Genomic DNA, 216,655 nt, shown 5'->3' on the forward strand with positions numbered 1-216,655 from the left:
TGAGGAGACTGAGGATTGGGTGCGTGGGGTGTAAGGGGGGATGAGGAGACTGAGGATGGAGTGCATAGGGTGATGAGGAGACTGAGGATGGAGTGCATGGGGTGATGAGGAGACTGAGGATGGAGTGCATGGGGTGATGAGGAGACTGAGGATGGAGTGCATGGGGTGATGAGGAGACTGAGGATAGAGTGCATGGGGTGTATGGGGTGATGAGGAGACTGAGGATGGGGTGCGTGGAGTGTATGGGGTGATGAGGAGACTGAGGATGGGGTGTGTGGGGTGTATGGGGGGATGAGGAGACTGAGGATGGAGTGCGTGGGGTGATGAGGAGACTGATGATGGAGTGCATGGGGTGATGAGGAGACTGAGGATGGAGTGCATGGGGTGATGAGGAGACTGAGAATGAGAACACTGAGAATGGGTGATGAGGAGACTGAGAATGGAGTGCATGGGGTGATGAGGAGACTGAGGATGGAGTGCATGGGGTGTATAGGGTGATGAGGAGACTGAGGATGGGGTGCGTGGGGTGTATGGGGTGATGAGGAGACTGAGGATTGGGTGCGTGGGGTGTATGGGGGGATGAGGAGACTGAGGATGGAGTGCGTGGGGTGATGAGGAGACTGAGGATGGAGTGCATGGGGTGATGAGGAGACTGAGGATGGAGTGCATGGGGTGATGAGGAGACTGAGGATGGAGTGCATGGGGTGATGAGGAGACTGAGGATGGAGTGTATGGGGTGATGAGGAGACTGAGGATAGGGTGCGTGGCGAGTATGGGGTGATGAGGAGACTGAGGATGGCGTGCGTGGGGTGTATGGGGTGATTCAGTGGTTGGTACAGTATTTGGCAGTATTATATTCATGGAGTACAGTGGTTGGCAGTATTATATTCAGGGGTACAGTATTTGGCAGTATTATATTCAGGGGTATAGTATTTGGCAGTATTATATTCATGAAATACAGTGGTTGGCAGTATTATATTCATGGAGTACAGTGGTTGGCAGTATTATATTCAGGGGTACAGTATTTGGCAGTATTATACTCAGGGGTAAAGTGGTTGGCAGTATTATATTCAGCGGTACAGTATTTGGCAGTATTATATTCAGGGGTACAGTGGTTGGCAGCATTATATTCATGGAGTACAGTGATTGTCAGTATTATATACAGGGGTACAGTGTGTGTCAGTATTATATTCATGGAGTACAGTGGTTGGCAGTATTATATTCAGGGGTACAGTATTTGGAAGTATTATATTCAGGGGTACATTGGTTGGCAGTATTATATTCATTGGTACAGTATTTGGCAGTATTATATTCATGGAGTTCAGTGGTTGGCAGTATTATATTCAGGGGTACAGTATTTGGCAGTATTATATTCAGGGGTACAGTGGTTGGCAGTATTATATTCATTGGTACAGTATTTGGCAGTATTATATTCATGGAGTTCAGTGGTTGGCAGTATTATATTCAGGGTACAGTGGTTGGCAGTATTATGTTCAGGGGTACAGTATTTGGCAATATTATATTCAGGGGTACAGTGGTTGGCAGTATTATATTCAGGGGTACAGTGGTTGGCAGTATTCAGGGGGTACAGTGATTGGCAGTATTATATTCAGGGGGTACAGTATTTGGCAAGGTTATAATGATTATTGTCATCATACAGAGGATGAGGATCTACTGACAAATTAAGGAACCAATGATGTCCAGGTGTCAGACTCTGCAGAGAAGATGGAAGAAATCCTGGTGTCTGGACCAGATGATGAAGAAAAGTAAAGACAACAGAGAAGACGTCACTCAGGTCAGTGATATCATTGTGTATTTTCCTAACTGTCCCATCAGAGCTGTAGTCACTGATATTGTGTAGTCTCCTGACTGTCCCATCAGCTGTAGTCACTTCAGACATGATGGGAGTTGCAGCTTTTCAACATCTGGGGAGCCACTTGAACCAAGGTGATTGGTGGGGGTCCCATGAGTCAGACCCCCACCATAAAAATGGGCTGTTTATTTTAAAATGCCTGGGCCTATTTTTGGTCCCAGTCTGGCCCTGCCTGTAAGTCTCTTCTATCACTAAGGAGCCAAGGAACCAGGGGGTGCCAAGGGGTGTTGTGCTAAGTCCAGGGGTGCGAGTGTAAAGGGGAGCACTGCCCTCTGCCTCCCAGCTAGATACGGGTCAGGCTGACCCGGGGGAGTACTCACCGGGCCTGGGCCATACACTGAGAGGGACAGGGGCCACCCGGAGCCCACCTCAGGAGCCATTCCATCCACCTGTGGTGGACAAGGCAAGTGGCGACACTACACGCGCAGGGTAAGAGGAGCAACTTCGGTGGGGTCTAGGTACATGAATGGCACAGTGCTGGAGGGGGGGGGGCCCAGGCACATTCTTTGCACAGGGGCCCTCTGCTGTCTGTGTCTGCCCTTGGATTGGAGTGTGTTAGCAGGTCCTGCAAGAGGAAGGCATTGATGCTATGGACTGGCCCGCCAGTTCCCCAGACCTGCATCTGATTGAGCACATCTGGGACATCATGTCTAGCTCCATCCACCAACGCCACGTTGCACCACAGACTGTCCAGGAGTTGGTGGATGCATTAGTCCAGGTCTGGGAGGACATCCCTCGGGAGACTATCCGCCACCTCATCAGGAGCATGCCCAGGCATTGTAGGGAGATCATACGGTCACGTGGAGGCCACACACACTACTGAGCCTCATTTTGACTTGTTTTAAGGACATTACATCAAAGTTGGATCGGCCTGTAGTGTGGTTTTCCACTTTGATTTTGAGTGTGACTCCATACTCAGACTTCCATGGGTTGATAAATTTGATTTCCATTGATAATTTTTGTGTGATTTTGTTGTCAGCACATTCAACTATGTAAAGACGAAAGTATTTCATACGATTAGTTCATTCATTCAGATCTAGGATGTGTTATCTTAGTGTTCCCTTTATTTTTTTGAGAAGTGTATGAGAGAGACTCATTACATGCAAAGCAAGATACATGCAAAGCACGATAGTTCAAGCTGTGATTCATCATAATTGTAATGATTATGGCTTACAGCTCATGAAAACTCCAAATCCCCAATATTTTATATGATTTGGGGAGCCATGTCATCTGCTGGTGTTTGTTCACTATGCTTCATTAGGTCCAGGGTCAACGCATCCATCTACCTGGGGATTTTGGAGGACTTCATGCTTCCTTTCCTTTTAAGTTGCATTACTTAACCCCTTCATGACCCAGCCCATTTTCACCTTCATGACCTGGGCATTTTTTGAAAATCTGACCACTGTCACTTTAAACATTAATAACTTTGGAATGCTTTTACTTATCATTCTGATTCCGAGATTGTTTTTTCGTGACATATTCTACTTTATTTTATCGGTAAAATTTCACTGATATTTGTATCCTTTCTTGGTAAAAAATCTAAAAATTTCATGAAAATTTTGAAAATTTAGCATTTTTCTAACTTTGAAAGTCTCTGCTTGAAAGGAAAATGGATATTCCAAATAAATTACATATTGATTCACATATACAATATGTCTACTTTGTGTTTGCATAAAAAAATTGACAAGTTTTTACTTTTGGAAGACATCAGAGGGCTTCAAAGTTCCGCAGCAATTTTCCAATTTTTCTCAAGATTTTCAAAATCTTAATTTTTCAGGGCCCAGTTCAGGTTGGAAGTGGATTTTAAGGATCTTCATATTAGAAATACCCCATAAATGACCCCATTATAAAAACTGCACCCCCCAAAGTATTCAAAATGACATTCAGTAAGTGTTTTAACCCTTTAGGTGTTTCACAGGAATAGCAGCAAAGTGAAGGAGAAAATTCTAAATCTTCATTTTTTACACTCGCATTTTCTTGTAGACCCAATTTTTTAATTTTTACAAGGGGTAAAAGGAGAGAAATCACCCTAAAATTTGTAACCCAATTTCTCTCGAGTAAGGAAATACCTCATATGTGTATGTAAAGTGTTCGGCGGGCGCAGTAGAGGGCTCAGAAGGGAAGGAGCGACAATGGGATTTTGGAGAGTGAGTTTTTCTGAAAGGGTTTTTGGGGGGCATGTCCCATTTAGGAAGCCCCTATGGTGCCAGAACAGTGGACCCCCCCACATGTGACCCCATTTTGGAAACTATACCCCTCATGGAATGTAATAAGGGGTGCAGTGAGCATTTACACCCCACTGGCGTTTGACAGATATTTGAAACGGTGGACTGTGCAAATCAAAAATTTTATTTTTCATTTTCACAGACCACTGTTCCAAAAATCTGTCATACACCAGTGGGGTGTAAATGCTCACTGCACCCCTTATTACATTCCGTGAGGGGTGTAGTTTCCAAAATGGGGTCACATATGGATATTTATTGTTTTGCGTTTGTCAGAACTGCTGTAACAATCAGCCACCCCTGTGCAAATCGCCTCAAATGTACATGGCGCACTCTCCCTTCTGGGCCTTGTTGTGCGCCCTCAGAGCACTTTGCACCCACATATGGGGTATCTCCGTACTCAGGAGAAATTGCGTTACAAATTTAGAGGGTCTTTTTTCCCTTTTACCTCTTGTGAAAATGAAAAGTATAGGGCAACACCAGCATGTCAGTGTAAAAAATTTATTTTTTTACACTAACATGCTGGTGTAGACCCCAACTTCACCTTTTCATAAGGGGTTAAAGAAGAAAAAGCCCCCCAAAATTTGTAAGGCAATTTCTCCCGAGTACGGCGATACCCCATATGTGTCCCAAAACTGTTGCCCTGAAATACGACAGGGCTCCAAAGTGAGAGAGCGCCATGCGCATTTGAGGCCTGAATTAGGGATTTGCATAGGGGTGGACATAGGGGTATTCTACACCAGTGATTCCCAAACAGGGTGCCTCCAGCTGTTGCAAAACTCCCAGCATGCCTGGACAGTCAATGGCTGTCCGGCAATACTGGGAGTTATTATTTTGCAACAGCTGGAGGCTCCGTTTTGGAAACAGTAGCGTACCAGACGTTTTTCATTTTTTGGGGGGAGGGGGGCTGTGTAGGGGTATGTGTATATGTAGTGTTTTTTACTTTTTATTTTAGGTTAGTGTCAGTGTAGTGTAGTGTTTTTAGGGTACAGTCACATGGGCAGAGGTTCACAGCAAGTTTGCCGCTGGAAGTTTGAGCTGCAGCGCAAAATTTGCGCCATCTCAAACTTGCAGCACTCACTGTAAACCTCCGCCCATGTGAGTGTACCCTGTACATTCACATTGGGGGGAGGGGGCAAACATCCAGCTGTTGCAAACTCCGAGCATGCCCTTTGGCTGTCCGTGCATGCTGGGAGTTGTAGTTTTGCAACAGCTGGAGGAACACTGGTTTGGAAACACTAAGTTAAGTAATAAACTTTCAAGTGTTTTGCAACCAAACTTAGTGTTTCCAAACCAGTGTGCCTCCAGCTGTTGCAAAACTACAACTCCCAGCATGCATGGTCTGTCAGTGCATGCTGGGAGTTATAGTTTTGCAACAATTGCAACAGCTGGAGGCACTGAGGTAGGAAACGGACAATGTTTCCCAACTAGTGTGCCTCCAGATGTTGCAAAACTACAACTCCCAGCATGCCCAGACTGCCAAGGCATGCTGGAAGTTGTAGTTCGGCAATATCTGAAGGATCAGATGTTGCTGAACTACAACTTCCAGCATGCCTGGGCAGTCTGGGCATGCTGGGAGTTGTAGTTTTGCAACATCTGGAGGTCCACAGTTTGGAGACCACTGTATAATGGTCTCCAATCTGTGCTCTTCCAGATGTTAGAGAACTACAACTCCCAGCATGCCTGGACAGACTGAGCATGCTGAGATTTGTAGTTTTGCAACATCTGGAAGAGCACAGATTGGAGACCATTATACAGTGGTCTCCAAACTGTGGACCTCCAGATGTTGCAAAACTACAACTCCCAGCATGCCCAGAAAGCCAAAGGCTGTCTGGGCATGCTGGGAGTTGCAGTTTTGAAACTCTCAGAGGCAGCAGTGAGATCGCTTTACGGCGATCTCACTGCTGCCAATGAAGATGCTGCACTGCTGCCGGAAACTCACCTCCGGGACGCAGCGCAGCCGGGACCGCACGGAGGACGCCGGGACCGCTCGGGACACCGCTCGGACGGGTAAGTGACGCCGGGGGACGGGACAGGGACACTTAGCAGAGCGGTGTGTGTCCCGATCCCCGTGATCCAGACTCACACACCGCGCTGCTAAGTATTTTCATAGCGAAACGCTGCTATCAGCTAGTCAGATTTGACCAGCTGATAGCAGCGATCGCTGGGGGGGGGTGGGGGACGAAACCCCCCGTGGTCACACGGTAAGATGGCTGGCTATCAGTGATAGCCACCATCTTTCCGGGCGCTGCGGGATGCCGCGAGTAGCGGCAGTAATATCCATGACGTACCTGTATGTCATGGGTCGGGAACACCTTGCCACCCATGACGTACAGGTATGTCATAGGTCGGGAAGGGGTTAAATACAATGGACTTTTGAACGATATTCTAATTTTTTGAGTTTCACCTGTATGTGGACAACAAAATGATTACCAACATAACTAAATAATGAAAAAAGGCAAAACGGTACAGTGATCCCTCAAATTACAATGGCCTCAACATACAACAGTTTCAACATACAATCATCTTTTCTGGACCATTGTAACTTGAAACCAGACTCAAAATACAATGCTACGGACAGTCCAGATCTGTGAAACGTCTCAATGGCTGGAAGAACTGACCAATCAGAATGGGCATTCACTGGTAAAACACCTGTATTACTGAAGCATAAACACTGAATTCCTGTCTAGTAGCGCCCCCTACAGTACAGGGAGGTACTACATGTTCTGTACTCTTTACCTGTGCCAGGGTTAGCTGCTCCTTTGGACACCAGGTAAGGGCGGCTCCATTTTACATTGTGTGTACTGTACAGGACCCTGAAGAAGCTCCTGTCCTCTACATTGACAGTGATTAACAGCTCCCGGCAGCTCTTTCTTACTTTTATATGTAAGGCTTTATCCATATTAGTTACCTACTTGTTTTTGTTTAATCCTCACTTTTTCCTATTTTTGGATGACATTTTGGAGCTTCAGAAACAATTACAGTAGAATCTCCCAATAGTGGACACTCACGGGGAATAAAAATGTGTCCGCTATTCAGAGATGTCACTTATTGGGAAAAAAATACTCAAAAATCTTTCTAAATGACAGAATACTGTATTGTACTCACTGTAGAGTATAATTACCTATAACACATGATAAAAAGCATTATTACAGTAGAATCTCCCAGTGCCGTTAAATCACCCCTTATTATCCCCCTGCATCATTTCATCCCCCCTTCATACCCTGTGCCACCTTATTCCCCCGTGCCTTGTGCCAAATTATCTCCCCCTTACTCCCTGTGCTACATCATTTCCCATGATCCCCCTGTGCCAGTTCATTCCCCCTTTATTACCCTCTGTGTAAATTCACCACCCCTCGGCTTTATGAAGTGGCACAGAGAGATAGAGGGGGGAATCAAATGGCACAGGAGGATAAAAAGGGAATGAAATGGCACGGGGGGAGGTGGGATGGGGGTGGTAAAGAGGGGGATCAAGAGGAAATGATGTGGCACGAGGGGGGGGGGTGGTTAAAAGGGGGTGGGTGAATGATGTGGCCGGCGGTCGTACAGAAGCAAGAGAATACTGTTTAAACATCAGTCTTCTGCTTCTGTGCTGGGGCTTCTGCAGGAGGGTGCATTAGGGGCCTGGGCCCCTTACTGGGATATTGGCTGTACCCCCTGATAGCAGCCCTGTGTACAAGGTAGGCCAGCGCATGAGCCTGGTTGTTCCCTATTGGGAATGTTTTGTCCCCTATTGGGAGTGCTTTGTCCCCTAATGGGAGTGTTTTGTCCCCTTATTGGGTGTATGCATATCTGCTATTGGGAGTGTCCCCTATTCGGAGGGTGCAAATACATTAAGTCTTATGGGACTCTGCCGGGGAATTAAAAACTGTCCGCTATTTCGAGGTATCCCCTATTGGGAGGTGTCCTCTAAGAGAGATTTTACTGTACCAGGTTTCCATAGAGTTATGGTCTCAACATACAATGGTTTCAACATACAATGATTATCCTGGAACCAATTAATATTGTAACTTGAGGGACCACTGTATATAGCACCCTGGTTGGGAAACACTGCTATATACTATACAACCCCCAGTAAAAATCCCCCAAATTTGTACTTTATGATATATTCAATAATCTGGCATCTTGTGGCTTCCCATAGCGTAGGGTCACACGTAGAGTATGTTGCTGCATATTTGCTGCTGCATATTTTTCTACCCATTGAAGTCAATGAGTAGCAAAATCAGCTGCGCATTTTGCTATCCATTGACTTCAATGGGTGGAAAATATGCAGCAGCAAATATGCAGCATAATATGACACGACTGACCCTACCCTAAATCTTGAATCATTGTTCTTTTATTGTAGTATTAGCAAACATTTTCTCTTCCATGAATGGAGCTTTATCTATATCTGTACTGAACCATCAGCCATAAAAACTCAATTTCCTGGCTGTACCAGACATGTGGATGAGATTTTTCTTTATATATCACCCACATGCTATGGAATTTTTATTCTTGGAAATGACCTGTAGTGTGGGCAGCGTGTCAAGTGTGTTGCAGATGTGCACTTTAGATTTTAACATCAATACAGGAGAAATGTTTGCTAAATCCACAGCAAAATCAGCTGTTTGCTTCAGTTTACACAACAGGGCGCTTGAACTTTCACACAAACAAAATACTTTAATTTCCAGTTTACTGACATGCTGAGCATTTTCAACAAAATTCAAGTCATACTGTAGGCCACAACTATGCTATGTGCACTAACTAAAGGTACCCAACGACCGCTAGGACGATATTTAGGGTAGGCAGTAATTGCTATGGGTGGGTGAAACTCACAACTCATATTGCATTCTTTGAACATATGTGGTTTCAGCCTGAGCTATAAGCCAGGCCCAAAGAATGTCAGTGCGGATGCCCTGTCCCACAGCATGCAAGCTTTATGTCCGATGTGCTGCAGCGGTCACGCCACTACAAGCTCTATTAACACCACTCACGACTGCAGTCAGTGTTCTGTGACCGCGGTCGCAATGGCAGACGCAGTGCAAGCGCCTGGCGGCCTATGCAGAAGGCCACCTATGCGGGCCTCTGGGCCTATTTAAACATAGGAGCCAGGAGCTGTAGCTCCATCCGGCCCTGTGCAGCGGGCCGCAAAATTTTGTTCCGCGGGCCCCCTGATCTAAAGGATGCCACCCCTGGTCTAAAACAACTGGTACTACCGCATAGATACTGTGGGATGGGGATGAGAGCCCTCCATGATCAACATGAGAATCTCAGAGTGGACAAGACCTACGGTCTATGACAAGACTGGACGCCGTATCTCCAGAAGGATATAAATATTTTGGAGACAGTTCAGAGAAAAGCTACTAAACTAGTACATGGATTGCAAGATAAAACTTATCAGGAAAGGTTAAAGGACCTTAACATGTATAGCTTGGAAGAAAGAAGAGACAGAGGGGATATGATAGAGACTTTTAAATACATAAAGGAAATCAACAATATAAAGGAGTAAAGGATATATTAAAGAAAAACTAGCACAAGAGGACATACTTTTAAACCTTTGCCCCTCTAATTTAAAACTAATATCAGGAAATATTACTTTACTGATAAAGTAGTGGATGCATGGAATAGCCTTCCTGCAGAAGCTGCCAATACAGTGAAGGAGTTTAAACATGCATGGGATAAGCATAAGGCTATCCTTCATATAAGATAGGACTAGGTATAAGGCTATCCTTCATATAAGATAGTGCAAAGGCAGAAAGAAAAAGAGGGGGGCTCTCTGGTGTAGTGATGCAGGAAAAAAGGGGGACAAGACCAACCACCTCACTTTGGGTATCACACTGATCTGTTGGGGGGTCTGGGATGTGTGCAGTGTGCGGTTCACTTTCCCTTATCCGAATCCCCAAGGGTACGGAAATGTAGATGCCGGGTAAGCAGAAAAAAGGGGAAATGGGTGGAGCGCTTCTGCTAGTAAGGACGAGACTCAGAATGCCATGGTTGCACAGGATAAAGCGATTTTAGTGACATAAGAAATTTCGGACAATGCGTTTCGGCGCAGGCACGCACCTTCCTCAGGTCCACAGACAATCACTGAAATGGTGGCACATGTAAATCAAGGGTAAAAGTAAATGTCATTTCTCATAACATAGTGAAAAACATGGTAAAAGTACAGTAAAAAAAAATGTTAAATGTTAAAAAAAAATATATAGTGCAAAGGTATCCATGCATAGGTTTTTTTTTTTTTTTCTTTTAAAGATCCTTAAAAAAGTGTTGTTAAGGAAAAATAAGAAAAATATATAAAAAATATATAAAGCACTTAAAAAGTACAAGGGGATGAGTCCACATAAAAAAGTCTGTATATATAAATAAATATGTCCCAACTGCATTCCACAGTAGTAATAACATTGAGTGGAAGGAGGAGGGGTTCACATGTGAACCCCTTCTCCTTCCACTCAATGTTATTACTACTGTGGACATATTTATTTATATATACAGACTTTTGATTGCTTCATATATGTTTTATATATTTTTCTTGTTTTTCCTCAAACAACACTTTTTTAAGGATCTTTAAAAAAAAATAAAAATACCTATGCATGGCTACCCATGCACATTTTTACCATTGACGCCCCCTTCCGTCTGTGACCCCTCCCCCACTTTTTTTTATTACTGTACTTTTACCATGTTTTCACTATGTTATGAGAAATGACATTTACTTTTCCCCTTGATTTACATTTGTCACCATTTCAGTGATTGTTTATGGACCCGAGGAAGGCGTGTGCCTGCGCCGAAACGCGTTGTCTCCGAAATTTCATATCTCAATAAAATCGTCCTGTGCAACCGTGGCGTCCCGTCTGTTACGCCTAGCGCTCCGGGTCCCCGCTCCTCCCCGGAGCGCTCACGGCGTCCTTCTCCCTGCAGCTCCCCGGTCAGCGCTGACCGGGAGCGCTGCTCTGCCATGGCCGTTGGGGATGCGATTCGCACAGCGGGACGCGCCCGCTCGCGAGTCGCATCCCAGGTCACTTACCCGTTCCCGTCTCCTGCGATCATGTGCTGGCGCGCGCGGCTCCGCTCTCTAGGGCGCGCGCGCGCCAGCTCCCTGAGACTTAAAGGGCCAGTGCACCAATGATTGGTGCCTGGCCCAATTAGCTTAATTGGTTCCCACCTGTTCCCTGGCTATATCTAGTCTTCTCCCTTTCACTTCCTTGCCGGATCTTGTTGCCTTAGTGCCAGTGAAAGCGTTCCTTGTGTGTTAAATAGCCTGTGTACCAGTACCTTTGCTATCTCCCCTGACTACGAACCTTGCCGCCTGCCCCCGACCATCTGCTACGTCCGACCTTGCTACTGCCTACTCCCTTGTACCTCGCCTATCTTCAGTATCTTCAGCAGCCAGAGAGGTGAGCCGTTGCTAGTGGATACGACCTGGTCACTACCGCCGCAGCAAGACCATCCCGCTTTGCGGCGGGCTCTGGTGAAAACCAGTAGTGGCTTAGAACCGGTCCACTAGCACGGTCCTCGCTATCCCTCTCTGGCACAGAGGATCCACTACCTGCCAGCCGGCATCGTGACAGTAGATCCGGCCATGGATCCCGCTGAAGTTCCTCTGCCAGCTGCCACCGACCTCCCTACATTGGTCGCCCGACAAGAGCACCAGCTGTCGTACTTGACCTCCATGACACAGCAACTCCAGTCGCAGCTACAGCAGCTCCAGTCACAGCAACAGCAGCAACAGTCGCAGCTACAGCAAGTTCAGTCTCAGCTACAGCAGCAACAACCATCTCCTCCGCCAGCTCCTGCACCCCTTCCGCAGCGAGTGGCCACTCCTAGCCTCCGCCTGTCTTTGCCGGACAAATTTAATGGGGACTCTAAGTTTTGCCGTGGCTTTCTTTCCCAATGTTCCCTGCATCTGGAGATGATGTCGGACCTGTTTCCCACTGAAAGGTCTAAGGTGGCTTTCGTAGTCAGCCTTCTGTCCGGAAAAGCCCTGTCATGGGCCACACCGCTCTGGGACCGCAATGACCCCGTCACTGCCTCTGTACACTCCTTCTTCTCGGAAATCCGAAGTGTCTTTGAGGAACCTGCCCGAGCCTCTTCTGCTGAGACTGCCCTGTTGAACCTGGTCCAGGGTAATTCTTCCGTTGGCGAGTATGCCGTACAATTCCGTACTCTTGCTTCAGAATTGTCCTGGAATAATGAGGCCCTCTGCGCGACCTTCAAAAAAGGCCTATCCAGCAACATTAAAGATGTTCTGGCCGCACGAGAGACTCCTGCTAATCTGCATGAACTCATTCATCTAGCCACTCGCATTGACATGCGTTTTTCTGAGAGGCATCAAGAGCTCCGCCAGGAAAAAGACTTAGATCTCTGGCCACCTCTCCCACAGTCTCCACTGCAATCTGCGCCTAGGCCTCCCGCCGAGGAGGCCATGCAAGTGGATCGGTCTCGCCTGACCCTGGAAGAGAGGAATCGCCGTAAGGAAGAGAATCTTTGCCTGTACTGTGCCAGTACTGAACATTTTTTGGTGGATTGCCCAATCCGTCCTCCACGTCTGGGAAACGCACGCTCGCACTCAGCTCTCGTGGGTGTGGCGTCTCTTGATGCCAAGTCGGCTTCTCCACGTCTCACGGTACCTGTTCGGATTTCCACTTCAGCCAGCTCTCCCCTCTCAGCCGTGGCCTGCCTGGACTCTGGAGCTTCTGGGAATTTTATTCGGGAGTCCTTTGTGAATAAATTCCGTATTCCGGTGACCCGTCTTGTCAAGCCACTCCACATTTCCGCGGTCAACGGAGCCAGGTTGGACTGTACCATACGTTTCCGCACGGAGCCCCTTCTTATGAGCATCGGATCTCATCACGAGAGGATTGAACTTTTGGTCCTCCCCAATTGCACCTCGGAAATTCTCCTTGGACTTCCCTGGCTTCAACTTCATTCCCCAATCCTGGATTGGTCCACTGGGGAGATCAAGAGTTGGGGGTCCTCTTGTGCCAAGAACTGTCTAAAACCGGTTCCCAGTAACCCTTGCCGTAACTCTGTGGTTCCTCCTGTATTCGGTCCCCCTAAGGTCTTTAAGGACTCTGCCTGCCACAGGAAATGCCCCTCCCCCCCTCCCAGTTCCATCAGGCAAGCTTCTGTGTCCCCTCATGGCCCTCGTCCTGGTGTCACACTGCCCCGTGCCAGGTCTCGCCCTCTGCCCTCTCTCCCCATTCCTACTCCTGCGGTTCTGCCTGCCGTTGAGGAATCCCTCCATCCTTTCCCGGTGTCCTCATCCCAGGGGAGGCAGTTACCCGATAAAGAGAAGGGGAGACCTAAGGGGGGGGGGTACTGTTACGCCTAGCGCTCCGGGTCCCCGCTCCTCCCCGGAGCGCTCACGGCGTCCTTCTCCCTGCAGCTCCCCGGTCAGCGCTGACCGGGAGCGCTGCTCTGCCATGGCCGTTGGGGATGCGATTCGCACAGCGGGACGCGCCCGCTCGCGAGTCGCATCCCAGGTCACTTACCCGTTCCCGTCTCCTGCGATCATGTGCTGGCGCGCGCGGCTCCGCTCTCTAGGGCGCGCGCGCGCCAGCTCCCTGAGACTTAAAGGGCCAGTGCACCAATGATTGGTGCCTGGCCCAATTAGCTTAATTGGTTCCCACCTGTTCCCTGGCTATATCTAGTCTTCTCCCTTTCACTTCCTTGCCGGATCTTGTTGCCTTAGTGCCAGTGAAAGCGTTCCTTGTGTGTTAAATAGCCTGTGTACCAGTACCTTTGCTATCTCCCCTGACTACGAACCTTGCCGCCTGCCCCCGACCATCTGCTACGTCCGACCTTGCTACTGCCTACTCCCTTGTACCTCGCCTATCTTCAGTATCTTCAGCAGCCAGAGAGGTGAGCCGTTGCTAGTGGATACGACCTGGTCACTACCGCCGCAGCAAGACCATCCCGCTTTGCGGCGGGCTCTGGTGAAAACCAGTAGTGGCTTAGAACCGGTCCACTAGCACGGTCCTCGCTATCCCTCTCTGGCACAGAGGATCCACTACCTGCCAGCCGGCATCGTGACACCGTCCTTACTAGCAGAAGCGCTCCACCCATTTCCCCCTTTTTTCTGTTTACCCTGCACTTTCATATAAGATAGAAATAGGTATAAGGCTATACTTCATATAAGATAGAAATAGGAATAAGGCTATCCTTTATATAAGATAGGAATAAGGCTATCCTTTATATAAGATAGAAATAGGTATAAGGCTATACTTCATATAAGATAGAAATAGGTATAAGGCTATACTTCATATAAGATAGAAATAGGTATAAGGCTATACTTCATATAAGATAGAAATAGGAATAAGGCTATCCTTCATATAAGATAGAAATAGGTATAAGGCTATACTTCATATAAGATAGAAATAGGTATAAGGCTATACTTCATATAAGATAGAAATAGGAATAAGGCTATACTTCATATAAGATAGAAATAGGTATAAGGCTATCCTTCATATAAGATAGAAATAGGAATAAGGCTATCCTTCATATAAGATAGAAATAGGAATAAGGCTATCCTTCATATAAGATAGAAATAGGTATAAGGCTATACTTCATATAAGATAGAAATAGGAATAAGGCTATACTTCATATAAGATAGAAATAGGTATAAGGCTATACTTCATATAAGATAGGAATAAGGCTATACTTCATATAAGATAGAAATAGGAATAAGGCTATACTTCATATAAGATAGAAATAGGTATAAGGCTATCCTTTATATAAGGTACGGGACAAAACCTATTCATAAGTATTCAGAATATTGGGCAGACTAGATGGGCCAAATAACTCTTATCTGCTGACACATTCTATGCCAGACAGGTTCTTTTGGCCTTGCATGAGGGAGCATGTCGAACAATATGTAAAGACCTGCAGGAGGTGTATTCAGAGAAGGACCCTGTCTATTAGAGATGACCCTATGCGCCATCTGAGAAGTTCGGGACCCCTGGATCTTGTGTGCATGGACTGTCTATGCATTGAAAACAATAGTAATGGACCATTTTACCAGATATGTTCAGGCCTTTCTCATTATATACCAGAAGGCTGTAACTGGTGCCAAGGTTCTTTGGCAGAAGTATTTGCTACATTACGGCCTATCCAATCGAATACATTTTGACATGCCAGGTTTCGGTACAGATTATAGCGGGGGGGGGGGGGGGGTCCCACCAGAGGGGATACTTTGTAATCAGCTTCAATCAAGAAGAGACTTATATGAGTTATAACATTAATATTTTTCTGTCAACACAGCTGTATGAGGGATTGTGTTTTTGCAGGGAGAATTGTGTTTATTATCAGCAAAATTTGAGGGTACATATAAAGTATTATATAGTTTTATTTTATTTTTGTATAGAATTTTTTTGTTTTTACAGCATTCATACAGTATAATGAACATGATAACATTATTCTGTGACTCATTATGATGATAGTGATATCAAATTTTAGTTTTTTTTATGTGTTTTACTACTTTTGTAGTACAATAGATTTTTACATAATGCAAAGCCTTCTGCACAAGTGTGTACTTTTCCCAGTTGCTGCGCAAATTTTGTTATGCTGTATGTGATTTACCCCTCCTCTCTCCATTCAGAACAATTCATATGATATGTATGGTTGCCTTCAGTGTCCATTTAACTGCACTGTAAGCAATCCCTCTTATGCCATTATGATAGGAATTGAGATTTCACAAAATGTTCACTTTTAGGTTGATATTTTTTGACCTGTTAGTGCATAAATGCTTTTTAATTCTGTTTGAAAAAAAAATTATGAAAAAAGGCAATGTTACACAGGTTAGTAGACTTTGATCTACTTAAACTAAGGATGGTTCCTATATAAAATAACTAGAGTATGCAACAGACAATCCCCTATAGACATTGCTCACTTTCACAAATATGGAAAAGGTAAATGTATTTAGACATTGATACAGTACATTTCCTAACAATATATACTTAGTTTAATTCAATTAGCAAATATATTTCCTTTCACTTATAAACTTGGGTAACTTCTGCTGAACCTTGATGTCAAGTTTTATATCAACCTCATATGTCCTTCCTTGTAATCATAGGGGTCACCAGAAAAGGGGTATAGAGGTGGGTGGTTGTAAGCTCCTCCCAGAAATATCCAAAGAGTCCCAATGATCATAACTGGTGTCACAATAAAAAGGCACAATCGGTCAACTGTCCGGGCAACACGATACCAGTTGTCTTTTTCCTGCAAGTAAAGGAGTGGGGATAAGTCAACCATTTCTATATACCAGAGATAACATGCATGGTGGTTGCATATAACAAAAATTAGAGCCACAGTAGATCAGCATAGAGAACTTTACTTGACTCATATGTCTTGATTCATATGTTATACCACATTTTTTTTATTGATACATGAAGTCACTTTGCTACTGCATTTACCTGTGACCTTTAAAGAATGCTAAAAAAAAATTATAAGAAAAAGAAAATATACTCTAAACTTTGGAGTGTGAGAAGTGATGTATAAAACCCACACATACCTCATTGTAATCATTCTTTTCTCGCATGTGCTTGACAATGAAGTTGGCCCCATCAATGGCTGGCTTTATTTCTCCATAAAGCTGATCATGTGAATTGTCTGTGTTCAATGGATTTATTCCTGCAGATGATGATCAGGAAGAAACAAAATGAATATACTTATGGTTTTATGAGGCAGTATAGGGTAATAGTCTTCTGGAGTGGCCAATTTTGAATTTTCATCTAATTCTAAGTCTACCAGACCCACACTATGGCCCAACATGTTTCTGATCCATTCTGGAATTTCATCAGGGGACAAAATAGACTAAAGGCCACTAAAAGGCTCATCAGATAGCATAATAAACAAACATAGGAAGTATGACCTGTATGCAGTCACACACATATGGTTTTCTGTTTTCCGTACACCAATTTTTAAATCACAGCTAAACCAAAATCAATTTCATAGTGAATAACCAAATCAGTGCATTTCTACTAAAGTGATGCTACTCCCTTATAAATAAAGTACCAATACAACTCCTGTCATGCCAAACAAATATATACCACCATCCACATGTTTAAGACGGAAGCAGGTACCTCCCTGGAAATACCAAATTGCACAGGTGCCATGGTGGCAGCTCACAGGCGCAGCCAGGCCTCAGGGACAGTGTAGAAAATGACCCTGTATTCCTCTTCTTCAAACCTTCTGTTGACATGTAGTGCAGACATCCCTGTTCAGCACAGGCAGAATAGATCTTAGAAATGTTCAGTAAGTTACTCAGACTTAGTCCAAAGGGGTACTCCCATGGAAAAAAAAATCAAATCAACTGATACCAGAAAGTTAAACAGATTTGTAAATTACTATTTAAAAATCTTTATCCTTCCAGTACAGTAATCCCCCGACTTATGATGGCCCCGACATATGATCATTTCAACATATGATGGCCTCTGAGAGCCCATCGTATGTTGAAGGCAGCCTCGACATATGATGCTGCTGTGTGTCGGGGCCATCGTACAAACAGCTATCTGACAGCACTGACAACTTCAGCAACTGACAGATAGTTGTTTAATGTGCCCCGTGTGCACCGTTCTGCCTCCTGTTACTCACATGCTATCCTGCTAAATCCAGCTAGCTGAGCTGCTCCCCTTCCTTTCCTATAGAGCTGTAGTCGGCAGGATCGTAATGGAGGACATTCTGTCCCCCCTGAAGGTATTTAAAGAACTGTACACATCACATACAATACATAGACACACTATACACCCCATACATCAATGTTTCCCTATCAGTGTGCCTCCAGCTGTTGCAAAACTATAACTCCCAGCATGCCCAGACAGTCAATGGCTGTACATGCATGCTGGGAGTTGTAGTTGTGCAACAGCTGGAGGCACCCTGGTTTGTTAAACACTCCCCATACACTCCACATACAATGGTCATCCCAGAACCAATTGGCAGTTTCCCATAGAGATATGTATTCAACATACAATGGTTCCGAGGCCCCAGAACCAATTACCATTTTTACATAGACATATGTACTCGACATATGATGGTTTCAACATATGATGGTTCTCCTGGAACCAATTAATATCCTATGTTGAGGGACCACTGTACTTATCAGCTACTGCAGGGGTCTGCAACCTTTAAGACAAAAAGAGCCACTTGGACCCGTTTCCGAAGAAAAAACAAAACTGGGAGCCGCAAAACCCCCCTCCCCTCTGATGCCCTGGTTGGGATACACTGGCATACACACACAAAAGGGACTACAACTCCCAGCATGTGTCATTCAGGAGTCTTCAGTCTGTGGTATAACACCAGCATGCTGCCTCTGTAGTCTACTGGGAGTTGTAGTTCACCAACACCTCTATTGTATCTTAGTAGTCTCCTGGGAGTTGTAGTTCACCAACACCTCTATTGTATCTTAGTATTCTCCTGGGAATTGTAGTTCACCAACACCTCTATTGTATCTTAGTAGTTTCCTGGGAGTTGTAGTTCACCAACACCTCTATTGTATCTCAGTAGTCTCCTGGGAGTTGTAGTTCACCAACACCTCTATTGTATCTTAGTAGTCTCCTGGGAGTTGTAGTTCACCAACACCTCTATTGTATCTTAGTAGTCTCCTGGGAGTTGTAGTTCACCAACACCTCTATTGTATCTGAGTAGTCTCCTTGGAGTTGTAGTTCACCAACACCTCTATTGTATCTGAGTAGTCTCCTGGGAGTTGTAGTTCACCAACACCTCTATTATATCAGTAATCTCCAGGGAGTTGCAGTTCATACACCAGTGTTTCCCAACCAGGGTGCCTCCAGATGTTGCGAAACTACTACTACCAGCATTCCCTGGTTGGGAAACACTGGAATACACACACAGAAGAGGGACTACAACTCCCAGCATGTGTCATTCAGCATTCCCCATTCCCCCATCATTCCCAGTATGATATTTATTCCCCTGCAGTCTTTACATCCCCAGCCTGTGTAATATGTCTCCTCACACATAGAAATCTTCCCCAGCCCCTGCAGTGCAGTATGTCTCCTCTCACCTCACCCGCTCTGTGTTTCCCCTGTGCAAACATGAAACCTCCCCGTGAAAAATTAGGTCCTGTGTGTACAGAGCTGGGGGAGGGGAGGAGCTTTTCCCCCGTGAAAACATGAAACCTCCCCATGAAAAATGAGGTCCTGTCTGTACAGAGAAGGGGGAGGGAGGAGCTGTGTCCGTCCCCACTCTCCCACTGTCTCCTTGTATTATGCAGAGCTGCGCTCTCGCGCTCTCCATCCTCCGTGAGGGGGCGTGGCTTAATTATCTGCAGACGTGCGGTGAAAAAATCAAACCCATGGCTCTGCCCTCGATCCTCCCCGCTGTAGCTTCGGAAAACTTGCCCCTCCCTTTTTCACCTCACACAGGAGCCGCTGCAAAGGTGTAAAAGAGCCACATGCGGCTCCAGAGCAGCGGGTTGCCGACCCCTGAGCTACTGTATGCTACAGATAAGTCTGACCACAGTTCTCTCTGCTGACACCTCTGTTCATGTCAGGAACTGTCCAGAGTACAAGCAAATCCCCATAGCAAACCTATCCTGTTCTGAACATTTCCTGATACGGACAGAGGTGTCAGCAGAGAGCACTGTAGTCAGATAAAATTCCTCAAAAATGCGTGGGATCTAGGGTAACCTAGGGAATTCAACCAGGGAGAGGGTTGTGGTTCCTTTCTCAGAGTAAGTGTTCCTCTTGGAGAAAGAGTATATTGGTTGATAATAAAGTACAATAATGTCACTCTGCTTCTTTACTGCAGCTCCCAAAAAAATACCAAGCGTCAAAGTGTGGGAAAGATTGAATGCATCCCTTTAATGTACCAGACCTATCTACCCCCTGAGACTTAGCTTCAAGATACATATGGTGTATATCGTATATATCTCTATGCAGCTAGTTAAAGGGAAACTGACATCAGCATCACCCGCACTAACCTGCTAGTTGACAATGATTACAAGGGTGTCCTCAGTGTATCTGAATGTTGCGCCATTGCTAAGATATAGTTAAAAAATAGTAATATGTAAATTAGGTCCTTTGGTGCACTGAGGCTGTTCCCAAGTCCCTTAGTGCACTTGTACTACTGCCTGGCTGGTCCCTAAACAACACTCCCTTTATAAATATTAATACCCCCCCCCCCCCCAGCCATCAGCTGCTCCAAGATCCTGCATGAGCAAAGTGAGATCTCAAGCTCAGCCGCCCTTCTTAGGAGAGAGGTTCATTTCTCAGGCGAGATCTCAGCTTAAAGCAGCTATATGCTGGTAGGAACGTTGTTTAGGGACCAGTCTGGCAGGAGTACAATTACAAGAAGGGGTTAGGGAATGTCCCCTGTACACTAAAGGACCTCATTTACATATTATTGTTTTTACCCATATCTCAGCATACTGCCACCCTTGTGCTCTGCTGCTTGTCAATTTTTCCTGCTTCAAATGCATCAACCAATAAAATACTGACCATTCCCTGATATAATATTTTGTATAAATCATACAAACAAAACGCCAGCACTTACTGGCTGGTGTGGCTCGACTGGTCAGACCATGCCGCTCAGATTGCTTCTCAAACATAAGTTCACTTCTAGACTTCACACTGAAATACTCTTCTGCCTTTGCAATGTAACCAACTGAACTGCTGCGCCTCTGAAGGACCCCATTCCATGGCTCAGGATCAGCTTCTGCTGGTTGGGACATATGTAACAAACGGGGCAGTTTGTGCAAAAAGATCTGAAATATACAAAAATACAGAATTGGGCAGTTGTATGTAATTTACATTTTGTATCATTCCAAACAGTTTACTGGATAAATATGTAAAAAATATAAATAATAATAATGTGAAATAGAGAGATTTAATATTTAATTTAATATTGTTTGAAGATGTTTTCTGAAGATGTAGAAGTAACCAGCCAATATGGAGAGTGGTTACTTTGGTATGAATGATTTCTTTACCTTTACTTGTGCCCTATCCCCTACACTCCCCCCCTTATTCCAAACACAGTTTTCTCATTTATAATAAGAGAAACTGTGAGATCATGCATGCTGTAATTCAACCAACAAAACATAATAAAACTGTGTATAATGGTGAATAAATCTGTAAATCCACATTATTATCTTATAGTATGAATAATACAGCGTGTCAAGGTTTATAGCTAGAGATGAGTGAATCTATTCTGAGGAATCCGAATTCACTACGAATTTCATGAAAAATTCGATTCATAACAAATGCGAATATCACCGCGATTCTATCACGCAAATCGCTTCATTAAACTCCATTTAGTGTGGTCCAGGCTCCAGGGCATCTAAAATGGCGGCTTCACATGTGAGGACATGGGGCAAGGAATCCTGGGAAGGCGGGAACAAGGGTAGGCAGGATGACCCTGAATCAGATGCAGGATGCAGCCTATCAGCAGCCAGTCTCCCCTGGGATGTCACAGCCCTATATAATTGTCAGCCATATTGCGGCCGGTCACTTCATCCTTAAACTGCAGAGAGATAGATAGGGACAGACAGCCCTGTGTGTTACACAGAAAAGCTTTTTCCTGCAGCGATTTACCTCCTAGTCAAGTCAGCGATCTGTTGGACAGAAAGCAGTTTGTTTGTCACAGAAAAGCATTCTTACTGCAGCGATCCAGCTCCCAGTCACTGTCTACAACGTTTTATTATAGAGAGGATCAGAGAGCAATGTGTTGCACAGAAGAACAGCAGCGATTTAGCTCAAGCACAAATCCTGCATAGAGGCACTGATAGGGAAGGGAGTGAGATTAAGAATCTTGCAATTTTGGCTGTAGTACACAGCGACTGTGTGTTGCAGCACAGGTGTCTACTGCTGGTGTTGTGCACAAAAACTTTTTAAGCATACTGTAGCGCATTTTTCTGCCCTCATAAGTGCAAACCACAGACGTACATCTAAGTGTTGTACCATTTTTTTCCTGATAAAGTCTCAAGGGCCTAGATACTGTGAAAGGCCAGCCAAAAGTACACACCTGCTGCTGTTCTAGACAAATACTGTTTTAAGCGGAGTGAAGCGTATTGTACTCCCCTCATATATGCACTAAGAATGTTACGCAGAGAAGTGCCAGGGCATGCACGGAGGAGTGGCAGAGGCCTAAATTCATCAGTCAGGCAGAGGTTGCAGCAGACTAGGGGCGAGTGGCAGCAGGAGTCGCAGCGAGAGGCCTGATCTCCCGGTATCAGTTGTCTCGACCAGCAACCCATCTGTCGTCATCGATTGGTTAACACAGTCATCCACTTCATCATAAGTGACATCTGATACCCCAGTCAACAGTCCGTGGGTTTCTCAGACACAACCCTCAGTTGGCAAGGCCTGGGAGCAGTCCCTGTCCTCCCATTGCCTCTATCCTATGCTGTTCCCTCCCCTACAGAAGTATCTTATGCTGTGGATTCAGCTCCATTATTCAGTGAAGACGATCTAATAGACGACAGTCAGCAGCTACTGCCCAGCCAAGAAGTGGCGGAGAAGTGGCCGCCACTTCCTCCGCTAGGGGGGCAAGTAGTAATGAGGAGAGTGCCATGTAAGGTGGTGTTGCCAGCGTTCAGGCTCCTGAAGCACACACTGTTAAGGAACCTGAGGAGGACATCAGTGACGTGCAGACACTTGTTGATGAAGACTATCGCAATTGGGAGCTGGGTGCAGAAGTGGCTTCATCATCATCAGGAGAAGAGGGTTGCAGGTTGCCCGTGAGGCAGCAGATGAGCCAGCAAGTTGGTAGCACAGTTGGCAGTCAGCATGGTAGCAGAAGTGGAAATTTTGGACCCAAACATGCCCAGGGAGACCACCTGCTTCGCGGCAGCTTACCTTTCCGGGAGGTAGTAGAGACGGCTGCAGTAGCAGTCAATTAGTGTGGACTGTTGGTGGGAAAATCAGCTACTCGGCGGTGTGGCATCAAGCATCCAGAGGAGGTTAACATAGCCACATGCAAGATGTGTCGGCAGAAGGTGAAGCGTGGCCAGGGTCCCAATGTTGGCACCAGGGACTGCGTCAACATATGCTGGACCACCATAAAGGGGCCGGGGAGAACCGTGGCTCTGATGAGGTGGACCAGCCTGCTGCATCACCCAGTGGCACACCTCTCCCTCTTTCAGCCAGCCAAGGCTCCACCACCTCAGTCGAAGGGAGCTGTGTGTCATACCCTCCTTCTCTCGCTCTAGATGCTCCTCCTACTTTTAGTCAGTCATTCCACCAGCAATCCATCTGTGAATCCATGTCCAAGAGACAACAGTATGCACCCACTCATCCAATGGCACAGAAGCTGAATGTGCTCCTGTCCAAGTTGCTGTTGCTGCAGCCCCTCCCTTTTCAAGTGGTGGACTCTGCACCTTTCAGAGAACTGATGGCTTGTGCCGAGCCGAGGTGGAGAGTCCCAAGCCATCATTTCTTTGCGAAGAAGGCAGTACCAGCTTTGCACAATTTTGTGGAAGAGAAGGTGGGCCAGTCCTTGAGCCTGTCAGTGTATACCAAAGTTAGCTGTAACTATGGTCAGGGACAATACATGTCCTTTATGGCCCAATGGGCGAAAGTGGTTCCTGCACAGTCACAACACCAACTTTGACAGGTCATGCTGCTTCCTCCTCCACGCTGTCAGGCTCTTGGTCCTGTGACAGTGTGTGACTCCACCTTCTCATCCAAGTCTCAGTGCCCCTTACAGCATACCATGTGTGCAGGGCACGGCGGTATCACACTGCCTTGGTGATCGGAGACACACAGGGAAGGAACTGCTAAAAGTCATTCATAAAGAAGTCGGAGCATGGCTTACTCCATGAAAACTGGAAATGGGAACCATGGTGACTGACAACGGGAAGAACGTCTTGTCTGCACCGCAGCAAGGAAATTTGAGCCATGCGCCCTGCATGGCATACATGTTCAATCTGGTTGTCAAGCGGTTTCTGAAGTGTTCACCCCTTTTGCAAGACATCCTAACAATGGGAAGGAAATTTTGCATGCACTTCAGCCACTCGTACACCGCAAAGCACACCCTTCTTGAGCTGCAGCATCAGAACGTAGTCAGTTGGCTGATGCCTATCAGCGCCATCGTCCATCCTTTCGCAAGTCTGACTCGGGGGGGGGGGGGGGGGGCTTCTGCGCTCACCTTTCACTGCCATGGCTGCTGGGGAGATGTGGGGTGGCAAGAGCAGTACCAGCTCCATCAGCAGCAGCCTGAGTCTACAGTCGCTGATGAGCACCTTTCTTCACCCGCATAGTGAAGCAACTCATCAGCAGCAGGTAGACCTGGAACAGGACCTTAACCAGCAGGTGGTAGCATACCTTGACATGGCCATGCCAACACACCTTGAAGATCTGCCACTGGACTTCTGGGCAGCCAAACTTGATTTGTGGCCGCAACTAGCAGAGTTTGCCCTGGAAAAACTGTCCTGCCTGGCCAGTAGTGTGCCATCAGAGCGGGTGTTTAGTGCGGCGGGGGCCATAGTCACCCCAAGGAGAACCCGTCTGTTCACTAAAAATGTGGAGAGACTGACCTTTGTGAAGATGAATCAGGCATGGATAAGCCAGGATTTCAACCCACCAATGCATGATGCATCAGAGTAGATTGACCATGGTGCCACACCAACACTGGCCATTTAGCCACTTTATGGTCTCCTCATGCTGCCGCCACCTCCATGCTGTGTCATTCAGCCACTATATGTTCTCCTCATGCCGCTGCCAACTCCAGGGTGTGCCATTCTGCCACTATATGGTCTCATGCTGCCGCCACCTTCACGCTATGTCATTCAGCCACTATATGTTCTCCTCATGCTTTTGCCACCTCCAGGCTGTGTCATTCAGCCACTATTTGGTCTCCTCTTGCTGCCACAAACTCCAGGCTGTATCATTCACCCACTATATGTTCTCCTCATGCTGCTGCTAACTCCAAGCTTTGCCATTCATCCACTATATGGTTTACTCCTACTGATGGGCCTGGGACTAGCTACCATAAATATTAAATTTAAATTTGAAAATTCATCTTTTAATCTTAGGGATTGTGAATGCCCTATTGTCTCCTTATGCTGCCACCAGCTCCAGGCTGTGTCATTCAGCCACTATATGGTTTACTCATGCTGCTGGGCCTTGGACATTACCTAAACATTTTTATGGTAGCACTAGCTACCAAAAATCTTCAATTTAAATTTGAAAATTCATCTTTTAATCTTAGGGTTATGAAGCCCTATTGTCACCATATGCTGCCGCCAGCTCCAGGCTGTGTCATTCAGACACTATATGGTTTACTCATGCTGCTGGGCCTTGGACATTACCTATACATTTTTATGGTAGCACTGGCTACCATAAATCTTCAATTTAATTTGAAAATTCATCTTTTAATCGTAGGGATTATGAGGCCCTATGGTCTCCTCATGCTGCCGCCAATTTTAGGCTGTGTCATTCAGCCACTATATGGTCTCCTCTTGCTGCTGGCAATTCCAGGCTGTGTCATTCTGCCAGATTATGATCTCCTTCATGCTCCTGCCACCTCTAGGCTCTGTCATTGTGCCACCATGTCACTCCTTGTTAGATTGTGTTTTGTGGTCATACAGTGTTAGTTTAAAGTAAACACTGGCACATTAAATTTAAGAATCTAATATAAATCTTAAATTTACATTTTAAAAAATCTTTATGATGTAATCTTTTCAAGACTGAGGCCCTATGGTCGTTGACGTCTTTTTACCTGTGGAATTATTACAAGAATCCAATGAAACAGCTTGGAGCGATAACAATGAACCATAACTGATCAAATGAAACATTCACACTTTCACAGTCATGGAGGTTCTGAGGGGCAGGGGCTGGAACAGGTGGTATCTCGGAAGACCGCCAACTCGATGCTCACCAGAATGCATAATCAAAAAATAAATATAAATTCAAATAAAATAAATTATAAAAGGACATAAAAAATCTGCCACATTCAGATGCTCTGCGCCAGTGATTCTAATAGCGATGCCTGTAATCTGTATGTCATAATGAATATTATTTCACTAACACAGCACACTCCCTATGCCTGTTAGGACAAGGCAAAGTGTTCTACACCCCTATTGAGCCTCTCTGTAGGCCAGAAGTACTCATTTTTTATAGCGATTCACTACGAATAAATTCGGATTGAACCAAATTTTTTCGGAAAATTCGTCGAATCAGCCAAATCGAATTTTTCAGAAATGCGCTCATCTCTAGTTATAACCAGTTTTATCTTCTTTGGCAAAAAACATCCTTTTCAGACTCCAGTGCACCAAAAAGAACAAATCCTGGGAAGTTGCTACAGATAATAGGCTAAAGATTGCATGTATGTATTGTCATAATTTGGAACATGTATGTTTTTCATGGAAATATCACAATGCAATTTGTCTATACATACCTTCTTCATGCGATCTGACATGATATGTGTGCTAGGAGTTCTGAAGTGCATGTTCAACACAACAACACAGCTCACAACCACAATAGTCACCAACACCATGATAAACATCAGGTACCTAAAGAATAGAGAGAAAAACTCTGCTCTACAATATTGACTTTTAAAGAAGAACTGGGATCAGTAATTGACTTAGTTTTTATGCGTAAATTAGCGTAAAAATTAGCATAACTGACATTAAAGGCAAAGTGCAAATAGCCGACACTATAGTAATATCCCTGTATATGTAGAATCATGGTACTTAAAGGGGTACTTTGCCCCTAGACATCTTATCCTCTATTCAAACGACCCCCACGATCTCCCTGCTGCACCTGGCGTTCGTTTAGAGTGTCGGGTGCAGCGCCAGAGGCTCATGATATCACGGCCAGGCCCCCTCAATGCAAGTCTATGGGAGGGTGTGTGACGGACTGATGGACGAGCCCCCGCATTTCCAGTAATCGCTCCGTGCATCGGATGTCTGGGGTTCCACAGCCGAGAGCGCGGGGGTTCCCAGCAGCGAGACCCCCGCGATCAGACCTCTTATCCCCTATCCTTTGGATAGGGGAGAAGATGTCTAGGGGTGGACTACCCCTTTAAGGAATTGGGGAGGAATTGGGTTATATTATATAAATATACAATGGATATTGTGTATATTGTACAATACAGTATATTTAATTTATTAGCAATATGTACCATGCAATATTAGCAATATTTATAACTCTAGTAATACTTCATTGTCACTCACTACAGTCAGTCACTCACTTGCTGATGAGAGGAATGGCCAAAGAAGTCTCTGGGAGGCGCTGTGAGATCAGAAGCAAGAAGACAGACTGAGCCAGCAGCACAGAAATGGCAAGGGTCATCTTTTCCCCACCTGCCGGAAATATGAGGTTACATACATTCTGCTCCAACGTTCTTAGCACATACTTAAGAGCATGAAGTCTTTATGATGGTTCATCCACTCTTAGCCTTTAGCGCAGTCACTTTCCTCACATGACCTCATCACTCTTTAACCCCTTTTTCTTGTTTTATTTACTATTTACATGTTGAAGGACACTTACTGTCAGCTGGAAGATAGAACACAAGGTTGGCCATCAAAGCAATCAGTATGCAAGGAGCCAAGATGTTTATAATGTAGAAGAGGGGTTTTCGTTGAATAATGAGGTAAAATGTGACGTCCTGGTACATGGTGCTATCCATAGAAACACTCCTGTCTATGTTCTTTTTGGCTGGAATGTGGATAATCTGCCATTCCCCATTTTCTGCAAACAGAAACCAAATCACATTACTTTTATTGCAGATTTACATTTATTCAGACAGCAATTCAAGGAATACTGGATTATATATTTATGAAATTTATATATAAAATATATTCGTACATCAATACCATAAACTTATATTTAAAGGGAATCTGTCAGCTCTATTTGCTCCTAAATCTTAAAGGTGTACTCCGCCCTTAGACATCTTATCCCCTATCCAAAGGATAGGGGATAAGATGTCTTAACCATGATCTCAGCTGCGGCACTCCAGACATCTGGTGCACGGAACAAACTTCGCTCCGTGCTAGATGACTAGCGATGAGGGGCGGAGGCTTGTGACGTCACGCTCCCACCTCACTCGTGACATCACAGCCATGCTCCCTCAATACAAGTCTATAGGAGGGGGCGTGACTGCAATCATGCCCCCTCCCATAGACTTGCATTGAGGGTGTGTGGCCGTGATGTCACAAGCGGGACTTGGCCGTGACGTTACGAGCCTCCGGCACTGAACCTGATGCTCTAAACTAATGCGGGGTGCAGCACGGAGATCGTGAGGGTCCTCAGCAGTGGGACCCCTGTGATCAGACATCCTCTGGATAGGGGATAAGATTTCTAGGGGCGGAGTACCCCTTTAAAATTGACTTTTTGTTTCTTAGCCAAGTGTCAATGAGGCAGAGCTGAGCTGTTTAAGTGCCACAGTCTGTCATAAAAAAAGCACATTTGCAATAGTGAATGCAACAATTCTTCTTTCTTTATATATGATTAATAAATGTTACAAAAATCCAACAATAAGTATTCACCCAAAGTATTTCAAATAGTCCGCAAGATGTTAGGAGATATATAAGGCTTCTTAGGCTTCCATGTGCAATTGCACCAGCACTCTCTTATTCGGCCGTCTCCATTCACTGCAGGTCTGATAGGAACATCTGCAAAGTTTCAGAGGCTACACCTCCTTTCTCGATCATGCTTGACAAATAGCACAAACTTTACCTCCAGGACCATGCAATTGGGAGTAGCTAAAGGCCTTTAGTACAGTTTTTAGAAATAAATGAGCACTGTCAGATTCAAAAACATTTATACAGTCATGGCCATAAATGTTGGCACCCCTGATATTTTTCTAGAAAATTAAGTATTTCTCATAGAAAAGGATTGCAGTAACACATTTTGCTATACACATGTTTACTCCCATTGTGTATAGTGGAACTAAACCCAAAAAGGCAGGAAAAAAGCTAATTGGACATAATGTTACACCAAACTCCAAAAATGGTCTGGACAAAATTATTGGCACCCTTAACTGAATATTTGGTTGCACACCCTTTGGAAAAAATAACTGAAATCAGTCACTTCCTATAACCATCAATAAGCTACTAACACCTCTCAGCCGGAACGTTGGACCACTCTTCCTGATCCAGGTCTCTCTTATTGGAAGGGCATCTTTTCCCATAAGCAATTTTAAGATCTCTCCACAGGTGTTCAATGGGATTTAGATCTGGACTCATTGCTGGCCACTTCAGAACTCTCCAGCGCTTTGTTGCCATCCATTTCTGGGTGCTTTTTGACGTATGTTTGGGGTCATTGTCCTGTTGGAAGATCCAAGATTTCGGACGCAAACCCAGCTTTCTGACACTGGGCTGTACAGTGCGACCCAAAATCCGTTGGTAATCCTCAGATTTCACCCAGTGCCAGAGGCAGCAAAACAACCCCAAAACATCATTGAACCTCCACCATATTTCACTGTAGGTACTGTGTTCTTTTCTTTGTAGGCCTCATTCCATTTTCGGTAAACAGTAGAACGATGTGCTTTACCAAAAATTTCTATCTTGGTCTCATCTGTCCACAAGACATTTTCCCAGAAGGATTTTGGCTTATTCAAATTCATTTTGGCAAAATGTAGTCTTGCTTTTTTATGTCTCTGTGTCAGCAGTGGGGTCCTCCTGGATCTCCTGCCATAGTGTTTCATTTCATTTAAATGTCAACAGATCGCTGTGACACTGATGCTCCCTGAGCCTGCAGGACAGCTTGAATGTTACGTTATGCGCTCCAGCCGCACATGCTGGCCATGAGCGCATGGTCCCCTTACTTGCTGTAGCCCCAGTCCGTCACTCTCTGGGTGTTTCTCCTGCCTCCGCTTCTGCTTCTCTACTCCAGCGCGCGTGTCCCTGTCCCCTAGGGCGTGCGTGCCGAAGCTTTAAGATTTAAAGGGCCAGTATGCTCATTAGTGTAATCCACCTGTGGCTCATTTATAAATTCCTCCACCCTCCTCAGTTTCTTGCCGGATCTTTGTTGCCTTGAGCCTGAGAGAAAGCATTCCTGTTATTGCCTTGCCATGTATCTGATCTCTTGCTTTGTGACTCGACCTTGCTCCTCTGCCGCCTGCCTACTGACCTCCTGCTACCTCTAGACTACACTACTCTGCTGCCTGCCCTGACCATCTGCCATCCAGACTACGAGCTGCCTTATCCCTCCTGTGCCTCGCATCTCCTCAGCCGCCTGTGTGGTCAAGCTGTGCCAGGGGTAGTGACCTGGGTGCCACCTGCAGCAGCAAGTCCATCCCGCTTTGTGGCGGGCTCTGGTGAAAACCCGTGGCACCTTAGACTCCGCTCCCTGGTACGGTCCGAGTCATTTGCCACACAGGTCCAACGGATCCACATCCACTGGGGTTCCTGCCTTCAGAAACGTGAGTGTTACATTGAATGTCTTTGGAACTTGTTTGGGGCTGCTTATCCACCATCCGGACTATCCTGCGTTGACACCATTCATAAATTTTTCTCTTCTGTCCATGCCCAGGGAGATTAGCTACAGTGCCATGGGTTGCAAACTTCTTGATAATGTTGCGCACTGTGTACAAAGGCAAATCAAGATCTCTGGAGATAGACTTGTAACCTTGAGATTGTTGATATTTTTCCACAATTTTGATTCTCAAGTCCTCAGACAGTTCTCTTCTCCTCTTTGCAAAGACTAAGTGAACTTCTTCAGCACCACTGAGGTGGACACAGATGGAGGGCTTGCATTTGATTTTCCAGGCTTTCATCTGCACTGGCAGCAGAATTTCCACTGGAGGAAATATGGCACAGACCCAATTGACTTCAATAGGGTCTGCTGCGGACAGCCCGCCCTAATTCAAACTTGCAGCGGGAAACAGGCTGCAGGTTTGTTGGCAAATCCGTCCGTGTGAAAGAGCCCTATGGGTCAGTTCACAAGTGCATATTTTCTGCTGCAGATTTGCTTAGATTCGATATTGCTACCCATCGAAGTCAATGACCAGCAAAATCCGCTGCTGCATATCTGCCGCAAAAACAGGGAACCCTAAGGGTCTGTTCACACAAGCAGATTTTGTTCATATTTCAGGCAGCAGATTTTCTGAAGAAAATCTGCAGGGGATTTTGCTACCATTGACTTCGATGGGTCCTCAAAAAATCTGCAAATCTGACAATCTGCAAATCTGCTGATCTATTAAAGTCAATGGTGGCCTAATTCGCTGTGGATTTTCTGCAGAAAAAATCTGTAGGTTGAAGCCCTGCTTACCACCCCTACTAGTAATTGTAAAGATACTTCGAATAGCACCCCCAGCAGACTGCAGTGCACAGGGGGACAAGCCAGTTACAGTCCCCACAAATATTCGGTCCCATGTAAATATAATTTCCTGCCGTAAACATAACACAGTCCCATGTAAATAACACTACTCCCCTCTCCTACATACAGTCCTATATAAATAACACAACCCCTCCACTATACAGTCACATGTAAAAAAAACACCACCCCCTTCTCTCCAATATACAGTCCCATGTAAATAACACTACTCCCTTCTCTCCAACATACAGTCAAATGCAAATAACACTACTCCCTTCTCTTCAACATACAGTCTTTATGTAAATGACACTACTTTCCTCTCTCCAATATGCATTCCCATGTAAATAACACTGCTCCTATCTATCCAACAAACAAACAGTACTATGCAAATAACACCATCCCCTCCAACATGCAGTCCCATGTAAATAACACCAAAAGATTCGCACACAGGGTCGGTCCTGCAGGTCAACTGCTAAAGGGAATGGCGTTTCTGCTGTGAAAAAAGTGCAGGGATGCCGTTCCTATGAGTTCCTGCAGGACTTGAGCCCTGGTTCCAGGTGAAGCACAGGCAGGGACAAGGTCCCAGTAAGTGAGGGCAGGACTAGCACTCATCTGTGCACACCCCTATCCTGTCTGACTGCAGCATGAAAACAGAGAAGAGTTGATTACAGAGCAGCCAGCAATTGAATGTAAAGACTCTGCCCAGCAGACATAGGGAAGACAGTGAGGGCGGGCTCAGTGCATGGTGAGTGAGAGTAGGCTCAGTGCTTGCCTCAGACACTCCTCTTCCTGAGCAGTAGATGTCAGAATGATTGAGCAGCAGAACAGATGGATTTGATAGCCAGATACAGATGCTATTGTGGCGTCCCGGTACTTTATTTCACACTGTACCTTGTGTGCTGGGTCCCCAAAGTCAGAGTTCCTAAGTACCGTTGGGGTCCGTTTGCTGAGACAATCCCTAGTCACATCTTCGTTCCTTAATTTTATGTGTTACATGTATATAATTAGTGTAAATGTATTTATCTATATAGTGTCTGCAGGACCTTAGGTCACATGACTAATGTTTCTACTGTGATGGTATGCTAAAGGCCCTTCCAGGTCACGTGGGTAGTCACATGTTCTACCATAATCCTTTGTGTAAAGGACTGACAGTTGGGATGAACCAATCAGCTCAAGGCCAGCCCCTGCCCATATAAGGGAGCTACCAGCCAATCCTCGGTCTCTTGTTCCTGATCATCTCTAGAGGAGGCATTACTCTGTACTATTCTGCAAGAGAACCTAGGCCTGAAGCCTAACAATCCCTCAACTTACTAACCACGAGTTACTAAATCAAATCCCCGCTAAAGCTAACGTGACTGCTGGACCTAAAACCAATCCCCTAAATCCAGCGGAACAGCGTAAATCAATTTCCAGAGCTTATACTCAAAAGGTCCCAACCAACTGTCAGGATCCTCATAGACTGTACAAATGTAAAGACTGTTCTTGTTTTACCTCTGCATAAAATCTGCAGTAAAGTTTCTTACAGTTTTCTGAATCTCTGGTTGTGGACAATCATTTATTTCTCCCTATCGTTCTTGGGATGGGTGGCGATAGGACAAGCATATATTGAGGAGCCCTCACCCTGGCGTCACAACAGTTAAGGGTTAAACCAGCACCCTTTCATCACTGCACAGCTATACCCCATATACCCTATACCCCCACAAGCTTACCACACTATACAAATAAAAAAAGACATGTAAAGCATCTGCATGACCTAGTGAGGAACATATATAATCTTTTTTTGTGATATGACAGGTATGCTATAAAGTATCTTAGTGAGTTTCATCAATTTGCATTTTAAAACCACTGACAAACTTGTTCTATTGCCAGATATGAGCTATGTGGCCAAAGTACCTGTGAAAGCTTCTCGATCAATGATAATCCATTCAATTGGGTAGCTTCTATTCGTTGCTTCATCTATTTCTTCTTTTAGCCGGAAGTTGACCTCCTTAGCATTATAAGTCAAGGAACTGCAACCATATGCATACAACAATATGTCATAGAGTACATTGTATATTGCTAGTATAGTGTATACAAGAAAGTAAAACAGTAAAGCAAGCCCAAAGCAGTTTCTACATAGCTAAGTTTTTTACCACCTCACCATTTTTAGGCTAGGATTACACTGTGTAAAATAAAAAAAAAAAACGTCAGTTACGTATGTATAAAAAGCTGCAGTTAATTAAATCTAATAATGTGCTCCATTAAAGTCTATGGAAAAGCATCTGACACACATTGGAGGAGATTTATTAAAACCTGTGCAAAGGAAAAGTTGACCAGTTGCCCATAGCCCAGAGCTTTTTAAAAAAAATGAATGCCGCTATCTACAGTGGCGTTGCCAGGAAGGGGCGGAGGGGCAGGCAGCACCAGGTGATACCCTCTGGCGGGGTGACACTCTGACCCAGGTGCGTCCGACCGTCCTTGTCACTGGCTGTTTTTGTGAGCTCAGTGCAGAGTGCATTGCACAGCGAGCGCATACAGAAACAGCCTGTAACAGGGACACACAGGCCTGTCAAGGATACAGTTCCCGCGGGGGACTTACTCAGCTCCTCTTCCTCCTCTGCTGATCGGCAGCTTTCCCAGCACTGCATGGGTCATGTGACATCATAACATCACATGACCCCCAAGCAGGAAGAGCTATTGATCGGTACGGAGGATACAGGACCTGAACAGTGCAGGAAGCCTTCTGAGGCAGGTAAACTGGGGGGCACTCTGTGTCCCCAACTCCCCCCCCCCAGACACACACACTCACCCCATCCCTACCGGCCCCCACTTTCCAGCACCATCCCTATCCCCCTTCCCAGCACCATCCCTGCTCCTACTACAGCTCCCAGCATGCTCACACAGCCAAAGGCATGCTGGGAGTTGTAGTTTTGCAACAGCTAAAGGGTTGGAAAACACTGAAAGATATATAAGTGTTTCCCAACCAGGGTGCCTCCAGCTCTAGCAAACTAAAACTCCCAGCATATGCTTGGACAGCCTTTGGCTGTCCATGCATGCTGGGAGTTGTAGTTGTGTAACAGCTGGATGCACCCTGGTTGGGAAACACTGACATAAATACATAGAACATAGATCAGTGTTTCCTGAACAGAGTGCCTACAGCGTTGCAAAACTTCAACTCCCAGCATGCTGGGAGTTGTAGTTTTGCAACAGCTGGAGTTACCCTGGTTAGGAAACATTGATCTATGTCCTATATCTATTCCCTATCAATTTATCTGTGTCAGTGTTTATGACAGCTCTCAGTATAATCTAAGCTGTGGTTAGTTTCGTAACAGCTGGAGGCACCCTGATTCGGAAACACTGAGAAAGGTAGATAGTAGGGGGGGGGGGGGGGGGGGGGGGGGTGACACCATTTTCGGTGGATATGGGGAACTGCTCCACTTTTTCCTGTGCACATTTTATGTTAAATCTTCCCAATCGCATTTCCAATGTTTTAATTACTGCAGGTTTTTTTTCTTACAATGGCTCAGATTGCCTGAAACCAAAACTGTCTGGTTTTCTAAGAGAAACCAATCACAGCTCAGCTTTCACTGTATCAGAGCTCATTGAGATATGAAAGCTGAGCTGTGCTCGGTTGCTGTCGGGTTTTTGATAAATCTGAGCCAATGTGTGCACTGATGGCTGTGACTCCATAGACTTTAACGTCTTAAGGCTACAGCAGGGTTTGGCCTTAAAGGGGTATTCCAGAGAAGTAAACTTATCCCCTATATATAGGATAGGGGATAAATGTTTGATCATTGGGGGTCCAACCACTGTGATCCCCCCCCCTTCAACCTCATGTATTGGGCCCGCCATGTCACTCTTGCTCGTATCAGAAGGAGGGGACTGGAGCGCTGTGGAGACTGGTAAGTATAGCTGCTAAAGCATTGCCCAGTGAAGGAGATCATGTGCACAGTGGATAAGTTTATTTCCCTGGAATACCCCAATGAGCACCCTGAATCCACCAGCAACTCTCATTTAAGCCTTTTTTTTGCTACCGATCACAGTATTTAAATGACACCACTGATGTCCGTCATTGTCTGTGAGTGTTAGCTGCTCACTCGTGCTCTATGAAGTGAGTATGACGTAAATGTACATCATTTTGGGCGAATTACCATGACATAGATTTACGTTTTGGGGAGGGATGAGGTTAATATAGCACATTAGTACATGAAAACACTGCAGTTTTTTTCTTTTTATTTCACAATGTGTGAAGCCAGCCTTACTCCTACAAGTCATTAAACATATAATACCGATTTGTGTATTGATAAGTAAGTATTAAGTGGTGAATATGGTTACAGTTTTCAGCCAATACAGAAGGGCCTAGTATTCAAGACCCACAGGAGAGGTGTCTCTATGATATGTATGTCACTGATTAGTAACTCTTAGTTTAGGTTAAGAAAGTAATTTAGTGGATGTTCTCAACATAACAGTAAGACATTTGGTAGCACCTTATATAGCTACGTAGCATAGTTACCGAAATTTGAGAGAACAGTTCTGCCAGTCAAATGGAAAGAAGTTGACGTTAATGGAGCATGGAGTTTGAAATATGGCAGGAGGAAGCCAGTATATGTATCCAGTATGAGATACAAGCACATTGCAGTAATATGCCACTTCAAAGTTTCCATTATTGCTATAAATAAGGAAATATAATCAGGTAATACATAACATAAAGTAATATTGCACAGAAATGAAAATAGAAATTATGCATTGAACTTATTTATTGACAAATGTTTAAAATGTATAATGATGAATATTCTATAAACTGTGAATTAACTTAAAGGGGTACTCTGGTGGAAAACATATTTTTTTTTTTTTAACTGGTGCCAAAAAGTTAAACAGATTTGTAAATTACTTTTATATATAAAAAAAAATCTTAATCCTTCCAGTACTTATTAGCTGCTACTAATAGTACAGAGGAAATTATTTTCTTTTTGGATTTATTTTCTGCCTGACCACAGTGCTCTCAGCTGACACCTCTGTACATTATAGGAGCTGTCCAGAGCAGCATATGTTTGCTGTAGGGATTTCCGCCTGCTCTGGACAGTTCCTGACATGGACAGAGGTGTCAGCAGAGAGCACTGTGGACAGACAGAAAAGAAATCCAAAAAGAAAAGAATTTCCTTTGTAGTATACAGCCGCTGTAGAGTAAGTACTGAAAGGATTAAGATTTTTTTTTTTTTTTTACAAATCTGTTTAACTTTCTGGCACCAGTTGATTTAAAAAAAAAAAAGTTTTCCACCGGAGTACCCATTTAAATGCTACTGTACAAGTTTGGTTCATACTCAGTACTCCAAAACTGTTTTGCTGTCCCCCAATTTACCACATGTTCCAGTCCCCCCGAAAGGTAAACATATCCTGCTTATCCTGCTGCCACGCCCCCTATTGACGGCACATTATGACCCTCCGTTCAGGTCTATGGGAGCGGGTGTGACAGCTGTCATGCCTCCTCCCATAGACATGAATGGAGGGGTGTGGTGTGATGTCACTAGGGGGCGTGGTCATGACATCACGTCCCCGTCTTGGAGGCAGCACCCGGCACAAAATGCCAGGGGCTGCACAGAGATCGCGGGGGTTCCCAGCAAGGTTTCCCCTTTGGATGGGGGATATGATGTATAAAGCTGGAATACCCCTTTAATAGGATTCAGGAAGCTGATCACACTACATTCTTACTTGTTCTCTAGGATTAGTTGTCTTGGAGGCAGCACCCGGCACAAAATGCCAGGGGCTGCACAGAGATCGCGGGGGTTCCCAGCAAGGTTTCCCCTTTGGATGGGGGATATGATGTATAAAGCTGGAATACCCCTTTAATAGGATTCAGGAAGCTGATCACACTACATTCTTACTTGTTCTCTAGGATTAGTTTAGGGTGCCACACCATGTCCGGAGTAACTCTGAGTATATCAATGCCATAGAACTCTGTATTATTCCATGAAAGTCGTTTGTCATACCATGCCTGTAAAAAAAATAATGACATCAGATGAATGTTGCCTTATATCCACAGAGGTGTTTATTTTGTACTACTCAAGCTCATAGGCCCACAGTTATCATTGTAGTGTAAGTGAAGCATTTTTTTACACCTTTTTTTTTGTGTGCTGATAATGTGTAAAAGCACCAAATTTATTAAATGGTCAAAGAGAATTTGATAAATTTTGTGCAGGTCACATTTTCTGAAATTTCTGTCTTCACATACACCAAAAAGCTACACCATGTCTGGGCTGGTGTTGTTTTAGAGACTTTTCAGTGGCTTTGCGCCTTTTTTGCTCCTTTTCACAAAAAGGCGCAATGATAAAACCCTTCTATATCATGTGTACCACTCAAAATCAGCAGCAATGTGTAAACCAAAAGGCATAAAAAAGGTCGCAAATAAACCCTGCGTTCTCCTTTTTTTTGCCCCTTTTTAGACACAAAAAACAGTCTAAAGACAATGAGAAATGTGGGCCATAGTGTTGTTAGGAGTTATCCAGAAGGCCCCAACGCTTGATGATTTCATTCTAGAAGACTACAAAACGTAAAGGAAGTGATTCCATTCAAAATCATAAAAACTGGACAGATGACCTGGTGTACATGCTCAGAGCCGTTGTCAGGGCAGTACAGGTGTAGTCAGGTTTAAAACTGGCCCAAATCCATATGTCCACTTGTAGAGATGGGGATCCCGTGGGGTCCCTAAAACAGGATGCAGTGGTGGTGCCTGAGGTGCTTAGATCATAGTTTGGGAACCTGTTCTCCCACTAGGAACAAAAAATATTTCCACAGGGATAGTAAAATAAAGGTTAATTTTATTGTATGATATAGTAGACAATGCATTTCACAAGGAGCACCCCTTACTTCATCAGGTCTTACCAAAGTCTCGGAATACAACGATATATTTACACAAACATACACGTTTACACACAAACATACATGTTTACACACAAAAAATTTTTGTCTTGTTTTTCATCCATTTTTCATCCGTTTATACCCTTTATTGTCCGTTTTTGTCTGTTTTTTTTTATCTAGCTACTTCCTGGTTGCTCTTACCTCTTCTGAGCATGCTCAGAAGTAATAACGGATCATAATTGGATTTAAAAAAATGGATGCAAACAGATGACATTAAATGGGCACTGTCAAATACAAAAACTATTTATATGTTGTACATCTTGGCAAAACATTAACCTTTCTAATATGCTTCATAAGAAAATGTTATTTCCTTTTTATAGAAATCATGGCTTATAAAATCATGGCTTTTTCCAAGCTGAAGCACAGGCATGGACAAAGTCCAGTAAGTGAGGGCGGGCTAACACTCCTCTGTGCTCTCTCCTGTCTGATAGGACTTCTCTGTGCTCTCTCCTGTCTGATAGTACTCCTCTGTGCTCTCTCCTGTCTGATAGGACTCCTCTGTGCTCTCTCCTGTCTGATAGTACTCCTCTGTGCTCTCTCCTGTCTGATAGGACTCCTCTGTGCTCTCTCCTGTCTGATAGGACTCCTCTGTGCTCTCTCCTGTCTGATAGGACTCCTCTGTGCTCTCTGCTGTCTGATAGGACTCCTCTGTGCTCTCTCCTGTCTGATAGGACTCCTCTGTGCTCTCTCCTGTCTGATAGGACTCCTCTGTGCTCTCTCCTGTCTGATAGGACTCCTCTGTGCTCTCTCCTGTCTGATAGCACCCCTCTGTGTTCTCTCCTGTCTGATAGGAGTGCTATCAGATAGGAGAGAGCACAGAGAAGACTATCAGACAGGAGAGAGCACAGAGGAGTCCTATCAGACAGGAGAGAGCACGGATGAGTTCTGTCAGACAGGAGAGAGCACAGCGGAGTGCTATCAGACAGGAGAGAGCACAGAGGAGTGCTATCAGACAGGAGAGAGCACAGAGGAGTGCTATCAGACAGGAGAGAGCACAGAGGAGTGCTATCAGACAGCAGAGTGCACATATGAGTACTATCAGACAGGAGAGAGCACATAGGAGTGCTATCAGACAGGAGAGGGCACAGAGGAGTACTATCAGACAGGAGACAGCACAGAGGAGTGCTATCAGACAGGAGAGAGCACAGAGGAGTAGTGTTGAGCGGCATAGGCCATATTCGAATTCGCGAATATTCGCGAATATATGGACGAATATTCGTCATATATTCGCGAATATTCGCATATTAGTTATATTCTCGTTTTATTTTCGCGTATGCGAAAATACGCGTATGCGAAAATTAACATATGTGAAAATTCGCACGCCAGTCTCACACAGTAGTATTACAGCCTTCTTTACACACAAGCTGGAAGCAGAGAGGGGTGATCACTGTGATGTGTACTGTGAAGGAAAAAATAAAATAAAAAACGAATATTTGTAATTATGAATATATAGCGCTATATTCGCGAAATTCGCGAATTCGCGAATATGCGATATTCGCGAATAATATTCGAATTGCGAATATTCGCGAGCAACACTACAGAGGAGTACTATCAGACAGGAGAGGACACAGAGGAGTGCTATCAGACAGGAGAGAGCACAGAGGAGTACTATCAGACAGGAGAGGACACAGAGGAGTGCTATCAGACAGGAGAGAGCACAGAGGAGTGCTATCAGACAGGATAGGGCACAGAGGAATACTATCAGACAGGAGAGGACACAGAGGAGTGCTATCAGACAGGAGAGAGCACAGAGGGGTGCTATCAGATAGGAGAGAGCACAGAGGGGTTCTAGCACACCCTCACTTACTGGACTATGTCCATCCCTGTGCTTCAGCTTGGGCAAAGCCATGCTTTTATAAGCCATGATTTCTATAAAAAGGAAATAAAACTTTCTTATGAAGTATATTAGAAAGGTTCATGCTTTGCCAAGATGTACAACATATAAAAAGTTTTTAAGTTTAAAGGCTTGTCTATTTCTGATAGACTTCAATGTTAAATTTAATATACACGTAAAAAAAAGTAGTGCATGTCTTTTTTTCCTGTCTAAAAAACTGGTTCAAAAGGATAACAAAGGATTGTAAAACATACTTTTGCAACCTTTTGCAAATGGCTTGAATTGATTTTACTAACAGACATGACTTATCGGAGCCAGATATCAATGTGAACAAGCTCTTAGTCCCACAGGGGCCCACACATTTTAGAATATCTTTATACTTAATAATGAGCATGTGATCTCCTCTTCAAAACATTCTGCATCAGTTTCCCATCAAATGGACATTACAAGTGAGTTACTAAATAGAGGATAGGAAATAAAGAAGATAGGGGCGCTGACCACTTGACTGTATGGGGCACAAATATTTTAAATAGTGGTGCTGAACATACTTTGAGCTTATGACCATCTAATGCGATGAAGCCTATGGTAAGACTTTACAAAAAAATGTTATGTTGATTTACAATGCTATCATAACATCAGCAAACATGATTGACTCAGGGCCAAATTTACAGCTCGTGCCGCCCAAGGTACTTGGACTGAATACACCCCATTAGAGTGAATTCACATGCCTCAGAATTTTTTCATGCAGATCTGTTACAAACACACAACAAAAACTGCATGAGTTACATGTGGGTAATGTGGCAGATTCCCCCGAGGATCTCCCCACTATACATAGAAAGTGATTAAATCAATCACAGATCCACAATATAAGGAACGGCTGCAAATCTGCAGGTACATTTCTGTAAAGTTCTGACCAGTGTGGATTCAACCATAGTGGGAAAATGTTTTGTTTTTGTCTCTAGGCCACATCATGGTAGAAGTAGCTGCAGTGAAAATATTTATCCTTTCATTAGTCACTGAAGTGCTGTCCCTCTAAACACTGCTGCCCAAGGCACTGGCCCACGGGTGCCTAATGGCAAATATAACCCTGGATAGACTTATTATTATTTTCAGTAACTTACCTGATCAAGCCAAACATTTGTAGTAAGTGTTTCATCAGCTTCTTTCTGTAATACATATAAATTTGGTTGCTATTATAATAATATAATCAGGAATGTATATAAAATGAAGATTAGTTAAAAGGGTACTCTGCCCCTAGACATCTTATCCCCTATCCAAAGTATATGGGATAAGATGTCTGATCGCGGGGGTCCCGCCGCTGGAGACCCCTCTGATCTTGGCTGTGGTACCTCAGACATCCAGTGCAGGGAGCGAACTTCGCTCCGTGCCGGATGACTGGTGATGCGGGGCAGAGGCTTGTGACGTCACAGTCACGCCCCCTCAATGAAAGTCTATGGGAGGGGGCGTGAGAGCCACCATGCCCCCTCCCATAGACTTGCATTAAGGGGGCGTGACCGTGATGTCATGAGCGGGGCGCGACTGTCACATCACGGGCCTCCGGCGCTGCACCCGACGCTCTAAACAAGCGCCCGGTGGAGCAGGGAGATCATGAGGGTCCCCAGCGGTGGGACCCCCGCGATCAGACATCTTATCCCCTATCCTTTGGATAGGGGATAAGATGTCTAGGGTCGGAGTACCCCTTTAGGGTACATTCACACATACAGGATTCTGCACAGATTTGATGCACAAGATTTGTAACTGCCGATTAGAAGCTGGGCTCAGTCATTTAATGTACATTGAAGTCTGCAGCAGAAAATCCTGGGCATCAAATCCTGTGCATCAAATCTACGTATGTGTGAACGTACCCTTAAAGGGATTGACCATTATCTAATAAATATCCAAATTTTAAGATATTAATGGGGCTGTTCTTATGACTGTAGCTAGAGTAATGTGTTACATTAGTTACAGGGCCTGCAATCTAGTGCAATTTATAATACTGGCAACTTTTAATGTGGCACAGAGACCATTGGGCTCCATTTCGAACAAAGTCTTGGATTGACTGCTGCTTTTTATCCTCTATAGCAGTGATGGTGAACCTATGGCACACGTGCCACTGGTGGCACACCGAGCCCCCTCTGTGGGCACGCGGCCATAGTTCGCCATGAGCCCATTCGGGACATCCCTGCATCCCGAAACATCTTTTCGGGACACAAGGATGCCCCGGTTACCTTTCTGCGGCCCCGCGTTAACACTGAAGTGGGGCACTGAAGTGGGGCAGTACACAGGCATACAGCCTCCAGCCATACATTGTATATGGCTAAAGGCTGTATGTCTGTGGGGGAACTATATTGCACCTAATGTGGGGGAACTATACTGCACCTAATGTGGGGGAACGATACTGCACCAAATGGGGGGAACTATACTGCACCTAATGTGGGGGGAACTATACTGCACCTAATGTGGGGGGAACCATACTGCACCTAATGTGGGGGGAACTATACTGCACCTAATGTGGGGGGAACTATACTGCACCTAATGTGGGGGGAACTATACTGCACCTAATGTGGGGGGAACTATACTGCACCTAATGTGGGGGGAACGATACTGCACCTAATGTGGGGGAACCATACTGCACCTGATGTGGGGGAACTATACTGCACCTAATGTGGGGGAACTATACTGCACCTAATGTGGGGGAGCTATACTGCACCTAATATGGGGGAACTATACTGCACCTAATGTGGGGGAACTATACTGCACCTAATGTGGGGGAGCTACATCCTAATGTGGAGGAACTATAAACTATCAATAAAAAAAATAAATTGGATCATTGAACTCTGTTGTTGTGTTGTTCTTTTAAAACAAAATATGTTAATTAGTTATGGCAACTGTATAAGTTGTTTTTTCTAAACTTAAACTTCAGTATTCTGATTTAATTGCTGTGCTGGCACTTTGAGGGAAAAAAAATTGGCTTGCATTACCATTTGGGCACTCAGGCTCAAAAAGGTTCGCCATCACTGCTCTATAGCCTTACCCCTGATTGTAAGTACAGATTTATATTCTGTTATATAAAGGGATAGACTTTTTAGTAGGTGAGTAGCGGAAACATCTAGTTGTTTAAGTTGCTCTTAAAGGGGTTGTGCGCTGCCCTAATTTTCGGAGCTCCGCTCACAGCGTCCGGAAGTTCATTACTCCGAACGCTGTGTGCGGGCTTCTGTGTTCGCAGCCGCTGGGTGTGACGTCACGCCCGGCCCCTCGCCCGCCCCCTCGTGACGCCACGCCCGGCAGCTGCGAACACGGAAGTAATGAAGGAGTAATGAACTTCCGGACGCTGTGAGCGGAGCTCCGAAAGTCAGGGCAGCGCACAACCCCTTTAATAGAACCTCTGACAAATAGATTACCGTTAGTATCGGCAGCTATGGTTTGCATGGCCTTACATGGGTTTTAGTTCCTCCTGGTTTCCAAGAAGTTTTCTTGCTGTCATTTAATAGGAATTTACATTGTTTGTTTTTAACTGGATAAACATTTACCCTGGTCACTTCATGAGATTTTAGAAAATTGTATATTTTTCATCATACAAAAACTAACATTTACTTTGTAACGTGTAAGTAAGTGACTGCAGAGTAATTTTCATGTTGGAGGTACTATGAATACCAATAATCAAATATGGTGCTGGCTCTGTTGGGACCGCATACGTATATACTTACTAGTGAGATAAGATTAGAAAGAGTCAGGGCAATGTATACATCCACAGTCTCATCCGGGTTTTCCACAGGTCGAAGTTCCTTCTTGTAGCCCCTCTCCTTAAACAGGTATCTGATTAAATGTCCCTCTTCACTTTCTTCTGATTCTTCTGATGTAGAACCTGGATGGAGCAAAGGAAGGTATTATAGGATACCGGGCAGCAGAGACTTTCCGGAGTGACGGGGACACCCCGGGGATGCGGCGACAGTGATGGAGGGCGAAATCCAGGGCAGCAGTGATGGGTCCGGAGCGGCGGGGACACGTGAGTATTACCTCCTACACCAGTGGTCTTCAACCTGTGGACCTCCAGATGTTGCAAAACTACAACTCCTGGCATGCCCGTGCTGGGAGTTGTAGTTTTGCAACATCTGGAGGTACGCTGGTTGAAGATCACTGTGACCTATACTTTACATTGTATTCTAGATTTTCCTCATTTAACCCCTTAAGGACCGAGGTTTTTTCCGTTTTTGCATTTTCGTTTTTTGCTCCTTGCCTTTAAAAAATCATAACTCTTTCAATTTTGCACCTAAAAATCCATATGAGGGCTTATTTTTTGCGCCACCAATTCTACTTTGTAAAGATGTCAAAAATCTACGGTGAAACGGAAAAAAAAAATCATTGTGAGACAAAAAATTTTAAAAATGCCGTTTTGTAAATTTTGGGGGCTTCCGTTTCTACGTAGTACAGTTTTCGGTAAAAAGGACACCTTATCTTTATTCTGTAGGTCCATATGATTAAAATGATACCCTATTTATATAGGTTTGATTTTGTCGTACTTCTGGAAAAAATCATAACTACATGCAGGAAAATGTATACTTTTAAAATTGTCATTTCTGACCCCTATAACTTTTTTATTTTTCCGCGTATGGGGCGGTATGAGGGCTCATTTTTTGCGCCGTGATCTGAAGTTTTTAACAATAAAATGTTTGCGTTGATGGGACTTATTTCACGATATAAAAAGTGACCAAAAATGCACTAATTTGGACTTTGGAATTTGTTTTTGCGCGTACGCCATTGACCGTGCGGTTTAATTAACAATATATTTTTATAATTCGGACATTTCCGCACGCGGTGATACCACATATGTTTATTTTTATTTTTATTTACACTGTATTTTTTTTTTTTATGGGAAAAGGGGGGTGATTCAAACTTTTAATAGGGGAGGGGTTAAATGATCTTTATTCACTTTTTTTTTCCACTTTTTTTTTGCAATGTTATAGCTCCCATAGGGACCTATAACACTGCACACACTGATCTTTTACACTGATCACTGGTTTCTCATAGGAAACCAGTGATCGATGATTCTGCCGCTTGACTGCTCATGCCTGGATCTCAGGCACTGAGCAGTCATTCGGCGATCGGACAGCGAGGAGGCAGGTAGGGGCCCTCCTGCTGTCCTGTAAGCTATTCGGGATGCCGCGATTTCGCCGCGGCTATCCCGAACAGCCCACTGAGCTAACTGGCATACTTTCACTTTCGACGTGTCGTTCAACTTTGAACGCCGCGTCTAAAGGGTTAATAGTGCGCGGCACCGCGATCAATGCCACGCGCTATTAGCCATGGGTCCCGAGGCTAATAGCACGTGGCATTGATCGCGGTGCCGCGCACTATTAACCCTTTAGACGCGGCGTTCAAAGTTGAACGACACGTCGAAAGTGAAAGTATGCCAGTTAGCCCAGTGGGCTGTGCGGGATAGATCGGGAGTGGACACATGACGTTCCAGTACGTCGTGTCCTTAAGGGGTTAAAATTGGGTGCGTCTTATATGCCGGAGCGTCCTATAGGGCGAAAAATACTGGTAAAGCAAACTTCATAATGCAAGTTCATATAGTTGCAATATAAAGCACCAAATATGTCTCATGTCTATCTATCTATCCTACCTATGGATTTGCCCCACTTTGATGAGCGATTTCCACTTAAATTACATATCTTTTAATTGTACAAGGTTGTAGAGTTAACTAAATGTAACTTCTTCATGTCCATGTCACTCAGCATTATTGTATGTCGAACATAATGCTTGACCCAAACAAAAGAAAACCTAAAACACAAATGTCTAGGCCTGCTAGCAGTAAATCTTCATTTTATTAGCAATACATAAATCACCAACAAATGGAAGGAGCTATTACAGTAGCATTGGTGGAAGAACACAAACAAGTATAAGTTCTTCAGTGGTTATTTAGATTATTAGAATGTGCATAAATATATTAAGATCTAACAGTATAACAAAAGTCCTTACCTGGACAATAGAGAGCTAAACCCAGAGTGACAATAACCCATAACCGTGCCATAGTTCACAATCCCACTGCTGTTCTGTGCGTAGTGTCTGTGTTCCCTTTAGTTGTCCTTCCTCCACATCCGCCTCACAGCAAGGAATGGACTATGAAAAGGAAATGTGACCCAGCAATGTGGAGAGACAGAGACAGGTGCAAGACACTAGAAAATAAACTGCATGCCAGGAATATACTGAAAAAAGGAATCAAAGAGCCAGCATGGCCTGCTGGATAGTATAGACTTAGCTTCTCTTGTAGACCATCAGAGATTTAAAGGGGTTATCCACGAAAAAACTTTTTTTTTTTATATATATATATATCAACTGGCTCCAGAAAGTTAAACAGATTTGTAAATTACTTCTATTAAACAAATCTTAATCCTTTCGGTACTTTTTAGCTGCTGAAGTTGAGTTGCTCTTTTCTGTCTAAGTGCTCTCTGATGACACGTGTCTCGGGAACTGTCCAGAGTAGAAGCAAATCCCCATAGCAAACCTCTTCTACTTTGTGCAGTTCCCGAGACAAGCAGAGATGTCAGCAGAGAGCACTATGGCCAAACAGAAAAGAACAACTCAACTTCAGCAGCTGATAATTATTGGAAAGATTAAGATTTTTTTATAGAAGTAATTTACAAATCTGTTTAACTTTCTGGAGCCAGTTGATATATATATATATATATATATATATATATATATATATATATATATATATATAAAAGTTTTTTTCCTGGAATACCCCTTTAAGTTAGTGCCTATAAAAAAGTGTAATACAATTATAGATCTTGTATATACATGATATACAATATGGGGGAGATTTATCAAAACCTGTGTAGAGGAAGAGCGGAGCAGTTGTCCATAGCAACCAATTTGATTGCTTCTTTCATTTTTAAAAAGGCCTGTGGAAAATGAAAGAAACAATCTGATTGGTTGCTATGGACAACTGCTCCACTTTTCTTCTGCAGAGGTTTTGCTATATCTCCTCATATGTATGTAGAACAGCACTGTGTAAGTATCAAAAGAATAAAATGGGGCAAAGCTTTCCCAGGAAATCCAAGAAGAACTTGGTAAAGCAGAACTCCAGTCTGGTGAATTAACTTGGATTTTTGTTTTACCCATCAGTCAGATATTTTGTGCAATGTTTTAGTCCCTCGTGGACATTATCAAGCCTTGCAGGCTTATATCAGTTTTACTAATATCCAACATATGCGTAAGGCTAAGTTTTCACTTGTTGGTTTTTTTTTTGGCAGTTTTTGGAATACTGCCACTGCAGTTTTTGAGCCAAAGCCAGAAATGTATTTAAAAGGAATAGGACATATATAGGAAGGACTTACACTTCTCCTCCCTTATGGATCCACTTCTGACTTTGGCTCAAAAACGCCACTGGCAGTTTTCCAAAAACTGCCAGAAAAAAAAACAGGTGGAAACTTAGCCTAACAATGATTTTATATGCTTCAAATCAGTTACAATACAACCAAATGGAATCGATATACACAGTACAGACTGTACAAAGCCAGACTCGGTTTCACCCGTCTAACGTGAAGCAAAGCAAGCATCACAACTGCTCCCTCCTACAACTTTGCAAGAATATGGTAGGTTGTTGCTGTCATTCACATTCTGACAGGTGTCTGTGAAGCTGCAAAACAAGTTAAATACACAAAACTTGGCTGGAAAGCAGTATAAAGAGAGATATTTTTACCATTATATAAATGGTTTTCCCCATGAATGGGTATAGTAGTGGTTATAGTTGTCGTAAATGTGTATTTTTCTGGAACAATATTAAACTAGACACTTCTTATACAGTTCATCACTTTTAGGGGTTTAACCACCATGGACACTTTACCACCATCCACAGGATAGGGGATAAGTGTCTGAACACATATGGTCCAACCTCTGGGACCCCCTGCAATCTCAAAACTGGAACAGTTGCAGACTCAACCACCATCCTATGCATTGTCTATGGGAGTGCACTGTACTCAGACACTGAATGATGCTTTTTTGTTAAGATTCCCCTTCCGGAGTGCTGTTCTTCAAATTATGGGGGTGTCCCAGAGGTTGGATCCACCCTGTGATCAAACTCTTATCCCCTATCCTGTGATAGGCATATAAGGGGATACATGTCTACAAGGTAAAACCACTTTAAAGGGGTACTTTGGTGGAAAACATTTTTTTAGAATCAATTAGTGCCAGAAAGTTAAACAGATTTGTAAATAACTTTGATTTAAAAATCTTAATCCTTCCAGTATTTATCAGCTGCTGTATACTACAGCGGAAGTTCTTTTCTTTTTAAATTTATTTTCTGCCTGACCATAGTGCTCCCTGCTGCCACCTCTGTCCATATCAGGAACTGTCCAGAGTAGGAGCAAATCCCCATAGCAAACCTATCCTGCTCTGGACAGTTCCTAACATGGACAGAGGTGTCAGCAGAGAGCACTGTGCTAAGACAGAAAATAAATTCTAAAAGAAAAGAAGTTCCTCTGTAGTATACAGCAGCTGATAAGTACTGGACGTTTTATGATTTTTAAATAGAATTAATTTACAAATCTGGGAAATTATATGTATATACCAGTCCGCAAGAACTCTAGGGATATGTAGAATAAAGAGGAAAGAAAATAGTGGATCTAATAAGGATTTATTAATATATGTATATAAGTAAGTAAAAATGCAAATGAAAATGCAGATAAAAATGCAGATAAAAATAATATAGCAGAAATGCACCAATGTCCACTACGGTGGTTAGCAATGTGTCTCTTTTGGTTAGTAGTCACTCTTGGTCACAGTTAAGTCCAAGGATATCCAATTCAAAGAGTCACAGTCCAGTAATCAACTCCTATGATACTGTAGCCAAATATAGCAATAGTGGCGATAATAGCAGCAGTTGTAGAAATTATGCCAGTAGTTTGTAGCAACTTTGTTGCGATTATAAGATGTAGAGTATCGGTGCACAGCACCACTCACCCTCCTTCTCGGCTGTTAGCGATCCCGGCAAGCAATGATGTTCACAGGTAGCGATTTCGGCAGACCGTGATGTCCTGTAGGTGATAAAAGCTGTTTGTATTGCCGGTCTGGATCGTAGCCTAGGTGAGTGGTTCTCCGGTAGGCTGTAAGTATCCTGGGCTGGCACAGGGAGGCGTCCGGCCTAGGGAGAACGTGTCCAGGAACTGGACGTGGTAGGGTCTGTATTTATAAGGTCTACAATTAATGATGTCATGTTAAATGAGGGTGGCTACTAAAACATGGAGCCTGACTATTTCAGGTTGGATGTAAAATCAGAGATGGATCCAATAGAGTAAGTGAAAGAAAAAATAAAAAAGAAATAAAGAGAGAAAAGAGGGTGAAAATGAACAATGTGTGAATTTGTGAGTATATATAAATACCTATATAGGTAAGATATAAATAGAGATATAGAATGAATGTGAGTGCAAAATGTATAGAAGGATGCAATATTGTATAGTGATGAATTTAATTTATAAAAAAGAATATATATTAATAGAGATACAGTATTGTATAATAAATTAGATATATATCCAAGATGGATATACAATACCACATATTCATAAGAGTACAGTGATGTAAAAAATGAGCATAAACTCAAAAAATAGCATAAAAATATGATGAAAATAGCGTGAATCAACATGTATGAGAGGATAAGAATATTGCAGTGTAAATATAGTGTGGATATGATAAAGATAAAAATAAAAACATGATAAAATGGCATAACATAAAAAAAGCATATAAAAAGCGTACTGCAGTTCAATTTATCTGAATCTATAGTAATTAAAAGGTCTAAAAATTCTAAGGTGCCTGTACTTATGTGTGGGGTAAAATTAAAATTATGATTATTAGTATTTATTTCTTGGATAAAAACCTCCAACAAGTTTCTCGAACCTTTCCAGATAAAAACTATATCGTCGATATAGCGCCGCCATAGTACGAGATCCGCGCCAATTCTGGGAGAGATGTGTTTTTCCTCCCAGGCAGCGATAAACATATTGGCGTAGCTGGGCGTGAATCTCCTACCCATGGCGGTGCCTGTGGCTTGGAGATAAAATTAACTTTCAAAAAAAAAATAATTATGGGTTTAAATATAATTTATAGCTTGAAGGATAAAATCAATTTGTTCTGGTAAAATGTCCCCTTTCATTAAAAAATGTTGTACTGCTTTTAGTCCGTCAGTGTGGTTAATTATAGTGTATAAGGAGCTCACATCTAGTGACACGAGGATGTAGTCGGATTCCCATTTGATGTTTTCTAGGATCTGAATTGTTTGACTAGTGTCTTTGAGGTAATATTGTGTTTTTTGGACTATAGGTTGGAGTATACGGTCAATCAGTTGGGAAAGATTGGATGTGAGTGAATTGATGCCTGATACTATGGGATGACCAGGGGGATTGGTGGGATTTTTATGGATTTTGGGGAGACAGTAGAAGACAGGTAGCCTCTCTTGTGTCCCCAGAATAAATTTATGTTCCTTTGATGATAAGATGTCAGATTCCAGTGCTCTATCACATAGTATTTTTAATTATTTACTGAATTCTGCTGTAGGGTCTGATTTTAATTTAATATATGTTTGGGCATCTGCTAATGGTTCTATAGATGTGGTACCTGCTCAGCCTGTAAAATCACAAACTTTCCTAAAAAAATTACTGACATTTCATCCACATCCAATAACTATGTTCATAACATTTCTGAGTGTCTTGCCTGCCACAGCAAAGGGGTCATCTACGTGATCCAATGTACATGTCAAAAACAATACATAGGCCGTACGAAGAGACAGTTCAAAACACGTATGGCTATCTATAATATAAAAAGAGGCTTAAAAACACACCCGCTGTCAGCACAATTCGCAGAACATCATAACCAGAATCCGAGTTATTCTTTTTAGCCATCCAAAACGTCAAAAAATGCTGGCGTGGTGGCGACTACATTAGAAAAATGTCCAAAGCAGAATCAAGGAAGATTTTTGACTTTGACACTATCAAGCCTAGAGGACTCAATGCAGAACTCGAAATCTTCGGGTTCCTTTGATTCCATCTTGTGGTGCGGTTCGCCCTCATGACCCGTCACTGGCCGGTCGTCTATCGACCCAGTGACGGTCCCTGGGGATGAGCCTCCCCAAGAATTATCTACATCAGAACCACAATTTCCTTGTCTGGAACCCTTTACCCCTCCCCCCCTCAAATTCCTGCGTCATTTATGCTTTTTATATGCTTTTTTATGTTATGCCATTTTATCATGTTTTTATTTTTATCTTTATCATATCCATATTATACGTCTGTGTCCACACTATATTTACACTGCGATATTCTTATACTCTCATACATGTTGATTCACGCTATTTTCATCATATTTTTATGCTATTTTTTGAGTTTATGCTAATTTTTTTACATCACTATACTCTTATGAATATGTGGTTTTGTATATCCATCTTGGATATATATCTAATTTATTATACAATATTGTATCTCTATTAATATATATTCTTTTTTATAAATTAAATTCATCACTATACAATATTGCATCCTTCTATACATTTTGCACTCACATTCATTCTATATCTCTATTTATATCTTACCTATATAGGTATTTATATATACTCACAAATTCATACATTGTTCATTTTCACCCTCTTTTCTCTCTTTATTTCTTTTTTATTTTTTCTTTCACTTACTCTATTGGATCCATCTCTGATTTTACATCCAACCTGAAATAGTCAGGCTCCATGTTTTAGTAGCCACCCTCATTTAGCATGACATCATTAATTGTAGACCTTATAAATACAGACCCTACCACTGGGCATACATACCTTACTGTAACTGAAGAAAAGGCCCACAGGCCTTGAAACGCATCTGACTTGCAAAAGCACCTTATACCACTTCTAAAGAGACTATATCCACACATTTTGGCTAATAACTGCTGGATGCTCCCAGAACTGGGACCACTGCAACACGCGCGCAGCTAGCGCATCATTCAGACACGCAGCTGCTCCCAGATGTCCATTCACAGCTCCGGACGGCAGAGTTCCTGGACACGTTCTCCCTAGGCCGGACGCCTCCCCGTGCCAGCCCAGGATACTTACAGCCCACCGGAGAACCACTCACCTAGGCTACGATCCAGACTAGCAATACAAACAGCTTTTATCACCTACAGGACATCGCGGTCTGCCGAAATCGCTACCTGTGAACATCATTGCTTGCCGGGATCGCTAACAGCCGAGAAGAAGGGTGAGTGGTGCTGTGCACCGATACTCTACATCTTATAATCGCAACAAAGTTGCTACAAACTACTGGCATAATTGCTACAACTGCTGCTATTATCGCCACTATTGCTATATTTGGCTACAGCATCATAGGAGTTGATTACTGAACTGTGACTCTTTGAATTGGATATCCTTGGACTTAACTGTGACCAAGAGTGACTACTAACCAAAAGAGACACGTTGCTAACCACCTAGTGGGCATTGGTGCATTTCTGCTATATTATTTTTATCTGCATTTTTATCTGCATTTTCATTTGCATTTTTATTTTTGCATTTTTATTTATATATTAATTGATTATTGCCAATTCATTCCTGCAAGGGCCCTGCAGAGTGATTGGCGTTTTATTTGCATTTACTTACTTATATACATATATTAATAAATCCTTATTAGATCCACTATTTTCTTTCCTCTTTATTCTACATATCCCTAGTGTTCTTGAGGACTGGTATATACATATAATTTCCCATTTTTTGACTAGGCCTGATTGGGTGAAGGCATCACCTTTAACCTTGAACACTCTCCTTACCTTTATCTTTAAGTGAGCTACACATCCTATTATCCATAATTTACAAATCTGTTTAACTTTCTGGCACCAGTTGATTCTAAAAAAAAATGTTTTCCACCGAAGTACCCCTTAAAAGCTCAAAGAAACCTTGAATCTCATAGAATTTTTCTAACTGCTTCAGTATACAGAAACTTCATTGGTGCTATTCTCTCCCAAGTCCCTGTCAGAATTATTGTTTGGTGTCCAAAAAAGGAGACCCTATATTAACCCATTTTATAGCTTTGTTTTCCACCCAAGACAGAAGAACGTATTGTTTCCCCTTGCTTTCCTTGTCCCCTGGGGAAAACACCCCACCTTGTTTACTAACAGCTCAATTGATGTGCTAAGGAGAGCTCTGCAAAGGTTTTCACCATCCAGTAGCAAAAGGAGAGAGACCAACCAAGGCTGGGCCTTTCCTCTCTAAAAAATGCATGACCTCTTTCTCTATATGGTATGTATACTCTTTACAATGGCCACCTCAGTAGACTCCTTGGAGACCAGAAGTCATTCGACTGACAAATACAAACAGGAGGACAGTAAGGGACAACTCACAAAATAAAGGCACTCACTTGTAGTTTTCTTCTGACAAGTATTCTTTGTGACAGCCCCTTTAGTATTGGATAAAGCTAAAACTTATACATTTGATATGCATTAAAATGAATTATATTATAAAAAAAAGTCGTGACCACTAAATTGTGACAAAATATGAAAAAATGAAAAAGAAAAAAATCACAACACCTGAAAAGAAATTACTGTATTGGTCCAGAGTCAATCCTGACTACTGGACTACTGTTGTAAATGGTGAGTCCAAAAATACCAATATGTCAGCCCGCCAGGATCGACAGGCTGACATACAGAATATATATAATTTATCTCCCGTGATAGGGTTCAAGCTATCTATTGTAGCTACAGAGACTAATCCAGCTCTCCAATTCTAACAATGTGGATGAAGGATAGCTATAGACTCACCATTGAAGCTATTCAGGTGTGTACCTTAAACCATACCACCTATTGTCCAATAATAAGTGAATAAATTAAAAAGGACATTACAATTTCTTCCCATTCCGACACGCGTTTCCCCCCATTATCGGGGTTTCTCAAGGATCTTTAGGGTTAAGTCCTATTGATACGGACTGATGTCACAAGAAGAGGCCTGAATATAGATAACACCGATAAGCCTTGTCTTCTTATGCATCAAGGATACGTCAGACGTGTGCTCCGGTAGGTATGTTCATCCACACGCCCGGCTTATCCGATACTAGGGTCCTAAAGGGGCTGTGATATTGTTCTTTGATTGACCCTAAGAGTCAATTTGTATGGTTTGCTGTTTTGAAGTATTCTTTGTGGTAACATCTCTGGACTCAAATAATTTTTATTGGCATACTGTATGACCATGTATACGTCTTTTGTACCAGGATTTGGAACATCACACGTGTTCTGACCCTTAGTGTGATTTTTGACTCAGTTCATTGAAGTAATGTGTAGTTAATTCACTCCATGGCCCAGATTTACTAAAACTGTCTTATTCGTTTTACAGTGCAAAAGTAGAAAGACAGCCTTCACTTGCACCAGATTTACAGATATGACTGTAGACTGTCTGGTTCTTGATAAAAAAATTTGTGCACATGAATCATGCCCCCTTTGTCGAACATGGTGTAAAATGTCAAAAAAGTATGTAAAACTTATTATAAATGTGGTGCAAAGTCATATGCAACGGTGCCAAAATTCTGGCACATTTGCAATAATAAATCTGGGCCCATGTCCCTTAAACACATTCTACATGGGCCTTGTTGTACCATTTAGTCAAATGGATCCCACAAGAGCTGAATGGAATTCTGTAGAGTGCACTGGCCAATTCCAGCTGACTGTTTGACTGCTCCTTTCCTACATTCCCACAATTTTCAGCACTGCTTTGGATCATTGCCTTCAATCAAGTGCCATCAAGAGAGCATGGCAAGGCATTGCAAAGTGGACTGATAGTCTTCCTTGTTAGAGATTCCTTATACTATGTAAATTTTCCACTTTACCAATACCAAGCATCTCAGAGTTGCCTCTTCACTGGCGCACTATGTACCATTTAATAAAGTGCTGGCTGAGGACCTGTGTTGTATGCTCGAGCCTCCTATCCAGGTTAAAGACAGTTTGTGGTGTTTTCTAAAGGTTTATAACAGTATGGAATAGCCTTTATTTCACAGAACATCAATAGAGAAATTTTTTTTTGGAAGGAAGCCCTTTATTTGGTCATGACCAGTTCTGCCTATTGGCAAAATAGGCAGCCGCATAGAGAGCCCTCTTGATGGGGGCGCCATCCTACCTGGTGCAATAAAGTTAGTAGCCAGTCAGCATCTGAAGCACCCAATCATCCAAAGCACACCACCGTTGCACCCCAACCCCAATTCCACCCCTCGGTTACCATAAAAATCTGCATTCTTCAGCCTGCTGGAGGAGCGCAGTGCCACCTCCAAGGCAGACAGGCAGGTCAGGTCTGTCCAGTATCCTGACATCAGGCGCACCTCCATACACACGCCTCAACCCCCCTCCACTCCTGTGCGGTCACGTCCTTCACAACTCCATCTCCTCCCCTCCTCCACCACTCAGGCTATAGAGGACAATAATGGCACTACTGACAGCCGATGTTGGCTTGTGTGCGGTAAGAATGTGGAATGTGGAGGTTTGTTATTGTGTGTCACCCCAGTAGTAAGGTAATCACAAACGGAGGAGGTTTGCTGCAGTGTGTCACCCCAGTAATAAGGAGATTACATGAGGAGAAGGGGTATGTCACAGTGTGTCACCCCAGTAGTAAGCTAATTACATGAGGAGAAGGGTTGTTACAGTGTGTCATCCAATAGTAAGGAGATTACATGAGGAATGGGTTTGTTAGTAGTAAGGTAATTACATGACTAGGAGGTTTGTTCCAGTGTGTCACCCCAGTAGTAAGGTGGGGCGTGTCAAAGGGCGGAACCAACAAGCGGGATTAAGGGGCGGCAAAATTTACTTTTGCCTAGGGTGGCAAAAATCTTTGTACCAGTCCTAGTCATCACCCTGATGCACACCCAGTCAGTTGTTGCATCTTTAAAGGCCTGATAATGGGACTATTTACAGCTCTGTAAATATTCTATAAAAAAAACTCCAGCAATTTCCCCTTTAACTGTCATTTACAATTTAATGGAAGGGTCACACAAGCCATATTTTGCTTTGTATTTGCTGCTGCGCATTTTCCTAGCCATTTCCTAGTCAATGGGTAGCAAAGTCAGCCTTAGAAAATACACAGCAAAATATGGCACATGTGACCCCATCCATTGGTGAGTTATATTCATTGTTGGGGAATAACTGCCTTTACTACTTGTATAATGTGCATCGTATTTGTTTTAATATGCACTGTGTTTTTATATATGAACTAAAGTGGTATCTGTATAAAAGGAAGGGTATTGGGAAGTGACATCAGGGCCAGGTTAAAGAGTGCAGAATGTTCATAGTCCTCCCAGACTGCTCTGTTTTGCAGAGGGCTACATACAGGGTTACTGGGAGTTTGAACCTGTATCCTGCTGCCACAACAACTTTATAGTAACCCTTTTATTTTTTTCTGTTGTAGTAAATACCACAGTATGGAGGTAATGCCCAGCTTGTGTATGTATTGTACAATGATACTATAATATAAGTTGCTGGAAACATTACACATTCATACATTGATCAGACCGGGATTAGTTATGTGATGCCATTTGCACAGTCTAACATATCAGAAAAGAATTCAATTGTCCCATTTCATTTGCATTCGTCATTATTCTTGTAATGCAGCAGGTAAACAGCCTTTAAAAAGACAATTTGCTTCATCTCTTTACTCATGGCCAATTACATTTTCCCATTTCCTTACATTTCTCTCTATATTCTGTCTTATACCATCTACAATTACGCCAAACATTGTGATGATTATAGTGATTAACAACAACCAAGACCCCAGGTGAGCCGTGCTGAAAACACACAGATACAAAGACATGAGTAAAACGCCACTTTATAAGCATCTGCCAACATAAGTTTTATTTTTAGATATATCTGAGCAGTACCACAACCTGCAACAGTGAATGACACAATTGCACTGCTGCTAAACTGCTTTCACACTGTCAGTGCCAATCCAGATTAGAGCCATACAGCTCAGTCTTGGCATAGGTGAATAGGGGATAAGATTTCTGATCACGGGGGTCCCTGTCCAGTGTCCAGACTTGTTACAGTGAGTACAGAAGGGTCTATCACTCTAAGAATAAGCACGGTAACTGGGATTATAAGGGCAGGAGTAGAGGGGGTTTCTCTAGGCATGGATTGATCACAGGAGAGTGGAGCAGGCTAGGTGGCGTGTTCCCTGATAACCTTAGTCAATTTTGCAAGGTCTTGTTTAATACTTTGTAAGTCTAAATCTGTAGCTACTGACATGGTTGCTTGGATTGTGGTTTGAACATTTGAACAGGGCACTATAAGCCTGACTATCGCCCCTGAGGGCTCCTGAGCAGGTGCAAGGGGAGTACAAATATCTTTAGACTCAGTCCCGGACTCAATTACTTAAATAGCCATTTTTTTGAAAGCAGGGAAGGGTAGATTAGGGTTTTGTACTGCTAACATCCTCAATTGGGCTTTGTCCCACTTATTGTGAGGCCCATCAATAAACCTGTCCATTAACACATTGTTGCCCTGCTCAGGGGTGATACCATCTAGCTTCTGAACAGTCTCTAGGGCATTCTGTAAAGCTACTGCATAAGCTCTCAGAGTCTCACCTGGCTTCTTCCGTCTCTCATACAACCGGAGGCGTACCTCAGACGGAGAATGTGATTCAAATACCTGGTACAGACCCCTCGAAGATCTGTTCTGTCATCGCCTTCTCAGAGGCGAGCCAGGTGTGGACTTCCTCAAGTGCTGGTCCTTGTAGTTGTCCTGTGAGCAGCGGCACTTGTTGATTAGGAGGAAGAGAGTGAAAGAAAAACAAAGTTGGATCTTCTCCTTGAAATCCCTAAGGGTGAAAGGGTCTCCATTGTAGATAGGGAGGATCGGATTCCTCAAGAATACCGGTGCTGACATTTTGTAGACTTTTTGAGTAAGCCGTCACTTTAAGAGGATTTGAACGTGCTGGCACTTTAAATGATTTGAGTGTGCTGTCTCTTTAAGAAGATTTGGGTGCGTTGTCTCTTTAAGAAGATTTAAGTGCGCTGGCCCTTTAAGATGCTTGATTTAAACCTTGATTAACAGAAACCCTCCTACTCTGCAGCAAGTACCCAGGGATTTTGTTTGTCTCTGAGGGGTTAATGTTAGCTGCCACTGGTGCTAGATACTTTTTGTGGGAGGTCGGTGGTTTATGCAGAGTCTGCGCTGCAGCGGCTACTTGTCGGTGTATTGCAGAGCCGGACGCAGCAGCCGGAACCTTCAATACTGGTGAACTTCCTGTTTTGTCCAGCTGGAAATGTCTTCCCCCGTGCAACACGGGCCACACCTTTAGTTCCGGCTCGCACACTGAAGAGGCTTCACTGCTGGGGACCGACGGGGTGGAGCTGCGACCACTGCCACATGCGAGAAACACCAGATTCTGTTTAACCCCTTCAGGTACTGGGCACACACTTGGCAATAACACTTAACAGTCTTTCTTTCACCTCCTCCACTACTTTATCCGTGCCATGATAAAGACATACTTCACTAACACAGTCCCGTACAACTTGGGAGGGAGGTATGTTGCATATGGCACACAGCCTTATCTTGATAACCTTGACTAGACTTGATGGTTAAGTGGTTAAGGAACACACACGTATCCTGTTTGTGATGCCAAGATTGTGGTGACCCACAGTGATGGCGGGACCACGGGGTGTAGCAGTATAGGTGGATGAGGCAAGATGGTATGAACCCCAGGGGCAATGTAACACTCACGTTTCAGTAAACTGGAACAAAGATGATAGTGGATCCGCTGGACCTGTATGGTAGATTACTCGGACTGTACCAGAGAGTGAAGTCTAAGGTGCCGCTGGTTTTCACCAGAGCCTGCCGCAAAGCGGGATGGACTTGCTGCAGCAGGCGGCACCCAGGTAACTACCCCTGGCACAGCTCGACAACACAGGCAGCTGAGGAGATTCGAGACTCAGGTGGGATTAGGCAACTTGTGGTCTGGATAGCAGGAGGTCAGGGCAGGCGGCAAAGTAGCATAGTCAGGAACGTATCAAATGGTCAGTAGGCAGGCGACAAAGGAGCAAAGGTATGATACACGGCAAGGCAATAATTCTCTAATGCTCTAGGGAAACAAAGATCCGGCAGGGAAGTGTGGGAGGTGGAGGAATTAATCAATGAGCCACAGGTGTTACTTCACTAATGGGCGCACTGGCCCTTTAAATCTTAAAGCTCCAGCACACACGTGCCCTAGGGGACGGGGACATGCGCAGCGGAGTAGAGAGGCAGAGGTGGGGGTAGGAGAAGCACCAGGTGAGTGACGGGCTGGCATTCGCATGGGAGCGCGTCCTGCAATGTGAATCCCAGCCCCACCAGCAGTAGCAGGTAACGGAACCATGCGTTCACGGCCAGCGTGTGGGGCCGGAGCGCATAACGTAACAGTACCCCCCCCCCCCCTTTGGTCTCCCCCTCCTTTTACAATTCAGAAAACTCCTGAGAAGGTCAGTGTCACGATCACACCCTATCGGTCCAGCTAAGACGCTAGAGAGAGTGTGATGGTGCAAGGGTTAAAGCCGCCAGACCTCTGGGTATCCACTACTAGTCCCAGCAAGTCACCAAATTAACCCTTAGATAAACGTGTTTCACCAGAGCTTCCTTCAGAAAGGTGAGCTCCTATATTTAGAGATCAAAGACCAGAGCTGATTAATTAAACATTTAATCTGATAAAAGGTATCACAGTGCTATACATATATATATATATATATATATATATATATAAACAAATGACATGCAGTTACAAAAATATATAAAAGAGTTTAGCAAGGCAAGTTCAGAAAACAAAAGATGAAGTTCTTACAGCATGATGATATAGCAGTCCATGTGAGTGAGAGTCCAGCTCTTGTCAGCTTTTGCCACAGCCTTAAACAACCTGAGTCTAGCATCGTTAAGTATTATATGCTTCTTTGGAGGGAAACTCCATCCCCCCCCCCCTCCCCTCTGATCCCACCAGGTGGGGCATCTCTCTTCCTGACCCCTTATCTGTTTGATTATATGATGGGACCAGAGTGCATGACTTCAAAGGAGATACCAAACAGCCAGACCCCCAATAAAATGCACAAAAACAAAGGGTACACCATCTGAATAACCCCCTCACCCATGTCTTGGGTAATACATTACACACAGATACAATTATAATACACATGTAGGATTCAATAATCAGGCCTTGGGCCTGACACCTCCCCCTTAAGATGGAGACAGAGAGATCTTGCCTCTCCAGGCTGATAGATCTGTCTCCATTAACCGTCTATTTCTTTTCTTGACACCACAGGCCCTGCATTCCCAGGCAAAGATGGCACTGAAGGGGCTTATTTCCTCATTTAGCTGCCTTTTCTTGCAGCTAAGAACTGTGGATTGATCTCTACATCCTGAAGGGATCCCTGGCTCTTAGCTTCCTCCATTAGGTCCAGTAGGGGATCACTACCCAGCCCTTCCTCTGGTGCACTACATACACTGAGTACCACCTTCTCAGGGTCATAGTATGCCATATTAATGTGGTATTGTCTCTGCCTCTGACCTTTCTCATCAAGGGCAACTACATATGTGGTGGGTTCTAGGCACTGCGAAATGGGGAAGGGACCCTCCCAGGCAGCCTGCAAGGGGAAGGGACCCTCCCAGCAGCCTGCAACTTATTCTGCCTGATGGGGTTCAGAACCATTACCTTCTGTCTCACTTCATAGACCCGGTCCCTTGCATTGTGATCATACCAGTACTTCTGCCTGGACTGTGCTGCTATGAGGTTGTCCTGTACCAGCCCAGTAAATGCCTGCCTCTTGTCCCTGAACTTCAGAACATACTCCACCACAGAAGCTACCAAATGCTGTACATTAACCTTCTTACAGAGACTTTGCATGAGATTGGACTTGAACTGTGTGCCCTGATCAGTGAACATTTCTTTGGGGAACCCCACCCTGCAGAATATACTGATCAGTGCATCTGCCGCCTTATCTGCCCGGACAGAGGATAGGGAAACAGCTTCAGGGTACCTGGTTGCATAATCCACCACAGTGAGAATAAATTGTTTCTCTGTGCTGCTGGGTATAGCTAGAGGTCCCACAATATCCACTGCCACTCGTTCAAAAGGTACAGATATGACTGGTAGGGGCACTAGGGGAACACGAGTTACATCCCCAGACTTACCCACCCTTTGGCAGACATGACATGATCTACAGTAACTTGCAACAGCAGTACCCATACCCGGCCAGTAGAAATTGTGTGCCAACCTGGACTTTGTCTTGGCCACTCCCAAATGTCCTGCCACGGGGGTCTCATGGGCCAACCTTAGCAGCTCTTTCCTGTACTGCCTAGGAACCACTAACTGCCTTACTCTCTCCTGGGCCCCTAGCATGCCTTTGGAAAGGGACTCCCAGTACAAGATATAATTTTCCCAATATACCCAATGCCCATCTGTGTCAACACCTGTATGTTCAGCACGTTGTCTCAGCCCTTCAAGGGAAGGGTCACTGCGCAGAGCTTCCCGGAAATGCTAATTTCCCTCCCCCATCTTGTGGCATCAGGGAGCACATTTCCCCCAGGTGAACTAGCATCTCCACCTTCCTTTGCTGTGGCTTGCAAGTCACACAGCTTGCCCCTTGCATCACCATCCTCCCTTCTTTTTAAAGCTGCAGCCCTGGCACGCTGCTGACGCGTTACCACTGCCACCATTGGTATGCCTCCCTGGGGTTTACCTTCCTCCCCCTCAGTTCCAGACATAACAATGTTACAGGCATTATACACAGGGCTATCACTCCTTCCCTCCTCCTCCTTAGGCTCACAGGATTGGGACGCATCACTCACTGCTGGTCCCTCATCCTTACATGTCACCAGGGGCACACCAACCCCTCCCCCTAGCCCATCTCCACTAGGTTTTGGCATTGGCAATTCATTGTCACCACATTTTGAAATACACCCCATGTCACTTTTGGAAAACATTACTGGTTCAGTCATAGGTAAACATTTATCAATCCCCTGCACTCCCTCCCTGTTACCACATTTCACAGTGTCTCCCAAAGTCTCGCACAGTACCTCAGAATGAACAGGGCTCTCTCCTAGCCCATCCGGTGTGCAGGAAGTGTCCTCTGGAGCATAATCACAGAGCATCCGACCCAAATCATTCCCCAGCAGAACATTAACAGGGATGTCCTCAGAGACCCCCACCTCCCGCAAACCTTTGCCTGTACCCCAATCGAGGTACACAAGGGCCATGGGCACAGCAGGCCGCACACCTCCAATTGCTTTTAAAGCCATGGTTCTTCCAGGGATGATGTCCTCTGTATCCACCACTTCAGGCTGCACCAAGGTAAAGGGGGCTCCAGTATCTCGCAAACCCACTGTCACCCGGTCACCCACAGTTACACTCTGCAGGTTATCCGCTCTTTTCTCCACCACTCCGGACACCAGAAGAACGGCTGTGTGTCCTCCAGCTACTGGTGGAGAATTCTTTTAGTTGGGGCAAGTGGCATTCAGGTGCCCAATATTGTTGCATCTGTAACATTGGCGGGTGTCCCCCTGACCCAATGTGGCTCCTGTTGCTTTTGGTGCTGATGGCAAGAATTTTCCGGCTGGCTTGGTGCTGCTGGTGGTGCTCTGTGGGCGTGTGGCTCCCCTCCAGGTACTTGCTCCAGCTTGTACAGATCCACGTTTTGCTGTTGGTGCCCCGTTGTTGGCAAAGTCATCTCCAAGTTCTGCTGCTTCCGTTGCTGTCTTGGGCTTGCGGTCCAATATCCACTCTCTGGCTTCAAAGCTCCGTGCTTGGAGAAACTGATCCAGGACCATCAAGTCCTCCAGGGCCTCATAGGTAGTGACTTGTAGGCCCCCAGTCCATTGCCTGAATGCAGTCCTTAGCTGACCTGCATGTTGAGTGCAGCTTTCTGTGGCACTTTGTTGCAAAGTCCGAAACTTTTTCCGATAAGCCTCTGGAGTCAGATTAAAACTTTTTAGCAGGGCAGATTTTATTGCCTCATAGTCCTGGTCACTCTCAGAGGGAAGAGAAGCAAACACATCCAGAGCTTTCCCTCGCAACCGTGGGGTTAAATATCGTCCCCACTGTTCCTTAGGTAGATGGAACTGCCGGTAAACCTCAAATCCCCCCAGGAACACATCCAGATCACCATCTTTCTCCAACATGGGAAAATGTTCCAAGCAGGGTTTGTGGTCTCCTTGATCCTGCACATCACTACGTGCAGATGAAGCATCCCCTCTCAGCCTCAGAACCTCCAGGTCATGCCTCCGCTGGGCCTCTCTCTCTGCTGCCTCTCTCTCTGCAGCTCGTGCCAGGGCCTCTCTCACTGCGGCTTGTGCCTGGGCCTCTCTCTCTGCGGCTCGTGCCTCTCTCTCTGCAGTTTGGTACTGGAGAAGCAGTTGGAGTTTCATATTGGCAACCACATTCCCAAGGTGTTGTAAGGCAGTCCGCATATAAGAGTCCAAGGCCTCATGTGGAGTACTGTCCTGATGGGGAGTAATGTTGTATTCCCCAGGAGATATCAGTCCTTGGATGGCAGTTCCAGCTGTAGGACTTTGTCTCATGTCACTTAGCTCTTCTGCACGGGCATCATACTCCACAAGATCAGCAATAAGTTGGTCCTTGTTCTTTCCTGTAGTAGGGATCTCCTTTTCTTGGCAAATTAGCTCCAGTGCAGGCTTGGACTGCTTGCGATATGCCTCCATGTTTCCGAGATGAGACAGAGGAGGTAAAACAGGAGAGGTGGAGGACAGAACTGTCTTGCACTCTTTTTGTATGTCTTTTAAACCAGCACTGAGCTCTGTCTTTGGAATTTACACACAAGAATATGTATGCAATTTCTTTTTAGTGCTAAGATTTCCTTACAGGTAAAATCCAGCAAGCACTAAAAATCTCTAAATATATCCCGACGCTGCCACCAGTTGTCATGATCACACCCTATCGGTTCAGCTAAGACGCTAGAGAGAGTGTGATGGTGCAAGGGTTAAAGCCGCCAGACCTCTGGGTATCCACTACTAGTCCCAGCAAGTCACCAAATTAACCCTTAGATAATCGTGTTTCACCAGAGCTTCCTTCAGAAAGGTGAGCTCCAATATTTAGAGATCAAAGACCAGAGCTGATTAATTAAACATTTAATCTGATAAAAGGTATCACAGTGCTATATATATATATATATATATATATATAAAAATAAACAAATGACATACAGTTACAAAAATATATAAAAGAGTTTAGCAAGGCAAGTTCAGAAAACAAAAGATGAAGTTCTTACAGCATGATGATATAGCAGTCCATGTGAGTGAGAGTCCAGCTCTTGTCAGCTTTTGCTACAGCCTTGAACAACCTGAGTCTAGCATTGTTAAGTATTATATGCTTCTTTGGAGGGAAACTCCATTTCCCCCCCCCCCCCCCCTCCCCTCTGATCCCACCAGGTGGGGCATCTCTCTTCCTGACCCCTTATCTGTTTGATTATATGATGGGGCCAGAGTGCATGACTTCAAAGGAGATACCAAACAGACCCCCAATAAAATGCAATTCACAAAAACAAAGGGTACACCGTCTGAATTACCCCTCACCCATGTCTTGGATAATACATTACACACAGATACTATTATAATACACATGTAGGATTCAATAATCAGACCTTGGGCCTGACAGTCAGGGTCAAGAATATTCTCCTCAGGCTCCCAAGATCTCTCCTCAGGACCATAACCCTCCCAGTTGACCAGAAAAATTTGTTTACCTCTCATGGTTTTAGTGGCAAGAATCTCTTTAACTTTGTAGACATCAGAAGAGCCGGAGACAGGTATGGGGACAAGATTCTTTTGAGAAAACTGATTTATGACAAGAGGCTTGAGGAGAGAGACTTGGAAGGAATTGGGAATACGTAATGTAGCAGGTAGACGGAGTTTGTAGGAAACAGGATTAATCTTTGGTAGAATCTGGAAGGGACCAAGGTAGCGAGGACCAAGCTTGTAACACGGGATCTTGCACTTGGATGAAAGCCACACCATGTCACCAGGAGAGAAGGACGGAGGAAGTCTTCAACTCTTATCAGCTTGTGCCTTCATGCATGAAGAAGCCTGAGATAACGACAGTCTGGTCTGTTGCCAGATGGTGGAGAAGTCACGGACCAGCTCATCAACAACAGGCACACTGGAGCAAACTGGGAGAGGAAGAGAAGAATGGAGATTGAGTCCGTAGACAACAAAAAAGGGAGACAACCTCGTGGACTCGGAATCCTTATGATTATATGATAATTCAGCCATGGGGAGAATGTCGACCCAATTGTCTTGGCGAGCAGAAACAAAATTCCGAAGATAAGTCTCAAGAATTTGATTAACCCTCTCCACCTGACCGTTGGACTGAGGGTGGTAGGCCGAGGGTAAGTCCAGATTGATGTCCAGACGGTTACAAAGGGCTCACCAGAACTTAGAGACAAACTGCACACCATGATCCGAAACAATATGCTGAGGAAGACCATGTAAACAAAAGACATGCAAGTACTTCGCCAGCTGTGGAGCAGAAGGAAGACCTGGTAGAGGAATGAAATGAGCCATCTTGGAAAACCGATCTACAATGACCCAAATTACAGTGTTATTGTGAGATGGTGGCAAATCGGTGATGAAATCCATGGCAATATGGGACCAGGGAGTCTCCGGAATGGGTAAAGGCTGTAAGAGTCCTGCAGATCTCTGTCAAGGAGTTTTGTCACGGGCACAAATTTCACAGAAACGAACAAAATCAGAAACATCACATTCAAGATGGGGCCACCAGTAGTGCCGAGAAATTAGAAGTAGAGTCTTGCGTATACCAGGATGACCTGCTGTCAAGTAAGAATTACCCCATTCAGTACCCTGTGTCTCAATCTGGCGGGCACAAAAGATTTTCCCAGAGGAACTTGCTGAATTTCAGCAGGAGCGGCAGGAATCAAATGGTCTCGAGGAATAATATGCCTAGGTGTGGAGTCCAAACCAATGACATCCGAGGACCTGGAGAGAGCATCTGCTCTAATGTTCTTATCTGCCGGACGGAAGTGGATGAAGAAGTTGAACCTAGAAATGAACAGTGATCACATTGCCTGGTGGAGGTTCAAACGCTGAGCAGACTGAAGGTATTTAAGATTCTTATGGTCGGATATGATGCTGGCCTGATGAGAAGAACCGTCCAATAAATTTCGCCATTTCTCCAAAGCTAGCTTGATGGCAACTTCACGATCTCCAATGGAGTAATTCCTCTCAGCAGGAGAGAAGGTCTTGGAGAAGAACCCACAAGTTACAGTCTTGCACTGGGTGTTTTTCTGAGTAAGAATGGCACCCACTCCAATAGATGAGGCATCAACCTCCAAAGCAAAGGGCCTCTCCGGATCTGGTCTTGTAAGCACAGGAGCAGAGGTAAACGCAGACTTTAAACGGGAGAAGGCCTCTTCAGCCTCTTGAGGCCAAGACTTAGGATTAGAAGTCTTCTTAGTTAGAGCCACGATTGGAGCAACCAAGGATGAAAAATGTGGGATAAATTGATGATAATAGTTAGCGAATCCCAGAAAGCATTAATTAGCACGTAGGCCAGAAGGACGAGGCCAATCCAATATAGCAGTCAATTTATCTAGATTCATCTGCAGGCCCCGATGAGAGACAATGTAGCCAAGAAACGGAAGACTAGACTTCTCGAACAGGCATTTCTCCAGTTTGGCGTAGAGATGATTCTTCCGTAGTAGCTGAAGAACCAGACGAACATGAGTATGATGTTCCTCTAAGTTGGAAGAGAAGATCAGGATGTCATCTAGGTATACAACAACACAGGTTTAGAGAAGATCTCTGAAGATATTATTGACAAACTCTTGAAAAATGGCTGGAGAATTGCAGAGACCAAAAGGCATTACAAGATACTCAAAATGTCCCCCAAGAGTATTGAAGGCCATTTTCCATTAATCTCCCTTGCAGATACAAATGAGGTTATACGCTCCACGTAAGTCCAACTTGGAGAAGACCTTGGCACCACGTAGACGGTCAAAAAGTTCTGAGATAAGAGGTAGTGGGTAACAGTTCTTGACCTTGATTTTGTTAAGTCCCCTGTAGTCAATGCATGGAGGGAATGAGCCATCCTTCTTTCCTACAAAGAAAAATCCAGCAGAAGAGGACTTACGGATAAAGCCCTTTTTGGAGATTCTCCTAAATATACTCAGCCATTGCTTTGGTCTCAAGAACCGATATAGGATATATCCTTCCATGAGAAGGAGTGGTGCCAGGCAGAAGATCTATAGGGCAGTTGTAAGTACAATGTGGAGGCAGAGACTCAGCCTGTTTGTTGCAGAATACGTCAGAGAAATCTTGGTACAGTGGCGATAGGCAAGGTAAAGAAGGAAGACGAGAAACAACTTTAGGCTTAACTGGTTGGAGGCAAAGATTTTGACAGGATTGTCCCCAGCAAATTATTTCTCCACTTGCAGAGAATGGCATTGCATCCAAGGAAAGCCAAGAAGAATCTCTGAAGTACAGTGTGTACATAGAATTCAATCTTTTCTTTATGCAATACTTCCACTTGCATTACGAGAGAATCTGTACGGAAGTGAACCATACAGTCCAGATTTTGTCCATTAACAGAGGAGATGAACAAGGGCTTGGCAAGCCGAGTAAGGGGAAGATGATACTTGTGGACCATAGAAGCATCAATAAAGTCACCTGCTGATGCAAAATCCAAAAATGCTGTAGCGCTGAAGGAAGACTTGGCTGAAGTACAGAAATCTTTAAGCATGGAGAGGTAGTTTTCCCACCCAGGGACGCCTCTCCGATGTACCCTAGGTGTGGGCGTTTCCCGGACGCTGCGGGCGAACAGTACATGTCCTTGAGGAAGTGCTCCGAGCTAGCACAATACAAGCACAAATTCTGACTGCGTCGCCGTGACCTCTCCTGTTGCATAAGCCGAGAACGATCCACTTGCATAGCCTCTTCAGCAAGAGGCGCAGGAAACTGAAGAGGTGGACGTTGAAACACGTGTGCCAGGCGAGGATATCTCTGTGTTCGGGCAGGTTCCCTCTCTAACAGCAGTTCCTACTGTCTCTCAGCAAAACACACATCAATGCGTGTGGCCTAGTGGATAAGTTCAGTCAAAGATGATGGAGGATCACGTGCTGCCTTAAAGCTGCTTGACAGTCCTTTTTTGAATATGGCACACAAGCCCTCATCATTCCATGCAAGTTCCGAGGCTAGAGTGCGGAATTGAACCGCGTAGTCACCAAAGGAAGAATTCCCTTGACAGAGGTTCAGCAAAGCCGTCTCAGCAGAAGAAGCATGTGCGGGATACTTAAAGACATTGCGAAATTCTGCCAAGAAAGCCGACAAATTGGAGGATACCGGATCAACATGGTCCCAAAGGGGTGTAGCACAGGCCAGGGCTTTTCCAGACAGTAGACTAATGAAAAAGTCCACCTTCGCACGTTCCATTGGAAACTGTTCAGACATGAGCTCCAAGTGCATGGAGCACTGTGTAACAAAGCCTCTGCAAAACTTGGAATCACCATCATACTTAGAAGGTAAAGACAGACGTAGCTGGGAGCCAAAAGACACTGCAGGAACTGGTGGTGGGAGTGGACCAGGTTGTGGTACCTGCTGCTGTTGATGCTGCAAGGCTAATAGCTGTTGCATCATAGTAGACAGTTGGGTAAGTTGCTGCAGCTTTTGCGACAATTGCTGAGACTGACGTACCACAACGGAGGTAAGATCCGCAACTTCAGGCAGGGCTACTTCAGTGGAATCCCTGGCCGAATCTTACTGTAACACGTTTCAGTAGACTGGTACACAGATGATAGTGGATCCGCTGGACCTGTGTGGTAGATGACTCAGACCGTATTAATGAGTGGAGTCTAAGGTGCTGCTGTTTTTTTACCAGAGCCCGCCGCAAAGCAGGATGGACTTGCTGCGGCAGGCGGCACCCAGGTCGCTACCCCTGGCACGGCTCGACCACACAGGCAGCTGAGGAGATTCGAGGCACAGGTAGAATTTGGCAACTCATGGTCTGGATAGCAGGAGGTCAGGGAAGGCACAGTAGCACAGTCAGGAACGTAGCAAATGGTCAGTAGGCAGGCAGCAAAGGAGCAAGGTCAGGTCACGGAGAAAAGGTATGATACACGGCAAGGCAATAGAAGGAATGCTTTCTCTACGGCTCTAGGGCAACAAAAATCCGGCAGGGAAGTGTGGGAGGTGGATGAATTTATCAATGAGCCACAGGTGTTACTTCGCTAATGGGCACACTGGCCCTCTAAATCTTAAAGCTCAGGCGCGTGCGCGCCCTAGGGGACGGGGACAGGTGTGCCAGAGCAGGGAGGCAGGGGCAGGAGAAGCACCAGGAGAGTGACGGGCTGGGATTCGCATGCGGGCGCGTCCCGCAATGCAAATCCCAGCCCTGCCAGCAGCAGCAGGTAATGGGACCATGAGCTCACGGCCAACGTGTGCGGCCGGAGCGCATAACATAACAGGCAAGGTGTTATTAACCCCTAATGTTCGTGATGCCAGAGTGGTTTTTGGGTACCGGAACCACCCAAACGGTATCTCCGCTATTCCAATAGCTAGGCAGTGGAAATGAGAGTCCACAACCAGGCTACGGTATGGTTTAACGGAGGCTTTACTGAGGTCAGATTGGTGTAATTATCTTCACAGCTAGGCCAGAATCCCAGAGAGGTTGCCAGGAACACAGAAGGACCTCGCAGCTTGCAGGGACCAATTATACTTGTAATAAACGTTAGGTAATTGACTTGAGGCTTGGATAGACTGTAGATAGTGACAGCAGATAGTGACATAGACTGGACTTATTGGAATGACTGTAGATTTGAGGCCTTCCAGGTACTGGACACAAGCACTGAGATCTCTGGTGTTTGCTAGTCTCAGTAAAGTGATGATGGTACAAGAGCGAGAATTGTAATGCCCCCCCCCCTATATTGAGGGGGGCTGAGCCAGCCCATTGGTCAAGCTGCGGGTCATGTGTTAAACCGGTGCCCTCTGGGTAATATGTGATAACATAAACATAACATGTGACATTTCACAGGAGTCCTACAAAGGTCCTTTATACTGACTATACATTGATATACTGACTATAATCCTATTACATTAAATAACACTATAATAATAGCAGGGGAGACACTGCAGGAGAGCCCCCAGGTCACCGAGGGACTAAACCTGACAGGGCCTAAGTGTAGTGCAGGACCATGTCTTATACAGCAATGCTACATAACTGTGGTCAGGTGTGATCTGTCAGTTAGGGTGTCATTTTATACTCTGTTTCACTGTTTTCGTTATTTTTATACATTGCAGACTGTTTTTTTTGTTTTTTGTTTTTAACAGACTGATGTACAGTTTTTTTCCCTGCAGAAAGAAGGCTAAAAATCTAAAGAACCCAACAGAGTTGAATGGGAGCTGTAGGGGACCAAGGGTAGTATTTAACTTTTTGTTTTTTAAATCCAACCCCAGGTACGGTACATGTGCTGTGCCCAGTTCCAAGTTTTGCTATGCCCAGAAATGGTAACAAAAAGTGTCAAAAGTGGAAAAAGGTGAATTTGTAGATTCAGCAGATTATGTATCCACTTTTCTCCAGGCATCTGGTAATCATTTTGTGTGAACAATATGTTATTTTGATATTTTACATAATGTGAACATTTATGGTAGTCAAGCTCTCTAAATGTAGATTCACAACTTCCTAAGGCTTCCTTTAGGCTAGGACTCCACTGAGATTTTTGCCCTGCGAGTTTTTTCTGGCATTTTTACCTTTGTGTGGAATTTGACGTTTTTTGCCCCTTTTGTTTTTTTTTTTTTTTTTTACAAAATAGCTGGGTACCAAAAAAAAAAGGATGCAGTAGGGATGTAAAAATGTATTTAACTAAATGTTTATTTTTCATAAAAAAATTTGTGTGTTTAACTTTTTTTTCCACATTTTTTATGTAGTACTACTACTCCCAGCATGGAAAAAGACTGTTCCATGCTGGGAGTAGTAGTACCCGTACTATAGACATATCACCCTGGGTGTCAGTCTAACACCCGATGCGATCGTCCATAATATAGCAGAGACGCGGCTCTATACAGCGCTCACATCTCTGCTCTATTCACATCACTGGCCATTCATATTTCCGCCCAGAGCTGTGATTGGCCGAATGGTTTCAGCCAATCACAGCTCTGAGGAATATGAATGAATGAGCAGCCGGCCCGGAGTACAGTGCAGAGCAGGGATGCGAGTGATGTATACAGCCGCTCTGCATCTCTGCTATAGACAGGACGGTCACAGGGGGTGTCAGTAGTGATACTTGTTGTGATGTGTCCTTAAGCAGCCCCTACTACTCCCAACATGGAGCACACTCTGCTCCATGCTGGGAGCTGTCCTATGGTCCCCTGCATGCCGAAAATATACCCATTCTGATTTCGCAAAGAGAGCTGTGATTGGCTAGAACCATCTGACTAATCACAGCTCTCTGCGGGAAATATGATTATGTGTATATATACGTCAGTGCAGGGGACTATAGAAGAGCGGCCGCCGCATCAATACATTATACAAGAGGATCGCAACGGGCGATCTGTCAATAAGTACAGGTAACTACTACTCCCATCATGGAACATGCTGGGAGTAGTAGTACTACCTAAAAAATGTAAAAAAAATTTATAAAAAAGTGAAAAACACACACACTGCATTTTTATTATTGTCGGCTCCATTTTTAGTGCTTTACCCGTTCACATAAATTGATCCCTGTTTAAAAATTAATAAACATTTTATAATAAAAAAGATACATTTCGTTAGGTACAATTTTTTCCATCACTACTGTACCTTTTTTATAATTTTTTTATGGTACCCTACGAAATTTTAATGGAAAGGGTATCTTCATAATTTTTTGGGATCGCTAAAGTCCAAAAAAGAATAAAAACCGCCTGCAAAAACACAAAATTTAAAACCAACATGGCGTTTTTCTTGGCGTTTTTGCTCTCCCATAGATTTCTATGGGATGAAAACGCCACGATTTCAGGGCAAAAAACGCCAAACTAGGTTTTGGCAGGCGGTTTGAAAATCCAGCCTCTGAGCCCGGAATTGCTGAAAAACACCAAAAGGATAAAAAAAAAAACGCCAAACTGAAAAACACCAAGTGAATCTGGCATTTTGCAGTTTACTATTGACTTGCAGCTAACATCTGGCCGCGGTGTTTTTTCACTGAAAAAATGCTGTGCGGGAAAATTGGCGTCTTTAATGGCATTTTTGCAAAAAAAACCTTAGTGGAGTTCCAGCCTAATACATATGTGTCGGCAGTTTTGAAGCAAGAACTGATCCTATTCATTTGAATGGGACAGTTCACAATCATCCAGCGTCTCAGTTTGAACGTCGGATGATTAGACTTGCTGGACCGGCACAGACAGAGGAATGTATCTTGCTGCGTTCCCCCATCTGGCAATTACAAACAATGGATGCCGGATGCTACACAACTGATGCACTTCTGACATCAGTTGTGGCATCAGTTGAGGCGGGTTTTGCCCAGTTTCACAGAAGCCAGACGCCAAATATATGTAACTCTAGCCTTACAAATTTTTTTGATATTTTAATACCCAGGTACTCTAAGTGTTCCGTTGTTTTTAAAATTTTGACAGGCCCAATAGGGGCTACAATCTCTTCATCCAGGGGAAGTAGTCCCGATTTTTGCCAATTGATCTTCATTCTTGCAAATTCTCTAAATTCCTCCACCAATTGGATTACTTTTGGGACTGCCTCCACGGGATTCCTAATAAATAAGACTATGTCGTCTGCATATAACAGAATCTTTTCACCACATCCTTGTGGCCCAAATCCCTGAAAACTTCTAGTGTTCCTAATCATTATTGATAGTGGTTCTATAAATATCGCAAACAGAACTGGTGATAAAGGGCACCCCTGCCTTGTCCCTCTTCCAAGTGTTATACTCTTAGATAAATTACCGTTAATATTTATTCTTGCTGAAGGGGCCGAATATATAGCTTTAATTGCTTTTAAAAAAAAGTGGACCCAAATTAAAAAAATCAATCACCCTAAAAAGGAATCCCCACTCCACCCTGTCGAAGGCGTTGTTGGCATCCAAGGACAGGATGGAGTGGGGGTCCCCACCTCGTGAATGAATGTTCAAAAAAGTCCTGTGTATATTTCCAAACATGTTCCTCCCTGTTAGAAAACCTCTCTGTTCTTCACCTATAATCCCTCCTATCACCCCCTTCAATCTGCCTGCCCAAATCTTTGCAAATAAATTATAATCAGTATTTAAGAGAGATATTGGGCGAAAATTATCAATATTATCTCTACTGCCCCCTTTCTTAGGGATTAAAATTATAAATGCTTCTGACATTGAAGGAGGTAAAACTCCTCTTACCAAGGATTCATTAACTATCTCCAACAAACAGGGCAACAGAGAACTCCGAAATCTCCTATAGATCTCAAAAGGAAATCCATCCGACCCGTGAGCTGAGTTGCCATTACACAAACTAAGGGCCAGTTCAAGATCTTTTACACTAACCCGCTCGTTCAATATTAGCCTTTCCTCCTCTTCCAATTTGGGTATCGTAAATTTGGATAAAAAAACATAAATTTCCTGCTCCTCTTTATTACTTTCTGCCTCATAAAGTTGTTTATAATAATCCACTGCTACCTGCATCATTTCCTCTGACCCCCTAACCAGCTTACCATCTTGGTTCTTCAGGCTAGCTATATCACCACACTCCCTTTGATTTTTAATGATACCAGATAGCCATTTGTTCGACTTTCCGCCTTCCGTAAATTTTCTTTGGCCCCAGAAAAACATCCTATGTTGGGCTTTCTCCAAATTAAATTCCTTATATTTATTTTGAGCCTTATCAAGTGCCTCCCACCGCCTTTCCTCTGAATCTTTGAAAATTCTACCTCTAATTTTTTAATTTGTGAGACCATTCTCCTTTCTTTTTCTTTGAATTGCTTTTTGAAATTAGAGATATTGTTTTTTATCAGTAAGCCTCTCAAATAAGCTTTCAAGGAATCCCATACCATAAATAGGTCAGTGGAATCTTTATTGGCTCCCCAGAACCAGTTTATTTCTTCATCTATTCCCCTAGTTATTTCTTTCATCTCTAGCCAGTACGGGTTAATATTCATATTCTTAGTAGGGCGACATCTTTGTACAAACATCATTGTACAAACCATCATAGCATGGTCTGATATACATTTGGGTTCATAACTAATTTTTCGTATCGATCTCACCCCGTTATCATTCGCCAGGATCAGATCAATTTGAGAGGCGGTCTTATGACCCAAATTATAGCATGAAAAAACTTCTTTTAACGGATATATATTCCTCCAAACATCCCTCCATCCTAATTCTCCACAAAATTCGGCCAATTTAGAGGTATCTCCTTTTGCATTCCCACCCCTTCGATCTATTTTATTATCCATTACGGAGTTAAAGTCCCCCATAATGTATAGATCCATATAGTATTTCCCATTCAAAAATTCAATCAACATTTTCAATACCTCAGTGGAGAAAGGTGGCGGGATATACACAAAAGCAAGTATTACAGTTACTCTCTTCCATTCAACATGTAAAAATACAAACCGCCCCCTACTATCCCATTGCGTAGTCAACACCTTAATATTGAGTTTTCTGTGAAACAAAACCGTAACACCGGCTGAGTAATTAGATCCAAATAAGTGAAATTCCTGTGAAGCCCATCTCTTCTTAACTAAATAAGCAAACTCTTTGGTAAGGTGGGTTTCCAAAAGACAAATTATTGATGGCAGGTATTTCTCAATCCTATCCATAATTGCCACTCTTTTCCTCCTGTCTTTGATACCCCTAACATTCCAGATTAATACCCTATCTTCCTGACTATCCATACCTCCAAGCATTTATCCACTGATCTTTCTCCATTACTCCCCCACCTGTACCGGGCCGATTCCCCCCTATCCCCTCCCTATCCCATCCCCCCTTAGTAGTCCGCTATCACCGGACCTCTCCACTTTCCACTAAAAACTCCCATGCTCCTCCTCTCCCCCTCATGCCTGCTCCCCCCTATTTATTTATATATTATCTGGTTATTCTCCCCCCCCCCTTTTTTGTAAACCTATAAGCCATGACTTTCCATCCATCCTCCAGCCTCTTCTGGAGAATGGAAAATTAATGTTTTTTCATTGTAAACAATCCTCAAGTGTGCCGGAAACAGGAGCGAAAAAGGAATGTTCTGGTTGTAAAGTCTTTTCTTAATATTCCTGTACTCCATTCTCTTCTTTTGAGTCTCTTTCGAGAAATCTGGGTAAATATAGATATGAGCGTTCCCAAATTCAATCTTCCCTTTTTCCCTTGCAAGTTTTAGCAAAATGTCACGATCACTACTGCACATAAATTTGACCAATACAGTTCTTGGCGGGGCACCTGCAGGTGGTTTCTTGAACGGGACCCTATGTGCTCTTTCAATTGCCAACCACGCTGAGAAAGTTTGAGCTCCGAACATGTCGCAAATCCATTTAGTAAAAAACGCTATTGGATCTGTTCCTTCCTCATTCTCTGGTAAGCCAATAATTCTAACATTCGCTCGTCTTGATCTATCTTCTAGATCTTCCACTTTTCCCTTCAAATTTATTCTCCTTAGCTAATTCTTGCTGGGCTTTTTCCAAGTCCTTAGTTCTCTCGTCTATTTGTGGAACCAGCTTCTCTATTTTCCCAACTATTTTACCCCCTTCCTCCTGTAGGGCCTTAAATCTAGAACCATTAGAGGCCTCTCCATATCTTTGCATCCTAGTTTTAATACTCTCTTTAGGAGATTTTTAAAATTTGTACAGTTTCCCAGAGTTTATACTTTCCCCCGCGGGGTTACCACCGGATCTCCTGGGGTTTAATTTTGGAGCCATAATTTCTATATCACACTTCTCCTTTTCCCTATTTATTTATTTATTTTTTATTATGTTTAAGGTTTACACCTGAATATCCCAAATTTTTTCTATTACTTTATAGCAAGCCAGATAAGTCTGATTATCGCAGAACAGCAGGGCCTGGTTGAGTTTTTTTTAGGAATGAAGGAGAAAAATATAGAACAATTTGGGAATTGTTAGAAAGTGGTAGGCTAAACAGGGGATCTCAAGAAGAAAATACTATGGCAAATTTACTGTCACAGATATGGGAGAATATGAAACAATTAATAGGGATTGCAGGAAGTTTATGGTGTACCCCAGTGTGGTATAATGAAAATCTACCAGTATTAAATAAAATATCAGGGTATAACTCTCTGGAAAAAAAGGGAATTTATACGGTGGAACAACCCTGTCAGGGAGGGGAAATTGGATTGGAATTGGCTTTGTATGGAATTTGAGCTTAACACAGGAAATTATTTTGGTTACTTACAGGCTAAAGACGCACTTAAAAAAGAAAGAAATAAAGATAAATTGAGAATTGAAACACACGATATGATAGAGGTAATTAAAAAACCACAAGGTGGTGAGAAAAAATTATTAGGTTTATTATATAAAATTTTGGGAAGGAAAGGTTGGGATAAAGTGGTTACAAGATAAGGTAAAGGTTGGGATGTGGGGGGGATCACGGAGGATGAATGGAGAAGCTCACTAAGGAATATTAGGAGAGCCACAATCAATAATAGCCATAAAATCTCCCTTCTAATGATGGAATAAAGAACACAATACTCACCCAAATTTCTGCATAAAATTGGAGCTCGACATGACACAGCTTGCCCTAAATGTTCAATCCCTTCGGCAAATTGGTTGCATATGGTGTGGAACTGCAAGGTTATCCAGAGGTTTTGGTACGATATATTTGAGAGGATTAGTGAAAAATTAAAGATGTGTCTGAAATTCGAACCAAAAACAGCAATTTTTGCTTTGGGATTAGAAAAATTTAAGGAAAAGGAGGTGATCTTAGCAGTTTTGGGGTTAGCAAAAATGATTATTTTGAAGAATTGGATGTCTACCAAAGGGCCAAAGAAAGAAGAATGGGAAAGCTATGTAAATAGAGTAATCCAATACGAAAAGATCTACTACAAGAATAGTAAAAAAAACTGGCGAAAATAGAGAAAAAATGGGAAAAATGGAGTAGCTAAGAATGGTTGGATACTCACCTGTGCTGGGCCGAAATGGGTGGGTGGAGGGGTAGGGTAGAGGGGAGGCTGGGAGGGAAGGGAATTAGGGTAGGGATTAAAATAAGCTTTTTGTATTTTTGTGATTTAAATTTTTTTTTATGTATTGTGATTGAACGTGAAAAAGCAATAAAGATATTTATAATTAATAAAAAAAAACAACTCTAGCCTTACAAGGTGTCTAGCATCCCCACAAATGGGACCATACAGTACCGTGTGCCTTCCATTTTTGGTGTCATGGACATACATGATGTATGCAAGAATTCTGGTTGTTGAAAGATATTTTTTAATTTAGGTTTAACAGATCATACAAAAAAACATAAAAGACAAAACAAACTGATATCTCCAATATATCCAGCAGCCCCAAATATGCATCATGCGCTAGAGGACTTTGACGTTATGGTTGGTATAGAAAATAAACTTCTTTTTAAAACTTGTGCAGGCAATTCATAGTAAGTGTTATTACTGGGAGCCGAGGAGCATCTAATCTTTTAACAGTTCACAAATAGTGGAAATATGAAATTCACATCATCATCATAGCAGTGCTAATTGATCAATGAAATCAATTTCATATATTATATAATGGAAAATTGTTGTACATTCTTCTCTTTCATTAAGTAGCAATAAAAAAAATAAATCCTGCTGGTGTCTTTATAATGTTCAGATATACATATAGTTGGCATTTCTGTAATAACCTGATAATGTTTGGTTAATTAAATAAGAAACCCCCAACTTCTTTTAAGTGCAAATCCCAAAAGTTTTCAAGATCCTCGATGTCTTGTGGGTCAGTTGTTGCATGCTGATCACATTATACCATTGGACTGTGGGAGGAAACTCAAGTCTTCCCTTTAGGTTCCATGAATGAACAAGATGAGTTTGTTTCAGCTGCCACACCTGTATTATAGAGTTCTCTTCCATCCTTGTCACCTTATAATGTTGTCAGCATCTTACGTTTTTAATATATCCATTGAAAGAGCAATGAGTCCTGGCATACTACGATAGAGGGAACTGTTGTCCAGACCTACCAGACTGATAAATGATGAAGACTTTCCAGCTACACATACTCTGACACGAGCTCTGTAAAGGCCTTTTCCATTCTTCGAGCCCAGGTCTACTAGGATCTGTGAGAAGAAAGATGTTATCTATGGATCTCTAGCAAACATGAAATGCAACTTTCTGTCAACATCTAGAATTTAACCCCTTAAGGACCAGGTTTTTTTTCATTTTGCACTTAAAATTTTTCCTCCTTATCTTTATTATCTTTATTCTGTAGGTCCATACAATTAAAATGATACCCTACTTATATAGGTTTGATTTTGTTGTACTTCTGGAAAAAATCATAACTACATGCAAGAAAATGTATACGTTTAAAATTGTCATCTTCTGACCCCTATAACTTTTCTTATTTTTCCGCATACGGGCCAGTATGAGGTATGAAGCTAATTTTTTTGTGCTGTGATCTGAAGTTCTTAGCAGTACCATTTTTGTATTGATCAGACTTTTTGATAGCTTTTTATTCATTTTTTCATTATATAAAAAGTGACCAAAAATACGCTATTTTGGAATTTGGAATTTATTTGCGCGTACGACATTAACCGTGCGGTTTTATTAATGATATATTTTTATAATTCGGACATTTCCACATGCGGTGATACCACATATGTTTGCTTTTATTTAACCCCTTAAGGACCCGGGCTTTTTCCATTTTTTCATTTTCAATTTTTCCTCCTTAACTTTAAAAAATCATAACTCTTTAAAATTTTCACCTAAAATTCTATATGATGGCTTATTTTTTGCGTAACTAATTCTACTTTGTAATGACATTAGTCATTTTACCCAAAAATCTACGGTGAAACGGGGAAAAAAATCAATGTGCGACAAAATTGATGAAAAAACCCTATTTTGTAAGTTTTGGGGGGCTTCCGTTTTTACGCAGTACATTTTTCAGCAAAAATGATACCATATCTTTATTCTGTAGGTCCATACGGTTAAAATGATACCATACTTGTATAGGTTTGATTTTTTATCACTTCAGAAAAAAATCATGAATACATGCAGGAAAATTTATACGTTTAAAATTGTCATCTTCTGACCCCTATAACTTTTTTATTTTTCTGTGTTCAGGGCGCTATGAGGGCTAATTTTTTGCGCCGTGATCTGAAGTTTTTAGCGGTACCATTTTTGTTCTGATCAGACTTTTTGATCACTTTTTTTTTGTGGTATAAAAAGTGATCAAAATGCGCTATTTTGGACTTTGGATTTTTTTTGCGCGTACGCCATTGAACGTGCGGTTTAAAAAGCGGTATATTTTTATAATTCTAACATTTCCGCATGTGGCGATACCACATATGTTTATTTTTATTTACACTATTTTTTTTTATTCTTGGAAATGCCGGGTGATTCAAACTTTTATTAGGGGAAGGGATAATTGAAAGGGTTAATGATTTTTTTACACTTTTTTAATGCAATATTATAGCTCCTATAGGGGGCTATAACATTGCATTAACTGATCTTTAACGCTGATTGATTCATCTCCATAGGAATGGATCAATCAGTGTTTTCGGCGATTGAATGCTCAAGCCTGGATCTCAGGCTTGAAGCATTCAATCGGCGATCGGACTGCAGGAAGGAAGGCAAGAGATCTTCCTCCTGTGCTACAGCTGTTCGGGGTTCCGTGATTATACCACGGCGATCCCGAACAGCTCCCTGAGCTAACCGGCACTTTTTACTTTCACTTTTAGCCGCGTGGCTCAGCTTTGAGCGCGCAGCTAAAGGGTTAATAGCGCGCGGCAACGCGATCAGTGCCGCGCGCTATTAGAGGCGGGTCCCAGCTTCACTATGACGCCGGGCCCGCCGCGATATGATGCGGGGGTCACCTTGTGACCCCGCGTTATATCGCAGGACCGGGACCCAGGACGTACTCATACATCCTGGGTCCTTAAGAGGTTAAACTGTTTTTTTTTTTTTAAATGGGAAAAGGGAGGTGATTCAAACTTTTATTAGGGAAGGGGTTAAATGATCTTTAACTTTTTTTTCCACTTTTTTTTTTTTGCAATGTTATAGTCCCCCATAGGGGGCTATAACACTGCACACACTGATCTTTTATATTGATCTTTGTTATCCCATAGGATCAATGATTCTGCCGCTTGACTGTTCATGTCTGGATCTCAGGCACTGAGCAGTCATTTTGGCAATCAGACACCAGGAGGCAGGTAGGGGGACCGTAGTTTAATTTCACTTTAGATGCGGTGATCAACTTTGAATGCCGCATCTAAAGGGCCCTGCGTTATAGAAAGGGAGCAGACTCAGGGCTTGGTCCTTAATAGGTTAACTCACCTTAGAAAAATTAGCAATGTAAGGCTAGGTTTCCACTTGTTTTTATTTTGGCAAAAACGCCAATAAAAACGCCCATTCTGCCGCATGGCATTTTTTTTGTGAAAAAATGCTGCGGCTAGATGTTAGCTGCCTGTCAATAGGGAACTGCAAAATGTCATATCCACTTGGGGTTTTTCAGTTTGGTGTTTTTTTTTTTTTATCCTTTTATCAGAACCTATTAAGGTAAAAAAAAGTTCTGACAGGTTCTTTGTTGTTTTTTGTTGCTGGGTTACGCCCGGCTGTCTGGACTGGTCAGCTGACCTTCATTGGAGCACCTGTTCTGGCTCCATATAAGCTGTCAGTCTACTCCCAGTCAGTGCTTGCTATAGAGCTCAGTTTGTACTCTAGCTAGCTTTCTATTGTATCTGTATATCTGGCATTTTGTCCCTTTGGCTCCTCTCTCTGACTATTCTCTCTGGTATTAGCGATTTAGTACTGTGACATCTCCTGGCTTCAGACGCGGATAGCTGACATTGGACTTATTGTGTGAGTGTTTAGTATTTCTTTGTTAGTCTGTCTGTTATCCTACTGTCCCCAGACCTAGTCTGTGTCATTGTAGTTTATTATTTTGACAATTAGGCCCCTCACGTATTTAGGAAGGGACTGTCGTTTACGGCAGGTACGTAAGTAGGAAGGGACAGGGGAGCGGGAGAGAATAGAGTGCACTCCTTCCCTGCCCATATGTGACACCTTTTGGCATTTTTCTGCCATTTTGGGCTCCTTGACAGTTTTTCAAAAATTACCTCTTGTTGAGACTTTGGCATTTTTTCAGGAAAATCTTGCCATTTTCCTCCCATAGAAGTATAAGTGAGTAAAAAAAACGCCAAGAAAAACGCCATGTGGGTTTAAACTTTGGCGTTTTTGCAGGCGTTTTTTATTCTTATTTGGACTTTAGCGATCCAAGATAGTGTTGGAGATACATTTATGATCAATTTATGTGTGTGGGTAGGGCACTAAAAATTATGACAATAATAAAAATGTAGTGTGTGTGTTTTTCACTTTTTTTTTATTTTTTAGGTAGTACTACTACTCCCAGCATGGAACACACTGTTCCATGATGGGAGTAGTACCTGTACTAATTGACAGATCGCCCAGGGTGTCATTGCGATCCTCCTGTATAATGTATAGATGCAGGCGGCCGCTCTTCTATAGTTCCCTGCACTGACGTATATATACACCTATTCATATTTCCCACAGAGAGCTGTGATTGGCCAGATGGTTCCAGCCAATCACAACTCTCTGTGGGAAATATGAATAGGTGTATATATACGTCAGTGCAGGGGACCATAGAAGAGCGGCCGGCCGCCCGCATCTATACCTTATACAGGATGCGATCTGTCTATTAGTACAGGAACGACTATTCCCTTCATAGAACAGTGTGTTCCTTGCTGGGAGTAGTAGTACTACTTAAAAAATATTTTTTTTTAAAGTGAAAAACATACACACTTCATTTTTATTTTTGTCGGGAAAATTTTAGTCCCTTGCCCGCCCACATAAATTGATCCCTGTTCTAAAATGAATTAAAATTTTGTTATAAAAAATATCAATTTCTGTGGCAGTAATTCTGGCAGTTTTTCTGGCATTTATGGTAAAAAAAAATGCCAGAAAAAATAAAATGGAAACCTAGCATAAACCAATGAAAAGTTTTACTCCTGTGTAATGTATAAGTGTGTACCTTGTTGGGCCCTATACATATGGGAAACCTCCTGATGTTCTTCTCTAACCTAAGTTTGCAACATTGTTTACTTTAAAGACACAAAATGGGCTGTGCCACCCAGGGGAGGGTCCCACTGTATAAAAGAAATGTTTCATTCAGAGAGGCAAAAGACTCGGCAACTCAGGCGCTCATGATCCAAAATCACAAATTTTTATTACAAAAGTAGTAGGATAAAACGTACAGATATAAGGACATAGTGGGGAGAGACCCGGGGAGGTTATGGAGTCATGGTAACTGACAGCCGTTTTGGGCCCAGAGTCATGGTATCTGACAGCCGCTTCATGCCCATAATGCACAAAGTGTCTCTCCCCGCTATGTCTGTACACGTAAGTTTTATACTGACTAGCTTTTGTAATAAAGAAGTTGCGATTTTGGATCTATAGTGGCTGAGTTGCTGAGTCTTTTGCCTTTCTGAATGGAGTTTTGATTGTGGACTTCTCCTTACTTCCGAACGCCAAGCACCAGGTGAAGATCCAAGTCAGGACTGTGGCACACTGCACTTATACACGAGCGAATGCTTTACTGGACAATTGAGTACAGGGCTACAGGGCAGTGCTTTTATTTTTTATTTTTACTTGTGAACAAAATAAATGTTTACCATATGGTAAATATTTTTACTGTTTACCTGTCTACTAAACAATTACATATTTTATTGTGCTATATAGGCATCTTTTGGCCTCTTTTGCGGCAATGGGGCCCTCAGGGGGTGATTTATTGAGCCTTAAAGGGGTACTCCCGTGGAAAACTTTTTTTTTTTTTTAATCAATTGGTGCCAGAAAGTTAAACAGATTTGTAAATCACTTTCAGTACTTTTTAGGGGCTGTATACTAAAGAGAAATACAAAAAAGAAATGCATGTCCTGTGATGTCCTGATCGCAGTGCTGTCTGCTGACCTCTGCTGTCCATTTTAGAAACTGTCCAGAGCAGCATATGTTTGCTATGGGGATTTTCTCCTGTTCTGGACAGTTCCTAAAATGGACAGCAGAGGTCAGCAGAGAGCACTGTGGTCAGGACATCACAGAAAATTCATTTCTTTTTTGGATTTTTCTTTAGTATACAGCCCCTAAAAAGTACTGGAAGGATTAAGATTTTTTAATAGAAGTGATTTACAAATCTTTTTAACTTTCTGGCACCAGTTGAAGTTTCCACAGGAGTACCCCTTTAACGACTGCTTTTTAGGCATAGTAAAGTCAAACATTTTTGTGCAAGCCCTCCTTTGGCCTGTTGTAAAGGGGTAGTGGCCTAACCTTCTGTCTAATTTATCACAATATACATCTCTGAATAGCCTCTGCATTTTGCATAAAACTGTGGCAAAACACAGTGGTTTTGTACAAATCACAGTAAATTTGTGGTCAATGTCCTTGTGGTATAAAAATGGTAAACAGTTAATATTTGTGTATAACTTCAGGGTAGGCCCCTACAGTCTATCCTAGTCACCTTAATAATAATCCTTTGCTACCTATGTATATGAAGCAGCGGTAATCTTTCCACTCTATTCAATGTTATGGAATTTTTTTCAATGCTATGGAACTTTTTTTCATGCTTTATTTTTATACATCTTCATAGGTTTCTCATTAGGACATGAAAAATGCACTTTATCCAATGAAAAATTGCATGTATCCACCACCCAAAAAATGCTCATATAATAAGTATGAAAATCCTAAAAAAAAAATTCAAAGAAATAAAAACTGCCAAATAAAACTGCGTTGAGATCTAGTAAAAAGTCTGTCAAAAGTACAAAGCCAGTCCTCAGAATTGTCTGTCACAAAACAGCTTAGTATAGATGCTTTTTTTTATCTCTCACCTCAACTACTGTCATTTAAATGGCATCCCAATAACCATCCTAATTTCTGTGGCCAAGTTGTTCTTTATCTACAGTGATTTGCATTAAAGGGGTACTCCACTGGCTAGTGGTCTGAAGTAAATGTTCCAAACGCTGTTTTCGCACTGCTGGGGTTGGCCACGCCCCTCGTGACGTCATGGTCACGTCCCCCTCAATGCAAGTCAGTAGGAGGGGGCGTGATGGCCATCACACCCTTTCCTATAGGCTTGCATTGAGGGGGCATGGCCGTAATGTGAGAGGGGCATGACCGACCCCGAAATGTGAAAACAGCATTCGAAACATTTATTTCCAAACGCTGGCCACTTTAAATGGTGGCATTTTCAAGGGCTGCATTTAGTACTGCAGTTTAGTCCTATTCATGTCAAACTGCAATACTATATACAGCCTACTCTATTATTAGTTAGTAATAATCCAAATATCTTCCTCCAGCAAAAGGCTGAACTACAGAAACCAGCTGCATGGGAATAACAGCTGAAATCGGATGATGTCCTCTTACAAATAGATGTGACTTGATGTGTACATCACCAGCTACTACTTAGAGGAACACAATCCCTAGCAGCTTGTTAGGTTGCTTTAAGATTTAGTCCAGTTCTTACCTCTTGAAACTTCATTGATAGGTGTCTCTCAGGAATCTGCAGGATCCATTTGTACTTCTCTTTAATAGACTGAACTTCATTAATGGCTTCTGACAAATGGTGACAGTCTGTGCACAGTACACAACCATGTTAAGAGAACAAATATAACAGCCCTTCCCTGCTTTGCTCAGACCTGAACTAAGGGTACGTTCACACGAGCGGATCCTCAGCGCGTATTATGCTGCGGATCCGCCGCTGAAGGACCACTGTATGCTGCCTTTACAGGTGCCTGCTCGGAGCAATGTCCAAGTTAGCGTGCGCATGTGCAGTATACTCGCACATCGCACCAGCTATCGGCCCTGCTCATAGAGCACATCGACATCGCTTCAGTGTGTCTGCTTGTAGCGGCGTATTGCCGCTCCTATCAGGCACCTGTAAAGGCAGCATACAGCAGTCCTTTAGCGGTGGATCTGCAGCGTAATAAGCGCTGGGGATCCGCTCTTGTGAACATACCCTAAGACTAAAAATAGTCCTGCATGCATAATATAGAAGCACTGCTCTTTGCTGCCACCTCTGTCCCTGTCAGAAGCTGTCCAGAGCAGAAGAGGTTTGCAATGGGGACAGTTCTTGACACGGACAGAGGTTTCAGCAGAGAGCACTGTGGTCAGACTGGAAAGAATTACACAACTTCCTCTATAGTATACAGCAGCTGATAAGTACTGGAAGGATTAAAGCGCAACTGTCATACTTTTTTAACCCCCCAGACTACTATAATGTTGTTGTTAAAGACCATAAAGTAAATGTAGCCATACCTTTTATCACCGCTTTTCCTTCTTTAAGTTATAAAATCATTTTATCCAGCAGTCAGGCATAGTCGTATAGCCGTGGCTGAGGGTTTGCAAAGCACATGCGCACTTCCCTGCTGGCTCTGACATGCATGCGCCACAGTGAATTGACAGAGTGACCACTCGCTCCCTGCCTCTGGTACTGCACATGTTCACCTGGTGCTTAGAGGGCAGGAGCGAGTGCTTGTGGAGTGATGGAGCAAGTGCTCGCTCTGTCAATTCACTGCGGCGCATGCACATCAGAGCCCGCAGGGAGGGAGGCATGCGCTGTGGAACGCTGTGTCTTACTATAAACTCCAAGCCACACCTATCCGACTGCCTGACTGCTGGATAAAATTATTTTAGAACTTCTAGTCATGTTTAAAACCACAATGCAGTACTGAATATGTTATATGACAGACACAGTGTCTAAAGGTCCCCACTGACTTAGAGTAGGTGTGTACAGCTGCCCTTTAGTCCCTGTTGTTTTGGTGGGAAGATTAGCAATATATATGAATTTGCAAAGGAGCCTCCAATGTAAATGTTAACACAGCCCATATTTAGATATTTAGGTGCCAAAATTCCCTATAATGCATCAAAGTATTACAGTCAGTGTTACTGCATTTACCAAATGGAGCCCTCAGTCAGGAAGGTCCTGTCTTACTGACCGGTTCCCTTTTGACTGTAGATATAACAAAACCTATAACAATGGACTTATTGTCATTTGTATTGACCCCATGGCATCTATCAATAGACTCCTGGTTAAGAACTGTTGCTTTAGTGTATACTGAGGAAAATAACACTTAGAACTTTTCAATACCATTCCGTACCTTGAACATTTTCCTGAGTGTTTTCAGTGGCACTTGTGACATCTCTCTTCTGTGGTTGGGAATGAACAGGTATTTTTTCTGTTAAATGGACATACATTCGCAGATCTTAATGAAGTAACAGTATAACACCACTAATAGGAAAGTAATAAACAAAACTGTGTAGCCCAGCTTCACCCATTTAACAATCTGAAGACTACTGGGCTGTATGTGGCAAAGTCTTACCTTGGTCTAGAAGCAAAGGGTCATCTGTCAGGATTCCATTACTTCTGAGCTGTAACTTTAGGTTGTGAATGACCTGTCGTCCTTTTTCTTTTAGTTCTTCCACTGAATCATCATTCTTCTGGAATGTCAAAAAAAAAGCATCAGTATAGATTAGACTTTATGTGCTATTTTATGAAAGCCAAGATTTGCTAAGTGATTTGTGTCTAGCGTTGTGCACTGGGGAGAAATAAAATGTTTCAAAGCGCTGAGAAGAACTGTACATTTAACAAGGGAAAATTTGACCCCAGAATTTACTTCTGAAGCCATTTTTCAAGGTCAGGAGAAGTGAAGGAGCAGTCTCCATTTATTAATAACAAACATGCTGACCTCCTCCCGTGCATGCCTTTAGTGATCAATGAATACATGAATCTGCTCTATTTGCTATTGAGCTATAGCATTGTCAAAGACAAAGGGGGGGGGGGGGGATTTACCAGTGCATTTATCAGAAAACTAGTGTTAAAAGTAAAAAAAAAACATTTTTAAAAGAAAGTGATTTAAATTTTCATATTTATACTTTTAAGGTCACTCTAGAGGCCTCTTATAAGCAATCAATAGAGCCTGCCTATTAGCAGATTTTCTATGGCAGGCACAAATGCCTTGAAAAGGCCTCTAATAACCAATAATTAAAAGGCCATAATAACCAATCGGCACCCCACAGTCATTTTGCAGGGGTGCCAATAGGACAACCAGTAGTGCACTTTATGGTAAAAATTACATGCACTGCAGGAGTCAGATGAGTCCCCTAAACCCACTGGCATTCCTCATGTTCTTTATAGATGCCGTGATTGCCATAGATCCTAGCATCTAAAGGGCAAATGGTGGACATCAGCATGATCATTGATGTCTGCCATTAGCGGTGAGCCCCTGGCTACTAATAGCTCTCTGTGTAAATGTACAGCTCTGCACATTTACAGCACATGTCCCCTAGGGGTTAATATACTCTAAAATAATATTCATAGGCGAATATAAAAGGTAACATAAATTATAATAAAATATATATTTTTATAATATTGAAACTAATTTACTATTTTAATTGTTCTCATAGTAAACGTACAAAGGAACTAAAAAAACATTCTTAAACTATTTATAACCATGATGCAATGAAATGCATACATCTTCCTTAGTCATACTGCACTGACCTGTCCTACCTAGCTGGGTGAGATGCAGTCTGTATACTATCTAAAGACAAGTTAAATGTGTAATTATGGTACCTTCAGGAAAAGCTGCTCTTCCATACCCTCAGTCTCTTCTTCTGCTTGTTTTTCCTGCCGTACGTTTGTAGAGTCTGGATTGACCATGTGATAAAGAAGGGAAGTCCAATCAGATAGTCTGGGCCCAAGGTCTGGAAACAGTGATTCGAAAGATGTGTTTTGCAGTTCTCTAGGTATAGAGTAATATATTATATTTTAATAGTTCATTAAATGAATCGTCAGATTTTTTAACTCTATCCATCCCTCCCTCTCTCTCTAATGAAGAATGGCGTAGATTCAGTGTTTAAATAAAGTTGTCTTTTGACAAACATAAATGTAGATCATGACTCTGTTTTTGATGAACCTATTGGGTGTTATTTTCTAACGTGATCCCTTTTCTTTCTCGTGTGTTGCGCCCAGATTGTGTAGCACGTTTTATTCGATACAAGTTGCGATAGAAAAAAAAGAGGGCGTGGCCATGGGAGAAAGGGGGCCTGGTCCCAACAAAAGGGATGTGTCTCCAACATATTTACTAATGTTCCCACATAAAATGTGGCAGGTTTTGAGCTCTGAAAAAATCTGACAGTTCAGAGCATGTGTAAAAAAAAGCGAAACATAGGGAAAAGTGCAAAACATAGTGAAACAATAGTAAATACTATGGGAAAATACCTGTCGGGAATCAAAGCCCACAAAGAAAACTCCACTCCACTCAGTAGTAAATCAGGGCCAATGTGTTTGGAAGCAAAGAACATTTGGGTTACCTGTAAATATCATGTCCAGTTTTTGTGTCTATTCTATTTATTTCATCTGAAATGATTTCCTTGTGTTCTTCTTCCATTACATCTGTTACTGGAGTCTGTTCTTTTTTTTTTTTTAAAGAAAATACAAAAAGACATTAAAGAACGAGTCACTACATAAGAAATAAGAGTTGTAATTGCACCTTTAGATAAAACCTTTGTGACAGAACAATGATAAATAAAATAGACTAAATAAATACAATTTTGCAAAATATTATCGTTGCAGATTTTGTGTTAATGACAATTTTCTTATTACTTTCTGAATTCTGGTTTTGTAAAATTCCACATTATATTGCAGTTTTGATTTAAGACATGTTACTGTAAATGAACTTAAAGGAGTATTCCAGGCCAAAACTTTTATTTATATATCAACTGGCTCCGGAAAGTTAAACAGATTTGTAAATTACTTCTATTAAAAAATCTTAATCCTTCCAATAGTTATTAGCTTCTGAAGTTGAGTTGTTGTTTTCTGTCTAACTGCTCTCTGATGACTCACGTCCCGGGAGCTGTGCAGTTCCTATGGGGATATTATCCCATCATGCACAGCTCCCGGGACGTGACATCATCATTGAGCAGTTAGACAGAAAACTTCAGAAGCTAATAACTATTGGAAGGATTAAGATTTTTTAATAGAAGTAATTTACAAATCTGTTTATTTTTCCAGAGCCAGTTGATATATATAACAAAAGGTTTTGCCTGGAACACCCCTTTAAATTGAAATTATTTATTTATTTCATATTTTAAATATGCTTATTTATAGAATTTATCCTTTAAGGGTCTATTTACACATACAGTATTCTGCAAATATTTGATGCGCAGGATTTGAAATTGCAGATTTTAAGCATTTCACCCTGTGGAAAATCCACTGCGCAACGGGAAATACATTTTCTTTTATGAGCAGTCACACAGGGCTACACAGTCAGCCCTGTGTGTGCAGTGAGGTCTGAAGGCGGGGCCAGTACGTCGACGTGAATGTGACATGAGAGCCTGCCGCCAAACATCACTACACACACAGAGCTGCCACCAGGTATCCCTGCATGTCCGCTCATAGGAGTGTGGTAATGGCGGGGTGTGAGGTTCAGGGCAGATGTTGTCACCCTAGGGGCAGATGGCATTAACCCATTGTGTTCGTGATGCCAGGGCGTGTTTAGCCTATAACCACCCGAAGGTATACCGCTGGATCCCAGGATAGGCACAGGGGCAATGAAGACACCGACACCAAGTTACGGACAACGGTAGCTTTATTGAGGGTAGACAGTTGTTACAATCTATGCAGTACAGCCAGGGACCAAGGAGGTGACCAGTGACACAGAGACCTCACACCTCACAGGATTGCTAGGACTCGTAGTGGACGGGCAAATTTAGTGCAGGCCACGCTGAATAGACAACAGACTTGACTTCACTGACAGGGCTATGACTTTAGCTTACTGTGAACTTAACTTGTGGCTGCAGGACTTGACTTGAGGCCTACAATGCTCTGTACATGCACACTAAGACGTCTTGACTGAACTGGACCTCAGGAACAAGAGTGAGGCTAGCTCCACCCAGGGCTTATATGGGGGAGACAAGCAGGGAGCCCATAGGTCACCTTTGGGGTCAGCTGGTCACTAGTACCTCCTGGGTAACAATTACATGGTAAATTTATTAAAGGTGCATGACACAAAATAGTATACAACTTATATACATGGGGGATACAACTGCAGGGGGCCCTGGAATACACTTACTATATAAGGGTGTTTTTACACATTTCCTGAGCATTTTTGAAGCTGAAGATTTTATGCTGCAGATTTCTATGTAAACTAAATGACTGAACACAGCTTCAAATATGCACAGGATACTGTACATGTGAATAGACCCTAAGGCTGTATCTAATTTTCTAAAGTTATTTCCTCTTTACTTCCTAAGAGCCATAAATGGCTTATTTTTTCATCAACTGAGTCATGTGGGACATGGGTTTTGGGGGACCAATTTACCATTGTACTGCAAAACAAAACAAAAAATTCATTTTTTGGGTGGTGAAACTGAAAAAAAAAAAACAATTTTGCAACTTTTTGGGGATTTGTCTTTATGCAGTTAGTCATGCGGAAACACTGACATCTGATTTTATTCTGTGGGTCAGTACGATTACAGCGATACCCAATTTAGGCAGTATTTTGACCAGTATTTTGGTAGTATTTTTAGCCAGAAAAAGCTGATACAATTTTGGCCTACTAGCAACTCTTTCCCTGTCTTCGGCAGGTACAGACCTTAAAAATCCCCCCCCCTCCCCCTCACCTTGTGTTTTGATTTACCTTACCTCATCAAACCACAGAAAATTCCTGTGTTCCTGTTTACCTTTAAATTTTTTTGATACAGTCTAGAAAGCTGGATCTTTTTAGATCTCAGACCATCCAACACCCTTATGTCACATGGGACTATGGTAAAGACAGAAAAGATGTCCAGCATTACTTAGTAAATTCTCAACCCAAAATAAGAGCTAACAGATGGTCAAGGACTGAAAATTTTGCAAAGTTTGAACTGGGATTTTTGCATCTGTATTAGGACAATAGCACCCAGAAATAGTGCATTTCTACTAAACTAAACTTGCATGTCTATAGGATTTAAATGGCCACTGTCAGTTATAAAAAGTTTTATATGTTGTAGATATTGGCAAAACAATAGTTTTTGTAATATACTTCTTTAAAAAATGTTTACATTTTATTTAACCGGTTGCCGCAATCGGTGTATGGCGCGGGCTCGAGTCAGGAGCCATACTGGCAGGCCCCCAGCTGATTCCTGTAGCTGGGGGCCGGTGTTAATAGCCGACATGCGGCTATCGCCGCAGCCGGGTATTAACCCCTTAGATCGCCGCTGTCAAAGCTGGCAGTGGTGTCTAAAGGGACATTTAAACATCCCTGGTGGTCCAGTGTGGTGGATCGCCCCCCCGCAGCGCGATCGCAGGGGGGCAGTCCACTGTGGAGGTAGCCAGAGGTCTTACCTCTCCTGCTGCGGCTGTCCCGGCTCTATGATTGATAAAGCCTGGCTAAACAAGGCTTTATCAATCAGGCGCAGAGCACACAGGTCAATGTGGTTCTATGGAATCACATTGATCTGTATAAGGAATCAACTGAATCCTCCTAAAAGTCCCCTAAGGGGACAAAGTGTAAAAAATAAATAAATAAATAAAAGTTAAATAAAAAGTAAAAAAAAACAAAAACACTGATTAACCCCTTCCATAATAAAAGTTTGAATAACCCCCCTTTTCCCAAATTCCATATAAAAATATGTAAACATAATAAAAATAAGCATATGTGGTATCACCGCGTGTGTAAATGTCAGAACTATAAAAATATATTGTTAGTTAAACCGCAAGGTCAATGGAGTACACATAAAAAAAAAAATACAAAGTCCAAAATTTAGTATTCTTGGTCACTTTGTGTACCCTAAAAAAATTTATAAAAAGCGATCAAAAAGTCCCATCAAAACAAAAATGGTACCGATAAAAACGTCAGATCATGGCACAAAAAATGAGCCCTCACACATCCCCATATACTGAAAAATAAAGTTATAGGGGTCAGAAGATGACAATTTTACACATACTAATTTTGGTGCATGTAGTTATAATTTTTTTAAGTAGTGAAATAAAATCTATATAAATTAAGTATTCTTGTAACCGTAGGGACCTACAGAATAAAGATATGGTGTAATTTTTACCGAAAAGTGCACTGCATAGAATCGGAAGCCCCCAAAAGTTACAAAAGCATTATGATTTTTAGAAGGTAATGAGGAAAAAAACGAAAGTGCAAAAATGGAAAAACCCTGCGTCCTTAAGAGATTAAGAAAACTGCCTTTAAAATCCCACCACTAGGGTCTCCATACCTCTTGGGACACTAATGAGTGCCACAGCAGCATGAGTGTGTCCAAGGGTCATGGACAGGAGATGGCTGATTGACAAGGCTGCAGGAGGAACACAGCCTACAGCAACACTGCTTTAACAGAATTTTACAAAACATGTGCCTCCAGCTGTTGAAAAACTACAACTCCAAGCATGCCTGGAAAGTGAAAGGATGGGAGCTGTAGTTTTGCAAAAGCTGTAGGCTCACAGCTGAAGGCTACACTGCTGTAAAAAAGAAGTTATCTAAACAGTGTACCTCCAACTATTCCAAAACTACAATTCCCAGTATTAACCCCTTAAGAACGCAGTCCATTTGGGCCTTAAGGACGCAGACAATTTTATTTTTACGTTTTCTCCTCCTCGCCTTCAAAAAATCATACCGTATATACTCGAGTATAAGCCGACCCGAATATAAGCCAAGGCCCCTAATTTCACCCCAAAATCCCAGGAAAAGTTATTGACTCGAGTATAAGCCTAGGGTGGGAAATACATCATCCCCCCCTGTCATCATCCAGACCCTCATCATCATCACCCTGTCATCATCCCCTTGTCATCATCCCACACCCCCCTTCATCATGCCCTTGTCATCATCCCCACCCCCCTTCATCATCCCCTTGTCATCATCCCCACCCCCCTTCATCATCCCCTTGTCATCATCCCCACCCCCCTTCATCATCCCCTTGTCATCATCCCCACCCCCCTTCATCATCTCCTTGTCATCATCCCCACCCCCCCTTCATCATCCCCTTGTCATCATCCCCACCCCCCCTTCATCATCCCCTTGTCGTCATCCTCTTGTGAACTATCCGCCCTCAGTGGTCTTCAACCTGCGGACCTCCAGAGGTTTCAAAACTACAACTACCAGCAAGCCCAGGCAGCCATCGGCTGTCCGGGCTTGCTGGGAGTTGTAGTTTTGAAACCTCTGGAGGTCCGCAGGTTGAAGACCACTGCGGCCTTCGACATCATCCAGCCCCCTCTCACCCCCACTAGTTCTGTACAGTACTCGCCTCCGCTCGGAGCTGGTCCGGTGCTGCAGGACTGTCCGGTGGGGAGGTCGTCCGGTGGGATAGTGGTTCCGGGCTGCCATCTTCACCGGGGGCGCCTCTTCTCCGCGCTTCGGGCCCAGAATAGAGGCGTTGCCTTGACGATGACGCAGAAGGACGTTGGTAATGAACATACCTCTGCGTCGTCGTCAAGGCAACGTGACTATTCTGGGGCCGGGCCCGAAGCGCGGAGAAGAGGCCTCCCCGGTGAACATAGCAGCCCGGAACCACTATCCCACCGGACGACCTCCTCACCGGACAGTCCTGCAGCACCGGAACAGCGCCGAGCGGAGGCGAGTACTGTACAGAACTAAAGGGGGTGAGAGGGGGCTGGATGATGTCGAAGGCCGCAGTGGTCTTCAACCTGCGGACCTCCAGAGGTTTCAAAACTACAACTCCCAGCAAGCCCGGACAGCCGATGGCTGCCCGGGCTTGCTGGTAGTTGTAGTTTTGAAACCTCTGGAGGTCCGCAGGTTGAAGATCACTGCGGGTGGAGAATTCACTCGAGTATAAGCCAAGGGAGGTGTTTTCAGCACGAAAAATCGTGCTGAAAAACTCGGCTTATACTCGAGTATATACGGTAACTCTTTTATATTTTCATCCACAGACTAGTATGAGGGCTTATTTTTTGCGCGACCAGTTGTCCGTTGTAATGCCATCACTCACTTTACCATAAAATGTATGGCGCAACCAAAAAAATACAATTTGTGTGGGAAAATAAAAAAAAACGCAATTTTGCTAATTTTGGAAGGTTTCGTTTTCACGCCGTACAATTTACGGTAAAAATGACATGTGTTATTTATTATTTGGGTCAATACGATTAAAATGATACCCATGATAACATACTTTTCTATTACTGTTGCGCTTAAAAAAATCACAAACTTTTTAACCAAATTAGTACGTTTAAGATCCCCCTATTTTGAAGACCTATAATTTTTTCATATAAGCGGCGGTATGAGGGCTCATTTTTTGTGCCATGATCTGTACTTTTTATTAATACCATATTTGTTTATATAAAACTTTTAATACATTATTTATTATTTTTTTTTTATAAAATATTATAAAAAAGCAGCTATTTTGGACTTTTTTTACGTTCACACTGTTCACCGCACGGTATCATTAACATTTTATTTTAATAGTTCAGATATTTACGCACGCGGCGATGACAAATATGTATTAAAAATATTTTTTTATCACTTTTTGCGGGTGAAATTGGGAAAATTGGACAATTTACGTTTTTATTGGGGGAGGGGGTTTTTCACTTTTTTTTACTTTTTTATTTTTTATTTTTTACTTTTTTTACTTTTATTTTTACACTTTAATAGTCCCCATAGGGGACTATTTATAGCAATCATTTGATTGCTAATCCTGTTCAGTGCTATGTATAGGACATAGCACTGATCAGGGTTATTGGTCATCTTCTGCTCTGGTCTGCGGGAAGGCAGATCATAGCAGAAGACTCCCGGAAGGCAGCGGAGCCAGGTGAGGGGATCTCCGTCTGCTGTTCTGGATGATGGGATCCATTTAAGTGACCGTGATGCTGCAGATGCCATGATCTGTATTGATCATGGCATCTGAGGGGTTAATGGCGGACATCCGCTGGATCGAGGGTGTCCGCCATTACCGGCGGGTCCTTGGCTGCGATCAACAGCCGGGACCTGCCGCACATGATGCGGGCATCGCTCCCATGCCCGCGGTTATGCTTTGGACGTAAATGAACGTCCTGGTGCGTTAAGTACCACCTCGCCAGGACGTACATTTACGTCCTTCGTCGTTAAGGGGTTACAGGACTGCCAAAGGATGACACACATGAATGACAAAGGAACAGATACAAAATGTATACATTAAAAAACTACTTTATTTTTAGCACTAAACCTTTGTATTAATTAAAGAAGATCTAAGTTATACAGTGGGGCAAAAAAAGTATTCAGTCACCAATTGGGCAAGTTCTCCCACTTAAAAAGATGAGAGAGGCCTGTAATTTACATCATAGGTATACCTCAACTATGAGATACATAATGAGAAAAAAAATCCAATCATTGTCTGATTTTTAAAGAATTTATTTGCAAATTATGGTGGAAAATTAAGTTTTTGGTCAAAAACAAAAGTATATCTCTATACCTTGTTATATACCCTTAGTTGGCAATGACAGAGGTCAAACGTTTTCTGTAAGTCTTCACAGGGTTTTCACATATTGTTGCTGGTATTTTGGCCCATTCCTCCATGCAGATCTCCTCTAGAGCAGTGATGTTTTGGGGCTGTCACAACACAGACTTTCAACTCCCTCCAAAGGTTTTCTATGAGGTTGAGATCTGGAGACTGGCTAGGCCCCTCCAGGACCTTGAAATACTTCTTACGAAGCCACTCCTTCATTGCCCGAGTGACGTGTTTAGGATCATTGTCATGCTGAAAGACCTAGCCACGTTTCATCTTCAATGCCCTTGCTGATGGAAGGAGGTTTTCACTCAAAATCTCACGATTCATGGCCCTATTCATTCTTTCCTTTACACAAATCTGACGTCCTGGTCCCTCAGCAGAAAAACAGCCCCAAAGCATGATGTTTCCGCCCTCATGCTTCACAGTAGGTTTGGTGTCCTTTGGATGCAACTCAGCCTTCTTTCTACTTCAAACACGAAGAGTTGAGTTTTTACCAAAAAGTTCTACTTTGGTTTCATCTGACCATATGACATTCTCCCAATACTTGTCAGAGCCAGAAAAGGTTTTGACAGGGTCTTTGTTTGTTTTTGTTGCCAGGTTATGGTTAGCTGTCTGGCTGGTCAGCTGACATTTTGATAACAGCACCTGCGGGGTTGCCTATTTAACCTGGCTGAGTTTGCTGTCATTCAGTGCCTGCGAAAGAGTCCAACTCCTGTAGCTAGCGATTACCCTGTTTATTCTGGTTTACCCAGTATCTGTGACTTTTGGCTTATCTTCTCGACTTCTCTCTGGTATTAGCCATTTGGTACTTTTACAACTCCAATTTTATTATTTTGACAGTGACTCCCATCACTTGTCTAGGGAGGGACTGTCACTGTTGTTATGGACCCGTCACCTAGGGCAGGTATGTAAGGCAGGGATAGGGGAGTGAACGAGAATAGTGTGCACTCCCTCCCTGCCTATACGTGACATTTTTGCAGGCCCACATACCTGCATTTGATAAATGGAAGCAATGACGGCTTTAGTAGAGCAAATGCAGGGATTAACACATTTAGTACAGTCCCTTGCTGAAAGGGTTTAGGCTCAGGAAACAGCTAATGCTCAACCAGTGATCAGTCCTCCAGCTGTTTCGAGTGAACCAAAAATTAATCTTCCTGACTGCTTTTCTGGTGGCCGAAAGAAATTTGTTGTGTTCAGGGAGAGTTGTAAACTGTATTTTCGCCTAAGACCAAAGTCAACTAGCACAGAGGTTCAGAGAGTAGGATTTGTAATGTCATTGCTGCAAAGGGATCCCCAGGAGTGGGCATTCTCTTTACCTTCCTCAGCTCCTGAATTAAGTTCTGTGGATGCTTTATTTTCTGCTTTTGGGTCTTCTTTATGATAAATCTGACCATGTAGCCTTTGCAGAGTCTCAGCTGGTTAATCTAAAGCAGGGGCAAAGAACAGCGTACTGTGCTGATTTTTGGAAATGGTGTACTGCATCTGGTTGGAATTATCCGGCCTTTAGATGTCAGTTCAGACTAGGATTATCTGACGCTATTAAAGATGTCCTAGTGAGCTATCCATCACCTGACTCATTAGAACAGGCTATGAGTCTATGACTTTAGCAGTACGACTTGACAGACGTTTGAGAGAGAGAAGTCGTGAATGGTCTGTTTCTTCTGTCTCTCACTCTCCTTCCTCCATGTTTTCCTATTTTCCTACCTCTCATGCCTCTTCTGAGGAACCCATGAGAGAAGATCCATTCGGAGAAAAACAACTCATGTTTCTTTTGTGGAGAGAAGGGACATCGGATCCAGAATTGCCTCAAATGCCAGTAGCCGGGAAATGCCAGCACCTTAGTGACAATCGGGGAGGTCATTTGGGCGCACAGGTATCTCTGAAATTGTCTTCTAAACTTTTGTTGCCATTTCAAATATTTTTTCTTGAATAAATTGTATTTGGTAAAGCGTTTGTTGATTCAGGGTCTATGCTAATTTTGTTGATCTGAATTTTATTAAGTCTTGGAATTTTCCCTTGAAATTGTTGGAAAGTCCCATCCCCATTGCTGGAGTCGATTACATACCTTTTGTCTGGGGGTTGTGTCTGTTCTTCCACTCCAGAGGGGGGATTACTGGTGGGTTCTCTGCATTTTGAAATAAATCACATTTTTGGTTCTTGAAAATTTGTCGGTAAATGTGATTTTGGGATTACCTTGATTAAGAAAACATAATCCTGTCTTTGACTGGGAAATTCATCAAGTGGGGGTCTGAATGTATAAATAAATGCATTCTTACATGCGTTGCAACTCTCGTTGTGGCCCAAAGTAATCTACCCGAATTTATTTCAGATTTTTGTGATGTTTTTTCTGAGGAGGCCTCCTCTGCTTTGCCCCCACACTGACATTATGACTGTGCTATTGAACTTGTACTTGATGTCAAGTATCCTAAGGGGCGAATTTATAATTTGTCTGGTCCTGAAAGAGACGCTATGAAGGATTATATTCAGTCAAGTTTGCAAAAGGGTCATATTCGTCCTTCTGTATCTCCTATGGGAGCAGGGTTCTTCTTTGTGGCAAAGAAATACAGAGGGTTGAGGCCTTGTATTCATTACCGGGGTCTGAACAAGATTACAGTCAGAAATCAATATCCATTGAATCTTATTCCAGATTTGTTTAATCAAATACAGGGGGCATGTTGGTTCTCTAAACCGGACCTTCGAGGGGCTTATATCGTAATCAGAATTAAGGAAGGTCATGAATAGAAAACTGCTTTTAACCCCTGAACCTCCTGAGCGGTTATCCCGAGCGTGACTCGGGGTTAAATTTCCCTGCTAGGATCGGTAACCCCGAGTCACGCTCGGGGTAGAATTGCAGAGTTCCCGGCTGGGCTGCACGATATATCGCAAAAGCAATGCGATATAGCGATGCGCCCCCCCGGGAAAACATGCGATTATCTGCTCTGGTCGGCTCCCGTTGCGGGGGCCGGCCAGAGCAGGTAAAGAAAAATACTAAAAGTCAGTGTTTTCCTACCAGGGGGCCTCCAGCTGTTGCAAAACTACAACTCTCAGGATGCCCAAACAGCCAAAGGCTGTCCGGGCATGCTGGGAGTAGTAGTTTCACAACAGCTGGAGGCCCCCTGGTAGAAAAACACTGAGATAAGTGTAAAAGGAAGAAGTAGTAAAATAAAAAAACCTTTTGCTCACCTAGTCCCGGTCCCTGCAGATGCCGTTCCCCTCCGTGCGGTCCGGGGTGTCCTCTCTTCACTATTCATCTTCTAGGACCTTTCACTTTTCAGCCAATCACAGGCCGCAGTGGTGTAAAGCCTGTGATTGGCTGAAGGGGAAAGGACTTGTTCTGCAGCAAATACACTAGGTTTGAAATCTGCCGGCAAATCTAGTGTATGTTACTGCAGGACAAGAAGGTGACAAGGGGGGATGAATGTGACAAAGGGGGGAATGTGACAGGGGGGGAATGTGACAGGGGGGGAATGTGACAGGGGGGGAATGTGACAAGGGGGGAATGTGACTGGGGGGGGAATGTGACAGGGGGGATGTGACAGGGGGGGATGTGACAGGGGGGGAGGGGAATGTGACATGAAGGGGGGATGTGACAGGGGGGGAGGGGAATGTGACACGAAGGGGGGATGTGACAGGGGGGGAGGGGAATGTGACATGAAGGGGGGATGTGACAAGGGGGGGGGGTGACAGGGGGAGGGGAATGTAACATGAAGGGGGAGAATGTGACAAGGGGGGGAATGTGACAAGGGGGGGAATGTGACAAGGGGGGAGAATGTGACAAGGAGGGGGGAGAATGTGACAAGGAGGGGGGAGAATGTGACAAGGAGGGGGGAGAATGTGACAAGGAGGGGGGAGAATGTGACGGGGGATGTGACAAGGGAGAGGGGAATGTGACAAGGGAGAGGGGGAATGTGACGGGGGAGATGTGAAATGGGCAGAGGGAGATGTGAAATTCAGTTAAAAAAAATTGTACCGCTTTTGGTACACATTTCCAGACAGAATCATACCGCCAGGGAGGTTAAGGACCCAGGGCGTACAGGTACGTCCTGACGTTCTGGGGCTTAAGGACCCAGGGCGTACAGGTACGTCCTTAGGAGTTCTGGTCCCCGCTGTAGGCAGGGACCGGATCTGGATGCCTGCTGAAATCATTCAGCAGGCATCTTGTGCAAACCCCTGGGGGGGGTCCTGAGACCCCCCATGACGGTGATTGCAGCAAATCGCACAGGATTGGTGACAATTCCGGGTCGATCAGGTCCCCCGTTGACCCAGAAAAATAGGGTGATAGTGCCATCTGAGACGGCACCTATCACCTTTTAGCAGCAGGAGTGAGGTGGCACTGGCACGGTAACGGCCAACGAATCAGGACTCCTGATGTGGGGGTGTCCCTAACGGCACCCGCTCCACCCCTATTCTGGAGGGTGAGAGTGGGTGTCGGGAGTCCTCACCTTGACCTGGGGCCCCCGATCCCCGGCATTGGCAGCGGGATCGGGGCCCCAGGAGCGGAGACAGCTGCGGCGGCAGGCAGACACAAAAGAGCATGCTGGGAATTGTTGTTATGCAACAGCAGAAGGCACACCTACAACTCCCAGCATGCCCTTTGGAGGTTTGTGCATGCTGGGGGTTGTAGTTATGCAACAGCTGGAGGCACATTTTTTCTATTAAAAAGTGTGCCTCCAGTTGTAGCATAACTACAACCGCCAGCATGCACAAACTACCAAATGGCATATTGGGAGTTGCATTAGTGCCTCCAGCTGTTGCATAACTACAAGTCCCAGCATGCCCTTCGGCTGTAAGTGCATGCTGAGAGTTGTAGCTTTGCATCAGCTGAAAGCACACTAGTTGCGAAACACAGGGTTTGTTACCTAACTCAGTGTTTTGCAACCAGTGTGCCTCCAGCTGTTGAAAACTACAACTCCCAGCATGCACTGAAAGACCTTACATGCTGTGAGTTGTAGTTTTGCAACAGCTGGAGGCACACTGGCTGTGAGTTAAATGGGCACTGTCAGATAAAAAAAACTTTTTATATTTTGTAAAGCATGCAAAACCAATAGGTTTTGCAATTGCTTTCATTAGAACATTTTCAGTATTTCATACTGAAAAAGCCAGTCAAACAACTGCCCCCCCTGCCTGCTTGGACACATACTAGTCCTGCTGTGTCCATGCATCATCACCTATGTCATGGACCCACTCCCTTGATTGACAGATGTGAGCGCAGGGCTCACAGCTGGAGGAAAAATCCTCCCACTGTAAGCTTGCGTCCTGCTACTATCAGTGAGGACAAGCTGGGAGTTGTAGTTTTGCTAATGCTAGGGGAGATGTGAGCAGACAGCATACTGAGGGAGTGGGCGGAGACCTGCACAATGAGGCCACACCCCCTCCCTTTGAGAGGAATTCAGACTAGTGAGCTAAATTAAAAGTGTAATAAAAAAATTAATAAAGGTGATAGACACATAAAAATTAGATGTACATGGTCAGGATTAGGTACTGAGTGATATATAAAAAAAAAAGTTTTTTGTTGGATCTGACGGGTACGCTTTAAGTAACAAACTCTGTGTTTTGCAACCAGTGTGCCTCCAGCTGTTGCATAACTACAACACCCAGCATGCATGGACAGCCAAAGGGCATGCTGGGAGTTGTAGTTTTGCAGCAGCTGGAGGTTTGCCCCCATGTGAATGTACATTCATATGGGCGGGAGTTTACAGCGAGTTTCTCACTGCAAGTTTTTTTCTGCTGCAGCTCAAACTCCCAGCGGGAAATTTGCTGTGAACCCCTGCCTGTGTGAATGTACCCTAAAAACACTACACTACACCTACATAAATTAAAAAGTAAAACACATATACCCTTACACAGCCCCCCCCCCCCCCAATAAAAATGAAAAGCGTCTGGTACGGCACTGTTTCCAAAACAGAGCCTCCAGCTGTTGCAGAACAACAACTCCCAGTATTGCCGAACAGCCATGGACTGTCCTGGCATTCTGGGAGTTTTGCAGCAGCTGGAGGCACCCTGTTTGGGAAACACTGCCGTAGGGTAATTTTAGTATCGGAGGCAAGTGTCATTCTTGCATCTGGGTCCGTCCCTATGCAAATCCCTAATTTAGGTCTCAAATGCGCATGGTGCTCTCTCACTTCGGAGCCCTGTTGTATTTCAAGGCAACAGTTTAGGGCCACATATGGGGTATTTCCGTACTCGGGAGAAATTGCCTAACAAATTTTGGTGGGCTTTTTCCCCTTTTACCCCTTATGAAAAGGTAAAGTTGTGGTCTACTCCAGCATGTTAGTCCTTTGGATAGGGGATAAGATGTCTAGGGGTGGAGTACCCCTTTAAAACCCACAAAGAAAGCTACACTCCATTCTTAGTAAATAAGGGCCTATATGTATATGATCAGGATTAGGTACTGAGTAACATATAACAGTTTTTTTTTGTGTGTGTGTGTGATCTGACACGAACACTTTAAGGGTTGTCTGAGTTCAGTTCTGCAGAACCATGGGGTTGGGGAGGTTATAGGTGTTGCAGCCATAATGCATGCACAATATATTTATCAACTGTGCTACACTAAAGCACAACTCCACTTGCCTTAGAATAACATTACACTGGGTTTCACGCTGGATACAGACAGCTACAAGCTGCAGACAGCACCAGGAGCCGGGAAAAAGGTGTCTTATACAAGTGGAGTCGAGCTTTAGTACTTGCAAAAGTCTAGACGATCCAATGAATAGTCTTTGATAATATTGTCATAGATTGTCTGCCATGTGAAATACCTGTGAGTTCTCTTCGGGTTCTGTTGGGAAAGATATCACTGTACATATCTTCTATGAACTGTGGGATCGTCTGAGTAAAGAAGGATAAATCCATGTTGTTACGCAAGAATTCCTCTGCCTTGCGCAGCAAATTTAGGAGGATCTGGAGATAGGACCGTAGCTCTGCAATAATTCCAAACAATTACTCCAGTTGCCATTCATGTGATACAATATCCAACAAAAAGCCTTCACATTTATGCTGTACTCACTTCTCTCAGATACTAACACACTCAATGAATGGTTTTATTTCAGCCCAGGGAAACTGTCAGCTGCAACAGCTGTCCTAAGAAGGAACTCAGCCCTTTTTATACGGTCTTGAAATGAATATTTATAGCCTATATTAGCCTTATATTTTTAGTTAGTGTCTTGTAACTGGGATATCTTAAATTATTCAGAATGGTTGCTATTTTCATGCACAGTAACTCTGCTGACTACAGGATCTTACTCACATATATTACAGGTGTAAACGATCTATAAAGTAACAACTGAACTCAAGGAATAATATAGGCCACTTGAACACGTCACCATTTTTCTCACTTAATATATTTGTAAAGATGCTATTGACAAAACATTTTCACCAAATATTGGTAACAACTCAAGTAATACATACATACAAAGAAACAAACACAAATAAGCCCATAAATTAAGTTATGTACAGTATAATAATATGAAATGACACAGAAAAACATTGAACATGCTTAATGATATTTATTTAATCCTTTGTACAAAAGGCTTTGTTGGTAATGACATCTTCAAGAAAATCTGTCAACAGTGACATTGATGATAACCATCCTCACTGGGTGACTGGGCTATAGTGTGGGTGACCAGGAATCCAAAGAGGGGTCACTTACTATAATCAGTGCTGTGGTTCCCGAAATATTGGCTGGTGAAGTTCCCCTTCTGAATTCAGGGAGTCGAGCGCAGGAGGCCGGCTGGCCGCCCCTGCTTTTTTCTGTCTTCTCAATCAGCCGTCCCCTTAGTTAGCATATTAATATTCTGCGACTCCATGTCCTAGTTGTCACGATGCCGGCTGGCAGGAGGTGGATCCTCTGTGCCAGAGAGGGATTGGCGTGGACCGTGCTAGTGGACCGGTTCTAAGTCACTACTGGTTTTCACCAGAGCCCGCCGCAAAGCGGGATGGACTTGCTGCGGCGGTAGTGACCAGGTCGTATCCACTAGCAACGGCTCAACCTCTCTGGCTGCTGAAGATAGGCGCGGTACAAGGGAGTAGACAGAAGCAAGGTCGGACGTAGCAGAAGGTCGGGGGCAGGCGGCAAGGTTCGTAGTCAGGGTGGATAGCAGAAGTACTGGTACACAGGCTTTTGGACACACAAAACGCTTTCACTGGCACAAGGCAACAAGATCCGGCAAGGGAGTGCATGGGAGGAGGTCAGATAAAGGCAGGGAGCAGATGGAAGCCAATTAAGCTAATTGGGCCAGGCACCAATCATTGGTGCACTGGCCCTTTAAGTCTCAGGGAGCTGGCGCGTGCGCGCCCTAGAGAGCGGAGCCGCGCGCGCCAGCACATGACAGCAGGGGACGGGAACGGGTAAGTGACCTGGGATGCGATTCGCGAGCGGGCGCGTCCCGCTGTGCGAATCGCATCCCCAACGGCCATGACAGTGCAGCGCTCCCGGTCAGCGGGACTGACCGGGGAGCTGCAGGGAGAAAGACGCCGTGAGCGCTCCGGGGAGGAGAGGGGACCCGGAGCGCTAGGCGTAACAGTACCCCCCCCCTTAGGTCTCCCCTTTTTTTTGTCCGGTGACTGCCTCCCCTGGGATGAGGACACCGGGAAGGAATGGATGGTTTCCTCAATGGCAGGCAGTACAGCAGGAGTGGGAATGGGGAGGGAGGGCAGAGGGCGAGGCCTGGCACGGGGCAGTGTGACACCAGGACGAGGGCCATGAGGAGGCACCGAGGCTTGCCTGAGTGGACTGGGAGGGGGGGAGAGGCATTTTCTGTGGCAGGCAGAGTCCCTAACGACCTTAGGGGGACCGGATACAGGAGGAACCACAGGGTCACGGCAGGGAGTACTGGGAACCGGTTTAAGGCAGTCCTTGGAACAAGAGGGACCCCAACTCTTGATCTTCCCAGTGGACCAGTCCAGGGTTGGGGAATGGTGTAGAAGCCAGGGTAGTCCAAGGAGAATTTCGGAAGTGCAATTGGGAAGGACCAAAAATTCAATTTTCTCGTGATGAGGTCCGATGCACATTAGGAGGGGCTCCGTGCGGTAACGCACGGTGCAATCCAACCTGGCTCCGTTGACCGCGGAAATGTGGAGTGGCTTGACAAGACGGGTCACCGGAATGCGGAATTTATTCACCAAGGACTCCCGAATAAAATTCCCAGAGGCACCAGAATCCAGGCAGGCCACGGCTGAGAGGGAAGAGCTGGCTGAAGTAGAAATCCGTACAGGCACCGTGAGACGTGGAGAAGCCGACTTAGCATCAAGAGACGCCACACCCACGAGAGCTGGGTGCGAGCGTGCGTTTCCCAGACGTGGAGGACGGATAGGGCAATCCACCAAAAAATGTTCGGTACTGGCACAGTACAGACAAAGATTATCTTCCTTACGGCGATTCCTCTCTTCCAGGGTCAGGCGAGACCAATCCACTTGCATGGCTTCCTCGGCGGGAGGCCTAGGCGCAGATTGCAGTGGAGACTGTGGGAGAGGTGTCCAGAGATCTAAGTCTTTTTCCTGGCGGAGCTCTTGATGTCTCTCAGAAAAACGCATGTCAATGCGAGTGGCTAGATGAATGAGTTCATGCAGGTTAGCAGGAGTTTCTCGTGCGGCCAGAACATCTTTAATGTTGCTGGATAGGCCTTTTTTAAAGGTCGCGCAGAGGGCCTCATTATTCCAGGATAGTTCAGAAGCAAGAGTACGGAATTGTATGGCGTACTCGCCAACGGAAGAATTACCCTGGACCAGGTTCAGCAGGGCAGTCTCAGCAGAAGAGGCTCGGGCAGGTTCCTCAAAGACACTTCGAATTTCCGAGAAGAAGGAGTGTACAGAGGCAGTGACGGGGTCATTGCGGTCCCAGAGCGGTGTGGCCCATGACAGGGCTTTTCCAGACAGAAGGCTGACTACGAAAGCCACCTTAGACCTTTCAGTAGGAAACTGATCCGACATCATCTCCAAATGCAGGGAACATTGCGAAAGAAAGCCACGGCAAAACTTAGAGTCCCCATTAAATTTGTCCGGCAAGGACAGGCGGAGGCTAGGAGTGGCCACTCGCTGCGGAAGAGGTGCAGGAGCTGGCGGAGGAGATGGTTGCTGCTGCTGTAGCTGAGACTGAATCTGCTGTAGCTGCGACTGGAGTTGCTGAGTCATGGTGGTCAAGTACGACAGCTGGTGATCTTGTTGGGCAATCTGTCGGGCTTGCTGGGCGACCAGTGTGGGGAGGTCGGCGACAACAGGCAGAGGAACTTCAGCGGGATTCATGGCCGGATCTACTGTCACGATGCCGGCTGGCAGGAGGTGGATCCTCTGTGCCAGAGAGGGATTGGCGTGGACCGTGCTAGTGGACCGGTTCTAAGTCACTACTGGTTTTCACCAGAGCCCGCCGCAAAGCGGGATGGACTTGCTGCGGCGGTAGTGACCAGGTCGTATCCACTAGCAACGGCTCAACCTCTCTGGCTGCTGAAGATAGGCGCGGTACAAGGGAGTAGACAGAAGCAAGGTCGGACGTAGCAGAAGGTCGGGGGCAGGCGGCAAGGTTCGTAGTCAGGGTGGATAGCAGAAGTACTGGTACACAGGCTTTTGGACACACAAAACGCTTTCACTGGCACAAGGCAACAAGATCCGGCAAGGGAGTGCATGGGAGGAGGTCAGATAAAGGCAGGGAGCAGATGGAAGCCAATTAAGCTAATTGGGCCAGGCACCAATCATTGGTGCACTGGCCCTTTAAGTCTCAGGGAGCTGGCGCGTGCGCGCCCTAGAGAGCGGAGCCGCGCGCACCAGCACATGACAGCAGGGGACGGGAACGGGTAAGTGACCTGGGATGCGATTCGCGAGCGGGCGCGTCCCGCTGTGCGAATCGCATCCCCAACGGCCATGACAGTGCAGCGCTCCCGGTCAGCGGGACTGACCGGGGAGCTGCAGGGAGAAAGACGCCGTGAGCGCTCCGGGGAGGAGCGGGGACCCGGAGCGCTAGGCGTAACACTAGTGATGTGTAGTCGCATGTCACGTGAGAGCTGCACTCTGTCGGTAAAGCGCATGCGCCGGCAGCTCTACAGCTCTCACATGACTACAGCTCTCACATGACTGCTTTCAGCAGTCAGAGCTCAGGACATGAGAGCTGTATGTAAACTGCGGGTTTAGTGTGGGGGATCAGGGTGACAGTTTTCCTTTAAATGGGTACTCCGCCCCTGGCATCTTATCCCCTATCCATAGGATAGGGGATAAGATGTTAGATCACCGCGGTACCGCTGCTGGGGACCCCGGGGATCGCCGCTGCGGCACCCCGCCATCATTACTGCACAGAGCGAGTTCGCTCTGTGCGTAATGACGGGCGATACAGGGGCCAGAGCAGCGTGACTTCATGGCTCCGCTCCTCATGACATCACGGCCCGTCCCCTTAATGCAAGTCTATGGCAGGGGGCGTGGCGGTCCCCATAGACTTGTATTGACGGGGGCGGGCCGTGACATCACGAGGGGCGGAGCCGTGGCAGTAATGATAGCGGGGTGCTGCAGCAGCGATCCCCGGGGTCCCCAGCAGTGGGACCCCGGTGATCTGACATCTTATCCCCTATCCTTTGGATAGGGGATAAGATGTCTAGGGGAGGAGTACCCCTTTAATAGTGGTTCCTGCATGTCACCCAGTCAGAGGCGCATGTGTTTGCTTTGGGGATTTTCCCCTACTCTGGACAGTTCTTAAAATGAACAGAGATGTCAGCAGAGAGCACTGTGCTCGTGATTCAGCAGAGAGCTCTGTGTTGCAAAAAGAAAATAATTTCCTCTGTAGTATTCAGCAGCTAATAAGTACTGGAAGGATTGAGATTTTTTTAATAGAAGTAATTTACAAATCTGTTTAACTTTCTGGCACCAGTTAATTTTAAAAAAAAGTTTTCCACCAGAATACCCCTTTAAATTCTTGTTTTGCATTTTTGTTCATCTTCTAAGGGCCACCATTTTTTTTGGTTTTTACATAGAAGGATACCAATTGAGACCAAAAAAAGTTTAATACTCTGAAAAATGTTTTTTTTTTTTTTTATCGAAAAAAAAAAAATGCTTTACGATATTATGACCCCTATAACTTTTTCATATCTGCTGTGCTGTTTGAAAGCTAATTTTTGTAGTTTATAGTCATATCATTTCGGAGTAGATGGGACTTTTTTATATATTTTTTTAATTCTATTTGTCATGTGAGGTTACAAAAAGATCTGTTTTTATTTTTATATGTAACCACAGCAATTCCAGTAATGTAAATATTTTGGGAGTTTGCATTATTTTATTAAAAAAATGGGATAATTTAGTATCAAACATAGAAATTTATTGAAGAAGATATAAGGTAGCTTACAAAGCAATCGAACATCCCCGATTGGAGATACTGTACAGGGATATACAACAAGCAACTAGCAGTATAACCAAATCGTGAAACAGGGAAATAAATGGATGGGGGGGGGGGAGGGTAATCCACAGAGAGAAGCTCGGGGGAAGACATAGGCACTTCAGGTAAAATACACAGAACACCAGAAAAAAGAAAATAAGTCCCCTTAACAGAGTCAGATAATAAGAAACGTCGGCAGTATGTGGAGAGTCTAGCTAGGGTTGCAAGACCTTGCGAAATAAATCAATGGAGTATTCACGCATCGCGAATATTTCTTTTAGAAACCATAATATTATTTACTTGGGGAAAAAGGGGAATTACATTTTTTATTGAAGAGGTTTATTACATTTTTAATCTTTCTTTACTTGAAAAAGTAGATGACACCATCTAATTAAAGGAATACTGCAGTCATAGACACTTATCCCCTATCCACAGGGGATAAATCACTTTGATACCCCTCCCCCCCCCACCCCGCGAGATCTCCCGTATGGGGACCCATCATTACCGCGGCTCTGCGCCGCTATTGCGCGTGTCGTCAATCTTACTGAGGTCGACGACAGGCCCCCTCCATATAGCTCTCTTGGAGAGGCGGGGATGCACGAATGCTGCATCTCCACCTCTTTCATGGAGATACCTGGAGGGGCGTGTTGGCCGCAGTGCCACACTGCGGCAAACACGCCTCCTGCATGGGAGAGCCACGGCAGAGCCAGGGCCCCATACAGGAGATCGCAGGGTTCCCAGCGTTCGGACCCCCTGCGATCAGACACTTATCCCCTGTCCTGCACATAAGGGATAAGTGTCTATGGCGGCAGATCTCCTTTAATCCTTTAGAAGGAATCTGGCTGCCTTGGTAACTGGTCGACACTCCATGATTGTTTTTGGGGATGCTGATCAGAACTCTCACAGAGGAAGCATCTGTCAAATATCCATCTTGATGCTGCTGTTGCTATTGTATCTAGACGGTTAAATGAATGGCATGGAGCTTGGTATGTTAACTGCACATATATGCAAGCATCGCCAAGAGGCTAAGAATCAGAAACACCTTCCTAGTACTATTTTTTGGGGCCCCATTTTGCCTTTAGAAGTGCCTTTATTCTTTGTGGCATACTTTTTACAGTCTACTGGAAACATCCCTAAGAGATTTTGGTTCATAAGATTTGTTGGCTGCACATCCATGATGTGGATTTTCCATTCTACCACATTACTAAGGTCCCCTATTGGATTGAGATCAGGTAAGGCCACTGGAGTACAGTGAACTCATTATCATGTTCAATAAACTAGTTTGATATGGTGCATTAAGTAGTTATCAGAAGATGGGTACACTGTGGTCATAAAGGGATGTACACGGTGAGCAACAATATTCAGGCAGACGGTCGCATTTAAATAATGCTCAATTGGTACTTAGGTGCCAAAAGAGAGCCAAGAAAATGTCCGCCACACCATTACTACCACCACCACCAGCCTGAACCATTGATACAAGACAGGATAGACCCATGCTTTCATGTTGTTTATGCCAAATTCTGACCCTGCCATCTGAATGTCGCAGCTGGAGTCGGGACTCTCCAAACCAGGCAATACTCTTCCAGTCTTCCATTGTCCAATTTTAGTGAGCCTGTGTGAATTGTATCCTCAGTTACCTATTCTTAGCTGACAGGAGTGGCGTCCGAGGTTTGAAATGTTGTGTGTTTAGAGATGGTATTCTGCATACCATGCTTGTAACGAGTGGTTATTTGAGTTATTGTTGCCTTTCTGTCATATTAAACCAGTCTGCCTATTCTCCTCTGACATCAACAAGATATTTTCTTCCACACAACTACCACTCATTGGATATTTCTCCTTTTTTGACCATTCTATATAGACCCTAGAGATGATTTTGCATAAAAATCCCAATAGATCAGCAGTTTCTGAAATACTTAGACCAGCCCATCTGACACCAACAACCATGCCCCAAACATCAGCAAGTTGTCTTGACCATGTCTACATGCCTAAATGCCTTTCTGCCATATAATTGGCTGATTAGCCATTTGTGTAAACAAGCAATTGAGCAGATGTAGCTTTTAAAGTGACCAGTACGTGTATATAAATATATATCTCTTGGGCTATGTTCACATATACTGTATCTCTTAGGTTATGTTCACACATTGTATTTTGTGCACAAGTTTATAAAGTTATGGATGTATTTTTTTTATATCTGTAAAAATAAGTGACATTTAACTTTATATTATTTATTTTTTATTTTTACAGATGCCAAAAATATATCAGTATTTTTATCTACTGTGTGCACAAAATACACTGCATGAACATGGTCTCATCCTGATGCAGGTCTTAAAGGGGTACTCCCATGGAAAACTTTTTTTTTAAATCAACTGGTGCCAGAAAGTTAAACAGATTTGTAAATCACTTCTATTAAAAAATCTTAATCCTTCCAGTACTTTTTAGGGGCTGTATACTAAAGAGAAATCCAAAAAAGAAATGCATTTCCTGTGATGTCATGACCATTTTAGGAACTGTCCAGAGCAGCATATGTTTGCTATGGGGATATTCTCCTGTTCTGGACAGTTCCTAAAATGGACAGCAGAGGTCAGCAGAGAGAACTGTGGTCATGACATCAGAGGAAATGAATTCCTTTTTTGGATTTCTCTTTAGTATACTGCCCCTAAAAAGTACTGGAAGGATTAAGATTTGTTAATAGAAGTGATTTACAAATCCGTTTAATTTTCTGGCACCAGTTGATTTAAAAAAAAAAAAAAAGTTTTCCATGGGAGTACCCCTTTAAAGGGGTACTACACTGGAAAACATTTTCTTTTAAATCAACTGGTCCCAGAAAGTTTAACAGATTTGCAAATGACTTCTATAAAAAAAAAAAAATCCCAATACTTCCAGTACATATCAGCTGCTGTATAATACACAGGAAGTTCTTTTCTTTTTGAATTTCCTTTCTCCCTGACCACAGAGCTCTCTACTGACACCTCTATCCACGTCAGGAACTGTCCAGAGAAAAAGAGGTTTGCTATGGGGATTTGCTCCTGCTCTGGACAGTTCCTGACATGGACAGAGGTGTCAGCAGAGAGCACTTGTGGTCAGGCAGAAAGGAAATTCAAAAAGAAAAGAACTTCCTGTGTATTATACAGCAGCTGAAAAGTACTGGAAGGATTGGGATTTTTTTAATAGAAGTAATTTACAAATCTGTTTAACTTTCTGGCACCAGTTGATTTAAAAGAAAATGTTTTCCAGTGGAGTATCCCTTTAAACGTTACAGCCCTATAACTGAAGAATATGTTAAAGGACTTGGAAAATCTAAAGGTTTGGAAAATCTGTTTTCAAATATCCTGTTAAGGAATTCACAGAAAGGCCTTCTGTTCATAAACTTGATCTATTATCCACAACAGTGAGTAGTTACAAAGAGTATTTCTTTTTCTCCGGAGGATTTAGCTTTATCACATCCATGTATTACTTTGTCAGTCCGTTATTTCAATGAGAATAATGTAATTCTTGATTTCTCCTGTGGTGGAGCTAGAGGGAAGCTAAATACTTTCTGTCAGATTTCTCCCCAGATTATACATAATAGGAAATTCAATGAAGGTAGTCCCTTTCTTTAACAGATACCCAAGTGACTTTTTGCTTTAAAACTTTTTAGTAGTTTAAAGGACAATGAAAACTTTTCATTGATCTTTGTAGAGATAAGTGGGTAAAGATCACTTTATAGTGATAGAGCATTTATTAACAAGATACTTAGCTCAACATAAGATAAGGGGATCCAATTTTCATAAGGACTCACCACATCGTCTCTGTTTTTGCTTACACTTCTCCTCTGCCAAACGAGAACAAGCCCCAGGACTGAGGGGAGCTGGACAGGACTGTTTGTAGAAGGAACACAGGGGGCTTAGTTCTGACTTTGGTTTATTTTGCTGAGTATCTGTCATTTCTCTCAACTCGAAACATGAAGGCTCTCGACCTGGAGTTGATTCTGTTAAATGAAAAATAATGTTTTTTCACAAATATATTATGTATATTGCATACATAGATTTATTTTTTCCTGTTTCCATTTTAGGTTTGGACAGGTACGCCAATATGTATATTACAGATATTAAACATATTGTTCATGTTGCTGTCGATATGTTGATCAGACATAAACTTCTATGACCAGGTAGTCGAGTGCAATGCCCTGGCTTATATCTTATCATTTCAGTGGGCCTCAGAAGTGAGATTGGTGTGTGTTTAACAACAATGTTGTTTATTAATGACAATAACACTTTAAAGTTTGTTTAGTCGAGTGGCAGGTAGTAAGCAACTTGTATTGCGAGGGTTAGTTAAAAGTGTTTAGTTAGTGTTGGAGAAGCAGGGTTTTTTGTTTTTATGCCAATGTAAATACAGCTGTATTTTGTTTTGGAGACTAAACAGCAAGAGAAGCCCTGCATTTAAACGGTGTCACTATCTCAGACCGCTGTTTACTGCCATTTGCCTATCTTTACCGAGCCAAATTTCCAAACCCTCACATTGTATGGCGGCTATTATATATCTTAAGATATGCAAACTGCACCTGTACGGACATAAGTAACCAATGTAACATGCAGGTTAACATTTATTTTTGTCACAGCAACATACACCAAGATCTGACAAGAGGCATGGTGGAGGGTGTACTTCTCTCCCCAATAATGCACTTTCCATGTCATTCCTCCATTATCCTCACTCTCATTTGCCTCATTTGAGGTGCACACCCTCAGACTCTTTCACCCATTTTCTCTTAAAATATCAGTCATTTATCAACCCATGCCTCACCTCAAATGTTTCTTGATCATTTTGCTACCTGTCTCCCTAGTTTTCTATCTTCAGAAACCCCTACAGTCATCATGGGTGATTTATATCCCCATTGACTCCCCAATCTCCTCATCTGCCTCTTGACTTTTATCTCTTACTTCTGCCTTTGGCCATTCACAGTTTAGTGACTCTCCCACACACAAGGATGGGACAACACTGGACTTGGTCTTCTCTAGATTTTGCTCTGTCTCTAACTTCACTAACTCTCCTTACAAGCTCTCTGACCACAACCATCAAACACTCTTATCCTCTTCCGGACACTCCAACTTCATACACTTACAGAAACCTACATGCCATTAACACAAATAAACTTACAGAAACTACAGTTCTCTAAAATGTGATATCTCAAACCCTCTGAGTTATACCCAACATGCACAGTTTTAAACGCGAGCTAAAGACATCTCTCTTTAAACAGGCCTAATACATTTCCCAATGTTTCCCACCTTCTATCACTTTGCCCCCTTTTGAGATCTCTGGGTCTTGGAGACATCAAAAGTGCTATATTCAGCAGTCTTCCTCTATGCTCTCTGCACTTTATACATTCAAAATATACATTCCCTATTTGTAACATCCCCTATTTATAAAACATGGGTAGTCCATTGTATCAATAAAGCACTTTCTGCTTTTGGTCTCAACCCCATTCCTCATAGACTGTAAGCTCTCGCAAGCAGGGCCCTCCCTTCTACTATTTGAATATTTAGTTTGTAATATTGTAACATGTCTGATACTTTATTTATACCATTAAAATTGTAAAGTGCTGTAAAATCTGTTTGCACTAAATAATAATAATAATAATTACTATTATTATTTTATTATATGGAAACAGCACTTGCTAATATTCAGAATCATTACATTAGAACTTTTCATGTATTTTACATATCCTTACTTTTCATCTGGTTGTTGATCCAGTCAATGAAAGAGGTTACTCTAGTGTAAACTCCAGGCTTTTCTCTCTCCCCGCAGCCGTCACCCCATGAGGTAATGCCATATATTGCATATTGCTTAGTGGAAGGATCTGGGCAAGTCAGCGGTCCTCCGGAGTCTCCCTGTTTGAGGAGAAGGACAGGGACACATTTATAAAGCTATTTCACCTATGTATTGTACTATTTTACTTTTTTTGAAAAGAAGATACCTGGCAAGAGTCTATGCCCCCATTGAGGTAGCCAGCACAGAGCATGGTGTTGGTCAACATGTCCTTCCCTAAGGCACTCCTGCAGGATTCTTGATTCAAAACCGGGACACGAGCTTCCATTATAACATCTGACAAGGGGCCATCTTTTTCATAATTCAACAGAAGAAAAGTACATTAAATGACAAGTCTTATAGAATAGTAAATATGATATCAACATACTGTGCACGGCTGAGAAAGAAAGCAGTTTTTATAATATAGACAAATTAGACAAGTGCCAAGGGCGGCAAAGCCTAGTGAGCATATGGCACAATGAACATACAGACATTTCCATGTTTAACATTATTGTTTGGTAAAGGCTTTATATTGCATGTTTAGACAGAGTACAGTATATAACGTATAAAGCAAGATTCTGCAGTATTGCTTGAAACTTTTATTATTGTTATAAGAATTTCATATGACAAGTTATGGTAGCATTCAATTTCTAGTGATGACATTCCACAAGTTACATTACTATGGGCAAAATCCATTCAAAATGGCCTTTTGATACATCATAGATACATCTAAGAGGATCTCACATTGGTGAAGTCTGTGACCACAGGTCATCAGGTCACCACAGATTTACACAAAATCAACTCAGTACATGAAGGATAAATTAGTAGACCAACCTTCATAAAGAGAGCCCCATCCAGCAATGTAGCAGTTAGTTCCAGGAGCTGGGTCCACAGGTACCGTAGGGAGACACACTGGAATTGCTCTTGGAGAAGCTGCTACCGTAGATGTTAGTTCCACGAGTGCAAGGTCATTATTAAATGTTTTCTGATTAAACTATAGGAAAATATAAGGGATAAGATCAGAACTATTTACCATTAATAAATAACCATTGGACAGTTCAGCTACCTGGTCACCAGGAGTATACCTAGATAAGGTACATGTATCTCCCACTGTTATTTGCATTGTAGTCTTAGGAAAGATCATATAATCTCCATGTAAGTGTTGCAAATCTGCGGCCACAGAGGCACAGAAAATAAGGGGTGATCAGGTGGGTGCCCTTTTTGTAGGTGTCTCCCTATATTATTTTAGTCACACCTACGGTAGCATTTGAGTCCCACCTGACCACCCCTTATTTTCTGTGTCTCTGTGGCTGTGTATTTGCAGCTGTGTTTGCAATTTATATATGCATTTTACTTGGTTTTCAATGTACGTATTTGGATCTTGGATTTACATGTTAATAAAATTTTGCTATTTTTTCATTATGGATCTGTATACGCTTCTTTTTTCATGTTTATAATATGTTTTGGCGTAGGATCTACGCATTGTTTTCAGGGGTCATAGTGTTTATCTACAAGGGGTAAAAGGAGAAAAAGCCCCCCCAAAGTTTGTAACCTAATTTTGCTCGGGTAAGGAAATACCTCATATGTGGATGTAAAGTGCTCTGTGAGCGCACTACAGGGATCAGAATGGAAGGAGCGACAATGGGATTTTGGAGAGCAAATTTTGCTGAAATGGTTTTTGGGGGGGCATATCGATTTTAGGAAGCCTCCATGGTGCCAGAACAGCAAAAAAAAAAAAAAAACACATGGCACACTAAGTGGGACGTGAAAAAAAAAATTAGATTTTTTTTTCACAAAAATGCTGGTGTTACCCCAAATTTTTCGTTTTCACAAGGAGTAATAAATGAAAATGTCCCCCAAAATTTGTACCCCCATTTCTCTCGAGTAACGGAATACCGCATGTCGCTTTTAGGAAGCCCCCATGGTGCCAGAACAACAAAAAAAAAAACACATGGCACACTATTTGGGAAACTACACCCCTCAAGGAATGTAACAAGGGGTACAGTGAGCCTTAACACCCCACAGGTGTTTGACAAATTTTCACTAAAGTTGGATGTGAAAATGAAAAATGTTATTTTTTTCACTAAAATGCTGGTGTTACCCCACATTTTTCCTTTCTCCAAGGGGTAATAGGAGAAAAAGACCCCCAAAATTTGTAACACCATTTCTTTTGAGTATGTAAATACCCCATATGTGGTTATAAAGTGCTCTGCGGGCATACTACAGGGCTCAGAAGAGAATGAGCGCCATTGGGCTTTTGGAGAGAGAATTTAGCTGGAATGGACATCGGGGGCCATGTGCATTTACAAAGCCCCCATGGTGCCAGAAGAGTGGACTTTCCCACATGTAACCCCATTTTGGAAACGACACCCCCTCCCGTAATGTAATAAGGGGTGCAGTTAGCATTTACACCCCACTGGTGTTTGACAGATCTTTGGAACAGTGGGCTGCGCAAATTAAAAATTGCATTTTTCCTTTTCACGGTCCATTGTTTCAAAAATCTGTCAGACACCTGTGGGGTGTAAATGCTAACTGCACCCCTTATTACATTACGGGAGGGGGTGTCGTTTCTAAAATGGGGTCACATGTGGAGGGGGGGTCCATTGTTCTGGCAGCACGGGGGCTTTGTAAACGCACATGACATTCAATTCCAGCCAAATTCTCTTTTCAAAAACCCAATGGTGCTCCTTCTCTTCTGAGCACTGTAGTGCGCCCGCAGAGTACTTTACATCCACATATGGGGTATTTCCTTACTCCGAAGAAATTGTGTTACAAATTTTACCTATTACCTCTTGTGAAAATTAAAACTTTGGGGTAACATCAGCATTTTAGTAAAAAAAACAATTTTTTCATTTTCACGTCCATGGGGTAAACGGAGAAAAAGCCCCCGAAAATTTGTAGTGCAATTTCTCCCAAGTACGGAAATACCCCATATGTGGCCCTGAACTGTTGACTTGAAATACGACAGGGTGCCATGCACGTTTGAGGCCTAAATTAGGAATTTGCATAGGGACGGACCCGGATGCAAGCGTTACACTTGCCTCCTCCACCCAAAATACCCTACGGCAGTGTTACCGAAACAGGGTGCCTCCAGCTGTTGCAAAACTCCCATTATGCCTGGACAGTCAATGGCTGTCCAGCAATACTGGGAGTTGTTATTTTGCTACAGCTGGAGGCTCCATTTTTGGAAACAATGGCGTACAAGACAATTTTAATTTTTATGGAGGGGGGGGGGGTAACTGTGTAAGGGGGTGTATATGTAATGTTTATTTTGTCATAGTGTAGTGTTTTTAGGGTACATTCATACAAGCAGGAGTTTACAGCAAGTTTCCCGCTGAGTTTGAGCTGCAGTGGAAAATTTGCCTCAGCTCAGACTTGAAGTGGGAAACTCACTGTAAACCCCCCCCCCCATGTGACTGTACCCTGTACAAACCTCCAGGGGCAAACTTCCAGCTGTTGCAAAACTGTAACTCCCAGCATGCACTGACAGACCGTGCATGCTGGAAGTTGTAGTCATGCAACAGCTGGAGGCACACTGGTTGGGAAACACTGAGTTAGGTAACAGACAGTGTTTCCGCACCAACTTAAACAGGCAGTGTTTCCGCACCAGTGTAACTCCAGCTGTTGCAAAACTACAACTCCCAGCATGCATGGTCTGTCAGTGCATGCTGGGAGTTGTAGTTTTGCAACAGCTGGAGGCACACAAGTTGGGAAACACTGAGTTAGGAAAGTTAAGAGAAAGTCTCTGAGTTAGGGTCTCCAAACTGTCGCCCTCCAGATGTTGCAAAACTTCAACTCCAAGCATGCCCAGACTGCTCAGGCATGCTGGGAGGTGTAGTTCGACAACATCTGAAGGGCCAGATGTTGCAGAACTACAACGCCTGTCTGGGCATGCTGGGAGTTGCAGTTTTGCAACAACTAGTGGGCCACAGTTTGAAGATCACTGGGCAGTGCTCTTCAAACTGTGCCCTTCCAGATGTTGCAAAACTACAACTCCCAGCATGCAGAGACTGTCCAGGCACACTGGTAGTTGTAGTTCTGAAACATGTGAAGGACCAGATGTTACAGAACTACAACTCCCAGCATGCCTAGACTGTCTGGGCATGCTAAGAGTTGTAGTTTTGCAACATCTAGAAGGGCACAGTTTGGAGACCACTGCATAGTGGATTTCAAACTGTGACCCTCCAGATGTTGCAAAACTACAACTCCCAGCATGCCCAGACAGCCAAAGCCTGTCTGAGCATGCTGGAAGTTGTAGTTTTTCAACTCCTAGAAGGCAACAGTGAAGATCACTTACCAGCGATCTTCACTGCTGCCGCTGTCTCCGCCGCCACTCTGCCTGCCAGTTGCCGCCGCCGGTCCTCCCCTTCTCCTCACAAGTCCTCGAAGCCGCCACCGCCGCCATCTCCCCACCACCACCACTCTGCCCGGACATCCATGGGTGGGCAGAGCGGGGGGATCACAACTTTAAGCCACCCCTGCCCTGCGATTCCCCAGTCAGTCCTGACCAGCCAATCGCAGGGATAGGAGGAGGTGACAGCACCGATCACCCTGATTTTCTGGGCGATCGGGTCACCAGAGACACGATCAGCCCGGAAAAAGCCATGATTCTCTGGTCAGAATTCACTGGCCTAGGCGATATGCCGGGATGGCTCTTGATAGATATCAGCAGTCATCCTGTCCCGATCACCTGTAACCCTGTGTGCGGCGGTGACTGGAAATACCAAGGGCATACAGGTACACCCTTGGTCCTTAAATACCAGGGAGCAAGGGCATACCAGTACGCCCTTGGTCCTTAACAAGTAAAGGAATATCATGCAAAAAAATTGCCCATGAAACCAAGGTTCAGGGCACCTGCTCTAAATAAGAAATGGTTATACATCTTTCCTTTAACACACATCTTTGACATTTGTCATTTGGTTCCGGTACCTTTGGATGGGTTATAATCCTATTCACTTGATAGACTTTTGTTCCATTTTCTTCTTTGTTCAGATTATATTGCCCAGTCACAACCGTCCAAAGCAGCTCATTAACATTTCTGCCCAAAAAGTATATAGTTAATAATCTTGTCCACTATTGATTTTCAGCCCCCCTCCCATGTTGGCCATGTAGATCCTACTATGTCTCACTAGACTGACATGTTATAGAAACAAGATTTGTTCATCAATATACAAGTAAGTGTTCAGCATGAGAAAAATATATAAAGTAATTTTTCAATACAATGCACTACATTACATTATAATCTTACAGGCTCTTAAAATACAACTTGTGGTAGAGATGAGCGAAGTTACAGTAATTCGATTCGTCACCAACTTCTCTGCTCGGCAGTTGCTGACTTTAGCCTGCATAAATTAGTTCAGCGTTCAGGTGCTAAGGTGGGCTGGAGACTCTCTCCTAGGACTGTATCCACATTTTCCAGCCCACCGGAGCATCTGAAAGCTGAACTAATTTATACAGGCTAAAGTCAAACACTGCCGAGCCGCAAGGTTTGTGACGAATTGAATCACTGTAACTTCGCTCATCTCTTCTTGTGACAATATAAAAGAAAAATGATCTCATACCCATTAAAGCAATGTGCAGCAGTGAGAACCCAAACACCTCCCAGCAGGACTCCTCCACACATAAGCTCTCCATTAAGGCGAATATTAACCAGCCATGGCCAGGACCCAGGTGAAGTAATACTTCCTCCAACAATGCGACCATTGGGTACAGTGCTGTTGATGGTGGATGATATGGCTTGTCCGCAAGTCACTGATTAAATGGTAACAAACAAATATGCACATGTATTTTTTAGATATTCTGTATACAAGCAGTTCTCAATTACCATGATAGAAATGTTGGGGTTTCTTACTGCGTACAATGATGCAAAAGCTCATGTCAACATTCTCCCAGTGTTACTAAATCTAGTAAAATGATATTCTGCACATAGTTACTGGCCCAACATTTTTCATACTACATACTTTAGGCTACTAGATGCTACTATACTATAGATACTATAATATACTATAGACTGTAAAACGGTGACATTTACTATCATGTTTACTTAGGGATAAATGAGAATGATCAGTTCTTCCCTGGATAGTCTGTCTACTGGTCTACTATCCTATAAGGGTCTGTTAGAATCAATTGAAACTTTACATATGTGATTGTAATGATGATTAATGTAAGTGATTACAGTAATAAAGCAAAAGGATTTAACGGGGGAAAATTGTACAACTGAAATAATGCTCTATTAGCTGAGATACAGATAGGGAGGCATACAGGTTCCGTATTGCATCCTGCAGAACATTTGCCCACAGATGTTGCAGCAAACCAAGGAAGTTTTGCAATCTGGTAACGTCGGAATTACAGCTGATTTGATTTTTTTATGCGGAATGTTTAACTTTGATTGAATAGTAAATGGTTAATGGACTCACATGGACTTTCCTCATCAGGTGACATATTTAGATAATCCATATCACTTTCTAATTCTGCAAGAAAAAAAAACAACAAAAAAAACTATTAAATAAGAGCAGTATGTGAGCATACATAAACGTACATGAAAACCATATGTTGTTAAAGGGGTTATCCAGGAATAGAAATTTCTTTCAAAAACAGCTCCATGTCTATCTCTGGATTATATGTGGTATAACAACTTGGTTCCATTCACTTCAATGGAACTGAGCTGCAGAACCACCCAAATTGGAGACAAACAGGGAGTGGTTCTGTTTTTCTATTCCTGGATAACCCCTTTAAATAAGATGTTCAGTAATGGCTACTTAGTTAGAACTAACTTTCTGCACACTAACACCCCAAACCATTTAACCCCTTAAGGACCAGGCCATTTTACACCTTAGGAGCAGAGCGTTTTTTTTGCACATCTGACCACTGTCACTTTAAACATTAATAACGCTGGAATGATTTTAGTTATCATTCTGATTCCAAGATTGTTTTTTCGTGACATATTCTACTTTAACATAGTGGTAAAAATTTTGTGGTAACTTGCACCCTTTCTTGGTGAAAGATCCCAAAATTTGATGACAAATTTGAAAATTTGAAAGTTTTTACTTTTGGAAGACACCAGAGGGCTTCAAAGTTCAGCAGCAATTTTCCAATTTTTCACAAAATTTTCAAACTCACTATTTTTCAGTGACCAGTTCAGGTTTTAAGTGGATTCGAAGGGTCTTCATCTTAGAAATTCCCCACAAATGACCCCATTTTAAAAACTGCACCCCCCAAAGTATTCAAAATGACATTCAGTCAGCGTTTTAACCCTTAGGTGTTTCACAGGAATAGAAGCAAAGTGAAGGAGAAAATTCACAATCTTCATTTTTTACACTGGCATGTTCTTGTAGACCCAATTTTTGAATTTTAAAGGAGGGTAAAAGGAGAAAATGTATAGTTATTTTCTCTCGAGTAAGCACATACCTCATATGTCTATGTAAAGTGTTCAGCGGGCGCAGTAGAGGGCTCAGAGGGCTTGGGGGGCATGTTGCATTTAGGAAGCCCTTATGGTGCCAGAACAGCAAAAAAAAAAAAACACATGCTATACCATTTTGGAAACTAGACCCCTTGAGCAACGTAACAAGGAATTAAGTGAGCCTTAATACCCCACAGGTGTTTCATGACTTTTGCATATGTAAAAAAAAAAAAAAATTTACTAAAATGTGTGCTTCCCCCCAAATTTCACATTTTTGCAAGAGTTTATAGCAGAAAATACCCCCCAAAATTTGTAACCCCATCTCTTCTGAGTATGGAGGTACCCCATAAGTTGACCTGAAGTGCACTACGGGCGAGCTACAATGCTCAGAAGAGAAGGAGTCATATTTGGCTTTTTGAGAGCAAATTTTGCTCGGGGGGCATGTTGCATTTCGGAAGCCCCTATGGTGCCAGGACACCAAATTGGGATCACATGTTGGTATTTATTTTTTTGCGTTTATGTCAGAACCGCTGTAAAATCGGCCACCCCTGTGCAAATCCCCAATTTAGGCCTCAAATGTACATTGTGCGCTCTCACTCCTGAGCCTTGTTGTGCGCCCGCAGAGTATTTTACGCCTACATATGGGGTATTTCTGTACTCAGGAGAAATTGCGTTACAAATTTTGGGGGTCTTTTTTTCCTTTTAACGCTTGTGAAAATAAAAAGTATAGGGCAACACCAGCATGTTAGTGTAATTTTTTAATTTTTTTACATTAACAAGCTGATGTAGCCCCAACTTTTCCTTTTCATAAGGGGTAAAAGGAGAAAAAGCCCCCCAAAATTTGTAGTACAATTTCCCCCGAGTACGGAGATACCCCATATGTGGCCCTAAACTGTTTCCTTGAAATACGACAGGGCTCCGAAGTGAGAGAGCTCCATGCGCATTTGAGGACTAAATTAGGGATCGCATAGGGTGGACATAGGGGTATTCTACACCAGTGATTCCCAAACAGGGTGCCTCCAGCTGTTGCTATATCCCCAGCATGCCTGGACAGTCAGTGGCTGTCTGGAAATGCTGGGAGTTGTTGTTTTGCAACAGCTGGAGGCTCCGTTTTGGAAACAATGCCATACAATACGGTTTTCATTTTTATTGGGGGGGACAGTGTACGGGGGTGTATATGTTGTGTTTTACGCTTTATTATGTGTTAGTGTAGTGTAGTGTTTTTAGGGTACATTCACACTGGCGTGTTACGGTGAGTTTCCCGCTAGGAGTTTGAGCTGCGGCAAATTTGCTGCAGCCCAAACTTGAAGCAGGAGACTTACTGTAAACCTGCCTGTGAGAATGTACCTTGTACGTACACATTGAGGGGAAAACCTCCAGCTGTTTCAAAACTACAACTCCCAGCATGTACTGACAGACCGTGCATGCTGGGAGTTGTACTTTTGCAACCGCTGGAGACACACTGGTTGGAAAACCTTCAGTTAGGTTCTGTTACCTAACTCAGTATTTTCCAACCAATCTGCCTCCAGCTGTTGCAAAACTACAACTCCCAGCATGTACTGATCGCCGAAGGGCACGCTGGGAGATGTAGTTATGCAATACCTGGAGGTATGCAACTACAACTCCCAGCATGCCGAGACAGCTGATTGCTGTTTGGACATGCTGGGATTTGTAGTTTTGCAACATCTGGAGGGCTACAGTTTTAGAGAACACTGCAAAGTGATCTCCAAACTGTGGTCCTCCAGCTGTTGCAAAACTACAATTCCCAGCATGCCCAGACAGCAAACAGTTGTCTGGGCATGCTATGAGTTGTAGTTTTGCAACATCTGGAGGGCTACAGTTTAGGGACCACTATATAGTGGTCTCAAACTGCAGCCCTCCAGCTGTTGCAAAACTACATATTCCAGCATGCCTAAACAGCTGTCTGGGCATGCTGGGAGTTGTAGTTTTGCAATATCTGGAGGGCTACAGTTAGAGACCACTGTATAATGGTCTCAAACTGTACCCTACAGATGTTGCTAGGCAACTCACCGGCTTCCGTCGGATCCAGCCGCATGTCATCGCCGCCCGCCGATCTCTGTCGCCCGCAGCCCCCGTCGCCCGCCCAGATCGGTAAGTGGATCTTCGGCACCGGTCCCCGCCGTTTCCCCATCCTGCCCCGCCTATTGTGGGTGGGCAGGACGGGGAAAACGAAAGTTAACCCCCCCTGCCCCCGATCTGCTATTGGTGGTCGTGTCTAGACCACCAATAGCAGGGATAGGAGGGGTGGCACACCTTCCACCTCACTCCTATCGCTTCAGGGGGATCCTGGGTGTCTTAGACAACCACGATCCCCCTTATATTCTGGGTCACCGGGTCACTATAGACCCATAATGACCCAAATCGCGCAAATCGCAAGTGTGAATTCACTTGCGATTTGCCGCAATCACCGACATGGGGGGGTCTGATGACCCCCCTGGGCATTTGCACGGGATGCCTGCTGAATGATTTCAGCAGGCATACCGGTCCGATCCCCGCCTGGAGCATGGCGGGGACCAGAACTGCCCATGACGTAACTGTACGTCCTTGGTCCTTAAGACCCAGGGTGTCGGGACGTAACGTTACGTCATGGGTCCTGTAGGGGTTAAAGGGGTACTCCACTGGAAAACATGTTTTTTTTTTTTTTAAATCAACTGATGATAGAAAGTTAAACAGATTTGTAAATTACTTCTATTAAAAAATCTTAATCCTTCCAGTACCTATAAGCTTCTGTATGCTCCACAGGAAGTTATTTTCTTTTTCAATTTCCTTTCTGTCTGACCCACAGTGCTCTCTACTGACACCTCTGTCCATTTTAGGAACTGTCCAGAGCGGGATAGGTTTGCTATGGGAATTTGCTCCTACTCTGGACAGTTCCTAAAATGGACAGAGGTGTCAGCAGAGAGCTCTGTGGTCAGACAGAAAGGAAATAAAAAAATAAAAAAACTTCCTGTGGAGCATACAGAAGCTTATAAGTACTGGAAGGATTAAGATTTTTTAATAGAAGTAATTTACAAATCTGTTTAGCTTTCTGTTATCAGTTGATATATTTTTTTTCCAGTGGAGTACCCCTTTAAGATACTGTAAATAGATAATAAAGCAAATAAAATAGGTACGAAACTAATTCTACAGGCCCCCAAAACAAATAAAAAAAATTGTCGACCTAACCCATGAGTAGCAGCTTATCTCCCCTCTCCCAATTGAGACCACATGAAGCCTGGGCCTTTAAAGGGGTACTCCATTTGAAAAGAATATTTTAAATCAACTGGTGTCATAAAGTTAAAAAGATTTGTAAATTACTTCAATTAAAAAATCTTAATCCTTCTAGTACTTATTAGCTGCAGAATACTACAGAGGAAAGTATTTTCTTTTTGGAACACAGAGCTCTCTGCTGAATCACGAGCACAGTGCTCTCTGCTGACATATCTGTCCATTTTAAGAACTGTCCAGAGTAGGAGAAAATCCCCATAGCAAACATATGCTGCTCTGGACAGTTCCTAAAATGGACAGAGATGTCCGCAGAGAGCACTGTGCTTCTGATGGCAGCAGAGAACACTGTGTTCCAAAAAGAAAATAATTTCCTCTGTAGTATTCAGCAGCTAATAAGTACTGGAAGGATTAAGATTTTTTAATAGATGCAATTTACAAATCTGTTTAACTTTCTGGCACCAGTTGTTTAAATAAAAAAAAAAAAAAAAGGTTTTCCACCGCAGTACCCCTTTAATCCTTCCAGTACCTATCAACTGCTATATGTTCTGCAGTAAGTTATTGTCTTCTTGAATTTCCTTTCTGTCTGACCACAGTGCTCTCTGCTGACACCTCTGTCCATGTCGATGTTCTTCGCTCTGCAGGCTGCACGGAAGGATCAGCCATCCGGCACACTGAAGGCTGGTAAGAGACCTATGGCGGCCCTTTTGCGCTCATAGGACACCTGCGATTGCACTTCTGGGGCCAGATGAGCCCATCCAAAACCACCAACATCTCCATTTTCCCTATAGATGCTGTGACCTGCATCACTGCATCTATAGGGTAATGGCGGACACCAGCAGCAATGCTGGCAGCACTTATGCAGCTATTTCCTAAAGACAACCTCTAGATATGACGATGAGCATGTGCATTTAACTTCTTGGGATGACCATGGTGAGGGCTGTTCTAAACCTGTCTGTCACAGTATGGTCTTGCCCACCATTTAAGGGTCTTGGCAATCTTCTTATAGCATAGGCCATCTTTATGTAGAGTAACAATTCTTTATTTCTTTTTATTTAATCAGGTCTTTTCATTTTATATTCTTTTTTAGTTTAAAAAAAAAAATACAATTTACATAAAACACATCTCCCCATTCCTGAATTCAGTCTGGAGATCCCCATAGGCCTAAAATACATTATTCGTACACAACTGTTCTACCCTGCAGAGCCCCTTCCACTCTCAAAACCTCGCTCTCAACTTAGTGCCCTTGCTGGAGCGTAGTTCCCGAAAGGTGCACATGTGGCGCAAGCTTCCCCTTTCCATGATAGGCAGGTCTAACCTAGTTAAAATGATTCTTATGCCCCAATTTTTGTATATCTTTCATAACACTCCTGTTTGGATTCCTATGCAGTTTTTTCATAGGATCCAGTCTCTATTTAGAGAACTTATTTGGAATGGTAAGTCAGCTAGAATCCGTCTTGAAACGATGCAGCGTGGCAAGGAGGCAGGCGGCATGTCCATTCCTAACCCATGGTTATATTTTTTGGCCTCACAGGTTCAGCAGCTGAAGGGATGGGCCCAGCTAGACACCATTGGTCGCACGGGAGCCCTAGTCTCACAGCGAATTGGAGGCGTCACTCTTCTCTATCTACTAGAAATGGAGGCGCAGACACGCCCCCCTGACCTCCCTCTCACTTTTCTCCTTCTCCGTAAAGTGTGGTTGAAATTTAAGTCTCTCCTGAATTATCCTGTTTTTGTGACATACTCTCCGTTGTGGTATAACCCACATCTTCCTGAATTGGATTATCTGCCGATGTTGCTTTGTGGCTCTCCTATGGGATTTTGTATCTCTCCCAGTTGTATGATGGGCCGACGCTGAAGTCATTTGCTCAGCTGCAGGGGGACTTTGATTTACCACATTCTTTTTTCTTCCGATACCTGCAGCTACGACATGCACTGGATGTGCAGTCACGAGCGGGTGACTTGACTGTCGGTTCCTCGCTGGTAGTGAATGACTTGTTCACTCGGGTCTCTACTAAAGGAGTGATATCAGTGTTGTATAAAGAACTGTTATTTTCCTACCATGAGGCTTACCCCCTCCATGTTAAGGAAAAATGGGAGGTGGATGTGGGTCCCCAGTCAGATGAACAATAGGCACAGATCCTGACTATGACCCCGCGCCTCGCCGTGTCAGAGGCTCACCGGGTGTCCCAAATTTTCTTGATACATGGGGTGTATTGCACTTCCGTATTCTTACATAGAATTGGGGTGCGCTTGGATTCCTGCTGTCCCAGATGCTCTCTGCCTGATGCCCATTTACTTCATATGATGTGGGACTGTACTTCTCTAATGCAGTTTTGGGCTGATGTGGGACAGTTGCTACGGAGAGTTTTTGGTTGTCCATTCCATTTGTCTGCCTTGTCGTGTATCTTGGGTCACTTAGATGGTTTGGATGAGGATGGGGTTTGTATATTGGTACCGTTAGAATCTTATATCAGGCTCGTAAGCTAATTGCGCAACACTGGCTGAGGGCCTCTCCGCCTACTATATCCGAGCTCTTCACAAAATTAAACCATATCATTAGGTTAGAGAAGGGTGTTTATATTAAACGGAAAGCCATGCATAAAATTTAGTTTATTTGGGGACCATGGATTGATACTCCAGATTTACCTTCCCTGTATTTGCGGAGAACCCCTATGGAAGTATTATTGGGGGGTGGGAGATAATTTGCCTGCCTCTGTTTCCCGTTGTTTTTCCTGTGTCCCCTTTGTTGTCTGTGTATCTTCGTCCTGTGTTTGTCCGGTATGCTGCCTTGCTTTGGGAGTGTGAGACTCTTTCTCTGCTTCTGACTGGGGCTCTACCTGTGATTTTGTGTAATCTCCTATGGGTGAGATTTCTATAGACTCTTTGGGATTGTGACCCTTCTCTTTTGTTGTGGATTATTTAATTAAACTTTTTACGCTCTGACTGTACTACGTCTATGCACCCTATTGCGTTATTGCACAATTTTTCTAATTGAAATTTTATCTTATTCTTATGTGTGGGTAGGACACGGGACTTGGGTGTGGTGGGTGGGTATTTTGTATGGGTGGGGGAGGGGGGAAGGGGTTTAGGGTTTTGTTTTGTTTTGTTGTTTGTTTCTATAATGTGAAAAGTTCAATAAAAATTTCTGATAAAAAAAAAAACGGGTGTTGTAGATTTCCCAGGTATAAAACCTGTTTTGATCCCCAAGGATCAGGGATAGGACAAGCTTTGCCAATCAGTTCTTGAGTACCTGAGCCAGCGGTTTAACATGCGTGCATAAGAGAGAAATAGGTTTATAGGACCCTGCTTGCATCGGATCTTTACCGTGCTTCGGAATAAGTACCACAATAGCCTCATACATAGAGCAAGGAAGATGTCCCTCCACTTCCGCTAACTCAAGCACATGCAGAAGCTGCGGCAACAGGATCCCCTGGAATTGCTTGCTTATATACCTCACTTAAAAAACAATTCTTTCTTTCAGATCCTCAGAAAGTTCTTTGCCATTAGGTGCCATGCTGAACTTTTAGTGACCAGTATTAGTGAGTGGGAGAGTGATAACACTAAATTAAGATACCTGCTTTCCATTTACACCTGAGACCTTGTAACACTATCGAGTCACATGACAACAGGGAAGGAAAATGGCTATTTGGGCCAAATTTGGACAGTTCCACTTAGGGGTGTACTCACTTTTGTTGCCAAGGTTTAGACATTATGGCTGCGTGTTGAGTTATTTTGAGGGGACACAACATTAAAGACTATTATACAGGTTGTGCACTCATTTTATATTGTAGTGTAATTTCTTCAGTGTTGTCACATGAAAAGATATAATAAAATATTTACAAAAATGTAAATACATTTTATATATATTATATATATATATATATATATATATATATATATGGAGGAATTCTTACTGCACTCTTGTAGCATGAGATGACATTGTCCAGCCATGATTTTAATGCAGTTTTCTGATGTATGATTCTCTTCTGTACACAGCCGACGGTAAAAGCCACAGATTCCACTCAGGGTCCAGCTTCTTTCTGCAGGATCAGTTTCCTTTTTTGCTGTTAGTATAGCCTCACAAGTTGGTTCAGATTCTGCCTTTCCCCTTTTTTCTGAAAGACAATGAAAAAAGTGTCAGTCTCATTTTATGTATGTGGCAACACATGGCGATGTAAAAAAAAAGCAAGCTTTTTAAAGTTATCTTGAAGAGTATATATGATTTTATAAAAAACTAAACTCAGCCATAGCCTGGGCCTAAAGGTTTTACAGTATTGAATGAAATGTTCTGGGATCGGCACCCTCTGATTTCTGAAATATCCACCATGACTGCAGAAATTTAGTAAAGGTAAATACAGAATGCATTAATGCTCACCATGTCAATAAGGCTGACACACGGTGCCGATTTGGTGACAAACCAAGAAATACAATAGATATATAAAAAAAGAATGATTTGCCATAATTCAAAGTTAAGATACATTTATTTTTATTTTTTTATAAGTGTCTGATCGCGGTGGGTCTGACATGGGGGTCAGCATGCACCCTCTTTTCATCTTTATGGGAGAGCAGGAGATACATTAGTACAGCGCTCATGCATCTCCAGCTCTCCCAAAAGAAATGAATGAAGGGTGTGTGCCGAATCCCCACTCCATGCGTAAGGAGAGCCAGGGTGCCATACAGCAGATTGCTGGGGTTCCCAGCAGTTGCCCTCTGTGGCTTATACACACTGCCAGAAAATCATGGGTAAACCGCCTGTGTAAATGTAGCCTTCGGGTAGGGTCACACGTGCCATATTTTGGTGAGTATTTACTGCTGCGTATTCTCCTACCCATTGAAGTGAATGGGTAGCAAAATATAGAAAAAGGGGAACACTTTCCTCAAATCTGGTCTCTTATAAGCTCATATATGGGAGCATATATAGTGGTTATCAGTGGCTAGGGGGGGCCAGAGGGGGCCATGGCCCCCCCTAGATCAGGCCGTGCCCCCCCTTGTGCCTCCCCAATTTAAAATAAATAGGGATGTCCCGATACTAGTATCGGGGCTAGGGGTGGACTGACCTGCTTGGTAAAGAGCCCGCTGCAGCTGCTGAGGATATCCCTGCGCTGCTCCTGGTCTGTGTATCATTAGCAGACACAGGCAGAGCAGGGATGAAGGTACCTGATAATGGCTCCGCCCCCAGCACTCGAGAGGACGGGGGCCAAGAGCTAACAGGCCTCCGGAACACAGAGCAGCTTCATGTGAGGTGAGTGATGTCCCGTGTCCTCCCTCTCTCCCCCCTGATCAGCAGTATATCCTGGGGCTTAGTCATGTGTATAGTAGCAGTCCAGAGGGGTCACTTTCCCTCCTTCAGTGTCCACAGGTCACATTAACAGAACAATTTTTGGGAAAAATTGCGGCAAAATTGAGCGGTTTCACCGCGTTTTTTCGTTAATCGCGGTAAAACCGCGCAATTTTTGCAGCGATTTTTCCATAAATTTTTCTGGTAATGTGGCTTGTTGGAGACCTGTGGACACTGGAGGAGGGAAAGTGACCCCTCTAGAAGGACAACATGTGAACACACTGCTAGTTTATCATTAACCCCTTAAGGGTACATTCACATGTACAGGATCAGCTGCATATTTTTGCTGCATATTTTGTGCAGCTGATTTTGCAACCCATTAGCTTCAATAGGTAGCAAAATCAGCCGCAGAAAATATACAGCAGATCCTGTATGTGTGAATGTACCCTAAGGGCTCATTCAGGGATGGATCCACAGTGTATTTTACGCTTCAAATCCACTGACAATGGACCCTACAGTGCTGCCTCCATCTGTGCCTGCTCAAAACAGCAATCCGCCACTACGAGCAGACATGCTTTGACGTGTATACTCGCACACATCATGGCCTCTCCTTCTGCTCTTTGAGCTATGCCGAGAGCAGCCGCGATGTGTGCGAGTATACACATCTAAGCGTGTCTGCTTGTAGTGGAGGATTGCCGTTATGAGCAGGCACAGATGGAGGCAGCACTGTAGGGTCCATTGTCGGGGGATCCGCAGCGTAAAATATGCTGGGGATCCATCCGTGTAAATGAGACCTAAGAATAAAAGGCGTATGTATACGCACGGTGCCTGCTCCCACTGTGTTGTATAAATCATTAGCTAGAACCCTCAGCTAATGCCAGACATCACCAATCAGGCTGATGTTTGACATTAACACTTTAAATGCCGCTATCAAAGTTGATGGTAATGTCCAAAAGTTTTAACGCCTTAAGGACATAGCGTTTTTCTGTTTTTGCACTTTTGTTTTTTCCTCACCTTTTAAAAATCATAACCCTTTCAATTTTGCACCTAAAAATCCATATGATGGCTTATTTTTTGCGCCACCAATTCTACTTTGTAGTGACATCAGTCATTTTACCCAAAAATCTACGGCAAAAACAGAAAAAAAATAATCATTGTGCAACATGAATGTATGAAGATTTTAAATTAAATTTTTTTTTACATTTTTTTTTATTAAACATGTTCTGCACAGTGTGTGTATTTATTTATGATATAAATATAAAAAAAAAAAAAAATATATATATATATATATATATATATATATATATATACATATACACATACACACACGTTTTAAAATTGCCCCCTCACTTTTGTCACTGGCCCCCCCCATGTGCCCCCTCTAAATATGAATGCTGGAGACGCCACTGGTGGTTATATAGTGTGTTCACAGTTGGATATACAAAATTGTGGGATACAGTATAGGTAAAAACAATAACATATTTATTGGTAAACAATGTATATGGCAACTGCCTGCAGGGCCCTTGCAGCAGTGTCAGTAGATATGATAAAATACTAAAATCTAATATAAACATATATAATATGATATAAAACTTGTATAAAACTTATATGGAGGTCTGTATTATGCAATCTTAAAGTATTATGCAGCCTTTGTGATAAAAATGTTTGCAAATGATATGCACATGCTATATGTAGTCCAATATATGAAGTCCATGATTATGCAATCTGTGTTGTACAAAGAGGCTTAGGGCTCTTGCAATAGTTACTATGTAACTGTGAGAATGTACATATGAACAATTCTCACAGTTACATAGTAACTACAGTGATCCCTCAACATATGATGGAAACTCGTTCCAAATGACGACGAATTAGAGCGACGGCCATGCAGTGGAGCATGAAGAGATCGGTCTGGAACGTCACCGGAGCACACGGGGCACATTAAACGGCTATCCAAAGGCAGCTGAAGCAGTCTGCGCTGCCGGATAGCCGTTTAAGCGATGGCCCCGACATATAAAAGCTTTGTTAATGCTGCCTTCAACATACGACGGCCTCTGAGAGGCCATCGTACGTTGAAATGATCGTATGCTGGGGCCATTGTAGATCAGGGGATCACTGTATTGCAAGAACCCTAAGCCTCTTTGAACAACACAGATTGCATAATCACGGATAGAGATGAGTGAACTTTTGAAAAATTCGATTCGGCCGATTCAACGAATTTTTCGAAAAAATTTGTTTCTGGTATAATTTATTTGCGGCGAATCTATATTAAAAAGGGCTATTTCTGGCCTACAGAGAGCTTCAATAGGGGTGTAGAACACTTTGCTTTGTTCCAACATGCATATGAATGGCACAGCCTGGAGTTGGCTGAAGCAAGAGGATACCATATAGTGGCTGAATGGCACAGCCTGGAGTTGGCAGAAGCATGAGGAGACCATAGAAATTTTAGATTTTGAAATTGAAATGTAAGATTTTAAAATTGAAATTTTAGCTAACACTCCCAAGTTTTAGTGTCCCGGGCCCCGGTATGTGGGTACAAAGGACCAAATCTAACAAGGAGTCACATGTCACATGGTGGCACAATGACAGAGCCTGGACGTGGTAGCATTAGCATGAGGAGACCATAGAGCAGCACAATGACAGAGCCTTGAGGTGGTAGCAGCAGCCCGAGGGCCATGTGTGGTCTACGTGTGACCACATTTACTTACATTAGTTGAGATTCAGCACCATTCAAGGAGAACAACATGGCGATCTTTGACTGTGCGACCCATTTTTGCCATGTAGCCCTAACCAGGGGTCAAGTCCTGGAAAAAAAAAAGTGCGGGAACTCTTCCACATAAGGGCTGGTCCTTCAGCACTCCTGCTAATAGGAATGCTGTTCCTGCTGTGAAAAAAGTGCAGGAACTCACTTCCCACATGTTCCTGCAGGACTTGAGCCCTGGCCCTAACCTTATATTGTAACCTTGTTCTTTATACAATAATAGTCACTGCACACAGATAAACAGTGATCTTCTTAATGGTGCCTATCAGTAATAGCGCCCACATATACTACAAGGCTATGTTCGCATGACGGAATGTCCACATGGAGAATTTCCGTGCAGATATTGTGCAAACTGCAGGACACCAACATAATATGCCGGCACTAGGACTGCACAGGAATGCACCGTCTCATAGACAGCCATGCATTCTGTGGAATTTCCGTGCCAGAAACATCTGTGGATCCGCCAGTGACCCAACCCATTTTGTGCCTCCAGCTGTTGCCACCCCCTTCCCCTGCCTCACTCACCCTGGCCTGCTGAAAATGTTCCAAATGCTGGGGCAGTGGACTACCCCTCTAAGTACGCAGCATAGTCCCCCCCCACCCCCCATATTAAGTTGGCAGCACAGTTCCCCCCCCACATTAGGTTGGCAGTATAGTCCCCCCCCCCACATTCGTTTGGCAGTATAGTTCCTCCACATTAGTTTGGCAGTATAGTCCCCCCCCCCCCCACATTAGTTTGGCAGTATAGTTCCCCCACATTAGTTTGACAGTATAGTTGCCCCACATTAGTTTGGCAGTATAGTTTCCCCACATTAGTTTGGCAGTATAGTTCCCCCACATTATGTTGGCAGTATAGTTCCCCCACATTATGTTGCCAGTATAGTTCCCCCCACATTAGTTTGGCAGTATATTCCCCCACATTAAGTTGGCAGTATAGTCCCCCCACATTAGGTTGGCAGTATAGTTCCCCCACCTTAGGTTGGCAGTATAGTTCCCTTTCATTAGGTTGGCAGTATGTTCCCCCACATTAGGTTGACAGTATATTCCCCCACATTAGGTTGGCAATTTAGTCCCCCCACATTAGGTTGGCAGAATAGTTCCCCCACATTAGGCTGGCAGTATGTTCCCCCACATTAGGTTGGCAGTATAGTTCCCCCACATTAGGCTGGCAGTATGTTCCCCCATATTAGGTTGGCAGTTTAGTCCCCCCACATTAGGTTGGCAGTATGTTCCCCACATTAGGTTGGCAGTATAGTTCCCCCACATTAGGCTGGCAGTATGTTTCCCCACATTAGGCTAGCAGTATGTTCCCCCACATTCGGCTGGCAGTATGTTCCCCCACAGACATACAGCCTACAACCATATACAGTGTATGGCTGGAGGCTGTATGTATTTGTATTGCCCTGCTTCAGTGCTCTGACCACTGCTCCTCCAGATGAGCAGTGGTTGGAGCACTGAAGATGACGTGCCGCTGGTAACTTACCATGCTGGCCAGCGGGCGTCCTCCTACTCAATGATCCGCGCCTCCGTTCCCATGGGCGCACGCACGGGAAGTCAGTGACGTCCCGGCGTGCGCTATCTCCCGGCAGCCCCTGCGTTTTTAAAGTTAATGCAGGGCCGAGAGAGTTAATGGGAGCAACCTTGTGTCCCGAAAAGATCTTAATAGTGATGGGGGAAATTAATCTGGGGGGGGGGGGCAATTGTGGCCCCGTTGCGCCCCCCCCCCCCCCTCCGGGATCTGCCACTGATACTTACACTACCAATACCATCTTTAATTTTGATTGCACACTGGGCAAGCAATCCTTTTTGCCCCCCCCCCCCCCCACATTTTTGCAACCCTAGGCAAAAGCTAATTTTGCCACCCCTTCACTTTGCCCTTCACTCCCACCTTACTACTGGGGTGACACACTGAAACAAGCCCCCTTCACATGCAATTAGCATACTAATGGTGTGACACACTGTAACAAACCTCCTCCTCATGTAATCTCCTTACTACTGGGGTGACACACTGTAACAAACCTCCTCCTTATGTAATCTCCTTACTACTGGGGGTGACACACTGTAACAAACCCCCTCCTCATGGAATCTCCTTACTACTGGGGTGACACACTGTAACAAACCCCCTTCACATGTAATTAGCATACTACTGGGGTGACACACTGTAACAAGCCCCCTTCACATGTAATTAGCATACTAATGGGGTGACACACTGTAACAAACCTCCTCCTTATGTAATCTCCTTACTACTGGGGTGACATACTGTAACAAGCTCCCTTCACGTGTAATTAGCATACTAATGGGGTGACACATTGTAACAAACCTCCGCCTCATGTAATCTCCTTATTACTGGAGTGACACACTGTAACAAACCCCCTCCTCATGTAATCTCCTTACTACTGGGGTGACACACTGTAACAAACCTCCCCCTCATGTAATCTCCTTACTAATGGGGTGACACACTGTAACAAGCCTCCTCCTCATGTAATTACCTTACTACTGGGATGACACACTGTAACAAACCTCTTCCTCATGTAATTACCTTACTACTAGCATGACACACACTGTAACAAACCTCCTCCTCATGTAATCTCCTAACTACTGGGGTGACACACTGTAACAAACCTCCCCCTCATGTAATCTCCTTACTACTGGGGTGACACATTGTAACAAGCCTCCTCCTCATGTAATCTCCTTACTACTAGGTGACACACTGTAACAAACCTCCTCCTCATGTAATCTCCTTACTACTGGGGTGACACACTGTAACAAACCTCCTCCTTATGTAATGTCCTTGCTACTGGGGTGACACACTGTAACAAACCTCATACACACATCATACATACATACATCATAGATACACATCTAACACACATACACACATCATACATACACATAAATCTATCATGCACACATAATACATATACACACATCATACAAAATCATACACATACATATATACAATACACATCCCCAAACCAAAGCCTCTCCTTACCCCCAGGAGATGATTGCTGGAGATCGGGTTGGCTGAGGCTGCCTTGCTTCTGCACCAGGGTCATGTCAGTAGGAGTTCCCAGCAGCCCCTGGCCTCCTCAGCCCTGCAGGGCCGCACATAGTAGAAGTAAAAAATAAAAAAGGGCTGTCAGCGATCGCCCGGGCCCCTGAGCAGTGGAGCGCAAGCAGGATGTGAGGGGGATTTACTAGTGGAGCGCTGCCTGCCGCTTGCCTCCGAGCGTGGTGACGTCTGATAAGTGAAGCGCAAGCAGCGCTCCCCCAGAATGCTCAGGACAGGGGGAGGAGTGTTAGTGCCTTAGGCCCTGAATACTGCATTTTGCACAAATTTGCGGTAAAATCGCGGAAAAAAAAGCCGCGATTTTACTGCGATTTTGCGCAAAATGGAGTATTGTTAGTAAAGCCCTAAAGCTTTTCAGGGGCCCCCTTTTGGATGGGGGCCCTAGGCAACTGCCTAGGATGCCCCGCCCTAACGCCGACCCTGCGAATATATAGGGCTGTGACATCACAGGGGTGAATGAATGCTGATAGGCTGCATCCTGCATGTGATTCAGGGTCATCCCGCCTACCTGCCTTCCCAGCATTCTTTGCCCCATGTACTGACATGTGGATCCGCCATTTTAGATGCCCTGGAGCCTGGACCGCAGTAAATGGAGTTTAATGAAGCGATTGCGCAATAGAATTGCGGCGATATTCGCATTCATTGCGAATGAAAATTTTCCTGAAATTTGTAATGAATTTGGGTTCGTCAGCTTCGATTCGCTCATCTCTAATCACAGACTTCATATATTGGACTACATATAGCATGTGCGTATCATTTGCAAACATTTTTATCACAAAGGCTGCATAATACTTTAAGATTGCATAATACAGACCTCCATATAAGTTTTATACAAGTTTTATATCATATTATATATGTTTATATTGGATTTTAGTATCATATCTACTGACACTGCTGCAAGGGCCCTGCAGGCAGTTGCCATATACATTGTTTACCAATAAATATATTGTTGTTTTTACCTATACTGTATTCCACAATTTTGTATATCCAACTGTGAACACACTATATAACCACTATATATGCTCCTATATATGAGCTTATAAGAAAGTGTTCCCCCTTTTTCTATACAATTGCTCCACAGGTCACATAGGATACACGACTTTATATACTAGTACTCATCTGGCATTTTTAGGTTTTCATTGCCTGTGGTTTGAGCAACCTCTCTTTCATTTTTTCCTAGATTTCATTTGGGTAGCAAAATATGCAGCTGATTGTGCTACCCCTTGACTTTAAGAGTAGAAAAATATGCAGCAGCAAATACGCAGCAAAAATATGGCACGTGACCCTACCCTACAATAGTGCAGCATTATGCACTTCCTTCTCGGTTTCCATTGTACCCATTTCCAGCGCATGAAACTGAAAAAAAAAAGTAGTTATGCAAATTTTGGGGGAGATTCATTTCTATGCAGTGCACTTTACAGTAAAAATTACATGTTACAAATTACAGCGATACCTAATTTATATAGGTTTTGTTATATTTTACTATTTTTTTTTCATTCTTTATTGAAAATAAGTATGCTTAAAATTGCCCAATTCTGACTCATAACTTTTTTTTCTTTATACAGGGCCTTATGACCTGTAGTTTTTATGTGTATAATTTTTGTTTTAATGAGACTTTAATAGCTTTTTATTCATTTTTTTCTGGTATATGAGGTGACAAAAAAAAACGCAATTCTGGCATTTACTTTTTTTTTAACGTTTACACTGTTCACCATACGGGATCATAAACATTTTAATAGTTTGGCAGGGCCGCCGTCAGGGGGGTAGAGCCAGTACTCCAGTAGGGGGCCTGGGGCCCTGCTGCACCCCCCTGCAGTCTCCGCAGCACAGACGCAGGGGACCTCTGTTTTCACAGCGGTCTCCTGCTTCAAGGTCCGGCCATCCTGCTTCAAGGTCCGACAGGTCCAGGACGCACTAAACTATAAGCGCGTCTGACAGGCGCGCCTATAGTTCAATGCGGTGCTCGGGCTCAGCTGATTGACAGAGCGGAGAGCCATTGGCTCCTCGCCCTGTATATCACATTATGCAGGCCCTAACAAGAGGACCGAGCATCCGTCCTCTGCGGGTTCTACTTATTCTTGTCTAAGGGGGCTGCTGATAACTACCTAAGGGGGCTACTGATTCCTACCTAAGGGGGCTACTGATTCCTACCTAAGGGGGCTACTGATTCCTATCTAAGGGAGCTACTGATTCCTATCTAAGGGGGCTGCTAATTCCTACCTAAAGGGGCTACTGATTCCTATCTATTGGGGATACTGATTCCTACATAAGGGAGCTACTGATTTCTATCTAAGGGGGCTACTTATTCCTATATAAGGGGGCAACTGATAACTACCTAAGGGAGATACTGATTCCTACCTAAGGGGGCTACTGATAACTACCTAAGGGGGCTACGGATTCCCATATAAAGGGGCTACTTATAGCTACCTAAGGGGGCTACTGATAAATACTTAAGGGGGCTTCTAATTCCTACCTATTGGGGCTACTGATTCCTACCTAAGGGGGCTACTGATTCCTATCTAAGGGGGCTACTTATTCCTATCTAAGGGGGCTACTTATTCCTATATAAGGGGGCAACTGATAACTACCTAAGGGGGCTACTGATTCCTACCTAAGGGGGCTACTGATTCCTATATAAAGGGGCTGCTGATAGCTACCTAAGGGGGCTGCTGATAACTACCTAAGGGGGCTACTGATTCCTGCCTAAGGGGGCTATCTATCTAAGGGGGCTACTGGATCCTACCTAAGGGGGCAACTGATTCCTACCTAAGGGGGCTACCTATTCCTACCTAAGGGGGCTACTTATTCCTATATAAGGGGGCAACTGATAACTACCTAAGGGGGATACTGATTCCTACCTAAGGGGGCTACTGATAACTACCTAAGGGAGCTACTGATTTCTACCTAAGGGGGCTACTGATTCCTACCTAAGGGGGCTGCTGATAACTACCTAAGGAGGCTACTGATTCCTACCTAAGGGGGCTACTTATTCCTATATAAGGGGGCAACTGATAACTATCTAAAGGGGATACTGATTCCTACCTAAGGGGGCTACTGATAACTACCTACGGGAGCTACTGATTCCTACCTAAGGGGGCTACTGATTCCTATCTAAGGGAGCTATCTACCTAAGGGGGCTACTGATTCCAACCTAAAGGGGCTGCTGATAACTACCTAAGGAGGCTACTGATAACTACCTAAGGGGGCTATCTACCTAAGGGGGCTACTGATTCCTACCTAAGGGGGCTACTGATTCCTACCTAAGGGGGCTACTGATTCCTACCTAAGGGGCTTCTGATTCCTACCTAAGGGGGCTATCTACCTAAGGGGGCTACTGATTCCTACCTAAGGGGGCTGCTGAATGCTACCCAAGGGAGCTACTGATAACTACCTAGAGGGGCTACTGATTATTAGCTATGGGGGCTACTTTTTAGTACCTGAGGGAGCTTTTGCTATTAGTACCTAAGGGGGCTGCTGACTATTACTACCTATTGGGGCTACTGAAAACTACCTATTGGGGGCTACTGATTATTACCTATTGGAGCTACTGATTACTACCTATGGGGGCTACTGATTACTTCTTAAGGGGGCTGCTGATTACTTTCTAAGGGGGCTACTGATAACTTCCTAAGGGGGCTGCTGATTACTACCTAAGGGGGCTACTGGTTATAGTGATCACTATCTATGGAGGCTACTGATTACTATCTAAGAAGGCTACTGCTAATACTACCTCAGGGGGTTGCTGGCTGTTTACTATCTAAGGGAGTGCTGCTGGCTAATACTACCTAAGGGGGCTGCTTCTATTACTGCCTAAAGGAGGCTGCTGCTAATACCTACCTAAAGGGGGGCTGCTACTACTATATACTGGGGGACCTACCTACAGGGATTAACCCTGACTTATAGGAGGCTGCTACTGCATACAGGGAGTAACTATCTACAGGTGGCAGCTATCTACATGGGGACCTCCCTACAGGTGGTACCTCCCTACTCTGGGGACGTGTGTAATGGGGGTAACTTTGTGAAGGGACCTGTCTACTTTCTGGAGCGACCTAACTACCTTATGGGTGGGGGACGGACCTACCTACTCTTCCCAAACCCACTTATCTAGCCACTCTATTATTACTGTATGGAGAGTTATAGGTGCAGAAAAAGTGTGCAGTCTAAAATGTTTGCCTGACTGGTTCTGTGGAGACAAGTTGTGAAAGGAAGAAGTGGTCATGACAGTCTGGGCCGGAAGGAGAAGAAAAAGGAAAGTGAACGACCCCGATCAGAGAAGATGTCATCTGATGTAGCTGTATGTAATCACTTATCTAGTCTGTAGAGCCTGTGTAAAGCTGATATCTACCACTATATGGTCACTGTATGGGGGAAATATTTCCTCTTTGTATACTTGTATTATTGGTGATATTGGTCTCAGTATACAGGATTTGGTCAGTAACAGTATGATGGTAATATATATGGCGATAGTATTCCTCCTTGTGTACTGGCATTATTAGTAGTGTTGCTCGCGAATATTCGCAATGACAATTTTATTCGCAAATATTGCATATTCGCGAATTCACGAATATTCGCGAATATAGCACTATATATTCGTAATTACGAACAGTGATCACCCTTCTCTGCTTCCAGATTGTGTGGTGTAAAGAAGGCTCTAATACTACTGTGTGAGACTGGCGTGCGAATTTTCGCATATGTGAAAATTTGCATATGCTAATTTGCACATATGTGAAAATTAGCATATGAGAATTTTCGCATATGCTAATTTTCGCATATGTTAATTTTCGCATACGCGATTTTTCGCATGTGCGAAAATAAAATGAGAATATTACGAATATGCTAATTTAGCAAATATATGACGAATATTCGTCCATATATTCGCGAATATTCGCGAATTCGAATATTGCCTATGCCGCTCAACACCAATTATTAGTAAAATTGGTCTCAGTATACAGGATTTGGTAAGTAACAGTATGATGGTAATATGTATGGTGATAATGTTCCTCCTTTTATACAGGAATTATTGGTAATATTGGTCTCAGTATACAGGATTTGGTCAGTAAGTGTATGATAGTAATATGTATGGTGATAATATTTCTTCCTTCCTCCTTAATCTAAGGGGCTTTATTTTACTCTTTATGCTTATTTGTTTTACATTTTTTAAGCCGCTATAGGTGACTATTAATAGTAACTAGCTGAGTACCCAGCGTTGCCCGGTTTTTCCTTCCTTTTCCTTTTTGTGGAGGAAAATCAACAGAGGAAGCTTTTGACTCATATATTGTTGTCATATCCCAACCCCATATCTCGTCCTCATACCCCGACCTCCTATCCCGACCTCCTATCCCGTCCTCTTATCCCGTCCTCCTATCCCGACCTCCTATCCCGACCTCCTATTCCGTCCTCCTATCTCGACCTCCTATCTCGACCTCCTACCCCGTCCTCCTACCCCGTCCTCCTACCCCGTCCTCCTACCCCGTCCTCCTATCTCGACCTCCTATCCCGTCCTCCTATCCCGTCCTCCTATCCCGTCCTCCTATCCCGTCCTCCTATCCCGACTTCCTATCCAGACCTCCTATGCCGTCCTCATATCCCGTCCTCCTATCTCAACCTCCTATCTCGACCTCCTATCCCGTCCTCCTATCCTGTCCTCCTATCTCGACCTCCTATCTCGACCTCCTATCCCGACCTCCTATCCCGTCCTTCTATCCCGTCCTCCTATCCCGGCCTTCTATTTCGACCTCCTATCTCGACCTCCTATCCCGACCATCCTGACCATCCCGTCCTCCTATGTCAACCTCCTATCTCAACCTCCTATCTCAACCTTCTATCCCATCCTCTTTTCCTGTCCTCATGTCTCAACCTCCTTTCCCATCCTCCTTTCCCGTCCTCATATCTTGACCTCCTATCCCGACCTCCTATCCTGACCTCCTATCCTGACCTCCTATCCTGTCCTCCTATCCCCTCCTCCTATGCCGTCCTCCTATCTCGACCTCCTATCCCAACCTCCTACCCCGACCCGTAATATGTGTACCAGGTATTGAAATATCTCCAGCCGTACGGAAGTTATGTGGGAACATACATTTCCCATGGATTTGCATTGGACTTTAAACAAAAACCCCAACCCTCACAAATGGGCTAGTTAAGGGTTAAATTAACTATCCTATATTTTAGTGGACATATAAGTAACATGTGACCAATAGAGATGTCGCGAATTGTTTGCCGGCGAACAGCTCCCGGCGAATTTCGCATGTTCGCGTTTGCATCGCCGGGCGAACATATGTGAAGTTCGATCCACCCCCTATACTTTAACATTGCAGTAAACTTTGACCCTGTGAGTCAGAGTCAGCAGACACATTACAGCCAATCAGCATCAGTCCCTCCCTTCCAGACCCTCCTTCCTCTTGCACGGACGCCATTTTAGCCTCATTCAGCATGCTGCAGGCTTAGGAAGTGGAGGGTTAGAGAAGCTGCTCCTGCTGTATAGGGAAAGCGATAGCTAGGTTGCTGCTAGTTGGTGTATTCAGGGTCCAGTTTACTCCTAAAGCACTAGTGTAACATCTGCTTTAAGGACAGCACCCAAAAAAGCCCTTTTTAGGGCTGAAAGATATCAGTCCTGGTTGGGAGGGAACCGCTGGTTAAAAGGGGTACTCCAGAATCAAACTTAAGTTCCTTCAAGCAACTATCTACTACAGTATTCAAAGGGCTGAAAGATATCAGTCCGTTAGTCTTGCAACAGCTGGAGGCACCCTGGTTGGGAGGGAACCGCTGGTTAAAAGGGGTACTCCAGAATCAAACTTAAGTTCCTTCAAGCAACTAACTACTACAGTATTCAAAGGGCTGAAAGATATCAGTCCGTGTGTTTTGCAACAGTTGGAGGCACCCTGGTTGGGGACCACTGCATAAAAGGGGAACTCCGCTGGCAAGCTTTTTTTCTTTAAAGCAACTAACTACTACAGTATTCAAAGGGCTGAAATATATCAGTCCGTGTGTTTTGCAACAGCTGGAGGCACCCTGGTTGGGGACCACTGCATAAAAGGGGAACTCCGCTGGCAAGTTTTTTTGCTCATTGTCACACTAGTGCAAATCACATTAGGTGTGACAGTTGTGCAAATTAAAAAAAAATACCTTTTTTGGCTGTTAAATAAAATCAGCCGTCACTGTTAGTTCACGTCACAGTTGCCATTTTTCCTGCCTGCAGGGCAAATTGTGTCACCCTAGTGCAAATCACATTAGGTGCGACAGTTGTGCAAATTAAAAAAAAAAACTTTTTTGGCTGTTAAATAAAATCAGCCGTCACTGTTATTTCACGTCACAGTTGCCATTTTTCCTGCCTGCAGGGCAAATTGTGTCACCCTAGTGCAAATCACATTAGGTGCGACAGTTGTGCAAATAAAAAAAAACAAACTTTTTTGTCTGTTAAATAAAATCAGCCGTCACTGTTAGTTCATGTCCCAGTTGCCATTTTTCCTGCCTGCAGGGCAAATTGTGTCACCCTAGTGCAAATCACATTAGGTCCGACAGTTGTGCAAATAAAAAAAAAATACCTTTTTTGGCTGTTAAATAAAATCAGCCGTCACTGTTAGTTCACGTCACAGTTGCCATTTTTCCTGATTGCAGGGCAAATTGTGTCACCCTAGTGCAAGTCACATTAGGTGTGACAGTTACGCAAATTAAAAAAAAAAAAACTTTTTTGGCTATTAAAGGAGTAGTCCAGTGGTGACCCAGTGGTGAACAACTTATCCCCTATCCTAAGTATAGGGGATAAGTTTGAGATCACGGGGGGTCCCACTGCTGGTACGGAGCCCCGACAGCCTGCGGGAATGGGGCATGTCGACCTCCGCACGAGGCGGCGGCCGACACGCCCCCTCAATACAACTCTATGGCAGAACCGAAGCGCTGCCTTCGGCAATCTCCGGCTCTGCCATAGAGATGTATTGAGGGGGCGTGTCGGCCGCCGCTTCGTGCGGGGGTCGACACCCGCTATCTGGCCGGAGAGCCTGGCCCCCGTACAGAGAGATCGCAGGGGCCCCCAGCGGTCGGACCCCCCACGATCTCAAACTTATCCCCTATCCTTAGGATAGAGGATAAGTTTTTCACCACTGGACTACCCTTTTAAATAAAATCAGCCATCACTGTTAGTTCATGTCACAGTTGCCATTTTTCTTGCCTGCAGGGCAAATTGTGCCACCCTAGTGCAAATCACATTAGGTGTGACACTTGTGTAAATTTAACCAAAAAAATGACAGGCAGAGGAAGGCCACCCCGCAGGGGCCGTCGTGGTGCTGGGATTCCCTTTGGCCCTAGAATGGCCAGTGTTCAGAGGCCACGTACCCTGAACCCCCAAAGTTCTGAGGACTTAGTTGACTGGCTATCACAAGACACCCAATCTACTACTAAAGCTTCCGCTCGGAACCTTGACGCACCGTCCTTCTCCTCCTCTAGCTTAGCTTCGGGCACCTCTCATGCTACCACTTGCCCGCCGGCCGCCGCCACCAACACTAGCACCACAGCAGCTTTACTTAATCCGTCAGAGGAGTTATTTACACATCGGTTTGAAGACATGAGTGATGCACAACCATTATTGCCAGAGGATTTATTTAACAGGGATATGTCTCAGTCAGGCAGCATTACACACATGGACGTACGGTGTGATGATGATGTTGTACCCGCTGCTGCTTCCTTTCTTGAGGTGTCAGATAGCGGTGAAGGTGTTGATGATGACGATGTGTCCGTGGATGCCACGTGGGTGCCCGCTAGAAGAGAAAAAGAGGGGGAAAGTTCAGATGGGGAGACAGAGAGGAGGAGGAGACGAGTTGGAAGGGGGAGGTCGTCGCAAGGAGCTAGTGGCACAGCCAATCAACAAATGCTGTTGCCACCACCAGAATGCCATCAACGCAGAGCTCAGCAGTGTGGCATTTTTTATGTGTGTCTGCCTCTGACAATAGTGAGGCCATTTGCAACCTGTGCCAGAAGAAACTGAGTCGTGGGAAGTCCAACACCCACCTAGGCACAACTACTTTGCAAAGGCACATGATGTCACATCACAAACGCCTATGGGATCAACACGTCAGTACAAGCAGCACACAAAGTCAAAGCCGCCGAGGTTGGGCAAGTTGACACGTGCCGTGCATGGCACATGTATGTAATCTGATTGTACAATGCTTTGTGCTCAAGTACCCAGACTTACAGGATGTCCCGAAGCAGTCCAGGAAGGTGTGTGGCCATTTCAGGCGTTTCAACACGGCCATGGCGCACTTGTCAGATATCCAGCGGCGAAACAACATGCCAGTGAGGTGGAATTCAACACTCCTAATGTTCGACCGCCTGCTCCAACAAGAAAAAGCCGTCAACGAATATTTGTATGCGAATATTTGTATGACTGGGGTGCTAGGACATCATCTGCGGAGCTGGGAATTTTTTTGTCACGTTGCTGCAGGCTCATGCGCAATGCCTGTAGGCTCATGCGTCCTTTTGAGGAGGTGACAAACCTGGTCAGTCGCACCGAAGGCACCATCAGCGAAATCATACCGTTTGTTTTCTTCCTTGAGCGTGCCCTGCGAAGAGTGCTGGATCAGGCAGTAGATGAGCGTGAAGAGGAAGAGTTGTGGACAATATCACCACCAGAAACAGCCTTATCAGCATCGCTTGCTGGACCTGCGGCAACGTTGGAAGAGGATTGTGAGGAAGAGGAGTCAGAGGAGGAATGTGGCTTTGAAGAGGAGGAGGAAGACCAACGACAGCAGGCATCCCAGGGTGCTCCTTGTCACCTATCTTGTTCCCGTGGTGTTGTACGTGGCTGGGGGGAAGATTATACCTTCCCTGACATCACTGAGGACGAGGAACGGGACATGAATAGCTCGGCATCCGTCCTTGTGCAAATGGGGTCTTTCATGCTGTTGTGCCTGTTGAAGGACCCTTGTATAAAAAGGATGAAGGAGAACGACCTGTACTGGGTGTCCACGCTACTAGACCCCCGGTATAAACATAAAGTGCCTGAAATGTTACCGCATTACAGCAAGGCGGAAAGGATTCAGCAGGTCCAAAATAAATTAAGAAGTATGCTGTACACAGCGTATAAGGGTCATCTTCCAGCATAACAGGGATCTAACAGGGCAAGAGGTGAAAGTAATCCTCCTCCCACGAACACGCCGGCAAGGACAGGAAGCTGTACAGACATGCTGTTGATGGAGGACATGCAGAGCTTTTTAAGTCCTACGCATCGCCACAGCCCTTCGGGGTCCACCATCAGAGAACGACTTGACCGACAGGTAGCAGACTACCTGGCCTTAACCGCAGATATCGACACTCTGAGGAGCGATGAACCCCTTGACTACTGGGTGTGCCGGCTTGACCTGTGGCCTGAGCTATCCCAATTTGCGCTCGAACTTCTGGCCTGTCCCGCTTCAAGTGTCCTGTCAGAAAGGACCTTCAGTGCAGCAGGATTGTCACTGAGAAGAGGAGTCGCCTTGGTCAAAAAAGACTGGATTATCTCACCTTTATTAAGATGAATGAGGGATGGATCCCGAAGGGACTGACACTGGTCGATACATTTGACTGAACAAGGCCTGATCAGATGAGCTGCCCTGGCCTAAAAATGGTCCAAGGCAGTATTTGAACTCTGAATGACGGATGACTTGTGTGACTTATCCGCCACCAACTAGGGTTCAAGCCGCAATGTTTTAGGGCACTTTCTGCCTGGTGAAACACACAGAAATTTTTCAGGCCGCTGCTACAGCAGCCAATACCAAATTTTCCAGCCAGGTGTACATGCCTAATTTTTCTGGCCTCTGCTGCTGCACTTGTTATGGTGCTGCAATTTTTATGGCCGCTGCTACTGCTGCGACAATACCAAATTTTCCTGCCAGGTGTACATGCCTAATTTTTCTTGCCTCTGCTGCTGCACTTGTTATGGTGCTGCAATTTTTCTGGCTGCTGCTACAGCTGCGGCTGCGACAATACCCAATTTTTCATCCATGTGTACATGCCTAATTTTTCTGGCCTCTGCTGCTGCACTTGTTATGGTGCTGCAATTTTTATGGCTGCTGCTACAGCTGCAACAATACCAAATTTTCCAGCCAGGTGTACATGCCTAATTTTTCTGGCCTCTGCTACTGCACTTTTTCTGGTGCTGCAATTTTTCTGGCTGCTGCTACAGATGCAGCTGCGACAATACCCAATTTTTCATCCATGTGTACATGCCTAATTTTTTTGGCCTCTGCTGCGGCAATTGTTATGGTGCTGCAATTTTTATGGCCGCTGCTACAGAAGCGGCTGCAACAATACCAAATTTTTCAGGCATGTGTACATGCCTAATTTTTCAGGTACTCTCTGCTGACATCTCTGTCCATTTTTGCAACCGTGGATGTATGCTAAGGGTAGCATGGTGGCTCAGAGGTTAGCACTGCTGCCTTGCAGTGCTGGGGCCTTGTGTTCAAATCCCACTATGTGCTTTTTTTTTTAGCACTATGTACTTTTTTAGCCCAGCTTAGCGACGTTTAAATATAGAAAAAAGACCCCAGACATCCCCTTTATAGTTTACAGAAAAATAATTCGGACTGAGGTGATGGACACACAATCGCACAACTCCCTACAACTTAATTTATATTTGTAATATGTAATCCCCATTAGAGCTTATTTATTTGTGTTCTGTATGGCAGTAAAAAGGATTTATTTTGTTATTAATAACATGGACACCATCTATTATAAAGACTTGTCAAGGTGACCATCTGTGCAAACAACTTTCCAGCCCTCAATTAATTTCTGCTAGGCAGAATGCAGATGAGATATGGAGCAGGAGAAATTGGTAAATATAAGTACAAGAACGCAATGACTTGTAACTAAAAGATTAATAACAAGATCAGCCACATATGTCCAAAGATCTACATACACATATTAACTCTCTGCTCAGTGATTAATCTAGAAAGCTGTGCCCCTTCAATAGGCTAGAAAATTGTATATCTGACTCACAGGGTCTACAAAAACTTGCCTAGCATGAGAATGAATCCAAGTGATTTAGTCATTTACCTTGACATAGAGGCATGAAAATCTCCTTTCTATACTGAAGTTTCGGTTTTGTAGTTAACTCTGTTTCCCTTAGTTCCTTTAGCATCCCAACATGTGACGAAATTCTACTAACTGCAAGCTGATAGGACTAGTGGCATTTTAATGGACGAAGCATAAGCTTATAGAAAGAGTCCCAAGCTTCACCCCTTTTGTGTTATTAACAACATACCTAACTACAAATATGGGAGGGAGCCTTGTGCTGCTAAAGGAATTAAGGGAAACAAGGTTTAATACAAAATTGACACTTCCCATACATTAACATTCAGCAGCACAACATGTGGGTATGTAGAAAGAATTCCTCCAGGAGGGACACTTACTGGCAATTTCATACTTAGGGGCAGTCTCAAGGTCCTTATACTAGATAGCCCCTTTTAGGTGTGAAGTGTAATAGGCATCAAACAGGTTATACTCTCACCCCCAGACTATAAAGAGAAGAAATGTATCAAATGTTTTCAAATCAATTGGTGCCAGGAAGTTAAAGGGGTATTTCAGGCAAAAACTTTTATATATATATATATATATATATATATATATATATATATATATATATATATATATATATACATATATCAACTGGCTCCGGAAAGTTAAACAGATTTGTAAATTACTTCTATTAAAAAATCTTAATCCTTCCAATAGTTATTAGCTTCTGAAGTTTTCTGTCTAACTGCTCATTGATGATGTCACGTCCCGGGAGCTGTGCATGACGGGAAAATATCCCCATAGGAACTGCACAGCTCCCGGGACGTGAGTCATCAGAGAGCAGTTAGACAGAAAACAACAACTCAACTTCAGAAGCTAATAACTATTGGAAGGATTAAGATTTTTTAATCAAAGTAATTTACAAATCTGTTTAACTTTCCAGAGCCAGTTGATATATAAAAAAAAGATTTGGCCTGGAATACCCCTTTAACCCCTTAAGGACACATGACGTTCTATTATACGTCTCCATTTCCGAGTCCTTAAGGACACATGACGTATGAGAACGTCATGTGTTTTACCGGCCCCCCGCAACCATCTGGAGCGGAGCCGGTGCCCGATGCCTGCTGAAATCGTTCAGCAGGCATCGGGGCATATCGCCCAGGGGGGTCATGATGACCCCCCCATGTCGGCGATGGCCGCAGATTGCTGGACAATTCAGTCCAGCGATCTGCGGCGGATTCCGGGTCAATCGGGTCTCCAGTGACCCGGTGACCCGGAACTATTGGCTGATCGGGGCCGTCAGAGACGGCCCCGAACAACCAGAGCCTGCAGGGGTGAGGTGGCACTGGTGCCACCTCACGATCGCCCTGATTCGTCGGCCGGATTACCGGCCGACCAATCAGGGCGCCTGCTGCGGGTGTCATTCTGCAACCCGCTCCGCCCCTCTTCCGGAGGACGTGAGCGGGTGCGGGACATGCACCCCGGGTGCTGGGGACCCCGATCCCCGGCGTTAATGTTGGGATCGGGGCCCCAGGAGCAGCGGCGGCGGCGACGAGGGACTGACCTGTGCGGCAAGGATCGTTGGAGGTGAGTGACAGCCTCCTGCTGTTGCTTAGCAACAGCTCCCAGCATGCAAAAAGGGCATGCTGGGAGCTGTAGTTATACAACAGCAGGAAGCAGACCACCACAACTCCCAGCATTCCCTTATGGGCATGCTGGGACTTGTAGTTTTGCAACAGCTGGAGGCACATTCTTTCTATGGAAAAGTGTACCTTCAGCTGTTGTATAACTACAACTCCCAGCTTGCACAATCAGCTAAAGTGCATGCTGGGAGTTGTAGTGGTGCATCTGGTGGTTGCATAACTACAACTCCCAGCATGCCCGTTGGCTGTCGGTGACTGCTGAGAGTTGTAGTTTTGCAACAGCTGAAGGCACACTGAGTTAAGTAGCAAACCAGTGTGTCTCCAGCTGTTGCATAACTACAATCCCCAGCATCCCCAGCCAAAGTAGTATGCCTCCAGCTGTTGCACAACTACAAGACCCAGCATGCCCTTCCGCTGTCCGTACATGCTGGGGGTTGTAGCTTTTGCAACAGCTGAAGGCACACTGGTTGCAAAACACTGAGTTTGTTACCAAACTCGGTGTTTCACAACCAGTGTGCCTCCAGCTGTTGCAAAACTACAACTCTCAGCATGCACTGATAGACCGTACATGCTGGGAGTTGTAGTTTTGCAACAGCTTGTTTTTGCAACAGCATGTTCCTCCCCCCCCCCCCCCTCAATGTGAATGTACAGGGTACACTCACATGGGCGGAGGATTACAGTAAGTATCCGGCTGCAAGTTTGAGGTGCGGCAAAATTTCTGCCGCAGCTCAAACTGCCAGCAAGAAACTACTGTGAACCCCCGCCCGTGCGACTGTACCCTAAAAACACTACACTACACTAACACAAAATAAAATAAAAAGTAAAAAAACACTACATATACACATACCCCTATACAACCCCCCTCCCCTCCCCAATAAAAATGAAAAACGTCTGGTACGCCACTGTTTCCAAAACGGAGCCTCCAGCTGTTGCAAAACAACTACTCCCAGTATTGCCAGATAGCCGTTGACTGTCTAGGCATGCTGGGAGTTTTACAACAGCTGGAGGCACCCTGTTTGGGAATCACTGGCGTAGAATACCCCTATGTCCACCCCTATGCAAGTCCCTAATTTAGGCCCCAAATGCGCATGGCGCTCTCACTTTGGAGCCCTGTCGTATTTCAAGGCAACAGTTAAGGGTCACATATGGGGTATCGCCGTACTCGGGAGAAATTGCCTAACAAATTTTGGGGGGTATTTTTTTGCTATTACCCTTTTTAAAAATGTCAAATTTTTGGGAAAACAAGCATTTTAGGTAAAAAAATATATATATTTTTTTACATATGCAAAAGTCGTGAAACACCTGTAGGGTATTAAGGTTCAAATTACCCCTTGTTACGTTCCCCGAGGGGTCTAGTTTCCAAAATGGTATGCCATGTGTTTTTTTTTTGCTGTCCTGGCACCATAGGGGCTTCCTAAATGCGGCATGCCCCCAGAGCAAAATTCGCTTTCAAAAAGCCAAATGTGACTCCTTCCCTTCTGAGACCTGTAGTGTGCGCCAGCAGAGCACTTTTCACCCCCATATGGGGTGTTTTCTGAATCGGGAGAAATTGGGCTTCAAATTTTGGGGGGTATTTTCTGCTACTACCATTTTTAAAATTGTAAAAATTTTGGGAAACCAAGCATTTTAGGTAAAAAATATATATATTTTTTTTACATATGCAAAAGTCGTGAAACACCTGTAGGGTATTAAGGTTCACATTACCCCTTGTTACGTTCCCCGAGGGGTCTAGTTTCCAAAATAGTATGCCATGTGTTTTTTTTTTTGCTGTTCTGGCACCATAGGGGCTTCCTAAATGCGGCATGCCCCCAGAGCAAAATTTGCTTTCAAAAAGCCAAATGTGACTCCTTCTCTTCTGAGACCTGTAGTGCGCCAGCAGAGCACTTTTCACCCCCATATGGGGTGTTTTCTGAATCGGGAGAAATTGGGCTTCAAATTTTGGGGGGTGTTTTCCACTATTACCCTTTTTAAAAATGTAAACATTTTGGGAAACCAAGCATTTTAGGTAAAAAAAAATTGTTTTTTTTACATATGCAAAAGTCGTGAAACACCTGTAGGGCATTAAGGTTCACGTTTCCCGTTGTTACCATTCCCCGAGGGGTCTAGTTTCCAAAATGGTATGCCATGTGTTTTTTTTTGCTGTTCTGGCACCATAGGGGCTTCCTAAATGCGGCATACCCCCAGTGCAAAATTTGCTTTCAAAAAGCCAAATGTGACTCCTTCTCTTCTGAGACCTGTAGTGCGCCAGCAGAGCACTTTTCACCCCCATGCGAGGTGTTTTCTGTATCGGGAGAAATTGGGCTTCAAATTTTGGGGGGTATTTTCTGCTATTACCCTTTTTAAAAATGTAACATTTTTGGGAAACCAAGCATTTTAGGTAAAAAATATATATATTTTTTTTACATATGCAAAAGTCGTGAATCACCTGTAGGGTATTAAGGTTCACTTTACCCCTTGTTACGTTCCCTGAGGGGTCTAGTTTCCAAAATGGTATGCCATGTGTTTTGTTTTTTGCTGTCCTGGCACCATAGGGGCTTCCTAAATGCGGCATGCCCCCAAAAAACCATTTGTCGCTCCTTCCCTTCTGAGCCCTCTACTGCGCCCGCTGAACAATTAACATAGACATATGAGGTATGTGCTTACTCGAGAGAAATTGGGTTTCAAATACAAGTAAAAATTTTCTCCTTTTTACCCCCTGCAAAAATTCAAAAATTGGGTCTACAAGAACATGCGAGTGTAAAAAATGAAGATTTTGAATTTTCTCCTTCACTTTGCTGCTATTCCTGTGAAACACCTAAAGAGTTAATAGACTTACTGAATGTCATTTTGAATACTTTGGGGGGTGTAGTTTTTATAATGGGGTCTTTTATGGGGTATTTCTAATATGAAGACCCTTCAAATCCACTTCAAAACTGAACTGGTCACTGAAAAATAGTGAGTTTGAAAATTTTGTGAAAAATTTCAAAGTTGCTGCTGAACTTTGAAGCCCTCTGGTGTCTTCCAAAAGTAAAAACTCATAAATTTTATGATGCAAACATAAAGTAGACATATTGTATATGTGAACCCAAAAAATATATATTTTGAATATCCATTTTCCTTACAAGCAGCGAGCTTCAAAGTTAGAAAAATGCAAAATTTTCATTTTTTTCATCAAATTTTGGGATTTTTCACCAAGAAAGGATGCAAGTTACCATAAAATTTTACCACTAAGTTAAAGTAGAATATGTCACAAAAAAACAATCTCGGAATCAGAATGATCACTAAAAGCATTCCAGAGTTATTAATGTTTAAAGTGACAGTGGTCAGAATTGCAAAAAACGCTCTGGTCCTTAAGGTGTAAAATGGCCTGGTCCTTAAGGGGTTAAAGCAATTTGTAAACTATTTTTATTTAAACATAGTTTAACATAGTTTTATTTAAATCTTCCAGTACGATTGAGCTGCTGTATTCTCCAGAAGAAGTTGTGTATTTCATTCCAGTCAGACCAATGCTCTCTGCTGCCACCTCTGTCACAAAACTATCCAGAGCAGGGGGGCGTGGTTTGGCCGCTGCTGAGTATGGCCGCATGTTAGAGCTGCTCCGCTAACAGCACACTCTACGCGGATTACTAGACCTGCTAGCGACTCTTAGGCCGACTGAAAAGTCGCCCTAGCACCCATGGCGACCTTGAGCAGGAAGCGGAATGGAAAAGTGGGAGACCGCGGAGCTTTGCAGGACTTTTTTGCTCCGGGACGACAGGGAGGCCGTTTACACCAAGATGGCGCCGGGACACGCGAACGGCAGAGCGAGGGACGCTTCTCCCAACGATCGCAGATTCCCCTACCTCAGAGAACAGGAAGGCCGGTCAGAGATGATGATGCCGCAGCACGTCCTGCCACACGGGCCTCGGCGGTGTGCGAACTTCCCAGACACTGGATCGTACAGCAGCCCGCACTGACTCTACACCATGAGGACCCGCAGATTGGCGATGATACCCTCCCCCTCTCCCCTGGTGGATCGAGAGACCTGCAATACATTGCCAGCAGCTCCCCTGCGATGACTTCATCTTCCCCGCGGGTAAGCCCTGTTAAGCAAAAACCGAGGTTGGAGTCGGAGGGTCTGGGGGATTGGGGTGATGGGTCCCTTATTTCTCCGAACCCACCCCGGAGTGAGCCGGACTTATTTGCTTCGTATCAAGCCTCTGATAAGCCGGTCTCAGAGACAGCTCTTAAAGATATGCTCCTGCTATTGCGGTCCTTGTAGATGCCCATAATGCTTTAGACGACAAGGTGACTGCCATCCACAATAAATCTATTGATGCGGAAGACCGCAACCGACGCAACAACGTTAAATTCCGCGGCATACCCGAGACTATCCCCAACTCTCAACTGGCCACGTATGTGAAAGAATTGACTAAACATCTCTTACCTGATCTTTAAGTGTTCGAATATAGCATCGACAGAGCCCACCGAGTAGCTAGGCCCAAATCTGTTCCTGAGGACGCTCCGAGGGATGTATTGGCTCGCTATACTTTCTTTAAAACGAAAGACCTATTGCTGCAGTTCTCCAGGAAACATAGGTCTCTCCCAGATCCATATGCGGGACTCCAACTGTTTGTAGACCTTTCTGCTGCCACCTTGCAGGCGAGAAGGGACTTTCACCCACTGACCAAGGAACTCAGACGTCTGGGAATATCCTACAGATGGGGATTCCCCACCAAAATCCTTGTGACCCGCCATAATAAGATGCATGCCTTTACCTCAGTAGATGATGGCTTTGCCGCTTTAGATGCTTGGGGATCTCGGAGCCCGGAACCCGGCGGCTCTCCCCCTCAAGATTCAGCTTCACCTTCCCTGGAAAATAAGCCCTGATGATTCTGAACTGCCTGCCATCTACCCACTGTAGCATACACTCTGTGTGCTGTTGAGTGTGAAATTGTTCTTATTTCCTAGTTCTCCTATACACGTACCCACGAAATGGTAAAGTGCGATATAGGTTCCACTGTATACCGGTATTGTTGTATTTACTGTTTTCTTGTTTTAGGTGACGTTCGCATGCAGTGCTTTGTGATCGCATATCTACTCTGACCCAGCGTCTTATAGACGACCTGTGTTACTTATTCTTTTCACTGTTGTGGACTACACTGAGTATTTGATTGATATCGCGTGCATCTCTGATTGCCAAGCGGTACTACCTCCTGTTTGCCATATTTAACACCTGTGCGGTATAGTACCCCTATCCCTACCCTTCTCCCCTCTGTCCATTTTTCCTCTCTTCCCTCACCTTTGCTCCTTCCTGGCCCCCCTTCCCTCTACCCTTCTTCCCTACCTTCCTTCCTTCTTCCCCCTGTTCTCTCAACTGAGTTATTAGGTGCCTTTCTATTAGATATGGGATTTACACTTATGTCCTATAATGTGAATGGACTCAATAGTCCATATAAGAGGAACTTTCTGTGGCGTGAGGTAGAACGCAACCCAGTAGACATTGTCTGTGTGCAAGAGACACATGTTTCCTCCAAAAATCCCCCCCCTTGCAACACAGAAGATTCCCACTTATCGTGCATTCAGTTTATGATAAGAAGAAGAGAGGAGTGATGATTGCTATTAGAGACACACTAGCGGTACGCATAACTACCCAAGTGGTGGACCCCCAGAGTCGCTTTATCATCCTAGTGTGCTCTATTGATGATGTGGACTATACCCTTGTAAACCTGTATGCTCCCAATAGACGCCAAAATCGCTTTCTGAGGTCTGTTATGCTAAAAGTTAATTCTGTACGCAAAGGAGCCCTGATTATATGTGGCGACTATAATTCAGTAGTTTCTGCTTCTCTAGACCAATCAGCTCCTTTGACTTGTCGCCCTTTCTATCTTCATAACTTCCTGGTAGCCAATGATCTTTTTGACATCTGGCGTTTACAGCATGCCACAGAACGCGATTTTTCCTACTACTCACCTAAGAGCTGCACCTTCTCCAGAATTGATAACATATTTGTTGATAGGGGGTTAATTGAACGTATTGCTAACTCAGTCATTGGGAACCGGACGTGGTCGGACCATGCTCCTGTTAGCATTGAAATCTCTGGTAATACTGTTCAGTATAGTGATTTTGTCTGGCGGGCCAACTCACACCTCATAGCGCACTCCGAACATTCAGCTACAATTGAAGGGGCTCTTCTGGAATACTTTTCCCTTAATAGTACCCCGGATGTCTCCGAGCTGTCTGTTTGGCTTGCGCATAAGGCGGTGATTAGAGGCTCATTTATTCAGTTGGGGTCCTTCCTTAAAAAGCAAAGATTGACTTCGGTCAATAAATCACTTAACAAGATTTCGGTGTTAGAATCACTTTTACAATTACACTACTCCGCGGATAATGCCTCCCTGTTAACTCAGGAACGTCTTCGCCTCCGAAGATTATTACTGTCAGACTTTGAGCGTGCCCTACATAGATCTCAAATGAAGTATTATACGCAGGATAATAAGACGGGATCTTTATTAGCCAGAAAGCTTAAACCAGCCCGCTTCAAACAACGCATACCTTCCATTAAACACCCTACTAAACACACTGTCCACCAGGCTCCCAGAGAGATTGCTACGGCTTTCAGGGACTACTATGAAAGCCTTTACAATATCCCAGCAGACCCCTCCAGTATCCAGCCTGATCAGGTTAAAATAGATTCCTTTCTCTCTACTCTCAATCTCCCTAAACTTTCCCCCTCTTCCTTAGCCTTGCTTAATACACATATCTCTCCTCAGGAGATCTCCGATGCTGTCAAATCCCTCCCTTCCAAAAAGACCCCGGGACCAGACGGACTACCGAACGAATACTATAAACGTTATCTCCCAATTTTACTACCACATCTTCTTCCCGTCTTTAACAATGCTATGACGACCGGTTCTCTGCCACCTGACATGCTTGACGCTTTAATTACGACAATCCCCAAATCCGGCAAACCCATGGACTTAACTAGCAACTTTAGACCAATATCGCTACTGAATAGTGACGCCAAACTTTATGCTTAGATATTGGCAAATCGCCTCCGCCCTCTAATGCCTAGCTTACTGAGTAGAGATCAGGTTGGTTTTACGGTAGGGAGACAAGCTCCCGATAACACTAGGCGGATCATTACGTTGTTGCAGCATTGTGAGAAATCTTTAACCCCTGCCGTATTCCTCACTTTAGATGCCGAAAAAGCTTTCGACAGAGTGAGCTGGTGCTTTGTTTTCTCTGCTCTACGAGCCTTCGGCTTTGAGGGAGAGATCCTCACGGCAATTCAAGCCTTATACTCAAACCCAGTGGCACGAGTCTTCACTAATGGAGCTCTTTCGCACCGATTCACTCTGTAGAATGGCACGTGGCAGGGATGCCCCCTCTCGCCCCTCATATTCCTGATAGCTATTGAACCTCTGGCACAATCTATCAGGCAGAACTGACTGATCAGGGGCATACCGATGGGAGGAGTTGAACACAAGCTTGCCCTTTTTGCGGACGATGTGATCTTGACGTTGACTGACCCAATGACCTCCATGCCGGCACTCTTTGACGTCATCCGTCTTTTTGGAGATCTTTCCTATTATAAATTGAACGTTAGCAAATCACAAATTTTACCAGTAAACATACCAGACGCTGACCTAGACCCTCTCAGACATTCCTTCCCCCTTGATTGGCAGCGTCGGTGCATCTCCTACTTGGGGATTCCACTTACCTCTCCTTCCTCCCAACTATTCTCTACTAATTTTCTACCGCTGCTTTCTTCTATTTCTCAATCTTGCAGAGAATACGGGAAACATATGGTCTCCTGGATGGGTCGAATCTCGGCATTTAAAATGCTCCTTCTGCCAAAATTATTGTACTTGTTTCGTACACTCCCGATCGCCATTCCGAGCTCGTTCTTCCAATCTTTGAATAGAGTCATGGACTCCTTTTTGTGGCAATCTATTCGCCCTAGGGTCCCCAGATCAGTTCTTAATTGCACAAAAGGAAATGGCGGACTGGGTAGGCCTCATATTGAGGACTACTACAGAGCGTGCATTCTGGATCAGGCGAGGTTTTGGTGGTCGGGAGATGTGAATAAAAAATGGGTAGCTTTAGAACAACATTTTAGCCCTCAGTGCTGCCTTAAATCTAGACTACTAGCCCCAGACCCAAAATGACTAGTTCCCAAAACTGGGATTTCTGCCATTGATATTACAGACAAGATTTGGAGACTGAAGGTGCGTCAGGCCCCTAATGGTCAACCCTGCTCACTATCTACTATACCCCTGGATGTCCTACATTTATGCATCCCAGACCTCAATCTGACTGGTTGGTCGGACTTGGGCGTTATGTCTGTCAGGGACCTATTGGATGAACATGGACTTCTCCACTTCCCCTCCCTCAGGCATAGGTTCCCCATCCCGCAAAAGGACTTCTATAAGAGTCTACAAATTAGGAGCTATCTAGCGACTGGCCAACTGCAAAAGGTCACCCTACCTCCGAGATTACTGGGATATCTGGGAGTGTCTGGCTCATGTGCCGGAGGAATCACCTTTTTTTATGGTTTTCTGGGGCAGAGATCGGAGTTACTCCACCATACATACATGAGCAGGTGGGAGAGGGACTTGGGAATTGAGATCGCCCCAGAGCAGTGGCAGACCGCCTTTCGTGACATCAACTCCTACTTTAAATGTACTAATCACCAGGAGACCTTGTACAAAACAATCTACAGGTGGTATTTCACCCCCACCAGATTGCACAAGATTGACCCTTCCCTTCCATCTGTATGCTGGAGGGGGTGCGGAGAGGCGGGCTCCCTGCTACATATTCTTTGGGAATGTCCGAAGATACAACCATTGTGGAAGGGGGCTGCTTTAACTGTAGATCGGCTCCTGGGCCTACAGGTTCAATTGGAACCCTCTACAGCCTTGCTGCTACTAGATTTAGATAAGTACCCTTCTAATTCTAGACACATAGTAGCACATGTGCTGTTGTCCACCAAATTGCTCATTGCTAGGAAATGGAGATCCCCTGATCTTCCATGCTTATCGGAAATCTTGGCTTATGTTAATTTCTCTTGTGCATGTGAACGTGCCTATGCTTTAGCTAACTCTAATGATCATAGATTCCTTAGAAGATGGGACTTGTGGATACATAGCCCCCACTACTGTTAATTATAGGGGTTGATATCAGTACTTCTCGTTTTCCTTGTCCCCTTTTCCCTCTCACTCCTTTCCCCTTACCCGGCTTTCTTTCCGCTTCTCTCTTTGTACCGCACACGCACAATCCTTCTATACCGTTAAAGGCTGCAGCCTTAGGGCCTAGATACCAGCTAGTTCTTCTCCTGATGATATTCATGTTTTCGGTTTGTACCCGATGCAACCAATAGTGTTTTGTTCTGATAGTTTGTTGTACGGAGTATTCTGTCGCCCTATAGACACGCCTGATATAGCGAATGTCGATTCGTTCCTATGTTGCTGTGTATTTTGTACTATTCCAAATTGTCAGGAATAGAAATGTTTTCCTTGTGTTATATATTGAAAATATAATAAAACTATAAAATTTAAAAAAAAAAAACTATCCAGAGCTGGAGCAAATTCCCATAGCAAACTTCTCCTGCTCCAGACTGACTGATTCAGGTGATGTATATCAATAAAGTATGGTGGGGTGGGGAGAAGCCACCAGGGACCGCCCTGATAAACATAAAAGTGATAACACTTTGTTTTTAAGCATTTCATGGAGCACACTAAAATTAATGGACCTTCCCTATGATGCATGGATGTGCAGTATGTTCAAAAGATGGAGAAAAAACATTCTTTGTATATGGGCTAATTGATGGAGTTCCCAGTTCAGGGACTCCTCTTTTTTATCCTCGAATGATGATTCTAGAGGGTCTTTGTGTTTGAGTAAACAAGACCACATCTATAAACTGACATAAACACTCATCAATCGTAACATTTAAGCAATCAAAAAAAAATTACATTTAAGCACTGAGGACAATAGAGATATCCAATGGGCCCCATAGCACCCAAAGGATAGAGGTGTGAAGATCCTCAGGCCGCACCTTTCATTTATAGTCCACCCTGGTAGTAAGCCCCAGAATTGGAATTGTGAAGCAGCGCAACTCAGTGTTAGTCAGCTCCCATAAAGTCCAGTCTATTCAAGTCAAGTCTAGTAAAGTCCTAGTCAAGTCAGAGAAAGCCCTTTAATGTAACTGTGTATCTGTTGATAAGCCTTTAAACTGTACTGTTTGCACTACTATCCTGCAATTGTAAAGTTACAACTGGATAACTTAACCTGGCATTTGAGGAAATATTTTCCCGGCGCTTACCGCCCGGCAACCGCTTTTCCTTGGAGAATGGTAGGTTAAAGGAGAACTCCAGACCATAAAAATTGTCCCCCATAGTGCCGGCATAAAAAAAATTAAGTTGTACATACCTTCCTCCGCTCCCCCAGAGCCTCTGGTATTCGTCTCCGGTCTCCCCCGCAATCCACTTCCTAGTTGCCGGTGGTCGGATGAATCAGCTAATCACCAGCCGCAGCGCAGTCCGACTCGACCGGCGATAGGCTGAGCGGCAGTGTGAAAACGCTTTAGGACACAAAATTCTTCACTACACCGGCACCTGCGGCCGGGGCCGAAAACGTCACACTGCCGCTCTGCCTATCGCCGGCTGAGTCGGACTGCGCTGCGGCTGGTGATTGGCTGATTCATCCGACCACCGGCAACCAGGAAGTGGATTGCGGCGGAGACCGGAGACGGTTACTGGAGGCCCCGGGGGAGCGGAGGAAGGTATGTACATCTTTATTTTTTTACTGCCGGCACTATGGGGGACAATTTTTATGGTCTGGAGTTCTCCTTTAACATTTCTTGCGTCATGAACATTCAATAATAGTCACATCGGAGGACATGTATCATTTCCAGTGTATAATAGAAGTTTTTTACCCCTCTGCCTGTTGTCTAAATTTGGCGCAGCTGCGTTAAATTTATCATTCTTGTGCAGCTACTTTCTTGAATTGCGTTTAAATTTAGAATTCTCCTCAGAGCATAAATTTACACCGCAGCTCTATTTAGTAGGCGCTTTGTCTGCAGTGTATCTGCACCTAAACAGTAAGTGTGTCCTCATTATTAGTTTTAGAAATTTTTTTCTTCATTATGTAGAGTTTTAATATCACAATAATACCACTTTTTGCACCCAATTATAACACATCAATTATACCAATGTCCTTATTCTTCATTTAACATCTGTGACACCCCTGTGCAAATCACCTCAAATGCACATGGTGCACTCTACCTTATGGGCCTTGTTGTGCGCCCACAGAGCACTTTGCGCCCACATATGTGGTATCTCCGTACTCTGGCTAAATTGTGTCCCAAAAAATGGGGATCTTTTTTCCCATTTACCTCTTGTGAAAATGTAAAGTATGCGGCAACACCAGCATGTCAGTGTAAATAATTTTATTTTTATACACTAACATACTGGTGTAGACTCCAACTGTTCCTTTGCATAATGGGTAAAAGGAGAAAAAGCCCCCCAAAATCTGTAAGGCAATTTCTCCCGAGTACGGCGATACCCCATATGTGACCCTAAAATGTTGCCTTGAAATACGACAGGTCTCCAAAGTGAGAGACCGCCATGCGCATTTGAGGCCTAAATTAGGGTTTTGCATAGGGGTGGACATAGGGGTATTCTATGCCAGTGTTTCACAAACAGGGTGCCTCCAGCTGTTGCAAAACTCCCAACATGCCTGGACAGTCAATGGCTGTCCGGCAATACTGGGAGTTGTTGTTTTGCAACAGCTGAAGGCTCCATTTTGGAAACAGTGCCGTACCAGACGTTGTTCATATTTATTGGGGAGGGAGGGGGGCTGTGTAGCGGTATGCGTATATATAGTGTTTTTTACTTATTTTTTTTTAAGTGTAGTGTAGTGTAGTGTTTTTAGGGTACAGTCACACGGGCGGGGGTTGACAGCGAGTTTGCTGCATCTCAATCTTGCAGCACTCCCTGTAAACCTCCACCCATGTGAATGTACCCTGTCCATTCACATTGGGGGGAGGGGGGGGGGAAACATCCAGCTGTTGCAAAACTACAACTCCGAGCATGCCCTTTGGCTGTCCGTGCATGCTGGGAGTTGTTTTGCAACAGCTGGAGGCACACTGGTTGCGAAACATGGAAACAGACTCAGTGTTTTGCAACCAGTGTGCCTTCAGCTGTTGCAAAAACTTCAAATCTCTGCATGCAGTGACAGCAGAAGGACATGCTGGAACTTGTAGTTATGCAACAGCTGGAGGCATACTGCTACAACTCCCAGCATGCCCTTTGGCAGTCCGTGCATGCTGAGGGTTGTAGTTATGCAACAGCTGAAGGCACACTGGTTGCAAAACACTTGAAAGTTTTTTACTTAACTTAGTGTTTCCAAACCAGTGTGCCTCCAGCTGTTGCACAACTTCAATTCCCAGCATGCATGGTCTGTCAGTGCATGCTGGGCGTTATAGTTTGGAGGCACAGCTGGAGGCACACGGGTTGTGAAAAAGAGTTAGGAAACGAACAATGTTTCCCAACTAGTGTGTCTCCAGCTGTTGCAAAACTATAATTCCCAGCATGGCCAGACATGCTGGAAGCTGTATTTCGGCAATATCTGAAGGGTCAGATGTTGACGAACTACAACTCCCAGCATGCTTGGGCAGTCTGGGCATGCTGGGAGTTGTAGTTTTGCAACAGCTGGAGGTCCACAGTTTGTAGACCACTGTATAATGGTCTCCAATCTGTGGTCTTCCAGATGTTACAGAACTACAACTCCCAGCATGCCTCGACAGAGTGGGCATGCTGAGATTTGTAATTTTGGAACATCTGGAAGAACACAGATTGGAGACCATTATACAGTGGTCTCCAAACTGTGGCCCTCCAGATGTTGCAAAACTACAACTCCCAGCATGCCCAGAAAGCCAAAGGCTGTCTGGGCATGCTGGGAGTTGCAGTTTTGAAACTCCCAGAGGCAGCAGTGAGATCGCTTTACGGCGATCTCCCTGCTGCCAATGAAGATGCCGCCCTGCTACAAACTCACCGCGGGGAAGCACCACCCCCGGGACCGCCTGGAGGATGCCGCTCGCACCGGGACTGCTCATGACACAGCATGGCCGGGTAAGTGACGCCGGGGGACGGGTAAGGGACACTTAGCAGAGAGGTGACGATCCCCGTGATCCGGACTCACACACCGCGCTGCTAAGTATTCTCATAGCGAAACGCTGCTATCAGCTAGTCAGATTTGACTAGCTGATAGCAGCGATCGCTGGGGGGGGGGGGGGATGAAACCCCCCCGTGGTCACATGGTAAGATGGCTGGCTATCAGTGATAGCCACCATCTTACCGGGCGCTGGGGAAAAGTATAACGGAAAGCAGTAAATTGTAAAAATAAAAGGAGAATGATCTACAGTGTTAAGTGGATTACAAAGCTATTTTTTTTTTTTTTATAATATATTTTTATTAACCATTTTGCAAAACAAAATAAAATTATAATCATACAAAAAGTGACAGTATAATAAATTGTTCTAAGAGTAGCAATAATAAAGAACCAAACAATCCCCTTCCTTCACCCCTCGACTCCCGTGGGAGCCCATATGTCATCTAGAGTCAGTGATCCATCAGCTCCTAGCTGTCCGGAAGCTGTAGCGCTCCCAAAGTGCCCTTTAGGAGCTCCAAAATATACCACTCTGTGTGTCTGAAGGGTCTAACTATGTCAGCTATCCCCTGGGAATCAAAGTGTGTTACAATAAAGGACTTCCATTTAGAGAAGAACTTCTTTGTTCCTGAGTTGCGATGGCGTTCTGCATCTAAACGGTCTACTCTAATATAAACCTTCAATTGGGTTATCAATAAGCTTAAGTCTGGAATCAGCTGTTCCAACCACCTCAAAAAGAGACACCGCAAAGCCACCAGTAGCACTACATGAATGATATGCGGTATATGTCTACCCTCCCCCCCCCCCCTCCCTCCGGTGGCCTAAATTGGTGAAAGAGCAGGGCCTGAGGTGTGAAAGGGAGAGTAACCCTCCACTTATCATGTATATAAGTACATACCATCCGCCAGTAGTCAGCCGTGTCCGGACAACTCCAAACTCCATGATATAGATTAGTCAAGGGTGTGGTACATTTGGGACAACTCGTGAGTCTATCAGGAAATGTGGGTGAGGGTAGGATATTAAATCCGTAAAGAGCTGCGTGAGATAATTTGTAATAAGTCTCCCTCCATCTCTCGTTGATGATGTGTTTGCGCACTAAACTCCAACCTGACAAAATTATATTGTGTATATTCGTGTCCCCCGTCCAGCGTTCCCATGTGGGGAACAGTTTCTGCGGGTCCAGTTTAAGAAGTCTATTCCAAAAAGAGGAGTAGAGCGAAGAAATAGACGCTCTCCTCGGCTCCAGGCCAATAACATGGTCAAGGGGGTGATCGACAGCTTCCCCTGATAGATCTCTCAACCTGGACAAGCAGAAGGAGTACAGTTGGTTGGCATAGAGTAAATGTGACTGGGGTAAACCAAAGGTCCTTAAGATATCCCCGGGTGAAAGCCATTGTGCGTTGTTCTTGTCAATAAGGTGACCCGCCGTCAGTACCCCCCTAGATTCCCAAAGTCGTAACCAGTGAGAGGTGACACAGTGGGGCAGTTCGGGATGGCCCCTAAAGGGCATGTGTTTAGAAAGGAGAAAGGGAAGGCGATATAGCTTGCGCACTTCCCTCCAAGCCACTATGGTGTCCCGTAACAAGATAGAAGACTTGACCATTGGAGGCAACTTAGCATACGATGTGTGAAGTAACGCACTCAGAGACCAAGGTGCCGCCAATGCTCGTTCTACCAATATATTAGAGTAATAGGTTGTGCCATGCAGCCAGTCCCTTACATGCCGGAATAAGCACGCCAAATTGTATCCCCTCACATTCGGGAAGTTGACTCCCCCCTCCGCCTTGCTCAGCATGAGTTTTTGTAGGGCAATTCGTGGGCGTTTCCCCTGCCATAGGAAGCGGGTGAAATCAGCATTAAGTTGACGAATATCAACATGTCGCAAAAGTATAGGCAGCGTTTGGAGAGGGTATAGGAGGCGAGGAAAGCTAATCATCTTGACAAGGTGACAACGTCCCAGAAAAGATAGTGGTAAATTTTCCCAGCGTTTTAGTTCCAATGAAATCTTCTTAAGAATGGGGGCGTAATTTAATTTATAGATGGTGTCTGACGTGCGCCCTATGCGGATCCCCAGATAGGTGATATGAGACATTGTTACTGTCACCCCCAAGTCTCCCGTGGAGAGTAAGTTTCTAGGAGTCCCAGTACCCAGAGGTAACAGCATGCTTTTGCTTGCATTAACCCTATAACCCGTGAATTGACCTACTTCCGTCAGAAATTCCAATATTTTAACTACATCTCTCACAGGATTATTGAGATAAAGTAGGACATCGTCCGCAAACATGGAAAGTCGTAATTCCCTGGAGCCTACCAAGATCCCCTCAAATACATCACCCGATAAAAGTGCTCGAGCCAGGGGCTCGATAGCTAAGTCAAACAATAAGGGGGATAATGGGCAGCCCTGTCTCGTGCCCCTCAACAGCGGGATAGGGGGTGATAAGAAGCCTGGGGTTGATACCTTGGCAGTTAGACCATCGTAAAGGCCGGATAAAAAGGAGCTAAATTTCCCACTGATCCCGAATTTAGATAAGACCAGTTCCAGCCAGTCCCAGCGAACATTGTCGAAAGCCTTCTCGGCATCAAGCGTCAGCAGTGAAGGCTGGGTGCCCGACTGCGACTGACCCCGGATCCCATCCATCACCGCCAGCACCTTACGTAAATTGGTTACCGCAGATCTGGATTTTACAAATCCAACCTGGTGATCCCCCACTAAATGAGGCAAAAACCGAGCCAATCTATCTGCTAATATCTTAGAGAGTATTTTCACATCCTGATTGATGAGGGAAATAGGACGGTAGGAGCCAGGGTCTAGGGGGTCTTTCCCCGACTTGGGTAATACCTTGATGTATGGCAATTTGGCAGTCGGGGAAACACTTCCCGTTCTATAAATTTCGTTGTAGTAAGCCGTCAGGGTGGGGGATAGTTTGTCCTTTAATGCCTTATAAAATTCTCCCGGGTAACCATCAGGTCCCGGGGCCTTGCCCCCAGATAGGGAGCCTATTGCCTGACGTACTTCCTCCTCCGATATCTCAGCGTCAAGTTCCTGACGCTGATCGTCCGACAGAGACGGCAAAGGCAGTGAATTAAGAAATCGTTCTCCCTCTCCACCGGAGTCTCGGGGTGCCGCATATAAATCAGTATAATAAGAACACAAGATATGGTTCAGCTCACGTGGGCCATGTTTAGTCTGACCCTTTGGGTCACGTAATGCCAGGACATGGGATGGGGCTAGCGTCGCTTTAGCTAACCTAGCTAACAGCCGTCCCGATTTGTTACCATATTTAAAAAATTCCGTTTCCATGTGGGACCTATATATCCGTTCCCTCCTATCGAGCCATAACTCATAGTTAGATCGAGCTTCCTGCCATTTCAATTTGTTAGGCGGAGTGGGGGAGCCAACAAAGCGAGAGTACGCATCAGATAACTTCACACTAGCTGCCTCGAAACCCTCCCTGGTCTTACGTTTTAAGGAGGAGCAATACATCATAATTTTTCCACGGACCACCGTCTTGGCTGTTTCCCAATATAAAACTGGAGTGTCCCTGTGAGCTGCATTGTCAGTCTCAAACTCCACCCACCACCCCCGTAGCAGGTCCAAGAATGAGTCATCAGTGTGTAAATAGGTCGGGAATCGCCAAAGGAAATCAGTGCCCTTGGGACTGGTCGGCATGATGTCTAAAGTCACAGGAGAGTGATCAGACAAGACCATCTCCTGGATGTGTACCTCCAGTATTCTAGAGCACAGGGATGGGCTCACCAGAAAGTAGTCAATCCGGGACCACGTGTTGTGTGCGTGGGAGAAATGAGTGTACTCACGAGCGTCAGGGTGAATGTGACGCCAGGCGTCTTGCATACTGGTTTGGTCGAGTAGAGGGGGGAGAACCTTGTCACTTTGACGGATGACCACTGGCGGGTTCGATGTCCCAGATCTATCCAACATTGGGTTCGCCACCGTGTTGAGGTCTCCACCCAGTAGAGTGAGCGGACCTGCAACGCGATTGATAGTATCTGTTAAAGAGGTGAAAAAAGAAGCATTATCATCATTAGGCGCGTATACATTAAAAACATCATATGTCTGACCCTCCTGTTCAAGTGTGATATGGGATATACGACCCTCAGCGTCATGTACGTGAGAAATCAGTCTGCAGGGAAAAGCCTTGTGTATTAGTGTTAACACCCCAGACTTGCCATCTACTGCAGGCGAGCCTACTACCTGTCTCACCCATAGTTTGCGCATCCTCTGACAATCATCCTCCATGAGATGCGTCTCTTGCAGTAATACAATATCGGGACGGAGACGTTTGAGATACCTCAGAATGGACATACGTTTCTGTGGCGACTTCAGGCCCTTAACATTCCATGAAATGACTCTACACATGTTTACAATAGCCCCCTGTCCTCATAGGCACAGGAGGACAGATGATAACAGATGATACTCGTTCTCTCACCAGGTACATCCCAGCATGTGGAGAAAAAGAGTGGGAGCGGCAGACACAGTAGCAGGTGGTGCGATGAGGATGAGAGTAGTTCAGGAAGTTGTACTGAGGACAGTAGTGGAACAGAGTGCGGTACAGCAGAGAGGAGAAACAATCGGACCAGATCAGCACATAGAATGCGAAGGAAGATAGGAAAGAAAAGGAAACAAATAACATCAGAATAATAAACAATAATAAGAACAATCCACCATATAGAGGCGTCCAGGATGACACTATGGACGCCATCAGGGTGGTATGAGACTTCTCTTTTTTCGGACACATAGAGAGGCCAGTACTCCCGCCCCCACCTCGCTGAACAATGGACAGTGACCACCCCATGATATCTTGTGAATAACTCAACTAGCAGTAACTTTTCACTGCAAAGACAGCACCTAGTGTTGGGTCCCTGGAGAACCCAGTGCATCAGCAAATTCGCCCCGGACTGCTCATATCAATGACAGGAATACAGGACCCATAACCCATGAACATTAATAACTGATATAACTGGATCCCCATCTGTCCCCTCTCCTACCTGTACCACCACCCCTGAGCAAATGTCATAACAAGAGAAAGACAATCAGTCCTCAGTCCGGGGAAGAAGATCGGCTGCTGCGGCTCCTGCTGCGTCAATTTGGCGACTTCCTCCTTTTCCCATGGTCATATGGCGACCGAGCTCTATCGTCCCGGCGGCGGTGGGACCTGGAAGATGTTTCACCCCTGCCCACCAGGGGTGTTGAGGAGCGTGGGGTGGGAGTCTGAGGTCGATCAGTCGACAGAGTTAACAGTTCCCGAAGCATAGTCGAAGCATCATCTGGGGTCTGAAAGGATCTGTAGGAGCCATCTGGCAAAAAGACTTTTAAAGTGGCTGGGTATTGCAGGGAGAAGCGCTTTTTCGCCTTGTACAGTGCCGTGCATATGGTGCTGAAAGCCTTGCGGCGCTTGGTAATTTCTGCTGAAAAATCTTCAAAAATCAAAATTTTTTTGTTGCGATAAGTCAATGGAGAGGTGCGTTTTCGGAAAGCCTTTAGGATTTCAATCTTGTCGTTGTAATCCAGCAACTTCAGGATCACCTGGCGTGGGTGAGAAGCAGCGTCATCTGGAGCTTTCGAGCGGCTGGGGTGTAATTGTCCCAGACGATGCGCCCTTTCAACTCGGCACTTGTGTTGTAATCCCAGAGCTTTAGGGAGGTCACCTTCGCAGAATGCTTGTAAATCAGAATGTAGGAGAGTTTCACTCACCCCCACCAGGCGGAGATTGTTACGCCTGGATCTATTTTCCAAGTCATCTAGTTTCTCACTGACGTTGCATAGGTCTTTTTCCACTTGCCGTACTCTGGCGACTAGCCCTCCATTCACTTCTTCCAAGGTAGTTATACGTTTTTCCGCCTCTCCCAACCTGACATCATGATCTCGCACTGCAGACTGCAATTGAGATAATGACGAGTGAATCGTGTCCTTCACAGTGTTGTGTATAGTGGGGGCGATCAGTTGCATTAGGGCAGCCGCCAGAGATTGAAGGTCAGCGGGACAGTTCAATATAGCATCTGCCGGCCCCCCCGTGACTGGGGGGTGATGTGGAGGCGGGGCAGAGGTGCCTTGATCTGGTGCGGTTTGGGAAAAAAGCAGTTGGCTGCCTGTCACCTCCATCCCTTCAGAGGGAAAGTTTACACCCGCAGTTATTGTCTGTTGCGAGGACACAGCCTGTGGGAGGTTAACTTGTGAGGCCTTCAGGCCACCCACCGGGTCCCGTGCCTGACCCTTGGTAATATAGCGGTCCATAGGCTCAACAATATTGCTGGAGTGAGGACAGGAGGATCCTACCAGCGTGGGAGAACGTTCAATGGATGGTTGTGATAAGAGCTCCCTCCAGAGCAAGTACTGTGAATTGCAGCAGTGAGGAAAATAAAGATGATCAGGAACCACCAGTTCTATATATGAATATAGCCCCTAGTAATCTGGACCCTTGAAGGTAATTATTCAGTCTGTGTAGTGGCTGTGGATCACCACCAAGAGATATAACATGCAGCAGGAGCTTAAATTGAGAATGTTCCCTAAACTGTCCTCACCCAGGACAGGACTGGTCAAAGGGCAGGGCACAGCATCCAGAGGCGCAACAGGGTCATATAACAGTTCCAGCAGTGGCACTCAGATAATGGAAGAGGTGACCAGGTCGTGAGGGTAGGTACAGTTGCTGTGCACCCCAGAGATACCTTCTATGTGACTCCGGGATCCACTCCTTATCGTAGAGCTGCTGTGCTCTCCTCCTGTGGCGCGGTCTCCTGCCCGCTGTAGATAATGAAGATGGCGGCGGGTTGGAGCTGCGTGCGGCCGCACCTGAGACTCCCTGCTGCCGTGCGATCCCGATGTCCGGGTGGGCCGAATACAGAGTCCCTGGCAGTGCTGGCGTGTCCCAGGGCAGTACGGTACGTACAGGGAGCGGGGCCGGTGCTGGTACTTTGCGGGTACGATAGTGGTGAGCGGGAGCTCCGTCTCCTGGCTCACTACATGGCCGCGCCGGAACCGGAAGTCTACAAAGCTATTTTAATGTAACGGAGCTTGTTCAATGATAAGTAAGATATCAAACATTTCCTATGTAAATGTATTAAATTGTTGGATCATAAAATAACAATATACAAGTGATCTAATGAATAACTGAACTGGAAACAAATATTCTATATGCAAATTATTTTAAAAGTGCTTTGGAATAACCAAATAAAAATATAAAGCAAACCAAATGAGGAATTGAGATAGGAAAGTAAAAACATTCTGGTGGTTCCTTAGTAGTAGTTTCCTTCAGAAATAGAAAGGATTGCTACGTGCAGTTAAAGTTGGCTTATATTTACGGGGAAAAAGACGCACTTGCGTCAAAATTTTTGGTGCAAAGGAAAAGAACGCAGGTAATAAATCCATGTGTACTATAGATGTCACTCCAAGGTACCCTGATTCAGCCACATCTGGAGGACATGCTCTACCAAAACGTGCGCAAAAAAATGCGCAAAAAAAAGGGCTTGCGCAAAATTTTGCGCAAAAAAATACACACAAAACAGGGGTAAAATCTTTGATACATGTCCCCCATCACCCATAAGTCTACAATACACACCAACCATAATCTACCACAGATATATGATATTGTTATTATTTTCCACCTTGCTTGGGTGTTTGAGAATGCTGTTTCCTTTGTGGATGAACCACCAAGGGAACCACACAGTACCCCTGACCAACACTTTAAAGAGAATCTGTCAGCTTTTTCACCCACACTAAACCCAATATATTGCGGGTGAAGAGCTGTAAATAGCTGTTTACGTTCCGTATGTATGAAGTTCTGCCCATTAGAAGTTCCTTGCTATAGAACTCCCCTGCTTCATTAATATTCCGCCCTGGTCCACCCTTCAATGATGTTAGAGCCGGGTGTAGCGACGTCATGGAAGGGGGCAGGCCGGGGTAGAATATTAATGTGGCAGGGGGAGCTGCGCGAGTTGGCTCCCCACCTCCAGTGCATGTTGGAGTGGTATAACAAGGAGCTTCTAACGGACAGAACTTCAGACATATGTAACGTAAACATGAAAGTTACACTTCTTTTTACAGCTATTCACCCGCACTATAACCCAATATATTGAGTTAAGTGAAGGTGAAATAGCTGTCAGATTCTCTTTAATATAATATAGGATGTGGAGAAACAATATTACCACCATTATTAGTGTTGGCCCCCATTACTGTGCTTATCTGGTGGAGAGTAGGACTAGTAAAAGCATTTGAAGCTGGCCCTTAACACAGGACACCGTCAGAGGTGTAGTGGAGTCTATGACTCAAGAGGTCAGAGCTGTTTGGCTGTTTGAGAGACACAAGGAAAGCCTCCAAAATGTTATACAGGTGGTTTTAATGTTTTAGTGTGATTGGTGTATGTTTGCAATAAAAAGTGTGGGAATGGGCACATGACATATTTCTTCAGAGGAGTAATAAGCTTTAAGTATGAAGGCATTAAGAGTAAGTTTGTTTTGGTTCCCACTTGGTTTATGAACAGCCAACTCTGTTAACGTCATCATTAGACTTTCTTTCCACTTAGGCAAGGTTTAGTTGCCTCAAGACCTCTATCTGAATACTCTGGTCAAGTGGTATAAGTGGCTTATTGCTGCTCAGTTGGGGCACATGCTCCATGATACTTTTTCCAGATTTTTCCATTCCTTCTCTTTTCAGCACCCGACTATCTCCACAGCCCACAAATAGACTGAATATGGCCAGGCAGCTATCTTTTCCCTTTGAGGAAAAACCCTCTTAAAAAACATCTTCACTCTAGAGTAAGAACTATAAAAATTATAATTGGCCTCTATGAGTCACTCTATAAAGCCTTTGTGTAGTTATGTATTATGGAGATATTCTACCCTAGAAGCACATACTATACTTCTATTTGTGCCATATTAGGGCTCCATACAACTGTGAAATTATATATGCATATGGTTTATAAAGAAAACAATACATTTTAAAAATAGATAATAATTATGTGATGTGGGGGTTATGCCCCTTCCACACTAATGTTATGATCCGGTAGTGTGATGACCGTCAGGACCTCCGGGAAGAATAGTGGGAGAAAAAATAGTGATTGCACTGTCTTTTTCTCCTGCTCTTCCCTCTGAAAATAGCAGCACCCGATGAACCCCCATTGACTATAATGGGGTCCATTGGGACCCGTTATTGCCCATTGCGCCCCGTCAAAATGACGGCCATCAAACTCCAAAAACAAAGACGGACGTTATTGATGGGTCCTATTGGTAGTGTGAAAGGGGCCTTACTTTGCTCTTCTGTTTCTTGGTTCGCGAAGAAGACAACTACAGAACAATGTAACTCAAACAGATTAAATGTACGTAATACTTCTATATATACAGTGGCATGGCAACTTTAACCCCTTAAGGACACAGCCCATTTTGGCCTTAAAGGGGTACTCTGGTGGAATTTTTTTTTTTATCAACTGGTGCCAGAAAATTAAACAGATTTGTAAATCAAAATGTATAAAGAAGGTGCAGCTCACAATTACGCACTGACCGAGGTGGATTGGGCAATACACCAATACCCTAGGTGTGCAAATTTTAGAAAAAGTAGAAAAAAGAGAAAAGCCCAAACCTCAAGGACAATGGTATTTTTTATAATTATATTAGAGTTGGCTGAGACCGTGCTTCAATTGTAAAGAATAATAACATTTATTAAAATATCAAATACATATAAATTCCCCTCACAGGGCCCTTGTGGGAGGAAAAACATAAAATTTTATGGCAATTCATTAGGAACTTCTAACAAAAGTTTTCAATAAAAACTGCCAAATAATCCGTCAGTGTGACCAATACTCCGGCACTGCTAATAATCTGATAGTCCTGGAAAAAATGCTGAGTTTGAGTCCAACAATATATTGTATTGCAAAATGTTAAATGGAAATGTCCAGATTTAAATATAGAAGCCACTGTTGTGCATAAATTAATTTATATTACCAGTTGTATTTTGCCATCTCCTCTCGCTTGATGTTCAAGTGGATTTTCAGACCTGTAAGCGCTTGCATGCGCTGCGATCGGCTGGACCAGACGGCGCTGGACCCGGTGTTTGCCGTGCAGCTGCTCCGAGGGTCTGTGCAGGGAGACTGATGGTATTCTCTCAGTGAAAGGGCATCTGACTTCAGGATCTGCGATGGGAGCAAATACTGGGAGTCCAGGAGCGGTAGAAGATTTGGCAGGTGGAATCCAAATGCAGTATGTGAATTTGGTTGTAGATGGCGATTCCTCGAACTGGTTAGCAGATCCCAGTGTGATGATACTGGGACTAAGGTGGCTCAAAGTCTGTATTGAGGTCACACTGCATCTCAGTAGCTGTGGAAGGGGTCGAATTAACTGTCTTGAGTACCCTGAAACGCGTCTAGCCCTGTGCCAAAAGACGCAGTATGACCCCAATACAGACTTTGAGCCCCCTTAGTCCCAGTATCATCACACTGGGATCTGCGAACCAGTTTCGGGAATCGCCATCTACAACCAAATTCACATACTGCATTTGGATTCCATCTGCCGAATCTCCTGCCGCTCCTGGACTCCCAGTATTTGCTCCAATCGCAGATCCTGACATCAGACGCCCTTTCCATGAGAGAATACCATCAGTCTGCCTGCACAGACCCTCGGAGCAACTGCACGGCAAACACCGGGTCCAGCGCCGTCTGGACCAGCCGATCGCAGCGCATGCAAGCGCATACAGGTCAGAAAATCCACTTGTACATCAAGCGAGAGGAGATGGCAAAATACAACTGGTAATATAAATTCATTTATGCATAACAGTGGCTTCTATATCTAAATCTGGACATTTCCATTTAACATTTTGAAATACAATATATTGTTGGACTCAAAATCTGCATTTTTTCCGGACTATCAAATTATTAGCAGTGCCGGAGTATTGGTCACACTGACGGATTATTTGGCAGTTTTTATTGAAAACTTTTGTTAAAAGTTCCTAATAAATTGCCATTAAATTTTATGTTATTCTTCCCACAAGGGCCCTGTGAGGGGAATTTATATATACGGTATTTGATATTTTAATAAATTTTATTATTCTTTATAATTGAAGCACGGTCTCAGCGAACTCTATTATAGTTATAAAAAAATACCATTGTCCTTGAGGTGTGGGCTTTTCTCTTTTTTCTACTTTTTCTAAGATTTGTAAATCCCTTCTATTTAAAAATCTTAATCCTTCCAGTACTTATCAGCTGCTGTATACTACAGAGGAAGTTCTTTTATTTTTGAATTTCTTTTCTGTCTGACCACAGTGCTCTCTACTGACACCTCTGTCCATTTTAGGAACTGTCCAGATTAGGAGCAAATCCCCATAGCAAACCTATCCTGCCCTGGACAGTTTCTGACATGGACAGAGGTGTCAGTAGAGAGCACTGTGGTCAGACAGAAAAGAAATTCAGAAGAAAGAACTTCATCTGAAGCATATAGCAGCTGATGTACTGGAAGGATTAAGATTTTTTAAATAGAAGTAATTTACAAATCTGTTTAACTTTTTGGCATCAGTTGATTTAAAAAAATAAAAATAAAAATGTTTTCCACCGGAGTACCCCTTTAATGGTTACAGTCCTGAACTGAGGTACAAGAGCTTAGTGGTGGAATTCACACTAGGTGGAACTATTACTTAAATGTTTAAAAAAATACAGCAGTAAGTGGAAAATAACAATATACAATAGGACGGAATCAGTTTAAAGAGGTACTCTGGAGCTTAGACATCTTATCCCCTATCCAAAGGATAGGGGATAAGATGCCTGATCGCGGGGGTCCCGCCGCTGGGGACCCCCGTGATCTTGCACACAGCACAGCTGTCACGCCCCCTCCCATAGGCTTGCATTGAGGGGCGGAGCGTGACGTCACACGGGGGCGGAGGCGTGACGTCACACGCCGCCTGCCCTGTGGTCGCCGGTAATCAGACCCGGAGCGAACATGCTACGGAGACTGATTTTAACAGGGGTGCTGCGTACAAGATCACGGGGGTCCCCAGCGGTGGGACCCCCGCGATCAGGCATCTCATCCCCTATCTTTTGGATAGGGGATAAGATGTCTAAGCGCCGGAGTACCCCTTTAAGGCCCCTGTTCTCTTAACAGGAGTATCTACCATTCCTTTTACACTGCTCAAAAAAATAAAGGGAACACTTAAAGGAGATCTGTAGTGCTCTGAACCTATCCCCTATAGATCACGGGGGGTCTGAGCGCTGGGCCCCCCCCCACGATCTCCTGTATGGGGCATGTACAGGCATGTACAGGCATGTACTGTATATGGCAATGTACAGGAAAGGGGGCATTCCGTCCCTGCATGATGCGGCAGCCAGCATGCCCCTCCATGAATCCCATAGAGATACATGGAGGGGGCGTGCTGGCTGCCGCGTCATGAGGCACGCCCCCTTTCTTGTACATTGCAGCGGCCCCGTACAGGAGATTGCGGGGGGGGGCCCAGCGTTAGGACCCCCCGCGATCTATAATTTATCCCCTATCCTTCAGATAAGGGATTAGTTCAGAGCACTACAGATATCCTTTAACCCCTTAAGGACAATGGACGTACTCCTACGCCCCCGTTTCCGAGTCCTTAAGGACCGAGGACGTAGGAGTACGACCTGTCCATTCCCGGCCCCCCGCCGTTAGCCGGAGGGGAGCTGATGCCCGATGCCTGCTGAAATCGTTCAGCGGGCATCGCGGCATATCGCCCAGGGGGCCATTATGCCCCCCCCCCCCATGTCGGGATGGCCGCAGATCGCTGGACAATTCAGTACAGCGATCTGCGGCGATTCCGGGTCAATCGGGTCTTCAGTGACCCGGTGACCTGGAATTACTGGCTGATCGAGGCCGTCAGAGACGGCCCCGAGCAGCCATAGCCAGCAGGGGTGAGGTGACACTGGTGCCACCTCATGATCGCCCTGATTCGTCGGCCGTTTTATCGGCCGACCAATCAGGGCGCCTGCTGCGGGTGTCACTCCCGCAACCCGCTCCACCCCTCTTCCGGAGGACGTGAGCGCATGCGGGACGTGCACCCCGGGAGCTGGGGACCCGATCCCCGGCGTCAATGTTGGGATCGGGGCCCCAGGAGCAGCGGTGGCGGCGAGGGACTGACCTGAGGCGGCGTGGAGCAGCAGCAGGAGGTGACTGACAGCCTCCTGCTGTTGCTTAGCAACAGCTCCAAGCATGCAAAAAGGGCATGCTGGGAGCTGTAGTTATGCAACAGCAGGAGGCAGACCACCACAACTCCCAGCATGCCCTTATGGGCATACTGGGACTTATAGTTTTGCAACAGCTGGAGGCACATTTTTTCTATGGAAAAGTGTACCTTCAGCTGTTCTGTAACTACAACTCCCAGCTTGCACAAACAGCTAAAGTGCATGCTGGGAGTTGTAGTGGTGCATCTGCTGGTTGCATAACTACAACTCCCAGCATGCCCGTTGGCTGTCGGTGACTGCTGAGAGTTGTAGTTTTGCAACAGCTGAAGGCAAACCAGTGTGTCTCCAGCTGTTGCATAACTACAATCCCCAGCATCCCCAGCCAAAGTCGTATGCCTCCGGCTGTTGCATAACTACAAGACCCAGCATGCCCTTCCACTGTCCGTACATGCTGGGGGTTGTAGCTTTTGCAACAGCTGAAGGCACACTGATTGCAAAACACTGAGTTTGTTACCAAACTTGGTGTTTCACAACCAGTGTGCCTCCAGCTGTTGCAAAACTACAACTCCCAGCATGCACTGATAGACCGTACATGCTGGGAGTTGTAGTTTTGCAACAGGTGGATGTTCCCACCCCCCCACCCCAATGTGAACGTAGAGGGTACACTCACATGGGCGGAGGTTTACACTAAGTATCCGGCTGCAAGTTTGAGCTGCGGCAAATTTTCTGCTGCAGCTCAAACTGCCAGCGAGAAACTACTGTGAACCCCCGCCCGTGCGACTGTACCCTAAAAACACTACACTAACACAAAATAAAATAAAAAGTAAAAAACACTACATATACACATACCCCTACACAGCCCCCCTCCCCAATAAAAATGAAAAACGTCTGGTACGCCACTGTTTCCAAAACGGAGCCTCCAGCTGTTGCAAAACTACAACTCCCAGCATGCACTGATAGACCGTACATGCTGGGAGTTGTAGTTTTGCAACAGCTGGATGTTCCCCCCTCTCCAATGTGAACGTACAGGGTACACTCACATGGGCGGAGGTTTACAGTAAGTATCCGGCTGCAAGTTTGAGCTGCGGCAAATTTTCTGCTGCAGCTCAAACCGCCAGCGAGAAACTACTGTGAACCCCCGCCCGTGCGACTGTACCCTAAAAACACTACACTACACTAGTGTTGCTCGCGAATATTCGCAATGCGAATTTTATTCGCGAATATCGCATATTCGCGAATTCGCGAATATTCACGAATATAGCACTATATATTCGTAATTACGAATATTCTTTTTTTTTTATCACAGTACACATCACAGTGATCATCCCTCTCTGCTTCCAGCTTGTGTGGTGTAATGAAGGCTCTAATACTACTGTGTGAGACTGGCGTGCGAATTTTCATATATATGCAACAATTTGCATATGCTAATTTTCGCATATGCGAATTTTCGCTTATATTAATTTCTGTGTGTTAATTTTCGCATATGCTAATTTTCGCATACGCGAATTATTCGCATATGCGAAAATAAAACGCGAATATTACGGATATGTGAATTTAGCGAATATATGACGAATATTCGTCCATATATTCGCAAATATTCGCCAATTCGAATATGGCCTATGCCGCTCAACACTACACTACACTAACAAAAAATGTAATAAAAAGTAAAAAACACTACATATACACATACCCCTACACAGCCCCCCTCCCCTCCCCAATAAAAATGAAAAACGTCTGGTACGCCACTGTTTCCAAAACGGAGCCTCCAGCTGTTGTAAAACAACTACTCCCAGTATTACCAGATAGGCACTGGCTGTCTAGGCATGCTGGGAGTTTTACAACAGATGGAGGCACCCTGTTTGGGAATCACTGGCGTAGAATACCCCTATGTCCACCCCTATGCAAGTCCCTAATTTAGGCCTCAAATGCGCATGGCGCTCTCACTTTGGAACCCTGTCGTATTTCAAGGCAACAGTTTAGGGTCACATATGGGGTATCGCTGTACTCGGGAGAAATTGTGTTACAAATTTTGGGGGGTATTTTCTGCTATTACTCTTTTTAAAAATGTAAAAGTTTTGGGAAACCAAGCATTTTAGGTAAAAAAACTATATATTTTTTTACATATGCAAAAGTCGTGAAACACCTGTAGGGTATTAAGGTTCACATTACCCCTTGTTACGTTCCCGAGGGGTCTAGTTTCCAAAATGGTATGCCATGTGTTTTTTTTTTTTTTTTTGCTGTTCTGGCACCATAGGGGCTTCCTAAATGTGGCATGCCCCCAGAGCAAAATTTGCTTTCAAAAAGCCAAATGTGACTCCTTCTCTTCTGAGACCTGTAGTGCGCCAGCAGAGCACTTTTCACCCCCATATGGGATATTTTCTGAATCGGGAGAAATTGGGCTTCAAATTTTGGGGGGTATTTTCTGCTATTACCCTTTTTAAAAATGTAAACATTTTGGGAAACCAAGCATTTTAGGTAAAAAAAATGTTTTCCTTTTTTTTACATATGCAAAAGTCATGAAACACCTGTAGGGTATTAAGGTTCACATTACCCCTTGTTACGTTCCCCGAGGGGTCTAGTTTCCAAAATGGTATGCCATGTGTTTTTTTTTTGCTGTTCTGGCACCATAGGGGCTTCCTAAATGCGGCATACCCCCAGAGCAAAATTTGCTTTCAAAAAGCCAAATGTGACTCCTTCTCTTCTGAGACCTGTAGTGCACAAGCAGAGCAATTTTCACCCCCATATGGGGTGTTTTCTGAATCGGGTGAAATTGGGCTTCAAATTTTGGGGGGTATTTTCTGCTATTATCCTTTTTAAAAATGTAAAATTTTTGAGAAACCAAGCATTTTAGGTAAAAATTTTTTTTATTTTTTTAATACAAATGCAAAAGTCGTGAAACACCTGTGGGGTATTAAGGTTCACTTTACCCCTTGTTATGTTCCCCGAGGGGTCTAGTTTCCAAAATGGTATGCCATGTGTTTTTTTTTTTGCTGTCCTGGCACCATAGCGGCTTCCTAAAGGTGACATGCCCCCCCAAAAACCATTTGTCGCTCCTTCCCTTCTGAGCCCTCTACTGCGCCCGCTGAACAATTAACATAGACATATGAGGTATGTGCTTACTCGAGAGAAATTGGGTTTCAAATACAAGTAAAAATTTTCTCCTTTTTACCCCTTGCAAAAATTTTAAAATTGGGTCTACAAGAACATGCGAGTGTAAAAAATGAAGATTTTGAATTTTCTCCTTCACTTTGCTGCTATTCCTGTGAAACACCTAAAGGGTTAATACACTTACTGAATGTCATTTTGAATACTTTGGGGGGGGGGGGGGGGTGTAGTTTTTATAATGGGGTCTTTTATGGGGTATTTCTAATATGAAGACCCTTCAAATCCACTTCAAACCTGAACTGGTGCATGAAAAATAGCGAGTTTGAAAATTTTGTGAAAAATTTCAACATTGCTGCTGAACTTTGAAGCCCTCTGGTGTCTTCCAAAAGTAAAAACTCATAAATTTTATGATGCAAACATAAAGTGGACATATTGTATATGTGAACCAAAGAAAAATGTATTTTGAATATCCATTTTCCTTACAAGCAGAGAGCTTCAAAGTTAGAAAAATGCAAAATTTTCATTTTTTTCATCAAATTTGGGGATTTTTCACCAAGAAAGGATGCAAGTTACCATAAAATTTTACCACTAAGTTAAAGTAGAATATGTCACGAAAAAACAATCTCGGAATCAGAATGATAACTAAAAGCATTTCAGAGTTATTAATGTTTAAAGTGACAGTGGTCAGAATTGCAAAAAACGCTCTGGTTCTTAAGGTGTAAAATGGCCTGGTCCTTATGGGGTTAAACAACACAATGTAACTCTAAGTCAATCACACTTCTGTGAAATCCCACTGTCCACTCAGGAAACAACACTGATTGACAGTGATCAATTTCACATGCTGTTGTGCAAATGGAACACACAACAGGTGGAAATTATAGGCAATTAGCAAGACACCCCTAATAAAGGAATGGTTCTTCAGGTGGTGACTACAGACCACTTCTCAGTTCCTATGCTTCCTGTCTGATGTTTTGGTCACTTTTGAATGCTGGTGGTGCTTTCACTCTAGTGGTAGCATGACACGGAGTCTACAACCCACACAAGTGGCTCAGGTAGTGCAGCTCATCCAGGATGGCACATCAATGCAAGCTGTGGCAAGAAGGTTTGCTGTGTCAGTCAGCGTATTGTCCAGAGCATGGAGGCGCTACCAGGAGACAGGCCAGTACAACAGGAGACATGGAGGAGGCCATAAGAGGGCAACAACCCAGCAGCAGGACTGCTACCTCTGCCTTTGTGCAAGGAGGAGCAGGAGGAGCACTGCCAGAGCCCTGCAAAATGACCTCCAGCAGGGCACAAATTGGCATGTGTCCACTCAAACGGTCAGAAACAGACTCCATGAGGGTGGTATGAGCGCCCAATGTCCACAGGTGGGGGTTGTGCTTACAGCCCAACACCTTGCAGGACAATTTCCATTTGCCAGAGAAAACCAAGATTGGCAAATTCGCCACCGGCGCCCTATGTTCTTCACAGATGAAAGCAGGTGAACACTGAGCACATGTGACAGACGTGACAGAGTCTGGAGACGCCGTGGAGAACATTCTGCTGCCTGCAACATCCTCCAGCATGATCGGTTTGGTGGTGGGTTAGTAATGGTGTGGGGTGGCACATTTCTTTGGTGGGGGCCACACAGCCCTCCATGTGCTTGCCAGAGGTAGCCTGACTGACATTAGGTGCTGAGATGAGATCCTCAGACCCTTTGTGAGACCATGTGCGGTTGGCCCTGGGTTCCTTCTAATGCGAGACAATGCTAGATCTCATATGGCTGGAGTGTGTCAGCAGTTCCTACAAGAGGAAGGCATTGATGCTATGCTATGGACTGGCCCACCCGTTCCCCAGACCTGAATCCGATTGAGCACATCTGGGACATCATGTGTGGTAGCCCTTGGGGGATATAGTGTAGTTGGGGTGTTGTTTCAGAATATAAGGGGTTCATTTAACCCCTGTCACTCGTAACGCCAGGGTGAAGGTTAAAACGCTGAGGTAAATCTCTGGCCTATCGCCACCCTTCCCAGGAACCATAGGTGCGTGCTTAAATGAATGAAGGTCCACAATGGAGATGAACTTGAATTTGCATAAACTTTACTGAAGTACTTGCGATACATCCAATTAACAGCAACAGTCTTAGTAATACAGTCTCTATATAGCACGGCAGTGATTGACAGATGATGAGGACCATTGACTTATCCAAAGAGTTATTAGATTTAGGATTTTTGCAGAGATCCGTCCGGATTTAGGGGAATATTTAGGTCCGGTGATTTTGCGGAGGTAATAGGGATTGAAGTAACTCACAGTTTTTAGAGATGGCCGTTGCCGCAAGGCTTAGGCCTGGTTACTGCTGATGACAGCTGCGCAGATCCGTCCTCAACAGCAGCCCACGAGGAAAGAGAGCTAGTAATGGCCGCCGCTCCCTTATATGGGCAGGGGCAGGGTCGTCTTGGATTGGTCCGTGTCAGCTGTCACTCACCGTTACAAGGCATGGTGGGTGAACACGTCACGGGGACCTCCAAAGGTCCTTAAGCAAAACCATAGAGTTTCTACCTGATCACGTGACCTGCAGGTCCTGCTACGCTCCGTACAGGTAAATAACCAAATATATACAGTTTCTATACCTATAGCTATATAAATATCAAATAGAATTACTATATATCTACTGACTAAGTGAGAGGTGACAAGAGGAAGACTAGGCAAGAGGGACCCCGATGTCCTAGGGACTCTGGCTATGGGGAACTCTATACAGGTAAGGTATAGGATACGGTACCGGGACACCACACATGTCTTGCTCCATCCACCAACACCCCGTTGCACCACAGACTGTCCAGGAGTTGGCAGATGCTTTAGTCCAGGTCAGGGAGGACATCCCTCAGGAGACCATCTGCCACCTCATCAGGAGCATGCCCAGGTATTGTAGGGAGGTCATACGGGCACGTGGAGGCCACACAGACTACTGAGCCTCATTTTGACTTGTTTGAAAACCATTACATCAATGTTGGATCAGCCTGTAGTGTGGTTTTCCACTTTGATTTTGAGTGTGACTCCATATCCAGACCTCCATGGGTTGATAAATTTGATTTCCATTGATAATTTTTGTGTGATTTTGTTGTCACCACATTCAACTAGGTAAGTGTACCAGTATAGGTACACGTTCCTGCACTACCTGTAGGCCCTGTCAGGTTGAGTCCCTCAGTGACCTGGGGGCTCCCCTGCATGGACTCCCCTTGTTCTCTTGTTAATTTATTAAATGTGGTATGTGTATCCTTAAGAGCATAGACAGGATCCTAATGTCTATATAGTATACAGGGCCTGTGGAGGACGCAAGGACCTGTGTGAGAAATCATGTTATATGATTTGTTACAACATGTACTCCCAGAGAGCACCAGCTTTAACCTATGACCCACAACTTGACCAATGGGCTTTGGTCCAGCCCCCCACTATATAGAGGGGTGGCCATCTTTGATTCAGTCTCTTGTACCATCAAAGTATTTGCTGAAGCAGCTTCCAGAGAATCTCAGCACAAGTGTTCAGCATCTTGAGTACCACAAAGCTACAACTCTCCAGTAAGCCTACAAGTCTATGTCTGCTGTCACTGAAGTTAGTCAAGTCCTGCACATAGTACCAATCAAGTCTAAATTACAAGTCAAAGTCAAGTTTATTACAAGGATTGGTCCAGAAAGCTGCGAGGTCCTCTGGGTACTGGTCAACTCTCTGGGAATTCTGGCTATAGCTGTGAAGATAATTACACCTGTCTTCTATTCAGCTTCTATTGGCTCAGTGACCGACGGTCTTTCAAAATATCTGGATTGGATCCTCAGACCTTTATTTGAGGGGCTCCCTGCCTATATTAAGGATACTAGTCAGTTCCTAAACACCATAAGTTCAGTCCCCTGGCAGCCTGGGTTTAGCCTGGCTTCGATTGATGTGGAGAGTCTCTATACCCGGATCCCACAAAAATGTGGGGTCCGGGTAATAAGGGACTTGCTACATGATTTGAACCAGGATGAAGATCTGATCAATTTTATATGTGAGTCGTTGTAATTCATATTGTCGCATAATGCATTCACATTTGACGAGAGATGGTACTGACAAGACTCAGGGATGGCGATGGGAACGCCTGTCGCATGTTCGTTTGCAAATTTATACTTAGCAGGCTTTGAAAAGAAATATATATTTACCGAGAAAAATCCGTTCCTGAGTCTTGTCGCTGCCATCTCTCGTTATATGGACGACATTTTTGTTGTTTGGTCGGGAACAAAGACCCAATTTAACATGTTTGTTGAGTATCTAAATCAGAACGAGGACATGAATATGAAATTTACTTCTGTCTTTGGTGGCTCTACCTTAGAATTTCTCGATGTGCGGGTGGAATCCGGGGACCAACAGTGGATCACCAGTGGGTATGGAAAACCCACGGCAGTTAATGCTTTATTGCATTTTGATAGTTTTCATCCACCCCACATCAAGAAATCACTGCCTTATAGTCAATTTGTTTGATTAAAAAGATTGAACTCTACATCTGATTCTTTTGAACTGCAGGCTAAGGAGCTGTCAAGTCATTTGGTCGACGGGGTATCCTGGCAAGATCGTGGAAGAAGCGTACATCAAAGCAAAATAATGGAGTGGGGAAAACAGACGTAAAAAGAAAAAAGTGGATAGATTCGTCTTCTCATTTAGACACTCCCCGATGGATGCCATCGTACAATCTGCGATCATACGACATTGGCATTTGATTGAAAACGACAAGGTACTAAGTAATACAGCGAAAGCTCAGCCACTATTTTCCTATCGTAAAAACAGGACTCTTGACGGTATTATGGGTACCCATCAATTTTCTAGTCCCACCACCAATTGGTTGCGTCAACTTAGAATACAAGGAAATTTTTAATACAAACAAAGTGCTTTCTGCTGTTTTAATTCAAAGTCAAAATTCTTGAAGGTTGGCGGAATAGATTGGGAGGTGAGACATTTTATCACTTGTAAAACCAGATTTATCGTGTACATCGCGTACATGCCCGTGTGGTAGATTTTATCTAGGTAAGACCAGTAGGCACCTATATGTCAGGGTTAGAGAACATATTAAGTCCATAACCACGGGGTACTCGATTAATCGAACATATTAGAGAAAAACATGGAGGAGACGGAGGAGTGTTAAGATTTTCTGTATTAGAAGTAGTCAATACCCCAAAGAACGGAGGAGATCGTGATAAGCTGCTCTTGCAACGGGAGGCCAGGTGGATCCTCAAAACGGATGCCATGGGTCCACTTGGCCTCAATGACAAAATGGATATGAGTGTCTTTTTGTAATATGATTACTGTTGTATTTTATTGTATGTCATATGTTGTATTTCGCTATTGCACCTTTTGTTTTATTGTATATGTCCACACTGTCCGTATTGTGGCCGCAGGTGGGTAAAGGGAAGAGGTGTCCCGGATATGTGATTCAAATTTGCCGGGGTGGTGGTTGTCCATCTCGGTTGGGGCCGGGGAGGCGCTAGGTACGTGGAGACCTATCCGCGGGCCGGCATCCTCCTGTTCCCATGGAGATGGGTGGCTAGCAGTGGGGAATCAATAGGGAATTGGTGGTTTCTCCCTATCGGCGGGGGGCTCCGGCACAGGGCGGGTATACCTGCCACTGCGCCGGTGCTGGCATTCCCCTGTTGCCGGGGAGATCCAGCTTACACTCATTTGTCAGTGTAGGTGTGCCGTTGAGCGTAGGTGGATGGTGATGTCATCATCCTGTGCCTCCACCCTGATACACGTCACTGCACCCACCTGTATAAAGCCCAGGAAGTTGTGGACATTGGTAGTCGAGCTAGAAGAAGCACGATAGTGTGAAACGGACGTCGCTCTTTGTGAATGTGCACCTGAATGTATACCCGCTTCCAATAAAGCCTGAATTCCATGTTGGTGAGCTCCCGCAGTCTTCTTTTCTCCTGTTGGATATATTCACTTGTGCATGGACTTTGCTGCTGAGCACTACCGTACAGGCGAAAAATAAGTGACTGTGTGAAGTGAATTGGTGTGGGGGATTCATTATACTCTCCATAGACATCACAGTAGTGCCAGTTGGATACATTTCTGTGTGTGCTGGATTTCATACGATTAGTTCATTCAGATCTAGAATGTGTTTTCTTAGTGTTCCTTTTATTTTTTTGAGCAGTGTATTTCACACAGATCAACAGCTGTCTCTCACTTTTTGCTGTCTATCTGTTGGCTCTCTATACCCCCTCCTTCTTGGCCAGAAGTACCTAGCCCCAGGATAGTAGTCACTTTACCAGCTCATAGTTTGTTCTCCAACAAGCAGGCCCCATTTGGCAAAGCAGCTGATCATTTTTTCCTAGGCCCACTCCACATCTTACTGACCCTAGTCTACTGAAAGAAGGACAAGTTTACATCTGAAGCCAAGCTCCAGATCAGCATTTCCACTACACATGCCACTACATGCCAACAACATTTTCTACTGACAAATCACATGGGTCGTTCACACACTATCCAATTGGCAACAAACCTTACCTTTTAACACTTCCCCAAGGCTCTTCCACCAGCACCAAATGCACCTCCCTCTGTTCCTGCCAAGACGAAAGACTCCCTCAGCCACAGCAATCTAATATAATGGCACCACTGGGTATCATGGTCGAATTCCCTGTTGTTTTGGCGGGGGGACCTTTTAAGGCTGGCATTTCATATGCCGGTTTTATGTATATTCCTGTCCCTGTGGGCAGTACTGGCTTTTTTAAGAAGCATCTGACACTCAATAAATCCTGCACTGCTTTTACTACCCATTGCCCATAGCAACTAATCACAGCTCAACTTTCAGGTTACCAGTGCAATATGAGCAATGAAAACTGAGCTGTGATTGGTTGCTAAGGGCATCTTCCTATAAGACAGCTTGATAAATATCCCCCTGGGTACCTTCACATATAGACAGATATCATAATGATACAATTCCTGCAAGAGGGAATGTACTGTTCATACAAGTAGTATGGTATACTGCAGATAAATATTTCACAATTATCCTTACTTTATAACATACAATAATGCTATCTTTACTATTACCACAATATATATATTTCTTCTTCAGTATGATATTAACCAAGACAATCCTGAATTTTGTTTAATGCCACTTGTCTTTGTAATTGATTTTCCTGGGAGAATAGTCCTCTCGAAATAAGGTCAGAATTTTTCGTCAGGATTTTTTTTACCAAAATCAGGAGTGAAACGGACACAGAAAAAGGGTACAAGTCTTTCCATTGTAACTTTTTATCTGTGTTGGTTCCACTCTTGGTTTTGGGTAAAATTGCTGAGCAAAGTTCTAACCAAAAAACTACATGTGAACATAGCCTTACAGTGAGAAATAGGGAAACAAATAACAAATGCAGCATTCTAGCATCAACTTCAAAGTAGCCCATTTATCTTGATACATGCACATTACACAGCCTTATAAAGCCGACCATACACTGCACATTTTTATTGCGTCTTCAACAAAAATGAGCTCCTTGTGCCAAATTAAGGGTAGAGACACATATAGCAGTTATGGCGTGGACAATGTATCACTACGATATCACAGAAAACCACAATTGTTAAAGTTTGTGAGGTAAAACTGCTGTTTACCTACAAAACAGTATGTTGGCGTGGTTCTTGGCCACACTGTGATTGTGTTGTGTCCACTACACGTGTCCCTATCCTTGGGCTTCATTCACTCAGCGTAATTTCCAAGCGGAATCCAGTAGAATAAATTTTCTCAGAAATTCCACTGCAGCAGACTCCAATTGTTTTGAATGAGATTCTGCTGCTCTGTACACATGGTGGAATTTCAGATTCTGGTCACTGCAGAAAGAGTGGCCTTGTGGTGTTTTGTTTTTTCCCCCCTAAAAGGACAAACTGACCCAGGGGACACAATGGTTTTGTTAGAAATATTGTGGATTGTGTAATATTAAGGTTTGTGGCTACCATTATATGATTTACGTACACTAAATGCTACTGACCTCTACATTGTGTGGGTAGGTTTCTGCATTCTGGGAAGAGGCAAATGATGCATCGTGCACACTCTTGCTGGCGAAGACGCTGTTCCTTAACTGCTCCTTCTAAAGCCTGTAGTGCTGTCTTAAGTGCAGCTTCTAGGATTAATGTCCCCCTGTTAGAGAGAGCTGTCAAGAATACATCAACATATGAACATAATGAAAGGTATAAAAGGCAATCCATCATACCATAAAACAGTCAATTTAGTTACTTATGCTCAAGTTGCAGTTAGTGTGAACCATTTCGTAACATCACCTGACAGCACCCCGATGAGCTGATGGGCGTACAGAAGTAGCAATAAATGATCAGTGTAATAGGCTAGTGATTTATATTAGAAAATAGTATTGAGTTAATGTCGCAACACAGAATATTTCATACAACACAATATATAAGGACTTTCTGGCCAGTAACATGGTATTCAAAGTAGTACCTCCTAATTGGCCTTGTTCTACACTTACTTATTGGTAGATTCTCTTTGTAGGAAATGATGACAACAGCATAGACACAAGAAATCTGAGAAGTCCAGAGATTACATGTGTTTTACTTCTTGTCCAGTACTCACCTTGCAAGACACTGGCTGGGAGTCTGTATTGCTCCTTACTCACTGGAGCACAGCAGATCAACTGAGATGCCAAGTATGAAACAGCGAGCACTGTCCAGCACAGGAGCTGCATTTTATACAACCCAAGTATTTTACTGGGAAAAGAATGAGCTATTTCTCTCTTTGCCTTGTTCTTCCTTTCCAATGTCTATATTCAGATGATTGTGATTGTCTTGGGTCCTGGCAGTGTGTTCCTCATCATCACTCTACTGTACATGTCTTGCAGTTGGCTCTTCTGTCCCTCCCTTTTATACTGCTCACACCATTGACTCACTCTCTACCTCTCTGTCACTCTGCAGGCAGTGTTCTGTTTGTGTGTTGTCACTCTCCCCACTGCTTTTGTCTCATTGCAGCCTTTTCTGAAGATGACAGTTAGACAATACCCAGCATGGATGGTGAAGCTGTATATGTCCAGGACCACAGGAGGGGGTTGTGGGGCAGAAAGGACAGTTCCCAAGCCTTCTGATAAACTGCTCAATTCATTAATGCTTTGACACAGATGCCAGGACAGGAGGAGGCGGCAGGAGGGGGGCATGCAGGGTGGATGGGGTGAGAAAAGAGGGGTTTGTGTTCATTAGCACCAGGATTGTTCTTAAGCCTCACTACATCATCCCCTATTAGGAACATTTGCTTGGACTCTACTGTAAATGCAGTCAGCCATGTAACATGTCACCTAACCTAAACCTGATCTACTACACTGCTATATACCTTGGGAGACACACAAGAAGACGCAATGTGAAACCGGCATGCTATGGTCCAATTTATTCATAATAGTGGTATATATACATAGTGGAATATACTGTTCACAACACAGGAAATGTAACTACCTATTAATAGAGCAGAATAATAGATTTGAAATGACTGAAACAGTATAAATGTTGCTATATGACCATTAATGTATGCAAATATGTAGTTGCCATAAAGTTATAAGATCCTTCTTTACAGATCATTTCAGTAATTTTATAGAGCTACAAATTGTTACATTAGGATACTGTGAATTTCAGTATTTAAAAAGAAATGTCTTGCCTGCTACCTTAGCGAAACAACACCACTTTATTTACAAGCCATACTATTAATGGATCCCCTGATGTAACACACTGGCTCCTGTGTGTTTTGTTTCCTACTTATATTTTCCAATATGTTAAATAGTGAATTGTTGGTTAGGAAAAAAGAAGAAAAGCATTTGTAATACAAAACAGCATTGGTTTGTACCACAATAAGGATGTCTTTATAGAATGTATGCATATTGTTTCCCCTGTCTTATAGGTTAGAAGTAAGAGCTTTAAGATTCATGCATTTTAGAACATCTTTTGCTCTTGGAAGCCTGTTTTAATTATTGGAAAACCAGCAGATAATTATGTGACATCAGAAAAGACAAATAGGATGCTCCTAGAGAGGACCTGGCTGCAACTAGCTGAGCTTGTGAAAGGAAAGAGGAAGAGACAGAAGGAAATTCGGGAAGGGGGTCATGAGTGCCAGCACTGTCTGAATGAGAGCATTGTAGTCGGGAGCAGAGCAGGCGGCTCTATCAAAGCTGAGCCTTGCTGATCAGAAGAGAACCGCTTCTCTTGATCATTTTCACGCTTTCATCCTTTCCAGTGAAATCATGTCGGTTCAGATCTCTTTGGTCCACAAGCCGAAGCTTCTGAGACAAAAATAAAAAACAGATAGTAGAAGATGTAAGAAGGATAACAAATAAGGACAGGAACATGGGCAGACGAGAAAAATACTATCTGGCAATCTATGAAAGGGGATGTTAACATAATGTAACTCTAAAGATAAATATAACACAAATGTATCTGAAAGCTGGTAACATCAATCAAAAATATCTGTTAAAAAGCAACATAAAAATACATGAATTCATGTAGTGTTCTTCAGTAGGATTGGATGTTCATTGATAACCAGACTTTTTGTGCAATTCACCTATAGCAACTTTCCTGTGCAACTGTATAAGTGTGTCTAGCCAAAATTATTAAAGGGGTTATCCACCATAAGGGGATTTTAGTACGTAGCTGGCAGACAGTAATGGACATGCTTAGGAAGGATCTGCACTTGTCTTGGGGCTAAATGGCTATGTCATGAGATTACCATAACACTGTGGCTAGCATTTTTGGACTGGCATTTCCTGTTTGAGTTTTCTTCTTTTGCCTACAAATCCCATAATTCCTCTTTCCTCCCTCCCACACATCAGCCAACACACCCATTGAAACATAAATGAGCTGCATCCATTCAAAAGACCTGTGGTTTTCAATCAGGGTGCCTACAGCTGTTGCATGAGTTGCAGATTGCTCTCTCTCCCACCAAGCGATTGCTCCACCTACTGAAGCAGACAGGCTCCCTGACATCAGCTGACTAGTGAGTCAGGTCTCGGCCGCATTGCAACCTGGGAAAAATCTGAGACAAAAGTCATTGGCCCTTATTTACTAAGAGCCGATTGTAAATTTCTTTGTGGGTTTTCTTTGTATTTACTAGTGTTTCCCTACATTTTCCACTTTCCCTACACTTTGCTTTTTTTTACACATGCTCTGATCTGTCTGGTTTTCCTCAGCTGAAATACACCACATTTTATGTGGAAATCTTAGTAAATATGTTGGGTTTTTGTGAAAATGTCGGGAACATGCCCCTTTTCGGAGACCACTCACCCCTTTCCCCGGAGGACATGCCCCATTTTTTGGGGTTTCTTAGCAATATGTAGAGTTAGTCAGGTTTTTTTCAATTCTGGCACAAATTCTGGTGCAAAATCTGGCAACAAAACATGGCGGGTTTGCAATAGTAAATGAGGGCCATTATGTATGCTATTAAAAATAAATAATATTACGGTCAAAATCACAGAAGAATTGCGAGTAAACCGTCACACACAGGTACAGACACTATATTATGGGTAACTACACTAACTTTACAGCCCCTGTAGCATAGTCAAATAAAAAAAATTCCTGGAATACCCCTTTAACCATTCACAGGATAAGATTTCAACAGGCAGTGCCCTCACTGATCACAGCTTCCGCATTGGAAATTAACAATCTACGGGAACCAGAAGCCTCAGCTCTGTACTGTACATTGCATGCAGTGGTTGGGTCAGGTTATTGCAGGACAGCTCCCTGTTAAACTCACCGCAGTCGACTGGCACTCGGGAGGAAGTAGATCCGCTGGATCACAGTAGTCTGGAACACGAGAGGTTGTAGATTTGCTGGACCTGTGTGGCAGATGATGCGGGCCGTGCCAGGGAGCGGAGTCTAAGGTGCCCGCCGCAGGCGGCACCCAGGTTACTACCTCTGGTACGACTCGACCACACAGGCGGCTGAGGTGATGCCAGGCACAGAAGGGAAGAGACAGGACGTAGTCTGGATAGAAGGAGGTAAGGGAAGGCAGCACAGGAGCATAGACAGGGATGAAGCAGAAGGTCAGTAGGCAGGCGGCAAGGTACCCAGTCAGGTCACGGAATACTAGATCTGGTACATGGCAAGGAAACACAGTATAACACTTTCACTAAGGCACTGGGGCAAACAAAGATCCGGCAGAGAAATATGAGAGGTGCAGAAAGTGTGTGTCAGTTGCAAACCATAATTACGGGCACACTGGCCCTTTAAATCTAAGAGCTCCGGCGCTGAGAGGAAGAAGCAGAGGGCTGTGGTGAGTGTCGGGCTGGGGTTCACATGCGGGCGCGTCCCGCTATGTGAATCCCAGCCCGCCAGCTGGGGAAGAGAGAGGAACAGGTGGTACGGCCAGAGCGCTAGTTGTCCACACTCCCATTCATTTTAAGGGGAGTCACCACTACAACATACAGAGTTGAAGCTTCTAGTTGTAAACTTACCTAACTGTCCATTAGGCAGGTGCAGAGAATAGTTTGTGCAGGAGCCAGGATATGAGGACAGAATATGAGGACAGGATATAAGGTCTGGATATGAGGTAGAGATATCAAGATGGGATATGCGGACAGGATATGAAGTCTGAATATAAGGACACGAATATGAGGACGAGAGTGTCATTGTTGCTTTTTCTCTCCCAAAAGGTTTGGTAGGAAGACCAGAAAACGTCGGGTAAACGGCTAGTAAAAAAAATTAAAACACAAATACCAAATCTTTGGGTTTGTATGGAATGAAAGGCAAGTTTTTTTCCTTTTTGACCTTTTTCGACTAGCGTAGATCAGCAAAGGTGCCGAATACAGCTCATCACTGGCCCTTAACCCGTTAAGGACACAACATTTTTCAGTTTTTGTTTAACCCCTTAAAGGGATTATCCAGGAAAAAACTTTTTTTTATATATCAACTGGCTCCAGAAAGTTAAACAGATTTGTAAATTACTTCTATTAAAAAATCTTAATCATTTCAGTACTTTTGAGCTTCTGAAGTTAAGGTTGTTCTTTTCTGTCTAAGTCCTCTCTGATGACACCTGTCTCGGGAAACGCCCAGTTTAGAAGAAAATCCCCATAGCAAACCTCTTCTAAACTGGGCGTTTCCCGAGACAGGTGTCATCAGCGAGGACTTAGACAGAAAAGAACAACCTTAACTTTAGAAGCTCATAAGTACTGAAAGGATTAAGATTTTTTAATAGAAGTAATTTACAAATCTGTTTAATCTTTCTGGAGCCAGTTGATATATATAAAAAAATGTTTTTTCCTGGAATACCCCTTTAAGGACTGAGCCTTTTTTCACCTTAAGCCCTTTTTTGCAATTCTGACCACTGTCACTTTAAGCATTAAAAACTCTGGGATGCTTTTGCCGATTATCCTGATTCCGAGATTGTTTTTTCATGACATATTCTACTTTATGATAGTGGTAAATTTTCATTGTTACTTGCATCCTTTTTTGGTGAAAAATCCCCAAATTTCATGAAAATTTGGAAAATTTAGCATTTTTCTAACTTTGAAACTCTGCTTGTAAGGAAAATGGATATTGCAAAAAAATTATATATTGATTCACATATACAATATGTCTACTTTATATTTGCATCATGATGTTGACATGTTTTTACTTTTGGAAGACATCAGAGGGCTTCAAAAATCAGCAGCAATTTTCCAATTTTCCACAAAATTTTCAAAATCGGAATTTTTCAGGGACCAGTTCAGTTTTGAAGTGGATTTGAGGGGTCGTCTTATTAGATATACCCCATAATACATGATTATGAATATATGAATATATAATTATTAGATATACCCCATTATAAAAACTGCACCCCCAAAAGTATTCAAAATGACATTCAGAAAGTGTATTAACCCTTTAGGTGTTTCACAGGAATAGCAGCAAGGTAAAGGAGAAAATTCAAAATTTTCATTTTTTACACTCGCATGTTCTTGTAGACCCAGTTTTTGAAATTTTACAAGGGGTAAAAGGAGAAAAAGCCCCCAAAATTTGTAATCCAATTTCTCTCGAGTAAGGAAATACCTCATATGTGGATGTCAAGTGCTCTGTGGGTGCACTACAAGGCTCAGAAGGAAAAGAGTGACAATGGGATTTTGGAGAGTGAGTTTTTTGGGGGGCATGTCACATTTAGGAAGCCCCTATGGTGCCAGAACCACAGAAAACACCCCACATGGCATACCATTTTGGAAACTACACACCCCAAGGAACATAACAAGGGGTCTGCTGAGCCTTAACACCCCACAGGTGTTTGACAACTTTTCGGTAAAGTCGGATGTGTAAATGAATTTTTTTTTTCACTAAAATGCTGGTTTTCCCCCAAATTTAATTTTTTTTACAAGGGGTTATAGGAGAAAATGCCACCCAAAATTTGTAACCCCATCTCTTCTGAGTATGGAAATACCCCATGTGTGGACGTCAAGTGCTCTGCTGGCGCACTACAATGCTCAGAAGAGAAGAAGTCACATTTGGCTTTTGGAAAGCAAATTTTGCTGAAATAGTTTTAGGGGGGGCATGTCACATTTAGGAAGCCCCTAGGGTGTCAGAACAGCAAAATAAAACACATGGCATACTATTTTGGAAACTACGCCCCTCAAGGAACATAACAAGGCATACAGTGAGCATTAACACCCCACAGGTGTTTGACAAAGTTGGATGTGAAAATGAAAATTTAGATTTTTTTTCACTAGAATGCTGATGTTACCCCAAATTTTTCATTTTCACAAGGGGTAATTGGACAAAAAGCCTCCCAAAATTTGAAACCCCATTTCCTCTGAGTATGGAAATACCCCATATGTGGATGTAAAGTGCTCTGCGGGCGAACTACAATGCTCAGAAGAGGAGGAGCGCCATTGAGCGTTTGGTGAGAGAATTTGGTTGGAATAGAAGTGGGAGGCCATGTGTGTTTACAAAGCCCCCCGTGGTGCCAGAACAGTGGACCCCCCACATGTGACCCCATTTTGGAAACTACACCCCTCACAGAATTTAATAAGAGGTGCAGTGAACATTTACACCCCACTGGCGTTTGTCAGATCTTTGGAACAGTGGGCTGTGCAAATGAAAAATAAAATTTTTGGTCCCAAACAGGGTGTCTCCAGCTGTTTCAAAACTCCCGGCATGCCTTGACAGTCGGTGGCTGTCCGGCAATACTGTGAGTTGTTGTTTTTCAACAGCTGGAGGCTCCGTTTTGGAAACAGTGCCGTACAAGATTTTTTTTTTTTTATTGGGGGGGGGGGGGGGGGACTGTGTTGGGGTATGTAGTGTTTTACTTTTTATTTTGTGTAGTGTAGTGTTTTTAGGATACATTCACACGGGCGCAGGTTTACAGTGAGTTTCTTTGCTGGGAGTTTGAGCTGCGGCGGAAAATTTGCCGCATCTCAAACTTGCAGCAGAACTAGCTGTTAACCCGCCCCTGTGAATGTACCCTGTACATTCACATGGGGGGGGGGGGGGGGGGAACCTCCAGCTGTTGCAAAACTACAACTCCAAGCATGTGCTGACAGACCATACATGCTGGGAGTTGTAGTTATGCAACAGCTGAAGGCACATTGGTTGGGAAACACTGAGAGTTTGTTACTTAACTCATTGTTTCGCAACCAGTGTGCCTCCAGCTGTTGCAAAACTAGAACTCCCTGCATGTACAGTCTCTCCAGTGCATGCTGGGAGTTGTATTTTTGCAACAGTTGGAGGCACACTGGTTGCAAAACACTGAGTTAGGTAACAAACTCTCAGTGTTTCACAACCAATGTGTCTCCAGCTGTTGCAAAACTGCAACAATCAGCGTGCATTGACAGTCGAAGGGCATGCTGAGAGTTGTAGTTTTGCAACAGCTGGAGGCACACTGCTACAACTCCCAGCATACCCTTTGGTAGTCTGTGCATGCTGGGAGTTGTAGTTATGCAACATCTGGCTGCACACTTTTTCATAGAAAAAAAAGTGCCTCCAGCTGTTGCATAACTACAACCCCCAGCATGCAAAGACTAGCAAAGGGCATGCTGGGAGTTGTAGTTGGAACTCCAGCAGTTGCAAAACTACAACTCCCAGCATGCCCTTTGGCAATTGCATGCCGAGAGTTGTTGCTAAGCAACAGCAGGAAGTGAAGAGGCCTTACCTCCTGCTGTGTATCCAGCCGAGGGCCGCTGCCACTGCTGCAGCCGATCCTGCTGCTCCTGTCACCACCACCGCACCAAAGGGGACCCCCGCCGGACCAGAGCATAGTAGGAGACCCCCTCCAGTGCCGATCTCCGCTCCGATCGCCGTCTTCAGCAGGTCCGTGACTGATCGGTCGTTCCGACCGATCAATCACGTGATCGCAAGGTGGCACCCGTGCCACCTCACTTCTGATGAGTCTCGGACACCCCCATTCACCCTTTTTCCGGGTTACCGGGTCACCAGAGACCCGATTGACCCGGAATAACCGCAAATCGTATGTCTGAATTGACGCGCGATTTGCGGCGATTGCCGATATGGGGGGACCTTAGGACCCCCCTGGGCGATATGCCGGGATGCCTGCTGAACGATATCAGCAGGCATCCCAGTCCGGTCCCTGCCCGGTGAGCGGCAGGGACCGGAAGAACGCAGGGCGTATCCATACACCCTGAGTCCTTAAGGACTCGGAAACGGGGGCGTATGCATACACCCTGCGTCCTTAAGGGGTTAAAGGGGTACTCTGGCGCTAAGACGTTGATAAGATGCCTGATCGCGGGGGTCCCGCCACTGGGGACCCTCGTGATCTAGCACGCAGCACCTAGTTACAATCAGTCCCCGGAGCATGTTCGCTCTGGGTCTGATTACTAGCGATCACGGGGCCGGAGCATTGTGACATCACGCCTCTGCCCCATGTGATGTCACGCCCCCTCAATGCAAGCCTATGGGAGGGGGCCTGGTGCAAGATCACGGGGGTCCCCAGCGGCGGGACACCCACGATCAGCATCTTATCCCCTATCCTTTGGATAGGGGATAAGATGCCTTAGCGCCAGAGTACCCCTTTAAACTTTCCCCTCTTTGTCTGATACTAGCCATAACGCTTCCAGTTTTCCACCTGCAGACTTTTATGAGGGCTTGTTTGTTGCACCACCAATTTTACTTTGTAATGACATTACTCACACACAAAATTTACTGCAAAACAAAAAATAAATATTTGTAGGCCGAAAAAAAAAAATTTTGCTACTTTTGTGGGGTTTCCATTCTAAGCAGTGCACCTTTGGGTAAAAATGACACATTGGCCCTGATTGGAGTGTAGTTTTCTTTGTGGGCTTTGATTCCCAACAGGTATTTTCTTACAATATTTACTAATGTTTCTCTATGTTTTGCAATTTTCCCAAAGTTTTACTTTTTTAATAACTGCTCTGAGCTGTGGGGTTTTCCAGAGCCCAAACCCACCACATTTTCTGCAGAAACATTAGTAAATATGTCTGGTAACTTAGTAAAATGGAGAGTTGGTCAGGTTTTTTTTACTTTTTGGACGCAAGTTCTGGTGCAGACAACATTTGTTGCACAATGTGACAAATTCATGCACACTGCATCAAAACAGGTTGAGTTTACAATAGTAAATCAGGGCTATTATCTTTATTCTGTAGGTCAATATGAGTATGACCATACCCAATTTACATAGGATTTGTTTTATTTTACAACTTTACTAAAAAATTTTTTTAGCTTTTTATAAGAAAATAAGTATGCTCTAATTTGACCTCTTTTGACCCCAATAACACCTTTAGTTTTCTGGATAGCTGTCAACGATACCAGTTTTGTTGATTGATGGGATTTTTTGATCTCTATGAATTTTTTTATGGTATATAAAGTGACCAGAAATCAGCAGTTCTGGACTTTTTCTGTACTTTTTGACTGGATTTTTTTTTTACATTTATGACTTTCCATTAACGTTATATTTTATTAGTTTGAACATTTTTGCTCGCGGTGATACCAAATATGTTTAAGTAAATTTTCATTTACATTATATTATTTGAAAATTAGGAAAAGTAGGGTGATTTAAACTGGTGGAGGGGCTTATTGACATTTATGCCGAGGCTGCCTGCATACATAGAGCACTGATCGGAAGGAACAGAGGTAGGCAGGGACCCACCATCTGTCATCTGAACTGATCGGGACGATGCAATTTCACCGAGGTGGTCCCTATCAGCTTCAACAACCAACCAGCAACACAATTTTAGCTCTTTTAGATGCCAGGATAAACTTAATTTGCGGCATCAAAAGGGTTAATGCTGGACATAAGTCTGATCGGTGATTAGTTCCTGAGCTAATACAGCAGGAGTGGGCAAAGGATGTTAGGTGAGAGTTATTCTGTAAGTAAGACTCTGAGGTGCCTGTAAGAGTCTGATGAGAGTTTGAATCCGGAGGTTTGCAGCCTCAAAAAGGAGACATTATAACTAGAGTTGAGGGAACTTTTGAAAAGTTTGGTTCGCCGTAAGAGCCAAACTTTTTGGAAATTGGGAGTTCGGTTCAGCTCGGTTCATCTCGAACCGGAAATGAAATAAGCCCCTAAACACATTTATAACACTGCCTAACAGCTCTAAACCCATGTCTAAAGTATCTCTGGTTGGTGATAGATGCCTGCCAGTGTTAATATGCACACAGAGGCATTATCCCAGCGTGCCCAAATTTTTCCCTTTTTTGGAAGCAGCAACAGATTCTTAGTCTACCAAGTGAAGAAGACAGCATGATTTCCCCCTGCGTGCCAAAAAATATCCCTTTTTTGGGAGTAATAATAGGTTCTTATTCTACCAAGTGAAGAAGCCAGCATGGATTTTTCCCAGCATGCCAAAAATTATCCCTTTTTTTGGGAGTAGCAACAGAATTGGCATTCTAAAATAGTGAAGACTGAAGAAGAAATAGCTCTTGTATGAAAAGCCGAAAAAAATTATCCCTTTTCTGGGGATGATGGTTTGTGTATGCGAAGCATGGCTGAAAGTAGGGTGATGGTGGATTGGTGTTACTAGCAGTAGCCCATGTACAGCAGGTGGTGCCTGACTGATGTTAATAGCATACAGCATTAGTGTTGAGCGGCATAGGCCATATTCGAATTTGCGAATATTCGCGAATATATGGACGAATATTCGTCATATATTCGCGAATATTCGCATATTCGTTATATTCTCGTTTTATTTTCGCATATGCGAAAATTCGCGTATGCGAAAATTAACATATGTGAATATTAGCATATACAAAATTAGCATACGCGAAAATTTGCATATGCTAATTTTCGCATATGCTAATTTTTGCACGCCAGTCTCAAACAGTAGTATTACAGCCTTCTTTACACCACACAAGCTGGAAGCAGAGAGGGGTGATCACTGTGATGTGTACTGTGAAAAAAAAATAAACGAATATTCGTAATTACGAATATATAGCGCTATATTCGTGAAATTCGCGAAATTCGAATTGCGAATATTCGTGAGCAACACTATACAGCATGAGATTGAAGACAGATGTTTCTAGCATACAGCATGAGATGGCGGACTGGTAGTGGCAAGAATGGTTGGCTGGTGACTAACTGATGTTACTATTGTAGAGCTGAGATGGCAAACAGATGTCACTAGCGTACAGCATGAGATGGCGGACAGATGTCACTAGTGTACAGCATGAGATTGTGGACAGATGTCACTAGCGTACAGCATGAGAAGGCATATAGGTAGTGGCAGGAAGATGGAGGGCTGGTGGCTAACTGATGTTACTATTGCACAGCATGAGATGCGGACAGATGTCACCAGCATACAGCATGAGATGGCTTGATTCATTTTAGTAAAAGTTTGTTTTTCTACGCTGCTGGCTGACAATCGCATTCGCTTCGGGGTGACCATGCCACCTGCTGCGCAGAACACTCTCTCTGAAGGTACACTAGAGGGTGGACAAGACAGAACACTCATGGCAAACTGGGCAAGTTGTGGCCAATGGCTTGATCTGGTGACCCAAAAGTCCATGGGGTCTGGGCTCATGGTGTCTGTCAGAAAAAGGGCACTGCAGAGCTAGTCTTCAACCTGGTGGTTAAGGTGGTGGTTTACATCCCTTTCATTACTCATGTCAGGGAAGCATACAGGATGCAGAAACTTCATCATGTGCTCAAACGTCAAGATGCCTGCCTCTTGCTGGGGTAGTGCTGGCAGAGATAGTGGAGCATTGACTCTGCAGAGAGCGGAGGCTGGACCTTCTTCGCCAGGTGTTTGTTGCGTGGCAAACTGGCTGCATAGCTTCTACTTATACAAATCCAACTAAGCCTCCTTCTCAGAAGGTGTGAAAAATTCCCCCCATTTTGGGTTTATACCGAGGGTCTAAGACTGTGGCTATCAAGTACTCCTCTCTTCCCTTCAAGCCCACAACATTCTTGTTATTGGGCAAGCCATGCCAGACGCAATTTTGTCAGCCCCTCTGTTGTCCTGCTCTTCGTGCATAGCAGCATTCTCAGAAGATTTTAGACTTTCAGACTTGGCGCAGAGAGCGGGAGAACAGCATTTCACGGCCACAGACGGATTGTGGAGCGCAGGCAGAAGGAGCCCCCGCACCGCACATTTCCCTCCGCACATCTCCTGCTGCTCACATCCCCCCTGTGCTACACATCTCTCTGCTACTCACATCGCCCCCGCGATACACATCTCCCCGCCACCTCCTCCACCAGCTACTATTAGCAAAACTACAACTCCCAGCATGCCCTGACTGTGAAGACATGCTGGTGGTTGTAGTTTTGCCACAGCTGGGAAATCATAGATTGGGAATTGCTGTGTGGTGTCCCGGTAACGTATTCTATACCATACCTTGTATGGTGGTCCCCAAAGACAGGGTTACTACTCTAGCGTGACTACTGGACCGCAACTAATTCCCCTAAATGCAGTGAAATAACGCCTATCAGTCTAAGGACTCAAAATTGCTTAAGGTCCCAACCTTTGTCAATCTCCAAGAGAATTTGCATTTGTAAAGACTGTTCCTGTTATGAAGCTTGCATAAAATCTTCAGTAAAAGTTCCAACTGTTTTCAGCAAACTTTCCGGTTGTGGACATTCCATTATTCTATACCTCCCTATCGCTCTTGGGAAGTGTGGCGGTAGGACAAGCATTACAGAGGAGTCCTCACCCTGGCATCACAACTAGCAAGGGTTAACCAGACACCCTTTAGTCACCGCACAGCTACACTCCCATATACCCTACTCCCCCAGGCTATCACAGCTGTATCCTAACAAAGCAGTCCCCTACCTGTGGCTTCCTAGCTTTAGCAAAACTACAACTTCCAGCATGCCCTGACAGTGAGGACATGCTGGGGGTTGTAGTTTTGCAACACCTGGGGAGTCATAGGCGCTGTAAATGTATGGTGCTGTGTGTGAACTTATTCTGCCGCACCGTACATTTATGGCGCATGTCCCTAAGTAGTTTAAAAAGTAAAAAATGTATGAGGTCCTGCCTCTATTTGCTAACCAGCCAGGTAAAAATAAGATTAAAAATATATATAACCCCCCCCCCCCCCCCCAATAAAAATAAAAATTGTCACCTTTTCCCATTAACAAAAAATGTTTATTATGCAACGGAGTAAACATAAAAAAATTCCAAATGCCAAAATTGATGACTTATGGTCACATCACAGAAAAAATTTAATAAAAAGTGGATCACTAGCACCATTAAAAACTACAACTCATGGCGCAAATAATAAACCCTTACACAGCTCTGTAGATTGAAAAATATTAAAGTTATAGTGGTCAGAACACGGCATTGAATAGAGTATTTTATTTTATTTTTTCAATTTTTTTAAATCTATACAACAAAACAAAAATCATCCCAGTTTGGTATCATTGGAATCGTACTGACCCATAGTATGAAAAAACATGTCAGTTTTACCGTATTGTAAACTCTGAAATCATTTTTGCCCCACATAATTGCGTAATTCCATATTTTGCCATACATATAATCTTTTTCTGGCTTTGTAATGCATCATATAATAAAATAAAGTACACCAATAAAAGTACAACTTGTGCTGCAAAAATAAGCCCTCACGCAATGAAATCGGTAGAAAAATTAAGTTATGGCTGTCGGAACATCGCTACACAAAAAAAGAGAGAGAAAAATAAACAGATTTTATTATGAAAAGGAAAAACATAAAAAGCTGTATAAATTGGGTATTGCATAATTGCCAATGTCAGCGACCTGGAACTACTTCCGATCATTATGCATTTATGTCATGATACTGCCATTTTATGGATGCCTGAGGAAGAGCCCAGTTCCGGCTTGAAATGCCTTGTGTGTGCGTTGCATCTTTGGTTTCATCCTCTCGACGGTCCAGCGCTCAGTACGATGTCCCATTTACCTGGCTGCTGATGCCAGTTTGATGTGTGCATATTCTTCTGGTGAAGGGAGTTCCAATACCGGCGGGACCAGTGGACTGCAGACCATACTTGATTTTAAGCTTACAGCTGCTCAGCATAACATCATTTGGTAAGGTGTCAACCTTTCCCTTTCATTTATATATAAATTGTAGTCTGACGATCTTCACCAGGTGCACATCACATTTGTATCTATCCCTTCCTCTAATAATCATAATAATTGTCATAATCATAATGCCCCACAGAATGAAGATAATATTATTTTTACCGCACAGTGAATGCCATTAAAAAATATTTTTTTTGTTTTTATTTTTTACAATATTTTTTATTTTTTTTTATTTTAAAGCTGTCGGTAGCAACAAAGATGTACCACTAATATAAAGTACAAAATGTCACAAAAACTATTCCAGAGTTGCTTCGCTCAGAAAAAACATTTCAAAGTTATTACCACTTAGGCTAAGTTTATACTTGTTTTTTTGGGGGGAAAACGCCAATTCTGGCCAAAAAAAGCTGCGGCCAGATGTAAATCAATGAGAAATCGCAAAATTCTTTTTCCACTTGGCGTTTTTCAGTTTAGCAATTTCTAATTCTGATGGAATTTTTTCACTCTTTTTTAGCTCCTTGGCGGTTTTGCAAAGTTGCAGCATGTTGAGCCGATGGCATTTTTTTCCCTGAAATCGTGGCGTTTTTCTCCCATAGAAGTCTATGGGAATGAAAAAATGCCAAGAAAAACAACAAGTGGGTTTTAACTTTGGCCTTTTTTGCAGGAGGTTTTTATTCTTTTTTGGACTTTTTTGGATCCAAAAAAGTGATGGAGATACCTTTTTAAATAAAATTTCGTAGGGTACCATTAAAAAATAAAAATAAAGATACAGTAGTGAATGAAAAAATTGTATCTAACGAAATGTATCTTTTTTATAACAACATTTTTATAAATTTTTAAAACAGGGATCAATTTATGTGGGCGGGTACGGTACTAAAAATGTAGCTGAAAATAATAAAAATGTAGTGTGTGTTTTTCACTTTTTTTCAATATTTTTTTTTTTTAGGTAGTACTACTACTCCCAGCATGGAAGACACTGTTCCATGATGGGAGTAGTAGTACCTGTACTAATTGACGGATCAACAGAGTCTGTTGCGATTCTTCTGTATAATTTATAGATGCGGCCGCCACTTTTCTATGGTCCCCTGCACTGCCGTTGATATACACCTATTCATATTTCCCGCAGAGAGCTGTGATTGGCCAGATGGTTCCAGCCAATCACAACTCTCTGGAAAATATGAATAGGTGTGTATATACGGCAGTGCAGGGGACCATAGAAGAGCAGCTGGCCGCATCTATGCATTATACAGGAGGATCACAACGGGTGTCAGGAGTGACATCTGCTGTGATCTTTCCTTAACTGCAGGTACTACAGCTCCCAACTTGGGAGTAGTAGTACCTGCAGTTAAGGACCGATCACAGCGAGTATCACTCCTGACACCCGCTGCGATAGTCCTATCTATTGCAGAGATGCGGAGCGGCTTTCTCCTGGGCTCCGCATCTCTGCTCTGTGCTCCGGCCAGTGATATGCATAGAACATCACTCATTCATATTTCCCTCTGAGAGCGGTGATTGGCTGCAACCATCTGGCCAATCCCCATTCTGGGCGGAAAATATGAATGAGTGATGTTCTATTCATATCACTAGCCGGAGTATAGTGCATAGATGCGAGTACTGTATAGAGCCGCTCTGCATCTCTGCTATATTATGGACGATCGGCCTCAAAGAGACCCAGGTCACCTTTGAAAAATGAGGCCCAGTCATTAAGTAAAAATTTAACCGGGTGAAGCATCACTGACACGAAACAGTCTGTTGTTCCTTTGCTGCGCCCCTGCTTGCGGCTTTGCACGCTTTCTCTCCTATCCTGCACCAGGCATTCTTTTGTGACTACTGAAGCTTGAATGAAGTACAGTTATTTATGCCAAATTACGACAGTTGAGTGCTCTATAGAACAGTCTTCTTGTGTTTTGGACGTGTAATGGATTCTATATTTCATATGAACTCAGTAGCGCAGTCTATGATTCACCTGGGTCCCATCATCCTGTTGAGAGCTTGTAATAGCTTGTAATAGTCTCCCACAGTGCCTATCCAGAGTTCTCTTCTCACTGCCTATGACATCACATAATACCGCGTGACATGCGGCAATTAGAAGAAATCCTGGTTAGATATGTGTAAATTTATATACAGTCATGGCCGTAAATGTTGGCACCCCAGACATTTTTTCGAGAAAATGAAGTATTTCTCACAGAAAAGGATTGCTGTACCATACATTTTGCTATACACATGTTTATTCCCTTTGTGTGTATTGGAACTAACCCAAAAAAGGGAGGAAAAAAGCTAATTGGACATAATGTCCCACCAAACTCCAAAAATGGGCTGGACAAAATTATTGGCACCCTTAACTTAATACTTGGTTGCACACCCTTTGGAAAAAATAACTGAAATCAGTCACTTCCTATAACCATCAATAAGCTACTTACACCTCTCAGATGGAATGTTGGACCACTCTTCCTTTTCAAACTGCTCCAGGTCTCTCTTATTGGAAGGGGCCTTTAAAACAGCAATTTTACGATCTCTCCACAGGTGTTCAATGGAATTTGGATCTGGACTCATTGCTGGCCACTTCAGAACTCTCCAGCACTTTGTTGCCATCCATTTCTGGGTGTTTTTTGACGTATGTTTGGGGACATTATCCTGCTGGAAGACCCAAGATCTCGGACACAAACCCAGCTTTCTGACACTGGACTGGACAGCGTGACCCAAAATCCGTTGGTAATTCTTGGATTTCATGATGCCTTGCACACATTCAAGGCACCCAGTCCCAGAGGCAGCAAGACAACCCCAAAACATCATTGAACCTCCACCATATTTCACTGTAGGTACTGTGTTCTTTTCTTTGTAGGCCTCATTCTGTTTTCGATAAACAGAATAATGTGCTTTACCAAAAAGCTCTGTCTTGATCTCATCTGTCCACAAGACATTTTCCCAGAAGGATTTTGGCTTACACATGTTAATTTTGGTAAAATGTAGTCTTGCTTTTTTATGTCTCTGTGTCAGCAGTGAGTCCTCTTGGGTCTCCTGTCATAGCGTTTCATTTTATTTAAATGTCGAATGAAACGCTTCCGATAGTTCGGATAGTTCGTGGTAACACTGATGCTCCCCTGAGCCTGCAAGACAGCTTGAATATATTTGGAACTTGTTTTGGGTTGCTTATCCACCATCCAGACTATCCTGCGTTGACACCTTTCATCAATTTTTCTGTTCCGTCCATGCCCAGGGAGATAAGCTACAGTGCCATGGGTTGCAAATTTCTTCATAATGTCGCGCACTGTGGACAAAGGCAAATCTATATCTCTGGAGATGGACTTGTAACCTTGAGATTGTTGATATTTTTCCACAATTTTTGTTCTTGAGTCCTCACACAGTTCTCTTCTGTTGTCTATGTTTAGTTTGGCACACACAGACACACAATGCAAAGACTAAGTGAATTTCTCTCCTTTTTATCATCTTTCAGGTGTGATTTTTATATTGCCCACTGTTACAGTTGCGCTCTGGTCGGACTCGCCGGTTGTGAGCGCTTTCTGTCCCCGCTGTTGGCTGGGCTGAGATTCACAGTGCGGGACATGCCTGCATGCGGATCTCAACCGTCGCTCACCGTCCTGTGTTCTTGCTCCCTGATGTCCCCACAGCTCCAGCATGTATGCCTCCGGCCCTTTGGGTGCACGTTTTTCTTAAAGGGCCAGTACCCTATTAGTGTTTTCACCTGTCCCCTGGTCTTTTAGTATCTGCTCTTCCCTGCTTCCAGGGCCGGATCTTGGTTGTCTGTCTTTGTCTGTGCTAGTGCTGTTCCTAAGTCAAATCCTGTTCCTGAGCCAAGTCCTGTTCCTGAGTCAAGTCCTGTTCAAGAGTCTGTGTACCTGTTCCTAGTTCCGGCCTTTCGTGTGCCTGTGTTCCTGCCTTGTCCTTCTGCCCTGCCAGCCATGTCCTGCCCACCACGTCTTGCCAGCCACGTCCTGCCTGTCTCTGTCTGTGCCAAGTCACCCCCAGCTACCTGTGTGGACAAGTCGTGCCAGGGGTAGTGACCTAGGTGCCACCTGCCGCAGCAAGATCATCCCGCTTTGCGGAGGGCTCTGGTGAAAACCAGCAGCCCCTTAGAGCCTGCTCCCTGGCACGGCTCAAGTCTCTATCCACAAAGGCCCAGAGAATCCACCTCCTATTGTTCACCTGCCGTGATTCCTAACAGTAAGATCCGGCCCAGGATTCCGATGGGGCGCTTTTGTCAGATTTTTCGGGTCTTTTCAATCTGGCCTTGGATTCTGCTGAAGTACCTCTGCCAGAAGTCCGTCCCATTGTCGTGGTCCGTCAAGTGCAACGACTGAAGTTACTTTCAGCGATGATGCAACAGCTTTTGGCCTTGCAACAGCAGCAGGTACCACAATATGGCCCATTACCAGTTCTTGCAGTGTCTCCTGGTTCCCAGCCATGCCTGTCTGTACCTCGCCTGGAGTCCTAACATCCTTCTTTGCTACCAACTTTGCCCCTGCCGAAGAGGCTATGGATGTGGTCCGTTTCCACCTTCTGGCTCCTGCAGTGTCTCCTGGTTCCCAGCCATGCCTGTCTGTACCTCGCCTGGAGTCCCAACATCCTTCCTTGCTACCAACTTTGCCCCTTGCCGAAGAGGCTATGGATGTGGACCGTTTGCACCTTCCAGTTCCTGCAGTGTCTTCTGGTGCCCAGCTATGCCTGCCTGTACCTTGTCTAGTGTCCCAACATCCTTCCTTGTTTCCAACTTTGCCTCTTGCCGAAGAGGCTATGGATGCAGACTGTCTTGAATTTTGCCCGGTTCTTTGTCTTGTTACCTTTTCCTCTCCAGGTGTTCATCTCAGAAGACGAAAGACTCGAAGCCTGAAGCCTGTTCGTTCTTGTCTGCCTTTGCCCAGTTCGGTGCCCCCCTGGTCTTATGTAGTGGGGGACTCTTTGAGTCCCAAAGAAGAGGGGAGACCAAGGGGGGTACTGTTACAGTTGTGCTCCGGTCGGACTCGCCCGCTGTGAGCCCTTTCTGTCCCCGCTGTCGGCAGGGCTGAGATTCACAGTGTGGGACATGCCCGCATGCGAATCTCAGCCCGTCAATTACCATCCTGTGTTCTTGCTCCTTGATGTCCCCACAGCTACGGCGTGTGTGTCTTCGGCCCTTTTGGAACACCGGGGCTGTGTTTCTTAAAGGGCCAGTACCCTATTAGTCTAAGTGTTTTCACCTGTCCCCTGGTCTTTTAGTCCTGTTTCTGAGTCAAGTCCTGTTCCTGAGTCAAGTCCTGTTCCCGAGTCAAGTCCTGTTCCCGAGTCTGTGTACCTGTTCCTAGTTCCGGCCTGTCCTGTCCCTGTGTTCCTGCCTTGTCCTTCTTCCCAGCCAGCCATGTTCTGCCCGCCACGTTCTGCCAGCCACGTCCTGCCTGTCTCTGTCTGTGCCACGTCACCCCCCCCCCCCCAGCTACCTGTGTGGATGAGTCGTGCCAGGGGTAGGGACCTGGGTTCCACCTGCCACAGCAAGACCATCCCAATTTGCGGCGGGCTCTGGTGAAAACCTGGCACAGCTCAAGTCTATCCGCACAGGCCCAGAGAATCCACCTCCTGTTGTTCACCTTTCGTGATTCCTAACACCCACACCTGTTACTTGCCCCAGGTGAGTTTAAAGGAGCATCACATGCTTGAAACAATTACATTTTTCCACAATTTTGAAGGGTGCCAATAATTTTGTTCAGCTTATTTTTGGAGTTTGGTGTGACATGATGTCCAATTAGCTTTTTTCCTCCCTTTCTGGTTTAGTTCCAATACACACAAAGGGAATAAACATGTATATATCAAAACGTGTTACTGCAATCCTTTTCTGCAAGTAATACTTCATTTTCTTAAAAAATGTCAGGGGTGCCCACATTTACGGCCATGACTGTACATATATACAGTGTATATATATATATATATATATATATATATATATTGTATATGGTCTGTGATAGTAATGATGGTGGTTGTCAGTCAGTCAGTGGCGTGTCTGAGGGTAGGCAAAGGGCGTGTCTTAGGTGGTTAGGGGTGTGGCTGGGCTTTGGACTCTAGCCCCTGGTCTGTTGAAAACCAAGCAATGCCCCTGCACCTAGCCATCCTTGCCTGCTTTTCTAAGGGCCCAGATTGGTGCACCTCTGTCCCATACTGCCAGGGTTGGTCATGCTCCTCCTCGTCATCATCAGTGTCACATTGAGTAAGGTCCTTGTCCCCTCTCTCTTCCATAGAGCCCATCTCCAAATCCTCCTCCTCAGGTCCCACGACCGCATCCAACTCCTCCTCCTCAAGGAGAACATCATACTGCTGCCATCAAGGTGTGAAGTCTCCTCCATCCCTCCTTTTTCCATCATCGCCGTCAGCGTCTGCTCCAAAAGTAATATCAGAGGTGTCACATCCCCAATGCCCCTGTTTTCCACGCTGATGTATCTTGTAGCCTCCTCAAAAGACACGAGCACATTACAAATGTCCATGATTAGCTGCCAATCCCTGAGCTGTAACTCACACTGGCTCCAGAAATCGTCATTCTATTGCATGAGAAAGTCGGTAACCACTTTGTGCTGCTGGTAGAGGCGGTCCAACAGTGTTGGAACATTGCAAATAAGGTGGTGTGGGGGAAGACCATTTTGGCGCTGTAGGTGAAGCAAGTCATGTTTAAAAGCATACGAGTGGCTAAACCGAACGTAAATTTTCCTGCTTGTAGACACCACTGGCTTGACACCTGGACAAGTTGTCAAGAAATGTTTGACCACAAGGTTTAACATGTGCCAAACAGGGAGAGTGTGTAATGCCACCTACATGCCGCGCTTTGACGATGTTTGGCTGAAGAAGATAGGCAGGGGGTGTCAGCAGTTGAACCTGATCGGTGCAACCGTAGAGGTATTACAACAATATCCTAGCCTTGTTGCAGTTGGAGCCTCATACTGCAGGATGTTGACCCATTTGGCCATAAAAGACATGCATTGCCCCTGGCCATAGCTACTACTCCTCGTATGCACTGTTCTGCATACAGACAAGTTCATAGAGTGGCTCCCCCTCTCCACCACATGATTCCGCAAAGCGGGGACGGCTTTCTTTGCAAAATAATGGCGACTGGGTAAGCTCCACCTGGGCTGGACATACCCCATTAGTTGCCTGAAGGCCGTGGAATCCACAAGATGGTATGAGAGGGCCTGCGCCACCAACAACTTGGCCAGGTAGGAATGGAGGACATGTATTCCCCAATGGATAACTGATGGGATCTGGGAGGAGGAGGGCAGATGAGGCAAATCCCGAAAAGTGGAAGAGGCCTGGCTGTTATACAGTTGGGAGAGATCTGAGGAATCATCAGTAGCAGCAGCAGCGCTTTCCTCATGTTGTGGGGCGTCTCAATTGTCCCACGCGGCCTTGGGGTGATTTTCCATATGTCTGCATAATGAAGTAGTCCCTACATTCGGACCCTGGCCACGGCTTACTCTCTGTTTGCAGAGATGACATATTGCCACGTTCTCTGCACCAGGTAAGGGGGAGAAGAAGTTCCACACATCAGAATATTGGACAGAGACTGCACCACCTGACTGTGCCCCTCCTTGGGATGTTTTTTTTTTTTTTTTATTAGAGCCTGAACATGCTGCAGCATCACCGTCACCCGAGCTCATCAGAGCATCAGCCCTACGCCTGTTATGTTTCACAGGTTTTCTTCCCCTGCCTTGGCTACACTCCTCTTAGCTGACACTGTCACTACCCTCCTGCTCTGAACACATCAGCTCATGCCCAGGTGGGTCCCACATTCTTTCCAACACCACATCATTGTCAACCAAACCCCTCATCCTCCAAGTCACTCCTCTCTGCATGAACTTCTTGGGCTCCTTGCTCCCCCTCAGCATAGCTACCTTGTTGCCTTACAGTTTCCTCACCACGCCTACCACCAACAGTCCCGCTTGTGCTGGGCCGACCACTAATTCTACCTCCACCACCTTGCTAACACACTCCAAAGCTTGGCTGTCCCCATACAACTTCTCGTGGCTAGTGCTATGCTTCTGCATAGCAGTAGGGGGAGGCAAAGCCAGAGATGAGGAAGAACAGAGTCTAGGATGGAATGTCCCACTTCCCCATGTGAGTGTAGATGTGAAGGAATCCAATGACCGGTGGCTCACAGTCATATTGTCTCTGCAGAAGTCATATGACAGAAATATTCCAGTAACGCCAGATCATCCTGTGAAAACATATAACCACTCTCAGGCAGTGAGAATTTGGGATGGCTGACAAGGCTGCCACTACTACCAAATGACACCTGGCTGCTGTTGCAGCTACCTGTACTAGGACTGCCGCAAACATTCTTACTGGCAGAGAACATTGCAGGGATCTTCTGCCCTCTACCCTGTCCATCAACTCCTTTTCCAGACATGTTGTTTTGGGTTAACCTTATTCTTTTTGGGTGATTTTTCACCAATCTACTTGTCAAATCTAAGCTTTAACGCTTTGAACACTTTCTGCATTGCAGAGATGACAGCACAATGAGTATTGAAGGTGTTTGCAGATCAATATGTAATACAACAGACCTGTATTAACACTACAGGCTACATACGTGTAACTTCAAAACATTTTTTGACTGGCAGAGATGACAGCACAATGAGTACTGAAGGTGTTTGCGGAACAATATGTAATACAATAGACCTGTATTAACACTACAGGCTACATACGTGTAACTTCAAGACATTTTTTGACTGGCAGAGATGACAGCACAATGAGTACTGAAGGTGTTTGCGGAACAATATGTAATACAACAGACCTGTATTAACACTACAGGCTACATACGTGTAACTTCAAAACATTTTTTGACTGGCAGAGATGACAGCACAATGAGTACTGAAGGTGTTTGCGGAACAATATGTAATACAATAGACCTGTATTAACACTACAGGCTACATACGTGTAACTTCAAGACGTTTTTTGACTGGCAGAGATGACAGCACAATGAGTACTGAAGGTGTTTGCGGAACAATATGTAATACAACAGACCTGTATTAACACTGCAGGCTACATACGTGTAACTTCAAGACGTTTTTTGACTGGCAGAGATGACAGCACAATGAGTACTGAAGGTGTTTGCGGAACAATATGTAATACAACAGACCTGTATTAACACTACAGGCCGCATATGTGTAACTTCAAGACGTTTTTTGACTGGCAGAGATTGACAGCACAATGAGTACTGAGTGTGTTTGCGGAACAATATGAAATGCACCAGAACTACAGGCTAGGTACAGATCACGGCACTGGCTACTGTAGCTGGTTGATGAACACTATTCAATTCAGGTACTTGCAGGTATGAGCCTTGAAGAAGGCTTTGGATTTGTGGTAGCAAAAGATGAGTCCTTCAAAGGCTGTAAGAATGATGTCCCCTTATCTGCTGTATAGGAGCCCCTATTCTTGCATGGGATTGACTCCTGTTCACACACACAATATCTCTCTTTCTAATCTGTATCTTTCTATCTCTTTCTAATATGTATCTTTATATTCTTAATCACTATCTGTCCCTAGTTATATCTCTCTCCCTCTCTCTCTCTGGCAGTTCCTTCAGCTCTGTATGCAGTGGGTGATGTTACTGCCCTCTTATCTGTGTAAAAATGCCCTGCCCTCTTGCTGTGTCCTTTGTGCTGATTGACACAGTAAGCAGCAAATCACATGATACACCTGGATTATCATGTGATATACTGATGTCACTGATGTAATCTTCCCTGCTTCTTCCGTCCGCTAGAAAATCATACTTTCTGTTTTTTTCGCGCTATTTACCAGCCCGTGCAAGACGAATTGTTAAGTGCTTGGGTGTTCGCCGAGCCAGAAAAATCTAAAAGTTCGGGTCGAATCCGGGTTTGCTGTATTCGGCTCACTCATCTCTAATTATAACCTGTTTGTTTTTGTGTTTATGTCTGGGTGTATTTATTTTGTCACTGAAAATTTTAAAAATAGAGACAGTAGAAGTCCTGTTTTAACATTACTTCTATGTTCCTGACTATCTTGCCACTAACTGACTAGATCTTCAGAGCTAATCTCCCACAAATGATATAGCTTAGGCATTAGGTGTTACAAACTGTAACAGTTAGCTGTAGTGGCTGCTAAGAGCTGCAGACACTGTTGGAGTACTGATAAAGGCAATCTATTTTTTTTTAACTTGGGCTGATGGTGGTTTTCACCTTTTTCAGCCCACCGGAGCACCTGAAAGCTGAACTAATTTATGCAGGCTAAAGTCAGCAACTGCAGAGTTGCGAGGTTTGTGCAGAATCGAAGTACTGTACCTTCGCTAATCTCTACCGGTAATCATGACAAGGGGGCAGCCTCTACATCTAGAGTAAAGAGGGTTTCATCAGCCTCATTGAAGGCAGTAGGAGACAGAATGGTCCGCAACCCTTGAAGGTGCTCTTGGGGCTGGTGGCTCTTGTATCCAGCCTGGTAATCGTGAGCAGCAATGCATACTGAAAACACCACAGCCAAGCTGTTGGTGTGCATTAGATATGTATTTTTGTAAAAAGAAGCACAACATACTGTACTATCATATTCTGGCAAAAATTTTTGAGAGAAACTAACTCATTCTATTATTAGAGGTGGGCTTATTTGGCTCTATAATAATTTCCATTACATCATATACATCTGGAGCATTTTTTGCAGCATTCCTTGGTTGTATTCCGATAGAGGCCGTAAGAAGTGCATTCTATTGCATGAAACCGCCGACAGTCGCCTCTGAGTGTCCCCTACGCCATCTGCCTCTCTCCCCCAGTATGTCCGAGCCTCATTGACTATGGAAGAACTACAGTTGCGGTAAGTGCGAGACCTATTTCTTTTTGAGAGTATTCTTATGTAGATTGGATTTCCATGTGTGTGATCATGGCTACATGGAATTAAGGAAAGGAAAAAGAAGATGCACAAGAAGTGCAAAAAAAAAAAGATTCTGTTTATGTGTTATTTACTGAGGGAATTGGAGGTAAACATTGGCCCTGATTTACTATTGTAAACCCGACATGTTTTGTCGGGTTGTGCGCCAGAAATTCTGTCTGCACCAGAATTTGCCCCAGAATTGAAAAAAAAACCAATCTCTCCATTTTACTGAGAAAGCCCGAAGAGGGGGCGTGGCCATCGGGGAAAGTGGCCGTGGTCGTGTCCCCAACAGTTTCACAGAAACCCAACGTATTTACTAAGGTTTCCACAGAAAATTTGGTGGATTTGAGCTGAGGAAAACCCGACAGATCAAAGCATGTGTAAAAAAGCAAAATGTAGGAAAAAGTGCAAAATGTAGGGAAACCTTAATAAATATCGTAGAAAAAAATGTAGGGAATTAAAACCCACAAAAGAAAACTACACTCCACTTTTAATAAATCAAGGCCACTGTGTAGTAAATGTTAATATGACTCAAATAGGGTTATTCCAAGATTTAAAGTTATCCCCTATACACAGGATAGGACATAGCTAGCTGATCAGTTGGACCCCCTCTGATTATAATATTGGGGGTCAATTGTCCTCATAGTGATTGGATTGGAAGCATGAATTCTTCACTATCGCTCCAATCATTTCCTATGAGGATTTTTCCAGGATTTTTTATTTTTTATTTGACTATGCTACAGGGGCTGTAAACTTAGTGTAGTTCATAATATAGTGTCTTTACCTGTGTGTGACGGTTTTCTCACAATTCTTATGTGATTTTCACCCCAATATTTATTTTTAACAGCATACAAAATGACTTGTCTTAGAATTTTCACAGGTTGCAATGCGGCCCAGACCTTACTCACTAGTCAGCTGATGACAGGGAGCCTGTCTTCTTCAATGGGTGGTGTTGAGCAATCGCTTGGTGGGAGAGAGATCAAACTGCAACTAATGCAACAGCTGAAGGCACCCTCATTGAAAACCACAGGTCTTTTGATGGATGCAGCTTATTTATGTTTCAATGGGGTGGGGTGGCTGATGTGTGGGAGGGAGGAAAATGGAATTATGGAATTTGTAGGCAAAAAAAGAAAAGTAAAAGAAAAGGAAATACCAGTTCACAAACAGCTAGCCACAGTGTTATGGTAATCTCACAACATAGCCATTTAGCCCCAAGCCCCAAGCAGATCCTTCCTAAGCATGTCCATTACTGTCTGCCAGGTACGTACTAAAATTACCTGATGGTGGATAACCCCTTTAAGTTGGCACCAAAGTCGGTAATATGGGCCCTAAATAACAATAATTGGCGCTGAGTGGTATTGTTTATTTGTTGCCAAGGTCCAAGTGGACAAAAAGTTTGAGAACTCCTGGAATATAGTACATGACTGTGTTCTTGGTACAGTTTTTCATCATTTGGTGCCTAGGGCCCAGAATGCTGGTTAAAGCTGCACAACTGAGGCATGTCTCGCAACAAGGTTGATCAGGATACAATGGTTAACAATCAATATGGTTGTCAGGCAACACATTCTTAGATCCCTGTCTATCTCTGATTACATGTACCTCTTAAACTAAGGGCCATGAAAGCATAGAGGGACATGACTGCACTCTGCACCTTTCTTATCACTTGCTGCCATTATGCTTATTGTGCATCTTACCTCATCCTGCCTCATTTATATGCATACTGTGCTCTCCTATTATTACTAACAGACATTGAAACTGAATATTTTATTTATAATTTATTTTTTATATTAAAATATGAAATTTAAAATGTCAGAACATGCAAAGAGCAAATTCTATTTCCCTTTTATACACTTCATTTTTCCATTTTAACACATATTCTAGTTTTCTGTTATAAATACAGAGGTGAATGGGTATCTATATATTTTAAATAAAAATGTTAACTTAATAATGCATGGATGATCTCTAAGACTAATGCAGTGTTTTGAAGTATAGAGTCCCAGGCAATGTCGCTCACATAGCCATTTAATCCATGAACACATAATACTGTGCCACTTAAGAAGTCTGGATGTTTGACAGAAGGCTGTGGGCGACAAGGGCGGGGTATATGGGGGAAAGACAGCAGGGATAGCGTCCTGTATTTACACAGTACCACAATAAATGACAATGACATAACCTCCTCCCAAAACACTTGTTGCACACTCAATTATTAGTGGCCTTTGTAAAGTGACTCAACATCCCCACCACCTGGAGGAAATGGGAGCACAGATCTGTATTACACAAAACAGTAGGATTCATGTCAGCCTTCTATGTCAAATAAACTATAAATTCAGAATTTCAGGTATAGCATAACAATTATGACCTTCTCCAGGCAAATTTGCCCTGAACTTGTAACATGACCATGTATGAGTATGAACCCTTGGCTAGGTATGGGGGGATGTATGAAAGGAGAGTGAACTGAGTGGCAATCAAATCTATGAATTAATGTTCTTTTCACGCAGGAGGACACAGGACCTCTGTTCTCATGATGTCTCAGTGTCAACTATCTATACCCTATACTGTAAATAGAAGATAACTTTTAATCTTGGGCAAACTCCTTATACTGTTACTCCCCTGGAGGCAAAGGCTTGGTGGTTACAGGAATATATACAAAAAGAGTTCAAATTCGGCACTGCTGCAACAATGTGACTCGTAGTCCACTCCCGCTAGACTGTATACCTTCAAAGTATGAAACGTATCATGGTGCTCTGACTGTATGTGGCAAAACTTCATTTGTAAACATCAGAAGGAAGAAAGAAAGTCGGCACTCACCACGTCTTCAGAGAATCACCTTTTATTCAGAAATACTCAAATATCATACAGCGCAGGACGACAAGCAGAGGGGGGGGGGGGACATCAAGGCAACAGCACTGTTTTGCACTCTTGCATGCTTCAACTGGCCTGTTGGAGCATGCAAGAGTGCGAAACAGTGCTGTCGCCTTGTGGTACCCCCCCCCCCCCTCCTTTGCTTGTCGTCCTGTCCTGTATGATATGTGAGTATTTCTGAATAAAAGGAGATACTCTGAAGCCGTGGTGAGTGCCAACTTTCATTTTTCCTTCTGATGTATACCGGTTACAGAAATATGTACATTTCAGAATCTCTAAGTGGTCCTTACTCTGAGAGTTTTTACCATTGGTTAGTGACTGCAATGTGTTTACGGCTTATCTATGTGATCACGCAAGGGACTCTCCTTAACCTGATAATTTCCCTGGTCATTGCATGAATCATCCTACGAATTACACAGTTACCATCCTGAGGAACATCAGAGATCATACATATGCCTATTAGCACCTTATCTTAAGTCAGCAGTATCAAGCTTTTTGCAGGAAATCTGCCCTTTTTATCAGCTAACATTTCTTACCCCAAGTGGTGGCTTGAAAAGCAGCATGCAAGCCCCTAAGCTGAACAGACCAGAAGTATGGTGTTCAGGGCAGAGACTTCCCTGCTACCATGTTTATTTCTGCAATGGATTAATCACCAAGCATTTCATTAAGTATCATAAATTAGTCCAACTGCTGGGAGCCCCTGCGATCTCCGGTACGGGGCCGCGGCTCGGCCGTTGCAGACGTGCCCCCTCCATCCTCCATGTACCTACATGGGAGATGCAGTGTTCGTTCATTCCCTCCCGCCTCTCCCATAGAGCGAGGGGATGTGTCTGTCAACCTCTTAGTGAGGTCGACGACACGAGAATTAGCTGTGCACAACCACGACAATGCAGGGTCCTGTGCGGAAGATCGCGGGGGCCTCCCACCCTCCAAGTGATCAGACACTTATCACCTATCCTGCAGATAGGAGATACGTTTTCTATAACTGCAGTAGTCCTTTAATGCTTGCTTCTTCTATAACATAAGGCCAGAGAGACCTGGTAATATTTGTATAGGACACAGTTTCTGTGCAATAGTTTACTTTAGAATATAAGCATTTTAATGATTATCCTTTATATGGGCACTGTCATATATAAAAACATTTTGTATGTTGTACATCTTGGCAAAACAATAGTTTTTCTAAAATACTTTAAAAAATTTGCACATTTTATTAAAGAAAACTGCCTTTGAAAATCCCACCACTAGGGGTCCCCATACCTCCTGAGACACTAATTCCCACAGCAGCATGAGCGCGTCCTAGGGTCATGGACACAAGAAGGCTGATTGACAAGACTGCAGGAGGAACACAGCCTACAGCAACACTGCTGTAACAGAATTTTACAAAACATGTGCCTCAAGCTGTTGAAAAACTACAACTCCAAGCATGCCTGGACAGTCAAAGGATGTCTGGACATGCTGGGAGTTGTAGTTTTGAAAAAGCTGTAAGCACACAGCTGAAGGCAACACTGCTGCAAAAAAAGAGTTATCCAAACACTGTAACTCCAACTATTCCAAAACTACAAGTACCAGCATTACAGGACTGGCAAAGGATGACACACATGAATGTTATAGGCAGGGCCGCCATCAGGGGGGTACAACCCATACACTTGTATGGGGCCCGGAGCTTCAGGGAGGCCCGGCCATCACTGGACCTTTTTTTTTTTTTTCTATAAGCCAGTGAGTGGGCCTGCCGCTCACTCCTGACTAATAATTTACTGTCATCATGGGTCACACACGCTGGCGCTGCTGCGACAATGCTGCTTCTGCACATGGGATACCTCCGGGGCCGGCCTGTCTCTTTAAATTTGCAGTGGCCAGCGGGAGGTACTACTTACTCCCGCACGGCCGCTGCGCATTGATACAGCCGCCTCACAGTAGCGCTGTGGCGGAGGCTGAGCAGAGGATAGTCTCTCTCTCTCTCTGCTGTCTGCCTGCTGAAAAAGTCTGGTGCGCCGCCCGCAGCTCTGCTCCGCTCCGATGACTCTGGCAGTAAGGTGAGTGGTGGGGTGGCAGTCCTAAATAAGTGCAGCGCCGGCGCCATGATAAAGGTATATAAAATATATCATCATTTGGGGGGGGGGCCCGGAGGCGAGCAGTCGCATAGC

General features: G+C 44.1%; 2 protein-coding genes across 4 annotated transcripts; both read right to left on the reverse strand.

Annotated features, from left to right (window-relative positions):
• Positions 1-15,448: 15,448 nt before the first annotated feature.
• On the reverse strand, positions 15,449-46,222 carry CHRND (cholinergic receptor nicotinic delta subunit). 3 transcript variants are annotated; one of them, XM_056565526.1, is made up of 12 exons: positions 45,988-46,222; positions 43,716-43,873; positions 41,130-41,174; positions 37,142-37,251; positions 35,773-35,928; positions 33,174-33,289; positions 27,513-27,713; positions 27,214-27,325; positions 26,419-26,533; positions 20,578-20,788; positions 16,580-16,698; positions 15,449-16,287 (listed from the first exon to the last, which is right to left on the reverse strand). In XM_056565526.1, the coding sequence occupies exons 1-12, from the start codon at positions 46,037-46,039 to the stop codon at positions 16,105-16,107; spliced, it is 1,578 nt and encodes a 525-aa protein (XP_056421501.1). In that variant the 5' UTR covers positions 46,040-46,222; the 3' UTR covers positions 15,449-16,104. The 3 variants fall into 3 exon arrangements, with proteins under 3 accessions (XP_056421501.1, XP_056421502.1, XP_056421503.1); XM_056565527.1 differs by lacking the exons at positions 41,130-41,174; positions 43,716-43,873; positions 45,988-46,222 and adding an exon at positions 38,451-38,483; XM_056565528.1 differs by lacking the exons at positions 41,130-41,174; positions 43,716-43,873; positions 45,988-46,222 and adding an exon at positions 38,257-38,275 and having other exon boundaries at positions 15,450-16,287.
• Positions 46,223-77,339: 31,117 nt separating this feature from the next.
• On the reverse strand, positions 77,340-187,309 carry PRSS56 (serine protease 56). The gene is made up of 17 exons (XM_056565525.1): positions 186,986-187,309; positions 186,390-186,551; positions 128,222-128,422; positions 120,097-120,150; positions 119,242-119,431; positions 118,610-118,718; positions 114,515-114,674; positions 113,850-113,992; positions 113,604-113,763; positions 111,678-111,866; positions 102,312-102,473; positions 88,447-88,546; positions 87,707-87,875; positions 86,457-86,574; positions 86,235-86,312; positions 84,602-84,708; positions 77,340-78,191 (listed from the first exon to the last, which is right to left on the reverse strand). Exons 1-17 carry the CDS (start codon positions 187,095-187,097, stop codon positions 78,018-78,020), a joined length of 2,388 nt encoding a protein of 795 aa, XP_056421500.1. The 5' UTR covers positions 187,098-187,309; the 3' UTR covers positions 77,340-78,017.
• Between the last annotated feature and the right edge of the window lie 29,346 nt (positions 187,310-216,655).

This window comes from Hyla sarda, chromosome 3 (genome assembly GCF_029499605.1).
Source record: "Hyla sarda isolate aHylSar1 chromosome 3, aHylSar1.hap1, whole genome shotgun sequence".
Classification (NCBI taxonomy): Eukaryota; Metazoa; Chordata; class Amphibia; order Anura; family Hylidae; genus Hyla; species Hyla sarda.

Excerpts from the sequence above, each read along its gene's own strand:
- PRSS56 (XM_056565525.1), bottom strand. The coding sequence starts at position 187,097 with ATGCAGCTCCTGTGCTGGACAGTGCTCGCTGTTTCATACTTGGCATCT. Across the intron at positions 102,474-111,677 it reads GCAAAAACAGAGACGATGTG|AGCTACGGTCCTATCTCCAG; the intron begins GTGAGTCCTTAT and ends GAATTATTGCAG. Across the intron at positions 87,876-88,446 it reads ACTGGACATGATATTTACAG|AGAACTGCAAAACACATCTT; the intron begins GTAACCCAAATG and ends CTCTATACCTAG.
- CHRND (XM_056565526.1), bottom strand. The coding sequence starts at position 46,039 with ATGGCACGGTTATGGGTTATTGTCACTCTGGGTTTAGCTCTCTATTGT. Across the intron at positions 33,290-35,772 it reads AACTGTTCTCTCAAATTTCG|TTCCTTGACTTATAATGCTA; the intron begins GTAACTATGCTA and ends ATATGGTTGCAG. Across the intron at positions 26,534-27,213 it reads GCCATTCCTCTCATCAGCAA|GTACCTGATGTTTATCATGG; the intron begins GTGAGTGACTGA and ends TCTATTCTTTAG.